The 288,358-nt window shown below is 41.9% G+C and overlaps 12 protein-coding genes and 1 pseudogene across 21 annotated transcripts in view; 12 read left to right on the top strand and 1 right to left on the bottom strand.

Moving 5' to 3' along the window:
• Window positions 1-25,796: 25,796 nt before the first annotated feature.
• On the top strand, window positions 25,797-53,283 carry LOC134296309 (uncharacterized). 2 transcript variants are annotated; one of them, XM_062970875.1, is made up of 22 exons: window positions 25,797-26,293; window positions 26,386-26,456; window positions 35,206-35,284; window positions 43,890-43,972; window positions 44,174-44,231; window positions 44,335-44,405; window positions 44,563-44,593; window positions 45,432-45,508; window positions 45,591-45,663; window positions 45,993-46,126; window positions 46,251-46,401; window positions 46,512-46,684; window positions 46,795-46,920; window positions 47,014-47,119; window positions 47,251-47,388; window positions 47,529-47,705; window positions 47,830-47,976; window positions 48,070-48,189; window positions 48,280-48,388; window positions 48,617-48,679; window positions 48,794-48,988; window positions 50,850-53,283. In XM_062970875.1, exons 1-21 carry the CDS (start codon window positions 25,838-25,840, stop codon window positions 48,979-48,981), a joined length of 2,631 nt encoding a protein of 876 aa, XP_062826945.1. In that variant the 5' UTR covers window positions 25,797-25,837; the 3' UTR covers window positions 48,982-48,988; window positions 50,850-53,283. The 2 variants fall into 2 exon arrangements, with proteins under 2 accessions (XP_062826945.1, XP_062826946.1); XM_062970876.1 differs by having other exon boundaries at window positions 44,177-44,231.
• A 53,706-nt stretch (window positions 53,284-106,989) lies between these two features.
• Window positions 106,990-111,790, top strand: LOC100559642 (retinol dehydrogenase 7). Its single transcript, XM_003217020.4, has 4 exons — window positions 106,990-107,668; window positions 108,696-108,954; window positions 110,348-110,505; window positions 110,870-111,790. Exons 1-4 carry the CDS (start codon window positions 107,356-107,358, stop codon window positions 111,121-111,123), a joined length of 984 nt encoding a protein of 327 aa, XP_003217068.2. The 5' UTR covers window positions 106,990-107,355; the 3' UTR covers window positions 111,124-111,790.
• Window positions 111,791-114,826: 3,036 nt separating this feature from the next.
• Window positions 114,827-131,618, top strand: LOC100559445 (retinol dehydrogenase 16). 2 transcript variants are annotated; one of them, XM_062970878.1, is made up of 5 exons: window positions 114,827-114,902; window positions 119,597-119,924; window positions 122,289-122,547; window positions 127,010-127,167; window positions 131,174-131,618. In XM_062970878.1, exons 2-5 carry the CDS (start codon window positions 119,612-119,614, stop codon window positions 131,389-131,391), a joined length of 948 nt encoding a protein of 315 aa, XP_062826948.1. In that variant the 5' UTR covers window positions 114,827-114,902; window positions 119,597-119,611; the 3' UTR covers window positions 131,392-131,618. The 2 variants fall into 2 exon arrangements, with proteins under 2 accessions (XP_062826948.1, XP_062826949.1); XM_062970879.1 differs by having other exon boundaries at window positions 114,841-114,902; window positions 118,964-119,924.
• A 6,889-nt stretch (window positions 131,619-138,507) lies between these two features.
• LOC100565488 (17-beta-hydroxysteroid dehydrogenase type 6) lies at window positions 138,508-149,094 on the top strand. Of its 2 annotated transcripts, XM_062970880.1 has the most exons (6): window positions 138,517-138,665; window positions 139,403-139,570; window positions 141,198-141,524; window positions 144,418-144,676; window positions 145,983-146,140; window positions 147,635-149,094. In XM_062970880.1, the coding sequence occupies exons 3-6, from the start codon at window positions 141,212-141,214 to the stop codon at window positions 147,850-147,852; spliced, it is 948 nt and encodes a 315-aa protein (XP_062826950.1). In that variant the 5' UTR covers window positions 138,517-138,665; window positions 139,403-139,570; window positions 141,198-141,211; the 3' UTR covers window positions 147,853-149,094. The 2 variants fall into 2 exon arrangements, with proteins under 2 accessions (XP_016846724.2, XP_062826950.1); XM_016991235.2 differs by lacking the exon at window positions 139,403-139,570 and having other exon boundaries at window positions 138,508-138,665.
• A 2,494-nt stretch (window positions 149,095-151,588) lies between these two features.
• LOC100565293 (retinol dehydrogenase 7) lies at window positions 151,589-167,657 on the top strand. Of its 2 annotated transcripts, XR_010003007.1 has the most exons (6): window positions 151,589-151,698; window positions 154,706-155,032; window positions 162,198-162,456; window positions 162,933-163,090; window positions 163,781-163,974; window positions 164,233-164,367. XR_010003007.1 is itself a non-coding variant. In XM_003216966.4 (5 exons), the coding sequence occupies exons 2-5, from the start codon at window positions 154,720-154,722 to the stop codon at window positions 164,448-164,450; spliced, it is 948 nt and encodes a 315-aa protein (XP_003217014.2). In that variant the 5' UTR covers window positions 151,590-151,698; window positions 154,706-154,719; the 3' UTR covers window positions 164,451-167,657. The 2 variants fall into 2 exon arrangements, 1 of the variants encoding a protein (XP_003217014.2); XM_003216966.4 differs by lacking the exon at window positions 163,781-163,974 and having other exon boundaries at window positions 151,590-151,698; window positions 164,233-167,657.
• A 10,256-nt stretch (window positions 167,658-177,913) lies between these two features.
• LOC100564968 (retinol dehydrogenase 16) lies at window positions 177,914-188,277 on the top strand. Of its 3 annotated transcripts, none has more exons than XM_003216964.3 (5): window positions 177,914-178,184; window positions 181,233-181,559; window positions 182,381-182,639; window positions 183,036-183,193; window positions 187,866-188,277. In XM_003216964.3, exons 2-5 carry the CDS (start codon window positions 181,247-181,249, stop codon window positions 188,081-188,083), a joined length of 948 nt encoding a protein of 315 aa, XP_003217012.2. In that variant the 5' UTR covers window positions 177,914-178,184; window positions 181,233-181,246; the 3' UTR covers window positions 188,084-188,277. The 3 variants fall into 3 exon arrangements, with proteins under 3 accessions (XP_003217012.2, XP_008102261.2, XP_003217013.2); XM_008104054.2 differs by lacking the exon at window positions 177,914-178,184 and adding an exon at window positions 178,757-178,896; XM_003216965.4 differs by lacking the exon at window positions 177,914-178,184 and adding an exon at window positions 180,040-180,300.
• A 136-nt stretch (window positions 188,278-188,413) lies between these two features.
• Window positions 188,414-210,322, top strand: LOC100564770 (retinol dehydrogenase 7). Of its 3 annotated transcripts, none has more exons than XM_008104050.3 (5): window positions 188,414-189,438; window positions 201,645-201,966; window positions 203,072-203,327; window positions 205,826-205,983; window positions 208,839-210,322. In XM_008104050.3, the coding sequence occupies exons 2-5, from the start codon at window positions 201,654-201,656 to the stop codon at window positions 209,057-209,059; spliced, it is 948 nt and encodes a 315-aa protein (XP_008102257.2). In that variant the 5' UTR covers window positions 188,414-189,438; window positions 201,645-201,653; the 3' UTR covers window positions 209,060-210,322. The 3 variants fall into 3 exon arrangements, with proteins under 3 accessions (XP_008102257.2, XP_003217011.2, XP_008102258.2); XM_003216963.4 differs by lacking the exon at window positions 188,414-189,438 and adding an exon at window positions 197,687-197,861; XM_008104051.3 differs by lacking the exon at window positions 188,414-189,438 and adding an exon at window positions 198,806-199,828.
• A 7,580-nt stretch (window positions 210,323-217,902) lies between these two features.
• LOC100564569 (17-beta-hydroxysteroid dehydrogenase type 6-like) lies at window positions 217,903-222,843 on the top strand. The gene is made up of 4 exons (XM_003216962.3): window positions 217,903-218,444; window positions 220,436-220,694; window positions 221,324-221,481; window positions 222,626-222,843. Exons 1-4 carry the CDS (start codon window positions 218,132-218,134, stop codon window positions 222,841-222,843), a joined length of 948 nt encoding a protein of 315 aa, XP_003217010.1. The 5' UTR covers window positions 217,903-218,131.
• Window positions 222,844-230,782: 7,939 nt separating this feature from the next.
• On the top strand, window positions 230,783-242,024 carry LOC100564372 (retinol dehydrogenase 16). Of its 2 annotated transcripts, XM_003216961.4 has the most exons (5): window positions 230,783-231,310; window positions 233,221-233,542; window positions 235,089-235,347; window positions 238,247-238,404; window positions 241,404-242,024. In XM_003216961.4, the coding sequence occupies exons 2-5, from the start codon at window positions 233,230-233,232 to the stop codon at window positions 241,619-241,621; spliced, it is 948 nt and encodes a 315-aa protein (XP_003217009.1). In that variant the 5' UTR covers window positions 230,783-231,310; window positions 233,221-233,229; the 3' UTR covers window positions 241,622-242,024. The 2 variants fall into 2 exon arrangements, with proteins under 2 accessions (XP_003217009.1, XP_062826952.1); XM_062970882.1 differs by lacking the exon at window positions 230,783-231,310 and having other exon boundaries at window positions 231,635-233,542.
• Window positions 242,025-246,087: 4,063 nt separating this feature from the next.
• Window positions 246,088-269,887, bottom strand: LOC100564174 (17-beta-hydroxysteroid dehydrogenase type 6). Its single transcript, XM_003216960.4, has 5 exons — window positions 269,733-269,887; window positions 251,519-251,836; window positions 249,808-250,066; window positions 248,131-248,294; window positions 246,088-246,858 (listed from the first exon to the last, which is right to left on the bottom strand). Exons 2-5 carry the CDS (start codon window positions 251,829-251,831, stop codon window positions 246,638-246,640), a joined length of 957 nt encoding a protein of 318 aa, XP_003217008.1. The 5' UTR covers window positions 251,832-251,836; window positions 269,733-269,887; the 3' UTR covers window positions 246,088-246,637.
• On the top strand, window positions 259,446-267,702 carry LOC134296310 (uncharacterized). Its single transcript, XM_062970884.1, is given in 1 exon segment — window positions 259,446-267,702. A coding segment is annotated over 1 exon segment (5,316 nt). The 5' UTR covers window positions 259,446-260,380; the 3' UTR covers window positions 265,697-267,702.
• Window positions 269,888-272,867: 2,980 nt separating the features above from the next.
• prim1 (DNA primase subunit 1) overlaps window positions 272,868-288,358 on the top strand; it is a 23,358-nt gene continuing 7,867 nt past the window's right edge. The window contains exons 1-7 of the mRNA XM_008104047.3: window positions 272,868-273,016; window positions 275,620-275,777; window positions 278,310-278,416; window positions 282,737-282,810; window positions 284,426-284,562; window positions 285,757-285,815; window positions 287,369-287,478. Of these exons, the coding sequence (XP_008102254.1) occupies window positions 272,914-273,016; window positions 275,620-275,777; window positions 278,310-278,416; window positions 282,737-282,810; window positions 284,426-284,562; window positions 285,757-285,815; window positions 287,369-287,478 (748 nt within the window). The 5' untranslated portion in view covers window positions 272,868-272,913. The remainder of the gene's footprint in view (window positions 273,017-275,619; window positions 275,778-278,309; window positions 278,417-282,736; window positions 282,811-284,425; window positions 284,563-285,756; window positions 285,816-287,368; window positions 287,479-288,358) is intronic.
• Window positions 281,049-281,148, top strand: LOC134297232 (U6 spliceosomal RNA; annotated as a pseudogene).

A 288,358-nucleotide genomic window follows, 5' to 3' on the forward strand; every position in this document is an offset into this window, starting at 1 on the left:
AAAAGCAATTATTCCTCTCTCTCTAATTAGGACTTTATTTTTCTTTTCTTTTTGTTGTATCAACCTAGAGGCGTGGATGATGGGTCGTGTTGTCAAATTTTGAGGTTGGGGGGCCTGTAGTTTTGGTGTTTTGTGGGTCGCCGTGATGCCATCACTCTTTTATATATATAGATATTGAACTATACCACTATACTGTAATATTATATGTAATATATAACATATAATTAATATTATTATATGGTATTATTATTAGTATTGTATAAAATGATAATATTATTATCAATATCACATGTATATACAATATATTATATTATTAAAACTGATATAAAAATATTATATTATAAATGCGGGCGGGGGCCAGGTAAATGTCCTTGGAGGGCCGCATTCAGCCCCCGGGCCTTAGTTTGGGGACCCCTGACCTAGAGCATAGCTTCTTAAAGCTTTTTCACCTTTCACAACCCTTTCCACCGGAGAAATCTTTACACAACCTCTAGTATATAGACATATAAATAGGCTTACTGATAATAATTAGCATTTGAAGTACAGCTGAAGCATTTTCTGCAGAGTCCATTGTAAACATTGCATGTTTACATTGCATGCTAACAGGTTCATGTAAATGTCTATGTGGCATTCAGAAACCTTTCACAGTTGCTAAAGTTTATGATACCAACGTTGAGCTAAAGGGACCCCATTTGAGGCCAGGACCTGCAGTTAAAGAAGCAGTGGCCTAGAGAACCTAGCAAATTCCCAGAAAGATCATTTCCCCCCCAGGCACAGATGAATTAAACCAAAGATGTGGCTTCCAGGGTTAAGGAGGTGTTATTGAAACATATAGTTACTATGAAAAAGGAGACCTCAAATATAAAAAAAGTTTGAATCAAAAGTGGGTACCACTTTCTGGGGTTTAGCTACATAAAACAGCTATATGTAATATATTCCTATCTAGTTTTATAAAATAAGTTAGTTTAGATATGATACGCACATCCTATTTCATAATACTTCTCCCTACCTGCTCCCCGCAAAAAAAAGACAAAAGACAAAAATCTCAAAGGTTTTTCTAGACTGGAGCTACATCTTTTTAAAGGTATTCAGACCTGGCTACAGTACCGAGACGGCTTTGGTCGCCTTGGTGGATGACCTCCGCAGGGAACTGGACAGGGGGAGTGTGACCCTGCTGGTTCTCTTGGACATCTCAGCGGCTTTCGATACCATCGACCATGGTATCCTTCTGGGACGGCACTCCGGGATGGGCCTTGGGGGTACTGCATTGCAGTGGCTCCAGTCCTTCCTGGAGGATCGCTCTCAGTTGGTGAAGCTGGAGGACTTCTGCTTGGACCCCTGGCCATTGACCCGTGGGGTCCTGCAAGGTTCCATTCTCTCCCCCATGCTTTTTAACATCTACATGAAACTGCTGGGTGAGGTCATCCGGAGTTTTGGAGTTCGGTGCCATCTCTACGCGGATGACACCCAACTCTACTACTCTTTTCCACCTAAATCCAAGGAAGCCCTTCGGATACTGGACCAGTGTCTGGCCACTGTGTTGGTCTGGATGAGGGCAAACAAGCTGAGACATAATCCTGACAAGACAGAGGTCCTCCAGGTCAGTTGTACGTCTGATAGGGGTATTGGGTGGCAACCTGTGCTCGACGGGGTCGCACTCCCCCTGAAGGCGCAGGTCCGCAGCTTGGGGGTCCTCCTGGACTCGGCGCTGACACTTGAGGCCCAGGTGTCGGCTATGGCTGGGAGGGCCTTTGCACAATTAAAAATTGTGTGCCAGCTGCGACCGTACCTCGAGAAGTCAGATCTGAGCATGGTGGTACATGCCTTAGTTACTTCTAGACTGGATTATTGCAATGCGCTCTACGTGGGGCTGCCTTTGAAGATGGCCCGGAAACTGCAACTAGTACAACGCTTGGCAACCAGATTTCTAACTGGAGCAAATTACAGGGCACGTTCAATGCCACTGTTTAAGGAGCTCCATTGGCTGCCGTTTATTTTCCGAGCCCAATTCAAGGTGCAGGTCATCACCTACAAAGCCCTAAATGGTTTGGGACCCACCTACCTTTGTGACCGCATTTCCCCCTATGAACCTGCACAATCTCTTCACTCATCGAGGGAGGCTCTCCTCTCGCTCCCACTACCCTCGCAGTCGCGGTTGGTAGGGACGAGGGAGAGGGCCTTCTCCGTCGTGACCCCCCGGCTCTGGAACTCGCTCCCCAGGGAAATCAGGCAGGCCCCTACCCTCCTCTCCTTTCGGAAGAGCCTGAAAACTTGGCTCTTCCAACAGGCCTTTGGCGACTGATCTAGTAGGATCAGCCTGTTGCCTATCCAGCAATAGTCTCTTGTGTACGCCTTCCCCAGCACTTTAATGACTATGACAACTTGGGTAATCACCCCTCCCTGATGATATCGACATAACTTGCACTTTTGGCCCAGTTCCTTTGGATCCAATCCAAGATTTTATCATTATATTTTTGTATGTGATTTTTTTATGACTTGTTTTTATTGTTGATTGATCTGTTTTATTGCTTTGTTTTTATATTGTTGATGTCCAGGCTTGGCCCCATGTAAGCTACCCCTTCGGGGAGATGGGGTGGGGTATAAAAATAAAATAATAATAATAATAATAATAATAATAATTATTATTATTATTATTATTATTATTATTATTATTATTATTAAAGGTATATATGTCCTGTACTATTTTGTATCTGCCCATCCAATAGTTCATGGATAGAATTTTTAAGTCCCCCATACATAGTTTTATCCAAATTCAGGTAAGGTAATTAAAAAAAAACTCTATCAGAAGGAAGCATGAAAATCCTGCAGGACTCTGTTTATGCATTATGACAACAGAACAAATAAAGAGTCAGTGCTTATCTGAAGTGGGCATCTTCACCCTAAACCTAACAATCTCTTGTCAGAAATACTGAGAACATACTGTTCCTTTTGCCTGCCAGATTAAACCCTCACTGGTACCAGTGGGGAGAGCCAGTTGCAAACCTCACCATATGAGACAGTTATGAATTATGGACCTTGATGAAATTGTCTTCCAAGCCAGTGGGAAGCCTTGATGAGCTGGTTATTACAGAGTTGAAAGGGCTCTCCTGCAATCTGGAATAATAAGTAAAGAGGGCCATGCACTGGCATCATGGCACTAAAGAAAATTTATGCATAGGAAGTAGATGGGTGTGTGAGAGGAGTGGAGGACAGAAACAGACACAGAGAAAGAGAAGGGAGATTTATAGTGAGGAGCAGTGTATGGAGTTCATGTTTTTATTTTTTATTTTTAAAAATGTAAAATAACAAAATCAAAGTTTGTTTTTTAAAGATTTTCAAGCCATGGAAGTTTGAATCTGTAGATAAAGAGGTTTAACTGTATCAATAACATATCTCAAGCCAGTGTTGAGTTTGGAGCATGAATCAAGAGCCCAAATCACTCTGGAGATCATTTTAATTGTATTTAATTAACTCAAGGGTTAACTAGAATAGCTGTGAGACAACATATTTTCCTCCTTCTTAAGCCTGACAGTCTCGCATTACGTGTGAAATCTCTGTCCAGGCATAGGTGAGACCAGGGCAAGGCATCTTCTTCAAGTTGTGAGTCTCACTCTGTTTCCCAGCACCATTGCTGGGACTGGCAGAGAAGCAAAGGAAAAGGGCTGCTAAGTTGGCGGCAATTTTGGCTACAGTATTTGAGGTAATAGCATATTTATGGTTGGCTGGGGAACACAAATTGGCTTATTGTAGCCTACTAGCAGAGTGTTTCCCACCATAATGCAAAATATTAAGTGTGAAGTTGAACAAACCAACAGTCGAAACTCCATAGTCATGAAGCTTGGCAGCTGGGTTTAGTGAAGTCATTTGTACTTAAAACTAGCCAAAGTTCTCAAAGTTATTGTAGTTTTTACAATGTGTGGCCCCACCAAGGTCACCATAAACCCAACAGGAAGAGTGTCATTCATGTCTGCAAAATGATAAATAAAAGGATACATTAGGGATACATGCACAATGCCCCATTCCAAACATATACAAAGCCATGCAATATTGGCCCAGAAAGCCAATGATATGTTTGTAAACATTCCCTGTCCATAATATATTTACATATAATTCATGCATCACACGTATATAAACCCACAATATACAGTACACTAGTGATGGAAGCCCCGGTGGCAAAGTGCGTTATAGCACTGAGCTGGAGACCGAAAGGTCCCAGGTTCAATCCCCGGGAGCGGCATGAGCGGCCACTGTTAGCTCCAGCTCCTGCCAACCTAGCAGTTCGAAAACATGCCAATGTGAGTAGATCAATAGGTACCCCTCCGGCAGGAAGGTAACGGTGCTCCATGCAGTCATGCCGGCCACATGACCTTGGAGGTGTCTACAGACAACGCCGACTCTTCAGCTTAGAAATGGAGATGAGCACCAACCCCCACACTCAGACATGACTGGACTTAATGTCAGGGGAAAACCTTTACCTTTACCTTAGTGATGGAAAGAAGATTCAAACATGTTCATTCCTAGGTCAAAAATTGTTTTCCCGAGGAAGAAATAGAGCAGTGAGAATTTTGCATAATTCTTTTCTGGAATTGGGATGTCTCAAAGTGATGCAGGAAAACCATTACATAGAGAAAAATACATGGGCTGGCATTGTGTTAGTCACAATGTCATAAATTAGACTTAAAATAATTTAACTTTTCTATTGATATTTAAATGTTGGGTACCATTGCCACAATCATTAATCCTTCTCAAACACACCTTAAAAGCCAGTCCATCACTCCCTAAAAATAAAGCACAGTACTCCTCTCTCATAGAATGATCCATGTCAAATTAATAACCAGAAACCTATCGAAAATAAAAAGGTTTTGCCTGCCGATGGAAGGAGATCAATGTAGGACCAAAAAGGCCCTGTCATTTACCAAACATTACTGTGATGGTGGTAGGACCATAAGAAAGCTCTTCCCTGAGGATCTTAAAAGCCAGACTCAAATGGAGAGGCATAGGCTTTCAGAAAGTTTGGGACAAACCCATATAAGATTTTAAAGGTTATAAATCAGCACTTTGAATTGTGCCCAGAAACTGCCCTGGCATTCTAGGACAGTGGTTCTCAACCTGTGGGTCCCCAGATGTTTTGGCCGTGATCTCCCAGAAATTCTAACAGCTGGTAAACTGGCTGGGATTTCTGGGAGTTGTAGGCCAAAACACCTGGGGACCCACAGGTTGAGAACCCGTTCTAGAAGAAAGGGATAAACACTTTCAGTTTTGCCATAGCTCTCTCTCGATCCAATTACAATCTATTCATTTTATGAAGCTCCATCCTTTGCATGGATATCCCATTTTGATGAAAATGGATTACTAATCAGTCCATATGACTTGACAGCACTTCTTTGGAATCACAAGATCCTATTGTCTTCTCCTTTGTCAGAGAAGAGGGAGAGACAGTGCTGCGTGGGAGGCGATGTATGCGCTTTCAGCCTTCTGGTATCAAATGCGGCAGCTCAAAATGGGTTGAGATTGGTGCTAATAGAGGGTGAGAAAGATGAGAACCCAGTCCCAACTGGGCAAAATGCTTCAATGATGGATTACGCCAGGAGGGCACAACATTTTTTTTGTTTTAAGAGCAGAGAAGTCACTTTTCAGGGCTTGCTTCCTTTATAAGTCCAGTTTCCAGATTGAATACACATTAAAAACATTCTCAGTTATGTGACTTACCCTTTATTTATCATCCTAATGAAGCACTTTGCATGATTTCCCATCCCCTGACAGCCTAGAAGGTAAGCAAAGGTATAGATTATTGACCATTAGTATCCACTAGGGTTTGGTTTCCCAATGGATATTAAAATCCTTGGATGTTCGAGTACAACAGCGAGGTAAAATGGTGTCCCTTATGTAAAGAGCAAAGCCAAGGTTTGCTTTTGGATTTTCAAAAATATGTTTAGCAGTGGATGATTGAATCTATGAATGCAAAATCCATGGATACAGAGGACCAACTGTATATCTAATTATACAAACATGTTACCTCTGAATTGACATTTCTGGATTTTTTTTCTCTCTTGCTCACTTTCTTTTTCCAATTTATCATTTTTCCCCCTGTGCAGGTAACAGCAAAATGTGGTTGAAATGGCAAGACTAAAAAAATATTTAAAGGTTTGAGCTTTCAGAGAGTATAGCATGGCACAGATGGGCTCTCCAAAGCTTTTTCGCACAACAAGACTGAGAGGAAGGAGAAAAGACGAGAGCGGGACAGTATTGCTCAAGAAAGATGACATGGCATGGCATTTGAACCCACGTTTTCCTGATTTAAATCCAAAAAATGTTTATGTCTATGGAAACATAAGTGCACACAAAGTGTTAATGATTTCCACATACCGTTAGTGAACCCGCTAAGGGAGTAAGGGCAGATCACAAGTGCATGCTTGTGTTCCTAGATGTAAATCAGAGTTTAATCATTTTTCTTCGCTGGTCCACAGCTTCCAGACCACCTGCCCCTGTTTCCATACTGGCTGTGGCATTCTGGGAGATGCTATTCAAAGATGTCTTTTCCAAGTTATTATATAGATCCTTAGGGAAAGTGCAGTCTAGCAATAGTTGACAGTATATTGACTACTGATCCCTTCCATTATCAAACCCATCCAATTCTTCACATGCTTATACTCCAAAGGCACCAGATCATGGAAGTAACCTTTGTCAGCCATGGTTAATACTTGGATTGGAGGCAGCCAAGAAAGGGGTCAGAGGCTGTATTTCAGATGAAGGAACCAACAAAACCAACCCTTAAGTGTTTTCTGTTTAAGAAAACCCAGTGAAATTCATGAGTTTTCCATAAGTTGACAGGTGACTTGAAGGCACATATACACACATATTCTGTAGGCAAAACAGTTAACTCCTTCTTTAACTGGAACATAGCATGCCTGGGGACAAATGTTGCTTTAGCAAGCAGTGAGCTAGTAGATGTGAAAGCCTGAAGCAATTCTTTCCACAATAGACGGCCATGTCCATCCCATTAGCACATGCTGAAGACATCTTATACTCTCATGGTGAGGTTAAAAGTGCATGATCAATTAAAGTGTGATTGCTCATTAGTCATCACAGAGCAAAGCTCAGCTGGAAAAGATTGATTTGGGGAAGAGATATCTGGAAACATGGCAAAAGTTTGATGCTTTGGGGAAACTTGTATTTCTTCTGTTTATCACTGTCTGCTCTTTTGTTAAGCTTGGGCAAACAAGACATCATATGAATATCTAATCAAGGTCTTCTGCATCCTACCAAAGCTGAGCAGCCAGTTACATCCATTCACTAGTAAAACAGACAGCAACAAAGCCAATCAGTAGTGGTGATAATAACAGCAATAATAATCAATAATCAATATTATTAAATAATAATATACCTACTACTGTTAAAGTTGATCTTCCACATCTATGGGTTCAGCAAACTAAAGTTTTAAAATATTTCACAGAACCCTCCTGCACTTCTTTGAGATGTTTGTCATTTAATAAAAGGGATGCCATTTTACTATACCATTGTATATAATAGGACTTGAGGGATTTTGGTACCATCACAGTCTGGAGCCAAACTCTAGAAGATACTAAGGAGGACCACATAACTACTACACAAAATAATCAACTTAAAATAATTCAATAGAAACCAGAGGTTAGTTACTAGGATCATACTCAGGAAAATGACTGGGAAACAAATAGATCTTTCATGGATGGCAGAAACTAGCTGTCTGCGTAATTTCACTGAGGAGACCATTCCACATTCTGGATATAACACAACAGGGAGGATTCATTAGCAAAGCCTGTCTAACATCTCAGCATACTGGTTTGAAGTACATGAAGACTATTGGACAATAATCTTCTTTTGTATTATGGATTTTAAATCCTTATATTTAAATTTATGATATGTTAAACATCCACTGCCTTTAATATATTTACTGTAGAAAAGGCAGTGGATGTTTCTATTTCTATTTAAGGATGTAATCAATGGCTGTAGACCGCATGCACATTAGTTACTTTATTTAGTGATTTTTGGATGTTCAAGATGAGGAATTCTCTTATATTGTGGACAATTATTTTAATAATATCAGCATATCTTCACTTACTTCATTTGCTATTTCTCCCTCTGCTTTGTTAATACTACATAGCATCAGAATGGAATATGAGACAGTGGAAGATGCCTCTGTGGCATTTTAATGCTCAGATGGGATCAACATGAGACTATTGGTTTTCAAAGTTCTCAAGAAAATTCCTCAGACTGAGGCCCCTTTTACACTGCCATATACAATCATATACAATCATATAATCCAGTTCAAAGCAGATAATGTGGATTATCTGCTTTGATAATCTGGATGATATTGCAATGTAGAAGGGGATTGAGGCATATAAAGGATATGAATACAGGCAAGACTCATGTTGCTGGGAAGTCAAAGTTCCTCCTGTGGCCTTCTCAAGCTTCAGACCTTTTAATTAATCAACCTTGTGATGTTCTTATAGGCCACACACATACATACACACTCATTTCTCTCCTGGATCTTTACTCTTTGTGGTAACTCACGAGCTCGGCCCTACTGAGTTTTTCATAGACCCAGGGAACCAGCTGCAACTGCTGAGTAAAGAGAGATGATCAGGTGGCCAAGCCAAGCATCCTACTGCTCCCACCCAAGAGAAAATTAATTGGGCCTCTTAAAACACAAAGTATATACCCTTCTGGGAAAGGAGGAAAATCGAGTCCTCATTATCAAGGAATGCCAACAATGGGAAGCTACAACTGAACTGCAAAAACAGACAGTAATGGCAATATCAGCTGAGTTATGACAGGGTTGAAAAAGAACTTGACAGTGAACAATTGCAGAGCTATTCAAAGAGTTTGGGATCCATTCTCAAGGGGCACAGTTGATCTTTTGGTTTTTAACAAATAAATCAAACCTTCAGTATGGGCGAAGTGGTATGACACTTCCAAATTCATTCCCAGAAGCCCAAAAACATAGACACCCTAATTGCTTTTCCCAAACTAAGTAAACTGCGCATATTTTGTAATTCCACATAAATTCACATTTTTAGTTTCATTCCAGAAAATACAGTGTGAATAGGAATCTAAAACAGAGAGAAAATACAAAAGGAAGGGAAACGTGTTAACCTGCTATATAATCTGTCATTCACCAACAGTTCTATTAGCAATTTAGGGCTTGACACAGATCTGTTCTACTTCAAATTTCAGGCAGTTTGACACAGTCTGAATTTTCCAAAAATTTAGAACTTCGAGGGTCTATAATAGAAGAATGCAATTTAACACCTCTGCCTTGGTTACAGGAACATTGCATTTATTATTGATTGATTCATGAACAATGCTTATATGTCATCCAATAACACTGTTCTCTGGGCAACTTGTAATAATAAAATATTAGTTTAAAAATTGATTTGGGTCTGAAGAAATAAAGTAGAAATAGTTTCAAGTGGACCTGAAAATGTTTTGTGCCAGGCCAGTGCATAGAATCATATGAAATCAAAGGGTAAGGAATAACACTAATGCGGCGGCCCACGGGAGCACACAGAACTTGACACGCTGTGCTTTGTGTCCATGTGATTGCAAATAGCGGATAAAGTACTAATTAAGAGCCCAAACACATGCTCACAATATCTCTTCCTGATAATGCTTCCCACTTTTTTGACTGAGATCATCTGCAGAGTAACAGCATCTACCAGAGAACTACCTGGCAAAAGCAGAAATTGTGCCTTCTGCGCTCTTGCAGCCCCATAAAGGTATAATTTAAAGCCCTACATATTTTGGGTTCACCTTGTCTCTAGAATAGCTTCCTCCTATACAATTTGTCCCATACATTCAGATGCTCTGGGAATGTTTACTCCAGTCAGCCACAACTAGACTGGCAACTGAAACCAGGGTGCATCTATACCAGGTATGGGCAAACTAAGGCCCAGGGGCTGGATGCCCTCCTCATTTTCCCTGTCCTTTTGACATAAGGATGCGGTGGCTCGCCACATCCTTATACAGAAAGGATGGGGGAGGAAAGTATGCAGCAGCTGAGAGCCCTCTGGAGCACTCTTAGTCGCCACATGTCTCACCCTCCTCCCAGCATAAGGATGGTGTGAGCAGCTCCATCCTTATGCCATGGGGACAGCCTGAGGAAAGTATGCAGTGGTTAAGAGCCCTCCGGAGCGCTCTCAGGGGTCGCCTGTCTCACCCTCCTCCCAGCATAATGCCCAGAGGACAGCCCAAAGATTGGGGGACGAGGATCGAGGCAGTTGCTGCCTGTCTCGTTTTCCTCCCAGCATAAGGACTGGGTGAGCAGCCTAGTCCTTATGTGAGGAGGACAACTTGAGAATGACCCGGGCCCATCCCACCCAGCACATGCCTGGCTGCCCTCCCTCTCAGCCCGGCCCTCTCAGCCGGGCCCACAATGTGGCCCCAGGACAAAAAGGTTTGCCCATGCCTGATCTATACTGTTGAATTGATGCAGTTTGACACATCTCTAATTGCAACATCTCAACGCTATGGAAACCTGGGAGCTGTAGTTTAGTGAGGTGCCAGCTCTCTTTGGCAGAGAAGGTGAAAGACTTCATAAAACTACAGCTCCCAGGATTCCATAGCATTGAACCATGGCAGTTTAAGAAGTGACACATTGCATTAATTTGACAGTGTAGATCCACCCCCAAAATGACCTTTCTGTCAACCAATCTTACAATGTGGAAGAACCTACTGGAAGAGATATGCTGTTTAATCTTACATTGCTTTTAATCTATGGGTTTTAAAAGGTTTTATGCATTTTTACTTAGATATTATATATTCATCCCACCTCCAACCTTGCAGAAAGATGGTTAAGGAATAAAATGGATGATGATGATGATTCCACATTGCACCATATACCTGGATTCTATTAGAATAGATCTACTGAAACAATGGTTGAATTATGGGTTTTTACTTATGCTTCTCTATAAGTCATCTTGAATTCCAGTTTGTAGAAAAGGGAAGGTATAAATAAAGGGGAGGCGGGGAAGAGATAGAGACAATGAGCCAACCCATTACCCATTGATTCAATGACTCCACTCTACTTATGGCTAACAATACGATTTAGAGCAAAAAGATATAAATTGGACCATTGATATCTTCTCTGGTATAAGGACACTATGCTTAGATGTTAAAGCAGAGAACTATCTTGGTACGTCTTGGAAAAGCTATTACTCTATGTCTTTCAGAATTCCACAACAATCATAGTCAGTGGGAGTTGCCTGGTCAGCATTATTCAATTCCCTGAGATGTTGAGGCCAAATTTAAGATACCAATCTTTGTCTTTCCAAAGAGGGATGGATAAAGAGATGGATGTGGGTCTTTTGCTGCTTCAGGGGGAAGGTCTGTCAAGGAAGGCAGTCCTGTTTCTGGGGCAAATGAATAGAAATACACATAGAAAAATCTTGGTAAGTGAGCACAGAGTTTCAATAAAATCTAGTAACCTAGTAATATGACAACTCAGAGCAGTGGGGAGAAAATAAAAACACCAAACTTTTTCCTGTCACTGAGTTAGTGACAAAATATGCCATTAATTACAGTGTTTAGCAGCATTCTTTTTATTTACTTATTTCACAACATTTCCATCTTATTTTTATTTATCTTATTTTACAACATTTCTATACAATATTATTAGTAATATTACATGTGATATATTATATTGTATTCTATTGTATTCTATATTATTATTATATTATTCTATATCATCTTATCAACACCACACATATGTAGATATTTTCTAGGGCCTTCACTGCTGCTACAGCCTATGAACAACTCCCTACCAACTGTCCAGGAGGCTTATCTTTCCCAGCCTTTGCAGTGCAACCACCAGGATTTGTGCAACAAGTTGTATTATGAATCACACCACTGGGGTTCCATTCCCTATCTTACTCCAGGCATGCCTTCTCTCATCCTAGTCCTTGACTCTGATTCTTGGCTTCTTGGTGCAACACAAGTGTATAGCATATTCAAACACTTTCATGTTGAGTTGGATAGCCCTGGAATCAGCAGGAAATTGATAGAGATGAGGGCTCAGTCTTGAAAGCAGTGCTGGCAAAGTGGTGCACAATACATCGTGGCCTCTCCACCATTATCTCAGAAACCATATTCACTTATTCAGTCACAGAAGCTTGCTAGTGGAAGGCAGAATGATTACAAATACAAGATGTCCAACAAAAGTCAAATATATAAATGTATTAAAATCAGCTGGTTGCTTGACATGGTCCTAAGAAAGTCATTCTCTATGAATCACAGATGCTTCACTTCTATATTATTATATACCTCTATATTATTATAACCTCAGCAATACAGTAACCACAGAGTCACTTTACCCATGCCTGGGAGAAAACAGTTTCTCTAGGCATTTACTAGATCCTCCAGCATGATTATATGATTTGCTTCCCCTAGAAGTTACCACATAATTGTGTTGGAGGATCTAGCAAATGTCTAGAAAGAAAACCATTCCAGGAATCTCTATGTCCTCCAATGTAACTTTATAATATGCTTGAACCATACGTCATATGTTTTCATTGTGTTCCAAGTTATCTATGGCTTCTAGTAATGACAGTTAATCTAGAAATGTATTCCCTGCTGATACAGGGGTCTTATAATAGTGTTATCCATCTATCCACAGGTTTGTGTTAGTTGGAAAGTAGTGCAGGTTGCTGAGATAGTGAAAATGAGACATAATAAGCTATAATGGGAAAGAACAAGGTATGGAATGAGAACTCTAAAGGTTTGAGCGTGACAAACAGTTATTTTCTCATAACATCTTCAGTATTTACAGCTCCTTAGATCCATATAGCAATATTTGCATGAGGATTGGTTCAGGAGCGCTGCGCTTAATCTTTCTGCTATTGCCTTTAAATAGTTGCGGAGATTAAATTTAATGTAGCAAAGGCACTTTGAAGAGACAATTTTCAACTGATTGCATGACTCACTGAAAAAGTACTCCAATCAAAGAAAGGCAAACAACCGATAGTATCTGTCCTCTCATCACAGTAGTTCTGATCGTGATGGCAGTCTGGCGAAAGAGGAACCAGAGCAGAATGTCTGACAGATTAGTTCAAAAGGATTCATACTTTGAGCCAAAGAATGGCATGCAGGGTTTTGGTGGCCCAAGTTGGTCAGATAAAAGGTTTCAAATAACAGTAATCTTCTGACACCAATCCTCTTTCTAAAGGGATGTTTTCTGTCCTGAGTGTAACAGACAAGGGACATGCCACTTCTAAGATGATTCCTGCTATGACCTCATCAAGAAAACTTTTTTTATTATTTTGAACAGTAGTACAGACTCTTTCCATCACATACCCCTAAAAGGTGGACTCTGTCAGAAGAAATCCATTGGTACCTACATGTAACAGAAGAAATCTGCTGGAGCCCAACATTTCACAAAGGAAAACTAAGCTACCTGTGTCCAAGCAACATCAGAATGCTCAAGATGGCAAAGGTTATTAATGAGAAAGATCACACAAGCTATGAAAGGCTGCAGCAATTTGTTTTTATTGGGAAGTTCGTGATTTCTTTGTGTCTTTCCTGCTTATTGAATTAATTGAGTTCAAACTATTTTCTCACTTTGAATTCAGTTTGCAAAGTTGTCATTGTGGACAATTTTGAATTTTGGAGTATTCAGATTTCAGAATTCCAAATAAGGGATGCTCAACCTTCAGTGTATGGGCTGAGGATTTTTTAACTCTTTATTCAATAGTTGCACATGTAGACCAAAAGAAAATCTCTCACACAGACCTAAATTCAGCTCTAATGATTATAAAAGGGATTAATTTGTACCACAGAATCATAGAATAATAGAGTTGGAAGAGACCACATGGGCCATCTAGTCCAACCTCCTGCCATGCAGGAAAAGTACAGTCAAAGTACCCCTGACAGACAGATGGCCATCCAGCCTCTGTTTAAAATCCTCCAAGGAAGGAGCTTCCACCACACTCAGAGGCAGAGAATTTCACTGCTGAAGAGTTTGTGCAGTCAAGAAGTTCTTCCTAATATTTAGATGGAATCTCCTTTCCTGCAAGGAGTCCTAGTCTCTAGAGCAGGAGAAAACAAGCCTGTTCCCTCTTCCTTATGACATCCTTTGACATATTTATATATGAGTATCATGTCTCCTCTCAACCCTCTCTTCTGCAAGCTAAACATACCTAGCTCTTTAGGATAATAATAATAAATAAACTTTATTTTTATATCTCGCCCCATCTCCCCGAAGGGTCTCTGAGCGGCTCACAACAGGGAGAAGCCTGAAACAACGACACAACATATTTGACAAAAACTTAAAACATTTCAACGATACACAAAATAAAATAATGGACAATACATTAAAATCCAAGCAGATAAAATCAGAGTAATTAAAAGCAAACCAGCGAGGACAGGTTTCATAAAGTGTTGTATCATGGAAATGAGTAACAGTGATAAAGGATGCTCCTCATAGGGCATGGTCTCCAAACCTTTGATCATTTTAGTAGCCCTCCTCTGGTCACATTTAAATTTGTCAATATCTCTTTTAAACTGTGTTGCTCAAAATTGGATACAGTATTCCAGTCGAGGTATAGCCAAAGCAGAATACAAAGGCACCATAATTTCCCTCGATCTAGACCAGTGGTTCTCAACCTGTGGGTCCCCAGGTGTTTTGGCTTACAACTCTGTATCTTTGCATTTCATTTTTTTCTTCCTAAGTGTCCTTGTTGAAATTCATTTTGTTAGTCTGGGCCCAGCACTCTAATCTCTTCCAATCATTTTGAAATCTGATCCTGTCCTCTGGAATATTAGCTAAGTTATCTTTCCTAATTTGGTATCATCTGCAAACTTGATAAGTATGCCCTTTAAACTTTTATCCAAGTCATTAATAAAGATGTAGAACAGTAATGGGCCCAGAACCAAATCCTGAAGCACTCCACTATTCAGTTCTTTCCAGGATGAAGTGGAATCATTGGTGAGCACCCTTTGGGTTTAGTCGCTTAACCAATCACAGATCCACTTAATAGTAGCATTGCCTACCCCTCATTTGATTAGTTTGTTTGAAAAACGGTCATGGGAGACCTTGTCAAAGACCAGTGACGTAAGTACCAGTGGATACTTATGTCAAGCCCATTTGCCATGTGGAGAAAGGGGCAATGTGGTAAGTCAGTGACACAGGATGGAAGACAAGGTGCGAACTGTTCCCTCCTCATTTGAGACTTACCCCTCAGAAATCCCACCATCACTCTGACAATTCAACCTTTGAAAAAGAAAAGAAGAGAAAAAGCTTCCATTGGAACCAACAGATATGTTTTTTTAAAAACCTAACAGCTGCTTCAGGTGTTGAACCTGAGGGAAAACGTAGCATCTTGACCCTGGGGCATTGTGAGAAATGGGAACATTCATACCAACTTGCCTTCTGTTGAATCTAGTACTGTGGCTGGTGCTTCTGTTCGTTGTTGTTTTCACCAGGCAAGCCTTACAAGGCCATCCCAGTGCTTCTCCTGATCCAAGTGCATGGTTCAAGCAAAACAGCCACCAATAGAAATCAAAGAAATAAAAGGTGAGTCTGACATGATGTAGTGGAGATGGCAGGAGATAATGCAAAGACACAGGCACTTTTTATGTCCAGTTCTGGCTCATACTGAATTACTGACATACATTGAAGCCAGACAGCCTTCGATTTCTCCCCCTATCATTAGATGGAACTGAATGTTGTGACTACAAAAAATCTTTACCAAGCTTTTGATAATTAGAAAAAGGAGATTGCTTGAGTTAGCAACAGAGAGGGTACCATATGTATTCAAAGGATATGAGGAAATTTTATGTATTCCTGGAACTCTCATGGTCCAGTTCCAGGATAGCAACATCAGAATTGCCCAATTTGGATCAGACCAAAAACCAGTCGAGTTGAGAATTCTGTTCCCACAATGACCAAACAGAAGGTTTCATGACAGCTAGAAAATGCATGCCTTTTTTATCTTTTTAACCCAACAGTTTTTACAGTTTATGTGAGATGACTATACAAAACTTGCCTCTTTTCCCATTGCTATACAAAGCACACAAACTCTACAAGCCCCAAAGACTAGCTTATTAATCAAAAGATGCAAACAATCTTTCTAATTCTTTCAAAGGTTCATGTCACTGTAATTCTAGCTTTTGGGGAAATTGTTGCCAAGCTGCATGTTTATAAAACTATTGTCCTCCCAACTCTGTTATATGCCTGTGAAATATGGACTGTCTACAAATGTCACTCTCTACTCTGGAACGATTCCATCAGCATTGCCTCCAAAAAAATTGTGCAAATATCTTGGGAAGACAGGTGGACAAATGTCAGCATGCTGGAAGAAGCAAAGACCTCCAGCACTGAAGCAATGATCCTACGCCATCAACTCCACTGTACTGGCCATGTTGTCTGAATGCCCGATCACCATCTCCTAAAGCAGGTACTATTCTCAACTCAGGAACAAAAAAACAGCAAAAGAGATTTAAAGATGAGCTTAAAACTAACCTTAATAACTGTAGCATAGACACTGAGAACTGGGAAACCTTGGCCCTTGAGTGCTGTATCAACAGTGAGTAGATTATGAAGAGACATAAATGGAAGTCAAAAGCAAGAAATATGTCAAGAGGAAGACGCATTAAGCGAACCCTTGTTGGGACCACCTTCCATCTGGAAATGGATGTACTTGCTGCAAAACAACATGTGGATCCAGAATACGTGTCTACCCTCACTTATGGACCCACCTCCAAGAGCCTACACTTGGAAGACAATCATACTAGGCCACAAATGATTGCCTACAATGAATGATGCTCATTTTTACATTGCTACTTGCTACATTTGACCTGACATATCCATGAGATATTACTGCTTGAAAATATTTTTGGAAAATAAACTCTCTGGTTTGAGTTGTTTGCCCTATTATATAAGGGACATCATTTTACTATGCCATTGCTAAACAACATAAGGCTAACATGACACAGCTTAAGAATAAACATTACACAGTTCAGCAATAACTGTAACATTGCCTTCCCCTCTCCTTTCTCCTTGCTGGATGCTGCATGGCATCGGTCTCCCCAATCGCCCCAAAAGGGGAAAGAGGACACTGCCCCCCAAAAAAATCCAAAGGGAGAACCAAAGCCAACGTTCTTTACATCTGAAAAAAAAAATCACAGTCACAGAAAGGTCTGCAAAAATTAGCTCACCATTTATGTAAGACTAGCGTGGGAACCTGGCAATGCGCGGGTTATTTGAAAAAGGCATTACAGTAGAGTCTCACTTATCCAACATAAATGGGCCGGCAGAACGTTGGATAAGCGAATATGTTGGATAATAAGGAGGGATTAAGGAAAAGCCTATTAAACATCAAATTAGGTTATGATTTTACAAATTAAGCACCAAAACATTATGTTATACAACAAATTTGACAGAAAAAGTAGCTCAATACACGGTAACATTATGTAGTAATTACTGTATTTACGAATTTAGCACCAAAATATTGCAATGTATTGAAAACATTGACTACATAAACATTGACTAGGTAAAGGTAATGTTAAGTCCAGTCATTACCAACTCTGGGGGTTGGTGCTCATCTCCATTTCTAAGCCGAAGAACCAGCATTGTCTGTAGACACCTCCAAGGTCATGTGGCCGGCATGACTGCTTGGGCACCGTTACCTTGCCGCCGGAGCGGTACCTATTGATCTACTCACATTGGCATGTTTTCGAACTGCTAGGTTGGCAGGAGCTGGAGCTAACAGCGGTTAGAACCTGCAGTAATGTTATGTTGTAATTACTGTATTTACAAATTTAGTACCAAAATATCATGATATATTGAAAACATTGACTACAAAAATGCCTTGGATAATCCAGCACCTTGGATAAGCGAGTCTTGGATAAGTGAGACTCTACTGTATTTGTCTTTGATTGTTAGGTATTCTCAGTTTGAAGTGGGTGAACTACAATTCCCAGAATTGTGGGTCAATCCTCCCCAAACCCTGACAGTATTCAAAGTTGGCCATTTTGGGTCTGTGTACCAAGTGTGGTCCAGATCTGTCGTTGGCTGGTCATCGCCTGGCTGCAGTGCTCTCTGGATGGGGGTGAAGTACTACAACTTCCAGAGTCCTGGGGCAATTGTCCCAAAATATCTGTCAGTATCCACAGCAGGCTATGTTGACTCTTTGTGCCAAGTTTGGTCCAGATCCGTCGTTGGCTGGGTTCAATGCTCTTTGGATGCAGGCGAACTACAACTCCCAAAATCAAGGCCCATTCCCACAAACCCCTGCAGTATGTTCAGTTGGTCATGCAGCTTCTCTGTGCGAAGTTTGGTCCCGGTCCATTGTCGGTGTGGGCCAGTGTCTCTGGATGCAGATAGAAATCAAGATAATTTAGCTCTAACCTTCTGACCAGCGAAGTCCTTTGTCTAAGACTGGAGCCTTCATCCAACCACAAAATGGCCGCCGATTCCGACTTTGCTGTGGAGAAATCTGGAGACGCCATTGCTGGCCTTGGCCCCCTTCTGCTCCAGGCAGCTCTTCTCCGAGGCAGACCCCACAGCCGTTCCCCCTTCAATAATAATAATAATAATAATAATAATAATAATAATAATAATAATTATTATTATTATTATTATTATTATTATTATTATTATTATTATTATTATTATTATTGGGTCAGATGATGACCCAAAATGCAGACTGTGCAAGGAAACTGACGAAACCATTGATCATATCCTCAGCTGCTGTAAGAAAATTGCACAGACTGACTACAAACAGAGGCACAACTATGTGGCCCAAATGATTCATTGGAACTTATGCCTCAAGTACCACCTCCCAGCAGCAAAGAACCGGTGGGATCACAAACCTGCAAAAGTATTGGAAAATGAGCACGCAAAGATACTGTGGGACTTCCGAATCCAGACTGACAAAGTTCTGGAACACAACACACCAGACATCACAGTTGTGGAAAAGAAAAAGCTTTGGATAATTGATGTTGCCATCCCAGGTGACAGTCGCATTGACGAAAAACAACAGGAAAAACTCAGCCGCTATCAGGACCTCAAGATTGAACTTCAAAGACTTTGGCAGAAACCAGTGCAGGTGGTCCTGGTGGTGATGGGCACACTGGGTGCCGTGCCAAAAGATCTCAGCTGGCATTTGGAAACAATAGACATTGACAAAATTACGATCTGCCAACTGCAAAAGGCCACCCTGCTGGGATCTGCACGCATCATCCGAAAATACATCACACAGTCCTAGACACTTGGGAAGTGTTTGACTTGTGGTTTTGTGAAACGAAATCCAGCATGTCTATCTTGTTTGCTGTGTCAATAATAATAATAATAATTTTATTTTTATACCCCGCCTCCATCTCCCCAGAGGCTTACATACCAGTTGTATATGGAAATAATGGTAGTAACAAGAAATTCTTGACAGGAGTCACAGTTTGTCTGGTTTAGTTATGTTGGTTTGTGATGACAACTACTGTACAGTATAGAATAAATGGGCTTTTTTTGTTCAACAATGAATATGAATTCTTCTTCATGGAAAAATAAGGCATCCCCTGAAAGTAAGACCTAGCGCATCTTTGGGAGTAAAAAATAATATAAGACACTGTCTTATTTTGGGGGAAACACGATATGTTCAGTTGGTTATGCGGCATCTCTGTGCGAAGTTTGGTCCCGGTCCATTGTCGGTGTGGGCCAATGTCTCTGGATGCAGATAGAAATCAGATAATTCAGCTCTAACCTTCTGGCCAGCAAAGTCCTTTGTCTAAGACTGGAGCCTTCATCCAGCCACAAAATGGCCGCCGATTCCGACTTTGCTGTGGAGAAATCAGGAGACGCCATTCCTGGCCTTGTGTCCGGCATTTGGGGGATGTGGGGCCACGACCCCCTTCTGCTCCAAGGAGCTCTTCTCCGAGGCAGACCCCACAGCCGTCCACTCTTCGATTTCCAGTCATGGCTTCCGACTTGTATTCCCACAACCAGCTCCTCCATTGTCTTCCCTTCTCCTTTTCCACCTCAGCCGTCCTGAGGAGAAGTTTGTGCCATTCAGGAGCTTCCATGCTTTTTCAATGTGAAATTTTTTTAAAAAAATGTTAAAATCAATAAAATTGGAGCCTAAGTTTTGAAAACCAAGCAAAATTCCTCTGTGAAATGACATTTTCTCCTTCAGTTTCCAGTCATGGCTTCCGACTTGTATTCTCACAACCAGGTCCGCCATTGTCTTCCCTTCTCCTTTTCCACCTCAGCCGTCCTGAGGAGAAGTTTGTGCCATTCAGGAGTTTCCATGCTTTTTCAATGTGAAATCTTTAAAAAAAATGTTAAAAATCAATAAAATTGGAGTCTAAGTTTTGAAATCCAATCAAAATTCCTCTGTGAGATGACAATTCTTCAATTTCCAGTCATGGCTTCCGACTTGTATTCCCACAACCAGATCCGCCATTGTCTTCTCTTCTCCTTTTCCACCTCAGCCGTCCTGAGGAGAAGTTTGTGCCATTCAGGAATTTCCATGCTTTTTCAATGTGAAATCTTTAAAAAAAATGTTAAAATCAATAAAATTGGAGCCTAAGTTTTGAAAACCAAGCAAAATTCTTCTGTGAAATGACATTTTCTCCTTCAGTTTCCAGTCATGGCTTCCGACTTGCATTCCCACAACCAGGTCCGCCATTGTCTTCCCTTCTTTTCCATCTCAGCCGTCCTGAGGAGAGTTGTATGTCATTCAAAAGTTTGCATGCTTTTTCTTTTTTTAAAAAAAATATATTTTTATTGAAGTTTTACCTTATAAGATAGAGTAAATTAACATCAAAAGAGTGAGAACATTTGATTGTATAGAAAATAGGAAAACTGCGATTAAAAAAGGATCAAAAAGGAAGAGAGAGAGAGAGAAAAAAACAAAAAACCAAAAAAAGCTAAAGTGTCCATACATATATATATATATATATATATATATATATATATATACATACATACACACACACACACACACACACATATATATACACACACATATATATATACACACACACACACACATATATATATACACACATACATATACATACACAAAAATCTGAACAACTGGCGATATAAAAATGCAAAAGTCCTTGGTAAAGTTTGCATGCTTTTTCAATGTGGTGGTCTTTAAAAAATAATGAACTTGGAGCCTAAGTTTTTTTCTTTATTCAATTTTTTTTAATTTAAGATTTCAAAAAGTTACAGTAAAATTGAGAGAACATTATAATCTTATAGGAAAGTAGGAAATCAAAAAAGGAGAAAGAGCAAGAGAAAAGGAAGAAGAAAAATAATAATAATAATAAATAAAAAAGTTTTTGTCTGACTTCCATCCATATCTATATCATTTTACACCAGGAGAAAGTCCTTCCCCTGTATTGGTTTTTTTTTTTCTATTTGTAGATCAGCTTCTCTATATTTAAGGAAGTTTCCCAATACCATTTCATCTGTTCTAATTGTCTTTATATCATTTTAAAATAATATAAGCGATTTCGTAATTCAAAGTGTAGTGATTTGTGGAAACTCTAACCCCAAACAGCCCTTTTCTAGTGTGAACGGGATTCATAAAATCACGGGCCATCCAGTCCAACCCCCTGCAAGAAGCAGGAAAATCTCATTCAAAGCACCCCCGACAGATGTCCAGCCACCCTGCTTAGTTTTCAAGATCAAGCACAAGCTGGTGCCTTTAAGATATTTAGGTATTTGACATTCACGAAGCATTAGTGACATCTATTTATATCCCGCTTTTCTCCCACAAAGGGACCCAAAGCAGCTTCCTGCCTGTTATAATGCAATTAAATGCAAAATAAAACCAACAACAATCAACAACAAATGCAATATAAAATCAACAACAATCAATAATAAGCAATTAGTAAAACATAAATACAGTAGAGTCTCACTTATCCAAGGTAAATGGGCCGGCAGAAGCTTGGATAAGCGAATATCTTGGATAATGAGGAGGGATTAAGGAAAAGCCTATTAAACATCAAATTAGGTTATGATTTTACAAATTAAGCGCCAAAACATCATGTTATACAACAAATTTGACAGAAAAAGTAGTTCAATACGCAGTAATGTTATGTTGTAATTACTGTATTTACGAATTTAGCACCAAAATATCACGATATATTGAAAACATTGACTACAAAAATGGCTTGGATTATCCAGAGGCTTGGATAAGCGAGGCTTGGATAAGTGAGACTCTACTGTAGAATCCTACAGATGGAAGAGACCTCGTGGGCCATCCAGTCCAACCCCATTCTGCCAAGAAGCAGGAAAATCGCATTCAAAGCACCCCCGACAGATGGCCATCCAGCCTCTGCTTAAAGGCCTCCAAAGAAGGAGCCTCCACCACACTCTGCGGCAGAGAGTTCCACTGCTGAACAGCTCTCACAGTGACGCAGTTCTTCCTAATGTCAGGTGGAATCTCCCTTCCTGCAGTTTGAAGCCATTGTTCCGCATCCTAGTCTGCAGGGCAGCAGAAAACAAGCTTGCTCCCTCCTCCCTATGACTTCCCGTCACATATTTATACATGGCTGTCATGTCTCCTCTCAGCCTGCTCTTCTGCTGGCTAAACATGCCCAGCTCTTTAAGCCGCTCCTCATAGGGCTTGTGCTCCAGACCCTTGATCATTTTACTCGCCCTCCTCCTGTTGCCACCCAATGCTTTGAGGCAACAGCGGGAATCAGGCACCATTTCAACTGCAATGACTCAATGCTGCGGAATCCTGGGAGTCGTAGTTTCACCAGGGCCCTGCAAAGAGTGATACTGTCTCGCCAGACTAGTTTCCAGGCACCCATTGTATTGAGCCACGGGATGGAAATGGATGTCAAACAGGATCCATTCTGGCCTGTGGAGTCAGCCTCAGTCAGCGGTCGGCTTCCCAAGGGACTTTCCTCCCAGTTTGAAGGCCTTCTTTGCCCCTCAAGCGCCATTTTGTTCTTCTCAGTCTCAGTTTGGGAAGAGAGCTGCCTCCCGACTTCGGCCCCTTTGAGGCCGATCCTCAAAGAATCTCAGGCCTGAAGTTTCCGTCAGAAAATATCGCAAAGGGATCGTGTTCACAGCAATCTGGAATCTGTTTATGGTGAAGTGTCAATACTGTCTTAACTTTAAACTATTATTATTATTTGAGTCAAGCTCTGAACCTTGCTGCCACAATCGGAAATGTTCCCTATCATTATTTCATTGTTAACAATGGGATCTCCTCTCAGGAGTCACACTTTTGCCTGTTTAAACCTCCTTGGGGTGTTTTTTGTTTTGTCTTTTGTGGTCTTTCAGTTCAGTTTTCTCAGAAACTCGGCTCAAAAGCAAGGTTTAAATCGGCCTTCTTGAACGAGGCCTCCTCCAGATTTGTGGGACTATGACTCCCATCACCCAAGAGGACATGCTCGGTAAGGACGATGGGCACTGTAATCTGACACATCAGACGTTATGACACTGTGCATGGAATGGAGGTCAGTGTCTATTGATGGGAAAACTGAATGCCTAATTAGTATGTGATGCATCACGAGGATATCATCAAGACAAACTCCCAGGATATGAATACAGGCAACCTTCAAAGAGTTCTTGGGATTGTGTTTGTTTCTATTTTAGGGTGCTTCCAGACAGCACCAAATCATGGGTTTTACCTCAGGGGCAAAAAACAAAACAAAAAAGGGACCTGAGAAAAGGTCCATATACAGTTCAGTTGGTCCCAGGATTTCTCCTCCAATGTCCAGACTTGCTGCTTTGTCCTGGGTTTTTGAAGCCCAAAAATTGGCCGCCAAGGGATGTCCGCTGGAAATTTAGACTTTTTTAAAAAACTTAAAATGCGCAGATGCGAATATGCAAGTCGTTGTACAAGTTCTGTTCTTGAGTAATAAATTTCTGTTCTTCATTGTTTTTATCGTGAAAAGATGCAGGACGTTGACTAGAGGGCGAAAACTTTGTCCTGGCCAGAGAAACTTCACCCTCCACACGTTTAATGAAGTTTCTAGGACGCAAACAAAGTTTATGGAGTTGTTGTATGTTTTCCGGGCTGTATGGCCATGTTCTAGAAGCATTCTCTCCTGACATTTTGCCCACATCTATGGCAGTCATCCTCAGAGGTTTTGAGGTATGGAGAAACTCAGCAAGGAAGATTTATATATATCTGTGGAAAGTCCAGGGTGAGGGAAGAACCTTTGTTAGTTGGAGGCCAGCATGAATGTTGCTGTTAATCACCCTAATTTGCATTGAATGGCTTCATCTACTGGCTACTTTCTGCCTGGGGGCATCCTTTGTTAGCTGCCCCTAGTTCCCATGTCTCAGAGCAGGGGTCCCCAAACTTTTTAAACAGGGAGCCAGTTCACGATCCTTCGGACCATTGGAGGGCCGGACTATAGTTGGCCACCGAGCAATAACAATAATAACAATAATAATAATAATAATAATAATAATAATAATAATAATAAATAACAACAATAATAATAATAAAAAGAGGGTTGGAAGAAACCCTTTGGGCCATTGAGTCCAATCCCTTTCTTCCTTTGTGCACCGAAAGCACCCCTGACAGATGTCCACTCAGCCTCAATGTTAATAATAATAAAAAAGAGGGTTGGAAAAGACCCCTTGGGCCATTGAGTCCAATCCCTTTCTGCCTTTGTGCACCGAAAGCACAAGCAAAGCACCCCTGACAGATGTCCACCCAGCCTCAATGTTAATAATAATATGTTCGACTTGTGATTTTGTGATATGAAATCCAGCATATCTATCTTGTTTGCTGTGTCATAATAAAATAATAATGATGATGGTTGTAAGAGAAGAAGAGACCCCTTGGGTCATTTAGCCCAACCCCCTTCTGCCCTTTTGCCGTGGAGGCCGGATAAATGGCTTCGATGGGCCGCATTCGGCCCCCGGGCCTTAGTTTGGGGACCCCTGTCTCAGAGTGTTGCTTCTTATTTACTGTTCTGATTTTTGAGTTTTTTTTAATACTGGTAGCCAGATTTTGTTCATTTTCATGGTTTCCTCCTTTCTGTTGAAGTTGTCCACATGCTTGTGAATTTCAATGGCTTCTCTGTGTAGTCTGACATGATAGTTTATGGAATAGGATCATGACTTTCCAAGTCAGGAGTACACAATCAAACAGGAACACACACTTTCAAGCCAGGAATAGGACTTTATTATCACTTTTTAGAGGCTGCATGGCCATCTGTGCAGACAGCTTTGGTTGTGTCCTTGTGCCTGGGAACTACAAGGGCAATGTTCCTGGGTTATGCATGTGTGTTCCTCATTGCTTTTATCCTAAAGACACAGGGAAAGTGGATTACAGGGCAAAAACTTTGTCCTGGCAAGATAAACATTGTCATCCACCCAAATGGGCAATTTGGAATTCCCTGAACAGACTGAGAAGCAGATCAAAAGACAACCTGGTAAGATGGCACTACCTGGAGGAATCTTCCACCTTGTGTGACTGTGGAGCTGAACAAACAACTCCTCATATGTGTGCTTGCCCACAATGCCCTACCTCATGCACGGAGGAGGAGTTGTTTAAAGCTACGGACAATGCGATTGCTGTTGTCCACTTTTGGTCCAAAACGACTTAGCTGTTTGTGATTCCTTTATTTTATCACTTTTAAACTTATTTATTATGCAATGCTTTGGACACGAAATAAATAAAACGAAGTTTCTAGGACGCAAGCAAAATTTATGGAATAGGATCACGACTTTCCAAATCAGGACTACACAATCAAACAGGAAGACACACTTTCGTGCCAGGAACAGAACTTTATTATGACTTTTTAGAGGCTGCGTGGCCACCCGTGCAGACAGGTTTGGCAGTGGACTTGCGTCTGGGAACTACAGGGCGATGTTCCTGGGTTATGCATGTCTGTTCCTGATCGCTTTTATCCTAAAGGCATGGGGAAAGTGGATTACAGGGCAAAAACTTTGTCCTGGCAAGAGAAACATCGCCACCCACCCACTGTGGCACACAAAGTTTGGGTCTCATGGCCCCTGAGTCCACCCTTCAGAGCAGAAGAGCAGAAAAGGAAGATGCATGGGGCCACTCTTCCTTGCTTCCATCCTGCTGGGGGCCCCTCCCTTCCAGGAGCATCTCCAGGCTGCGGGTTGTTTTCCTTTGAAAAGGTTCCGTTCTTGCCATGGAGACCGAGGGTTCTGAGAAGCCTCAAGTCAGTTGGCGCTGGCATTGCCTTCCTGAGCACCAAGATGGGCAGAGAGCACTCCAGACAGCTCCCACTGAGGCCAGCCGGGAGCGATGCCTCTGCGCCAGAAGTCCCTCCGCGTGCCCCCCGATGGACGGCCCTGGACTCGTGGTTCAGGGTAAGGACCGCACCCCCCTCCCGCTCCCTTTGGGGCCCCGGGGCCAGCTCTGTTCTGGCACTGAGGGCCCCCTTAATTGCTTCCCTCTGCAGAAGGTCAGGACGAGGCGCTCGCTTCGCCGCGTGAGCCCCGAAAACGTAGCTGTTCCTGTGGATCCTCCAAGGTAAGCCCTGGCCCCCCGTTCCCTTCGGGGTCCCCCCACCCTAAGGGAAGGGAAGGTAAAGGTTTCCCCTGACGTTAGGTCCAGTCATGACCGACTCTGAGGGTTGGTGCTCATCTCCATTTCTCAGCCGAAGAGCCAGCGTTGTCCGTAGACACCTCCAAGGTCATGTGGCCGGCATGACTTCATGGAGCGCCGTTACCTTCCCGCCGGAGCAGTACCTATTGATCTACTCACATTTGCATGTTTTCGAACTGCTAGGTTGGCAGAAGCTGGAGCTAACAGCGGGCGCTCACTCCGCTCCCCGGATTCGAACCTGGGACCTTTCGGTCTGCAAGTTCAGCAGCTCAGTGCTTTAACATACTGAGCCACCGGAGGCTCCATCTTCTATATATATAAAATAGCGATGGAATCAGGGCACCGGACAAAACAACAAAACTACAGGCTCCCCAACCTCAAAATTTGACAACACAACCCATCATCCACGGCTCTAGGTTGATACAACAAAAAGAAAAGAAAAATGAAGTCCTAATTAGAGGGAAAGGAATAATTGTTTTTATCCAATAGCTGCCAGTTAGAGGGCTAAGCTCCACCCACTTGGTCTCCTAGCAACCCACTCAGCCCAGGGCCTCAGTTTCGCTGTTTAGATTAAATTAGCAATGGTCAGAACATTATAGACTCATCTCTGGTTGCTTGAGAGTTTGTATTAATGCTATGACAGTTGACTCTCATTTAACCGACACCCGAGGGGAAGTGGTTGATGCCGGATAACTGAGAGTTGTCTCTGGTTGCTTGAGAGTTTGTATTAATGCTATGACAGTTGACTCATTTAACCGGCACCCGTGGGGAGTGGTCGATGCCAGATAGCTGAGAGTCATCTCTGGTTGCTTGAGAGTTTGTATTAATGCTGACAGTTGACTCTCATTTAACCGGCACCCGTGGGGAGTGGTCGATGCCAGATAACTGAGAGTCGTCCCTGGTTGCTTGAGAGTTTGTATTAATGCTATGACAGTTGACTCTCATTTAACCGGCACCTGTGGGGAGTGGTCGATGCCAGATAACTGAGAGTTGTCTCTGGTTGCTTGAGAGTTTGTATTAATGCTATGACAGTTGACTCTCATTTAACTGACACCCGAGGGGAGTTGTTGATGCCGGATAACTGCGAGTCTTTGGTTGCTTAAGAGTTTGTATTAATGCTATGACAGTTGACTCTCATTTAACCGGCACCCGTGGGGAGTGGTCAATGCCGGATAACTGAGAGTTGTCTCTGGTTGCTTGAGAGTTTGTATTAATGCTATGCCCCATAGTATGCCATCACATGGACTAGACATTAATACTGAAATGCAGCCATTGAAAGCAAAGACCAATGCAGTTCAAACTGAATTATATGGTCAGCATAGACCCATGTAAAGCAGTCCAAGGCCGTTCAAACCGCATTATATAATAATAATAATAATAATAATAATAATAATAAGGCAGTGTAGACCCATATAACACAACCCAATGAAATGCAGTGCAAGAGCCAACACGGCCAACTTGGTATAGTAGCGGGGTCTGGAGGTGGTTGAATTTGCTATCCAGGAGTTGTACTTCACCCGTATCCAGAGAGCACTGAAGATAGATCTGGACCAAACTTGGCACACAGACTCAACATGCCCAACTGTGAATATTGGGGAAGTTTTGGGGGAAATGACCCAAAATTTTTGGGAAATTGTAGTCCGCCCACATCCTTCATATTATTACTAAATATCATTGCTATTGATTACATCAGCCTGGGGGAGGCGCCTTCCACTCAGCCCTGTCTTCTGCTGGTCCTTCTTCAACTCCCTGGACAGGAAGGGAGGGGGTTCAATCAGGGCCACCTAGCACCTCCAAACAAAGGATTTCCCAGGGAGGAGGCAGCCAGGCTTTGAAGCTGCAAGGCCATTACATGCTAATCAAGGTGACTAATAACAGCAGGTATACCTGCCACACCGAGACTATTCAGTGTATTCTAGCTCACCAAACTTGGATTACAATAGGAAGAAAACGGCTACACTTTGCAGCTGCAAGGCTATTCACTGCTAATCCATCTGGCCAACAAACAAATCCAAAAAGTCACAGCAACGCAACACGTGGCCGGGCACAGCTAGTTGACTACGAAAAGGCAAATTCCTCCCACCTCAAAATCCCCACCTGCCAAAATTTGCATATCCCTGCTCCCTCCCAGGGGCCCCTCCCTCCTCTCACTCCCCAACCAATCACCTCCCACATGCAAATTCCTGCCACCTCACAATTCCCACCTGCCAAAATTTGCATATCCCTGCTCCCTCCCAGGGGCCCCTCCCTCCTCTCACTCTCCAACCAATCACCTCCCACATGCAAATTCCTGCCACCTCAAAATCCCCACCTGCCAAAATTTGCATATCCCTGCTCCCTCCCAGGGGCCCCTCCCTCCTCTCACTCCCCAACCAATCACCTCCCACATGCAAATTCCTGCCACCTCAAAATCCCCACCTGCCAAAATTTGCATATCCCTACTCCCTCCCAGGGGCCCCTCCCTCCTCTCACTCCCCAACCAATCACCTCCCACATGCAAATTCCTGCCACCTCACAATTCCCACCTGCCAAAATTTGCATATCCCTGCTCCCTCCCAGGGGCCCCTCCCTCCTCTCACTCCCCAACCAATCACCTCCCACATGCAAATTCCTGCCACCTCACAATCCCCAACTGCCAAAATTTGCATATCCCTGCTCCCTCCCAGGGGCCCCTCCCTCCTCTCACTCCCCAACCAATCACCTCCCACATGCAAATTCCTGCCACCTCACAATCCCCAACTGCCAAAATTTGCATATCCCTGCTCCCTCCCAGGGGCCCCTCCCTCCTCTCACTCCCCAACCAATCACCTCCCACATGCAAATTCCTGCCACCTCACAATCCCCAACTGCCAAAATTTGCATATCCCTGCTCCCTCTCAGGGGCCCCTCCCTCCTCTCACTCCCCAACCAATCACCTCCCACATGCAAATTCCTGCCACCTCACAATCCCCACCTGCCAAAATTTGCATATCCCTGCTCCCTCCCAGGGGCCCCTCCCTCCTCTCACTCCCCAACCAATCACCTCCCACATGCAAATTCCTGCCACCTCACAATCCCCAACTGCCAAAATTTGCATATCCCTGCTCCCTCCCAGGGGCCCCTCCCTCCTCTCACTCCCCAACCAATCACCTCCCACATGCAAATTCCTGCCACCTCACAATCCCCAACTGCCAAAATTTGCATATCCCTGCTCCCTCTCAGGGGCCCCTCCCTCCTCTCACTCCCCAACCAATCACCTCCCACATGCAAATTCCTGCCACCTCACAATCCCCACCTGCCAAAATTTGCATATCCCTGCTCCCTCCCAGGGGCCCCTCCCTCCTCTCACTCCCCAGCCAATCACCTCCCACATGCAAATTCCCCCCTACCTCACAATACTCACCTGCCAAAATTAAAGCACTGAGCTGCTGAAGTTGCATACTGAAAGGTCCCAGGTTCAAATCCGGTGGGAAGGTAACGGCGTTCCATGCAGTCATGCCGGCCACATGACCTTGGAGGTGTCTACAGACAACGCCAGCTCTTCAGCTTAGAAATGGAGATGAGCACCAACCCCAGAGTCAGACACGACTGGACTTAACGTCAGGGGAAACCTTTACCTTTACCTAGTCAATGTTTATGTAGTCAATGTTTTCAATACATTGCAATGTTTTGGTGCTAAATTCGTAAATACAGTAATTACTACATAATGTTACCGTGTATTGAACTGCTTTTTCTGTCGATTTGTTGTAAAACATGATGTTTTGGTGCTTAATTTGTAAAATCATAACGTAATTTGACGTTTAAAAGGCTTTTCCTTAATCTCTCCTTATTATCCAACATTTTTGCTTATCCAACCTTCTGCCAGCCCATTTATGTTGGATAAGTGATATAAGGAATGCAATTTTACCACACCATTGCATATAATGTGACATGAGCATCCACAGATTTTGGAATCCATGGAGAGAGCTGTAACCAGTCAACAGTTGATACTGAGGGGGGCTCACTGGATATCAATAAAGCTGTACGTTGGTATTAATAATATATACAGGGAGAGGACAGGAATAAACAGTTTTGTGTGTTGGCAGCATCATACAACACATATGGAAAAAAATTATAAAAAGTATCAAAATGTTTCAACTGACTGTAAAAGTGTGAGGCATGAACCATGTCTTGTACAATGGTGCCTTATGTTCTTGGGGCTCATTCCAGTGGTGGATATGATCAGGGACAAAAAGGTTACTCCAAAAATATCATATTCGATTTATGGCAAGTCTCCTTGAAACTCCCTCCTCAACTCTCTTTGGACTTTACCTTTTCACACTTCCAGTCACATTTTAAAATTATTTTCCTTTGTTCAAAACTTAAATCTGAGGCTGGATCTATACTGCCCTATATTCCAGGATCTAATTCCAGATTTTCTTCTTATCCCAGATTATATGGCAGTAGGGACTCATATAATCCAGTTTAAATCAAATATAGTAGAGTCTCACTTATCCAACATAAACGGGCCGGCAGAATGTTGGATAAGCGAATATGTTGGATAATAAGGAGGCATTAAGGAAAAGCCTATTAAACATCAAATTAAGTTATGATTTTACAAATGAAGCACCAAAACATCATGTTATACAACAAATTTGACAGAAAAAGTAGTTCAATATGCAGTAATGCTATGTAGTAATCACTGTATTTATGAATTTAGCACCAAAATATCATGATATATTGAAAACATTGACTACAAAAATGTGTTGGATAAACCAGAACGTTGGATAAGGGAATGTTGGATAAGTGAGACTCTACTGTAATATGGAATCAGATCATGGGATATAGGGCAGTGTAGATTCACCATGAGGCCCCTTCCACACTGCTCCTATATCCCAGGATCTGATAGCAGATTATCTCCTTTGAACTGGATTATATGAGTCCACACTACCAGATAATCTGGAATAAAAAGATAATCTGGGATCAGATCCTGGAATAAAGGCCAGTATAGATCCAGCCTGAGATCCCTTCCACACTGCCCTGTATCCCAAGATCTGATCCCAGATTATCTACTCTGAACTGGATTATATGAATCTAAACTGCCAGATAATCTGGGATAAGAAGATAATCTAGGATCAGATCCTGGGAATTAGGGCATAGATTCAGCCTGGGGCCCCTTCCACACTGCTGCTATATCCTAAGATCTTGATTCCAGATTATCTGCTTTAAACTGGAGTATATGAGTCTACACTGCCAGGTAATCCTGGATAAAATAATCTGGGATCAGATCCTGGGATATAGGGGCAGTGTAGTTCCAGCCTGAGGCCCCTTCCACACTGTCCCTATATCCCAGGATCTTAAACCAGATTATCTTCTTATCCCAGATTATATGGCAGTGGAGACTCATATAATCCAGTTTATATCAGATAATCTGGAATCAGATCCTGGAACATAAGGCAACGTAGAAGGGACTTGATTTCCATTATTAATTCCAATGGGTTTAACATGGGGGGGGAAACAAACCTCAATTAAAGTACAGTAGAGTCTCACTTATCCAACACTCGCTTATCCAACATTCTGGATTATCCAACGCATTTTTGTAGTCAATGTTTTCAATAAATCGTGATATTTTGGTGCTAAGTTCGTAAACACAGTAATTACTACATAGCATTATTTCGTATTGAACTACTTTTTCTGTCAAATGATGTTTTGGTGCTTAATCTGTAAAATCATAACCTAATTTGATGTTTAATAGGCTTTTCTTTAATCCCTCCTTATTATCCAACATATCCGATTATCCAACGTTCTGCCAGCCCATTTATGTTGGATAAGTAAGACTCTACTGTATCTGTTTTTAAGTGTGTATACCTTTTTTGGGACACCCTGGTTAGAGCACGTTCAGATGGAAAGTGGGGCTCTTAATACAGGAGGATTAAAGACATAATAATCTATCCACGCTGACATTTCTATGCAGTTTCAAACCAGTATTGTAAGAGGGAAAATGCAGAAAATCCTGGAACAAATTGGAAGCCTGGAAGGGGAGGGATTTGCACCAATTGCAGAGCCTTGATCATTTAAGAAGGTTGCTGGAGTTTTCAGGAGTTTGTAGGAAGCTGTATGTAAAGGATAATCTTAGATTGGGAGGAGGGGAGGGGACTTGATCTCTCCTCCATGCAATTGGGATAGAGGGTTCCCGATTCTCCCCGTTTCTCTGAGATATATATATATATATATATATATACACACACACACACACACACCGTATATACTGGAGTATAGGCCGGGTTTTTCAGCCCTTTTTTAGGACTGCAAAAGCCCCCCTCGGCTTATATTTGAGTTAGGGTCCTGGCCGGCTTATATTCGGGTTGGCTTATACTCGAGAATATATGGTACATTTATTATTTTACTCTATTATTGTTGTATTTATTATTTTACTCTATTATTGTTGTATTTATTATTTTACCCTATTATTGTTACATTTATTTTGCTCTATTATTGTTGTTACTATTACATTTATTTTAATCTAGTTTTTATTATGATTAATACATTTATTTTTTCACTCTGATCTTCTTATTACTATTACATTTATTATTTTACTGCATTTATTATTTTACTGCATTTATTATTTCACTATTATTATTAAAAGTATACATAAGCGCATTTACTTTGAAGAAGATGAGAATAATGATTTAATCAGAGTTAGATTAAATTAGAGCTTTATGTAAATATTCAAAAACATTTAACCTACGGATGCCTCAATTAATGTAATTTTATTGGTATCTATTTTTATTTTTGAAATTTACCACTCTCGGCTTATACTGGAGTCAATGTTTTCCCAGTTTTTTGTGGTAAAATTAGGTGCCTCGGCTTACATTTGGGTCGGCTTATACTCAAGTATATACTGGTGTATATGTGTATATATATATATACTAGCTGTGCCCGGCCACGCGTTGCTGTGGCAAAGTGGTGGTGGTATTGGGTAAAAATTGTTGTGTAATTTTTATTTGACGTTATTTGTATTTTTTAATTAATTTTATTGTAAGTTATCTTTTTATTTATTATATTTTATTATTTTCTTGTATAATTTTTAGTTATTTTTTTGTTATTATGGTATTTTATTGTATTAATTTTTTAGTGTTTTTAATTATTTTTTAGTGTTTTTTATTATTTTTTATTGGGTTGCTAGGAGACCAAGTTGGAGGGGCTTAGCCTTCTAACTGGCAGCAATTGGATAAAAGCAATTATTCCTCTCTCTCTAATTAGGACTTTATTTTTCTTTTCTTTTTGTTGTATCAACCTAGAGCTGTGGATGATGGGTTGTGTCGTCAAATTTTGAGGTTGGGGGGGGGGCTGTAGTTTTGTTGTTTTGTGGGTCGCCGTGATGCCATCACTCTTTTATATATATAGATATATATATACACACACACACACACACTAGGTTGGGAACCCAGCGATGCCCGGGTTATTTGAAAAAGGCATGATTTGTTTTTGATTGTCAGGTATTCTCAGTTTGGAGTGGGTGAACTACAGTTCCCAGAATCGTAGGTCAATTCTCCCCAAACCCTCCCAGTATTCAAAGTTGGCCATTTTGGGTCTGTGTACCGAGTGTGGTCCAGATCTGTCGTTGGCTGGTCATCGCCTGGCTGCAGTGCTCTCTGGATGGGGGTGAACTGCTACAACTCCCAGATTCCAGGGGCAATTGTCCCAAAACATCTGTCAGTATCCATCACAGGTTATGTTGAGTTTGTGTGCCAAGTTTAATCCAGATCCGTCATTGGCTGGGTTCAGTGCTCTTTGGATGCATGTCAACTACAACTCCCAAAATCAAGGCCCATTCCCACAAACCCCTGCAGTATGTTCAGTTGGTCATGAGACTTCTCTGTGCAAAGTTTAGTTCCGATCCATTGTCGGTGGGGGTCACTGTTTCTCTGGATGCAGGTGAACTATAACTCCCTTTTCCCCAAACTTAAGTAATATGCTCTTTTGGTTATGGGGGCTCTGTGTGCCAAATTTGGTCCTGGTCCATCATCGGAGGGGTTTGAAGTGCTCATTAATTGCAGGTGAACTATAAATCCCAGTACCTACTACTCCCAAATGTCCAGGCCAATTCCCCTCCAAACCGATCAGTATTCAAATCTGGGCATATCAGGTATGCATGGCAATTTTGGCCCATAAGTTTTTCTCATGAGTTTTTCTTGAGCATTTTCAAGTTTTTTTCAAGCTGTTCTGAGTCCCTTTCAGGTTAGAAATATACCGTGTTTCCCCGAAAATAAGACAGTGTCTTATATTAATTTTTGCTCCCAAAGATGCTCTAGGTCTTATTTTCAGGGGATGTCTTATTTTTCCATGAAGAAGAATTCACATTTATTGTTGAACAAAAAAAAATGAACATTTATTATATACTGTACAGTAGTTGCCATCACAAACCAGCATAACCAGCATAACCAGACAAACTGTGAATCCTATCAAGAATTTCTTATTATTACCATTATTTCCATGTACAACACTCATTTACCAATCCTGCATGCTCTGGTGTTCTGTTTGGCAGGCATGCTTCCAAACAAAACCTTTGCTAGGTCTTACTTTCAGGGGAGGCCTTATATTTAGCAATTCAGCAAAACTTCTACTAGGTCTTATTTTCTGGGGATGTCTTATTTTAGGGGAAACAGGGTATGTAGTAAATCAATAAATAATACATTTTCTTGTCCCCTTCCAGTCCTCCGGAGACACAAGGAACGCGCACGGAGGCGCCCTCTCCCCGGACGCTGATAATTGAAGTGAGGCCAGCGTCCAAGGTAAGGAAGGAGGCCTCTCCCTCCCACGAACCTTTGAGAAATAGTTAAAAACAAGATAGGTTTTGTAGGCTTATTCTTAAGCTGAATTTGTTTTTAAGATGGAACAGTTTAAAGTGTAACTCCAGAGAGAGAGAGAGTGCTAGCGCTTTCATAGAATTATAGAATCATAGAGTTGGAAGAGACCTCATGGGCCATCCAGTCCAACCCCCTGCCAAGAAACAGGAAATCACATTCAAAGCACCCCTGACAGATGGCCATCCAGCCTCTGCTTAAAAGTCTCCAAAGAAGGAGCCTCCACCACAGTCTGAGGCAGAGAGTTTCACTGCCGAACAGCTCTTTGGATAGCATAGTTGGATGGCCATCTGTCGGGGGTGCTTTAAATGCAATTTCCTGCTTCTTGGCAGGGGGTTGGACTGGATGGTCCATGAGATCTCTTCCAACTCTATGATTCTATGATTCTAAGCAGTTGACAAAGTGGAGCTTTGGGCAAGTTGGTGTAGTGTGTGCATTCATTCAGTCAGCTGTTGACTTATTATGACTATTATGGGGCCGGGCTATGGCGCAGCTGGCTAGTAACCAGCTGCTATAAATCACTACTGACCGAGAGGTCATGAGTTCGAAGCCCGGGTCGGGTTAAGCCTCCGACCATTAATAGCCCTGGCTTGCTGTTGACCTATGCAGCCCCGAAAGACAGTTGCACCTGTCAATTAGGGAAATTTAGGGACGCTTTATGCGGGAGGCTAATTTACAACACCATAAAACTGCCAGCAAAACACGAGGAAAGGAATGCGGAAGTACAGCCACTACTGGACGGTGAAGCAACAGCTCCCCCTGTGGCCGGAATCGTGAAGCTGGAAAAATGTTAAAAATGCCTCTGAGTCTGTCTAATGTATGTTGTTTGTCTGTTGGCATTGAATGTTTGCCATATATGTGTTCATTGTAATCCGCCCTGAGTCCCCTTCGGGGTGAGAAGGGCGGAATATAAATACTGTAAATAAATAAATAATAAATATTAATTTCATAGGATTTTTTAAGATAAGGCATACTTGGAGGTGTTTTTACCAGTTCCTACTCTGAAATCTAGTGTACAACACTTGATATTTATTGTTTGCTCCCAATCAACGTACTAACCTGGGCTGACCCTGCTTAGTTTTCAAGATCAAGCACAAGCTGGTACCTTTAATATATTTAGGTAGGGACCACTTTTTTATGGACTAATTTCATATCTGATGAAAGCTCTGCACTTGATATTCACGAAGCATTAGTGACATCTATTTATATTCCGCTTTTCTCCCACAAAGGGACCCAAAGCGGCTTCCAGCTTGTTATAATGCAATTAAATGCAAAATAAAACCAACAACAATCAACAACAAATGCAGTATAAAACCCACAACAATCAATAATAAGCAATTAGTAAAACATAAATAGAATTCTACAGTTGGAAGAGACCTTGTAGGCCATCCAGTCCAATCCCATTCGGCCAAGAAGCAGGAAAATCGCATTCAAAGCACCTCCAACAGATGGCCCTCCAGCCTCTGCTTAAAAGCCTCCAAAGTAGAAGCCTTCATCACACTCCAGGGCAGAGAGTTCCGCTGCTGAACAGCTCTCACAGTGAGGAAGTTCTTTCTAATGTTCAGGTGGAATCCCCTTTCCTGCAGTTTGAAGCCATTGTTCCGCATCCTAGTCTGCAGGGCAGCAGAAAACAAGCTTGCTCCCTCCTCCCTATGATTTCTCCTCACATATTTATACATGGCTATCATGTCTCCTCTCAGCCCTCTCTTCTGCAGGCTAAACATGCCCAGCTCTTTAAGCCGCTCCTCATAGGGCTTTTTCTCCAGACCCTTGATCATTTTACTTGCCCTCTGGACACTTTCCATTTTGTTAACATTTCTCTTCAATTGTGGTGCTCAGAATTGGACACAGTATTCCTTGGTTTGACCAAGGCAGAATGGAGTAGAATAGCATGACTTCCCTGGAATATCAGAATAGCATGACTTCCCTGGATCTAGATATTCCTATTGATACAGGCCAAAATCCCATTGGATTTTTAAGGCACTGCCACAGTGTTGGCTCATGTTTAACTTGTCCACGAGGGCTCCAAGATCCATTTTGTAACAACTGGTACTTGCTCTTATAATTGAAATACACTACCACATTGTACAGACTTTCAGAATGAAAATTGGATTTATTCCAGGGATTGTTATTTTCATCTTAAAAGCTTAAAAAGGATGAAAGTATGTAAAGTCTGTGTTGCAACATCTGTAGAGAATAGTGTAAATGAGGCATGGGCAAACTTTGGCCCTCCAGTTGTTTTGGACTTCAACTCTCACAATTCCTAATAGCCGAAACACTTGGAGGGCCAAAGTTTGCCCACACGTGGTGTTGATCTTCAAGTCTTCAAATCTTAGTTCAAGGTAACAAGTCTAGCTGTTTTATACCTTCAGTTTTCCCATCTGTGAAATGGTAATGTGGTCCTCATAAAGGTCGCAAGATAAGCTTCTCACTAAAGGTGATTTGTAGTGTTCCACTCAGCGCCCTCCCAGGCTCCCACAAAACTCCCACTGGCTCCCACAAAACCTCCTAATCCTGGCTCTAAGAATTACAAAAAATTAAAACCAGGACAGTAAATAAAGAATAACAATTTGAAAACAGGTGAATTGCAGACAGGAAACAATCAGGGCCAGCTAACTCCTCCCAACAAAATATTCCACCAAGCAGGAATCAGCCAGGGTTCAAAGCTACAAGAAAAGTCCACAACAGTCCCATATACAGTAGCGTCTCACTTATCCAACATAAACTGGCCGGCAGAACGTTGGATAAGTGAATATATTGGATAATAAGGAGGGATTAAGGAAAAGCCTATTACACATCAAATTAGGTTATAATTTTACAAATTAAGCACCAAAATATCATGCTTTACAACAAATGGATAGAAAAAGCATTTCAGTACACGATAATGTTATGTAATAATACTGTATTTACGAATTTAGCACCAAAATATTACGATTTATTGAAAACATTGACTACAAAAATGCGTTGGATAATCCAGAATGTTGGATAAGCGAGTGTTGGATAAGTGAGACTCTACTGTAATTGATTCCAATATCACACAGAATAAAAACATTATTCCTAATACAGTAGAGTCTCACTTATCCAACATAAACGGGCCGGCAGAATGTTGGATAAGCGAATATGTTGGATAATAAGGACGCATTAAGGAAAAGCCTATTAAACATCAAATTAGGTTATGATTTTACAAATGAAGCACCAAAACATCATGTTAGACAACAAATTTGGCAAAAAAGTAGTTCAATACGCAGTAATACTATGTAGTAATTACTGTATTTATGAATTTTGCACCAAAATATCACGATATATTGAAAACATTGACTACAAAAATGCGTTGGATAATCCAGAACGTTGGATAAGCGAGTGTTGGATAAGTGAGACTCTACTGTATTTAGGTGCTTCATTTCCTAGTTTTAGGTTAGATTAGGTCATTGTGCCTTCAAGCCATTCCTAACCATGCCATCCCCTCCATCAAACTGGTGTCCCATTTTATTTTATTTTATTCTAACTGATCTTATTTTTATCTGATTTATATGTTAACTGAGATTTTATGATTTACTGTATTGTTTTGGTTAAGGTAACTGTTTTGTATAACTGCTGATTTTATTGTGTTTGCATTGCAATGTGTTTTAACTGATTTATTGTTTTATATTTTGGGCTTCTGACCCATGTAGCCTCCCAGAGTCCCTGCCGGGAGATGGTGGCAGGGTAGAAAAATAAAGTTACTTACTAACTTATGGTAATCCAATCACAGGAGTTGCTTGGCAAGACTTGTTCAAAGAGAGGATGCTGCTGCTTTCCTCTGAGGCTGAGAAAGTGTGACTTACCCAAGGTCACCTAATGTATAAGTATCATCGATGGAGTGTACCTACAGGGAATACATATGAGTGGCTATAAAACACTTGTATACTTCGTCAATGATACTTATACATTAAATTTATTTACTTGAAGAACTTGCTACAGTGGAAAATTAGCTATTTTAGGTTTTCTGTACCTTTGTAAATTACCACCTGAGGAAGACTACACAGTCAAAACTGGTCGTGGATGGTTATAAACTTTGGATTTATTTAAAATTTTGGATTCAAAAAGGATTTACAAACTTGGACATATAGGTTTGAATGCACAGTCTTCTATGTGGAACATGAACTTTGTATCACTGGACTCACAAACCTTGAGTATAAGAGCTAGGCTTTCTATGAACATGTGTATTTGTAACACATTGATGACTGTATATCCTCGAGTATAAGCCGATCCGAATATAAGCCGAGGCACCTATTTTTACCACAAAAAAACTGGGAAAACATTGACTCCAGTATAAGCCGATAGTGGTAAATTTCAGAAATAAAAACAGATACCAATAAAATTACATTAATTGAAGCATCAGTAGGTTAAATGTTTTTGAATATTTACATAAAGCTCTAATTTAAGATAAGATTGTCCAACTCTGATTAAATCATTTTTCTCATCTTCTTCAATGTAAATGTGCCTATGTATCCTTTTAATAATAATAGAGTAAAATAATACATGTCATAATAATAATAAATAATAATACAGGAAAATAATACATGTTGTAATAGAGTAAAATAATAAATATAATAATAATAAGATCAGAGTGAAATAATAACTGTATTAATAATAATAAAAATAGAGTAAAATAAATGTAATAGTAGTAACAATAATAGAGAAAAATAATAAATGTAATAATACCAATAATAATAGAGAAAAATAATAAATGTACCATATATTCCCGAGTATAAGCTGACCCAAATATAAGCCAACCAGGACCCTCACCCGAGTATAAGCCGAGGGGGGCTTTTTCAGTCCTAAAAAAGGGCTGAAAAACTAGGCTTATACTCGAGTATATACAGTATATTGGTTTTAACTGTCATATTTGTTTTGTTTTGGGCTTGGCACCATGTTAGCCGCCCCAAGTCCCTTTGGGGAGATGGTGGCAGGATAGAAAAATAAATTATTATTATTATTATTATTATTATTATTATTATTATTATTATATTCTTCCCTTCTCACCTCGAAGGGGACTCAGGGTGGAGCACAACATATATATAGCAAACATTCAATGCCAGAACATAAAATAAACCATAAAAATACATAAAGACAAAAATAAGTTATCTTCACATTAAAACCATTATTTAAAACCATGCTTTTAACTAATAGTGGTTTTTTATATCCAATGTGTTCCCTGCTTGGGTTTTAATAATGTTGTACTTACTTGGTTTTATCTTGTTTTTAATTATGTTGGTGCTAATCCATGAAATATGTAGTATTTGAAGGGCATATCCTGACATTGATATTTGCAGCATTTTAATGTTTTAATGATTTATATAGGGTTTTAATGGCATGTTTTATATTGTATTTGATGGTCTGGCTTTTGTGTATTTGTTTGTTTGTCTTGCATGCGAAAACCTATGGTCTAAGCATTAAATACATTTGGTATTTGGTATAGCAAATATTCAATGCCCGAACATAAAATAAACCATAAAAATACATAAACACTAAAATCAGTTATCTTTACATTAAAACCATTATTTAAAACCCGGAAGATCTTAATCTCCGCAATGGTTCATAGAGGGAGATGCATTCAGACAAAATACTGCAGAATGATTGAAGCAGAAATCAATATAATGTTAAATCTACAAATAGCAATAGTTAATAGAAATGTACTACTTGCAAGGATAACAGGAGTGAAGAATATAAAAAAAGAAAAATTGGTTGACAAATTCATAGCATGTGCGCAAATTATTTTAGTGAGGGATTGGAAAGGTAAAACAAAATAGACACTGATGAATTGGTATAAGTATATAAATAATATGTTAAATGTGAAAATAACAAATTGCAAATGGAACAATATAAATAAAATTGAAAAGGTTACAATCATTAAGAGGACGTGGGAACCAGTTAGGAATTATTTAGAAAATATGCTAAGATGTGGAGTGGAAAAAATTGGACCGAAATCGATATTTATTTATTTATTTATTTGCCCCATTTATACCCCACCTTTCTCACCCCGAAGGGTACTCAAATGTATTTCAAATGTAACTTCTGTAGTTTACTGTATAAATTGCATGTATAAGGAGGGGAGGGTGGGAGTGGGATAAAACAATAAAAAAGACTAAAGGGTGGGCCTTGGACTATTATTTGAATTTGCATGATTTTAATTGATGTTTTAATTGTTTCAATTTTAATTGTACAGTAGAGTCTCACTTATCCAACATAAACGGGCCGGCAGAACGTTGGATAAGCGAATATGTTGGATAATAAGAAGAGATTAAGGAAAAGCCTATTAAACATCAAATTAGGTTATGATTTTACAAATTAAGCACCAAAACATCATGTTATACAACAAATTTGACAGAAAAAGTAGTTCAATACACAGTAATGTTATGCTGTATTTACTGTATTTACGAATTTAGCACCAAAATATCACGATATATTGAAAACATTGACTACAAAAATGCGTTGGATAATCCAGAACGTTGGATAAGCGAGTGTTGGATAAGTGAGACTCTACTGTAATTGTTTATTTTGGAATTGTGTGTTGTTAACATCGAATTGTTGCCTGTTGAGTCCTTTTCAGGGTGAGAAGGGCAGGGTACAAATATGGGAAATAAATAGAAGGAGCCCCAAGGGCCATCCAGTCCAACCCCTTCTGCCAGACAGGAAGGCCCACCCAATCCCTCCTAACAGATGTCCATCCCTTTTGACACATCCAACCTCTGCCTAGAAGCCTCCAGAGAAGAAAACTCCCACACACTTTCTTTGAAAATCTCACAATCTTGGTGAATGAAGGGGATGCTGTGGGTGCAGCACATCTTGATTTCAGGAAGGCCTTTGGGAAGGTTCCCCAAGACACACAGAAGCCAGTAGAATGTGGGCGAGACAGTGCTCCTGTCAGGTATATCAGGAATTGTTTCACAGGCCGAAGCCAGAGGATGCTTCTGTCCAGTGGCTCCTCTTTCTTCATCCTGGAGAGAAGGGACCAGTGGGGCACCATCAAGAGGGTCCTGTCCTGGGCCTTTAAGGCTATGCATCGTCTTCAGTGAGGACTTGGATGATGGAATCCATGTGAAAAGGACTTAGGAGTTTTAATAGACCGCAAACTGAACACGAGTCAAGGGTGTGATGCAGCAGCTTAAAAAGCCCATGCGATTCTAGGTTGCATCAATAGAAGCATAGTGTTGAGATGGAGGGAAGTCCTAGTCCTAACATGCTATGCTAGATATATATATATATATATATATATATATAGAGAGAGAGAGAGAGAGAGAGAGAGTAAAGGTAAAGGTTTTCCCCTGACGTTAAGTCCAGTCATGTCTGACTCTGGGGGTTGGTGCTCATCTCTATTTCTAAGGCGAAGAGCCGGCGTTGTCAATAGACACCTCCAGGGTCATGTGGCCGGCATGACTGCATGGAGCACCGTTACCTTCCCGCGGGAGCGGTACCTATTGATCTACTCACATAGGCATGTTTTCGAACTGCTAGGTTGACAGGAGCTGGAGCTAACAGCGGCCGCTCACGCCGCTCCCGGGGCTTGAACCTGGGACCTTTCGGTCTCCAGCTCAGTGCTTTTACACACTCTGCCACCGGGGCTCCTATATATATATATATATATATATACACACACACACACAATATAATTTACAATAATATATAATAATTATAACATATTGTATATACATATAATATTCATAATATTATATTGTAATACGATATAATACTAATAATACAATATAATAATATTAATTATATATTATATTTTACATGTAATATTACTAATAATATTACAATATATAGATAGAGTACAATATAGTAATTTATTGCCAGTATTGTACTATGCTAATAATATAATATTGTATGTAAATTTAATTTGTAAGCCGCTCTGAGTCCCCTTCGGGGTGAGAAGGGCGGCATATAAATGTAGCAAATAAATAAATAAATAAATAATACAGTAGAGTCTCACTTATCCAACATAAACGGGCTGGCAGAACGTTGGATAAACGAATATATTGGATAATAAGGAGGGGTTAAGGAAAAGCCTTTTAAACATCAAATTAGGTTATGATTTTACAAATTAAGCACCAAAACATCATGTTATACAACAAATTTGACAGAAAAAGTAGTTCAATATGCAGTAATGCTATATAGTAATTACTGTATTTACGAATTTAGCACCAAAATATCACGATGTATTGAAAACATTGACTACAAAAATGCGTTGGATAATCCAGAACATTGGATAAATGAGACTCTACTGTAGTCTCACTTTGCTTTGCTTTGCTCAGACTTCTTCACTTGGAATAACCCTGTGTCCAGTTCTGAGCAAAGCAATTCAAGAAGGCTGTTGACAAATCCTAGCAGCCTCTGGCAGTGTAGTCAATGGGGAAGAATGCTGGGGGTGACAGTCCAAACTTTACTGGGGATTCCAGTTCTTAGAAACAGAGGGGGGTGGAAAGAGGGAGATTGACGCAGAGAAGCCCTTCTTTGGTGGAACCTTGAGTTTCCCTTTCTTTCTTTGCAGTTTCTGGGGAGAGAGAAGCTCCCCTGGGAGGCTAGCAGCCTTCAGGCGGAGCGTAAGAACCAGACCTCAGAGAGTGCAGAGAGGTACCTCCTATTCATGTTTGGGGGGGAAGGCCAGGCTGGGGGTTGGGGTTTTTGGGGCCCAGAGATCTGGAGGGGGGCATCCCAGGACGCCGCCTTCTTCCTAGGGGCTGGCAAGGGCCTTGGGATGGGGCTGGCCTTGGGAATGGAAGGGAGAAGGCGGCCAGGGATCTCAAACTCTTCTTCTTTCCCTTGTCCTTCTAGCAGCTTCCTCTCGGAGCAAATCCTGACTTCACCAAAGGACAAACAACCCATAGAGTTGGTGAGTGAAAGAAGGGGGCTGGAAAGGGAAGAGCTTGCCTTTCTCCTTCGGGAGATGGGTTCTTGCTCAGAGCATCCACTTCTCTCTTCTTTCTCCTCAACAGGGTTCAAAGGAAGTTGGGATCCCTTCGGAGGTCCTGGAGGAGGGGGCGGCCCGGGCCCTCGATACAGAGAGGTAGGTCCTTCCCATGGCAGGCGGAGGTCCCCTCTACCCCCCAAGTGAGGCCAAGGGGGCCTCGCATGCAGCCCTATTCCAGGGGGTTTGGTGGGCTCCACCTGAGAGATAGGAGAGAACTTCTTCTGACCTTGCTTTCTTGTCTCTCTCCTTGCAGTGTCCATGAGCCCCCTCTGAAGACATTGACGGTAAGAGACGGAAGAGGGTGATCAAAACGGGGGGGGGGGGGGGGCTGCTTCCTCTCCATCCCCACACCTCTTTTCCTCTCCCCACCACACCTTTTATTGTGGTAATCTCTGAGCCGTTAGACTCAATTTATCCCTCTCTGGGGGAGATTCCACCAAAAGTGTAGCAGAGTAGCAAAAGCAGACTTTCAAAAACAGCAGATACTTACACGCGGTGAGCAAAGAGAAGCCTTTTTCTGTTAGGATGGCTATCGATTGCAGAGGCTCAGTAAAAGTTCAAAAAACATTTATTCAGGTAAAAAGAATTCCATTGTAGATAGAAAGGTTTGGGAGCTGTCTAGCTTTCTAGACTAGTTTCTAAGGAAAAATAAGAAAGGAAAAATAACAAACATCTAGATAGTCACATCTTGCCTAGAGGGACAGCAAGATGCTGCTATTAGCTTGAAGAACAAAGAGAGAAGAAACTGAACCAAAATGGTTCCGAACTCATGGTCCAGTTTATTGGGGCCATAAAACATTCTGACCAATGAGAAGTTAGTGTCCCTGAAGATTCACATTTCTACTAACATCAAAGTAAGGGATGTGAGGTAAACAGGATAGAAAGAGGGGAAACACAGTAGAGCCTATCTGGGCATGCTTTGGAAACAGGGAAAGGATTCCCTCAATCTAGTCCTATCATCTATCTGACTACATCTAGACTTGAGTGGTCCAGGGTGATTCCCAACTCCTACTCTAGTCTTCCTCCCCTGGGCTGTCTTCCCATTCCTTCCCTTTTGGCCCCACACCCATGAGGGAAGGGGGCAGCCCCAATTTCACTCCTCTTCTCCCTTGTCTTTTACAGGACTCCGAAGCGGCAACGCTGGCTGACATCCCCAGCCTGGAGGATGAGGTGTGGGACCCTCTCCCCAGTACAAGCAGGTGCGTTGCCCTTCGCCAGGAGGGGTGACCATTGCCCCCCTTCTTGTCTTACCAGGTCTCACCTCTTGTGCCTCTCTTCCAGCTCCGTAGGACCCGGCGAAGATGAAGATCCTGCCCTGCACCCGAGGAGATGGTCCTCCCTGGACCCAGAACAGGTAAAGCTTAGAGTTCCTCCTGGTGAGGCCTGCAGCCACCACCAAGGAGGCATCGCCCAACGCCTTTCTCAGGATGCCCCATCGACCTTCTAGATGGCAGGTTTGTCGAGAGATGTCCAGCCTTCAGGTAGGCTGCTCTTCTCAACTCCTGCCATTCCCCAGTGGTCTCTTTGGCCACTGGAAAGGTATGTAGGGACCCCAATGCCCAGTTCCTTCCAGCAAGCATCACACACGCATTCACCTGCCACTGCTCTCCCTGCACTTTTGGCCCAGGAGCCTTTCCATGGCTGCCAGGTGCCATTGTTTCTCTTCTTCTTTTTTCTTCACAGGCAAAACAACACCTACACCATCTTTGCCTGCTGGTCTGCAGTTCCTCCTCTGCAGAGGTCACGCAGGCAGTGGATTACGTGGCCCGAAAACATCTAAAGATGGCCACGGACCACTTTCTGGAGTCCGGCGGGAGGTAAGGGAGCTGGGCCTGGGGGTGCCACTCCCCTATTCCCAGGGGGCCCTGAGCGGTCTCCCCATAGGGTTGGAGCCAAGGCTGACCCTGACCTTGGCTCCCTCTTCCCTTTCTTCATTCACAGGGCATGTGGTGAATTAGTAAGCGCCGTACTCAATTCACCATATTGTTGCCTGGAAGCGGCGCTGGACCTGTTCCTGGCCAAGGTAAAGGAGGGACCTTGGCTGGCCCAGGAGGGCGAGGAACAGGGCAGCCCTACTTTTGATGCGGTCACGGTAAGGACCTCCCCACCTGCACCCTGTTTTTAGGGGGCTGGGGAAGGAGAACGGGGCCCCCTCTTTCTTGACCTTTCCTTGCATTTGAGCCTCCTTCTTTCTCTCCACAGGCAAGAGCGACGCGGGCCATCGGCGGGATCGTCAGACACATCAGGGACAGCACGCGCCTGGAGGGGTGGTTCCTGGAGCTTCTGCTCGCCTTGGTGACCAACTTCATCGAGGTCACAAGGCCTGGGTTGGAGGCACCCAGCAGGAACCGGAGCAACAGCTACGTTCCTCCAGAGTAAGGAGAGGGTGGGGAGGAAGGGTCTGCGGGACTCCCAGCCCTTTTGGGGGGCTGAAGGGGGACTCAGACCCTTCACTAGTAAGTAAGCCTTTTTCTTTCTTTTTCAGAGAACTGGCGAATATCATCATCGTGCTAGTGAAGAGGGTGGCACCGAAGTCCTTCAACAGGACCTCCGAGTGGATGCTAGAAGACGACCCAAGCATCTGCCCTGAGGGGATAGCCCTCCAGTTGCGGTAAGGAGCTAAGGGCTGATGGAGGTTCAGGGAGGAAGCCCAGCTTGTTCTCTCTGGCTGGGTTCCCTCACAGGGGTCTTTCTTGTCTTCCAGGAGCCTCCTCAAGTCCTCCTCCTCCCTAGTCCAGCACCTGCATTCCATCTGGGAGAAAGAAGCGCCGCTGGAGCATTCGGCCGGCGTGGTGGCCTTCTACGTCCAGGTGAGAAGGGTTGTTCAGCCAGGGTTATGGGTTGGAAGGGGCCTTAGGGCAAGGCTGGGGAGACAAGGAGAGGAGAGGCAGTGCTTCCCTTCCTAGCTCCAGCCCTTCATGCTTCTCTTCTTGTCTTTCAGCTGCTGAAGATCGGCCAGCGCCCACACTCCTCGGAGAAGACCTGGGCACTGCTGACGGCCTGGCTTCAACATCACAGCCTGGCCGTCCAACATCAGAGCAGGCAGGGCCTTCTCCTGCTCTGCGAGACATACTGGGAGGTAAGCCAGGCAGAGCCCAGGCTCTACGCACCAGAGAGAGGCTCTTGTGATCATAGGAAGGACCTTCCCCAAACAAGGGGGAAGGCCTATGGTCGGGAGTTCTCTGCATTGAATGTATCCTCCTTTCTCTCTCTTTTCAGACCATGGGCCTTCAGGAACTCCTAGACGGCATCATCGGCGGAATGCAATCACCGCACACTAACATCGCCATGGAGTTCCTGAACCTGGCTGGCCAGCTGGAGCCCCTGCTGCATATTGAAGACCGGGCCCTTGCGAAGGTTCACCTAACTGCCACATGCCGCCGCCTCTTCCACCATGTGAGTCTTAACCCCTGGGCCTTTTTGGGGAGGGCGCTGGCTCCCCCCTCTCCCCAAGCCCTGAGAAGGGGCTTCATGCGAAGAAACAGGGAGTATAGGGTCTCCTTTTCCTTCTCCCTTTTAGGAGGCGGCCAACATCCGAACGGCAGCCCTCGAATGCTTCCGGCATTTCATCTGGCGCCCGGGACATCCTCTTCAGGAGCGTCAAACCATCAGTGACCTCCTGGTGGTGCTGATGCATGTGGAGGATGAGGATGAGGAGGTGGCCAAGGTAGGCGGGAGGGAGGCCCAGTGCTGGGGCTCAGGAGGGAGGGAAGGTAGGAAGGAAAGTGGAACTGACTCAGCTTTCTTCTTTTCTTTGCAGACTGCGAGGGAGACCCTCAGGGAGGCGGCGGACGTCCTGAATTGGCACCTGAAGGACAGCGTTCTGGCGGAGGACACCTTCAGCTTGCAGGAGCTGCTGCATAAGATCTCCAAGCGCCTGGTGAGTGCCCACCCTGAGGCATGGGAGTCAAGGGTCCTTATGCCCGGTGGGCAGAAGGAGCCCCCTTTTTGACCCCTGTCTCTTCTCTAGATCCATCATTGCCGCCCCAGGAAAGAGTTGGAGGAACAGGTGTATGGCTGCCTCCGTATCTTTAAAAGCCAACGTCCATCGGCTAGAAAGGTGGCAGCCATGTTAGTCGGTAAGGAACTGGGAGGGTCTTGGCCCCCTTTGTGCCCACTCCTGGCCTCCAGATCCGCCTTTGGGGCAGCAGGAGGGGCCTCTTCCCCCCTTCTGGGGATCCTGAGCCTCTTTGGGGAGAACAAAGTTCAGGTTCCCCTTCCTCCCCCTGGGCCCTCTGGGTCTTCCCCTTCCTTGGGTCTAGTGTGGGGGTCTTTGCTCATGGAAGTGGTCCCTCTCTTCTCTCCAGGCCACATTCTGCACAAGAACTACAAGATGTGTGCCGACAGGAACCTCTACACCTACCACGCCTGTAAGTGGGGCCTGAGAGGCGCTGGGCTTTGGGGAGAGAGCCTCCCGGGGGGTCCATGGGCCACCCCTCACCTGCTAACCTGCCTTTCCTCCTCCTTTCCTCTCTTCCTTCCAGGGCTGATCAACCTCCTTGAAGACCGTGACCCTGAAGTCAGGCGAGTTGGCAGGGAGACTAAGACCATCCTTGCCAGGGTCACTGCCCTACACCACCGACACGGGCTGCGGGCTGCTCTTCGGCGCTTGGCGGCTCCCTGCAGGCGGGAGAGGTACCCCCCAGAGTACGCCAAGAGGCCACCCGCCTGATGGACTGGTAAGAGAGGGAGGGAGGAAAAGAAGGAGGAGGGAGGAAGGGAGGGGGAAGAGGAAATGGAGGAAGGAGGGAAAAGAGGAAGCAATGGGGAAGGGAGGGAGGAGGTAAGAAGGGTTGTAGGAGGAATAGAGGGAGAGAAGGAAGGGAGGATGGAGAAAGGAAGGAGGGAGTGAGGGAGGAAATGGGGAGAGGGAGGGAGGGTGGAAAAAAGAGAGAAGGAAGGAAGGAGGGAGAAAGGGAAGGAGGGAGGGTTAGTGGGACTGATGGAAGGAAGGGAGGGAGGAAGGAAGGGAGGAAGGAAGGAAGGAAGGACGGAAGGAAGGAAAGGAAAGAAAGAAAGAAAGAAAGAAAGAAAGAAAGCAAGAAGGAAAGGAAGGAAGGAAGGAAGGAAGGAAGGAAGGAAGAAAGAAAGAAAGAGAAAGAAGGAAAAGAGGAAGGAAGGAAAGGAGGAAAGAAAGAAAAGGAAAGAAAGAAGGAAGGAAAGAAGGAAGGAAAAAAGAAGAAAAAAAGAAGGAAGGAAAGAAAAAAGAATGAAGGAAAGAAAGGAAGAAAGAAAGAAAGAAAAAAGAATGAAGGAAAGGAAGGAAGGAAGGAAGGAAGGAAGGAAGGAAGAGAAAGAAGGAAAGGAGGAAGGAAAGGAGGAAAGAAAGAAAGAAAGAAAGAAAAGGAAAGAAAGAAGGAAGGAAAGAAGGAAGAAAAAAGAAGAAAAAAAGAAGGAAGGAAAGAAAAAAGAATGAAGGAAAGAAAAGGAAAGAAAGAAGGAAGGAAAGAAGGAAGGAAAAAAGAAAAGAAGAAGGAAAGAAACAAAAAAGAATGAAGGAAAGAAAGAAAGGAAGAAAGAAAGCAAGAAAGAAAGAAAGAAAGAAAGAAAGAGAAAGAAGGAAAGGAGGAAAGAAAGAAAGAAAGAAAGAAAGAAAGAAAGAAAGAAAGAAAGAAAGAAAGAAAGAAAGAAAAGAAAGAAAGAAAGAAAAAGAAGGAAGGAAGGAAAGAAGGAAGGAAAAAAAGAAGAAAAAAGAAGGAAAGAAAGAAAAAAGAATGAAGGGAGGGAAGGAAGGAAGGAAGGAAGGAAGGAAGGAAGGAAGGAAGGAAGGAAGGAAGGAAGGAAGGAAGGAAGGAAGAAAAAGAAAGAAGGAAAGGAGGAAGGAAGGAAGGAAGGAAGGAAGGAAGGAAGGAAGGAAGGAAGGAAGGAAGGAAGGAAGAAAAAGAAAGAAGGAAAGGAGGAAGGAAGGAAGGAAGGAAGGAAAGGAAGAAAGAAAGAAAGAAGGAAAGAAGGAAGGAAAGAAAGAAAAAAGAATGAAGGAAAGAAGGAAAGGAAAGAAAAGAAAAGAAAGAAAAGAAGGAAAGGAAAGGAAGGAAGGAAGGAAGGAAGGAAGGAAGGAAGGAAGGAAGGAAGGAAGGAAGGAAGGAAGGAAGGAAGGAAAGGAAAGAAAGAAAAGAAGGAAAGGAAGGAAGGAAAGGAAGAAAGGAAAGGAAAGGAAAGGAAAGAAAGAAAAGAAGGAAAGGAAAGGAAAGGAAAGGAAAGGAAAGGAAAGGAAAGGAAAGGAAAGGAAGAAAAGAAGGAAAGGAAGAAAAGAAGGAAAGGAAGAAAGGAGAGGAAAGGAAAGGAAAGGAAAGGAAGAAAGGAGCTCAGTCAACAGTATTAGGTCTGATCTGCCTGGAGTGTAGAGACTCCAAGCGCACACGGAAACACAGGCAGCGGAGACTCTTAGGGCAGAGAGGAGAGAAGAGAAGAGAGGGGAGAAGAGAAGAGAGGGGAGCAGGGGAGCCAAGGGAGGTGCGCCTTGGGGTCTCCTTCAGCTGAGGCCCAAAGAGAGGCACCAGTAGAAGGAGACCCAAGCCCTGCTTTCTCTCCCTTTTGCAGGAACACCACAATCCCACGAGCGCCCGCCCGGAACACCTCCGCTCCAGCTGTGCCGCATCACCAAAGGGAAGTAGCGTTCAGGAGGTGGGAGTCTGCCCAGCCCTGGCCCAGGGAAGCCCTGCCCCCCCCCCCACACACACACACAGAGAAGCCCCGCTCCCATTCTGGGCCCCATTGTCACCCTGGGGCCCTTGGGAGCAGAGCAGAGCAGAGAAGGAAGACCACCTAGGCCCCTCTGCTGTGCTCTGTTCTGTTCTTTTCTGTGTGGGATTTGGGGGCCTGGAGGGGAGGGGCCACCACCTGCACCCTGGGCCTTCCTCTTCCACCTGGGCTGGGCCCCTGCCTCCTTTGACCTACGCCCCCTCCCTGACCCCTCCCTCTCGGCCTGGGATGCCACCACCGCCCCCTCCCTCCCTCCCTTCTCCAAGGTGGCATCCCACCAAGGGCGCTTCTCCCTCCCTCTTGCCCACCCAGATGTGCCGCCCCTCCTCCCCTCCCTCCTCCTTCCCCCCCAAACAACCCCATTGCCCCCTCCTCTGTCCCCACAACATCCAAAGGGTCAAGGGGAGGGGCAGGGGGTCTCAGCCCCTCCATCTGTCCAGGCATCTCGGGAGGCTCAGCTCCATTTGGGGAAAGGTGGCCATTTCTCCATCCATGGTGCTGTGTCTCCCGATGGGCTGAGATCCCCCTTGGGTTCCCCTTGCCCCCCCCCCCCCCGCCTCTCTGCTCACCTGGATTCACCCGGAAGGAGGCCTGGCTGCTGGGAGCCAATAAGGAGGAGGAGGAGGGGTGGCGGACTCTATTGACACCACTCTGCGCTTCTTGCAGGGCCACTCCAGATGGATGAAGAAAGGGACAGTGACCTTCGTGGGAACACCGAGGGACACACCATCAAAGGACCCTGGTCATCGAGGGACATGCCATCAAGGGACCCGGGCCCTGACCTTCGAGGGACCATGACCACCGAGGGACAGTTGACATCAAAGGACCCTGGTCATCGAGGGACGTAACAACAAGGGTGCCGGGCCCTGACCTTCGAGGGACCGTGACCATCGAGGGACACGTAACATCCATGGACCCTGACTGGTGCCTGCAGGAAGAAGACAGAAGACAGGACTTCTTTATTTGTTTTATTGTTAAATTTTAAAATGTGTATGTACTTTTTTAAAAATGTGTATGTGCTGTTTTTAAAATGTGTATGTTTTTAATATATTTATTATTGTCTTGTGTGGGAGAGGATTCCACTCCCCTGCGAAAGCGCCGCTCTTCCCCTTTGGCTTCTAGGGCTGCCTCCTGTGAATCCAGGGCTGGCCGTGGAGGGAGGGAGGCCCAGGCCTCTCTTGCAGCGGAGGGTTCCCAAGGCCCTCCTCCCTCCTCTGCAAACCCCAGGACTCACAGCCCAGCGCCGGAGGGGAAGAGCCGCCCTTGAGCAGCTCAGTGAAAGAAACCCCCCACTCTCGGTTTATTGTAATTTAAAATTATATCATTATATTATTTAATGTAGAATTAGAATAAATGTAATACTTTATTTTTAATTTAGCATTTTCCATATTATTTAATGTGTAATTAGAATAAATATAGCCTTTTCCTTTTAATTTAGCATTTTCCATATTATTTAATGTGTTATTAGAATAAATATAACCTTTTCCTTTTAATTTAGCATTTTCCATGAATTCCTTTGGGGAGGGAGACCCAAACTCAGGCCCCATCAACACTGACCCTTTCATGCAGGTTGAACTGCGTATGAGGCTGGGTTTAAACTGCCTTCTATCCCAGGACCTGATCCCAGATTGTCTGCTTATTATGAGTCTGGGAAAAACAGATAGTCTGGGATCAGATCCTTGGATATATAGGGCAGTATAGATCCAACCTGAATATATTATACAGTTCAAACTGCATGAAATGACAGTGTAGATAAGGCTGTCGGCCCCATCTAAACTGCCATATAATCCTGCTTCAGAATGCATATTAACTGTATTTCAAAATGGATTATATGGCAGTTTAGACAAGGCCTAAGAAGAAGAAGTTAGAGAAGATGATAGTACTAAAGTTTAGGGGAGATCGACACTGTCCTATTTCACAGGATCTGATCCCAGATTATCTGCTTTAAACTGGATTATTTGAGTCTACACTGCCAAATAATCTGGGATCAGATCCTGGGGTAAGGGGCAGTGTGGAAGGGAATGTAGTTGGTGCAAATATAGTCCTGGGCTTACAGTGGGGGAAGGCCCAGGCTTCTCTGGCGGAGGGTTCCCAAGGCCCTCCTCCCTCCACTGCAAATCCTAGGACTTTCAGCTCAGCGTTGGAGAAGAACTGCCCTTGAACCGAACGATGAGAGTATCCCTTATGCTCTGTTTTTTGTAGTTTACCTTCTATGATTGTATCGTATAATGTTGTAGTATTTAATAGAATAAATGTACTGCTTTATTTTTAATTTGGTGCTTTCCTTGGATTCCTTTGGGGAGGAGGAGAGAAACCCAAATTATCAGAACATGTAACTCAGGTCCCACCTAGTCTGCCATATAATGCAGTTCAAACTGTATTATATGGTGAGTGTTGGCTCATATAATGCAATCTAACGCAGTTATATGAATCTACACTAACCATATAATACAGTTTGAACTGCATTAAATTGACAGCATAGGCGAGGCCTAAGAGGAAATGAAAATGCTAGTGTTTGGTTTATGCAAATATTTGTGTCATTACACTGTGTCATGTTAAGATCATTTTGTGACTGTGATGGCATGCTGTGTAAATAAAATCTGCATTTTTTAAGAAAAACTCTTTGTGTGTGTTTATAAATGTTTTTCTGGGGGAAACATTCCTTATGGAAATGCAAAACTGGGGGGAATAGTGAACCCTATCATAATGAATGACATCCTCCACGTTATTCTGACTTGTTACGATGGGCAGAATAGAAATATTTGTCCCTTGGAACATACTCAGGGTGAATTATCTCTCTCTTTTTTTGGTCCCAAATGGAAGGACAAGGCAATGTCTTGGCAAGCGAGCCGGGATTTGCTGGATAGGGAATTAATCGATTGATCCCGGGTCACATTGGAAGCAGATGGAATTGAGAGAAAGCTGGGAAAGCCGCATGCAATTTCATCATTCGCGTATAGGTATATATATATCTGTTTATGAATGATGGAACAGCAAGCAGCTTTCCTGGTTTGTCCTCTCTAAATATCATTTTATATATCCACACACACACATTGGGCATAGGCTTGCTCAAATAATTCGTTTTCCCCGTTACCCGTTATTAATTCGTTATTTTCGTTTGTTTTGAAGCAATATATGGCATTGGTTGTCCACACGTCTGGATATCGCGGTTTCGAATCGCGAGAGGCCGTTTTTCGTTATGTCGTCATTTTTTTCGTTAGGAAAAAAAAGCTTTTGCAAATCACCCAAACTCCCACCATTCAGGCCCTTTCCTTTTGCCCCTCAGCAAAAGGGGCGTCACGGGCTCAGCCAATGGGAGGGGGCGAGGGGGAAGGAGGCCGAGGAGGAGGAGGAAGACGGAGGGGGGAAATGGCCGCCGCCGCCGCCTCGCCTCAGCTCAGGCCTGGTGTCTCTCTGTGAGGCGGGAAGGCGGCGGATGGAGCCGGGAATGGAGAGACCGAGAGAGACAGAGAGGGGCCCGGCGGTGAGGTTTTGACGTCTGTGCGAAGCTAGGCAAGTGGGGTTTATATATCTGTGGAAGGTCCAGGGTGGGAGAAAGAACTCTTGTCTGTGGGAGGCAAGTGTGAATGTTGCAATTGGTCACCTTGATTAGCATTGAATAGCCTTGCAGCTTCAAAGCCTGGCTGCTTCCTACCTGGGGGAATCCTTTGTTGGGAGGTATTAGCTGGCCCTGATTGTTTCCTGTCTGGAATTCCCATTTTCTGGGTGTTGTTCTTTTACTGTCCTGATTTTAGCTTTTCTGTAGCTAAAAATGCATATAAAATTGATTCTATAGGGAGGATAAATGATTGGATTTCAACTCCTACAGCTTGGCTTTCTCTGCCAATAATGGTACCCATCTTGGATATTGTAAGGGATTTATTATTATTATTATTATTATTATTATTATTATTATTATTAGACCTTGCTCCCAGGAAGGTGCCTTCGCTGTGGCTCCCAACTTATCTATCTACCTTTCCACATATTCTCCACATTGTGTGTATGTGTATGTATATTATATATACATGAGCCCCGATGGCGAAGTGTGTTAAAGCACTGAGCTGCTGAACTTGCAGACCGAAAGGTCCCAGGTTCAAATCCCGGGAGCAGAGTGAGTGCCCGCTGTTAGCTCCAGCTTCTGCCAACCTAGCAGCTTGAAAACATGCCAATGTGAGTAGATCAATAGGTACCGCTCTGGCGGGAAGGTAATGGCACTCCATGTAGTCATGCCGGCCACATGACCTTGGAGGTGTCTATGGACAACACTGGCTCTTGGGCTTAGAAATGGAGATGAGCACCAACCCCCAGAGTCAGACATGACTGAACTTAACGTCAAGGGATACCTTTACCTTTACCTATACACACACACACACACACACACACACACATATGCAGGGACTATATATATATATACACAGTATATATCACACACACACCAATTTAACAAAGTTTCAGCCACAAAAACAAAGTTTCTGAAGTAGAACAATGACTTTCACAGTAAAGACAACCCAATTTAACAGGAAATAAGACTTTCAAACCAGGAACAGATTTCTGCAATTATTAAAAAATGGTTTATTATTAAAGCTATGAAAATTCGCCAAAAATCAGAGCATAAGGGAAACGTTCCAAATTTTGGTGAGCTATCAGTGGTAAATGTGTTCTACCACTGTACCAAGTTTGAAGAAGATCACTCAAAAAATGAGGGTGGGAGAGTTTTGTAAAGTCCTCTCCCTCTGTGCTGTTTTTGGGAATTGCGCATGCGCGTCCGCCATTAACGAATTAATTTAGAAAATAACGAATTTTCGTTAATTTCGAAATTTTTGGGGGGCAAAATTCGGAAATACCTTCAAAAACGAAACGCTGCCCCCCTCTACTTTTGCAACGAGTTTAGAATCAAATTTTTCGTGGATCGATCAAGCCTAATTGCTATCCACAAACCCCAGTGGATGCCAAGAGCCACTGTACATCCAAAGAGATCTGTGGAGGCCTTCTGTTTTCCCTCCTCATTTTGACTTTGGAAATCATACCAACAGTATTTTTATACCCTGTTTGTAAACCTCAGGAACTTACCAATAGTTTTATACCCTGTTTGTAAACCTCAGGAACAAAACCAATAGAACTTACCAATACCTCACAACCTCTGAGGATGCCTGCCATAGATGTGGGCGAAACATCAGGAGAGAATGCTTCTGGAACATGGCCACACAGCCCGAAAGACATACAACAACCCTGTGATCCCGGCCATGAAAGCCTTCGACAACACATTACCAATAGTTTATTTTGTTTTCTAAAAATTTTCACTTGCTTCTGGAGTCTATGCATCAGGCAACTCTTTTTTAAATATGCCTTAAAATATTTCTGAATAAATTATAGCACCCTTACTATTTTGCTTCCATCTTAGAACTTAGAAGTTCATCTTGGAACTAATAACTGAGAACAATAAAAATATTATTTTGAGATAACTATTATTATTTCTTGATAAGTTATGTCTCCCCTCTCCTTATGTAAACTTCAGGTTTTAGGTTTAAATTTGACACTGCAACCTGATGGACAACCAAAAACTTTATCTCGGTTATTGGGGCATCTTGTTCTTCCGGTTGCCATATATAAACATTCCTTTTTATTAATATAGACAGGTGCACATTTTAACTATAGTTTTATGATACATATTATATAAACATTTAAGACTTTATATGTTAAGCAGTATATAAATATTACTCATAAGTAAGTAAAAGCATTGGGGGCTAGGGCCTGGATGTAATAACCAGTCCCGAGCCCCCTTCTCTTTCTTCAATGCATCTTCACACTTCTTTACAATTTTGCTCCACATTGTACTGAAGTATATGTGTTTCAAAATCTATCAAGAAAAACCTGTTTTGTAAAAATTACTGTCCTCTTAAGCATGTTCTTCAGAACATAGAATAGAAAGAAGAAATACGAAGCAAAAAGAACATTACACATTTTCAACACAGACTAGATGTTTTGAGTTGATTGCTTTTGTTCCAATCACAGCCCCTTGTGTCATTTCAGCATATTAGAGGAGAAATGGAGGACACAAAAAAGCACAATAATATTTTAAGCTACCATATAAGCTTTCTTCTTATATAGTAATATGTCTATTTCATAAAAACTGGCAGAAAAATAATGTTGTGACAGTTCTGAGGCACACTGTGTGTCTTTTGTGTTGAAGAGAACGAGGTCAAGTTTGCACTAATGTTTAGTGCAGAAGTCAGAAACTTAGTAAATGTTAATATTTGCTGACCTTTGCCCATATTAATAGAATTAATGGTGCTATGAGTTTCTTTGGGTTTTGTCAAATAATATTTCAATTAGTTTGATTTGGATTGGTTCCTAATGGGCAAAATCCATCAAGGAGACTGGAAAATTCTTTATTTGTTTATTTTAGGTGCTCAAATTGGGGAACACATAAGAAAAACATCTTAGTAATACGGTGAAATCTAATTACTATATGTTATTACTCCCAAATGAGTCCAGCTTGTGTTTGGAATTTGTGCCTGCACTCAAGCTAAGACCACAGCCCTATCTAATGATGTTTTATTCAGCCAGAGGTAACACTAAATCCACACAAGCAAAAATGCAAAAAAGGGATTGGAGCCACAACCTCTACTACTGTGTGCTCCCCTAACTAGTTCCCTCCACATACACTAGAGTCTCACTTATCCAACATAAACAGGCCAGCAGAACGTTGGATAAGTGAATATGTTGGATAATAAGGAGGGATTAAGGAAAAGCCTATTAAACATCAAATTAGGTTATGATTTTACAAATTAAGCATCAAAACATCATGTTTTACAACAAATTTGACAGAAAAAGAAGTTATAGTAATGTTATGTTGTAATTACTGTATTTACGAATTTAGCACCAAAATATCATGATATATTGAAAACATTGACTACAAAATGCGTTGGATAATCCAGAATGTTGGATAAGCGAGTGTTGGATAAGTGAGACTCTGTGTGTGTGTGTGTGTGTGTGTGTGTGTGTGTGTGTGTATCTCATCCCAATCTGACACACACAGACATGCCTATAGGAGGATAACCAACTGGGGAAAAGGCCAGTGTGATTGCTGGTGCCAATATCAGTGCAATGGGAAATCCATTCCAAGGACTTCATCCCATGCAATAAGTAAAGTGCTGGGGAGTGTTGTTTTTCCCTTAAGCTTTGCAATGCCCCATTTGGAAATTAAACAAAAAAATTTCTATCTTCATCACATGTTTTTCTTAGTTCAGCTTTCTTTTCAAATTATCTGTTTGCCTTCCCATCACATGGGAAACATTCTTCTCCTACTATCTCCTCGCCTGTTTTCTTTTACTTGAAGAAATCCTCTGTGTTCTCGCAGAAGTACTTTTTAACATGAGTTCATTAAATGGGATTTCTTCTGTTCTATATTATTTTGTAGTACAATTTATAAAATACAGATACCTCTAACTCAAAAGGTAACCCTAATGAATCTACATTATTAAAAAAGATATAAATTACTGTTCCTTCCTCCTCGGTTCTAAAGATTATGGCAGAAGAAAGGATTCTATACAGCCCATCTTGACTCCTCCCTCCAGAACGATGTCATTGTTAACTTTACAAATGGACAATGGGGAATTCTCATCACACATTAAATTCCATATTTTTACACGTCTCTATGTGGGGAATTAAAAAAGAAGTTAATTACCAATCAACTTAGGAAGCATAGGGAGAAAAAAACACTTTAGAAACAGTGAAATACCTGGAACCCATAGTACAAGCTTGCATCATGTAATGGGCTCCATAGGTAGCCATTTCTTTAATGTGTTGAAATGCTGATTTTATTGTGCGTGATGCGTGTCCATGTGTTTTAGTCTGAATTTTTAAAAATACTATCCAGGATACGAAATCTATTTTGGGAATATAATTTAGTATTAATGATGATGAAACCACTCCCAGTTTTAAAGGAACTAGCCAGAATACTGAATCTATTTTGGGATGGGACTTAGCACTTTGAATTCCATATAAGTTCATAATAAAACCCAGAGCAGATTCACCACTCCAGTGGCATCATAGGCAACAGGAGCAGTGATGTGGAGCAGTAGCTCAAGCCTTTCTATGATTGTAGAAGGATGAGATCAAATCTATCTCCTTCAACATGGTCCTCTGTGAATATGTTGGACTATAAACTACTATATTCTCAGCCACCATTAGAGTCCTGCCATCACTGTTAGCTGGCGGCAGTGGAAGTTGTTGTCTCACACATCCAAAAGGAAACCAATAGTAGATGAAGGTATATTAGGACACAAGGTATAAAATCATCCCTTTGAACAGCATCATCTTACGTATGATTTTCTACTTACAGAAGAGCAAGGATCAAGGACTCTGGATTTGCTATTTCTGCTGTGATGGCAAAGAGGTTAATAATATTATAGGCATAATTGATCTGTCAGTCAAGTGAGCAGGGAGCAAGGGAGCAAAGATGCAGCTTTATTTATAGAGTACACTTTCCTGATCATCACCTGCAATGAAAAGGGGCTTATTTTTAACAGACTGTTCTTCTCCTTGTCAAAACAGCAGTACATTTACAGGGGGCAGGGAGAGAAACACCCACCTTAACAGTGGGATGCATTTAGGGAACCAGTAACGGGGATTTCATAGAGAAACCAATTCTGTCTATCTGGAAAGTATTGCTTTGGCTAACCTAGGTAGTCACAATGGCAGCACACTTATCTTTCGGTAAATAGTGGGAATGATCAACCCTTCAGGTCTTTATGAAGTGCTATGTATCAGCCACATCATTTGCCAGATCATTTGAGGGAAATTCTTAGGAATGTTATGGTACTGGGTTGCAGTTCCCAGAATCTTTCAGCCAGCAGATCAGAACATCCAATGCCCTGACTTTTGCTAGGGAACTGGAGATTAACAAAAACTAGAAGGCCACAAGTTACCAGCCCTGTTGTAGGGCAACATACTGAGCTGTCCTTCCCACCTCTCTCACTTACAGCTACATGCGAAGTCACACCATTGGTCCACCTTCCTCAGTATACTCAACTCTGATGGTCAGCAATGGGTCTTCAGGATTTCAAGTAGGATTCCTTTACAGTCCTACCTGAAGATTTCTGGGGTTATTCATTATAGAATCATAGAATCATAGAATAGTTGAGTTGGAAGAGACCTCATGGGCCATCCAGTCCAATCCCCCGCTAAGAAGCAGGAAATCACATTCAAAGCACCCCCGACAGACGGCCATCCAGCCTCTGCTTAAAAGCCTCCAAATAAGGAGCCTCCACCACAGTCTGGGGGAGAGAGTTCCACTGCCGAACAGCTCTCACAGTGAGGAAGTTCTTCCTGATGTTCAGGTGGAATCTCCTTTCCTGTAGTTTGAAGCCATTGTTCCGTGTCCTAGTCTCCAGGGCAGCAGAAAACAAGCTTGCTCCCTCCTCCCTATGACTTCCCCTCACATATTTGTACATGGCTATCATGTCTCCTCTCAGCCTTCTCTTCTGCAGGCTAAACATGCCCAGCTCTTTAAGCTGCTCCTCATAGGGCTTGTTCTCCAGACCTTTGATCGTTTTAGTTGCCCTCCTCTGGATACTTTCCAGCTTGTCAACATCTCCCTTCAACTGCGGTGCCCAAAATTGGACACAGTATTACAGGTGTGGTCTGACCAAGGCAGAATAGAGGGGGAGCATGACTTCCCTGGATCTAAACGCTATACCTAGGCTTTGTGCCTAGGTTTTGATCTTGTTTTGCTACCATAATGACATAAAATTGGTTGTGTTCAGGGACCTCTTCTCACAGCCCCATTTTGCCTGTTGTTGATGGGGCCTAGATGGGGCCTGCTGAGCATCATCAGATGATGTTTGGCAGGCCCCGCTCACTTTCCTCCCAAAGTGGGAGGAAGCATCACACTACAGGGAGGAAAGTGTTTTTCGGGTAGCTTCACTTTTCTCCCCTTTTCCCCATATGATGAGGGAAAGGGTGACAGGGCAATGCGCGTTGCCGCTTTTTCTCCCATCTGATGAGAACAGGGCACTAACACGCCTTATCCCATCCCCACTATATGATGGGAGGAAGAAGGGAGAGCATGTGGGGCACCACAAGGCACCCCACATGCCTTCCCTTTCGCTGGCGACTGCCTGTGCAACCACATGGTCCCAGAGGCCAGGTGAAAACGGTCCCAGCGGATTGTTCATTTCCATTAAATCAACTTTAATATATGCAGACCCTATGAAAGAGATACCTCTAGGAATTCTTGCTATCCGTTGATACCTGCTCAAGGCTTGCATACTTGGGCCAGTTGTAGCTTCCTCAACTGAGTCTATCCATATGTAATGCAGACCTCATTTATTCCAAGCATTCTTGTCTTTTTAGTGAGTCATGTCTTATGATATGGCTGAAGTAACACAGTCTCATATACCACACAACCTCTGAGGATGTCATAAATGTGGGTGAAAAGTCAAGAGAGAATGCTTCTGGAACATGGCCATACAGCCCGGAAAACTCGCAACAACGCTGTGATTCCGGCCATGAAAGCCTTCGACACCACAGTTTCAGTTTAATCATTTTTGTTTTTATGGAGTATTCAGACTGGTTTTTCTCTTGGACTCATATGTTTTCTATTTTTTGTAATCTATGGCATATATAAAATTCTCTTTCACCATTACATTTCAAATGAATTGATTTTCTTCCTATCAACCTATCCACCTACCACAACCATACGTAGAAATCAGAAATAGTAAGGCATGGACAGCTCAACTTTTTGGATACCTTGGACAAATTGTATATCAACCCATTTCCCTGAGTTGGGTTCAGTTTCCTTAGGCTTTATCCATGGGGAAAGGTGCTTGAACAAGAGCATTGATGGAAGGAGTAAGGTGCAAGCAGAGGAGAGGATATGGTACCATACCTCCGCACATCCTTTTCAGTGTAAAAAATGAACCTAAACATTCCCACTATCCCATTTTATACACAATTGGACCCAAACCTCTTTAAAAAGAGCCACTATAATTAGATTGGACTACAGAAAGTTCAGACACCTATCTAGATTACAATCTGCCATTAAACCCAATGATTGTGTTCCTTTGGTATACTGAAGAAATCGTGAGCTCACAGAAAATTTTACCATTATTGGCAAGACTGAAATTGCAAGCAAATGGAAAAGGTGTCAGATCTGGGTTGGATTAGAAAGAGTTGTTACACATAATGTATGTTAAAATGTGTAATTTAGAAGAGGAAGGAAGGAAATACACAACGCAGCCCAGTTCTATTTGAAAAAGATGAGGCATCATACTGAGACTGGAGTTTGGCTTGGTGGACTTTTGAAACATTTGTGAGGTTCATAAAACTGTCCAACTTGAATAAAAGTTCACATAGGTATGAAGAAAATAGTCCAAAAGTTTTCTAAACAAATACTAAACTGTCCGTATCAGTCTGAAAGACACGGTAAATTTAGACAAGCCATCCTTACCCCAGAATGACACAAACAGAACTTTACATGCATCAACATGATTATAAGCAGCCTAAATGGTACTAAATCCTTTCTGATAATGGAAACTAAACATAGGATTCCTTGCCCAAGAAATTTCTATGACATTTATGGGGTCACTATAAGTCAACAGGTGACTTTAAGGTACATACACACACTAACAACATGTTTATAAAGTCATTTAGAGCAAATTGTTCTGCTTAATAGGAGCAATGGGGAGGTAGCACAGCTCAATGGCAGAGTTCAGGGGTAGCATGAAAAAATTCTCAAGTAGAGGAAAACCCTGGGACCCTCAAGAATTCCTTGCCAGATAGAGCAAACCATAAATGCCTACTGTTCGAATGACATAGTAACTTAGTGATTACCAGGCACATGTTGTTCAACACTATATGATGCACTTTGATCTGCTATTCATTGAATTTTATGGCTTATTTTCCTCCCACCCAGTCAGAGCACCAACCCCCAAAAATGCTGAGTCAATTCTCTAGCTTGGGAGTCAAGAATTGGGTCTTGATAGGTTCAAACTTTTTTTTTCAAAACCCACATATTTTAGCATCCTTTCTCATCTTCAGCAAGCCAGACATATCTTGAACTGGCATCTAAATGTAGCGAATGACAATTCTGGTCCCAACCATCCCATAAAAGCATTTTCCAAGTAACTTGTCAATTGAGAAAAAGACAATTTTCACAGAAGAGTGTGAAAATGGACTGTTTTTCCCAGTCAACTTTTTCATGAAGAGGTTATATTCAATACCCAATGGACAAGGCCAGCTACTGGTCATTCTTAGCTAGAAGCTGGGATACCTTGCCTAAAAGAGTGCTCTGTTTTGAAATATTAATTCCTCTGGATATGTGGGAATGTTCCAGTCCAGGGGTTTTGCAGGCAAAATTGTTGTGGTGATTATATTGTTAAAGAAAGAGGAGAAAGAATCAAGGTGAAAAATCTAATCACTGTTCAGTACATTGTGCCAGAGACTGAAATGAAATTGAACGGAATATGAATAACTGAACTGTATTCAACGAAGATCTCCCCCTCACCCTTCTCCAGTTAAAACTATACTGTCCACTACTCCAATCTGTTTAAATGTATGCTTACAGAAACCAAAATTATGGGCAAGTTTTTGTATTGAGAGATGCAGCTAGCTATGAAGACTGAGCTGTTGAAAGAATGTCTGAGCCCTTGTGTATCGTTGTTAGAAACAATTTATGGAATATCTCCAGGACTATTGTTTAGAAGTAGGGAATCTTTTTTCAATTGGTCAAATTTCTTGTGCCAGTGGACAAGTTGTGAGCCATCCTTTCTTCATCAAAACCATTTCTAAAAGTCCTGTGCAGTAATCTTTCAAAAATAGTACAGGCGGAGCATGTCTTCTACAAAATGCTTGGGACCAAAGTGTTCCATATTTTGGATTCTTTTGGATTTTGGCATACTTACATATATATCTTGGAGATAAAACCCAATTATGTTTCATATATCTCTCTATATAAAAAATGCAATGTGCATTTTTCCCATGGAGTAAACAACAAAACCACTGAAACAAATCACACCAAATTTGGTCACAAAAGACATAGTCATCCAATCTATGTCTTTTAATTAAAAAAAATCCTAGAAAAATAAATTCCAAATAATAGAAAACCCCCAATTGCTTACCATGCATACGCAGAGACTCTTCGGGAACTGAAACAACTACATTACCCAGAAGACCTCGCAGCTAAGCACTGAGCCTAATGTCACTTTTTAAAAATGTTGCCATGGTGAGTAGGGCTTGAAGCTGGCAACTATTGAAAGCCATGCACCCTTTTCCCCTCAGCTTCAAGCCTGGCGCTGTGGGGAAGAGCAGGTAAAGAGAGAGCTAGCTGCCAGGGCTGTTCTTGGAGGGGCTTCCCTTCCTCCATGCACACACAGGAACACATAGACCTCCAATTAGAAAGAGGGGGGGATGAGGAAGAGCCGTTCTCCCCCTGGCTGCCAGTCAGAAGAGTAGGTCCTGCCCACGAAGGTCCTGCCCACTTCATGTCATAGCAACCCCCTCAGCCACAATGGCATCTCCTGTCAGCCTTCTTTTCTGCAGATTAAACATGCCCAGCTCTTTAAGTCGCTCCTCATAGGACTTGCTCTTCTAGTCTGAAGGTAATTGTATATACAATATTGTGAACAATTTTGTGCATGAACAAAATATGTACAGTAGAGTCTCACTTATCCAAGCCTCGCTTATCCAAGTTATCTGGATTATCCAAGCCATTTTTGTAGTCAATGTTTTCAATATATCATGGTATTTTGGTGCTAAATTCATAAATACAGTAATTACAACATAACATTACTGTGTATTGAACTGCCTTTTCTGTCAAATTTGTTGTAAAACATGATGTTTTGGTGCTTAATTTGTAAAATCATAACCTAATTTGATGTTTAATAGGCTTTTCCTTAATTTCTCCTTATTATCCAAGATATTCGCTTATCCAAGCTTCTGCCGGCCTGTTTAGCTTGGATAAGTGAGACTCTACTGTACATTGAATCATGATCCAAAAGTAAACATGTCACTACCTCAGCCATCCATGTGGTTTTGTATTTTGGAATTCCAAATAAGAGGTGCTCAACCTGTAAGGAGAGATTTTGCATCTTTTTCCATGATATTGGATTTAAATTTGCAAACTGATAACATCTGTATTTGAAGTGATTAGCTTGTGCATAGTGGAGCATCACCTTGTTAACTCTCTCTCTCCCTCTTTCTCCCTCCTTCTCTCTCTCTCCCATAATTATGAATGACAGTATAGTCACAACAAGTCTCCTTTTAATATGCTTTTATTAACAGGTCAGTTAATGGCATCAGTCATCACATTCCCTGCTACACACAAACTGTAATTATACTCAATTTTAGTTAATTAAAATGTTTTGATTACTTGCTATTAAAGTTTGTTTCCCACTCTAAGCCTTTTGAGAGACAGTGTAGGCTGAAATTCATAATAAATCAAGAAACACAAAGGGGGTTAGTGAGAACCTTTTTATTTGTGACAATAGGCCTGATTTGAATCAGATATCTATAAATCTAGTATAAACACAAGGTTGTCCTGTTACTATAGTCTCACTTGTAATTCAAGATAAACAATAGTCAGATTATGTATATTATTCTATCAATAAAGAACAGGAGGAACTTTTCCTGAAACAAGGATAAAAGCACCTGGGAACCCGTGTTGTTTTCCTGATCACATTCCTGATCATCACATACTTCTAAAGACTTTTTACTACAGTTTGAACTCACATGGGACTATACTGAGTTTAAATTTATGACTACGAAGCCTTGGAGGAACCTATGAGTTATTTTGAAAAACATTCAAACATGATCATAATGTTTGATATATCTTTGTGAAACATTCCTAAATGTGATTGTTTGTTTCCCATGTTATTTATTGATAGAATAATATACATAATCTGACTATTATTTATCTTGAATTACAAGTGAGAATATAGGAACAGCACAACCTTGTGTTTGTACCTGATTTGAATCAACAAGATCATTCTGGAACCTTGGGAGAAGATTCTGCAGTGAATCCAGGTGGTCCTAGGATCTTTAGGCAATCTACCACTCTCTGCTGGAGGATTGCACAAACCCATCACCTCCCACTCAGGCCATGATGCCATGCTTAAGACAATTTTAGCAGAGCTGAAATCACGTAACAAATGTGTAACCTAGGGCCCTTCCACACAGCCATGTAATCCAGAATATCTGCTTTGAACTGGATTATCTGCGTCCACACTGCCATACAATCCAGTTCAAAGCAGATAATGTGGATTTTATACTGTTGTGTAGAAGGGGCCCTAGAGTCACACATGTGTGACTGGTTTGTATCATGATCCCTACATATTCCCTAATTTTCAGGATATATAGGGACCATGAAAGTCTCCCAATGCCCACTAAGCAGGTAGGAGCCACTGTGATCAATGGATGTCTTTTGCCCAGTGGATTAGAAAGCAGCAGACTGATTCTCCCATCTTCCCCCCTTGCATGAGTGATCATTTAGGAGATGGTATCCTAAGACAGGGCCCCTGGTTCTGTCTGTCCTACTTGAGATTGCTCATGGGAGGAGATGGGAACATCCGTCTGCTACTTCCTGATTAACAGATGAGCAGATCTGTGTTGATCACAGTAGTTTTTGCTCTGAATGTAGGGACTGTCATGGTTGGGCCAGGACTTGAATCTTAGGCTGTTAGAAAAATAATAAAAAATGGTCAAACCCCACTCAAAAAATGAAATCAGAATTTTTGCTCAAAAAACTGATGCCATCAGTGTGTCGTGACTAAAATTATTAATGTTATCTTCGTAATGCAAAATGTGGGTAACAAATCAATTTGAATATATTATTTCCAAGCTCTAGTGCTTGTGAAGCAGAAGAAAGACAGACAGACAACAAGCTTGGGGAATCCTCCACCCACCCATTCAATCAATGGCCACATTCCCTCAGGCAATTTGTTGGACACCACATAAAGGTATGACATCAAAGATAAAAGGGATTGACATAAACCTCTCCCTCTCTTTTTCTCCCCCATCCCGTTTTGTTTTCTTTTTCTTTGACACTCTCTTGTCTCTTTATCTTCCTCCCTTTTCCGTGGGCTGCTGATGAAGAGATATACTTCTAAACGTACTGCATACTGAAGGTCTTTGAAATGAGCCTGAGGCCTCCGGCTGTACTTTGGGTGTAAAAGAGTTTGTACATTTTGGGAGCTGGTTTCTGAAAAAGATGAGTAGAGAGAAGCCAAAGGGCCTTTGATTTCCCAATGGTGCACCAGAGGTCATTTATTCATGCCTCAGTGAGATGCACAGAAATATAACACTGTAAGAAATGTTGCAGTTGAACCAGCATTCTGTCACAAGTAAGGATGTTGACTGATAGGTTTTATTAAAAGCATTCTAAAACCAGCGCTCAACCTCCAATGTTCTTAAGAATGATTCATTCAAATCAGGTGAGCAGCCTTGATCTTGAGGCCTTAAAATAGGAACTCCAAAGATATACCAAAAGGGGATTGGGGTGAAGACACCAGAAAAACTAGGACATTTTCTTATGGAGATCTACTTGCCATGTCAAACTGATGGGAAATTCTGTCTCTGGTCTGTCTAGTGAAAGGGTAAGCTACTTGCCCAAGGTTTTTCAAAATATGAAGAAGCCAGGGGAGCTTCAAATCTCACACATTTCAGTTGATCAACAAAGGTGGATTTGGGATTTCGTTGTATTTTCTTTTAGCTAAGCTATTCAGGGATGGAAAACAAATGCATCCATATGTGAGAGATAGCAAAACTGACAGATCTTCCCATCCAGGCAGAAGAGTTTGAAACCTTAGCTCTTGAAAATCTACCTCTGAGTCCTTTTGTATTGATTTGAGACCTTGTCACACAACTGCCAGAAGTGCCCCACTTAGTAGAGGGGTGTGGGGAACCTGGCACCACATGCCCCGCATTGCCCAGCTCCAGCCGAAGGTGATCAGATGAGGGGAAGCGTCAATGCGTGGCTTCCCCCGTGCATTCTAATGGCAACATGGGAGCACTCCTATGTTATCCTGGTGGCAGTATGCACTGGCTCTGCCCTCTTTCATCCACAGAGCCATGCCAGCACATGCCACCAAAATTAGCCCTGTGTGAAGAGATCAGTCTCATTTATGGTGACTTCACAGTGTATTTTTTTTTCTTTTACATAGGCTTCCTATCTTCAGGGGCAGCATGGCAAGTAGGAAAAATATATTGTATTTCCATGTCATGAATAGGTTTAGCTTGCAGACTTTGCCCAGTGCCAAATTCAGTGCAGCACCGAATATGAGACTTTCAGCTCTCAACCTGAGTTCAGCAGAAAATGTCATTCATTTGTTTTTTCATACTGGAATTGCAATATGTAGAAGAAAAAATGAATCTGGGCGCAGGAATAAAGAGTAAAAGAAGCTACATCCTCATTATATAAAACTCACACTGGAAAAGGAATCTATCGATAATACATACTTAAATAATTTTCACTGGCATGGGTCCATCATGTAGAATGCTGGGGTTGGTAGCCTGGTGATATGCTTGGAATTTCCTTTTCAACAGCTATAGTGTTATAGTTCATGGGAGAAAGGACAGAGAATTCCAAGTACAGTAGAGTTTCACTTATCCAAGCTAAACAGGCCGGCAGAACCTTGGATAAGCGAATATCTTGAATAATAAGGAGGGATTAAGGAAAAGCCTATTAAACATCAAATTAGGTTATGATTTTACAAATTAAGTACCAAAACATCATGTTATACAACAAATTGGACAGAAAAAGTAGTTTAATACGTAGTAATGTTATGTTGTAATTACTGTATTTACGAATTTAGCACCAAAATATCATGATATATTGAAAACATTGACAACAAAAATGCATTGGATACTCCAGAACCTTGGATAAGTGAGACTCTACTGTACTTAGCCAAGCTGCCAATCTTAGTAAAGTAGAGTCTTGTTTATCCAACCTTCGCTCATCCAACATTCTGTATTATTCAACGCAGTCTGCCTTCGCAGGACTGAACTTTTTATGGATTTAACTTCTGACAATGTTGTTACTATAAATTCATTTTATGCCATTCTATCTTTATTTGTAGTCAATTTTTAGTAGTTCATGTTTTTGTAGTCAATGTATTCAATAGATTGCAATGTTTTGGTGCTAAATTCATAAATACAGTAATTAGTACGTAATGTTACTGTGTATTGAACCATGTATTTAACTGCTTTTTCTGTTGATTTGTTGTAAATCATGATGGTTTGGTGCTCAGTTTGTAAAATCATAATGTAATTTGACGTTTAATAGGCTTTTATTTAATCCCTCCTTATTATCCAACATTTTCACTTATCCAACGCTCCACCAACCAGTTTATATTGGATAAGCAAGACTCTGCTGTACATTATAGAATGGATGCAATGGCAGTTAAAGTGATGTCAGACTGCAATAAATGTGTTGTATGACTGTAGGATTCAATCCTGATCGTACAAGTCACATGTTTGCCCAAGGATTGATATCTGAAAAAGCAGCTACAATTTCAACACCAGAAAACTGCTAAGAGCTGCCTCAGGATGGGCCCAGCAAAGTGGCTGTGTGAACCACAGAATCATAGAATCGTAGAGTTGGAAGAGACCTCATGGGCCATCCAGTCCAACCCCCTGCAAGAAGCAGGAAAATCTCATTCAAAGCACCCCTGACAGGTGGCCATCCAGCCTCTATTTAAAAGCCTCCAAAGAAGGAGCCTCCACCACACTCCGGGGGAGAGAGTTCCAGTGCCGAACAGCCCTCACAGTGAGGAAGTTCTTCCTGATGTTCAGGTGGAATCTCCTTTCGTGCAGTTTGAAGCCATTGTTTGTCACGACCCAGGCTGCAGAGCACCAATAACCATACACCGAGGCCAGATTCTATCTAATATCTTTATTGAAGGAATATATAAAGTTAATAAAAGCAAGTGTATGAAATAGTCCAGAAATAGACCTTTCAGGAAAGGTCAAAATTAGTCCAAAAAAGCAATGTCCAATATGAAATATTAAGGTCCAAAGTTATAATCCAATAACCGAAACACTCACTTGCCAAGCAAGTGAAGGGAGATGACAAGGTCCTTTAGTCCATGAACTTGAGCAAGGCTAGGAAATAACTTGATTCTTGGCACACAAAGCTTGATTCAAGGCAACAAGGAAACGAGGAGCAAGAACAAGATCCGTGGAATACTTGGCAAAAATCCGGAAAACATGGCAAGGCAGAGTCCTGGAAAACAAGGCTAAGTCCTAGGAAGCAAGGCAAGGTCCGCGGAGGTAAACAAGGCTGGAAACGGGAACGTAGGCTTGGAAACAGGGACGAAGGCTTAGAAGCAGAGTAGCGCTGTCCACACACAACCTACTCCGGTTGCTGACGAATTGACTCCGCAAGATCCCTTTGTGGGCAAAGCACCTAAATAGGATCTAGTTTTCCCACCAAGGAGCAGTTCCCTGGAGAACCAGAAACGAAAGCTATTCTCTGAGTCCAGATGCATGACTCCTTAAAGTTTCCCATGGAAAGCAGGCTTAATCAGCTGAATGCTTAGCAGCTATCCTAGCACTCCTGCGAGACGCCTGTTGAACTCCCCTCTGTTGTTTACAAAAAGCATGGCGAGAAAACGTAGGAGATTGTGGCTCGGGGCTTGTTTGACAGACTTCTGGAAGACAAATCTCTTGCAGGTGCAAGGTTTCCAAATCTGGCTGGGAAAGTTCCAATTCTGGCTGGAACGGTGAAAAACCCAAGTTTTCCTCTTCATCTGGCACCACAGTGCCAGGAATGGGACTACATTGCCCATGGGTCATCACACTATCCCCCCCCTCAAGCCCCCTCTCAAAAATGGGCTCTCTCCCCGAGGTGCGGGACCGCGGCTTAGCAGGGTAGTTCTGATGGAAGCGGCGGGCTAAATCGGGGGCATGGACTGCGGAAGCGTCTACCCAAGAGCGTTCTTCGGGGCCAAAACCCGCCCAGTCAATGAGATATTGCAGGCGGCGGCGGTGAAAGCGAGAATCCAAAATGTCCTGAACCTCGAATTCTTCCTCCCCATCCACTAAAACAGGAGTGGGGGCCGGTCGGTCTGCATCAGGGCGCACACCATCCGCCGGAAGGAGCAGGGAGCGATGAAACACTGGATGAATGCGCATAGAGCGCGGCAGTTGGAGTTTGAAAGTCACGGGGTTAAGTTGCGCCACCACTGGATAGGGGCCAATGAAACGGGCATCTAACTTCCGGCAAGGGCGATGGGAGGGTAAAAAGCGAGTGGACAGAAGAACCCGATCTCCTACCTTGATTTCGGGGCCCGACTGGCGATGTTTGTCCGCGTGGCGTTTATAGTCCTCCTTGGCTTGGTCTAATTGCTGGAGCAAAAGTTGTTGCACCGCTGTGAGTTCTTGCAGCCAGTCCTCTGCTGCGGGAACCTCTGAGGGTTCAATAACAGGAGGGAAGAAACGTGGATGGAAGCCGTAGTTTGCAAAGAACGGGGTTTCTTTAGTTGAAGCCTGGACACCATTGTTATAGGCAAACTCTGACAGCGGTAACAGGGAAGCCCAATTGTCCTGTTGATAGTTTACATAGCAGCGAAGATATTGTTCCAGAGTGGCATTGGTGCGCTCTGTCTGCCCATCCGTTTGTGGATGGTGAGCCGAAGATAAACGAGAGTCTATGCCCAATAGTTTTTGTAGTGCTCTCCAGAAACGAGAGGTGAATTGGGACCCACGGTCTGTGACCAAACTCTTGGGCAACCCATGCAATCTGAAAACGTGCTGAAGGAATAAATCTGCAGTCTCTTTGGCCGTGGGAAGACCATCGCAGGGAATGAAATGGGCTAACTTGGTAAAAAGGTCCACCACCACTAGGATCGTGGTGAATCCGCAGGAAGGTGGTAGATCAGTGATAAAATCCGCAGAGATTATTTCCCATGGGCGAGATGGAGTAGGAAGGGGATGCAGAAGCCCTGAGGGCTTCTCCCGTCTTGTCTTAGAGCGCTGACATATTGGGCAGGTATTGACATATTTTTCCACATCCTTGCGGATCTTGGGCCACCAGAAATCTCTTAGGATTAAATGCATGGTTTTAAATAGTCCGAAATGCCCTGCTGGCTTGCAGTCATGACACAGACAAAGTGCCTTTTCTCTGCCCGGTCCTGGGGGAATGTAGACATGATTTCTATAACAAAGTAACCCATCCTTAAGCGAGAAGGGAAAATGTAGTCCTTGGCGAAGTTGATCCTGAGCCCAGGCATCTGTTTGTTGACTGGCCCTGATTTCCTGAGCACAAAGGGGCCCTGGAGTTGAGGGAGTAGATTCAATTGGGGTGGATTTAGTGTTTCCCACTGTGAGCGTGGCAAAGTTCTCGGGCTGCAGCAATTGGGACTCAAAGGTCTCCTTGCGCCCTGCAGCATATTCCGGTTTTCGTGACAAAGCATCTGCCTGTTTGGTCTGGGCTGGGGTTACATAATGGATTTGGAAGTCAAAACGCTCAAAGAATAAAGCCCAGCGTTGTTGTCTCTGATTTAGTTTGCGAGCAGTTCTTAGATGTTCTAGATTCCGATGATCAGTGTGGACCTCAATGGGAAATTTGGCCCCTTCTAACCAATGTCTCCAAGTTTCAAAGGCTGCCTTTATGGCCAAAAGTTCCTTTTCCCAAATAATGTAGTTTCTCTCTGGGGCAGTCAGTTGACGAGAGTAAAAGGCACAAGGGTGAAGATGTTCTCCCACTGGTTGCAAGAGTACCGCTCCAATTGCCACATCGGAGGCGTCCGCCTGTACGACAAAAGGGGTTTCAGGATCTGGGTGCTGAAGGATTGGCTGTGACGTGAATAATTTCTTTAGTTGTTGGAATCCTTTCTCAGCTTGCTCTGTCCAGCGGAAAGGCTGTTTCCCTCGGATGCAGCTGGTGATTGGATCAGACCAGCGGGCAAAGTCTGGAATGAACTTGCGGTAGTAGTTCGCGAACCCCAAGAAGCGTTGCACCTCCTTCTTGTTGGTTGGCGCCCGCCATTCCAATACTGCTGTTACCTTGGCCGGGTCCATGGTGAGCCCTAGTGGCGAGACACGATAACCCAGGAAATCTACCTCTTGTAGATCAAAAGCGCATTTTTCCAGCTTGGCATAAAGTCCATGATCCCGCAATCGTTGTAACACCATTCTGACGTGGTTCTCATGTTCTGATTGCGATCTAGAAAACACCAAAAAATCGTCCAGGTAGATGATCAAGAACCGGTCTAGATAATCCTGAAAGATATCGTTGACAAAATGTTGAAACGTTGCGGGAGCTCCACATAAACCGAAATTCATGACCAGGGTTTCGAATAAACCGAATTTAGTCTGGAAGGCAGTCTTCCACTCGTCCCCTTCCCTGATGCGAACTAGATTATAAGCTCCTCGAAGGTCCAGCTTGGTATAAACCTTAGCCCCTCGAAGTCGGTCTAAGAGGTCCGAGATCAAAGGCAGGGGATACCGGTTTCGCTTAGTGATATTGTTCAATGCTCTATAGTCCACCACCAAGCGTAGGTCCCCTGACTTCTTTTTCACGAACATCACTGGGGAAGCGGCTGGGGATTGAGAGGGTCTAATAAACCCCTTGCGGAGGTTTGTCTCTAAGAACTCCCTGAGAGCTTCTTGCTCTGGTTCAGTCAGGGAGTAGAGGTGTCCTCGCGGGATCGGGGCCCCCTCCACCAAGTCAATGGCACAGTCATAAGGTCTATGTGGGGGTAGTCTCTCGGCTTCTTTTTCATTGAATACATCCCAATATTCTGAGTACTTCTTGGGCAAGGTGATAATGGTTTCAGCGTCTGTGGCATGGCAGACCTTGGCTACTAGGCAATGGTTTTGGCAATATTTTGAAGCAAACTGCAGTTCTCTGTTGGACCAGGAGATGCTTGGGTCGTGGAGTGTCAGCCATGGAATTCCCAAAATCACAGGGAAGTGGGGAACCTCGGTAACAAAGAAGGAAATCTCTTCCATGTGTTCCCTTATCCACATTCTGGTGGGTTCCGACCACTGGCTTACTGGACCTGTCTTGAGGGGGCGGCCATCGATGGCTTGCACCACCCGGGCGTTCTCGAAGTCATGATATTGTAATCCCAGAGAGTCGGCATACTCTCTATCAATGAAATTGTTTGTGGCTCCTGAGTCTATCATGGCATGGACCATGACGGGTCCTTTTTTCACTGACCACAAGGTGACCACTAGGAGAAATAGGACTCCGGTTGGCGGCTCTTGAGTGGGGTTTTTGACCGGGCTGGCGAGCCTCTCTACGCCCGGTCGCCGGCTTCCCCCGCCGGCTGCGCGCCAGCCGCCTCAGATGTCTTCGTCTCCGTGGAGGACGCCGCCGCCAGACGAGCGGCGGGTTTCCCTTTGGCTGGACACTCTCTGGCAAAGTGGCCCCCGTTTCCGCAGTACCAACAGAGATTTAGGCGTTGGCGGCGGGCCTTCTCGGCGGCATCTAGTCTGGGACGCACGTTGCCCAACTGCATTGGCACCTCCTCGCTTCCTCGGGGGTATGGGGCTGGTGGCGGGGGTCTCCACACAGGACGCGGCTGGACGCCGGTGGGAGCGGGAGGTTTCGCTCCAGCCCTACCGCTCTGGCCTCGAATCCATTGCTTTCTGTTGGCAAGCATGACTTCAGCTCGTAAACATTGATCAATGAGTGCTTCAAGAGAGTGTGGAGGATCCACCTTGGAGATTTCCTCCAGCATCTCGATGTTGAGACCCTCCCGAAATTGTCCTCTGAGGGCTACATCGTTCCAGCCGGTGTTATGGGCCAGCACTCGGAACTCGGCTATGTACTGGGACAAGGGTCTGTCTCCTTGGGAGAGGCGCCGGAGTTTGTGGCCGGCTGCCTCCAAATTGTCCTCGATCCCCCAAGTCGCCTTAAGGTGGTCCAAGAAGTGTTGCGCTGATCTTAGATGTGGGGAGACTTGGTCGAACAGTGCAGTCGCCCAGTTGGCCGCTGGCCCGTCTAGGAGACTGTAAATCCACGCCACCTTGATGTCTTCTTGGGGAAACTCGGCAGCACGGGCCTCTAGATAAGCCTGGCATTGGCGACGGAAAACATGAACCTTAGAAGCTTCTCCGGAGAACTTGGTTGGCAACGCCATGGCCGGGAGACGGATTCCGCGCTCCTTCAAACCCCTAATTTCCCCATCCTGCGCATTGAGCTTGTCACGGATGCGGTCCACTTCGTCCTTGTCGATGGTGTAGCTGAGTGGTTGGCCACCCGGTACGGTTCCGGTAGACATTCTGGCCTAGGTTAATTGGTGCTTAGGGTGGCGGAGTCAAACTGTCGCGACCCAGGCTGCAGAGCACCAATAACCATACACCGAGGCCAGATTCTATCTAATATCTTTATTGAAGGAATATATAAAGTTAATAAAAGCAAGTGTATGAAATAGTCCAGAAATAGACCTTTCAGGAAAGGTCAAAATTAGTCCAAAAAAGCAATGTCCAATATGAAATATTAAGGTCCAAAGTTATAATCCAATAACCGAAACACTCACTTGCCAAGCAAGTGAGGGGAGATGACAAGGTCCTTTAGTCCATGAACTTGAGCAAGGCTAGGAAATAACTTGATTCTTGGCACACAAAGCTTGATTCAAGGCAACAAGGAAACGAGGAGCAAGAACAAGATCCGTGGAATACTTGGCAAAAATCCGGAAAACATGGCAAGGCAGAGTCCTGGAAAACAAGGCTAAGTCCTAGGAAGCAAGGCAAGGTCCGCGGAGGTAAACAAGGCTGGAAACGGGAACGTAGGCTTGGAAACAGGGACGAAGGCTTAGAAGCAGAGTAGCGCTGTCCACACACAACCTACTCCGGTTGCTGACGAATTGACTCCGCAAGATCCCTTTGTGGGCAAAGCACCTAAATAGGATCTAGTTTTCCCACCAAGGAGCAGTTCCCTGGAGAACCAGAAACGAAAGCTATTCTCTGAGTCCAGATGCATGACTCCTTAAAGTTTCCCATGGAAAGCAGGCTTAATCAGCTGAATGCTTAGCAGCTATCCTAGCACTCCTGCGAGACGCCTGTTGAACTCCCCTCTGTTGTTTACAAAAAGCATGGCGAGAAAACGTAGGAGATTGTGGCTCGGGGCTTGTTTGACAGACTTCTGGAAGACAAATCTCTTGCAGGTGCAAGGTTTCCAAATCTGGCTGGGAAAGTTCCAATTCTGGCTGGAACGGTGAAAAACCCAAGTTTTCCTCTTCATCTGGCACCACAGTGCCAGGAATGGGACTACATTGCCCATGGGTCATCACATTGTTCCACGTCCTAGTCTTCAGGGCAGCATAGAACAAGCTTGCTCCCTCCTCCCTATGACTTCCCCTCACATATGTGTACATGGCTATCATGTCTCCTCTCAGCCTTCTCTTCTGCAGGCTAAACATACCCAGCTCTTTAAGCCGCTCCTCATAGGGCTTGTTCTCCAGACCCTTGATCATTTTAGTCACCCTCCTCTGGACGCTTTCCAGCTTGTCAACATCTCCCTTCAGCTGTGGTGCCCAGCATCCGTACAACTACTTTTGTAAAAGTGAAAAGGATAAGTGAGGGAAAAAAAGATGGAAAAGAGGGCTGGAAAGGGGAAGAAACCCATTTGGAGAGATGAAATTGTGGTACCCAGCAGCAACCAGGCAGTAGGAAATAAGAAAATGAAAGGTCGGTATTAGAAGTCAAAGCACTGGAGGTATCCGGATCTTCCTGCTATGTGTGACAAAGGAGCAAAGCAGGATGAATGCCCATCGCCCTTCATCACACTGTGCCAGCAATCGTTTCCATTATGATACCTATACTCTGCAGAGAGAAAGAGAGCTGTAACCAAAGTTTGCTAGTACCATCCATTGTCATACGGTAGAGTCTCACTTATCCAAAATAAACGGGCCAGCAGAACATTGGATAAGCAAAAATGTTGGATTATAAGGAGGGATTAAGGAAAAGCTTATTAAATATCAAATTATGTTATGACTTTACAAATTAAGCAACAAAGCATCATGTTTTACAATAAATCAACAGAAAAAGCAGTTCAATACATGGTAGCATTATGTAGTAATTACTTTATTTACAAATTTAGCACCAAGACATTGCAGTGTATTGAAATCATTGACTACAAAAACATTGGCTACTAACAAATTGACTACAATTAAGGATATAATTGCATAAAATGAACTTACAGTAGCAACATTGTCGGAAATTAAATGTGTTAAAAGTTCAGTCCTTGCCGCCTAGAGAAACAGCTGTGGATCTGGGTGGGAGGTAAATTGCGTTGAATAATCCAGAACAATGGATAAGCGAATGTTGGATAAGTGAAACTCTACTGTATTTATATCATGGGAACTATAAAGGAAGCTCTTCCAACTTACCTCATTGCCCATGAGGGAAGAGCAGAGTTTCCTTTCACGAGGAATGTAGAGAGCAAAGGACTTTATAGCTTTCTGTAAATCTGAGCAAATTATTCTGCACATCAGCTCTAAAAACCACCATGCACTGAATTAACAAGCAAAGTTTTGAAAGAAATAGACATGTTTGTTACACAATAACATGTAACGTGAGAGGTGGAGAGGGGCCCTTGGCAGCTCCTTTACAACTAAATGGTTGATTTCAGCATGAGTTATTGTGGATATCAACCCCCTTATTCAGATACAATAAAGGAGTGATATTGACACCCCAGGCATTTAAGCACATTTCCATAGTTGTGGGACAAGGTGCAAAATCAAACAGAAAGATACAGATGGTTTCTTCTGATCCCAAAATGGAGTAATTATGGTTTAATACCTATCATGTTAACATTACTCCATCAGTATATCTGAAGCAGATTGAAATCACAGTTCATGTTGAAATTAATCAGTTAATCTTAAAAGTGCTGCTGCATTCCTTCTTTGCCATTTAGTTTATAATATTTAAAACATTGTGTTGTCAAAGATATTAGTCCCTAAACGCCACCAAAAGTTTCAAGTCTCCTTCAGTCTAGTGGAAGGAGAAGTAATCTGAAAAATAAAATTTGGGGAGACACTGTCCTGAAGACTGAATCATTGGCCTAGTGCTAAAAATTGAAGACTGCAGAAGGCACGATGCAAATGTGCTATGCAAATACAACCCAAAGAGAACATCCATCAAATTAGGATGCTTAGTTTGCTGTAGTTTTTCAGACTTTTTAACAGCCATCAGTAACATGTCTCAGAAAAAGTAATTTCATCTGACACTGGATCAAATTCTCTTGTCAGTCATGAGATGTACCTACATGTTTTCCCATTAATTCAATGAATTTACCCCAATTGGGACTGACTAATTGCTAACTATTATCATCCAGGCTATTATAGGAATCCATCCCAAATCCATAAGAGTGATCCCTTTAGTGGATAAACAAAATGGACAAAACACACTATTTAAAATTTGAAGCTCCATTGACTTCTTCATCTGGCAAAATATGTCTTAAAAATAATTCAAAAAAAGAAAAAAATGATGGTGTTGAAACTAGAGACCTTTATGTTATTGTTGGTACAGAGTTACAGTATTTCATTGATAAAGAGGCCTCTTCCTTTCTTGCCCATGACCAAGATAAAGGATAGTAAACTTTACACTTCATTAGCATCAATAAAGTGGCTTCTCTTGGGATCTGGGTTGTCCCTGATATTATAGGCAATTAAAAACTATTCCTTATACACACACACCATATGGAAAGACATGTAGTTCATTATCTGATCCCTAGTTGGCTGCCCTCCTATACAAACATAAAAGCAAGGTACACAAATGGAGAAGTCTCCTCATGCACCTATCTGCAACTTGCTTCTATATATGACTTACCTCAATAGGAGAGTTCTGGAGAGTTCACATCTTTAAGAAAAAAAGGCCTCTGCAGAAAAAGGATGGATTTATTTGCAACTAACAATTAATGAGGAGTCAAGTACATGACACTTTCCACGAGATACATTCTTAACTTTAGCTTCAACAGCAGCACTGAGGTAGTGGGTGATGAGGGACACTTCATCCTCAATGGCCTCTTCAAATCTCCATCCTTTTGATGCACCTCCAGCAGAAGCTTTTACACCCAGTAGAAGGGTGTTTTCTAACACCTTCTCAATGTGTTGACATTTTGTACTCAATAGACACCCAGTTTCTGCATGAAAAGCTTCAAGCCAAATGAGTTCTCAGCTTCTCACTATCTACCACAATGAAGTGCCCTCAATGGAGGAAGGTAATCCAAAACTGCTAATTATCTTTTCTGTCCTACATACAGATGTTTGCTTTGTTGGTCAGACACAGCTCACATAAACTCATTTCAAGGGGGAAAGGCAGAATTGTAGACTATGCAGTTGGTGGCTCCCATGTTAGTGGAAGGGGCAACAAAGCCACTCTGAATTTTAGTTCAGTTTCAAAGAAGATGTCCAAGGTGTTGAATGTATTTGGAGTGTTGGGCCCAGCACCTTGGAGAGGTCCTTTAAAGTCCTTTAAAGTTCATATTAAAACCCAGAGTAAATTCACTTCCCCAATGACATGGGTAATGTGAATGGTTGTAATAGGAAAGTTTAAATTTAATTATTCATGATCATTTCCCAGCATGACTTCAGGATGCTTACTCATGATTCAGTCATTTATGGAATCAAAAGACACTTATGGAATCAAAGGGCCCGGGCTGTGGTGCAGGCTGTTGAGCAGCCGGCTGCAGCCAGCTGCAACAAATCACTCTGACCAAGAGGTCATGAGTTCGAGGCCAGCTCGGAGACTGAGTTTGTCTTTGTCTTTGTTCTATGTTAAGTCATTGAATGTTTGCCTTATATGTATAATGTGATCCGCCCTGAATCCCCTGGGTGAGAAGGGCGGAATATAAATACTGAGAATAAATAAAACTACTATCCTACTGTATTCATGCTATTGATGATAGTGGAGACATACCAGGTTGAGCACCTTCAGTATCACACCCCTCTTCAATGGCATTGGTTTGAAATGCAAGGGGGAGAGAAAGAGAATCCCACTCCCTGATGTCACCTTACTGCTGGCATGCTGGCACAGAAGCGGAAGGGGCCCATCATACCAAGTTAAGTGATAAGAACATTGGTGGACTGAGAGCAATTGCTGGGTTTTACTTGCTCATAGTGAGAAACAGGGAGGAGCCAGACTGGTAGCTGCAACACCAAATTGCCTGCCTCATGTGATAAAGTCTATGCAATCTTATTAGAACTAGAAGGGACTACACCAGAACTTTCAAAAGTGTGTTGGGACACATTAGTGTGTCGCCTGTCTCTAGGTGTGTCATGCAAAGAATGCTCTGCTCTCTCCCCTGCCCCCACAAACAAAGGCTGCTTGTCCAGAATGGCCAGACAGTAGTCCCAGCTTCAGTGTAGAGGGGTGGAGAAGGAGAAGAATGAGTCCAAAGGCACTTTAGAAGGTATTCAGTCAAACCCCCTTCAGCCAGGCAGGAAGACACAGTCAAAGCCCTCCCAACAGACAGCCATCCAGCCTCAGTTCAAAACTCTCCAAAGAAGGAGACCCCACTAGACTCCCAGGCAGTCTATACTTCACTAGAGTTGGAAGATACCCTCAAAGTGCATATAATCTAACCCCCTTCAGCCATGCAGCAGGACACAAACAAGCCATCCAACCTCTGTTTAAAAACCTCCAAAAAGGTTTAATCACTACAGAAGTGGAGTGCTGGTGCTGTTCAAGTGTAGGTACTGTTATGAATTTTATAATTTACACAATATGTTGATTCAGTTGCAGTAATTTATATGAAACTTATATACACACATATGTCAGGACCCTGATTTCAGGGCCTGTACTCTGGCGCCAGAAATCAAGGACGCTGACATAACAGACTGATAAGGCACCTGCGGTTCCCGGCCCTGAAGGAAAACAGCTGGTGTGCTGAGCGGGAAGAATTGTGCGGGGTTTTCTCTGGGCGGGAATTGTTACTTTGAATGTGGGGGGAGTGTATATAAGGGAGTCTTGATGAGCCGACCAGCAATCTCGGCTTTATGCATGTCAAAGTATCCTACAGTAAAGTTTACAGTGATAACAGAGCGAGTCTCTTGTGTTCATTTGGAAGCGGCTGGAGTGAGCTGACACACATATGCATATATATAGTGAAACTGTGTAGACGAAGGCTTTCATTGCCAGAATCACTGGGTTGCTGTGAGTATTCCGAGCTTTATGGCCATGTTCCAGAAGCATTCCTTCCTGACATTTTGCCTGTATCTGTGATCTCACAACCCTGAGGATACCTGCCATAGATGCAGGTGAAACATCAGGAAAGAATGCTTCTGGAACATGGTCATACAGCCGGAAAACTCACAGCAACCCTATAATGAAACTCTCATAAGGGGTTGGTTTAATCTCCTGTTTGCTAGTAAAACTGAATGACCGTGTCACAAAAGGATCCATGTCTAAAAAAGCATGTCACCACCATGAAAAATTTGGAAAGCTCTGGGCTACACAGTTAAAGCACACCTAATAGATGCTTACCCAACATCTATTTGAAGACTTCTGAAAGAGGGAAGAGTCCACCACTCACTGAGGAAATCTATTTCACTGTCAAACTGTTCTGACATTTAAAATAAAACATAGCACTAGATAAATGGGAAAAAATGTGGACTATTGGCTTAAAGAAAACCTGGTGCTACGACCTTAGAGAAAATGTTTATAAAATGATGAACAGGTAGTACCTGACCCCAGCAAAACTAACTAAAGTGTACAAGGGTAGGAACAACAAGTGCTGGATGGAAATGTAAAGAACAGGAAGGAACTTTCTTCCACATGTGGTGGACCTGTAAAAAAGCAAGAGAATTCTGGGGGAAAGTACAAAAAAAACTGCAGGAAATTTTTCAATCAAAGATACAATTGGAGCCTGAATTATTTTCATTGGGAATGTCAAATAATTAAACAAAAGCATTAAACAACAAAGTATTGCACTACATGATCACAGCAGCAAGAACAGTATACACACAGTTCTGAAAGAAGGCAGGCCTCTCAACAACAGAAGAGTGGATGGTTAAAGTCTTTAAAATAGCAGATATTGAGAAATTAGCAATGATGAACAAAGAAAAAACACACAAAAACCTTTATCAAGGACTGGGAACCATTAAACTTTGTTAAGAAAAGAAAGAAAAGAAAGAATGGAAAGGGTTTTCATAATTTAACCTGTTAGAAATAGGTTTAAGGAATTTATAAATAATAAATATCAGGCCAGAAGGAAGAATTGAAATTATATGTGAATGTCTCCAACCCAAGGGACGTGAAGTCACTAAATTGGGAGGGGTGGGAGGAGGGGAGAGTATAACAAAATACAAATATTGTATAAATGTTATGAATTATTGTATTGATTCATGCATATATTTTAAGTTTCAAGTTTATTTGATGCTTAGATCATAGGTCTTTCACATACAAGGCAAATATACTTGTGTATAGATTTGTTTCACTGTATTTTATGAGTATTTTATGGTAATATTCACAATTGACTACTTTGTTGGCCCTGGCAACTGCAACTGCAATACTCGTATGACTTTGAAATGGATGTCTTAGGACCTGTATAATTTTATTGTTACACATAACCCCAGTAGCCTGAGGTTAGGGAAAATTTTAATGGTACCTGTTGTAATTATTAATTGTTTTATATGATGTGTTTAAATTGGGTTACATATTGATCTGACGAAAATAAAAATAAATTATTTTTAATATTTATAGGGAATCTATTTTCTTGTAATTTGGATATATTGGTTTATGTTCTCTAGAGCACAGCTTCTTAATTTTTTTCCCACTCATGACCCCTTTCAACCTGACAAAGTTTTACATCTATATCTTCTATATATGTATATTTGTATGTTTGTGGGCAATAGATTTCCAAGACAGCTCCAAATTCTAGAGAGCACTGTGACTCCCACCGACAATGGATCTTGACTACACTTGGCACGCAGAACTCCCATGACCAACAGAAAATAATGGATGGATTCAGAGGGATTGATCTTAGAATATGGGACTTATAGTTCACCCACATCGGAGAGAATTCTGATCCAACCAACAATGGATCTGGACCAAACTTGGCACACATAACTTTGAATTTTGGTGGGGTTTGGAGGGGATTCACCTTAGAAGTTGGGAGTTATAGTTCATCCATATCCACAGAGCACTGTGCAACTAAATGATGATGGATTTTCACCAAACTTTGAATACTGGGGGGTTTGAAGAGAGCTGACCTTGAATTTAAGGAGTTGAAGTTTACCCACATTCAGAGAGCATCATGAACCCAAACAACAATGGATCTGAACCAAACTTGGCACACATACCGAACATGCCCAATTTTCAATACTGGTATGGTTGGAACAATGACAGATGATGATAGAAGATGTAGTTTACACACATCCCTATGCATTTGCTAATGGGCCCATTCTTAAAATCTGAAACACAATAATGAATACTTTTATGTTTAGCATTGCAAAAGACCCAACCCGGGCATTCCAAGGTACCTAAGCTATTAGATATATAAAATAGGTATAAAATCGAACATTTACTGATAATAATGAACTGGCATTTGCAACGCTTGCTAAACAGGATGGTTTTCCTTTTTGTGGAGAACAGTTGAAGTATTTCCTGCAGAGTCCACTGTAAGCATTACATGTTATTGCTGATAGATTTGTGTAAATGGCTGGCATTCAGAGACCTTTTTCTGTTGCCGATTTTTTTTTTTTGTGACACCAGGATTGCACTAAGAGGACTCCATTTGGGGCTGGGACCCACAGTGTAATAAGCCCTGATCTAGAGCAACAGAAAACAAGATGGCTTTATCTTCTATATATTTAACAATCATGCCACCTCTTAATCTCCCCTTCATCCAGCTCCCTAATTTGTTCCTCTTAAGACTTGGTTTCCAGACTTTTTATTTCCTTGTTTGGCCTTCTATGAACATGTTCCAGCTTGTCAATATCCTTCTTATGTCTTCAGAGACATACTTTTTCAAATGCTGCTTCTTAACAGCTCATCCAGGAGGAGCACATGACACTGTTTCTCTGCCACTTCTTCCACATAACCCAGCTGGACATAAAAGGGTTTTTTTCATCGCTGAAGCTCAACAAATACTTTCCAGAGCCTAACACAAGAACTTTCTCTTCACGCTAGTTTAAGGCAGAAGACACCATTTTTTCTTACATTTTAGCTGTCCTAATTTATTGCTAAGGGTGTGTTTTTAATGTGTTTCGGACATGATCCTGCCAACTCTAGGTATGCTCAACTCCTACGCTAAGCCACAAGAGAGACCAAGTCTATATGCACAATTGTCTTTGAGTAATTCAGTGGAAATTTAAGTGAGGCTTACTTCTCAGCAAACTTTAGAATTGTAAGACTGCCACCCTAATGTAACCACACATACAAAGTATGAACCTTTGTAGAACTAAAAGATTGCTATAATCCTAAACACATTTTATCTGAGGAAATAAAACATTGAGGAAACATGTTTAGGATTGCTCTGTTTAATGCAATGGTGAGAATCATGTGGCCCTGTATATGTAATTGCGCTGGAATTCCCATTGGCCCTGGAGCTGCAGTCGGACAAAATCTAGAGGACTCCGTCAATCCCATCATTGTCTTTGTGTGTGCTGAATGCCCTCTTTGAGCATTCTTTATCTTTGTACAATAAATGTGTGGGGAGGAGAAATGTTGTAGTACTGCCCCCTCTCTCCCAGTCCATAGCTCTAACACAGATAGAATTTGAAAAATATTTTGGAAATATGGTTCCAGAAAGTATATAGAAAGACTCTTCACTTGAAGGCCATTCTCCTCCACATGAGAAAACAAGAGAGAAGGAAGGGGGTAAACAGTATGTTCATCTCTTTGCGTAGCTTCAGAAAGTTCCTTTTTCTGGATTACAGATCCCAGAATCCACCAATGAGAATAGGTAAGGGGCATATGTTTTCTGGGAGTTGTAGACCAAACAAACAAAAAAACTGATTCTTCAGTCTCTGGCCTTACAACATTTTGACTACACACCGAAAATGTTGGTTAACTTTTATCATTAAATCTAGAAAAACCCAAGATTGGTTAAAGCAGGGGTCCCCAAACTAAGGCCCGGGGGCCGGATGCGGCCCATCAAAGCCATTTATCCGGCCCCCACAGCACAAGGACAGAAGGTGGTTGGGCTAAATGACCCAAGGGGTCTCTTCTTCTCTTACAACCATTATTATTATTACCATTATCATTATTATTAACATTGAGGCTGGGTGGCCATCTGTCAGGGATGCTTTGCTTGTGCTTTTGGTGCACAAAGGCAGAAAGGGGTTGGACTAAATGGCCCAAGGGGTCGTCTTCCAACCCTCTTTTTTATTATTATTATTATTATTATTATTATTATTATTATTATTATTATTATTAACATTGAGGCTGGGTGGCCATCTGTCAGGGGTGCTTTGCTTGTGCTTTCAGTGCACAAAGGCAGAAGGGGATTGGACTCAATGGCCCAAAGGGTCTTTCCAACCATCTTTTTATTATTATTGTTGTTGTTATTATTATTTATTATTATTATTATTGCTCGGTGGCCAACTATAGTCCGGCCCTCCAACGGTCCAAAGGATCGTGAACCGGCCCCCTGTTTAAAAAGTTTGGGGACCCCTGGGTTAAAGCATACTCTTGATCGTCTCTAATGACACTCTGGTTTCTTTTCAGATCATTTCCATGTGTATATTATAAGCACCATTTCACTTCTCCCTCTTCTTCTTCTTCATTCACTTAGTCATTTCCGACTTTTTGTGACCTCATGGGCCAGTCCACACTAGAGTTCCCTGTCAGCCATCGTCACCTCCAGCTCCTTCAAGGTCAAGCCAGTCACTTCAAGGATACCATCCATCCATCTTGCCCTTGGTTGGCCTCTCTTCCTTTTTCCTTCCATTTTTCCCAGCATAATGATCTTTTCCAAGCTTTCCTGTTTTCTCATGATGTGGCCAAAATCTTTGCCTCTAATATCCTTCCCTCCAGTGAGCAGCCGGGCATTATTTCCTGGAGGATGGACTGGTTGGATCTTCTTGCGGTCCAAGGCACTCACAGGATTTTCCTCCAGCACCAAAGTTCAAAAGCGTCTATCTTGCTTCACTCAGCCTTCCATATGGTCCAGCTCTCACATCCATAGGTTACTATGGGGAATACCATTGCTTTAACTATGCGGATCTTCATTGCCAGTGTGATGTCTCTGCTCTTCATTATTTTCACTTCTCCCTCACCCACAAACAAACCCCACTACATGCAATCCAGCTTTCACAACGCAGGGCTGGATGGAGGCACACTGAGGACCCAAATGACTCAAATGTAATAACATCCATAGAATTATTTAAAATTGATATCATTCCAGCAAATTGGGGGGGGGGGGTAGAAACTGACCCATAATTGCTCATCCAAAAGTTTAACCTAGTGCATATATCCAGTACTTGTTGCAGTCTTTGCATTCAAATATTTTTCAATGTATTAAATAATTAAAAAGTTGCATTGCAAGCAACTGCTAGAAAATTCCAGAAGCTAATCACGCCAATTTCTTTGGCAGTGAGTGATGAGCCAGTGAGAGAAGGCCCCGTAGCATCTCATAATCAGCCAACACAGGCCTGAAGCAGGGAAAGGCTTCCTCAGACTGAATGCCTGTGTAAGCATAGGTACAAAGGGTTAGAGTGAGACCAGGCAGTCACTCTTTCCATGATGTATGGCAGGGGAGCTCTAATGCTTCTTTAAATGCAGTCATTTCTGCAATCATTTTTAATGGCACACAGCAGCCAACGGGGATGTTAATGTACCATTAGATCTATTTGCATAGTCATAGGGATATGATACACATTCCTGCTCTCATTGGTATGCTATATGCTATATGAATGTCAACTTTACGAACTATGTTACAGTCAAGGAGGATGAAAACTCTCCAGTCTGGATTGAAAGGAGTCTTCCAAAGGCACCTTAAAAAGCTATTTTGCCACTATCAGAACATTGAAAGGAGCCTAAATATTGATGTCAGATTATATGCTTTTCCTAAGAAGCCTCTGGTGGCACAATGGGTTAAGCCCTTGTGCTGGCAGGACTGCTGACTTGAAGGTTAGGTTGATGACCTTAAGGCTGCCAATTTGAATCCTCTGTCAACTCCAGTTCCATGCAGGGACATGAGAGAAGCCTCCCACAAGGATGGTAAAAACAGCAAAACATCCGGACATCCCCTGGGCAAATTGGCAGATGGCCAATTCTCTCACACCAGAAGCTGTTTCTCAAGTTGCTCCTAACATGAAAAAAAATGTTTTTACTGGGGACCCTAGGAGAAAGCTGTTCCATTTGTAAAGTTTGGGTAATTTTCTTTTTCAGAGGAGAAGGGTGTACTGCTTGAGGCACTGTGGCAATAGGTTTAAAACTACTCTTTCAAGGGAATTATCTATGGCCCCTTCCACACTGCCCCTATATCCCAGGATCTGATCCCAGATTATCTTCTTATCCCAGATTATCTGGCAGTGGAGACTCATATAATCCAGTTTAAATCAGATAATCTGGGATCAGTTTCTAGAATACAGAGCACTATAGAAGGGGCTTTAGGCAGTTGTTTACAACATTTTATCTTTCAGGTGTTTTTGGACTTCAGTTTCCACAATTCCTAGCAGTTGGTAAAATGACTGGGATTTCTGTGAATGGAAGTTCAAAACACCTGGAGGGCCAAAGGTTGGGCAGCACTGCTCTAAGGGGCTGAACTCTATCACTAATAGATTCAGCACCTTGGAGAATTCCTTCAAATCTACCTAAATCGAGGGTGGATTAACTATTCCACTGACCTAGGAGCCAGTTTGAGGGCCCAATGTCCACAAAATGCCAATCCCCAATGCACACAGCAGACTACATCAAACCACTAACAGTATGTTTTAAAAAAAATCCCACCAGAAAGTTTAGAATAAAGTAGATAATGCACTGCAACCAATCCAAGTATTTCACATGTATGACTAGAAACTGGGACTTTAAAATGCAGAGTGCTTGTCAGGACACTCCTTGTGCAGAAGCACTTTTTAAAAATGCCAAAACACAATTGGGCAGAAGGTAAAAAAAAAATTACTCCCCTGGGAGAGCAAACCACACCATAGCCATGGAAGCTCTCACTTTACATCCCTTTATTTTCATTTCCTGTACCTTGATACAGTCCAGTGCTAATCCCGAATGGACATAGATATGCACATCAGTACATCTCAAAAAACTGGGTAAGAAGAAACTTTCAATCTCCAGCAGTTATCTTGCTGTGGGTACAATGATTTCTGAGGTTGATTCCAATCTGCATTTAGCAGATAATGTGGCCACTATCCCAGGCTCAAACCAATTTCTGGGGTATTAGTATAGGCATTACACAGCAAAGTCAGTTTATTTTAATACACTTCCTAACTCCATTACAGTATCTGTATAGAAGCACCCTGAAACAGAGGAATAAAGGCCTCAGGCGAAACAACAGGAGGGCAGACAACTTTGAGTCAGGGAAAGGACCTTTCATTGTTAATTGGTTTGTTTTCTCCTGTTCAGACAGTGAGTGAAGGAGGAGCATATGGAAAGGGTTGATGCCAAAGTGACACAGCTGCCTCCCAGGCTATCCTTGGCAACCCAAGGAGGACTCAGCTTGTGGAATCACAGCAGCCTTGAGTCCTCTATTGGTTGGAGAGGCAGAAGATGCAGGGCTCCAGCTGTGGAGTGTTAATTGCAGAGGATAATTGGTTTTGCATCTACATTGGTTTGGCATCTTTCTTGGTTTTGCTGAATGGAGTGTGCTTGGAGCTCAGAACAGATCCAGGGAAACATCAGATCCCAGCTTGCCACACAGCAGAGCTTGGAAAAGTTCCAGATTATTTGGACTACCATCTCCAGAATTCTGCAGGTAGCATGGACAATGGCCAAATAGCACATTCAATGTGACAGAGCTTGAAAATGTTACTATTGGAAGCACAGAGAAATGAGAAGAAGTGACCCCCCCCTTCTACACTGCCATATAATCAAGATTATCAAAGTAGACAATCACCATTATCTTCTTTGAACTGGATTACATGAGTCCGCACTGTCATTTAATCTAGTTCAGAGCAGATAATCTGGATTTTATATGACAGTGTAGAAGAGGCCTGAGAATACACAGGCAGTTGCTCTTTCAGGCACTGCCTTACAGAATGCCCAGTTGTCTTGCAGGGCACTGAAGGATAAGACCAGAGCTCACAGAAATCCTAAGTGCCATTTTTGCAGGGTCCATGCATGTAGTCAAAGAGATCAAGCCCACATAAGCTACCCACATTCACTGTGCACCAATGCCTTCCCATGGAAGAACCTTCCAGGTTCTTCCATGGAATGCCCTCCCTGATCATCTATGAGATACTGCAAATTCAGGTTGCAGGTCTCATTTGCCTTCTGTATTCCATGGGAAGTTTTGTAGCTTACATGTCAATGCATGGTACTAAACCATGGTGAACATTACTGTAGCTTTGAGAGCAGAAGAAGTGGAGATGAGATGCTGAAGGGGGGAGGTGTTCCTAGCCTGGTTTGTTTGTTTGTTTATGTCCTGCCTTTCTCTACCTTGAGGGGACTCAAGGGAGCTTACAAACAGCACTTATATAGTGCCTTGGGCATAAAAACACAAACATGAAATAGAACTAAAAAAATTAAATTTCCATGGTTGGGTGCTTCCCAGCAATAGCATAGTCTTATAGTCATTTAGTGACCAACAATGGTGAGTATCTGAAGATCAACTGCCTACAGTTCCACAGCTTGAACTTCTGGATCACTGGAAATCTGGGAAAGGAATGCCTATTCTTCTAGCTGTGTAATTGCAGCCAGATGTTTCTTGATGTTTCATCTGCCCCAGCCATCACATGGCTACAGGAGCTCATTCCAGTGTTGGACTGTCTTCTTCATAGGACAGGATACAACTGGGTAGACAACTGCATAGACAGTATATGAGGTATGTGTTGCGTGTGCTTGTGACAGAAAAATTAATTCCTTAGGACAGTGCTAATAATGGTCAATGACCAGTGCCAATCCATGAACCATAACCTATTGATTCCTGGTCAGTTTCCAGGAAAGAAATAGTTGTGACCATTTTGCTTTTGGAATTTGAGGGGGTGGGGATTTTGCCATTTTCTATAAGAGATACCATTTTAGTATGCAATTGTATATACAGTACGGGGAATTGAGCATCCATGGATTTTGGATACCACAGGAAATCTTGGAACCAAACCACAGCAGATGCCAAGAGTCAGCTAAATAGGACCATTCCAGGCACATGGGGCCAGAGGGAGAACTGCCAGTCTGCCATATCAAATGATTGGGGATGCACTGGCTTCTTAAATAATTGTCTGACAGGTCACTTCCGTAGGTGAAGTTTTATCCCCATCTTAGCATTTCTGTCTGTCACACAGTTGATAGGCCATGTTGGAAAACACTCCGGCAGCTCTGAGATCCGTCTTTTAGTTGGCTTTGTGCAGAAATAGAATTCCTCATCATTCCCACCCACCACAATCTATAAAAGCTTAATTACCCCACAGTTAAACCAAGCCAGGGTTTGGATTATTTGCTGAGAAACAAGCAAGCAAGAAAAACCTCTTTGACTTTTAGGGGGGGAAACAATGACCCTCTTTTTAAAAAAGCTCAACCTTATTAAGACATTATGCCAAATACTTCCCAGGCATTTTTCAGTAAGGATTCTGCCACTCAAATTGGAGCAACTGAAAAACAGGGAATGTTGATTCTTTCAAACAGACATGCCCCAATGCTGGAAACTGGCCCATTAGGCATTGGTTGCCATTGCCATGAGGTCTGTCTAATTGGTACCTGTGTGGGTTTGAAACCTGCCATAGATGCTTTCCTGCTTGAGGCAAAGTAGGTTCACTCCACCCTCTACCCACCCACCTCAATCCAGTCCCCGTAAACAGAAATGAACTTGATTGGCAGCTGGATGTAAGTTGATTTGTTGTGATGTCCTCCACCGTATATGAGTACAGCCAGCTCATTAAATGGGCGCAGGAGGACAAGCAGTGGAGGTACACACAGCTTGTTCCTCCCCTAGAAAAAGATAGCCAAAGAATGGCCATCGCTGTTCTCCAAGATCTGCTGCCTTGCTCTGTTTAATTATAGGTCCAGCTTTGAGAATGCTGGTTACATGTCACTGCCTCTGGGAAGAGACTGACAGCATTCATTTTGTACCAGGAGTCCCAAGGCCAAGTGAATCAAAATTGAGATGTATCAAAATATTTATCTCACTCCCTATATCATAGCATTTTAAGATTTATCTTCTTGGAGACTGGCACACCTAAAATTGAGTCCGCCCTTATTTTTCTTCAACTAGGAAGTCAGACAACTTGAGAGATTTTCTTACTCATTTATTTATTTATTATTTATTTACAGTATTTATATTCTGCCCTTCTCACCCTGAAGGGTACTCAGGGCAGAGCACGACATATACAGCTCCCACTGTTGGCACCAGCTTCTGCCAACCTAGCAGTTTGAAAACATACAAATGTGAGTAGATCAATAGGTACCGCTCTGGCGGGAAGGTAATGGCGCTCCATGAAATCATGCGAACCACAACTTAGGATGTGTCTTTGGACAACACCTGCTCTTCAGCTTAGAAATTGAGATGAGCACCAACCCTCAGATTCAGACACGACAGGACTTAATTTCAGGGGAAAACCAAATGCAAATGATCTGATGCTGGTTAAAATAAAAACTTGTAGAACTGTAGAGTAACCCCTACAGTGGTTACTCTGCGGGTGATACACCCTCCTGCCCTCCACATACTCATGATACCCCAGTGCAGCACTTTAGAATTTCCCACAGGATTAAAGAAGCATCACTTTTACATAGGAAAATGTAACCATACTATTATGAGAAGAAGTGGAGACACAAGTCCAATCCTATCCTTCTTGTGTACAATACAACCCCCATATCTTCAGAACTTGTGTCCTGCAGTTTCATTTATATCCACATCCAACAAAATTTGTCCTCTCTAGGTCTTCCAATGAGACTTTATAACATTCTTGGCTCAGAGGTCCTTCATATTGATACGGTTTGCTATAGCCTGCAGTTTCAGTACCAAAGAAAGTCCAAAAATATCTTCCCCGTGGATGTAAGAGTTGTACCATATTCTGATTCTGAATCTACACATGCCTGTGCTGTTGCTGCCCTCTTAAGGATAAACACTAAAAGAGCTCGGCTCCAGGAATTATTCTTACAGCTGAAGCTTTCCAAGCAGTTCAGTCTTTATCAACAGTATGACAAGAAGAACGACTATTATTATCACAGAGAGCTCTCTCTATCCTAATGCTGTCTTAACATTTCACATTCCTACATTTCTGTTAACGACCTGAAAACTGTGTTGCCAAAGGCTTTCATGGCCGGAATCACTGGGTTGCCGTGAGTTTTCCGGTCTGTATGGCCATGTTCCAGAAGCATTCTCTCCTGACATTTCTCCCACATCTATGGCAGGCATCCTCAGAGGTTGAGGGGTCTGTTGGAAACTAAGTGAGGTTTATATATCTGTGGAATGTCTGGGGTGGGAGAAAGTACTCTTGTCTGCTTGAGGCACGTTTTAATGTTGCAATTTGCCACCTTGATTAGCATTTAATGACTTTGCAATTTCAAGGGCTGGCTGCTTTCATTTATTTTATTTATTTAAGAAATTTATATTCCGCCCTTCTCACCCCGAAGGGGACTCAGGGCAGAGCACAACATATACAGTAGAGTCTCACTTACCCAACATAAACGGGCTGGCAGAACGTTGGGTAAGCTAAAATGTTGGATAATAAGGAGGGATTAAGGAAAAGCCTATTAAATGTCAAAATACATTATGATTTTACAAATTAAGCACCAAAACATCATGTTTTACAACAAATCAACAGAAAAGGCAGTTCAATACATGGTAACGTTATGTAGTAGTTACTGTATTTATGAATTTAGCACCCAAACATTGCAATGTATTGAAAACATTGACTACAAAAACATTGGCTACTAACAAATTGACTACAAATAAAGATAGAATTGCATAAAATGAACTTACAGTAACAACATTGTCAGAAATTAAATGTGTAAAAAGTTCAGTCCTTGCTGCCTAGAAAAACAGCTGTGGATCCTGGCAGGAGGCAGACTGCATTGGTAATCCAGAACGTTGGATAAGCGAATTTTGGATAAGCAAAACTCTACTGTATATGGCAAACATTCCATGCCGGGACATAAAATAATTATAAATACACACAAACATTAAAATCAGTTCTATCTTCTTGAGAATCAGCTATTTAACCCAATTCAGGACCAATTCAGGAGTAGGTTTCCTATTATTGCCTCATTGCACTGCCCCAAAGGCTTGGTCCCATAGTCTTTAACATCTTTCTGAAGGACAGGAGGGAGGGTGCTGATCTAATCTCACCAGGGAAGGGGTTCCATAGCTGGGGGGCACCCACTGAAAAGGCCCTGTCTCTCGTCCCCGCCAATCGCGCCTGTGACAGTGGCGGGACTGAAAGCAGGGCCTTCCCAGAAGATCATAGTCTTTGCGGTGGTTGCTGCCTCCTTTGTTGGGAAGTGTACCTGAAAAATGTGGCTGCATAGATCTTATGTTACTATATATACACACAATTTATTTGTTTAAAATATTCTAGGAACTGCTTCTTATGCTATCTAATGTGGGTTGCCATTATTATTCCCCTAATGCAGCAAGAACCAGTATTGGCACTCAAAAGCTACAACTGTTTTTTCTTTCCTGGAAATTTTCAGTGGCCCATCAGCTGACAAGCAGCAATGTGGATGTAAGACAACTGTGAAAAGACTTCCTATAATTTCAGTGTTTGGTGCTGCTTTTATTCTCTTCTCCATTTGGCTCACTAACCTCCTTGTATACATTATCTTTATTGCCTTGGAAATCTTTCATACATTACCTGCTCTGTATAAGGATGGATAACAATTTTCATGCCTTTAGCTTTCTCTAAAACCTTTCAATGTCTGCAAATTTCTCCACAAAAGTGATGGAAAGAACTTGGGTTTTTAATTTTTTAAAAACCCTGAATATTAGAGAAAGACAAACTGGCAATTTTGTCCATTCAATCTCATGTTTTGGTTTCTCCAATCATCTGTGTTTGAACCCTTATGTCTTCAACCTTGACAGCACAGATATGAGATTTCTGTACAACATGGTGCTCTCTTTACCGGGAGCGGAGTGAGTGCCCGCTGTTGCTCCAGCTTCTGCCAACCTAGCAGTTCGAAAACATGCAAATGTGAGTAGATCAATAGGTCCAGCAGGAAGGTAACAGTGCTCCATGCAGTCATGCCGGCCACCTGACCTTGGAGGTGTCTACGGACAACGCCGGCTCTTCGGCTTAGAAATGGAGATGAGCACCAACCCCCGAGTCAAACATGACTGGACTTAACGTCAGGGAAAAACCTTTTACTGATAATATCAACAACAACTGCATTTCATGTGTACAAATGATGGAGTGTTTAATGTGGTTATTTTTATTTTTGTTAACATTGTCCTGGTGAGCCAGAAGGCAGCTCAGGGTTTGGAGTTTCAACCCGTGTTGGATGGGGTCGCACTTCCCCTGAAGCCACAGGTTCACAGTCTGGGGGTGCTTTGCAACACTCTCTATGTGGGGCTGCCTTAAAGATGGTTTGCAAACTTCAATTAGTCCAAAGATCAGCAGCCAGGTTTATAACTGGGGCACTGTTCAGGGAGAGAACAACTCCTCTGTTACGGCAGCTCCACTGACTGCTGGTCTGCTTCTGGGCTAAATACAAAGTGCTGGTTATTACCTAGAAAAGCCTAAACAGTCCAGGCCCAAACTATTTGAGAACCCACATTCCGGTTTACAATCCCATTCGGCCATTGGGATCATCTGAGGGGCCCCTCCTCTCGATCCTGCCCCCATATCAAGCACGGCTGGTGGGCACGAGAGAGAGGACCTTCTCTGTGGTCACTCCGGCTCTCTGGAACGCCCTCCCGATTGAAGCGAGAACAGCCCCTTCCCTCTCCTCCTTTTAAAAATATCTTAAAACTCATCTTTGCTCCATAGCCTATGGAGGAGCAGATGAATATTGGGTGGAAACTCGCCCCCTCCTGACTGCTTTCTTACTAAGAGATAACACACTGTAGGGCCACTTCATACCTATATGTTATATTTCTAGATTCCATCTGAGCAGTACTTGGTTATTGCACTTTAGGAGGTCCAAACATCACCCCCTCTCCCATAGAGCTTATTTTCAATGCACTTTTAATTATGATCTGTTTTTATTGTGTTATGTTTTTATGTGCATTTGCTTCCGTTTTATGATCGTATACCGCATCAAAGGAGCCCCGGCGGCAAAGTATGTTAAAGCAGTGAGCTGCTGAACTTGCAGACCGAAAGGTCCCAGGTTCAAATCCCAGGAGCGGAGTGAGCGCCCGCTGTTGCTCCAGCTTCTGCCAACCTAGCAGTTCGAAAACATGCCAATGTGAGTAGATCAATAGGTACCGCTCCGGCGGGAAAGTAACAGTGCTCTATGCAGTCATGCCGGCCACATGACCTTGGAGGTGTCTACGGACAACGCCGGCTCTTCGGCTTAGAAATGGCGATGAGCACCAATCCCCAGAGTCAGACATGACTGGACTTAATGTCAGGGGAAACCTTTACTTTACCTACCGCATCAAATATTTGCCTTTTGTATGTGTAAACCGCCCTAAGCCCCTTTGGGGAGAGAGGACAAGTTAAAAATAAAAATTTATTGTTATTATTATTAATAAAACAATAATTTTTGGCATAAAGATAAAATTGTATTAGATAAAAATTCACAACAAATATCTTCAGAAATTGGGTGGTAAGGATTTGTGTTCTTTAAAGTGTATAAGTGAGAGAAAGTGAAAATGACTGATTTGTCCATCCATAATGTTGTCCTTGATTATGACCGATAAAGTCAGCGAACTTTTTCAAGTATTGAGAAAATCTGACAAAAAGACTCTTAGACTGACAAGAATCTTTACAATTCAGGACTTTTCTGCACCAAAACCAGGATTTTGGGTGTGAAAAATAAAATTTCAAAGCAGAAATATTAATTCAGGTACAAAAAATGCTGTAATTTGGGTTTTATTCTGCATTGAAATTTCTCATTGTTGATTTGCAGGGATATTATTCTCTTTGCAGAAAATGCTGTTTCCCGTGCAGAAAATGTTGTTTTGACTGCAAAACAACAATGTGTGGATTTTTCACCAAATAGATCCTGAATTTTGAATAGCATTTGAAAACTACATGGTTTTTAGAGACTTTCTCACAGTGATCACTATCATAAAAAAAACTTAGTGAAAAGCAGGACAGTTCTGGAAGATAGACATACATGGCTTATCTCACGAGGCAGTGGTCAAATAAGTTGAGTGTGGTGGTCAACATATGAGCACTCCCAAATGATTTTCTTGTTTGCTGTGTCAAGTACTTACAGACAAGCAACAGGCATGTTTAAACATTTGAAGAACCCATCTTGTAGCTGCAAGAATTTAATGAATGTTCAATTCAGAATTTGGCGGCAGTGAGAAAATTGGTATTATTTATGTGACAGGTTTTCTGATTCCTTTCCCAGCAATTTCATCTCTGCCTCTGCACTCTCTTCCCCTTAGGCAATGTTTTGCAATAATTTCAAATTGAAATAATAGCTTTAAGCACTCCCATGTTTAAAACCGAAAGGCTTTCTACGGCTGCTTAAGATTGTTTCCCCAAGGTGTTGTGTTTTTTTTGTTTTTTTTTAAACTATATTATTATTATTTTCATTCTACTTCCAGTCAGCTAAGCCAATACATTTCACAAAGCCTTTCCATTTATTTATGCAACTTCACCTGTATTACAACTATAGTCCAGAACTCCTGAAGAGTTGTATTTGCACATTCTAATGACTATGGTCTTTCTAGTTTTTCTTCAGGGGCACTTCAGTATGGATAACCAGCATGAGCAGACTGGCAGTGCTCCATTCTTGCTACTTTCACCACTTCCCAGAATTTCTGTCACCCCAGGCTCCATAAGATGAATGCGGAAAAGAAATACAAAACAAACTTTACTGTGCAGTTGTAAAATCTGTTAGCTATGATTAGATGAAATACAACTTAGAAATGGAGGAGAACAGAAAGAATATCTCTGGATACATACGACTTTGTAAATGGATTTCCATCCATGTAAATTAGAATTCAGCAAATTCATAATCTATATATATAAAAGAGTGATGGCATCAGGGCAGTGGACAAAACAACAAAACTACAGGCCCCCCAACCTCGAAATTTGACAACACAACCCATCATCCACGCCTCTAGGTTGATACAACAAAAAGAAAAGAAAAATAAAGTCCTAATTAGAGGGAGAGCAATAATTGTTTTTATCCAATTGCTGCCAGTTTAGAGGGCTAATCTCTGCCCACTTCGTTGCCTAGCAACCAAGGGACAGCCAGGTTTCAGTTAGGGGACAGGCAGATTTAGGCCTCACTTAGACTTCTTCCACAGATTATCTAATTTGCACTGGATTATATGGCAGTGTAGACTCAAGGTCCTTCCACACAGCTATATAACCCATTTATAATCTTATATTATCTGCTTTGCACTGGATTATCTTGACTCCACACTGCCATATAATCCACTTCAGTGTGCATTTTATACAACTGTGAAGAAAGGGCCTCATATAATCCAGTTCTGAGCAGATAATATAAGATTAGAAATATACAGTAGACTCTCACTTATCCAACATAAACAGGCCGGCAGGATAAGTAAATATATTGGATAATAAGAAGGGATTCAGGAAAAGCTGATTAAACATCAAATTAGGTAATCGTTATACAAATTAAGCACCAAAACATCATATTATACAACAAATTTGACAGAAAAAGTAGTTCCATGCGCAGTAATGCTATGTAGTAATTACAGTAGAGTCTCACTTATCCAACACTCGCTTATCCAACGTTCTGGATTATCCAACGCATTTTTGTAGTCAATGCTTTCAATATATCGTGATATTTTGGTGCTAAATTCATAAATACAGTAATTACTACATAGCATTACTGCGTATTGAACTACTTTTTCTGCCAAATTTGTTGTCTAACATGATGTTTTGGTGTTTCATTTGTAAAATCATAACCTAATTTGATATTTAATAGGCTTTTCCTTAACACCTCCTTATTATCCAACATATTCGGTTATCCAACATTTTGCCAGCCCACTTATGTTGGATAAGTGAGACTCTACTGTACTGTATTTACAAATTTACCAGTAAAATATCACAATGAATTTGAAACACTGACTACAAAAACATTGATTATGAAAAGGCAGACTGTGTTGGATAATCCAGAACATTGTATAAGCGAATGTTGGATAAGTGAGATTCTACTTTGATATGAAATAATTTCTAGGATAGAATAATGCAGAACAATATAATCTCTAAAACCAGGACAGTAATAAAGAAATAAAGAAATAAAGAAAGTAAATAAAGCAAGGAAATTGGAAATTCCACAAAGGAAACAATCAGGGCCAGCTAACACCTCCCAAGAAAGGATTCTTCCAGAAAGGAAGCTGAGAAGGCAGTGAAGCACAATGTATTACCAAAGTCATTATTATTACTATCATTACTATCCTTACTATTATTATTATTATTATTATTATTATTGTGTTGCGGTCAACCGTGAAAATGAATACAATCTGGCTCCAAGTATTCAAAAACACTAAAATCAGAATATAAAAAAATTAATGTGGTATAATAAAACAGAACAATACAATCTCTAAAATCAGAACACTAAATAAAGAACAACACTCTGAAAATAGGGGAATTCCAGACAGGAAACAATCAGGGCCAGCTAACACCTCCCAACAAACAAATCACTCAGGGAGGAAACAGCTAGGCTTTAAATCTGCAAGGCCATTACATCCTAATCATTTTTCCTAATTGCAGCATTCATACTTGCCTCCAACAGACAAAAAAAAAACAATCAGAAATATTGCATATTCACAACCTTTAGGAAATAATGTCCCCTGATGGCACAGCATGTTAAAGCGCTGAGCTGCTGAACTTCTGGACCGAAAGGCCGCAGGTTTGAATTGGGGGAACTGACAGAGCCCCCACTGTTAGCCCCAGCTTCTGCCAACCCAGAAGTTCAAAAACATGTAAATGTGAGTGCATCAATAGGTACTGCTCCGGTGGGAAGGTAACGCCGCTCCATGCAGTCATCCCACATGACCTTGGAGGAGTCTACGGACAACGACGGCTCTTCGGCTTAGAAATGGAGATGAGCACCAACCCCCAGAATCATACATGACTGGGCTTAATGTCAGAGGAAAACGTTTACCCTTTACCTTAACTACCACCAATTCCTCAATACTTTATTTCCCATACCACCATTCTTCGCCACAGCAACGCGTGGCCGGGCACAGCTAGTGTCTCTATAAACTAAGGGACTGGTTACTACAGCAAAGTGAGTGATGCACATCAGGACAATGGAACCAATGCGCAATGAGTCAAATGGACTGTGAGTCTAATTCACAGCAGGACCAATACACATCTGTGCTGTTGTGCATTGGGAAACCAGTTAGGGAGCACCAATGTATATCAGTAGAGGTTGACATACATTTGTGCACTCTTGTTGCTGTCTTTCTGCACATATTCATAGTTCATTAAACAGGCTTCTTAGTGCCTGTTCTAAAAACATAACATAAAGTTATGTAAGAAAGATCATGATGGAGATTTCTGGACAGAAAATGTAATTGGTGGCTAGTGCAACATCCCTTGGCTCTTATAACCAAGATTACCGTATATACTCGAGTATAAGCCGACCCAAATATAAGCCAAGGCACCTAATTTTATCCCAAAAACCTGGGAAAACTTATTGACTCGAGAATTAGCCGAGGGTGGGAATTGCAGCAGTTACTGGTAAAATTAAAAAATAAAATTAGATACCAATAAAATTATATTAATTGAGGCATCAGTGGGTTAAATGTTTTGAATATTTACTGTATTTCAAAGAAAAACAGTAAACTAACTCTATAAGTGGAAAAGCAACAATAACTTTATAATATGCAACGTCATCAAAAACAACAGCTTCGTTTGTACCCTGTCCTATCTATCTCTCCCGGGGACTCAGGCCAGCTTCCAACATAGTAACAGGCAAACATATAATGCCTACATAAACAATGCAGAGCTAGATATAGATCTATCATTATATATACTAATTTCACATGTGTATTTCCCCCTGAAACCTTTGCAAATCCTCTCAAAACAGTTCCCCTAAAAACAACTTTGTCCTCTTTTCTCCTGCCCTTTCCCACCTCTTTTCTTTCTCCCTTTTTCAATCTCTAAAAGTAGCCAGAAAGGGCTTTTTAAAACTTCTCTTCCTCTCCCAAAAAAACCCACCTCATTTTTGTTTCCTTAGGAATAAAAATACACACCTTCTGTTGTTCTCCTTTCCCTCCTTCCCTCCCTTTGGATTCAAATGTTCTTGCAATAGTAGTAGTAGTAATAATAATAATAATGAATCGTGCAAATTTGCAAGAATCTCTTTTTTCCTTCCCCTTCTACCCATGCAATCTGGCTTGCAAGCGTTTCTCTCACATTCTCCTTTCGCTTTTGAAAACATTCGCTTCTTGTCTCTGTCTCTCTCAACAAAAATAAGATAACTAGCCAGGGAGGAGAAGCGAAGAAGGGAGGTTTTGGAAAAGAAAACATACTGTGGCCTCCAGGCTCCGGCTGCTGGCTTGACCTTGACCCGAATATAAGCCAGGGGAGGCTTTTTCAGCTCATAAATAAGGGCTGAATAACTCGGCTTATCTTCGAGTATATACGGTATATTGACTAGCCAAACTATACCAGCATAGCAAGAAGTAGTAACAAAGGCAGAAGTATGCCAAAGACCTTGAGTGCTGAGGGTTAACATGATGCTTAATTTGTAGTGATATTTCAATAAAATAGAGTTACCCCTGGCTGCAATGTTTTTATTAGATCTCCACATTTTCTGAAATTGCAGAATGTTTTACAAGGACCTATTGTGGTCCAGGAAGAGAGGGAAGTTTTGGAGAGGTGGAAATCTGCGTTTAAGAAGATTCAAAGTACAGCAAAATTATAACAATAAAACACATTAAAAAGTGGCTGGTAGATCAAGATGCTACACCTTGAATAAACTGTCAAGGGAGCACTGTAGATGAAAAAGAAAAAAAATATTAATGAGCTACTTGCAACCTCAAGCCTACATTTTGCCCAGCCCTGTCATTTTAGTCACTCAGTCCAAAGATGTTGTCTAGGTATGCAAATGAGACTGAGAAGAGGGGTAGGAAAGCCCACCTCTCCCTCCTACAAGCCATTTTCATGAGTCCTATGAAATTGATACTGGGGGGAGAGGGGCCTGCCCAGTGGCACCAAACTGGACTGTGAGGATTCCCTGCTGCCACCAAGATGGCTCAGTCCTCATCTGTCAGGACCCAGGCTGCAGAGCACCAATAACCATACACAGAGGCCAGAATCTATCTAATATCTTTATTGTGGAAATATATAAAGTTAATAAAAGCAAGTGTAGAATAAAGTTCAGAAGTAGACCTTTCAGGAAAGGTCAAAATTAGTCCAAGGAAGCAATGTCCAATATGAACTATTAAGGTCCAAAGTTGTAATCCAATAACCGAAACACTCACTTTGCCAAGCAAAGTGAGGGGAGAAGACAAGGTCCTTTAGTCCATGGAGCTTAAAGCAAGGCTAGGAAGCAAACTTGATTCTTGGAAAACTTGGCTTGATTCAAGGCAACAAGAGCGAGGAGCAGGAACAGGGTCCGTGGCGAAAATCCGTGGCAAGGTCCGGGGAACAAGGCAGGGCTGGAACGAGGGCAAGGTCCTGGAAGCGGGAGTAGCGTAGTCCACACACAATCTACTCCCGAAGCTGACGAATTGACTCCGCATGGAATCCTAGTGGTCAAACACTTTTATAGGATCTTGTTTTCCCGCCAAAGCAAACTTTCTCTGGGGAACAAGAACCGAAACCTAAACTGTCCAGATGCAGGACTCCTTAAACTTTCCCATGGGAAGTAGACTTAATCATCTAATTGTCTGGCGGCTATCCGGGCACTCCTGCGAGTCGCCTCCCGCGCGTGTCTATCTTGATTATAATAAAAACGGCGAGAAAATGGGGGAGATTTTCCCTCAAGGCTTGTTTGTCTGACTTCTTGTGGGCAAACATCCTGCAGCTGCAAGGGCTCCAAATCTGGCAGAAACGGTGGGAAACCCAAGTTTTCCTCTTCATCTGTCACAACAATACTAGGAACGGGACTACATGGCCCATGAGTCATCACATCATCACAGGTGAAAAAATATGCATCCTAGAATGCTTCTGCCCCAGTTCACGCACAGAGCCCCACGCCTGCCATAAGACAACGTAGGATAACTTCCAGTGGGGCTCTATGGGTGAATTAGGGTGACAGTGTGGGAGGACACTGTGCTGCCAACACAATAGCCTCCCCGTTTCATTAGGAAAAACAGGGCCACTGTGGGATGAAGCCATGTGGTGACACTTCCCCATGTGTAATGGGGAAGCGTCAACTGCCAGTCAGGGCACTGGGATTGCCCCACTGCCACCTCAATTTGCCACGGAGGCTGGCAAATCGTAACACTGGATCTCATCTATGTGATGAGATCCATGGTCTCTTTCAGGCCACAAAGCCAACTGAAGCTGGCATCTCATACACTGGTTCCAGCCCACTTTATTTGTCTGCATAGAACTGCCCTCAAGATGGCAACACGGGAATCTTCCTGTGTTACCCGGGTGGCAGCATGAGCCAGCTCTGCTCTCTTTCACCCACAGAGTTGCGCTGGCATCATCTGATGGGAGCCGGCCAGCTCCATGGGTGGCCTGTGCTAAAATCGGTGCATGTTGGCAATTTTATCCCTTTGTGATGAGGTGGAAAATAGAACGACGCTGTACTCTGTGGGCCAAATCCTTGTGCAATGTATAATTTCCACAGCCTTCCAACAGAGGAGTAATTTCAAATGCCAATTTAGAATTAATGTAATTTGACAACACTTTGATTGCCATGCGTAAAGTCTATGGAATTGTGGAAGTTGTAGTTTGGTAAAACAAAATTATCAGCATTTAAGGGTACAGCTACATTGTAGAATTACTGCAGTTTGACACCATTTTAACCATCATGGCTGAATGCTATGAAATTATGGAATTTGTAGTTTGGTAAGACATCAGCACTCTTTGACAAGGAAGGCTAAAAACATTGTAGAGATACTACCCCCATCATTCCATAGCATTAAGTCATATCAGTTAAAGTGGTGTCAAACTGCATTAATTCTACAGTGTAGATGCACTTTTAGGGATTCATAATTTTGTTGCACACTGATACATATATCCTGAGACATGGAATTTGATTGAAACAAAATTGAGCAAGACCCCTTCTGCCTTCCACAATCAATAAATGAAAATATGCTGCCAATTGTATGCTAAGTTTATGCTCTTTTGAATTAATCTGCATGGACAGAAGGCTATCTACACTGCAATTATAAATCTCACGATAATAAAAGATCCAGACTGTTATAAGCATTCACATGGGCATTACCTCTGGCCATTAATGTATCTAATTGTATCTCTAAACACAAAATTAGACTCTCATGTTGTCATTACCCTTTGAAACTACATGTCTGCACAACCTCAATAGCTTTCTACCAATTTGTAAATGAACTCTGTTCTACTTTCTTTACTTCTCGTTCTGCTTGTTTAGTTTCATTCAGATAAGGATTATATTATGGAGCTTACGGAGCTGCTTACGAGGAGTGGTCAACCCCCCCAGTTCAAGCAGCTCCACTGGCTGCCAATAACATTTGGGGCCCAATTCAAGGTGCAGGTTGTTACCTATAAAGCTCTAAACGGTTTGGGACCTGCCTATCTTCGTGATCACGTCATCCCCTATAAACCTACGCGATCTCTAAGATCCTCTGGGGAGGCCCTCCTCTCACTTCCATCTTCCTCACAATTATGGTTGGTGGGGATGAGAGAGAGGGCCTTCTCGGCCATGGCTCCCCAACTCTGAAACTCCCTCCACAGGGAGATTAGGTTAGTTCCCTCTCTATCCTCCTTCAGGAAACAACGAAAGATTTGGATGCTTTGGTTGGCCTTTGGTGAAACAGTCATAGAATCATAGAATAGTAGAGTTGGAAGAGACCTCATAGGCCATCCAGTCCAACCCCATTCTGCTAAGAAGCAGGAAAGTCTCATTCAAAGCACCCCCGACAGATGGCCATCCAGCCTCTGCTTAAAAGCCTCCAAAGAAGGAGCCTCCACCACAGTCCGGGGCAGAGAGTTCCACTGCCAAACAGCCCTCACCGTGAGGAAGTTCTTCCTGATGTTCAGGTGAAATCTCCGTTCCTGTAGTTTGAAGCCATTGTTCCGCATCCTAGTCTGCAGGGCAGCAGAAAACAAGCTTGCTCCCTCCTCCCTATGACTTCCCCTCACATCTTGATACATGGCCCTCATCATGTCTCCCCTCAGCCTTCTCTTCTGCAGGCTAAACATACCCAGCTCTTTAAGCAGCTCCTCATAGGGTTTGTTCTCCAGACCCTTGATCATTTTAGTCGCTCTCCTCTGGACGCTTTCCAGCTTGTAAACATCTCCCTTCAATTGCGGTGCCCAGTCATTAGATAATCAGCCCCAGATGGTATTACAATTCTATCCTGTATTTTATTAGGTCCTTATCTTCTATGCACTTTAATTCATTATTTTATTCTTGCATAGCTGCTTCAATTTCTCCCCTTTTGTAGACCATAGAACTGTGCCTGGTGGTTGACTGATATTATTAACTGTTATAATATTCTCATTTTACATTGTGCAGTAGAGTCTCACTTATCCAACACTCGCTTATCCAACGTTCTGGATTATCCAACGCATTTCTGTAGTCAATGTTTCCAATACATTGTGATATTTTGGTGCTAAATTCGTAAATACAGTAATTACTACATAGCATTACTGCATATTGAACTACTTTTTCTGTCAAATTTGTTGTATAACATGATGTTTTGGTGCTTAATTTGTAAAATCATAACCTAATTTGATGTTTAATAGGCTTTTCCTTAATCCCTCCTTATTATCCAACATATTCGCTTATCCAACATTCTGCCGGCCCGTTTATGTTGGATAAGTGAGACTCTACTGTATTACTGTTTTTATCTTCTAATACTGTGAATTATGTTTATGTTGTTGTTTATTTTGTTCAGTTATGTTGTTTGGGCCTTTGCCCCATGTAAGCTGCCCCGAGTCCCCATGGGAGATGATAGTGGGGTATAAATAAAGTATTATTATTATTATTATTATTATTATTATTATTATTATTATTTTATTATGACACAGCAAACAAGATAGATATGCTGGATTTCGTTTCACAAAATCACAAGTTGAACACTTCCCAAGTGTCTAGGACTGTGTGATGTATTTTCGGATGATGCGTGTAGATCCCAGCAGGGTGGCCTATTTTTTATTATTATTATTATTATTATTATTATTATTATTATTATTATTATTATTATTATCATCATCATCATCTATCCAGGCCATGTTGAAAGCACATGTCAATAAATAAGATTCATGTTAAATGTGGAAATTGTTCCTCACATTATTAATCCTTGCGTTCATTTTTGGAAAGAGAAGGCAGATACTTTCCCAGATGAATGGCACCGTGGAGAAGCATTGTTTCATTATGCTGTGACCACTTTTACATAGTATTGTATCTTATAATTTGCAAAAGTGTCTTTGGGTTCACAAAGCATGTTATCTAGATTAGTTCAAAAATCATTTAAAGGATCTCCCTGGTTTAAAAAAATCTATTACTATGCTTGTTGTTTGAAGAATTGCTTAACATTGAGAAACAAAAGATTACTGTAGTTAGAAGGTGGTGGTTTGAAATTTGGGATATGTGCCTTTCTTTGGTATAACAAAATGGAAGTAGATTCAACTTTTAACAATCACTTCACAAGGAGATCATGATTGTGAGTGTGGAACAAATATAAGAACAGATTTTATTCAAACATGTCACTGTGGTGTTCAATGTACTTTATTTGTAAGGAGTTGCAAAGACTTGTTAGTATTACTTAATTCCCAATACAGGTGGAAAACAAGAGAGGAGTTAATGATGGCAGGTTTCCCAATATAATGGCTTTGTCATAGAATAATCTATGAATGGTTTAAGGTGGAAAAAAATATTTCGATTTGTAACAGTTAAACCAGAAATTGGAAATGTATTGTACTCAGCAAATGACCATTTGATTGCAAAAATGTATACATTGTTATTAAAATATGAAATGGAAAACAGACATGTGAAAAACTGATCCATTTCAAGCTGGTTTCAGTGTATTATATTTTAATTTGTTTTTTACCTTTATCCTCAATGTATTATTTAATTTCTTTTTTTTAAATGTATTTCATTTTTAAAACTATGAGCAAAGTGTGGGATTGTTAGCCATCTTGAGTCCCCATGGGACTAAAAAGAAAACATGGAAGATTACTACAATACAGAGGGAACCATCTGTGTGCAGAGATTGAAGGAACCATTTATTTCAATGGAAGAAGAATGGCTAGCAAAGATCTACAATTTAGCTGAGATGGACAAACTGACTACACTGATCAAGAAGAAATTAATGAACTGTTTATACAGTATTATCTAAAGAGAGTGGGATATTAAGGGGTAAAAGTCAACAGACAAGGAAGGCGAGATTCAAAGAAAAGTTGTAGTTATGTGCTTACTATGTGTTAGGTTAATGTATTTGTCTTACATTGAGTTTTGTAAGTCATCAGGGTTTTAGGTTTTATTAAGAACATCTTTCTTCATATTGTTTTTGTTTTATTTACTTCTGAATAAAAATATTACTTAAAATAGAAATCATTTATAGCAGGAGTGGTCAGCTGTGGTTTGCCCTGTTCAGGGCCGTAGCCAGAAAAAAAATTCAGGAGGGGTTTTGAAAATTTCGGGGGGGAGGGGGTTGAACCCCTAGCACCCCCTACCCCGGCTACAGACCTATCAATATCTGCTTGAGATAGTGCCTGGAGGGACTCTTAATGTTTTGTGTCTCATAGACTTAGCATGTGGATTTGGTTAACCAGTTAAAATTCATGAGTAAACCAAGTTTTTTTTTTTTACCTGAAAATTTTCGGGGGGGGGGGGGGGTGAACCCCTAAACACCCCCCCCCTCGCGACAGGCCTGGCCCTGTTTGTTTTCTGTAACCAATATAGCCTTTAGCAATTCTATTCTTCCTGGTAGATCTAGTGAAGCAATAACCGGGAGAAACAAAATCTGTTCACAAGAGCAGCAAGCATTTTCTCAGCCTCATATTATATTTTTTTGAAACTCGATGGATACAAAATAATGCAACTCTGACTCTCAGCGAATATATTTTGTTCGTTGAAGGTTATAGACATGTGGTTCTACCTGGCTGCCCTCTTGGGGCTCTTCTTCCTCCGTCGATGGTACCGGGAGAGACAGACTGTGGAGAAACTGACAGAGAAATATGTCTTTGTCACTGGCTGTGACTCTGGCTTTGGGAACCAGCTTGCCAGGCAGCTGGATGCCAAGGGCATGCGAGTATTGGCAGCTTGTCTCACCCAGAAAGGGGCAGAAGAACTAGACAGGATCTCCTCAGAACGGCTAAAAACCATCATTTTGGATGTCACCAAGACAGAAAGTGTGGAAGCAGCAACTGAGTGGGTGAAAGAACAAGTAGAGGGTAAAGGTATAGTACAAAAACAGTTTTCTACATTCCAGATATTGGCAGCTCAGTGAAAATGGCTCACAATGTTTTGAGAACCGGTGATGATCTTGTGAGGCTAATCTGTTTACAATGATGTGGGGTGGGTAAAGTTTCAACATGTTAACTGCCATGATCTCAACAGTAATGTTTGAAACTATTTGACAAATACAATGACATGTAATGTAACACTTTGGGTGACACCATTGCCAATATGTGCCATATGTTGTTGCTGGCTGATTCCAAAGTGCTCTTTTCGATGTCGTCTAAACTTGTCACTTTCTAGATGCTTACATATCCCACAATCCCACTGCTGACAGGAGATGGAGGATTTGGAAACCAAAACATTTGGGAAAGGCTTTTTCTTAAAGCAAAAATGGGAGTTTTGCTGAAATCGGAGCAGTGGATATTGAAATTATTATTTCTTTTTGCTCCATTAATCCTAAATGAAGAAATAGACAATACTCCACTATTGCAAAATCTTTTGTAGTTTTAAATCTTAAAATTTTAAATGTTTCAGAGATCAAATGAAAATGCTAACCACCGCCCAGACTTTTAAAATCTCTCAGAGAGAGTTTTCAGGCAGTCCAGACAATTTGTTTTAGTTCAAATAGATGTATGTGCTGTTGGACATGATTTCTGCAGGACATGATCTCTGCAGGAAATGAGTCTGTAGCATTCATATTTGGCGGGAGTGGTGGCTTACAATGTTCGTGGTTTTCCTACTTTGACAAGTATCCTGGGCAACTAACCCCCATGAATGTGGGGACTCAAGTTATCTGTTATCAATGCATAGTTCTTCTATGTATCTTCTATAGAATGCCTTTAAAGTGTCTGCAAACTGCAATTCACTGGACGTTTTAGGTGAAAAAAAAAGACTTTTAAGCATCCAGTAAGTGTTAACTTTATAAACAATATAAGGTTACAGGTACCAGCCTCCTTCTCTATGGGGAGCCATAACAGAGATGCCTGAGGAGGTATACTTAAACATGTCCCGTGTTTTTCTCTGCAGGGCTCTGGGGCTTGGTGAACAATGCAGGAATTGCGAGTCCAATGGCCCCCAATGAGTGGCTGACCAAGGCTGACTTTATGAAGGTGCTGGAGGTCAACCTTCTTGGATCAATCAACGTGACTCTGCACATGCTGCCTTTAGTGAGGAAGTCCCAAGGAAGGGTAGTCAATGTGACCAGCATTGCTGGAAGGTTTGCTTATTCTGGAGGAGGCTACAGTCCTTCAAAATTTGCCTTGGAGGCATTCTCTGATAGTCTCAGGTAAATTACACAATTCATTTCAATACATGGAGCTGAGGATAAGGGGGTAACAGAATATGTGAGAGTCAGCAAGATTATTTTTGCTCAGGAAGACTAATAATTACATCATTTTTTATAATCTTTCAATTTCTTTAAAAACAGTCATTATATCTTTAGATCACCTTTGGTACAAAGCCGGTCTAGAATCTGAGAACAATTCCAGAATGGGAATTATGTAGCACATACCACCCAAAGCCCCATTGCCTCCCAAAAAAATTTCTAAAGAAAAATCAAAATAACTTTCTGTAACTTTCATGGGGAACAATTTTACTCTAAAATGTGCATTTTTCTAGTAAATGAAGTGATCATTTTCGATTTTGCTAAAGGAGCAAAATTATCTCTCACAGGTTCAAAGCCTTGGAGCTCTCTGAAATTTCCTCTGCTTGTACTTTACCATCCATCTCATCGCTCAATATGTGTGGCATCTCCAGGCAGAATGAGGAGTTCCTTCCTTGCTCTTGCTCTGGTGACTTTTAACAGTTCCACTCTGACTTCTTTCTGTTTCTGCTACTGATAAGATGAGATCACCCTTGCATTTGCCTTCTATTTCAGCCCGTTCTTACACCTATATCAATCTTTTTCTTCCTGCTTTTTGTCCAAGGCAGTGATTCTCAACCTGTGGGTCCCCAGATGTTTTGGCCTTCAACTCCCAGAAATCCTAACAACTGGTAAATGGCTGGGATCTCTGGGACTGTAGGCCAAAACACCTGGGGACTCACAGGTTAAGAACCACTGGTCTAAGGAGATCATAACATTTTGTGTCTGCATTCCAGACTATATTCCAATAAAAGGCTCTCCAGCAGAGAAGAGAGCCAATTAGGTATCATGTGTGGGAAAAGGTTAGGGTTAAAGTCAGCGGGTGACTTGGTTGAGCCAGTTTAGTCCTCTCTCATTTAAACTACATTTCAGCTCCCTCAATTGAAAAGTGCTTGGGAGAAAGATGCTACAGTAGAGTCTCACTTATCCAAGCTATACGGGCCGGCAGAAGCTTGGATAAGCTATTATCTTGGATAATAAGGAGGGATTAAGGAAAAGCCTATTAAACATCAAATCAGGTTATGATTTTACAAATTAAGCACCAAAACATCATGTTATACAACAAATTTGACAGAAAAAATAGTTCAATACGCAGGAATGTTATGTTGTAATTACTGTATTTAGGAATTTAGCACCAAAATATCATGATATATTGAAAACATTGACTACAAAAATGGCTTAGATAATCCAGAACCTTGGATAAGTGAGGCTTGGATAAGTGAGACTCTACTGTATTTCAAAATTAGCTTTTATTAGGGGCAGGGGATCTAGCTCAGGAGAGACTATTCATTCCTTATTGGTTCCATTTTCATTCTAGGCGTGAATTACGTCCATTTGGTGTCAAAGTGAGCATCATTGAGCCAGGTGGCTTTAATACAAAAATCGGTAATGCTATAATCGAGCACTCCAGAATCCTATGGAGCAGATTGCCTGATGAGGTCAAAGAAATCTATGGAGAGAAGTACTTAGAAGACTGTAAGTTGTTTGTTTGATTATGGCTTGTTGGTTGGTTGATTACTTGTGTTTGTTTGTCTTCGAGGAGAGAAATAGAGCACTAATAACTGAGACTGGAATGGTGAAACCAGGAGGACCGCTGTTTCTCAATAGGCCCAACTTAAAAAAGCACTGACAGATATAACCTATTCTTCTGCCTAGTAATTGGGCAGAAAAGATAAAGGCTTCAGTAAGGAGCAACTGATACCCTCAGCACTCCACTACCTGAACTAACTAGCTTCATGATATGTCCAGCTTTTCAGAAAGGCTTTATTTCTGCCAAAGATGATATCACAGTTACAACTGATTTCTCTTTCTCTATTTCTTTCCTTCCTTCTACATATAGTTATCAAGTCATTCACTCAAAACAGGAGCACCAAGAACAGCAACTTCTATCCAGTGACGGATGCCATGGAGCACGCGCTGACCTCCTTCTATCCCCGCAGCCGCTATGTTGTAGGTTGGGATGCCAAATACATCTTCATCCCACTTTCATACTTGCCAGCCTCATTAGGAGACTATGTTACAACTCTTCATTTCCCAAGACCATCTGGAGCTCTCAGTGAATGGCAGATGCCTAACGCAAAATTAAGATCATAGGAAATTATAGGTACAAGAATGAGTTGTTATGCTCATTTAGCTCAAACTGCCAAATTAGCATGGGTTCTAAAGAATAAAGCAACTGAAGATTTTCCAAAAGATTTGAAACCTTTTAATTGACTTCTTGAGCAATAAAAATTTTCATGATGTAGATATATGGTTGTGGGTATCCTTTATTCAAAATACTTAGGACTGGAAGAATTTTGGATTTTGATTCTTTTCCAATTTTGGAAACCCTATATTTGCATATAGGTACATGATGAGATATCCTAGAGGTGGGACCCAATCATGAATATGAAATTCATTTGTTTCATATACTTCTCATATACATCGCCTGAAGGTAATTTTATCCACAGTATTTTGGTGCATGAAACAAAGTTTGTGTACACTGAACCATTCTAAAGCAAAGATATTTCACCCATCCATGGGGACAATATTGGATTTTGGAATCCCAGATAAGGAATATTTAAACTGCAGTTAGTAGGATTATTTAGCTGAATCTGTAATGATAAAATATTTATTTCTTTTAATAAGCTGGAATTGAGGACTCCAAGATATACTACACTTCAGATGTGTTTTTTTCCAACATTAATTTCTCTGAATGTACATTAATTTGTTTGTGAATTAAATCTGGAATGTTAAAAACCAATCAAACAAAGAAAGAATAAAAGGCCACAAGGAATTATCAGTGCATCTTAGTTTTGTGTTCATTTCTTTACCCGATGGATAGAAATTGTGTCTGTTGCCTTCTACCTTTCTCTGATGGTTTGGCAAAGATGAGAAAGCCGGTATATTATACAGAGACCTTCCGTATCAAAAACATGAAATATCAGGAGAATACCACCACTTGTACAAGGCCCACTAGTAGGCACATGTGAAAAGACTTTTTTCCACGCATGTATTGTCTTTCAGGTCCCATTTTTACTGCGTTTGAAAAGAATGTAAAGAAGCATCCTTTCTATCCAGGATTTTAACATTACACCTGCACTGCAGAATTAATGTAGTTTAACACCACTTTAACTATGCATGGCTCAATGCTGTGGAATCATAAGAATTTCAGTTTTTTATGTGATTTCAGCTTCCGCAAGAACTGTGGGTCCAGAGCCCAGCATATCAAGCACTGAGATTTATTCTCAATGGCCAGAAAGGATGTCAGCAGACAAACCACTCCAAAAAACTGACATGCCACAATTGTGAATACATAGCATATTTATTACATTTAAGAGCTACTAAAGATTCCCACGCTAGCCTCAGATTGGCTCAGAAAACTTCTGGCTAGGATCCATCTCACTGTTGATCTGGGATTCCTTCCAACATCATTCCTGGTTAGTCCTTATTGTGGCAGGAACTTTAAATAAAATGTCATTGGATTTGAAAAATATGTCCGTATGTTGATCTGCCCTGGAGAGGGGCACAATCAGAAAGGAATGTGGTGTGGCAATCGATAATGGGTTTAATATCATGGCTCCAGTGGATACAATGGTGTTAGTCCAGATAAACAATAAAAGCTTTAGGGTGATGGCTATCTCAATGAGTGTCGCAGGATGGGTTTGGCTTCAGACACAGGAAAGGATACGTTCCCAAGTCATATCAGGTGAAACAAGAACCAAGGGTTCTGACGAAAGCCCATTTTGTGTCTCCCAGTTCATTATAAAAGGATTATGATTTAAGGGATTGTCTCCTGGAGTCTGGTGTGTGTTGGGCAATATTCCAGGGTAATTCAACAAGGGTTACGGCAGGACAAAGGCAACATGGGCTCACTGTCTAGCTCAATGGAGCCACATTTCATAATTCATAATTTGGGGTCCTATTTTAACAAGATCTTTAGCTTTCTCTGCCAAAGCATGTTGGTGCCTCACCAAACTATAAGTCCCAGGGTTCCATAGTATTAAGCCATGGTAGTTAAAGTGATGTCAAACTGCATTAATTCTATAGTGTAGGGCTGTCATAGGTTTACTGGCAATTTTGATAACTGTGTTGATTATATTGCCTTTTTATGTTTGGTTATATAGTTTAATCTTGTTTTTTCTTTTAAGTTTTCCAATCATGAATCTTTAAAAATAAATAGATGGGATAAAATTGATTAAAAACATATTAACAAGCATACATGCCTGTTGTCTGTGAGGAATAAGTGAGATAAAATAAGTAGAAGAAGACCTACCAGAATATTTTCAGGAAAAAATATTGATTAGTTTGCTTCAGAGCAGAAAACTCTTCAAGAATTCAATTGTTTTTAGAGTACAGTATTTACTACACAGGGAATTTGGTGACTTGACTCCCACTCTGTTTGAGTAATCTAGTGGCAGTCAAAGGAATAGCTTTTGTTGTGATTCTATCAACAAGTCTAAGATTCTATCATAAAACTGGGTGGATTATAACTTTCCCTTGAGGAGAGTGGATGGTGAGACCAGATCCATGCATGTAGCAGGAGATGCTAAGAAGGATTGTGCAACTTCAGATTGCACACTGTCTGTTTTTACAGCAGTTGTTTTCCGAGTTTGATTAACTGATAGGTAAAAAAAGTCAGGACTACCAATGAGAAAACCTGGCTAGCGTGCAGCTCACAAGTCAGTTTACAAGCCCTGCTGAAATGATTGAGACAGAAAATATAGCTAGCAGCAGATGGCAGCACACACAGAAATATTAGACTCAAATACATTTGATGTTGGAAAATAAAATACCATTCAGGTGAAATTCACAATGAGACCAGAGCTTTATCTTTTCGGGAAGCTGGAGGACTATGTAGGAAGGGAAATAGGAAGGTTATTACAACATATGATAATTGCAGCAAGACTTATATTATGTAACAAAATTTGAAAAAAATGTTCTGTTCCTGGTTTGAAAGTGTTATTTCCTGTTTAATTGTGTGGTACTTATTTAGAAAGTAGTTGTTTATACTCCAGAAACTTTGTTTTTTTGTGGCTGAGGGTAGTAATAAATAATAATAAAACTTTATTTACACTGCCCTTTCTCCCCAAGAGAACTCAGGGCGGTTTTCAACATAAAGCAAAACATTCAATCACCAAAAGAACACCATGCAACAAAATTAAACATCATAAAACAAAACATACAATCCTACTAAACTACCATGAAGATTTAAAATCCAGTTTCAATTTACAGGTTCAAAATACCAATGGCCAGAATTTCAGAATGTACATGGCCAACTATAAGGGCTAGGTAAGGACTAGTGTGCAGTGTAACATAAGGCCAGGGAAGTGGATAAAGTGCAGAGTAGGGTCCTAGCTGACAACTAAGGGAAGGGCCTAGGGACTAATCATTCTCAAAAACCTACTGAAACCACCAGGTTTTCAGTTCCTATGAAAGGAGGACAGTGTGGGGGCTTGCCTGATCTCTCTGGGGAGGGTGTTCCAAAGTCGGGGGGCCACCACCAAGAAGGCCCTCTCCCTCATCCCTATGGCCAAGGCTGGTGTCATTGGGACCTCTAACTTCATATGTAATCCTTACTAGAAATGCCCCAGTGAAGAGTAAGCATTCACAGAAACTGTTAGATTAGATGGGCTTGAGAGAATCCCATCCCTTCATCTACCTTCCTTTTTCCCAAGTGAACGTGCCCCTTCTTCTCCTAACTAAATCTGTCCCCTAGTTGCAAGATCTCGAAGGTACTGGCAGATAACAAAAGTGAACTCCCTCCATGCCAACAAGCCAATGAAAAAGCACCTTCTCCTAATTGTGACCAGAGCGTCCAAAGTTCATCAACGTCTTTTGAAACTGAAGCCGCATCAGCTCAGCTGTTGGAATTTTAAATAACTGAAGGAAAGGTAAGAAAGTAATTAACGTGGCTGCAGAGTTTTCTTTAATCCTTTAAACTGAATATATAAAAGGATATTTTCTACTCTCCAAGCTGCTTAGCCTTGGAATATATCAATACAATTATGTCTATTGGTTAGGATTATTTTTAAAACTGGTTTAATGGGAAACCTTTTAGATGTTCACTCTTGCTCCCTCTGAGAAGAATGAATGAGACATTTGATTTAAGTTCTTTACTACATCCTCTGCCCGACTTGCTGGTTCAGGTTCTTGCACAGCAAGCATTTCCCTCCACATGCCACCTTCCTTCCCAGGGTGCTCCACACTTTGTGCACCCAGCCTGGTCTGACTGGCTGGAAGAGGTGGATCTGAGGGAAGACCTTTTCCCTCTGGTCAGCCAGCCAGGTTTTTATTCCAGCCTGGTTGCTGCTCCAGCTCTGTTACTTTTGAGCAATTTCCTCTCGTTTTGTTGTTGTTGTTGTTTTTGGTTTTTGGATTTCGATTCTGTATTTAGTTTATTCATTGCTACTTGGGGGCAGCCTGCATGGGACCTAGATCTGCTTCCACTATCAAGGGGCAGGAGGGGCTGCACCGGGCACCTGGAGCAGTGTTGGATGGGTGCCTATGCAGAGCCCCTATTGTTGTACCCACTAACCTGGTGAGGGTGAGGCAGTTGGTTCAGTGGGTGTTTGTCTCACCCTCTCAGTATCATTGGCTTAGCAGATAGACTGGTTGATGCCGTGATCCAGAACCCATGTTTGACAGCCAACACTACTTCAGCTGTAACCAATAAAAACCAAGTTGTGGCCTTTGTTACCCCAGTTATGTCTGATGTGTGTTCTTTGAGTTAGGGGTATCTGTCGCCCTGCACTCACAAATAACCTATCAATTTCTTATAATGAACAAAGTGTCATAATGTACAAGTCACAACCAATGATAATAACATTCTGATTTTAGATTTCCCTGACTTTGAAATAGTGTGAAAACTGCAATATAGTACTTAGTTCTGACTAAGGAATGCTTTTTTAAAAAAAAAAAACAGTGTGACAAATATTCGGATTTACTGCTAATATTACATAAATTGATGAATTTATCTAAATTCTCTGACTGAACCTTTACACTTGTCACCAGGGCTGGCCCACCACGGAGGCCACGTGAGGCGGCCGCCTTGGGCGCAGGTCCCCAGGGGGCGCCGTCAGGCTTCCCCCGCCCCGTCGGGGACCATGGGCTCGCTTGCCGGCGAACAGGAAGGCCTGTTCGGTGACGAGCGAGCTCCACATGGCCGCTGCCGGCTGGGCAAGGCCAGCCAGGCCAGGGCGCACTGGGCAGGAGGCGGGGCACCGTCAGGGCGGTGCCCCGCTTCCCGCCCATTGCACCCTGGCCTAGCTGGCCTTGTGGCCTGGCTGGCCTTGCCCGGCCGGCAGCCGGCCAGGCAAGGCCAGCCAGGCCAGGGCGCACCAGCGTGCCCTGGCCCCGCCTCTCACGCAGCGTGGGACGTGGGGTCAGGGCGAGTAGCGCGGGAGGCGGGACCAAGTCCTACGCTACTCATCCTCGCCCATCTGGCCTTTTCCAGCTGGCCAGACTGCAGCGGAGGTCCCTCCAGGCCGCGATCGTGGCCTGGAGGGACCTCCGCTGCAGTCTGGCCAGCTGGAAAAGGCCAGGCGGGCGTTGGAAAAGGCCAGGCGGGCAACCCTGGCCCCACCTCCCACGCTACTCGCCCTGACCCCGCCTCCCATGCTGCGTGAGAGGCGGGGTCAGAGCGAGCAGTGCGGGAGGTGGGGCCAGGGCGCGGGAGGCGGGGCCCGCCGGCACCGCAGGAGGCATGGCTATGTGCCTCCCGTGGGACATGGCCAAGCCTCCCGCAGTGCCGGCGGGGTGGGTGCTTTTCCCCACCCCCGCTTAATATTTAAAATTATCTCCGGCCAGCCCTGCTTGTCACACTACTCCCCCTGCTTTTATCTTGTAATTTAATCCCATTTTATCAAACAGTATAGTTCCATTATCCTGGTAGAGGCCACAAGGGTTCATTGAGTTCCCACCTTTATCTATCCTAGCTTTCTGTACTTTATCACTGGCCCATGCTAATAGTATTCCTTATATACTGCACAGCTATAACCTTATTCGTCTCCCTAAAGACTGAAGTAAGAAGTGCCAATCATGTCGCCCTTAATCATTGACTATGGTTTTATCTTGTGATGTGGTGTTTTATAGTTGCTGATATATTAATTTGTTATGATCAGAATGCATTTTATATTGTTTGTATTTTGTTGTATTTTGTTGGGTTTGGTCCCCATGTGAGCAGCCCCAAGTCCCCTCGGGGAGATGGGAGCAGGATACAAAAATAAAGTAGTAGTAGTAGTAGTAGTTGTTGTTGTTGTTGTTGTTGTTGTTAGGGGGCACTTGAGGGAGAAGGCTAGTCCATTTTATGGGGGTGGAAGGTGGATTGAAGAAGGAAATCCATTTCCCCCTGTTTTCCAGTTATTCCCCCCCCCCCCCCCAGGTCACCGTCATGGAAACAACCCTCGTTTATAAAGGAGGAAGAATAACCATTGAAAATGCGGGAAATTGTTTTCCTCCTTCAACCCCCCCCCCTTCCCTCCGTAAAATGGACTATCCTTCTCTAATTTCAGCTTAACCTCAAGCCATTTCTGCTATCCAGATTCTGGGGGGGGGGGGGGGGGGGGGTGTTCTGTTTTCACACGCCTCCTGAAAACAGGTAGGTGTCATCCCCTGATTTTTAGGAATTTCTTTTCTTTCTCGAAATAAAATCTCCTTTAAAAATCCCCAAAAGGTAGCCCAGCTGATCCCGCTCTGTAACTTCTCCAGGAGCAGCAGCAGGGCACCATTCCTTCCTGCCAAATGTCAAAGATGCACTTCCACATCACACAGCCCACGATTACACTTTCTTTACTAACAAAAAAACAACAATAGCAACTTTTTCTAAATCTTTTGCCATTTGCATTTCTTGTTCTCACAACATATTGGAAGAGGCCAGCAGCCCACCATCCACAGGCAAGCAAGCAGCATGTTCCCATATTTTAAAAAAACACTCTAGTATGATCCAAAAATTATTAGGTATTGGTGGTAAGTTTAGGTGGGTAGGTAGTTTTTCTGAGAACGAAGCTTTGCTATAAGTAAAAGTACTACTTTGATGAAAGAGAGAAAGAAGGAGAGATAAGAGAAGAAGCTAAAGGCTTTAGTTGAGGCTAAAGGATGACTCAAAGCTCAGAGCCACCCTAAAAGAAAAGCACACCCACAAATGCTGCCCACCCACACTTTCAAACTCCCAGTCCCACTAAATAAAGAATCCAGAAAATAAAAAATAAAAAGGATTCAATGCTGAGAGCAAGAAGGCAAGGCAATTGGACTGAAGCACCTATCTCTAGAACCAGGATGCAACTGAGCAATGGAGGCGCTCGCCCCATTGAATAGACAGTTTGCATAACTCTGAGGGTTGGTGCTCATCTCCATTTCTAAGCCGAAGAGCCGGCGTTGTCCATAGACACCTCCAAAGTTATGTGGCTAGCATGAATGCATGGAGCGCCGTTACCTTCCCGCCAGAGAGTTACCTATTGATCTACTCACATTTGCATGTTTTCAAACTGCTGGGTTGGCAGAAGCTGGGGCTAACAATGGGCACTTCTACTCTTTCTGTTTCTTCTACTCTGATTGGTCCAACAGGCAGGGCTCACAGGGAAACCCCATGCAAGCACATGGCAGCCTCTCCACGCGCCTCATGATCCCAAATAGAGCAGAAGTTAGCTGTGACTGGCAACCACGTGGTCCAACTCTGTCAAAAAAAACATGTCAGTGGAGCCTTTGCCGTTATGGACATCTAAATAAGCCAAAGAAGCCAAAGGAAAATGGCCAAAACAAATCCATGCACAAGCCTACTCTCTAGTGCCCCCATGTGGCCTTCGCCCGGATAATAGAACAGTACCTATCAAACATACTATTTACTCAAGGAGTTTTAGCATAGTGGTTCATGTTTATATGTCTGTGTTTTTGTTGTTTTTGTCTATTATTGATATGGTCAGTGGACTAATCAATAAACAGATCTTTCTATTTACAGAAAACAATATGCTGTTTGCAAAGATACTTAAGGACTTGGAACAGAAAACCTTTATGAACTTCAGCCATCCAAGAAAGAGAAAAATCATTTCCAAGTAACTAGGGTTGCAAGATTTTCAAAATAACAGTGAGAGACAATCCAAAATCATGATATAGCAGCACAGTGCAGGATCAATAATTGGAATGTCCTGCTCTAAGCTGTACTCTGTTTGCCTACATATTATTAACTGATTGATTGGTTTGATTTATATACATTTTTTCTCCCAAATGGGACTCAAAGCAACTAGTCAACTTAATATAATTGAAGTATTAGTCTCTAAGACACCTCGATTAGTCATTTATATCCAACAATTCTTCCCCTCCTCAGGGAACCTTGCCTTTCTCCTATGGAGAAAATATGAAGATACGCAGCAGTTTAGGAATGCATTGGATATGGTGACTGATGTGGCTTTGTTCTGAAATTGTGGAAAATGCTCAGATCACAGCATCCAGAGCTTGATAACTTTACTGTTAGAATCGCACCACAGTTTCTCAATCTGCTCTGGTGTCCTATAAAGGCCCTTAGGAGTCAGTTACAGAATAAAAAAGAAAAGATTGAGAAATCTGATCAAGCAAATGTTCTTTTTGCTGTTAGTTGAAGGTTTTGGCTATGTGGCTCTACCTGGCTGCCCTTGTGGGGTTTTACTTCCTCCGCCGATGGTACCGAGAAAGACAGACTGTGGAGAAACTAACAGAGAAATATGTCTTCATCACTGGCTGTGACTCTGGCTTTGGAAACCAGCTTGCCAGGCAGCTGGATGCCCGGGGCATGCGAGTGTTGGCAGCCTGCTTTACCCAGAAAGGAGCAGAGCTGCTAGAGCGTGCCACATCGGAACGGCTAAAAACCACCATTTTGGATGTCACCAGCACAGAAAGTATAGTAGCAGCAACCGAGTGGGTGAAAGGATGCACTGGCAAAAAAGGTACAGCGATTTTTCCATTATAAGCTTATGTAAAATAGGAATACAAAATATTTTTCCACACGCAAGAGTCAACCTGGGGTCTTTGTTGCTTAGGTGTCTCCTCCTTTTCTCTCAGTTTTGGCTGACTATGGAATACAAAGGATCTAGTTGCCCTACCTTTTTTGTGTGTCTAAACTTAGTTAAAAAAAGAAGCAAGGAAATTTTTTTAGAGGGATTCATAATTTAACCTGTTAGAATCGGTGTAGGAAATTTTTAAATAATACAAATCTGGCCAGAAACTATGTAATAGGAAGGAAAAACAGAATTATATATGAATGTCTCCAACCCAAGGGATGGGAAGTCACTAAATTGAGCGGAGTGGGAGGCGGGGAGAGTATAACAAAATATAAATACAGTAGAGTCTCACTTATCCAACATAAACAGGCCAGCAGAATGTTAGATAAGTGAATATGTTGTATAATAAGGAGAGATTAAGAAAAAGCCTATTAAACATCAAAATAGGTTATGATTTTACAAATTATGCACCAAAACATCATGTTATACAATAAATTTGACAGAAAAGGTAGTTCATTACACATTAATGCTATGTAGTAATTACTGTGTTTACGAATTTAGCACCAAAATATTGAAAACATTGACTACAAAAATGAGTTGGATAATCCAGAACGTTGGATAAGTGAGACTCTACTGTATTATATCAATGTTAGGAAGTATTGTACTAGTTCATGCATGTATACATGTATATCGATTCTCTGTTTTTACAAACATGTAAACTGAAAATAAAAAACATATTGATAGAAAAAGTCATGTGTCTACAATTTATTCAAAGGCAGTTGGGAAAATGAAGAGAAATGGCTGAGTATTGGTAGCAGTGTCAATCGCAGCAGCAATAACACTACCAGTAAGTTTAGTACAGAATTTTTTAGACACCCAATGGTGCTGTAGTGGCTCCAAAAGTAGACATCTATCCAGAGTGGGATTTAGGCAAATTGTAGTGTTTTTCTGCATTTTACACAATTGCTGTTTATAAAAGGACACCACTAGCTCACTTAATGCAACAATGGAAATAGTTTCTCTCCCACTTCTGTTTTTTAGAAGAGGACTCTGTCTGACTATAGAACATCTGTGTAGCTATTGTAACTAATAATTATATTTAAGCAGAGAGCTTGGAAATTTATTTGGAGCTGGGGGGGGGGGATACCACTCTCATAAAACTTCAGCTAGTGTGACCAGGAGTTGCACCAACAGGGGAGCTTGGGAGTGTTTCAAAAGAGTAAGTGTTCCAGATTTCATCCAGCATTATGTGCCAGTTTATTAACCCTCACCCAGACAAAGGATCTCTGCCTAGGTCCAGGGCAAACCTTGGTCTGGAGACCAGAGGATGAGGACTCATACAACCTGTAAATCACACTTTCCCTACACCTGATTCAAACTTTTTTCAAAGGTGATTCGTCTCCCCTGGAAACTCCTAGCAGAAGCAATTCACATTTGTGTGTGGCAGAAAAGGACCTTTCCAAAAAGTCTTGGAGAAATCAATGGCTGTTCTTTTGGCTGCTCTTTCTACTCACCACACAGTAAAGCACTATTAAGTGGCTATCTGAGGAAAGGATGATGATGGCAGAAACGTAAATATGTTTTACAAGCTTCACCACTCCAAAATATTTCCAAAATGTGCTTCATTTGTATATGTTTATAGGTAAAAGGTAAAGGTTTCCCCTGACATTAAGTCCAGTCATGATAAATGATAAATGATTCTCAGTAAAAGGTTTTCCCCTGACTTTAAGTCCAGTCATGTCTGACTCTGGGGGTTGGTGCTCATCTCCATTTCTAAGCCGAAGAGCCGGCGTTGTCCGTAGACACCTCCAAGGTCACATGGCCAGCATGACTGAAGGAGCACCGTTATATGTTTATAGTTGCACTTAAACCGATTGTGTTTTAGTTATCCTCCTCCTCATTCCTTTTCAGCTTTGCAGTAAACTCGGGAATTGGGCTTTATGTTGCTAGATAGGATGTTTGGGACTGGTTAGCTCAACAGCCATTTTCTTCAAACTTTTTCATAGTAAGACCCAAGTTTCAACAAGAAAGCCAGTCAAGTCAACCAGGAAATTCTCCAGACCACTGAATAATCCAACAAATTGCCTAAATCCTTAAGGGCAGGTCAACTTGACAGCAATCTTGCTCAGAGGAAAAGCAACTGCTAACCTAAGTTTTGCTGGGGTGTGGTCTGACAGTGGTGTAACAAATACCTTGGGGACAAATGTCAATGTATTCAGTTACGGTATTGGAGACCATTTCAAAATACTGTGATTTGAGAAACATCAACACATATTTCATTAAAGACAGAAAATGGGTCTTTCTCCACAGGGCTCTGGGGCTTGGTGAACAATGCAGGACTCTTGTACCCAATAGGACCCAATGAATGGCTGACCAAGGCTGACTTCGCAAAGGTGTTGGAGGTCAACCTTCTTGGACCAATTGACGTAACATTGCACCTGCTGCCTCTAGTAAGGAAGGCCCAAGGAAGGGTGGTCAATGTAAGCAGCATTGCTGGAAGATTTTCTTATTGTGGAGGAGGATACAGTCCTTCAAAATTTGGCTTGGAAGCATTCTCTGACAGTCTCAGGTAAATCCTCCTCCTGGATTCCTTCTACATTCAGCTTCCAGTGCTACTAAGGGGAAAGGCAGATGGGTCTGGCAACACTTGCCTATTGAGCATCTTTAAAAGAACATTTAAATATGCCTTCTCACCATTTCCTAAAGCAAGCACTGACTATCCTGACCCTTTTAATTAGTACCACTTCCACAAATTAGCGATATATAATTTGTTTTTATTTTTAGTTTCTTTTTTCATACTTTCTTTTTTATACTTTACTAGCTTGGGGGCCCGGCGGTGCCTGGGTTATTTGAGAATGGAATTGTTTGCCTTTGTTCCAAGTTTAGTCTCGATCCAGTGTCAGTTGTCTTCAATTGGTATGGGTGAACTACAACTCCCATATGTAAGTCCATGGTCCATCCCCCTCCAAATAGCGCCAGGATGTAAAGTAGGTCATGGGGACGCAATGTGTCAAGTTTGATCTTGATCAGTCATTGGTGTGGGTTGCAGTGGTCTGAGGAAGTGAGTGAAGGTACTGTAAATCCCATCTTCCCTGGTCAGTTGTTTCCTCAAACGGCAGGAGGACTTAAAGCTGGCCACATTGCACTTGTGTGTCAAGTTTGGTACAGTTTCATCATTCATGGGCATCACAGTGGTCTGTGGGAGGTGAATTGGATGAAGGTACTGGAAATCCCATCATCCTTGGTGCATTCTCCTGCAAACCACACCAGGACATAAATTGTGTCACATTGCACCTGTGTGTCAAGTATGGTACTGTTTCATCTTTCATGGGTATCACAGTGGTCCATGGGAGGTGAATTGGGTGAGGGTACTGCAAATCCCATCATCCATGGCCCACCCTGCGCCAAACTGGACCAGGGCGTAAAGGGGGCCACATTGCACCTGTGTGTCAAGTATGGTACAGTTTCATCATTCATGGGAATCACAGTGGCCTGTGGGAGGTGAATTGGATGAAGGTACTGCAAATCCCATCGTCCTTGGTCCATCCTCCCCCAAACTGCTGCAACATATAAAGTGTGTCATTTGGGATATATATACCAGATTTGGTTCAGTTCTGTCATATGTAGCAGTTGCTGTGGTCTCAAGAAGCGAGTGAAGGTACTGCATGTCCCATCTGTGTGCCAAATTTGGTCCAGTTCCGTCACTGGTGGGCATCACAGTGGTCTGTGGGAATCGTAGCGATTGAAAGTACTACATATCCCATCACCCATGGTCCATCATCCTGCAAACGGCACCAGGACATAAAGCGCATCATGGGGTAGGCTCTCTGGAATTGTGGGAGTTGGAGTCCAAAACACCTGCCCAAGTTGGCCCATGCCTGGTTTAAAGGTCCCAAAGGCCATCTAGTCGAACCCCTTTCTGCCATGGAGGAAGACACCATCCAAGCCTTCCCGACAGATGGCCATCTAGTCATAAATATGATTGGGAGATAGAGAGAGTCCTAGATTTGAAAGAGGTCTCTGAAGGTCATCCAGTCCAGCCCCTTCTGCTGTAAAGGAAGACACCATCCAAGCCCTCCTGACAGATGGCCATCCAGTCATACATACGATTGGGAGATAGATAGAGTCCTAGATTTGAAAGGGGTCTTTGAAGGTCATCCAGTCCAGCCCCTTCTGCCACAAAGGAAGAGACCATTCAAGCCCTCCCGACAGAAGGTCATTCCAACCATACATACCATTGAGACATTTATTTATTTATTTATTTATTTAATTCTGATATTTCTCACCCGCCTTTCTGCAATGGACCCAAAGTGGCTTGCAAGGTCATTAAGCCACGTGCTAACATCCACCATATAAATAAAACATAATAGCAGGGTTCAGTGGGGCAGGTGAACTACAACTCCCATATGCAAGTCCATCATCCATGGTCCATCCCACTCCAAACAGGGCCCGGATGTATAGTAGGCCATGGGGACTGTATGTGTCAGGCCTGTTAGAGTGAGTAGGCCAAAGCCTGCTCTGTGGTAGTTTTTTGCCTCAGTAAAAACTGGGGGGGGGGGGGGGGGAGTAAACGATCCTTAAAAGGAAAGAATAAAAAGATAGTCATTATTTTCTCTTTAGTCTGCTGTGAATAGTATTTACGTACTGCCACCTTACCTTGTTGAAGGAGAGTGCTGTATCCAAAAGACACAGGCAAAAGCTGCTCTGTTTGGAACCATGTGGAACAGGGAAGATGGCTGCCTCTTTTGCAGCCTAGCACAATGGAGCCAGGCTGCAAGGCCTGAAACGTGTTAGCAAAATGATCAAAGGAGGCTTGGATTGGGGCTTTGGGGGCTAGAAGTGTTCATAAGCATATCGTTAAAAAGATAATAACAATGTTCTCTGCTGTCTTTTGAGGCAAGTAGGGCCTTACAAAGAAGTTGAAAGCTGAGGCAAGATGGCGTCTTCCTTTTCGGCCTAGCAGCGAGGGGCCAGCATGGAAGGCCTTAAACATGTCAGCAGAGGGGCCAAAGGGGGCCATCCGTTGTCAGTGGGTTCATGGGGTGATGTGTGTCAGGTTTGGTCCAGGTCCGGCCTTTCTGGTGGTGGCAGTGGTGTTTTGGATTACCAAAGTGTAAGCTGAGGCTACCAAAGTGTAGGCCGAGGCTGTTAACTCTCCCAGAGCTAGCATCGTTCTGAGGAGAGAAGTAGGCCGAACGAAGCCAGTTGGTAGTAGTTTTTCCCTCAGCGATCCCAGTGGCCTGTGAAAGTGGCAGCCAATCAGAGCTGGCCCATATTCCGGCTGGCCAATTAGAAAGCTGATCCATATTCTGCGAGGCCAATCAAAACGCGAGCACATATTCCGCCAGGCCAATCAAAACGCTGATACATACTCCGATTTCACTTTTATTATATATATATAGATATAGATATAGATATAGATTGTATTTTATTATTTCTCCCTTTATCTATTTTATCCATTTTTTCTTTTTTTGTTTTTCTTTTCTTTCTTCTCTTATCAATTTTATTTCTATTATTGATATAAAATAACTAATAAAGACTAATTTTAAAATAATAATAATAATTGATGTCGCCATCCCAGGTGACAGTCGCATTGACGAAAAACAACAGGAAAAACTCAGCCGCTATCAGGACCTCAAGATTGAACTTCAAAGACTCTGGCAGAAACCAGTGCAAGTGGTCCCGGTGGTGATCGGCACACTGGCTGCCATGCCAAAAGATCTCAGCCGGCATTTTGAAACAATAGACATTGACAAAATTACGATCTGCCAACTGCAAAAGGCCACCTTACTGGGACCTGCATGCATCATCAGAAAATACATCACACAGTCCGAGACACTTGGGAAGTGTTCGACTTGTGATTTTGTGATACGAAATCCAGCATATCTATCTTGTTTGCTGTGTCATACAATATGATAATAATAATAATTAGTATCATTTCTGAGCCAGATTAGGGTTCTCATTGCATGAGCAATGGGAAAGTAGAGGGAACCACCTTACCCCGTATCCTCCCTTCTTTTCCTGTCTTTCCCTGTTTTCTGGGATGGTCAGCCATCTTACCTCCTTACTGCATTCATGCGTGTATTTCCCCAGCCTTTCCCCACTTTCTGCCATTTGGGGTCAAGTATCACCCAACTCCTGAAGATAGCTTCAAGGTTCAATTTCCATGCATTGTGACAATGGACCCACCAGAAGTACCCTTACATCATGTGATAGCCTCCATGAGACTCTCATGGGACTCCGTTTCCAAATTGCATGGAAACGGAGCCTAGAAGCTGTGGGATGAAGTCCTAGGTGTTGTATTCTAACTACACAGTGCAGAAATTCAGATTGTAATTTGGGAAATCCTAAAACACAGGATACTGTCTCTTTTTGGGAGGCTCTTTGTTGTTATTGTGTGCCTTTAAGTTGTCTTCCACTGAAGGTAAATCTATCACAGACTCTTCTGTGGCTGACTGTGTCACTCACTCACCCAAGCCTGTTTTCATGGCTGAGTGTGGGATCGAATCCTGGTCTCCACAATCATAGTCCAATGATTAAACTGTGCGCCATAATTCCAAAATGAAGGACTGGCAACATTTTCACAGGCCCTAAGAGAGGCTGCCCTAAAAATTAACATCAAATATTTTGGATTTTTGGTTGTTCTTAATTTTAATACACAGTTAAAATTATTGCAAAAATTATATTTGAATAATTTATCTACAATAATTACCAATTAGCAATAAGTAAAGTACTAGTGAATAATGAGATCAGAATAATGTTACATTAATTCTATTTGTGTTATTTTCACACAAATGTTGTTGGCTTCTGCTTCACCGTCTTTGTGCTCTGAATTCATGCAGCTTTTCTCATACAAAAAAACCTGTTCCCCTTGATAAGATACAACCTGGACAATGATTCTTACTTTCTGTTGCTTTGGCTCATTAATCAGGAAGACTTAGAACAGTTATTACCAGGAGGATGGCAAGTAGGAGCACTAAAGATCCAAGCCCACAAGAAAAGGCTATTTTTAACACTGATTTTCCTTCTAGGCGTGACTTACGTCCTTTTGGAGTCAGTGTCAGCATCATTGAACCAAGCGGCTTTAGTACAAACATAAATGAAGATGCAAACAGTTCCTTCCGCACTATATGGAGCAAGTTGCCTACTGCGATAAAAGAAGTCTATGGACAGAACTACTTGAGAAACAGTGAGTGAAAAACAGCCGGAAGCTGAATACAGTATAGTACTGAAGGTTGGGTGAGGATGGGCTAGAAATCAGCAAAACTGTATCTCGTCACATATCATTAATCTGGAAAGTTTTTTAAAAAACAAAAAAGCAAGTACATTCTAGATTCTTGAAGGTTTTGCACATTACCCATTGTGTAATACATCCTGGCTGTGCCCTTTGACAGAATCCTTCTGAGCTGGCTCAATTCCAAGTAGATTGTACTATGACTTTAATCAAAAGTTGCCAAGCTACAGTCTTAAGTCATGTCTACTTCCTTGTGCACACACAGGCTAAACGATAGTGACTCCCAGATTAAAGGGCCTACCGCTTTTCCTCTGGACTGCAAGGCAAGGGGACAAATCTCAGGGCGAGAGAGCTGCCTTGAAAAAATGTTATTTTACTCTGTGCTGCTGACCTTTGTAATGCAAGTCACTTTCAAGAAGCTGTGCTATATTATCCAAGGAAGCTGCCTGGCCACATCCCTCTCTCTTTCATCCCCTACCATTTTTTCAAACCTTACCATAGTTTTGCACTCTCTCACACCTCCACGCATGTGTGTACATGCCTTCAAGTGTGTGTCGAGCTATGCTGGCCCCATGAATTTCATACGTTTTTCTTAGACAAGGGACACTTGGTACTGGTTTTGCTAGTGCTTTCCTCTGAAATATAGTTGTAGCACCTGGTAGTCACTAGCTGAGACCTTTAATAACCAGAGCTGACCAAGTTTAGCTTCTAAGGTCAGAAGGGATCTGGTCAATTTAGAGTACTATTTAGGCTACATTTCTTGTGATTATATCTATCTGTTCTCCCACCCCACTCTTTCACCCTTTTACCCTCTTTCTCTTTTCACCTTCATTCTTTTTAACTGCCAACAAACATAACACTTGAAACAAAATGTAGGCCTCTGGCTCTAACATCATCATTTTTCTTCTACTGTATGTTTTTAACATGTTTGCCTGATAAAGAAGTCAGTGATGCTTTGAAAGTGTCCATATTTTGAAACTATAAATCAATTAAACTCTTTAGAGTTTGCTCGGCCCTGTTATTCTATCACCATCACGATCACCATCATCTTCCTCCCCACCAAAATAAATATTCATGTTGATGATTTGGGAAAAGGGAGAAACACACAACCTCACTGTAGTGACAGGTAGTGAGTTACTGGGAGCAACCCATTAAAAACAGGAAATTCTGTTTTGTTGTCCAAGCTTTCATGGCCAGAATCACTGGGTTACTGTGAGTTTCCTGGGCTGTATGGCCATGTTCCAGAAGCATTCTCCCCTGACGTTTTGCCCACATTTATGGCAGGCAACCTCAGAGGTTGTGAGGTCTGTTGAAAACTAAGCAAGTGGGGTTTCTATATCTGTGGAATGTCCAGGGTGGGAGAAAGAACTCTTTTGTCTGTTTGAGGCAAGTGTGAATGTTGCAATTGACCAGCTTGATTAGCAGCCAGGCTTTGAAGCTGCAAGGTTATTCAATGCCAATTGGGAATAAAGAAGGTGCTCAGTAGTTCTACCTTTTCTGTCTCATGTTTACTTTTTGCCAGCAGAGTCATCCACAAATCTACCTGAACTTTTTCCTCTCTTTGAAGTTCTATATCTGTTCATTTGACTCCCTTGGCATTTTTCACTTATATATAAAGTGAATTAAGTTGAGTTAAATCTAATGCCTCGTCAATCACTGTTTCTTTTGAGTTCTCCAATATTCACCCAATCGTAGGTGCCTTTCTAGGCAGTGATAGAAAGGTGGACCTAAGTGACAAAGTGTCAAGGTAAAGAGAAGTTAATCATAAACACGAGTTCAGCATTTGCAGAAGTTTAGCAAGAATGGGGAGGAAGCTAGGGAAATCGATCAATTTCTGCCTGTCTTCTACTGTTATAAAACTTACATTTTAGTGTAAAGACAACAACAGCAACAACTGTATTTTTAAAGCAGTTATATAGAAATAGAAAGCCACCAGGCTAATGGGCTATCCAGAGTATAGTTATCAGTCTTTTTAGTTCCTGGCAGCCAGTGGATGATGTAGGTCCCTTAAAACTGACGTTTTCCAAGTGCCCGGAGTGCATTTTCTACTTCACATTCTTCGTCATTTGAAGAAATTGTAGTTCTTTTTCAAGACTGTCTGGGATCCCAATAAAACCTTTATTCCTTGGAACAGTCCCGGTGCAGTAAATAAAATGTGTTCTGATAATAATCCAGAGATTCCTAAACATATTTGTGTGAACAGATCAGGCTGTATTGAATGAAATATTTGTTTATTGTCCCTCAGTTCATCAGACTCCCAATGCAGCGCCACACACATAAAAACAGACTTTAAAAATCTTTCCAAAATGTTTTGAAAGATGTTGGCAGATACTTTCAATGTCTATGTAGATTTCCCACAAAAGTAATGATGCATGTGTAAGGGCAGTCAGTGGGATAAAGCTAAGGTGTAGACAGAGGCGGTTCAACCGCCAGACCAACTAGGCAATTGCCTGTGGCGCCATCTTGTTGGGGGCGCCATTGAGGCAACTCCTGTCTCCTGCGGCCTGCATCCGCCGCCGCGCCTCCCTCCGCAAGGAAGGAGCCGAGGTCGCCGCTTTGGGGAGCAGAGAAGTGGGGCCCTTCTCACCAGGAAGGCATTCGGGGCTTTGCAGAGCACAGAAGCTGCCGAACGCCTTCCTGGTGAGCTGGCAAGGCCTTCCTGGTGAGGTCTTCCTGGCGAGGCCTCACCAGGAAGGCCTTGTCAGGAAGGCCTCTCCAGGAAGGCGTTTGGCAGTTTGGGGAGCAGAGAAGCGCCGTTTCTCTGCTCCATAAAGTGGTGAACGCCTTCCTGGCAAGGCCTTCCCCTTCCGCCCGGCGCTCCGGCGAGCACTGGGCGGCACAGCACTCACCGGGTGGCACAGCACTCACCGGAGCGCTGGGCCTCCCGGTGCCCACGCTGGGCTCACCTTTGGGGCCTTCAGAGATTGTAAGGTGAGTGGGGTTTTTATATCTGTAAAAGGTCCAGGGTGGGAGAAAGAACTCTAATTAATCACCTTGATTAGCATTTAATGTCCCTGTGGCTTCAAGGCCTGGTTTCCTCTTGCCTGAGAGAACCTTTTTTTGGCTTGGATTTCTGGAAGTTGTAGGCCAAAACACCTGGGGACCCACAGGTTGAGAACCACTGGTGTAGAAGGTAATATACAAAACAGGACTATCAATGCACTGTATTGAGTTAGCAAGGGGGACTGCATTTCCTTGCTTGAGGTAATAAAACTCTTACCATAACTAAATCAAAGAGGCTTCCTCCCCAATTTTGGAATATTAGAAGAAATCCAACTTGTCACCAAAAAAGACCAGTCTAGTGTCATGTTTCACATTCCATGTGTTGTGAATTCATCTTCTTCAGGGAGTAGACATTGCTATGGGGTGGGGAAATACAAAGCTTAGTGATGTTGAGAGTCAACAAGCCTGCCATTTTCAGAAGCAACTTCATGTTCCTCCTCATCAGCCTTTTAAATTCAAAAAGTGTCAGCGGTCTTATTCAGACAAGACATTCATATAGTTCAGAAATCTATCAGTAACACCCTGAGAACAAAGTACAGTAGATTCTCACTTATCCAAGCTAAATGGGCTGGCAGAAGCTTGGAGAGCAAATACCTTGGATAATAAGGAGGGATTAAGGAAAAGCCTATTAAACATCAAATTAGGTTATGATTTTACAAATTAAGCACCAAAACATCATGTTTTACAACAATTTGGCAGAAAAAGCAGTTCAATAGGCAGTAATGTTATGTTGTAATTACTGTATTTACGAATTTAGCACCAAAATATCACGATATATTGAAAACATTGACTACAAAAATGGCTTGGATAATCCAGAAACTTGGATAAGCAAGTCTTGGATAAGTGAGACTTTACTGTAAAAGGAAACCCTGTTACAAAAGCTTCTGTTGTATTACAGAAATCATAAAGATTTACAGGGAAATGTGACTAACCAATGATTCCTTTTTCCCACTTGCAGTTTCCAAGACATTTTTTGGGGCCAAATGGGAGAAGAAAAACCTCTCTCTTGTCGTAGACTGTATGGAGCATGCACTGACCTCCTGCTATCCTCGTAGCCGCTATGCTGTTGGTTGGGATGCCAAATTGGTTTTCATTCCTCTTTCCTATTTGCCAACTTCACTTGTGGATTATATTGTAACTTATGGCAGCCCCAAACCAGACAAAGCCCTTTACTGATCTTTGGCACACAACATTTACAAGAGCCAAGGCATACAAAATGTGAAAAATGTTGGGTGCTACAAAGTTTTCTAATTACTTTTTTAAAAACTGCTGGACAAGCACAAGGGTGAAGCTGTTTAGTAGTATCAGATCCTTATTTGCATAACACTGAGATTCAGAAGTCTTGAAAAGGAGTTGAAATGTGTATGTCACACATCCCAAAATAAACTTTATCCTATCCACTTCATATGTCTCCAGGTTGTAATTCTATCTTTTTCCAAATCCACAATTCCTCTAGATATGATTCTTTTATGCATGATGATGATTCTTTTATGCATTGGCAATTATTAAAGTTACACTCAAAACCGAGCCTGGGGCCATCACAAATCTACAAGAAATGTATTCTGAGGGTGCTTCCAGACAGCACCAAACAGTGAGGAGGAGGGGAGTTGTTTCACTTTCCTTGCCCCTGCTTTCCCAAATCTGATTTGCAGTTTACTATTTAACTAGCTTAAGAACCTGGCATTGCCTGGGTTATTTGAAAAAGTCACTTTTAATTGTACAAAATGCATAAAGTTTTGGGTGAACTTCAACAAACATCATGCCTCGTTAACCCTGAGAAACTCCATCAGTAAAGTTTGTTATGTTAGGCAAATTCACTCTAGATGCATCATTGGTGGAGTTCAGTGTGCTCTCTGGCTGTAGGGTAAACTACAACTCCCACTAATTGGTGGAAGTCACAGTTTCTCTGGTTGTGAGTGAACTACAACTCCCAGAAAAGCAGGTCCCCTCAAACCCCTCCAGTAACCAAATGTTGGCATATCAGGTATCTGTGGCATCCATCAATGTTTGGGTTCACAATGCTCTCTGGCTGTAGGTGAACTACAATTCTCCAAAATAAAGGTGAATTTTCCCCAAAGACCTCCAGTATTTTTTGCTGGTCATGGGCTCTGTGTGCCAAGTTTGATCCAATTCCATCTTTGGTGGAGTTCAGAGTGGTCACTGATTGCAGGTGAACTATAGATCCCAGTACCTACAACTCCAAAACGCCCAGGCCAATTCCCCTAAAACCCACCAGTATTCACATTTGGGCATATTGTGTATGCATGCCAAGTTTGGTCCAGATCCATCAGTATTTGGGTTCATAGTGTGCTCTGGATGTAAGTGAACTAGGTAAAGGTAAAGGTTTCCCCTGACGTTAAGTCCAGTCATGTCTGACTCTGGGGGTTGGTGCTCATCTCCATTTCTAAGCCAAAGAGCTGGCGTTGTCTGTAGACACCTCCAAGGTCATGTGGCCGGCATGACTGCATGGAGCGCCGTTACCTTCCACCCTCCGCAGCCTGGTGCCGCCCTCCGAGGCCTCTGGCCGGCCACCGTGGAAAATGAGCAAGGTACATTTGAATGTTTCTTATGGATTTACTACACTGTCTTCTTTTTGCCCTGAACTTCTTTGAACATGTAAGGTTTGTTTACCCTTGCAAATATCCTTGAAGCAATCTTGTGTTGTGCCTGAGACCTACTTCATACTTTTGGAATTTTATCGGCAACCCATGCAAAATACCTGGATTGAGGTTCCATTCAGCTGAAGATAGCATATTACTACATACACACAAAAAGCAAAAACATTACACAGTAGATTTTATTGAGTGCAGTCTAAAAAGGACTAGTTTTAAGCTGGAAACTGAGTTGTGCTTTTCATGTGATTTTGGTGAAAATAACTACAGTTTTGTTAAAAAAAAAGTCCATCTTGGCAACAAAAATGTGTTGACCTAGCAAGAACATGCCTTTCAACATTTCACAGATAAAAACCCGGGTGCAATGACCAAGCAACTTCACAGTTTGGTCAATAGGGCAAAAGTTATTTATAACAAAGAACAGGCAAGTACTGCATAGTGATCAAACCAGCAAAGCCAGTAGGAGATGGGGAATGTTGCCCTTCCCTGTAGACTTTGGTAAAAGCAAACTGCTGCTGCCATTCTAATTTATAGACCTCATCACATCGAGGTCCTTAAGCCAGGGGGCAGCAGGGGAATCTGTAGGACAATGGGTCAAATCTGTGGTGCAGAGCTGGAAACTGCCTGGCAGTGCCCTTACCATCACTCGTAGTTTCAATTTGTCCCCAGCTTGGTCCCACATTGTCCCCAGGCTATTCTATGACAGTGGTTCTCAACCTGTGTTTTGGCTGACAACTCCCAGAAATCCCAGCCAGTTTATCGGCTGTTAGGATTTCTGGGAGTTGAAGGCCAAAACATCTGGGGACCCACAGGTTGAGAACACGTGCTCTACGAGAACATGGGGAGTCACCCATGTTCTCAGGGCAGCCTCATACAACAGAGCCCCATCAAAAGTAGCCCCGTGTCATGTGATGAGCTCCGGCGGGCTCTGTTTTGGCTGTGTCTCTGCTGCATCCTAGGACAGGGCTTTTTGTCCATGTGATGAGGTCCCTAGTGTTCTTCCTCACTGATAACTGCCCACTTTGACCACACTCTTGATGGTGCTTGCCCATATGTATCCAAGTTTTCATATGTGTAATTGCAGAGGGTATGCTATCTTTTAAAAAAATAACACCTTAGTATATTGATTGCAATGCTAGGAGAAACCTAGATATAGCCAGATCAAGATAGTTGTAGTTTGGATGGGCTGGTGCTTATCACTAGCTGGGCGTTCACCAGGGAAAAAAAGAACCATCTCCATAAATGCAAAAATAAGAGGATATATGTTGGATGATGCCTCAATGGCAATGGTTCTCACCCTGTGGGTCCCCAGGTGTTTTGGCCTACAATTCCCAGAAATCCTAGCCAGTTTACCAGCTGTTAGGATTTCGGGGAGTTGAAAGTCAAAACGTCTGGGGAGCCACAGGTTGAGAACCACTGCTCTAAAGGCTATCCCTGTAAACCAAGTAGTTGCCTGTGAAAACCCATATACATAACACATGCAAAGATCCTAAATGCAATAGAACCCTCCCTCCCTCCCTTTTTAGCTTTAATCAACTACTGTAATACGCATTGAGACTTTGATTCTTGAATATATAATACCACATATATCCAACATGACTAGTACCCATTGATAAGCTTATCCTTCTCAAAGCTGCGTAATTTCCTTTTAAAACAGTTGGCAAATATTGCCACACCTTCTAATAGCAAATTCCAGTTTAAGTGTGTTTTATTAGCCCTACCATTGTGAGGTGTGAGGAGAAAAATGGTTTCTTATTTGCTTTTTCATGCATAGGTGTGTGCACTCCCAACAGTCACTGAGACAGTTTATTTTGCTTGCTTATTTTAAAGTTTATCCAGTTCTATTCCTTCCTTGGGGGAGGGGGACTAGAATACCTCACAATATCTCAAATGTGGTTGTGCTATAAATTTGGAGACAGGCAATATGATATTGGCCATTTTATTTTGCATTGGTGACCCCTTAAAACACAGAAGGTATATTCCCAGGCTTTGCATGGATACACAAAACCTCAGATACTGCCCGTCACAGAAGTTCCCTTTTTCTCCCATCCAGACCAGTCAACACATTGGGTTGACAATATTTTCATGGCGCTGCCCACCATAAACCTAAAATTCCTTTCTTAGTCAATCATCTCCAGCTCAAGATTTCTGCAGAATGTGGGTGAAGTTGAGATTAGTTCGCCCCAATGTGCCTCTGTCTATACTTGCTCACACTGAACCTCATTTGTCATTTTAATCTCCATTTTCCCGCAGCTCGGAGAGATCCCTTTTGCACTCCTCACAGTGTGTTTTTAGTTCTGCCCACTCCCAATGATTTGGTGCTCCCAGAAAATTTGACCTGTCACTCCTCAAGAAAAGAATCATTTAATTTACTAGCTGTGCCCTGCCACATGTTGCTGTGGCAAAGTGGTGGTATGGGAAATAAAGTATTGAGGAACTGGTGGTAGTTAGTATATGTTATTTCCTAAAGCTTGTGAATATACAATATTTCTGGTTGTTTCTTTTTGTGTGTGTTGGAGGCAAATATAAATACTGCAATTAGCCAAAATGATTAGCATGTAATGGCCTTTCATCTTCAACACCTGGCTGCTTCCTCCCTGGGGGAAACTTTTGTTGGGAGGTGTTAGCTGGCCCTGATTGTTTCATGTCTGGAATTCCCCTATTTTCAGAGTGTTGTTCTTTATTTACTTTTCTGATTTTAGAGTTTTTTAATACTTAGGACCAGATTGTGTTCATTTTCATGGTTCACAGCAACATAATAACAATAATAATCATAATAATAATAATAATTTCCATAACCGTGAGGTCTGGTTCTGGAACACAACACACCAGACATTACGGTTTAGATCATTGATGTCGCCATCCTAGGTGACAGTCGCATTGATGAAAAACAACAGGAAAAACTCAGCCACTATCAGGATCTCAAGATTGAACTTCAAAGACTCTGGCAGAAACCAGTGCAGGTGGTCCCGGTGGTGATCGGCACATTGGGTGCCGTGCCAAAAGATCTCAGCCAGCATTTGGAAACAATAGACATTGACAAAATTACAATTTGCCAACTGCAAAAGGCCACCCTACTGCACGCATCATCTGAAAATACATCACACAGTCCTAAACACTTGGGAAGTGTTCGACTTGTGATTTTGTGATACAAAATCCAGAATATCTATCTTGTTTGCTGTGTCATACAATGTTGTGTCAATAATAATGACTCTGATAATACACACTACTTTTCTCCCTCCTTAGCTTCGTCCCTGGGGGAATTGTTTGTTGGGAGGTGTTAGCTGGCCCTGATTGTTTCCCATCTGGAATTCCCCTATTTTCAGAGTATGGTTCTTTATTTACTGTCGTGATTTTAGAGATTATATTGTTCTTTTTATTATACCACAGTAACTTTATATATTATATTTATAATCTTATATTATTTGTTTAGAACTGGATTATATGAGGTCCCTTCTACACAACTGTAAAAAAGTCCGCATTGAACTGGATTATATGACAGTGTGGGCTCAAGATACTCCAGTTCAAATGGATTATCTGCCTTGGCATTCTGGGTTACATAGCTATGTGGAAGGGCCTTGAATCTATACTGCCATATAATCCAGTTCAATCAGATCATCTGTATTTTATAGGCAGTGTGGAAGAGGCCTAAGTGAACCCTCAGCCATTGAGGCTGAGGCGGTTGCTGGGACACGAAGTGAGTGAGGCCAAATGGGGGCGGGGCCTACCCTTCTGACTGACAGCCGGGGGAGTATAGCTTTGTAATTTGGTCTTTATTTTCTAGGGTTTTTTATTGAAAGACATAGATTGGATTACTATGTCTTTTATAGCCAAATTTGGTGTGATTTGGTTCAGTGATTTTGTTGTTTACTCCATGGGAAAAACGCACATTACATTTTCATATATATATAGATAAATAAGTTCTTAAAAATGGTCCTAATAAATCCATCCTTTGCAGGCTGGATAGGATCGTCAAATTTATTTATCGTGTCAGAAGCGAATTGAAAATACAGTTATAATGTATAGAAAAACCACAAAGTTAAAAACTTTGAATTATACAAACTCCCTCAGGTATACATAGAGGAGTTTGTGCAGTCATCAGTGGCATTATGAATGTCAGGAACCCATCAGTTTCTCTTCACAGCATAGCTTTTTCTTTCCAGGCTCTTTTGTACCATTCACATGCCTAGAATGGAGTAGGAAAGAAGCATGCTAAGAAGCTTCTTCCCTGGCACCTGGTCTGAGAAACACATGCCTGCCGGGAAAGATTGAAAGCAGGAGTGCTCCACTCTGCCAAGTATTCCTGTTTTAGCTGGTCTTCAGTGTATTGCTTGTTTCTCTCACACAGTCGTTTGGGTGGTAGTCTTTAATGGAAAGTATTTGTTCATGCATACAGTGAATTCTAATTCATGATGTTATTAGTCCCTAGTCACAAATTTTGAGAGATGTAGCATATGTTAGTACAGGCAGTTCCCAAGTTACAAGTATCCCACTTACAAATGACTCACAGTTAAGAATGAGATGAAACAACAGGAAGTGAGAGAAATCTGGGGTTGTTGTGTGTTTTCCGGGCTGTATGGCCATGTTTTGTGTTTTCCGGGCTGTATGGCCTTCTTCTGGAACATGGCCATACCGCCCGGAAAACACACAACAACCCTGTGATTCCGGCCATGAAAGCCTTCAACAACACATTGAGAGAAATCTACCCCTAGGAATGTAAATTCACTCCCGAAAGAGTTATCATGGGGGAAAGGGGTCTCCACTTAAGCTTTTTCACCAATCCTTGTTTCCAATTATTTCATGGCTGGAGTTACACTTAAAAATGTACCTGTTTTGAATTCCAAATGAATTCAGCTTAAAAACAAACCTACAGAAAATATATTGTTGGTAAATTGGGGGCTGCCTGTATCTAGTTGTGGGAGAAGTTGGGCCTGGTAGCCCATGGTTGCATCCATTTATGGATGTGTCCCATAATGGTTCACTGGGGTTGTGGCTTACAAGTAACACTCACCGCAGGGCTGGATCTGCCGCATCCTCAGATGGCAGAGAACCACATAGTGGCTGTGTGCTCAAGAGGCTTCTCAGCTCCCATATCCATTTTCAACTCTTACTACAGGTCACGGGTTCAGGACACAAGAAATGTTGTTGGTCATTCAGTTATTGGAACTCTGGGTCTGGATCTCATGCTATGTCGACCTTTACAGCTATAATGCATTAAAAGTTGTGGCCATTTCCTTCCAAGCTCATGTTATGTGGTGATTTGTCAGTCTTTTGCTTCTCTCAGCCTTGTATCAGTCTAGACCTGCAAGTGACCATGGCATCTATTCGTACTCACAGCTTCCTGGACTTTTTTTAAATGAGATACCAGTCACAAAATCCAATCCACCATATTCTCTGTTGCATTGTCATACTATTGCAGAAAAAAGGGAAAGAGTTTAGTTCAGAAAATATTCATGCCGACAGAAGGGTACACCATTTGGAATAGTTCTTGAAGACCTCTGATGAAATCTTATCCTCACTGGGTTCTAGTTTGCTCATTTCTTGTGCCAAGACAGAGGGTCAAAGGATTGTCATTCCAGGTCTGGACATATTTATCCATGGGAAGAAGAGTTGTATGTGTGTAGCCAATTCCCTGCCTTGCCAACTAAATTAATCCAACCGTGATCAGGAGGGAGGAGCCACTTGCATTCCATTGTACAGTTCAAGGTTCTGCAGCAGTGCCTTCACATACAACGTGTAACAGAGGAAGAACACAGAGGATTAGAAGAGAAGACAAGACCACAGCTTTGTCCACCACCACAGACAGGAACCAGGAAGCTTTCAATTAATCCATCACAGGTTAGTCACTGATCCAAGCCAGGTCTGTTCTTTGCAAATGTGTGTTTTTCTTAATGCCTACAAGCTAAGGCATGAGCATGATCCTCTCAAGCAGGGGCTCATGAGTTTGGGGGTTTGCTTCTTTTGCAAGACAAGAGATGACCAGAAAAACAACAGCAATGCTTCTCTCATCCTGGCACATTCATGCCAAGGAAAATGCTCCCCTACTGAATTCCTCATTGTCACTTCTTCAGATGTCTTTGGAGAAAAAAACAGACAAGGTAAAAGAGGGAGAAACATTAATTTAAAAGACTAATGCTGGGTTTATTCATTTCATGAGTTCCTTTTAGACCTTGAAATTGAATAAAAGTTAGCAGTAAATGCTTCCAAGCAAGTTCACTTTGAAAAGAGTCATAAACAAAACTAAGAGTGAGTGGGGGAAAGTGGAGTGTGGGTGTGGGCTGACCAGGAAGCCAGCCAACCCGCCTTGCTCTTGTGCACACAACATGACCTCCAAAATCAACAAGTGAAACTTTTCAAGACCTGGATTAAAACGATGACATCTTATCTGCTGTACTGCCAAAAGGTTAGGGATAGTGGATGGAACAAAAAAAAAACCCTTTTATTTTTCCTTTTAACTTTGACAAAATATATTATCAAAACACAACTTCCAAAAAATAAACGGGAAAAAAATCAGAAAAACTACTATAGAGATTACAGAACCACCCATTTTAAAGCTGTATCATATTTCCTTTTAGGTTGGCACTTAGAAAACCTTATATTGATCAAACGGGCTGTGAGTCTGGTCAACTTCCCACACACTTGAGCACAGGATTTGTTTTTATATGAAGTCTCACAGAAGACAGATTCTGTGAGACAGGAATAACTAAGGAGAAGATGGATTAAAGCTGGAGAAAATGCATGAGGTAACTAGTTCTAGGCAGCAGAAGTCAGTAGGAAAGCAGTCAGAAAGACTGAAGAGCTGAGATTATGAAACAAATGGCTGTTTTTCCTCTCTTCCTATTATGCCCTGGTGTACTTTCCATTCACTTTCAGTTCAGTTGGCAACACATTTTTAGAGGCTCACTAAGATTAGAGCTAGAATTTGAGGGGGGGTCATTTATCAAAATCTATAGGTAAAGGTAAAGGTTTTCCCCTAACGTTAAGTCCAGTCATGTCTGACTCTGGGGGTTGGTGCTCATCTCCATTTCTAAGCCAAAGAGCCGGCGTTGTCCATAGACACCTCCAAGGTCATGTGGCCGGCATGACTGCATGGAGCACCGTTACCTTCCCGCTGGAGCAGTACCTATTGATCTACTCACATTGGCATGTTTTCGAACTGCTAGGTTGGCAGGAGCTGGAGCTAACAGCGGCTGCTCACGCCGCTCCCGGGGATTGAACCTGGGATCTTTCGGTCTCCAGCTCAGTACTTTAATGCACTTCACCACCGGGGCTCCTATCAAAATCTATAGCATAATAATAATAATAAACTTTATTTCTACCCCGCCACCATCTCCCCAAAGGGACTCAGGGTGGCTAACAAAATACAGCAAAGTGCTGCATATAGACAATACATAAATCTGAAATGATAAAACCATAGAATTACAATCACACACATACATAATTACAATGTAAAACATTAAAATTCATAAAATGCAGTCATAGCTGCAAATAAAAACAAGTTGTTTCGATTGACACAGCCCAATGCCGATGCGATGCCCACAGTAAGTCCTCAGACTAAGCCTTAAAAACCTAAGTAAGATCAAAGGCTTGCTTTAAAAGCCATGTTTTAAGCTGGAATGGAAGGCTTGAAGGGAATGGCCTAGCCTGATCTCTCTAGGGAGGGAATTTCAGAGCCGTGGCGCCACCACCAAGAAGGCCCTCTCTCTTGTCCCTACCAACCGTATTTGAGATGATGCTGGGACCGAAAGAAGGGTCTCCCCAGCAGATCTCAATGCCCATGCTGGTTCATGTCATCTCCATCTAAACTATTAAACAAATATTAGACAGACAACCACTAGGACTGATCTATGAAACTCACACTTATGACCTTGTCACACTGCCGCAGAGTCGCTCTGTGTCATCAGGGGGTGTGGGGAACCCGGCGCCTCACGCCTTGCATTGCCCAGTAAAGGGTGATCCCATGGGGGAAGCATTTATTGTGTGGTTTCCACCCATGGCAACACAGGGAACCTCTTGTGTTACAGCAGCGGTGGCATGCACCAGCTCCGCCATACTTCACCCACGGAGCCCTGCCAGCGTTGTCTGATGGGAACCAGTGAGCTCCGTGGGTGACCTGGACTAAACCAGTATATGCCACCAATTTTAGCCCTTTGTGATGAGGTTGTTGCCTGTTGATTTTTACTCCTTGTTTTCTTATTCCCTTAAATAACTCTGTATGTCAACACTTCTATTTTTAATAATACTGTTTCCACTTTCCCCTGGGGGTGAATACTGTATGGTCTCAAGTAGCATTGAAAGGGGAATTAAACTTCCTTGATCCAAGAGATACGTATCTCATTTCTCTTAGATTGTTTTTTTTTCCTTTCAAAGCTCTCCCTGCAACCATGTGGTTCTACCTGGCTGTTCTGGTGGGGCTTTACTTCCTCCTCCGATGGTACCGGGAGGGACAGACTGTGGAGAACCTCAGGGAGAAATACATCTTCATCACCGGCTGTGACTCTGGATTTGGGAATAAGCTGGCCAAGCAGCTGGATGCCGGGGGGCTGCGGGTATTGGCAGCCTGTTACACCCAGAAAGGGGCAGAAGAACTGCAGCGGTTGACATCCGACCGACTGAAAACCACCATCTTGGACATCAGCAATACAGAGAGTGTTGTGGCGGCAACTGAGTGGGTGAAAGGAATTGTGAAGAACAAAGGTAATACTTCTTTTCTCCATGTTGCATATCAGTTAAGTGAATAGCATGGCTGTTGAACTTCAAACATTCCCAAAAGGAAGCAGAGTCACCAACAGTCCAGAAGCAAATACCCTGGTCTACTCTTAGGCTTTTTTAGACAGCATCTCAATATGCAAAATGAGCAGATTTAAGTTTTGTATGGCCTGAAATAAAACAGGGCCACCTGCTAAACCATGCTGCCAGCCTGAAATAAAATTAGACTATCTTCTGAATCTTGGGAATGGTTCAAAATCAAGGAACTACCCCTCCCCCTGATCCTTGGGTGCCACTCAATCCACCAGTCCCTGTAGGTATATGCCTGTTCATGGTAAATGCTTGGCAGTCTTACCCATTCCAGCTCCTTCACAACAAACAATTTCATTAAGAGCAAGGCGAAAAAAGTGCAGCTTTGAAAACAAAGCTGGTTCGAGTAGCTTGATTATGGTTTATGTCTACCTGATCAAGATGAAAATAAGCCCCAACTAACAAAAAATACAATAAAACCCCAGCTGTGAAAATATATATAAAGATCCCAATTTTGGGCGAAGATGGGGTTTGAATTAATATAATATTGCAATTATAATATTAATACAAAATATCATCTGATAGAAATACTGGGCTGAAATGTTGCAATAGTCAACAAGGCAAAAAGAACATGAAGCAAACACTGGAATAATATAGAAAAAGATATCGTAAAACAATCTGTCTGGTTTTCTTCAGTGTGATATTCCAAATACAGGCCCCGAGTTTACAGACAAGATAGGCTCTAAAGGTTTGTTCTTAAGTTGAATTTGTTTGTAAGTCAGAACAGGTACATTTTTGAAGCGTAACTCCAGTTAAATATAACACTCCTGTGGCGGTTGTTTTGCTGTTTGTGCCCCTGTTCAGAAGATTGGACCTCACTTTCTGTCCCTATGATGGCTTTTACACTCAGTGAGATTAGACACTCAACAAACGCTCTCCCCAAACCTTAAATTAATAGCCCAACTGAAGGCAAAGCGAACAAAGTAAAAGCCATCTATTTAATTGGGAACAGAATAAAATTTGTTTTAAAAGAAGATGGGTAAGACTATTAAGTTAATATCTTTGAACATTAATGGCTTCGCTTCAAATCTTTAAAAATATAGACTAATGAAATTAGCCAAAGCAGAAGGGGCTAGTATCATATGTCTGCAGGAAACACACAAGGCCAAACTGGATTAATGCCCACTATTGAACTCTAGGACTCGGCAAACAGTAACAGGGCCTAGAGATACTAAAAGAGTCAGAGGGACAGCAATTCTCATGAACAACAGTTTCAACATTGCAATACTAGACCAAATTAACAATAGAGATGGAAGATGTGTATTACTAACATTTAAAGTGGATAATAAAAAATTACTACAGAAAATATAAACTCTCTTAGTACAGGTCAACAACGATTTCTGAGATAAAACCTGAAAAAACTTCAAAACTTTTATGAGGGAGAGACTATCCTAACAGGGGACTTCAATTTGGACATAAGCGAACATAAAAAATTGTTCTTCCTTTTAAATATTGTATTTTTCTTTCTTTTTTATTTTTCTGCACTACAAATGAGATATGTGCAGTGTGCATAGGAATTCATTCATTTTTTTTCCAATTAGTTCACACAAACACTCTCCATCCATCTGCCACTGGCCCGACCTGTCTGTCAAATTTTAAAACACAATATACCAAAACGTTTGTCTGTCAAATTTTAAAACACAATATACCAAAACGTTTGCCCATGCCTGATATATATACATTATATCTAATATAATGTTTAAACATTTCTTGGGGCTCCACAATAAACTTTTGCTTCAAAAAGGGCTCTGCAGATGAAAAAGTTTGAGAACCCCTGGTCTAGAACATCAGCAGGTGATATAAGTATTCCAATAGCTCTCTAGGATTCCCTTTTCAGAGCCTTGTAGTGGCATACAAAATGACATCTTCTAGAAAAAGCACAGAATGAGGCAAAAAGCCACAGTCACAACATGAACCCCAGCTGATTTTTAACTATGCTTATCTTGTATTTTAATAGTATTTAATCTCTTTGTTTTAATGATGCTGTAACTTGCTTCGAGTCGCAATGAGAAGTAGATAACAAATGTATTATTATTAGTAGTAGTAGTAGTAGTAGTAGTAGTGGTAGTAGTAGTATAATTATTATTATTATTAGGAAGAAAACAATATAATTAAGATCTATATTTTGGAACCAGCATGCATGTGTACGTTAGTGCCTTGCTGAGGCTGAGAGAGTGGGATGTCCAAGAAAAGGTCAGATCTGGTGACTTTTAGGTGGTTAGACTAACAAAGAGTATTTCTAATAAACAGCATTACAATATGCATTCCCAGGCAACACTGGGCACATCAGATAGTTTTGTATAAAAGGCACCATTTTACCATGGAGCCCCCAGTGGAGCAGCAGGTTAAACTGCTGAGCTGCTGAACTTGTTGACTGAAAGGTCAGTGGTTCGAATCCAGGGAGCAGGGTGAGCTTCCGCTGTTAGCCCCAGCTTCTGCCAACCTAGAAGTTCAAAAACATGCAAATGTGAGTAGATCGATAGGTACCACTCTGGTGGGAAGCTAACAGTGCTCTAAGCAGTCATGCCGGTCACATAACCTTGGAGGTGTCTACGGACAACGCCAACTCTTCGTCTTAGAAATGGAGATGAGTACCAATCCCCAGAGTCGGACACAACTAGACTTAATGCCAGGGAAAAACCTTTACCTTTTATTTTACCATACCACAGTATAAAATGGGATTTGCGCCTCCCTGGATTTTTGTATCCTCGTGAATCAAACCACAGTGGACAAAATGTGGAAATGGGACATTAAAAAGACAGCTCTAAATACATACATTTTCTTCCCACAGGACTCTGGGGCTTGGTCAATAATGCTGGTATAGGTATACCTGTAGGACCCAATGAATGGCTGACCAAGGATGACTTTGCCAAGGTGATCAATGTCAATCTGCTTGGACTGATTGATGTGACGTTGCACATGCTGCCCCTGGTGAGAGCAGCCAGAGGAAGGATTGTCAATGTGTCCAGTGTGATGGGAAGAATCACAGGCTTTGGAGGAGGTTACTGTCCTTCCAAGTATGGTGTGGAAGCCTTCTCAGACTGCCTAAGGTACTAATACTAATGCGCATCCCAATTTTGTCCATGTGTTTTAGCCAAAAAAGATGCACATTAGACTCGAGTAAATACGATATTGAAATATGCATAAAAGACAATTGAACTGAGATTGTTTTATAGCTCAGTGTCAGCCAATGTCCTTGCAGAAAAAAGGTTTGCCTGTACCTTTCTCTGAAGCAGAGAGTGTGGCAGCCATTTATTATTAATAATAATAATAATAATAATAATAATAATAATAATAATAACAATAACTTTATAACCCTCCATCTTTCCCCGAAGGGACTCGGGGCAGCTTACAAAGACAAAAACAAAATAGAAATAAACAGCAGTAAAAAATAAAAATAAAACAAGCAATTAAAAATTCACAAATACACAATAATCATTAAAACAGGCAATAAGTTCCATAATTAACATAGTGAGTTAATAGAACCAACATGAGAAATAAAAAATAAAAACATGGCTGTGCAATGAGTTAGGGCAATAAGTTCTCAGTCAGTTCTCAGTCATAACTTGCTTATGTACACGGTGTTATCCAAGTATGCATTTTTGAATAGTAATTATTAGAGATACTCATTGTTAGTGTTATAATTTTGTGATTGCTAAGCGGCATAAGCTTTAATGCATTTTTTGGGTTTTCAGTTTTACCTTTAGTTAATTAGCAATGTAACTTTTTCACATTAATGTGGTTTCCTAAGTAATCTTACATAATAAGTTTAATTAGTTGACATTAATTGAAACTTCCCTTTTCTGCAATATGGTTTATTTGTACAATAGTTTGTTCATTAATTGTATTGTTGCTTACCTATCTGTGACCCAAAGAGATTTCATCTATTTTAATTTCAGCCTCTTAATAGTGCCGTGCTCCTCAAGCCTGCTTTAAAGCAGTCCAGCCAAAAGGGGAATGACAGAGCTATCCCTGCCAGCTTTCAGTGAGCAGAGGGAGAAAAGCCAATTTTTGTGCATTATTTGTCTGCTTTCTCTCCCTCTTTGCCTTCCTCTTTCCCAACGCCCACAATTGGTGTCACCCCCTCTAATAATGTTACTTGGTGCCTTATGCACCCTCCATACCCTGTAGTGATGTCACTTCTATCATGTTGTCAATAGAGGCATCCCCTTGCGAGGAACTCTGCCCTGGTTTTGCTTTTCAGATATTTTCAGTCAAGAAGCACCTTTCGGACTTTAGAAATTGTAAGGACCTGTTCATTCCTCATGACAGAGGGTTTTAAGAGAATTTTATAAAACAATCTAAAGTTTTTGTGTTGTCAAAGGCTGTTTCTTTCTCTCTTAATTTCCAATTCAGGCGAGAGCTCCTTCCTTTTAGAGTCCGAGTCAGCATTATTGAGCCTGGGGCTTTCGCTAATCCAATTGCCAATACAGTACAAGAATACATGAAGGGTACATGGGACCGGTTACCTTCTGACATCAAAGACACCTATGGCTATCATTACTTCGAATTCTGTAAGTCAACATTCTGGAAGTCCTCTTGCAAATTATCAATATGGTGGTAGGAAGCTGAATGGGGAGAAGCTGTGAAATTACACTGCAGAATTAATGCATTTGTGAAATTATGTTTAATATACATGTTGTAGAGAAAAAATTATGAGAATACCGTATTTTATCTGTTCTCTAGCCTCTCCCTTCTGAGCTACGGAGCCTCTGTAAGCTCAGATGGGAGAGGCCAGAGGGCTGGTGCTTTGAGGGCACAGCTGCATGGACAGGTGAAGCTTCACCCACACACACATCTGTGCCCTCAAAGGAACTACTTGTGCAGTGAAAAGGGGCTCTCCAAGGGGGCTTTCTTCACCATGTAATAGATACCACCGCATGATCCACCTCCCCCACCCCAAAAGGAGGGAAGGTGTCACTATTTTGCAGTGAAATATCATACACTAGAACAGTGATGGCCAACCTATGACACGTGTGTCAGCACTGACACACCTAGCCATTTTTGCTGACACGCTGCCGCATGCAGATTGATTGGATGACTATGTCTTTTGCGGCCAAATGTGATGTGATTTGGTCCAGTGGTTTTGTTGTTTACTCCATGGGAATTATTCACATTATACACACACACACACACACACACACGCGCACACACACACACACACACACACACACATATATATATATATATATATATAAAATATCATTCTATTATTATTGTAGTATATTATCATTTTATTACTATTATATTATTATTATATTATTCATTATTCATGACTACATTGAAACTAGAATAGAGAGAAATCAGCGTGGAAACTGCAAGAGGTACCATAGATTGTTGTACATGGAAATAATGGTAGTAAATAGTTTTTGATTTATTAAATAGAGTTATATATTACAATTATATATTTTTGTTATTTAAACTATACACATTGCGAAATTATGGTTTTTTCTCTCCAAGTGACACACCACCCAAGTCATGCTAGATTTTTTGGTGAATTTTGACACACCAAGCGCAAAAGGTTGCCCATCATTGTACTAGAATTATATTTACCAAATACAGGTATTAGGACTCATACATATTAAAATTACAATGGTTTCCATGATTTTTTTTAAAAAATCCAAGTTCAAAATAATTGAAGATTTTTTAAAATCTATTTTAAATTACTGACATATTGGTATTCTTCACTCTCAGTAACACCATTGATGCATTTACTCACATAGGAGCTCCAGACCAGTAATGTTTAAAGACATCTAGCTAGCTTTCCTTCCTTAAAAGGAAGTTCAGCCTCATTGGTTTTTCAAGTATCTCCTTAGCACAGCCTTCCACAAACCACTGCTGTCCAGATGTTTTGACTGACATCCTCCATGGATTCTACCCTACATAGGCCATGGTCAAGGATTATGGGAGTTGTCAGATCAAGGCATCAAGATTGATGGTCTACAACTCAAATGATAGTCATCAGAAAGCATGATTATTTTTCCCTTTGTTTTATTTTTCCCACACAGATTTTACAGCTTTGCAAGATCTCATTAAAAATGCCAGCTCCAACCTCTACCTGGTCACTGACTGCATGGAGCATGCCCTGACATCGCGGTATCCACGCACACGCTACTCTGCAGGCTGGGATGCAAAGCTCTTCTACATTCCTCTGTCTTACATGCCAACCTTTGTGATAGACTATGTGATGGCCCGCTCATCCCCAAAGCCAGCACAGGCAGTATAGCTTTGAATATGGATTTTCATACTGTTATATTTAATTCTGTTTAATGTTTGCATATGCTGTCATACTTTTAATATAAGCCGCTTTGAGTCTCCTTTGAAAGAGATAAAGTGGGGTATAAATAAACATAATAAACATAATAATGATAATATAATGATTATAATTATAATATAGAAAGAGTTTTGTGGTCATATTAGTAAGTCAACAAGCTATGTGAATAAGACTTGATTCTGGTTGCATTCTTCAGGGTCCTTCCAAGATGTGGCCAGAATCACTGTGTATTTACCAGAAAAAAATAAGTCAAAAACCTAAGCTTCTGTTCTAGACAGAACGCAGCAGTGTGTGTATTAATTGCTAGGGAATAGAAGTGGGGAGATGGCTGTGTTTGTTCCTCTCTTCACAAAGCTGAGATTGAAAGCCCATTGGGGAAAGAGATATGCCATATTTTATTTTGCCAAATCATAAATGCTATGTGATCAGTAAGAAATGATCCTGACTTTCCACTCTTGCTTTTGAGCCATGGGAGCTGACTTGTTAAAAAAAAAGTCTGCGAAATCGAGTTTGCATGTTCATGGTGCCATTTATGTTAAGTTAATATGATTTCAGAAATTATGGTGGAAAGGTTGCAGCCGGCCAAAACCCTTTTGGGGCTGCATGCGGCCCACGGGCTATATGTTGTGCAGGCCTGATATAGACTGAATTAAAATTACAATGTCCAAGTTTTTTTTCTGGTTCCTTTCAATAATATCTAGGAAATAGTACATGCTTCGTTCATCCCAGAAATTTTCTGATACTTCCCAATATTATCAGATGCTTTTTACACCAGCTCTGGGTCTGTTTATTTTTACACAATATAAAATGTGACACAACTGGAATAAAATCAGAATATTTCAATCTGTTTGAATACACCTTTACTGCTGTCTTCCAGCTTCATCAATTAAAAATAACCCTAAAACTGCTTCTACTTACCATAACCTATAAGTTAGGACTTTGGTTCCCAGCTTATTGGTCATGGAGCCCTTCAGAAGACATTTGTTTTCTGTAGAACTCTAATTAGTTTAGTGAAAATATATATTCTGGATCATTCTATGCTAATTCGGATACATTTCCCAATTTCCTATATTACGTCTAGTTTTTGAGTAAATTTTACTCTCGATACGTTTTGAATAATAATATCACACTACTATACCAAACTGTACAAGAAAGAAAAAAATCAAAAAATAAATATGAAATCAATGTGGAAAATTATGTGTGAATCACTCTTGTTCAAGTCACAAATGAAATGCTGAAACGTAAAGCCAGTAGCTACATACCTGATAGCAATAGTTGAATACAAAATAGCTATTGCGGAGACTGTAAATCAAATAGTTGGCTTCATTGTAAAATTCGTTTCTTAGGCTTTGTGTTTGAAAGAGTGTTGCTCCCATAGCTTAGAAAATTTAGATTGAATAAACCAATGAATTTATACACATTCCCTTTGGAAAACTTGAAACTGTTACTCCCATGTTACTTGTATTCTTTTTTGCTAGCAATCAAATTGCTGGTAAATGTTCTCTAAATTGCTTGTAGTTGGGGCAGGAATATAACAAGACATTTTCATTGGTGGGACAGAGATTGAAATTAGTCAGAAGATATAGAGCATTGGCCACCATAAAATAGGTTTCTTTTGGGGGTAGGGATTCATAGGTAATGACAAAATAACCCCCCTTAAGGTGTTTTCATTCAAGACCATGCTGTGAAATATACAAAAAGCAAACAATTTAAAATGCAACCTTTTTAAATAACAAAAACTAGGTCGGTAAGGAAATGAATATTCTGAAAATCCTACCATAATAGTCTAAATGGTTAATAATCTCTAATGTGCTGTGATTTCTGCATAAAGTGGCATTGAAACTGTCTACTCAAAATTCCTTCAACTATGTCACTTTCATACTAAGGCTTGCAAGTGTGCTTTTTCCTGATGAAGCAGTGAATTCCTTTCTATATTGTCAGCACATGTGACTGTGTTGAAAGGTCTTATTTTACTTGGAACAGTAAATAACATTATTATCACATCCCATTGTAGGGGCTTCTTAGGAGAAAGAATGTCATGTTTTGCATCTGTCAGAAAAGTATTTTAACCTTAAAATATCATTCCAACTGTATCTTATTATAACATGCATCCTTTAATTAAAGTTAGAAAGTTTATGGGCCTGGCGGCTGACCCTCATTAAATGAGATTTTCCCAATTGGAGGGCTGGAAAAATTTGCCATTTATATAGTTTGAATCAGAAACCCCCCCCCTTTTTTTTTTTCCCAAACCACATTTTGTGGTGTAAACTAGGGTTGTGCTTTCAGAGTAAGCCTTGAACCTTTCGGTCTCGGCTTTCAGGGGCCCCAATCCGTTTTATTGGGAGCCTCCCAAAATCGGGAGGGCAAATATCTGTTTTTGCTTTGGGGTGTGCCAGAAAGTCCATTTTCTATCAGCCCATTATGAGAGGGCCTTCCCATCAATTTAGGCATTGAAGCTGTTTTACTCTAGATGAGAGGCACTCGGCTGCAGGTAGGCGTGAGTGTTTTCTGGGCGTGCACACCACACTGCACGCACTCACTTTCCAAGGCAAGAAGGCAAGTTCTCATTCTTACTCTAGAGGAGGCACTTGACTGCAGGCAGGCACATGTGCTTTCTGGGCCTGCATGCCACACACACACACACACTCTTTCCAAGGCAAGGAGGCTGTTCACAAAAAGCAGATGAGGAGCCAGGATCGGCTCCTGCTTGCTTTTGTGTCAAGCTGATTTTTGTACCAGGAATGGGCTTCCTGTTTTGTGCTCCCTAAGGTGCTGGAGGTGCCACAGATACTGAAGGAAACAGGATCTGCACACAACTCTAATGTAGACTCCTGAAAATGACAGAAATGTGTGCAACCAGCAATTTATGAATGTGGAGAATATGTTCATTTTACAGGGGATTACATTACTGGATTAACTCAAATCATTTAGTAGAGATCTTTCCAAACATTTTATCTTGGTGTCACACTTTTAAGACATGCATTAGTTTGCGACACAGTAATTCAGTTTAACCAGAAAACTGAATAAACCAACACATTTAGAGAGACACAGTCAGACATAGGCATACATTGTAATAGTGAAATGTGTAGAGGTGCAAGCATATCTAATGAAAATCTGTCATTTATATTTTCAGATATATATGGTTTATTGATTATTTCACCTAGATCCAGAGGTTTCTCAGTATGTTTACATGACACACCTACAAACTACAGCTGACACACTCACATGTCATAACACATAGTTTGGGAAGCTCTAATTTATTGTTTAAGTAAAACATCAACTTAATTAAAAGCGGATCATTTCAAATTGTCAACCCTGCATGCCAGGAATTTCAGTAGTCCCTTGATATTGATATTTTGAACACTACCTTAAGGGATGCACTAGAGGCACCTCTTGAAAAAAGTGACTCTTTTAAAAACTAATAGATTGAAAAATAGTGGAATTCTACATTTGTTTCATATCTACCTTACAATTTAAATTACATCTATAATTAAACAGTGTTACAAGGTTTCTAGCCTTCTCTGCCAAAGAAAGGCTTAACGACAACACCCATAGGTAAAGGTAAAGGTTTTCCCCCTGACGTTAAGTCCAGTCATGACCGACTCTGGGGGTTGGTGCTCATCTCCATTTCTAAGCTGAAGAGCCAATTCTGTTAAAAAGGTGGAGCTTTCTGGACTCAGTGCAAAGTCCAGCTGCCCCTCTGCACAAAACTTCAGTAAGAGGAACAGAAGAAAAGAAATTACCTACTCTCTCCACCTGAACCTGGAGCTTCGAGGATTTCAATTATCCCAATCACAGGTTTGTCACTAAAGCAAGCCAGCTCTATTCTCTGTAAATGTGTGTGTGTGTGTGTGTGTGTGTGTGTTTTTAATGGCTGCAAGTCAGGGTATGAACATATTCCTTCAAAGAAAAAGACTCACGGGGGAAAAGGTTGCTTGTTTTGCAATCTGAAAGACAACCAGAAATTCAACAGCAATGCTTTTCGCATCCTTGTACTTTCCTGCTAAGGCAAAGGTTCATCTGCTGAATTTCTGGTTCTTGGCATTTGTTTTCAGATGCTTTTGGAGAAAACAAGGTAAAAAGAAGGAAGAACATTGGTTATAAAAGATTTTTTGCATGTTTATGCTGGGTTTATAGTTTAGTTTTATTTCATGCTTAGACCATAGGTCTTTTGCATATAAAGCAAACAGATAAATACATGAAAACCAGATTATTAAATACAATATTAATACACCATTAAACCCTATAGTAAAGGTAAAGGTTTTCCCCTGACATTAAGTCTAGTTGTGTCCAACTCTGGGAGTTGGTGCTCATCTCCATTTATAAGCCGAAGAGCCAGCATTGTCCGTAGACGTCTCCAAGGTCATGTGGCTGGCATGACTGCATGGAGCGCCCTTACCTTCCCGCCAGAGCGATACCTATTGATCTACTCACATTTGCATGTTTTCGAACTGCTAGATTGGCAGAAGCTGGGGCTAACAGCAGGAGCTCACCCCACTCCTCGGATTCCAACCGCTGACCTTTCGGTCAGCAAGTTCAGCAGCTCAGTGATTTAATCTGCTGCGCCACCGGGGACTCCCTTAAAGCCCTATAAAAATCATTAAAATGCTGGGTTTGTGTGTTTCATGAGCTGCTTTTGTATCTGAAAATGTAGTTCCACCGACGTGAACAGTGAATATATCCAGCCAAGTTCACTTGGAGGAAAACAACTAACAGCAGTAGAAGTAAATCAGGTTCAACAGCAATCCTTCTCTCACCCCTTGTAGCTTCTTGCCAAGGGAAAAATCTATCTGGATTTCTGGTTCAGATAGATTAGCATTTATTTTCAAATGCCTTTGGAGAAAGAAGCTTACAAATAAAAGCAGAAAGAACATCAATTTAAAAGACCTTTGGGATATTAATGCTGGGATTATGTATTTTTTGAAAATGTTTTGGCTCTAGAAATGTGAATATCACACTCCCCCTGAAGATGCAGGTTCACAGATTTGGAGTATTGCTGGATTCATTGCTGAGCCTAGAACCCCAGGTTTCGGTAGTGACCAGGAGAGCTTTTGCATAGTTAAAGCTTGTTTGACAGTTGCACCCGTATCTTGGGAAGTCTGACTTGGGCTCTGGTTACATCCCAATTAGACTACTGAAACACGCTCTACGTGGGTTTGCCATTGAAGACTGTTCAGAAGCTGCAATTGGTCCACCGGGCAGCAGCCAGATTACTAACTGGAGCGGGGTACAGGGAACACACAACCCCCCTGTTGTGCCAGCTCCACTGGCTGCCAGTCTGCTTCTGAGCACAATTTAAAGTACTGGCTTTAGCCTATAAAGTCCTAAATGGTTCTGGCTCAGCTTACCTGTCTGTATCTCCCTCTATGAACTATCTCAGAGATTAAGATTGCTCTCGGTCCCGCCCCCTTTGCAAGCGCGACTGGTGGAGACAAGAAACAGAGGCTTCCCAGTGGTGGCTCCTCAGCTATGGAACTCCCTCCCCAGGAATATTAGATCAGCCCTCTTCTTCCTGGCCTTTAGAAAAAAAGTAAAAACCTGGTCATGGGACCAAGCTTTTCGGCAGTAAGCAATACAATGAATGATCAAGAATTATGTGCAATAGATATGACATTCGGAACTTCCTGGACCATGATTGCTGGATTGTGTGATTTTAATGTTACATTGATATGCTTTTAATTCAACGATTATGATTTAATCAATTATTGTATGTTACTATTATCGTGTTAGGTCTCTGTATGTAAGGCATTTAATTTTTGCCATAATTATGTTGGAAACTGCTTTGAGTCCCCGTTGGGGGGAGAAAAGCGGTATACTAATGAAGTAAATCAATAATAAATATCAGAAAAGATCACTTGGAGAAGAGCAACTAACAGAAATACGGTAAAAAAGGGGGGAGGGGGAGAAGTCATCAGTGAATGTAGATCAATGATTCTCAACCTGTTAGTCCCCAGATGTTTTAGCCTTCAATTCCCAGAAATCCTAAAGTGGCTTGGATTTCTGGGAGTTGTAGGACAAAACATCTGGGGATCCACAGGTTGAGAACCACTGGTGTAGATAAACCAGGAAAGCCAGCAAACTAGCATTGTTCTTGTGCATGAATATTAACAGTTTGATTACCAAAAAAACAAAAACAAATTAAATTATCAAAATTTAAGTAGTTGGTTGCAAATTTTATTCAACAATATGTCTAATTAGTCAGCTGCTGTTAGCCTTATTAACCTTGTACACCTATGGAGAAAAGGGGTCTTTGGACCATAATAAAATGTTGTTATTGTTGTTGATTACCAAAAAAAAAAAACCAAGTGAAATTAAATTACCAAAATCTATATCACCTTCACTTATCACTGGTGGAGACTTCTCTGTGGTCTCCAAGGACCTCATCATACTTGCCGCTGGGATCGCCACGCATCTTAGCAAATCCAGCAGTGTCTTCCACGCCCCGCATTTCCCGAATCTCCTGTTGCCCTATCCCACGGTGGGGGTGGGAAAGCATCAGCCTCTCGGCTTCCCCCCATTGTAGCAATTGGAACACAGGAAGTCTTTCATGTTTTCACCACAGCAGCATACGCTGGTTCCGTAATAGTTTAACCACGGAACCCCACTGGAAGTAGTATTACATCATGAAACGAGAGTTGGTGGGCTTCATGGCTAGACTATCGCTGAACCAGCATATGCCGCCAAATCAAACCCCATCTGATGAGGTCAAAAGTAGTACTGGTGGCTGAAAAAGGAATTAAATTCCCTTGGTCCAAGAAATATCTACATCACCCCTCTTAGAGTGTTCCTTTCTTCCTTTTCAAAGCCTTGCCTGCAACCATGTGGCTCTACCTGGCTGTCCTAATGGGACTTTACTTCCTCCTCCGATGGTACAGGGAGAGACAGACAGTAGAGAACCTAAGAGATAAATATGTCTTCATCACCGGCTGTGACTCTGGATTTGGGAACAAGCTTGCCAAGCAGTTGGATACCCAGGGCTTGCGGGTGTTGGCTGCTTGCTTCACCCAGGAAGGGGCAGAAGAACTGGAGAGGCTGACATCCGATCGGCTGAAAGTCACCATCTTGGACGTCAGCAGCACAGAGAGTGTGAATGCAGCAACCAAATGGGTGAAAAGAATTGTGGGGAGCAAAGGTGACAGATTTTCTTACTTCTTTTGTATTTTTCTGTGTAATAACAGATAGGGTCAACAGCAGGCTAAAAGGAAACACCTTGGTCTATTTTTGTGCTTTTTTTTGGCAGCTGCTCAAAAATGTGCAAGTGAAGTTTGCGTGGCTAGAAATAAAACAAAACTAACAGTTAAACTTTGCTGCTCAGTGTTGTTAGCATTAGAAAATGGTTTTTTTTGTTTTTTTTAAATAAATTTTTATTTTTTAAAACACAAAAAATACATACCGTAGACATACAAAACATTTACAATTCTCACCACCAACACGAGGATTGTTTTCTTTTTACATATTTGTTTCTTTATGAGACAATTTTTATATCTTTATCTTAATCCATTTCCAACCTATATACTATATAACATTTGTATCTTATTTCTTATGGCTTGATCTCCAGATTGATTCATGATATAGTTCTTTACCATTGTCCATCTTTCTTCCATTTCTCTTGTTCTATTTTCATTAGTTTTTACAACATTTAGTTTCACATTCATAATTTCAAATTCCATTTGCTCCACCATATATTGGTACCATTTATTTACTGTCCATTTTGATTTATCTTTCCACCCTAATACTATTACTGCTTGTGCACATTCAATTATTGCTTCTTTTATTTCCCTTTTATTTCCCATTTCCTCTCTTTTCCCTAATACCGCTATTTCCTTTGTTATGACCCACTCATTTCCTAGTATTTGATTTGACTCATTTTGTATAGTCTGCCAAAAGTATTGTACATGTTCACATTCCCACATCATGTGCATAAACTGCCCTTTCTGATGACATCCATGCCAGCACTGACTACTCCCCTTTTTATAGTAGTATGCTAATTGGCAGGGTGTACGATACCATTTGTGCAATATTTTCCTCCTCATTTCTCGTACTCTGGTATTCCTTTTCATCCCTATTGTCTCTACCACATTTCTCATCTCTTGTTCTGTGATTTGCAGCTCCATTTCCCACATACTTTTCAGATCCCGTATTATACATCCATCAGCCTCTATGAGCATTGTATATATTTTGCTGGCCTGTGCCTTCTTTCCTTCCCCCTTTTCTCTTATTATCTTTTCAAAGGCGTTATCTTCTCTCTTAACCATATTAATATTTTCTTTTATTTTGCAATATGCACAGATTGCTCTTATCTGTAACCAATTTTCTTCTCCAAGCCATTGTTTAATTTTATTTTCTCTTACCGTTCCCTCTCTGTCATATAGTTGTTCTAGTCTCTCTATTCCTTTTTCCTTCAATGTTTGAATATTTCTATTCATATTTGATTCCTTATCCTTATTGATTATCCATACTGTTGACATTTTAGATTTTAAGCTACTTATTCTCCCTTGCCATTTCTTCCACACTTGCATTGTTCCTTTCATTGGTCCTATTAATTTATCTATATTTCTCTTATCCCATTTTCTAAAGATTATTTCTTCACAATTAACTCCATTCATTTCCTTTTCAAATCTCACCCATTTTTTATTTGTCACTTGTAATTCTATTGCTCTTTCAATTTGGAAGGCATCACTATATAGCTCTAGGCATGGACAGCCCCATCCCCCTTTCATTTCTTTTGCAATTATCAATTTTTTCCTTACTCTTGGTCTTTTCCCTCCTTCAACCCAATAATTTAGTTTCCTATCCCATTCCTTTAATTTTGCCATGGGAGGAATTCCTGGGAGAGCCTGAAATAAATACATCATTTTTGGAATTATCAATATTTTCAATGCCCTTATCCTAGACATCTGTCTCAAATTTTTATTCTTCCACCTACTCATTTGTTTTAACATTCTCTTCCATGCCATTCTATAATTTCCATCTATTATTTTATCAAGTGTCTTAAATATCCAAATTCCCAAATACTTCATCTTTTTAATACCCAATTTTAATCCTGATTCCTTCCTTATCTCTAATTGTTCCTTCGGTGGCGTATTAATAAATAATATCTCTGATTTCTCCATATTTACTGATAGCCCTGATACTTTTTTAAACTCCCTCAATATTATTTTCATTGATTTAATCATTTCCCTTGGTCTCTGTGTTAAAATTATTGCATCGTCCGCATACAGGTTCAATCTCAACTCCTCCTTCCTCCCAATCTTATACCCTTCCCATGTTTCATCCATCCTTATTTTATATGCTAGGGGTTCTATTACCAGAGCAAATAACATTGGGGATAATGGACAACCTTGTTTGGTCCCATTCTCAATTTGAATGTTTTCCGTTCTTTGTCCATTCACTCTAATACAAGCCGTATTCTCCCTATATACATTTTTAATCATTTCACAGAAATTATTCCCCAAATTTAGTTCTTTACATAATCTATACAGATATTCATGGTTTACTTTGTCGAAAGCTTTATACACATCTAACTTTAGGATTGACAATTTTCTTTTTGTTTTTGTCGCATGACTAATCGCATTAACAACATTTCTTATTGGTTCACTGATACTCCGCCCTTTAACAAATCCATATTGGTCTTCTCCTATAATCTTTGGTAGAATAATTTCCAATCTATTTGCTATGATTTTCATGAATATCTTATAATCTTGGTTTACTAAACTGATCGGACGATATGATTCTGGGAGCTCCGGTTGTCTATCTGGCTTCAGAACTGGAATAATTTCAGAAAGTTTCCATGTTTCCGGGACAATACCTCTCATATATACCTCATTAAACATTTCAGCCATATATGGTACCAATTCATGCATAAAGGTCTTATAAAATTCTGCTGTATATCCATCTATACCAGGTGCCTTATATTGTTTCAGTCTTTTAATTACCTGAATTACTTCTTCCTGTGTTATTTCATCATTTAGCATAATTTTATCCTCCTCATTTACTTTATTCCCAATTTTTATTTCTTCATTATTCACCTGTTCTTTTTGGTACAACTCCCTGTAAAAATCTCTCATTATTTCTTCGAGTTCCTTTCTTCCATCTTTCACCAATCCATTTTTATCTTTAAGTTTTGTTATACATGACTTTTCCTTTCTCCTCTTTAAATATCTCACCATTTGTTTCATTGATTTTGTACCCCATCCATTAATTCGTTGCCTCACACTCTGTCTCATTTTGTTCCATTGCACCTCATCCATTAATTCCAATTTTTTCTTTTTCTGCCTTAATATACTATTTATATTTCTTCTCCTCGTTATTCTCAATTGTTCTTGTATTGATTCAATTTCTTTTATACATTTTTCTCTTTTCTCTCTCCAACTTTTCCTTATGTAGGACTCAATACTAAAACATTGACCTCTTAATACACTTTTAAATGAGTCCCACACCACAGTTTTAGATAACTCTCCATTATCATTTATTCTATAATATTCTTTTATCTCCTCCTGAAGCTTCAACTTATATTCATCTTTTTCTGTTACCACCGAATTATATCTCCAAATTCTTTGACTAATCTCATTACTCAATCCCAAGGTTGCAATCAGAGGACTGTGGTCTGACAAAAATATTGGTTTCCTTTCTACCTTCTTTATTTGGGCTATGCTTGCTTTATTTAGTAAGATATAATCTATACAGCTAAATTTATTATGTCTTGCTGAATAAAAAGTATCCCTAATACTTTGATTTGCGTGTACATCCACCATATTAAGCTTATTTACATTTATTGCTTTTTTATTTTTTTAGTTAAGTCCAAATTGAAATCGCCTGCCCAAATCAATGTCCCTTCTGCATAATTATCCAGCTTCTTTTTAGTATTCAATATATACTGTTTTGTGTTTCTGTTCGGTGCATATATCACAGCTAATGTTATTTTAACCTGATTTATCTTGCCTTTCACGAAAACTGTTCTTCCTTCCCTATCTCTTTGAACATCAAGCTCCTGAAATGGAACATTTTCATTGATTAGAATTGCTACCCCTCGTGAGTTCCCTGTCCCTCGAGATTCATAAATTCTATTCCATGTTTTATCTTTAATCAATTTATCCCTCCCCCTCTTTTTATGAGTTTCCGATAACATTATCACATTTATCCTACATTCCTTTGCCATTTTCAACATCCTATAAATCTTAAGATCTGCCATTCCATTTATATTCAGTGCCAATATAGTTAAATCACACATTTGTTTTGTATAATTCCATTTTTATCTCTCCCCCTTGTCTCTTCAATTTCTTTTCTTCTCCTCTCCCCCTTTTTGCCCCCCTCCCTGGATCCCCATTGTGCCCCTTTCCCCTCAGAGTCCAGTCCTTTCCCTTCTCCCATCAGAGAAGGACTCGAAAGAGTTCTATTCTCTTCCCTTCCCAGACTCCACTTGGCGGCTGCGTTGCCCTTCGCCAGTTCCCACATCTGCAAATTATTTTAACCCAGTTTATCAAAGTGGTTTTTTCCCTCTTACATCTTGGATCTTGTTTCCATTCTCCTTGTTTCCTCTTTCAGCTTTTGCTTTTTTAGTTCTCTCAATTGTTTTTCCAAAGTTCGTATTTGGTCTAAGTCCATTTGCTTCAAATTTCTTAAGTCTATAGTCTCTTGTAAATCTTGACCATGCTCTCCTTCCCTATTCATCAAGTCTCCAATAACAGATATACTCTGAGTCGAGCATGATTCTATTTGCCCGCCTCTGTCTGCAGCTTCCAGCTCTGTTGATCTTATCTGTCCAGCTGCCTGAAGAGTGTCCTTGGCCTTCTTACTCCCCTTCTTTCTTTTGAAGCTTCTATGGACCTCTTCATTATCTGACTCCTCCGTCTCATCCGATACTCCCCCTTCTGTACAAAATCTCAGAAGTCTAAGCATGGTCTTTCCACTAGCCAAATCAGTAGCTTTATATAATTTACCATCTCTATAGACGATCAGGGTGGCAGGAAAAGCCCAAGTATATCGCTGGTTCTTCCCCTCCAGGAGTTTTGTAATTTCTTTCATCTGTGCTCTTTTATCCAGTGTCTCTGATGAAAGATCCAGGAGAGGCCAGACCTTTTTACCTGCCAAGGTAAGGTCTTTTATTTTCCGAAGCTGATTATACACCTTTTCCTTCGTTGCCTCCCTTGAAAAACGGATCAAAATGTCTCTGGTTTTTTTTCTACCTCTATAAGCCCAATGCGATCGTTCTATATCGTCCGGTGAGATTTCCATCAAAGTCTGTAGCCAACTGACAATATTTTGTTTTAAATTGTCACTCATCTGAAAATCCTGCCCTGCTGTTCTCAGGCGTATATTTGCTCTTCGTGACCGATCTTCCTGGTCAGCAATCTTGTTTAGGAGTTTTTGGTTTGCACTTTCTAAATGTTTTTTTAAGTTGGCTATTTCCTCTTTCTGTTTTCTAGTCTCCTCTTGCATCTCCATAAATTTACCTTCATACTGTTGCACCTTTGACTCCATTGAACCCAACCGGGTGTTAATCATTTCAACTTGTTCTTTTAATTCATCATTCCCCTTCTTTAAGCTATCAGAGCTTATCTTTAGTTCATTCAATGTTTGTAATATTTGGTCCAGCTTCCGCCCCCATTCCACTCCCTCCGCCATTATGGCACTCACGCTTCACCCGGTCTTCTGATTTATTTTCTGAGGTTTCAAGTTTCAGACGCTCAAACTGCGATCTGCTTTGCTTCCTCTTTTTTCACGACCGGGTCCAGGTTGGAGAGAGAGATTTATGATCTTCCTGGGCTTTAAAAATAAGCTTTATTTCTTTTGCAGTTAGGGAGCTCTCTTAGGCACGTCTATCTTATCTGACGCATGCGCAGAAAATGGTTTAAGATGGAAGAGCTACACCTTTTTCTTCCTTAATCCAACAGCTGTATGCCAGTTCATATTAAATGGTTGGCATCCTGACCCATGTTATCTCCTTCATAACAAACACTTTGACAAAGAGGGAGGCAGAAAACTTTACAGTTTTTAAAGCTTAGGATGTCTCAAGTAACTAGATTGTAGTGTATATTTGCATGGTCAAGATAAGAAGTACCAGAATAAACTCAACTTAATATAAATGTAAACAGGTTTAATTATCTATCTGTGGACTCTGGACCTTTTTGCTCTGGAGGCTTGTCAGCATGGTCTTAAGGTCTACTCTGCAGGGTGATAGAAGTTATCTCTATTTAACTATTAACTATTAACAAGATTACCCAGAAAAGAGGGGGACCAAATGGACAACTCAAAGACAATGTTCCAATCTCACAAGAAGTCAAACAAAGTTGTATCTGTCTCCATATCTATTTAATGTTTTGTCAGTAGTAGACTCCAGAACTAGCATCACTATCCTTTTTCTCCCAATATTGAATTAAGTTTCCAGTTTGCAGTGCAGATGGTGTAGATCTTCAGCCACTTAATCAGGTAGGACTATGCGAATCCGAGTGAGGTTTAGCTTCTTCTGTGCTCAGGAGCATTCAATCATCAATTACTCAAAAATCATGATCATGGAATTTGGACAAGGAGAAAGAAAGCATGAGTGGAACATGTACAGCCATGTCATTGAGTGATGTAAAAGGTAAAGGTTCCCTCTTGACATTAAGTCTAGTCATGTCTGACTCTGGGGAGTGGTGCTCATCTTTATTTCTAAGTTGAAGAACCAGTGTTGTCCATAGACGCTTCTTAGGTCATGTGAACAGCATAACTGCATGGAGCGCCGTTACCTTCCTGCAGAAGTGGTACTTATTGATCTACTCATATTTGCATATTTTCAAACTGCTAGGTTGTCAGAAGCTGGAGCTAACAACGGGAGCTCACCCTGTCTGCAGATTCGAACCGCCGACCTTCCAATCAGCAAGTTCTGCACCTTAGTGGTTTAACCCACTGTGCCACCACAGCCCCTATGATGTATCTTTTATAGTCATTTCCATGAAAATCGGAATTGGAAAAATCACTATGCAGCAATTAATCTGTTGAACTTAACGTTTGATTCTTTCTAATGGTTATGAATTGGTGGCACCTGGCTTTAATAACCTTGTTCAAAAGATGGTTGCTGAAATTGGCTAAGTAGCATAGATATGGGAAGAAGGCAACATTGTTCTATTTGAATCACTCCAGAATGGGTTTATTGACATACTTGCCCTATCTCCAGGAATACCAGTTGCACAACTGAAACCGCTCCGATTGAATCTAGAGTTAATATATAACATAAAATTTGTACAAGTAAGTGTTAGAATATGTGGAAACACAGCACAAGAGGGACTGCTCTGAATATTTATATTCTCTTCCCAAAGGGCTCTGGGGCTTGGTCAACAATGCTGGTATAGGTTTTCCTGTAGCACCCAATGAGTGGCTGACCAAGGATGACTTTACAAAGGTGATCAATGTCAACCTGCTTGGGCTGATTGACGTGACGTTGCATTTGCTGCCCCTGGTGAGAGCAGCCAGAGGAAGGGTTGTCAATGTGGCCAGTTCCGTGGGAAGAGTGACAGTCACTGGAGGAGGTTACAGTCCATCCAAGTATGGTGTGGAAGCCTTCTCGGACAGCCTGAGGTAAAACAAATGTTCTATTTGTAGTATCTATTTTTATTTTGAAATTTACTAGTAGCTGCTGCATTTCCCACCCTAGGCCTATACTCGAGTCAATAAGTTTTCCCAGTTTTCTTGTGGAAAAATTAGGTGCCTTGGCTTATATTCAGGTCAGCTTATACTCAAGTATATATGGTAACCAAGAGGATACAGGCTGGAAATGCCTCTCCAAACCAGCATTCCAGGTGTCTGGCCATTGAGGCACCAGGATAACTAAGCTTAGAGGATGTTGAAAGGGTAGAGCTCTCTCCCCACATTGTCAACATCTCGATGTGAGAAATTATTTGCTGTGTTTCTTTTCAGAATTTTTCAATTCAGAAGCCCTTTTTATACATTAGAAACTTTAAAGGTTCTTCCCACTCAATCCATCTAAGATATTTGTATAGTAGCTGTGGATCTAAAAGAAAGGATGTGTCTTTCCCTCTTTTTTCCCAATTCAGGCGAGAGCTCCTTCCTTTTGGAGTCCGGGTCAGCATTATTGAGCCTGGTGCTTTCGCTAATTCCATTATACTCACAGCAATGGAAAACATAAAGAGTACATGGGACCGGGTATCTTCTGATGTCAAAGAGATCTACGGGCAGCAATACTTTAATTCCTGTAAGTCAACAGTCTGGAAGCTAACTTGCAAATTACAGCTATAGGAGTAGGAAGCCGAACAGGGGAGAACTGTGAAATTACCAAAAATTAGGCTTGCTATCAGGAAAGGTCTGGACAAGGGTGCAATAAGCAAGCTAGAAAAGAAGTTTATTTGCTCTCTTTAAAAAGAACACACAAAAAATAACATGACAAGTCTCACCACAGCTAGAAATGAAATTAGTTAAGTTTCCATTTTGATGTGTTACTTAAACCCAGTGAGTGAACCAAAGCTCTGTTGTCCTATGAAATTTGCATTTCCCTGAATTTTGTATGGAAATTGTCTCCTCAAAAATGTGTGCACAAAAATCCACATACCCATGAAATTATGTTGAATATGCATTTGGTGAAGAGAGAAAAATTATGATTGTGATGTTTTACCAAAATGCATGTATTACCGTAGGAAAGCATACATATTTAAAATATCCTTTATACAACCTTTTTTTTTTTTAAAAAAAAAAAACAGTTTTCATAATAAACTTCAAATTGAAATAACTCACAATTTGAACTGGAAAAAATTAGTACATAGGGAAAGACACAAATCTACAAAAGTCAGATCCATTCGCTGCTAATGCGGAGTTCACTGAAAACCAGGAAACCTAACGTAGACCTGAGGGAATGGGAAAGTACCTAGTATGTGATCTTATCACATAGGTGACTCCACCCCATGCCGTTTCACCAGCCTCCATGATGAAATGACAGGAAGAGGGGTGACTCTGTCACCACGCATGCCATTTTGTCACAGCGACACTTCCCCCATTACATAGAAGAAGCATCGCCAAAGCAGTGCAGATCTGTACTGACTGCATAGGAATCAGCACAACACAGGAAAGTTCCTGTGTTGCGAGGTAAGTATCATATGATGCTTCCACTCTAGTTGTGGGCAGGGCTACTACCAAAAGTCCAGTGACATATTGTGATGGGTAGCATGCCCATTCATCACTGGACTGGTGGAGAAGTGTTCTATGATGCTTTTAAAAACCCTCCTTTTCATAAAGGAACTTTCCAAAATTCAAAAATCCCTCCATGATCATGAGATTAAAATTTAAAAGAGGATGATCAGATAGCAAGACTAATTTCCCCTTTGTTTCATTTTTCTCACACAGATTTTAAAGTTTTACAAGATGTTAATAAAAGTGCCAACCCCAACCTCTACCTGGTCACTGACTGCATGGAGCATGCCCTAACATCCCGGTATCCACGCACACGCTACTCTGCAGGCTGGGATGCAAAGTTCTTCTACATTCCTCTGTCTTACATGCCGACCTTTCTAGCAGATTGTATGTTGGCCCGCTTTGCCCCAAAGCCAGCACTGGCAGTGTAGTGCCTGTGGTAGAAAGAGCTTTATGGTCATATGAGGCAACCATTAAGCAGTGTGAATGGGGCCTAACTTCAGTTGTATCCTTTAGTGACCTACCAAAAAGTTTCACTAGGTATCTATTAGGAAAACTGGTAGATTTTTCATTGATTCAGTACTATAGGTTCCACATTCACATGTTTTAATATGTGTATTCTACAGAGTGTTTTTAAATGATTATGTGCTTTGATTATTTGTTTTAGCAATGCCATGAGAAGAAGTGGGTAAAAATAAAATAATAATAATAATAGTAATTATTATTATTATTATTATTATTATTATTATTATTATTCCTACTGATTTCATTTTCCCTCTCTTCTGCATCCTTTACTTCCCTTTGAGTGTATTTGAAAATGAGGAGATTCTCTACGATTCCCTGCTTTTTCTGCCATGGAGTCACATGAATGATCCCAGCAGCATGTGTTGATCAGTTAGATTGTATGTGTTGTTGAAGTGAGTTTTCCAGGCTGTGTGGCCATGTTCCAGAAGTGTTCTCTCCTAACGTTTTTCCCACATCTATGGCAAGGCCATTAAATGCTAATCAAGGTGGCCAATTGCACCATTCACACTTGCCTCAGGCAGACAAGAGTTCTTTCTCCCACCCTGGACCTTCCACAGATATATAAACCCCACTTGCCTAGTTTCCAGCAAAACTCACAACAACTCAGTTAGATTGTACTTGTGTAAGTATATCTTCCTATCCTTCCTTGTAATCGATTCATGTATTTGCATCTATATAATACAGCATTTCTCTCCAATTTGGCTTTGAACTATAGTTTCTTCCCTTTCCCCATCCAGCCTTAACTCTCTCATCTGTATATTTGAAAATTGCGTCCTTTTCCATTATTACTTTAGTTTGATATGCTTGGAATAAGTACAAATGCATAGCATTTTATGGGACTTGATCTATGGATAAATAGATGCCACTGGAGTATGCAAGGGAATAAAATGTCATGCTTGTTCATGCATCTTGTTTAAGATAGGAGAAAGATATTAGTGTTTTGATCATAATGTTCAGTTCCAAAAAAGCTGAATAATTAGCTGCCTGACATAAGGAGGCTCTGACAAAAAAAGATTTCTAAACACTATGGAAATCAGGCCAAGAAAAATAAAGGCAAGAATTGTGTGCATTCTTTGCCCAGTATGTCCTTAATATAGACTATAAGCATACATGAAAACTCTAAAGGTAAAGGTTTTCCCCTGACGTTAAGTCCAGTCATGACCGACTCTGGGAGTTGGGTTTTTCATCTCCATTTCTAAGCCGAAGAGCCGGCGTTGTCCAAGGTCATGTGGCCAGCATGACTGCATGGAGCGCCGTTACCTTCCCGCCAGAGCGGTACCTATTTATCTACTAACATTTGCATGTTTGCGAACTGCTAGGTTGGCAGGAGCTGGGTCAAGCAGCAGGCGCTCAATCCGCTCCCGGGATTTGAACCTGGGACCTTTCGGTCTGCAAGTTCAGCAGCTCAGCGCTTTAACACACTGCACCACAAAAACTCTATCTGCTCATAATCTAGAAAATAGATAATAAACTCTTGAATAGATTTTAGGAGGGGCAGGACATCTTGAGTCTTTCAGCCATGGCGTTTTGGTCATGACTGAGAGTGAGTGAGTCTACTTCCAGTGACATGGCCTGATCAGTCTAATACTGTGTGTTGCCTGCTGACTTATGGCAAGCCTGGGAATTTCATATGGTTTCCACGAGCCAGTAATATTCTGAGTGGCTTTTCCAGTTCCTTTCTCTGAAATATTCCCTGGTATTCATTAGCTATCTTCCACTCAAGTACTAGCCAAGACTGAGTCTGCCTGTCATCTCTCAAGGTTTTGATCCTGCTCCTGAGTAGGAGATGGAAAAACCTGAGATCATCTCCAATGCTGATTTTATACCAACTGTTTCCCAGTACCTTTGTGGGAAGCTGATGAGCTTTACTTGAGCTTTCCCCACTCTGACTTTGGAAAGATGTTCCCTCCGCGTTTCCTTGGAAATCCAAAAGTGTATCCACACACAAGTGCATAAAAGAGTGTGGATGAAGATCTTTTTTTAAAAAAAAAGCTTTCCTTTTTAGTAGGTAAGCCTCACTATCATTACAGCATCTTTTACATGAAGACACCTTTCCTCATGGCACCTTTCAGAATACCTGAGAAGGTACAAAAACTGTGTAAGGACCTCATCCTATGGGTGTTGGGAAAGTGGACAGAACCATCTTATCCCATTCTCTCCTGTCTTTCCCCATCTTCTTGGATGGTCAACCATTTCACTTGCTTTCCACGTCAATCCCTTTATTTCCCCATTTTTGCTGCTTGGAGTCGGGTAATACCCAACTCCTGAAGACTGCTTCTAGCCTCCATTTCCATGCGCTGTGGAAACAGAGCCCCACAGAGTCCCACCAGAAGTGTCCTCGCATCATGTGATGGCCTCCGTGGAGCTCCCGTGGGGCTCCATTTCCAAAATGCATGGAAATGGAGCCTAGAAGCTGTGGGATGAAGTCCTTGTTGGATTATAGTTGTATGTGTATGAAATGTATGAAATCAAGTGTTTCTGCTGTTTTGCAAGAGTGTGTGCTTCAGCAATGAAACAGTTAATAGCAGGCTGGTTTGACTGACAGCCTGTTGTGACTACTATGACCTATCAGGCATGATTTCCGGCCTTGGAGACTGGGAACTTCCTTCGGACTGAGGAATGTGCTTCTTATCTCTGAATGAGTTGAGCTGGTGCTTGCCGAGGCAAGAGGCTATAGAAGAATGCCAGCTCAGAGCGATGGCTTTTGATGTGCTTTGTAAATATGTTTGTAGATATTAAATAAATGTTTGGACTTCAGACTACTGATGTGTTTGAGTCTGACATTTGAACAGAGGAATTGATGTGGCAGACGATTGCAACCAATTCATCAGGGTGCAGGAGAAGATGATTGATGGAGTCTGAAGAAACCCACCCAGCACGCACCCTGAGACCCCCACGCTGTCAGTCCTAAGTCATATTCACCCAAGGAACATTAAAAAGAACATTCCTATCTCCTCACAATATATGAGGATGTTCATGTCGGAAAAAGGAAGGGGACTATGGATTTTTTTGTCCAGCCTTGAACTAAACTTGAGTCCCCTGTTGGGTGAGAAGGGCGGGATACAAATATTGTAATAAATAAAATAAATAAATAAACAAGGCAGTTGTTGCAACCCCCAAGCCTCTCCTTCTTCTTTTTGTGTGTGTCTCAGCTCCACGACTCCTGAGGTTGTGATAACTTCTCCTTAGGAGCATCTCCAAGTTTTTGCCTTCCACTTCAGCTGTTCATCTCATTAGACCAGCATCTCTTCTTGTTCTCCTATGGCAGGGGTCCCCAAACTAAGGCCCAGGGGCCACATGCGGCCCATCGAAGCCATTTATCCGGCCCCCGTGGTGCCGGCTCCCTCCTCCTCCACTGAGGAAGGCATGTGCAGCACGAGGGAGGAGGGAAAAGTGCACACCTTTCCCACCTCCTCCCTCGCCTGGTGCGCGCCTTCCAAAGCTTTGCTTGTTTATAATAGTATTTTAATTATTATTTAATTAATTATTAAGGGGTGCTTTGCTAGTGCTTTTGGTGCACAAAGGCAAAAGGACTAAATGGCCCAAGGGGTCTCTTCCAACCCTCTTTACTATTATTATTATTATTAACAGAAGAAAACAGTATAGCACAGCAAACAAGATATATATGCTGGATTTCGAATCACAGGTCAAACACTTCCCAAGCATTTAGGACTGTGTGATTTATTATTATTATTATTATTATTATTATTATTATTATTATTATTAGCAACATTGAGACTGGGTGGCCATCTGTCAGTGGTGATTTGCTAGTGCTTTTGGTGCACAAAGGTAGAAGGGGGGTTGGACTAAATGGCCCAAGAGGTCTCTTCCAACCCTCTTTAGTATTTTTATCATGATTATTATTAACATTGAGGCTGTATTTGTTTCCGTTTTGTTTTTTTACTTCAAAATAGGATATGGGCAGTGTGCATGGGAATTTGGTCATAGTTTTTTGAAAAACTATAGTCCGGCCCTCCAATGGTCTGAGGGACTGTGAACTGGCCCCCTGTTTAAAAAGTTTGGGGACCCCTGTCCTATGGTAATAACCACAATAAATGTAACTTAACACCTCATCTGGTGCTCGTGGAGTATAACAATTTTACCCCCCTATCTTCTTGCACAGTCCATACATGTTTCAGGGGAAAACCTTCACTTTTACTATAATAGCCTATTCAGTGTGAGGAAGAGGGTTGGAATTTGCATTAGAACATTGGTTCTCAACCTGTGGGTCCCCGGGTGTTTTGGCTTACAACTCCCAGAAATCTCAGCCAGTTTACCAGCTGTTAGGATTTCTGGAAGTTGAAGGCCAAAACATCTGGGGACCCACACATTTAGAACCACTGCATTTGACAAATTGTGATAGGCCACATGTCTTTATGATGCGTCCAATCAAAGACAAAGAAGGGGCAGGACTTTGTTTGGCGATCAGGATTTAAACATTAGTTTTGTTCTGCTTTGTGTATGCCTTCTGTAATGGGAGCACCATGCAATAATAATGATAATAATAATAACTACTTTATTTTTGTACCTTGCCTCCATCTCCCCGCAGGGACTCGAGGACAGCTAACATGGGGCCAAGCCCAAATTTCCACATTAAACAAGATAAAATACAATTCACAATAAAAACAAACATCATTGACATTTAACACAAATTACCGATAAACCAACACTTTAAACAATAATATAATGGCAAATAATGCAAGCATTATTAATCAAATCAACTGCTCCACCAAAGTTTGTGTCCAGAGTATTTAGATTAAAATGGTCCCCTGGAACACTGTTTATAAGAATGGGCAACTTTTTTTCCTTTAAAAAGCCAAATATATTATGGCCTATATGAGGAAAGGCCTTCTGGGCATGAATGAGAACATTAGCCCTATGAGAAGTGACTTAGGGAGTGAGATATATTAGCTTGTAGACAGGGCCGGCCCCACCATAGAGGCCAGTGACGACGCCGCCTCGGGCGCAGGTCCCGGGGGGCGCCGTCAGGCTGGGCGGGAGGCGGGGCACCTCTCTGACGGTGCCCCGCCGCCCAACCAGTGCGCCCTGGCCTTGTGGCTCCCTCTTTCGCCGCCCGGGAAGGGGAGGAGGGATCCCCTCCTCCCGTCCCCGGGCGGCGAAGCCTCCTTCTTTCGCCGCCCGGGAAGGGGAGGAGGGATCCCCTCCTCCCATCCCCGGGTGGCGAAGCCTCCTTCTTTCGCCGCCCGGGAAGGGGAGGAGGGATCCCCTCCTCCCATCCCCGGGCGGCGAAGCCTCCCTCTTTCCAACCCTGGCCGCGCCTCCCACGCTGCATGGGAGGCGGGGCCAGGGCAAATAGCATGGGAGGCGGGGCCAACCCTGGCCCCGCCTCCCACCCAGCGTGCCCTGGCCCCGCCTCCCACGACACCAGAAGATGAAGGCCTAGAAATATTCACCAATGTGTTGCCTGGGCTGGCTGCGCACAGGCAACACACTGCTTTCCATCATTTGCTGCTTTCCATTATTTGCTGCTGTGACTGTTGGGTTTTTAATTCCTGACTCAGGACTAGGAAAGTCTGGCAAAATCCCTTTCACATGGATATGGCTGTTTTTCCATTTAGCTACCTGATAGCAGTTCCTCCCATCCTTCTTGGCTTAATGATTACTCTTTCTCTTTCATCTTCTCATTGTTCCTCTCCCAGGTCCAAATCCTGGGAGTGGAATGAGCGCCCGCTGTTAGCCCCAGCTCCTGCCAACCTAGCAGTTTGAAAATATGCCAATGTGAGTAGATCAATAGGTCCTGCTCCGGCGGGAAGGTAACAGCGCTCCGTGCAGTCATGCCGGCCACATGACCTTGGAGGTGTCTACGGACAACGCCGGCTCTTCAGCTTAGAAATGGAGATGAGCACCAACACCCAGAGTCGGTCATGACTGGACCTATCGTCAGGGGAAAACCTTTACCTTTAAGTATATTTGGGGGAGGGAGGGAACCTCTTGCAGGTTCAGCTCTAGTGTTTACATCCTCCTACCACTACCTGTTCTATCATGGCTGAGAGTCCAGTTCTAATAGCAGGTTGAGATACATTGTGTGACACCATCAATTTATAACAACCCGATGAGTTTCACGGTGTTTTCTTGGGCAAGAAATAACCTAGAGGTAGCTTTGCCAGTTCCTTCCTCAGAAATACAGCCTACTACATCGGGTATTTCATTATAATCTTCCATCCAAATACTACACAGAGATGAGTCTGTTTGACTTCAATCAGCGCTTTGTCCTGGTCCTGAACAGTCAATAGGACATCTTGTGATGATCTAAGCTGTGGTTTCATACCCTCTATTTCTCAGTACCCAGTGGAAAACTAGGAGCCCCCGGTGGTGCAATGGATTAAACCCTTGTGCCTGCAGGACTGATGACTGGAAGGTAGGGTTGCTGACTTGAAAGTTGCCGGTTCTAATCCAACCCAGGCACAGCGTGGATGAGCTCCCTCTATCAGCTCCGGGGACATGAGAGAAGCCTCCCACAAGGATGATAAAAACATCAAAAACATCCAGGCATCCCTTGGGCAATGTCCTTGCAGACGGCCAATTCTCACACCAGAAGCGACTTGCAGTTTTTCAAGTCGCTCCTGACACACAAAAAGTGGAAAACTACTAAATGCTTTACTTGAAATTCCCATACCTTTTACTCTCCCTACACTTTCTCAGCCTCCTTCTTTGGAAGAGATGAATCCTAAAGGCATGTACACATATAAACCAAGCAGGCACGTAAAAATGTGTGGAATAAGGATCTATTTAAAAGAAAATGCTTTTATTCTAAGTAAGCAAAATACATGGACAATAGGGCATGTTTTCCATGAAAGAACCTTTCCTTCAGGAACATTCAAGAGTACATTGGGTCTTTGGTATCTTCTGGGTTTTGGTTCACAGCCCGGGCTGTGGCGCAAGCTGGTGAGCAGCCAGCTGAGACCAATCACTCTGACCAATAGTCATGAGTTCGAGGCCAGCTCGGAGCCTGCGTTTGTCTTTGTCTTTGTTCTATGTCAAGGCATTGAATGTTTGCCTTAAATGTGTAATGTGATCCGCCCTGAGTCCCCTTCGGGGTGAGAAGGGCAGAATATAAATACTGTAAATAAATAAATAAATAAGCCCTCATGAATATCAAAACCCATAGATGCTCAAGTTCCATTATACACAATAGTGTAGTAAATGGTGTCCCTTACGTGAAATGTCAAAACCCTTGCAACGCCCATTGAGATGGCCATCAGTTTAAGTAGCCATTGTTTATCTGAACTAACACCATTGTATCAACTGGAGCTAGAATATTAATATTAATATTAATAATTTTATTTCTTACCTATCTCTCCTCATGGCTTGAGGTGGATTAAAAACAATTAAAATACATAAGTGTCATGGAGCCAAATCCCAGGGCTGAATTTCCAAGCCCTGAATCTGGCTTCATAACATAACATAAATAACCCTGCAAGCACCTGGCGGGAGAAGATAAAATGAGCCTGGGAACTCAGGGTTGAAAGTATAAACAATTATAATTGATATAGTGTGGGAATGGTAGTAATGTGATCCAGGGGGTGGGATTTGGTGATGATATTTGCGTGTGGTATTACGTTGCATCAGAAGTGATAAAATTGAATGTATGTAAACATTAGGTCATTCTCGACTTTTCCAAAGTCATGTATTCTTCAATAAAGATTGGATTTGAGAGCAGCTATCTTTGATCTGCGTTCAGACTGGTCCTTTGAAGTGAGCCTGACATTTAAGTCGAGAATCCCGTTCTCACCCTCCTGCGGAATTCGCAGTGAAGTGATAATGAGTGAAGAAGGAGATCAAAGCCCAAATGGAGCAGGGAGGCCTTCGCAAGGGGCCCGGCCGAAGAGAGAAGAGACGCTGCAAGCCATAGCTTCCTCTACGGGGTACCCCAGGCCGAACGGCGTGACCCAGAGGATCCCCAGGGGAGGAAGAGGCGTCTCTGCGGCTGCAGAAACCAGTTGGGGATCTGGAGGAAGTATGCCGGAGACCGTGGCCCTGCGGTTATCCATCCTGGAAACTAATTTATCCAGGCTGTCGGAAACCGTGGGGAGGTTGGTGCCACTATTGGAAGAGAATCTCCAAAAGGAGCCCATCCGATATGGCGCCGAGAGAGAGCCAAGTAAAGAAGGAGATTGGAGCCAGAGGGGCCAGCGAGCATCGACGCAGAGTCCCGTGGCGGCAAGGGACGAGGGAGATGAGGAATACTGGCAGGAGCTGGAGTTCCGAGACAGAATGGCACGCGAAGTGGAGCGCCAGCGAGCTCTGGGAACTCTGAGGCCGCCATCTCCAACAGAGCTCCCAACCCCCCGAATGGGCGTCGGGGTGGAAAGACCACTGGGGCCAGGGATCGGGTCCAGTGGATTTGCAGACGAAGGCGGAGAGGAGCGGGAGATCCAGGAAGAGGAGGAGGATGTGCCGTACGACGAGGAAAGGCGAGATGCGGGGGCTACAGCGAGGCCAGTATGCGGATGGGTGGAAGGGCCGACAGCGGCGGCAGAATTTCGGGAGCCGCGCAGAATGACCACCGGAGTGGGGCGCGGCGTGTTCCAAGGGGCCGCCCGAGGAAACCCGATGCAACCCTTCCCCATGCCTCCCAGACAGCATCAACGGGCCGCAGAATGGATGCCAAGAAGGGAAGATCTCAAACTAGAATACGGAGGGGAATCAGATGAACTGAACTTTTTTCTAATTAGCATCAGAGGATACATGGAAGACAATGCACACACATTCCCCTCCGAAGCAAGCAGGGTTCGAGCCATCGGCAACACACTAAAGCGAGGAGCAGCCAGCTGGTATGTGCAACTACATGCCAGACGCGACCCATGCCTGAGGTCAGTGCCCCGCTTCCTCGCCGCGCTGGAAAACCGGTTCAGAGACCGGCTAGAGCAATTGAGGGCTCGAGACCAGCTGAAAGGAATAAAGCAGAGGGACAAAACGGTGCCCGAGTACGCAGAGGAATTCCTCCACCTCGCGGAAAGGGTACCAGAGTGGTCTGAAGTGACCAAAGTGGAATTATTTAAAGAGGGACTACGCCCCGAGATTTTCAGCTGGGCAGCGCACAGAGATGACCCCGAAACACTCCAGGGATGGATTCAACTAGCGGGGCGCGTTGAATCCACCCTAGCCCAAGTAAAGCGCTTCAGGAGCAGCGGCGGCCAGCAAAGACCGGTGGCGAGAGGTCGAGGAGAAACGAGGAAGCAGGAAAGACCCAGAGGGAGGCCGGGGATTCCCTCCAGAGGAGACGACAACAAACCTAAACCGGGATGCTTTGTATGTGGGAAGACGGGCCATCGAGCAGCAGAATGCTGGGCCCGGAAGGGGGAGCCGCCAAAACCCCCAAAGCCCAAGCCAGCAACCGGGAGGCGTGCGGAAGAGGAGGTGCAAGCCCCAGAATCTTCAGAAAAACTGGTGAGTCGGGACAAACGCATGATAGTAGTGCCAATCTGCCTCTCGGGGCTAGAGAATCGGGCCACCTGCAAGGCATTTGTGGATTGTGGCTGTTCTAGAAACATTATAACTCCGGAATTAGCAGGAGCGCTGAAATGTCAGCAGATGGCGCTTGACTCCCCAATTGCATTTTCGCAGCTAGATGGATCAGTCGCTGCTGGGGAAGTATCAACAAAGGAAATACGGGGGGTCCCATGTAAAATAGGCAAATGGGAAGGAAGAATATCCTTTGTGATAGCCCCTATTGCCACATACCACGTAATATTAGGGATACCCTGGCTCGAACAGGCAAATCCTGAAGTAGATTGGAGAGGAAAGAGCCTAGCATTTAAAGAACAGCAGACGCAATGGGAGATAAGCAAAATTGCAGAAGAGGAGGACGAGGGAGATGAAGCAGATGAGATAGACCCACAGCTATTGCCACCTGAATACAGAGACTTTGTGGATGTTTTCAATCAGAAAGAGGCCAGTAAATTACCTCCCAAAAGGAATATAGAAGTAGAAATTGAAATAACCCCAGGAGCAAACTTACCAAAACCAAAAGTGTATCCCATGTCTGTGCAGGAGAAGGAGGAATTGAGGAAATATATCGATAAAAACCTGGCGCGAGGCTTCATTAAGCCATCCAATTCGCCTCTCGGGGCCCCAGTGTTATTTAGGAGAAAGAAAGACAACTCCCTAAGATTGTGCATTGATTATCGAAATTTAAATGCAATTACTAAGGACAATAAATACCCTATGCCCTTAGTAAAGGATTTAATTACAGTATTGAAGAAAGGGAGCATATTTACCAAACTGGATTTAATTGAAGCATATCATAAATTAAGAATTAAACCGGAAGATACTTGGAAAACTGCATTTTCCTGCGCATTCGGCCATTTTGAATATAAAATTTTACCTTTCGGATTAAAAAATGGAGGCGGTTGCTTTATGCAGCTTATAAATGAAATACTACACCCATTGTTGTACAGAGGGGTATTCATATTTCTTGATGATATCTTGATTGTGAGCGAAGATAAAGAAAAGCACGTAAAATTGGTCCGGGAAGATTTGCAGAGACTAAGAGAAGCAAAGCTGTACGCAAAACTGTCCAAATGTGAATTTAATAAAACTCAAATTGACTTTCTGGGGTATCGGATATCTCCAGAAGGGTTAGCTATGGATCCAGCTAAAGTATCAGATGTGAAAGAATGGGGAGTGCCTCAAACAAGGAGGCAATTGCAATCATTTCTGGGGTTTGCAAATTTTTATAGATCCTTCATAAAAGGCTTCGCGCAAATAACCGCACCCCTTACTGAACTTTTAAAGACAAAAGGAAAAGGGGAGACAGCAAAAGTAAAAGCTCCTGGCGCCAAACTGGGTTGGACGCCAGAATGCCAAAAGGCATTTGAAACCCTAAAAGAACGCTTCACAGAAGGACCCATCCTAAAACACCCCGATATCAGGAGCCCTTTCATAATCCATTGCGATGCCTCAGACTGTGCGTACGGGGCAGTACTATTGCAAAAAGATCAAAATGGGAACTTAAAACCCTGCGGATATTTGTCCCGGAAGTTCAGCGAAACTGAAAAATGTTGGCCAATATGGGAAAAAGAGGCATTAGCCATATTAAAAGCCTTAGAATGCTGGCGACACTTCCTCGAAGGAAGCGGAATCCCATTTGAAATTTGGTCTGACCATAAGAACCTCCAGTATTTAAAGTCTCCTCGAAAATTGTCCCCCAAACAAATTAGATGGGCGCAATACTTCAGCAGGTTCGATTTCCAATTAAAGTTTTTTCAAGGGAAGCAGAATGTCTTGGCAGATGCTCTTTCACGCATGCCTCAACACGGAGGCATAACCACAGCAAAAGAGGGAACAATATTCTCTGATAAACAATGGGGCTTAGCTGTCAGGACAAGAGCGCAAACCCAAAAGGAGAACACTGCTATTGTTGAACTCGACGGGGAAGATAATTGGGGAAACGAACTGAAACAGTCTTATGATGGAGATCAGTGGATCACATCCAACGCAGAAAAGGGGGAGCAGAAGGGGGGATTTTGGTTTGTGAACAAGAAACTGTATATCCCAGCAACATTAAGGATTAAGATTTTGCATCGTTTTCACAATAACCAGAGCGCTGGTCATACAGGAATTACAAAAACAACCAAGGCAATAGCAAAACATTGCTGGTGGCCAGGGATGAGGAAGGACATAAAGAATCATGTTGTTCAATGTGATGATTGTGCCAGAAATAAATCGAGAGGAGGGAAGCCAATGGGATTATTACAAACAGTAGCAGAACCTACCAGACCTTGGGAATGTGTAGCTATGGACTTTGTGGGGGAACTACCGGTTAGCAAAGGACATCGTTATATTTGGACAGTATTAGACCTGTTCTCTAAACAGGCCCACTTTATAGCACTGACGAAACTACCATCAGCCGAGAAACTAGCTGAATTGTACATAAACCACATTTACAAACTGCATGGATGTCCCAGTAGAGTGGTCAGTGACAGAGGAGTACAATTCACAGCAAAATTTTGGGAAAAATTCTTGGAAATGCTAGGAGCAGAAAGGAGTCTAAGTTCTGCTTTTCACCCCATGACAAACGGGGCGGTAGAACGTACTCAGCAGACACTTGGGCAGTTCCTTCGAATGTACTCTAACATGAGACAAAATGACTGGTCTAGGTGGTTGGCTTTTGCAGAACTAGCTTTTAATTCGACTATACATTCAGCAACAAATAAAACCCCCTTTGAAGTGGTTTACGGATATGAAATACAGCCTTTGCCCCAGTTGCCAAGATGGACAGAGAATGAGGAAACAGAGGCAGGGAAATGGAAAACGCAAATGCTAGAATGCTGGAGTCAAGTGACTGCATCCTTAAAGGAAGCACACAAAAAGTATAAAGCGTTCGCAGACAGAAAGAGGGTGGAAGGCGATAAACTGGATAAAGGAGATCTAGTGTGGTTAAGTACCCAAAACATCAAATTGGGGCTACCTTCGAGAAAATTGGGCCCCAAATATATTGGACCATTCAGAATACAGGGTGTTATCAATGAAGTAACTTTCCAGTTGGCATTGCCAAAAGGTTTAGGGAAAATACACCCAGTATTCCATCGCAGCTTGCTGAAAAAATACATGGGGACTTTGGACAAAATGGACACATAGAGTTATTGTTTGATTGGTTTCAGGATTATGATGAAAGAAGAACCGAAGAGGAGGACGAAGAAAACGAGGGCGCCATGTCATGGAGCCAAATCCCAGGGCTGAATTTCCAAGCCCTGAATCTGGCTTCATAACATAACATAAATAACCCTGCAAGCACCTGGCGGGAGAAGATAAAATGAGCCTGGGAACTCAGGGTTGAAAGTATAAACAATTATAATTGATATAGTGTGGGAATGGTAGTAATGTGATCCAGGGGGTGGGATTTGGTGATGATATTTGCGTGTGGTATTACGTTGCATCAGAAGTGATAAAATTGAATGTATGTAAACATTAGGTCATTCTCGACTTTTCCAAAGTCATGTATTCTTCAATAAAGATTGGATTTGAGAGCAGCTATCTTTGATCTGCGTTCAGACTGGTCCTTTGAAGTGAGCCTGACACATAAGCACAGCAAAAGCACTACAAATACACACACTAAAACATATCTCCATAAAAGTTATATACCAAAATGTATCTCTACAAAATGCATACTAAAACACACAAAACGGGTTGAAGCAAAGGACACTTAAAATTCATGTTTAAAGACTGTCTGGGTAGGCCTACCAGAAGAGATTAGTCTTTACATGGTTTTTAAATTCTGACAACTCATTTATCATCATTCATCATCATCATCATTTAATTACTTATTAATCGCCCTCCATCCAAGATGCTCTAGGCGATTTACAAGCTAAATTGTAAAGCTGTTGTTCTCCTGGCATTTCATTCCACAGTGGTAGTAGGGAGTGGTAAGCTCTCATCTTTCCTAATAGGCTCAAACAAAAAGAAAATGCCACAGTCTTATCTAGAAAAGCCACTGACTGATTATTCATTTGAGCCAATTCTGTTGAGAGGGAGGAGCTGCCTGTGTTATTTATACAGATGAAGGTTCAACAACTGGCTCTTCACACACAAATTGTTCAGGAAGAAGAGAACGGTTCTGCTCTGTTCAACCACCATCACCACTTGAAGCTGGAAGCCTTCCATTTAACCAAGTAAAGGTTAGTCACCCATACTCTGACAGCTCTTTTCCATGCAAATGTATACTTTCTTGAATGCTTACAAAACTGGACATGGTCACAGCACTTTTAAAAATACTGGAGCCTTGCTTCTTTTACAATTCAAGTGTTAAGAAGAAATGCAAAAGGTGAAACATCTCCAGTGAAGACCAGGCATGGGCAAACTCCGGCCCTCCCTTCAGGTGTTTTGGACTCCAATTCCCACTATTCCCAACCTCAGGCCCTTTCCTTTTCCCCCTCAGCCGCTTAAGCAGCTGAGGAGGGAAAGGAATGGGCCTGAGGACGGGAATGGTAGGAGTTGGAGTCCAAAACACCTAGAAGGAGGGCTGAAGTATGAGGCACTTCACTCGACAGGCACTGAGAACAATGTCCTTTGGAGAGGGCATGGTCTGGTGCGGTTCTATGCCCAGTTCGGCTAAAGCTTGAGCTTAAGCTGCTTATTCTATCCACACAGAGCCATGAATGCGGTTTGGCCCCACGTTAACTGCCCATAGCAAAAGGAGAACGGGGGGTTGCTATGGAAGGCAGGGGGGCTTGTGCTCTGTGCCTGCGCAGACAGAGAGAGAGCAAAGAGATAGAGGGAGAGGGAGAGAGTGGGCCTCTGCCGGCAAAGGCGGAGAAAGAGAGAGGGAAGGAGAGAAAGGCTGAGGCGGAGGGAAGAAAAAAGGAAGGAGGCGGACATCTAGGTGGGCAGGTAAAGACACCCCCCCCCTGTTTATTTTGGCATCCATCCCCCTCTCCCCTCATGAGACCCCATTAGGGTGGAGCCTTTCCCTTTTCCCTTTCCTCCCTCCAGGCATGTGCAGAGTGCAGCCTCGGAGACCCTTCCCTCTACACAGTTTAAGGCTGGGCTTGTGCTCTGCAATCTTGTAAATCACATCATGGTTCGCAAATAGAAGTCAAGGGTGGGACTGTGTTTGGAACCGCATTTGACTCTCAAATGAATGTGTGAACTGGTATCATAGAGATGGCTCATGCTTCAGATTATATGGAAGTCTTCCCAATGGAGTTATTAAAAGGTCCACATTACTGGTGCTTGCTTGCAAATGATAATGATAGATTGCAAAACAATCTATGTAGGACAAGCTGTTTGTGTGCACTTCACCTCTCTCTATCATGTGCAGTTAAATATTAGTTGAATACCAGTAACAAAGCTGTTCAATGCCACTAACATGAAGTAAAGCACTTACTGACAACTCCAAATCCCAAAAACAAATCTTCACATAGCCAATGGCTTTCAAAAACATTAATATGACACACTGTCATAAAAAAATCACTCACTTCCATAGTAACATCCTCTTCTATGAAGGCCCACGTATTCTTTCCTATTTTAATTTGCAACAAAAGTTTTTTCCCCCAAGGAATGCTTTCATTTGGGGACCATTTCATTCTAGATTTTGCTTTTTCTTCCACCACAGGCAGGCATCCCAGGGTTCGCCATTGCTGTAGCATTTGCATGGCCCCGCCCACTGCCCTTCCCTTCCCCAATTCCTGCAGGGGGGAGGAGAGAGGCACCGGGGCCCCTCCCCTCCCCTCCTGTGGGCGTGGCCAGGTCCCTCACCTGTCTCCCCACCGGGGCCTCACCTGTCCCACCGCCTGCCAGCCCAAGCAATGCCCAGCTGCATTCACCCTACAGACAAGAAGGAGGTGGACAGGCTTTGATGCTTTGAGCCTGCACAAATCTGATCTCCTTAAGCCTCCCCCAACCCACCCCCAACCCCCCCCCCCCCCGCAAATCAGACTTAAATTTTAAAAAAACTTAGGCCACCATTAAGCAGTCTTCCTGGTGTAGTATTTCCACATGGTAAGTTTTTTTTTAATTTTGAAACTGGCTTTGGGGAGGGGGGGGCTCTGGGTGTCCAGGTGCCCTCCTGGTAGTTTTCCTTTGCCTCCACTTCCCTCACACACTTGAATGCTACAGACAAGTGCATGTGTTTGCATTGACTGTTTGCTTGAGCCAACTCTATTGAGAGGGAGGAGCTGCCTGCAATCAAGGTTCAGCAACTGCTGTTCCATGCACAAATTGTTCAGGAAGAAAGGGAAAACCAGGAAACCGTCATAATCTGAAGCTAGGAGCCTTCCATTTAACCATAAAGAGGTTAGTAAATGATATCCAAAAGCTTTTTCTGCAAATTCTTGCTTTCTTTAATACCTACAAATCTGGGTATAGACCCAGATAGGATACACGATCCTTTTTAAAATAGCGGGGAGTTTTGTTTCTTATGCAATTTGAGTGACAAGTAGAATTTCAACAAGTGCCACTTCTCTTGACACTGTAAATTCTTGCTAGGAAAAACCTTTAACCACTGAATGTTGGCTTCTTTCCCAACTTTTCCAGGCATGGCAGCTCTTTCAGAAATAATTTAATGAAAAAAAAGGTATCCAGAATATCTGTTTAAAAGCCCTTTGATAATGTCATGCTCATTCTTTTCATGAACTCCTTCTGAATCTAGAAATGTTATAAGAAGAGTGGTGGTGAATATGTCCCAGTGAAGTTCACTTGGAGGAGAACAATGTGTAAAGGACGCAGGGCAAGTGTATGTTGGGGTGATGTTTTGGGTGTGGATCGGCCGGGGAAATCAGCCAACCACTCTGGCTCCTGTCGGTGCCAGTTAACAGCTTGATTGCAGAAATCAGCAAGGGTCATTTTTAAGGACATGGACTTAACCACTGAAATCCTTCCAGATGTATGATGAAACAGTCAGGACTAGGTTGATTTTATGTCATTTTCCCTAGTACAGTGAGTTAGGACAAAACGTAATTTCAGCACAACTTTAAAAAAAACTCCAGTCTAACTACTATAAAGATATTCTTTATTTACTATGCTTCCTACCAGCCATTTTTTCTGTTGGTGACATACTTGGACAAATTTGGTGAGGTAGCAGCTGTGACTCTGAAGCCAAAAGATTCATTTATCAAAACCAATGCCTTTTGTTGTAGCCAGAGTGGATGAGAGGGAACTTGACCTCCCTTCTGGCCCAGTCCAAGAAAGGCCTGTGTCCTATGCTGCTTATTTCTTCCCTTTCACAGTCTTGCCTTCAACCATGTGGCTCTACCTGGCTGTCATCTTGGGGCTCTACTTCCTCCGCCGATGGTACCGGGAGAGACAGACTGTGGAGAAATTGACAGAGAAATACGTCTTCATCACCGGCTGTGACTCTGGGTTTGGGAACCAGCTTGCCAAGCAGCTGGATGCCAAGGGTCTGAAGGTGCTGGCTGCCTGTTTCACCCAGAAAGGAGCAAAAGAGCTGGAGAGACTTACGTCCGATCGGCTGAAAACCACCATCTTGGACGTCAGCAATACAGAGAGTGTTGTAGCTGCAACTGAGTGGGTAAAAGGAATTGTGGGGAGCAAAGGTAATAGAGCTTCACATCCCTTCTCTTGGTCTCTATGTATCTTAGCTGGGCAAGTGACATAAGTACTTGTCTTCAAACATTCCCAAGAATAGCTACGGTTCCTAGGTTCCTAACTGGGAAGAAGACGGGAAATCCTCTTGTGCCTTTTTAAAAACCAACCATGCCTGATAAATAAGTGAGGGAAGCTTTGGCTGGACCAAGGAAAACAAGATCAGTTGCTATAGTCTCAAATTGAACTTTCTTTCAGTTAGAACAGGAAAATGGTTCAGAATAAAATAATTTCACCCTCCCTCCTCCTAGGATTTCATTCAGTCAGTATAATCCCTGCAGTTATGTTTAGGTTCATATTCAATCACTCAATCTTTATTACGGTCCAAAGACCAATTTGTTTAGCGGAGAAAGTTCACTCACAGCAGATTCATATTGTGGTGGGTGTTTGCATGATCATGATAAGAAAGAGGAAAGTAAGGACTTGCACCATAAATAAAGTATATACATATAAGCTTGAAACACAAAGGAAATAAGTTCTGCATGCTAATTAATGGGCAATTATTTCTTATTTTAAAAAGCTCAACATGTTCCAGCCTAGATAAGAAAAGACCTCCTTCAGTGGCATTCAACAAATATCTCTGGAGTTAGAGACAACACTCTCTTAACAGGTTAATCCTATACGGCTTTCTTATCACAGAGTTATGCTTCACAGATAATGATTACTAGTATATTTGTGATTACATAAAATTTCAGAAAGGATAATAAGAATCCAATTGTCAAAATATAGAATAAAAGGGATAGCTCTGAATATGTGAATTCTCTTCCCTCAGGGCTCTGGGGCTTGGTCAACAATGCTGGTACAGGTACTCATGTAGCTCCCAACGAATGGCTGATCAAGGATGATTTTGCAAAAGTGATCAATGTCAACCTGCTCGGTCTGATTGACGTGACGCTGCACATGCTGCCCTTGGTGAGAGCAAGCAGAGGAAGGATTGTCAATATGTCCAGTATTGGGGGAAGACTGATAATGTTAGGAGGAGGTTACTGTTTATCCAAGTTCGGGGTGGAAGCCTTCTCCGACTGCATAAGGTAAACAAAAAAGCTTACTCTGCAACTTGCTGTTTCTTAGCTAAGTGGCATGCGAGAAGGAAATACACAGATACTCATTTCCCATAGTACAATGGTAGAACAAGACGTTTCATCATCACCATGTGAATCATCAGACTAAATAGACAGAGAGAATACAAAATACATTTATTTAATTCAGTATAGCATACAAATCATATGTTGTTATGATATTACACGTTTTTTTATTTTGAAGCTGTAGCAGTAAATTTATTTTCTACTGATTCCAGCTCCACCCAAAATTGCTTCTGGCTCTTACTGTAGCTCCACGGATCTGTTCTTAAGAATACTCTTTCAATGTATCAGTTTTAATTTTGGTTCTAATGCAACTGGTTGCTTTTCCTCTTTTTTGCAATGCAGGCGAGAACTCCAACCTTTTGGAGTCCATGTTGGCATTATTGAACCCGGTTCTTTCATTACATCTATTGCTGTAACATCAGAGGAAGGCTTGAGGAGTGTATGGGAAAAGGTACCTTCGGACATCAAAGAGTGCTATGGACAGCAGTACCTTGAAGGATGTAAGTCAACTTTCTGAACATTTCCTTGCAAGCTAATATCTGTGTGGGAAACAGAAAGGCAAGTGGCTACAAAGTCTTAAAGTCAGCCCTGCTGTGCTGGAAGGTTTGAAGAGACTTGTTGCCAATAAAGCAGAAAAGAAGGTTGTCCTTAAGAAATATAGAAAAGTAACATGAAAACTCCTCAATACTAACGGAGGGGAAATTAGTTCAGTATATTGGTCTTTTTAGTAGTCCACAGTATTCGCAGAACTCTTAGCAAGCACCACATTTTAAATTAGTTGGTTTTCTTCCTATTGGCTTTCTTCACTGTCCAGCTTTTGCAACCATATAAACTGGAAATACAATGGCATGAACAATCCTAACATTCGTATCTTTGCACTTCAGGATGTTGTTTAGCTTGGTATGTTTTAATAGTTTGATATGTTTTAATCCTTTGAAAGACTATTTTAATTTATATGTATATCCTTTTACAGTTTTATAATATTGTGTTTTACTGGTATTGTTGTCTGAATCTGGCATTGAATTATTGCCATAGTTTGTAAGCCGCCCTGAGTCCCCCTTCAGGGGTGAGAAGGGCAGGGTATAAGTACAGTAAACAATAAATAAAATAACAGTTCTTTCATTAGCTGCCCTCCCAAGTCCTACTCTTTTTTTGATTTCTTGACTCCAATCTATATAATGATTATGCCAAGGTATGGAATATCATAGAATCACAGAGCTGGAAGATATCACAAGGACCATTTAGTGCAATCCCCTGCAAAGCTAGGAAATACATACAAAGCATTCCTATTGTCGGGACCCAGGCTGCAGAGCACCAATAACCATGCGCAGAGACCAGAATCTATCTAATATCTTTATTAATGAAATATATAAAGTCAATAAAAACAAGTGAAGAATATAGTTCAGAAGTAGACCTTTTAGGAAAGGTCAAATATAGTCCAGGAAAATAATGTCCAATATGTGATATTAAAGTCCAAAGTTATAATCCAATAACCGAAACACACACTTTGCCAAGCAAAGTGTGGGGAGAAGACAAGGTCCTTAAGTCCATAGAAACTTGGCAATTAGGCTGGAAAGCAAACTTGATACTTGGCTAGAACAAGACTTGAAACAAGGCAACAAGAACAAAAACAAGGTCCGTGGTAAACGCGGGACAAGGCAAGGCTGGAAACTTGATCCGGGAAACAGGGAACTGGAGTACGAAGTCTACACACGATCTCACTCCTCCAGCTGACGAATTGACTCTGCAAAGTTTCCTTTGCGGCAAACACCTAAATAGGGTCTCGTTACCCGCCAGAAGAACACTTTCCCTGGAGAACTAGAAGTGAAACTCAACTTAGTCCAGATGCAAGACTCCTTAGAATTTCCCAAGGGAAGCAGACTTAATCAGCTAATTGTTTGGCTGCGATTCTGGCGCTTCGGCGATTCGCCTCCCTAGCGCCTCTATCTTTATTATAATTGTCTTTACGAGAAAACGGGGGAGAATTCTGCCCAAGGCTTGTTTGGCTGACTTCTTGAGGGCAAACATCCTCCAGGTGCAAGGGCTCCGTTTCTGGCTGAAACTGTGTAAATCCCATGTTTTCCTCTTCGTCTGCCACAATAGTACTAGGAACGGGACTACATGGCCCATGAGACATCACACCTATAGAATGTTCTCAGCCTGTGAGTCCCCAGATGTTTTGGCCTTCAACTCCCAGAAATCCTAACAACTGGTAAACTAGCTGGGATTTCTGGAATTTGTAGGCCAAAACACCCGGGGACCCACAGGCTGAGAACTACTGCTATAGATGGCTATCTAGCCTTTGCTTTGAAATCTCCATAGAAAGAGACTCCACCACCCTACAAGGCAGCATAGTGCACTGCCAAACAGTTCTTACCACTATGAGCACTATGAGCATCTCTTAGCATCAGGAAGTTCTTCTATACATTCGGGTGTAATCTCTTTCCTTGCAACTTGAATCCATTGTCCTAGTCTCTAAAGGCGTTATACGCTGGCCTTCCGAAGACAAAAACCCAGAAGATCCGAATGGTCCAAAATGCAGCAGCCAGGCTGCTAGCGGGATCATCTATAAGATCCCATATTACACCGATTCTGAAACAACTGCATTGGCTACCAATAGAACATCGGATCTCTTACAAGATACTGAGCTCGAAATGGCCAAGGACCATTATATCTTAGGGACCGCCTCATTCCTTTTTGCCATCAGTGGTCACCTTGATCCTCCCAGGAAAATCTCCTATACATACCGGGCCCTAGGGAGGTACACTTGGAAGCTACAAGGTGTAGAGCCTTTTCGACCTATGCTCCAATTCTGTGGAACTCATTGCCTCCATATATTAGAGTAATGTCGGAGTTGCGACCTTTTGTAAAAGCGCTCAAGACTTGGTGGTTTGGTTGTGCATTTAAGTAAATCAGATCAAATTTGCCAAATAGTCACTGTTGAATGTTTTTTGGTTGGATGTTTTTATGTTGAATGTTTTTATGTTGAATGTTTTTATATTGTGGAATGATATTTTAAATTGTAAGTCGCTCGGAGCACTCTGGTGAAGAGCGACTAATTAAGAAATAAAGTGAAGTGAAGTGAAGTGAAGTGAAGCAGCAGAATCAATTTGAAACTCTCCATCAGGAAATGTTCAAGTGCCCCGTCTTGTTTTTGCAGAGAGAATAGAGTTTCTCCAGCTTCTGATTCCAATCATGTAGGCTATTTCATTTCTATATTCACCATTAGGCCATGTGCATGTATATAGCCATTTTGAGATTGCTTAAAGAATGTGTTTTCAATGATAAAAAGGTTGTCCTTGCCAATTTCAGAGAGTGGGACTCCTCTTTCGTTTTGTGAAACTAGGCCAAATTTTCCAGCTGTCTTTTGATTCTGCTGTTTACTGGTTTTGCATTCCAGTGCCCTATCATTGCATTGTGCTTTTTTTGCCTACTTTTGCTATGGCTCCTTCTACACTGCCATATAATCCAGTATCTGATCCCAGATTATCTGCTTTGAACTGGATTATCATAGGCTATCACTCGTGGCTGAGCATGATTGCCTCCAAACTGTAAAGTCTTAGCTATGGGTCTGAAGGTGACTGTCACGGTGGGTCCGTAGGTGACACAACAAGGTAACAATCCATTGAGGGGGAACTAGACTATATGTCAGTATAGATCCAGCCTACATCTATCCTTGCTGTGCATATTATATCATTTCTTCTTAGATGTTCATTTTCTGAATGAAATACAATATCATTATGTAATTCAAAGTGTCCCATTCCTGGTTACTTTAGTTCACTCAGCTCATATATTGCAATGTTTTACTATATCTAGCCTACCCTGATTTATTCCTCTCACATTCCATGTTCCTAAAATGCATGTTGTCCAGCTTCGGACTTTCCTTTCACCTCAGATTACATAAAAACCCAAACATCCTTTCAGTTTGAATCCATGAATGTCTCTGTAGAGTTGAGATCAAAATCATTCAAACATTAGAAAAAGGAGGACAGATTTATTTATTTATTTATTTACAGTATTTATATTCCACCCTTCCCACCCCGAAGGGGACTCGGGGTGGATCACATTATACACACATAGGGAAAACATTCAATGCCCATAAACACATCAAACAAAGACTGAGACAGACAGACGCAGAGGCAATTTAACCACCTTCTGAGGGGATGTGCAATTCTGGCCACAGGGGGGAGCAGCTGCTTCATCATCCATTCTGATGGCACTTCCTCATTCCAGGTCGTAAATTAGTTAAACTTGCCTCCCCACTTTTTTTATAAGTGGTACCTTATTTCCTACTTGATAAATGCAACTATCTTTCGGGTTGCTAGGTCAGCAACGAGCAGGGGCTATATTTTATTTTTAATTGACGGGTGCTCACACTGCCACGGGCTAGCCTCAAACTCATGACCTCATGGTCAGAGTGATTTATTGCAGCTGCTCAACAGCCTACGCCACAGCCCGTTTCTCCAAACAGGAAACTTTGATCTAAATCTGCTAGTTCTAAACAGAGTGAACCCATTGGATCAGAGGAATATACATATACAGTAGAGTCTCACCTATCCAAGTTAAACGGGCCAGCAGAACCTTGGATAAGCGAATATCTTGGATAATAAAGAGGGATTAAGGAAAGGCCTATTAAACATCAAATTGGGTTATGATTTTACAAATTAAGCACCAAAACATGTTATACAACAAATTTGACAGAAAAAGTAGTTCAATATGCAGTAATGTTATGTTGCAATTACTGTATTTATGAATTTAGCACCAAAATATCATAATATATTGAAAATATCATGATATATTGATATATTGAAAACATTGACTACAAAAATGCCTTGGATAATCCAGAACCTTGGATAAGTGAGTCTGGGATAAGTGAGACTCTACTGTATATTGATTCTATGAGCTTACTCTAGTTAGGATTAATATTTTCATTTTGTCTTTAATGTGCTTCGCTCGTTAACATTTGGAGTTGAATCCCTGTATGTTCAGCAATGTTGTCAGAGTTGCTAACATTTATTGTTGACAGGCTCTTCATCTTTAGCAGCTATTTGGTGAGCGTAACCTTACTTGAGACTGGCTTGTGTCAGGAATTGGTCAGGAATTAGGGTTTCCTGCCTGTGCTTATCAGAAAGAATTATTAACATCTCTTTGCTTCATTTCTCTTACATACAGACTGCCAAATATTTAAGGATATCATCAAAGGATCCAACAGGAACCTTCACCCAGTCACAGACTGCATGGAGCATGCCCTGATCTCTCGCTACCCTCGCACACGCTACGGTGCAGGCTGGGATGCAAAGCTATACCACATTCCTTTATCTTACATGCCGACCTTCGTGGCAGACTATATGGTGGCCCTCACTATTCCAAAGCCAGCACAAGCAGTGTAGATCCTGATGAGTTCGCATTTGTAAAATAATTTGTGCTTATGAAATTCCATCCTGATCTTGTTTGAACACACAATGTTGCTCCAGATTCAAAATGATAAAAGCATTTCTCTACAATGCCTGAAATCTTTAAAGTGATTTTTAAAAAATGTCATTTTACTCTGTAATTTCCAGGGAAATAAACACATTTTCTTAAACATGTGTCATGTGCTTCAAAACAACATAAGAATGGAATATGTGGTGATGTGCTTGGAAGGCAGAGCAGGACAGGCTGATTGGAGGTTACACTGGCATCCTCATCCAGCAAATGTGATGCTGCCATTTTTGTCGTTGATACACAGCTACTTCACCAGCCCCAGGAAAGGCCATGAAAGGCACAAAAAGGAGCAGAAGGAGGTTGGAGAGATGGGGTCGGGGGGAGGGGGACAATGACATTGGCTATGGAGGAATGGACTTAGTAGAAGTGAGAAAGGAAGGTAGCGGGGCACTATCTCATCTTTTCTCAATTCTCTTTCCCCTTTCAAGTACTACAATATTATTTTTAGTTCAGTATATTCAACGTCTGAAAGAACACCTCTGTTTCAGAAGTTCTTTGGATGTTACATTATGCAGACATTGAAATTGTTGGAGGCTGGAGTTTACGAACTTTTGTCCTGATGACCTAATGATGACAGTAATACTATTACTGGTGCTCCTGGGAACCCAGCCAAAGTCTGGTAAAGAAGATCTAGGCTGATGGAAAGAGCTTTTTCTTTCCATTTATGGAAATATGCAGTTTGTTTGGGGAAGGGAATACTGGACAGAGATGGGAGGAGCACAGCAAGAAGGAAATAGCTGGAAAGAGTTCTTTGCTTCACAACAAATCATGCATATCTGGCCCACTCCCAATGCTGTTGACTCACGGCAACCCACTTTGCTTTACAAAGAAGCACCTAGTGCCAGGAAGGCTTTAGTTTACCTTCATATTCAAGCTGTTTCCTCCACTTAATTTTCCAGATTGCTCCCATTCTCTGCAATTTTTACTTGGAGGATAAACAGAATTTCCATTTTGTTAATTTTATTGACTAAATCAGTTTTAAAATGCATCCCCTGTATTATTCTTATGAGAACTAAGAGTTATGTCAGAAATTTAATTCATGTTGTTACAAGCTTTTGCAGCCAGCTATATTATTTTGTAGAATAGTTTTGTTTTAATTTTAAAAATCCTAACTGAAAAACTACAACTCCCAATGCCATACATACGTAACTGGTATTTCTAACTGCAATCCCTAATCCAAACCTCTCCCACTGAGGATGAAAGACATGTTGGAAGAGCTCCTGTTTCTTTAAAAGGAAAATTGGGGGCAGACTCATCAAAAGTGAGTATGCTTGAATCCCAGTGTTAAGGATAGGCAGAGGAAACCCCCAGATATTAGGAGGAAAAGAAGTGGGTCCTCAAAATTTAACTTTTAACAAGGAAATCAGAGTGAAAGAGAAGCACAACTGTGAGTACGGCTTCTGAACAATGAGTATAATGGGAATTGAAAAGCCAAATAAACAAAGACAATCTGGAAAACAGTTGAATAGCTGGTTCTTGTTTGGAATGTGTTTCATCAACTGACGTGGAAAGAAAGGCTGTGTTTTTGTGCAAACAAAGTTGTTCAAACACAGCTTCTTCCTTCAAGAGAGGCTGATGTCTATTCACTCTTGTTGATATGGTTGCTGTTGTTCCTGAAAAGGCTATTGGGAAAGATCAGATTGAAAGCTGTTCTTTGGAATTTGAGGAGAAAATGTTGGAGCGGGGAGGGAAGGGGATATTTTAACTTGTATGTGTCAGGAAGAGAAAACAGCATAGCTTTTGCACACAGAAAGCTTTCCAAAAATCAAGGAATTGAACATTTTTGTAGTTCAAAGAGAAAGCTCAAAGTGGGAAAGAGGTGACAGGAGTCTTTTCTTTCCTTAACAGAACTTGCTGCTTTGGAAAGAAGCAGCAAGAAAGAGGATTTGGGGGAGGACTGGCTGCAACCTGAACGTGGAAACATTCCAACAAACTTGGACATAAAGAAAGCAGCAAACTAAGAAAATGTTTCAAGTGAGTTTAACTGTAGACAGACTCCCAAGGAAAAAAGACCAGGAGCAGGAGAGTTGTGTTATTTTTCAAGAACAGAACCTGATAATTCTAAAATGGAGGGGATCTTCAGGAATGTGTTTTTCCCAACAAGAGTAAACAGCACAATTACCTTGCAAGAACAAAAGGTTATTTATAGAGATAATTATAACAAGGCTGAAAGGAATAAAAAGGACAGTTTTCCCCAGAGACTACATGAGATTCTCAGTTGGGCATGTAAAGGAGAAGTTTTTTCACCAATAGAAGACTCTGCCATGGAGAAAAACTGGGGGAAAGTCCAAGTAACATTTGGAGAGGGGATTAGCTAAACTGAAAATAAAGAGAGCCCTTACTGAACTGTTAATCTCCAAAGAGAAGAATGCATCCAGCATTAAGAATACAGTGATCATAACCCTCCCACTAAACTTTGTTATCTCAGATCACAGAATAACCCTGTGAAAATATGTGCATTAGGCCTACGGTATATATTATACTTGGCTTAAGTAAATCCCTAACTGTAACTTCATCCTCTGACCATTCAATGTTCTTAACCCTAAATATAAACCTTAACTCTCTATCCCACTCCTAACCGTCATTGAAACCCTAACTATAGCTGGATATTAAGGGCCTCATCACGTTACGAAATACTGTGTTTCTAATACAGTTTAATTCTCAAAGGAGGACAGTAGCTTTTCCATCTAGGTAAAGGTAAAGGTTTTCCCCTGACATGAAGTCTAGTCATGTCCGACTTTGGGAGTTGGTGCTCATCTCCATTTATAAGCTGAAGAGCCGGGGTTGTCCATAGACATCTCCAAGATCATGTGGCCGGCATGACTTCATGGAGCACCATTACCTTCCTGCCGGAGAGGTACCTATTGATCTACTCACATTTGCATGTTTTTGAACTGCTAGGTTGGCAGAAGCTGGGGCTAACAGCAGGAGCTCACCCCGCTCTCTGGATTCAAACCTCCAATGTTTTGGTTGCAAGTTCATCAGCTCAGCGGTTTAATCCGCTGTGCCACTGGGAGCTCATGTACATTAATGTTTTTAGATTTAAAAAATTAATAACTCAAAGATGTGCAACATATGTCCCTTTAAATCACCCGTGTCAAACGCAAAGCCCACAGGCCAAATCCAGCCTGCCATGTCATTTTATGTGGCCCACAAGGCTTTCAATGCCAGGGCAACAAAGTTACATTTATACAGTCTTATAATTACAAATGATACTTTGAAAGCAACAATAAGGCTGATGTGGCCCTCAGTAAAAATGAGTTTGACAGCCCTTCTCTGGATGGGTTGTTGTTCATTTTCTGGGCTGTATGGCCATTTATGGCAGAGGATGCCTGCCATAAATGTGGGTGAAATGTCAGGAGAGAATGCTTCTGAAACATGGCCATACAGCCCAGAAAATGCACAACAACCCTGTGATTCCGACCATGAAAGCCTTTGACAACACCTTCTCTGGATGTTGTTGGACTCCAGTTTCTGGCAACTCTAGCCAGCAAAACTAGGGCGAGAGGTGAAAGCGGTTGCAGTCTATCAATATCTACAGAAGCACACATTGCTCGTCCCTAAAGCAATCCAGAAAAAATGGTTTTCAAATAGATTCTGCTGCATATAAAGATTATTCATTGCCTGGGAGTCATTTGCAGCCTGACGTTTTATTTGTTTTCAAAGAAGTAAGCTGTAAACTACCCATTTCATTCCACTCCCCTGTTTTGATGGACTGATGACAAAACATTACAGCCAGTCACTCACTTATGTTTACTCAGAAATAAGACCTCTGCTAACTTGACTCGGACTGTCAATTAAAGATGTAAATGAATATCATGCCTAGTTGAAAGAAAGGGGAAAATTCCAGCAAGAATATTTGAAGTGAACTGTCTACATTATGTTTATGAGTCACCTGTGCCATGTAATGCAATTCCTTAGATGTTACTAGATAAACAATTGAGCTCTTCTTATTTCATCAACATAATGCATTTTGACAACCTTCCTGAAAGTATTTGCCTCCTGCTTTTCAGTAATCTAGGGCTGGATCCACACTGCCCTGTATCTCAGGATCTGATCCCAGATTATCTGTTTATCCCAGGTTATATAATCAATTTTAAATCAGATAATTTGGGATCAAATCTTGGCATAAAGGACAGTGTAGATCCAGTCTCTTCTGCCTTGACTATCTTACACATTATATTATTTACTAAAATTAATTCCTGTTTCTAGTTCAGTATTCTGCTTTACTATTTAATCCTGTTTCTTCTCCGGAAACATATAAAGTTGCTTCATCTTGATTTTAACCTCACAACAATCCTGCAAGATAGACAGAAAGGAAATAAGAAAGTTTTTATATTATGCTTGCTTCTTCACCTCCTGCTTTAGGCATTTGGCTCTATCTGGAATCATCTCTCCAGGCAGACGGTCTTGGGACATGGAATACAGCTGATCTTGAAAATGTTGCAAAGAAACAGCAAACTGCATTTTGTTATAGTGTTTTTGGCATGTCAGTATTGCTCATAATACATTTGTGTGGATTTTTTCCCCCTAAAGGAGACCCAGGAGATGCCAAGAAGTTCTTGAAAAGGTTAGACTATACTGTACTCCCTGTAAGACTACTCTAATTGAAAGGTTCTTTTCTGGAACTGTTTGTAGAGTCCACTGAGCAATTTCTTGCTGTACTTAAATTGAAATTTGACAGTTGTGACAATTATTTCTAGTTGATTTCAACATGGGACAACCCCATGAATGAGAGACTTTCAAGTCATCCCATTCTCAACAGCCCTGCTCAAGTCCAAAGCAAAATTTATGACTTTTCTAGTTGAGTCTCTCCACCTCGGATGCAATCTTCCATTTCTTATATTGCCTTCCAGTTTGCCAAACATTATTGTCTTCTCTATTATTGTTGTTGTTATTACTGTATATGCATGTATGTGACTAAGTTTCTGTGGGATCACTACTTGTGTAAGTGTGTGTCAAGAGAAAAACACCTGGTGAATTACAACTCATGGTTGAGTAATTGGAACAATCAGGGCTAACAGGCTTGAGCCACTCCCTGAATGGGGTATATCTGGGAAATGTTTGCAATGTCTTTTGGGGACTTACTGGGGGACTTACTGAATGCTTGCTGAGAGCCTACTATGAAGTTGCATGAATTTAATGCAAGAGACTATGTGAGTTTTTGTTGCTGGAAGTTTTATTATGATTTTTGACTCTGCTACTTAAGAGTAAATTTTGATTTTCTCTTCCATTTTCGTGGCTTGTTTTTTTCTTTTTCTTTTGCTCATTGTGGATAAAACAAAGGACTGGATAAGTCTGGACAGGACTGCACACAGTTTGTTTTTCTACAAACCCGTAACAGGTTATGGGCCCAGTCTCAGATCCAGTTGCAGACCAGTTCCAGAAGTAATCCACAAAAGACTGTAGCAAGAAGAAATTGTTTTGTTTTGCATTTTGTATTTACTTGCAAACAAGGAAGATGGATCCTGGGGTGAATCTTGCAGCTTTCCCAATGGCCAGGCTTAATGGCAATAACTATTCCATTTGGAAAGTAAGAATGGAAAGTTATTTAAGGAGGGAATCCTTATGGGAATGTACAGAGAACCCAGTCCAACAACCAGCTACAGCAGAGCAACAAAGGGCACAGGAAAGGGCCAAAGCAACGCTTATCCTGGGTGTTGACGATGACCAGCTCGTCCATATATGCAGCCTGCCTACTGCCAACGCGATTTGGGTAAGACTGAGAGAGGTGCATGCTTCAGACTCAGCAGCAACAGTGGCTGTACTAGCGAGACGACTATATAGAAAGAGACTGAAGAGAAATGAAAGTCTCAAGGACCATTTGCAGACATTGCAGAGTTTGTTTTTGCAGCTAGAGGAGACTTTAAACTTACAGAGGCAAACAAATGTTTTATTGTGTTGTCCTCAATGGATGATTCTTTTGACGGAATAGTGAATTCCCTAGAGTCGCTCCCACAATCACAATTAAACCTGCAATACATTTGTGCGAGACTTTTGGCAGATTGGGAGAGAAGGAGAGATCGTGGCCTGGAGTCTGCAAACACAGCAGGACGTTCCCAGGAGAAGCAGTCATCTGGAGTAGCACACGAGGAAGAGACAGAGAGTCTGTGTGGTGAAAAGGTGTTTCAACTGTGGGTCTCCAAACCACTTAAAGAGAAGCTGTCCAAAGCAACAAGGGAAGCAAGGGAAGAAGGTGAACCGAAGGAGGGGTTCCTCGCATGTAAGAATTGTAAAGTCCCAAAGAAGTCCAGCAGATGAGGACATATTTTATGTGGACTCGGGGTGTTCCCAGCACATAGTGAACAACAAAAATTTAATTCAGAATCCTGTAGATCCTGAATGCTCAAATGTTACCCTTGCAGATGGAAAGCTTTATCCAGTTCAAGGTCAAGGGGAAGTTTTTGTTAAACATTTGGGGAGAACATTAAGAAATGTATTTTTAGTTCCAGAAATTGACTATAATCTTTTATCTGTTGGGAAACTAGATAAAGAAGGGTATGCAGTGAACTTTTTTGGAGGCAAGGTCAGGATTCTGAAAGGGAATAAGTTATGTGGAATTGGAGTATTACAGGGAGATTTGTATGTCTTAACCCCAAGAGGTAATACAAATGAGGTAAATGTGATTAGTAAGAATGCTCCATTACATCAAGGTTGCATTCATGATTTACATAGAGCACTAGGTCACCCAAGTTTCAAAGTATTATATAAAATGCAAGATTTCAGTGAAGGCATTATTTTGAAAGATTGCAAGAAGTTTCTGGATTGCAATGTATGTAAGAAAACAAAAGCACAATCAGCTCCAATTAGTAAGAAAAGCTTAAGAAACTTAGAAGAAGCTTTTCAATTAGTGCATGCTGATTTAATTGGTCCTTTTCAGCCAAGTAAAGGTGGAGCAATTTATGTTTTGTGTATTTTAGATGATTATTCAAATTTTGCATGGAGTTTTCTGTTAAAACAAAAGAGTGAAGTTTTTGAAATTTTTAAAAATTGGGTGGCATATGTTAAGAGGCAGTTTGGAGCTGGAGTAAAAGCTCTACAAACAGATAGAGGAGGAGAATTTACCTCACACAATTTGGAACATTTTCTAAAGCAGGAGGGGATAAAACATCGACTTACATGTGCTTATCAGAGTGCAGAAAATGGAAAAATAGAAAGATTTGTAAGGAAAATACAAACAGTGAAAGATTCATTGTTAGAAGATTCAGGGTTACCACAAAATCTTTGGGGAGAAGCAATGTTAACTGCCTGTTATCTTATAAACAGACTCTGGTGTGAGCCTATTCAGAACACACCTTATTTTTTGTTATATGGTAAGAAACCTCCATTAGGGCATTTACGAACTTTTGGAACGCAGGCATGGGTTTTTGTACCCAAAGCAATGAGAAAGAAAGGACAAGACAAAGCTAGGAGGTTAACCATGGTTGGATATGCTCAAGGAGCCAAAGCTTGGCGGTTTTTAGACAAAGACGGTACAATTGTACCATCTAGATCTGCAAATTTTGCTTATAGCCAAAACTGGGATAAAATACATGCTAATCATGAAGTTTTCCTTCCTATTTCAAATGAGAAAACTCGTGAGCAAGGTAAACAATCAGAGCAGGGTAGTATTGCAAAGCCAACATCTGCTAGTCACCAACTCTCAAGTAGTCAAGTTACTCAGTCTGAGCTAGTCAGAACTAGGCATCCCAAGATAGAAGTAAGTGAACCTGAAGAAGTAGATATAAGACCAGAAGTAAATGAGCAAGAAGATGCCATGCCAAGTACTAGCCAGGACATAGGTCTCAGAAGGAGTGAAAGAACCAGGAAGAAACCTGACAGATTTAAAATTCAAAATGTAAGAGTATGTTTGGTCAACCATGAACCTCAGACTTTTGAGGAAATAGAGAGTTTGCCACAAGGGGAGAAAGAAAAATGGTTAGAGGCTATAAATGAAGAATTAAAAAGCATGGAAAGGTTAAATGTATATGAACCTGCAACTTTACCAGAAGGAAGTAATCCTATTGATACAAGATGGGTTTTCAAGCAGAAAATTGATTCTGATGGTAAGGTACGCTACAAAGCGCGTCTTGTAGCTAGAGGGTTTACACAGATCAGGGACATAGATTATACAGAGGTGTACTCACCCACTGTGAGCCCCAGTTCTGTAAGATTAATTTTAAGTCTTGCAGCGTGTCTAAATTTAAAAACATATCATTTTGATATAAGCACAGCATATCTGAATGCTAATTTAAAGGAAAACTTATATATAATACCTCCACCAGGTTCTAAGTGCAGAAATACCAACATAGTTTTCAAATTAAACCGGGCACTTTATGGTCTTAAACAGGCGGGGCTTGCCTGGAATAATTGTTTGAATGATGCTTTGACCAAAATGGGTTTTCAGATAAGCCGAGCAGACCCATGTGTGTATATAAGAAATATACAGCACGATTATCAAATACTTTTTGTATATGTAGATGACTTATGTTTTGCAGCTGAGAGTCAATCAGAAATTGATCAGTTTGCAGAAGAACTAGGCAAACATTTCAAACTGAGAAACCTTGGTCCAATACAGTATTTCCTTGGAGTACAAATTATGAGAACTGAACAAGGTTTTATGTTGAGTCAAAAAAGAAAAATATTGCAAATTTTGGAAAAGCTAAACATGAAAGATTGTAAAGGGGTTCAGTCACCCATGATTTTAGGTTTTACAAATGAAGTAGAAAATTCTGAACCATTTGAAGAAAAGATTTTGTATAAAAGCATTATTGGGCAGTTGTTATACATAAGCAATTACACAAGAGCAGACATAGCATTTGCTGTAAATTTCTTAAGTAGATATGCAAGCAATCCATCCATTTCAGCATGGAATGGACTTAAGAGAGTGGCAAGATATTTAAAACAAACTCAAGATTTTTGTTTAGTTTTAAGTCCGGATGACTCACTGTCTTTAGAAGTATATGCAGACAGTGATTTTGGAAATAGTGCAGATAGGAAATCAACAACTGGAGTTTTAGTTAAATTTTCTAATACAGTCATAGATTGGAAATCCAAAAAGCAGGGGTTTGTTGCTTTAAGTTCCAGTGAAGCTGAATTTGGTGCTCTCAGCTTAGCTTATAAAACAATTATTGAAAGATTTGCAAATACCTGTTGAAGATCCTACAAAAATACATGAAGATAACCAAACATGCATTTTGATGGCAACACAAGCCAGAGTAAAACAAAGAAGCAAGCTTGTAGATATAAAATACAGTTGTGTAAGAGATGCAGTAAAGAATGGTGAGATTGATTTAATGTATTGTAGCACATCTCTAAATCTGGCTGATATATTGACAAAGCCACTAAGTGTTCAGAAACATGAACAGGTCTTAAACAATTTAGGAATTTTTTGAATGTACTATGTAAAATGTATTATGTTTTTCCTCCTAACACAAGGAGGGGTATTACTGTATATGCATGTATGTGACTAAGTTTCTGTGGGATCACTACTTGTGTAAGTGTGTGTCAAGAGAAAAACACCTGGTTAATTACAACTCATGGTTGAGAAATTGGAACAATCAGGGCTAACAGGTTTGAGCCACTCCCTGAATGGGGTATATCTGGGAAATGTTTGCAATGTCTTTTGGGGACTTACTGGGGGACTTACTGAATGCTTGCTGAGAGCCTACTATGAAGTTGCATGAATTTAATGCAAGAGACTATGTGAGTTTTTGTTGCTGGAAGTTTTATTATGATTTTTGACTCTGCTACTTAAGAGTAAATTTTGATTTTCTCTTCCATTTTCGTGGCTTGTTTTTTTCTTTTTCTTTTGCTCATTGTGGATAAAACAAAGGACTGGATAAGTCTGGACAGGACTGCACGCAGTTTGTTTTTCTACAAACCCGTAACAGTTGTTGCTGCTGTTGTTGTTTTTATTTTTTTATTATTAATATCATCATCATTATTAATGTATTGTCGAAGGCTTTCATGGACGGAATCACAGGGTTGCTGTGAGTTTTTCGGGCAATGTGGCCATATTCCAGAAGCATTCTCTCCTGATGTTTCGCCCATATCTATGGCAGACATCCTCAGAGGTTTTGAGGTACTGTATATTGGAAACTAGGCAAGAGAGGTTTATATATCTGTGGAAGGTCCAGAGTGAAAAAAAGAACCTTTGACTGTTGGAAGCAAGTGTGAATGTTGTAATTAATCACCTTGATTAGCATTTAATGGCCCTGCGGCTTCAAGGCCTGGCTTCTTCCTGCCTGGGATAATCCTTTGTTGGGAGGTGTTAGCTGTCCCTGATTGTTTCGTGTCTCCCTTGCCTAATTTCCAATATACCTCCCAACTTCTGAGCATGTCTGCCATAGATGTGGATGAAATGTCAGGAGAGAATGCTTCTGGAACATGGCCATACAGCCTGGACAACTCACAGCAACCCAATTATTATGTTTATTTATACCCCACTTTATCTCCCCAAAGGGGACTCAAAGCGGCTGTCCTGTCCTGTCTTACCACAATGGAGCCAAAGTGCAGCAATATTAGTTTTTCATGTCAGCTTAGTAGACTGGTTCTCAACCTGTGGGTCCCCAGATGTTTTGGCCTTCAACTCCCAGAAATCCTAACAGCTGGTGAACTGGCTGGGATTTCTGGAAGTTATAGGCCAAAATAGCTGGAGACCCACAGGTTCAGAACCACAGTCTTAGGAAGACTTCAGACTTGATTTGCTCTAGAGTTCATTTATCTGTCTTTTCAGCAGTCCACAGTATCTCTGCAGGTGATCTACACTGTAGAATGAATGCAGTTTGACACCACTTATGGTAATAATGTGGTGAGAGAGGGATGTGATTACATTCAGCATAAAGGAGGGAGGAGAAACGTACACACTTTTAGAAGACTCTGAGATTACTCTCAAGATTTTTTAAAATAGATTGTGCTAATAAGATAAGAGCTCAGCCACACAGCATACTAACATGGTCTATGGAGTTCTTTGAGGCACCCATGGCTTATGAAGATAATAATTTTAATTCAAGCATTTGGAACTAAAGCAGCCAAGTTTTGTTTCTTTTAATAACCACAACAAATACAAACAAATATTGTATATGGAAAGTGAAGAAACAGAAGCATAATCCAGAACTTCTTTCCATAGGGCCAGGAAATACAGAGAAGCATTCTTTCTCCTGCAGAACCTTCTCAGTTTATCAGTAACTGGGAAGGCAGGCAAATCACTACGTATGTAACAAAATTTGGGGGGAAAAATCTGTTCCTGGTTTGAAAGTGTTATTCCCTATGTAACTGTGCAGCACTTATTTTGAAAGTAGTTGTTATACACCAGAAACTTTGTTTTTAACCTGTCATATGCCATTTCTAACCTTTTGCGCAGACCACAGTATTTGCAGTTTAATAAACTTTTCACTTTGGGCTTATTCTGGAAAAAACTTTTATAGTGTTCTCACAGCCTTCAGTTTTTTTATGAAGACAGGCAGATTATGTTAAAGTGTGCCTTGGGAAAATAAAACAGGGAGGAACAAACATATGGGCCATTAAAAGGCTTTAAAGTAATAGGTTGTAGAAAGTTTGGGAACTGCCTTAGAAGAGGGTGTGGACAGAGCACAGGCAGCAAAAGTTCACTAAATGATTTGCAGAGCAGGCAGGAACTAATCCTTCCAGCCCAAACTCCATGAAATAAGGTAAGGGGACATATCACATATTTGTCCAGTTTCCTTCTCTTCTCACCAGTACTTACTCCTTCTTTTTCCAGCCTCCTCTGTGACATTTTCATTGTGAAATTGTGACACTTCTGTTTTGCTTTATAAACATGTTGTGTTGTTTTTGTTGAAAACACTGACTAGTTTGCTATTGCCTTGGAATTTGAAATTTCTCAGCATCTGAATACTGATTTTCCAAAGCACATCCCTCACTCCCCATTTGAAAGTTAGGACTCAAAACCTGATTATCACTGTGTTGTGGGTACATGTGTGTCCACTGATCCCAACCCTTCCCAATATGAGCCTGACTGTAGGTAAAGGGTTTTTCAAGCTGGAACATACATTCTATGTGGGTATGCATCAGAATCTCAGGCCCACGGGGTAATGAGAAAATCCTTCTTTATTTTCCATTTGTTTGACCAGTTAACAAATGTAAGGACACCATAATTCAAGAAAGATTGACAAGTTGAAATGTGTCTAGAGGAGGGCGACTAAAATGATCAAGGTCTGGAAACCATGAATCCCTGTCAGGTATGGCTTAAAGCGCTGAGTATGTTTAGCCTACAGAAGATAAGGCTGAGAAGAGACATGATCAGCATGTGTAAATATTTGAAAGGCTGTCATAAGGAAGAGGGAGCAGGCTTGTTTTCTACTGCCCTTGAAACTACGACTTAGAGCAATGGGTTCAAATTACAGAAAAAGAGATTCCACCTGAACATTTAAAAAAACGTCCTGACCATAGGAACTGTTCAACAGTGGAACTCTCTGCCTTGGACTGTAGTGTAGGCTCATTATTTAGAGACTTAGAGGCTGGATGGCCATCTGTTGGGGTGCCTTTTCTGCAGGGGGTTGGGCTGGGTGCCCCATGTGGTCTCTTCCAACCCCATTATTCTATGATCCTACCAGCAAAGTCAACTTCCTAACAAAAGGAGCTGTGTGGCAGTGGATGTGGCTGTCTCGGAGTGGCCCTTGTGGTCTCTTCTAGCTCTAGGATTCTATGATTCGGAAGAGTGTTCCAAAGCCTGGGGGTTGCCACTGAAAAGGCTCTCTCTCATGTTATCATCAGACATGCCTGTGATGGTGGCAGTACTGAGGAAAGCCTTTCCCCAAAAAACTTTGGACAGGTTTCTTAAGGGAGTTGTTATTTTCAGCAAGCCCAAACCTAAGCCATATAGGTATTTATTTGTCATAGCCAACACTTTGAATTCTGCCTGGAAATGCATCTGTCATTGGTGAAGCTGTTTCAATAGGGGAGTTCCTTTGTTGTTTGGTTCGGTTTGGTGATATGGCCTTAGGGCTAATCAATAAAAATTATTTATTTATTTAACAGGGGTTTTAGGTATGCCCCCCATAACCAAAAACCTGGCTGCAGTATTTTTGACCTGCTAATATATCTGAAGAGTTTCCAAAGGCAACTTTACAGAGTGCATCACAGTAATCCAAACAAGTAACAAAAAAAAATGTGTGGCCAGATCTGACATATCAAGGAATGGATAAAGATGATACACTAGTTTTATTTGTGCATGCACCCTCCTTGGCACCACAAAACCTAAACATGCAAGCTCAGATCAGGGTCCAACAATACCCCCTAGCTATGGACCTGACATTCCTGAGGTAGGGTAACCCATCTGTTAAGGTCTCAGTCCCTATTTCCCAACCTTCCTTTCAACTTGCCAGGAGCAGCTAGATGTTTCCCCTTGTCCAATTCATTATTGATAGCAGATACTGGTTTAGTACTAAAACGGCAACATGAATTAAAGAGAGACTATCACTTCCACTCATTCTTTTTTCTCTGCAGATTTCAGACATGTGGATTTACCTGGCTGCTCTGCTAGGGCTTTATTTCCTTCGCCGATGGTACCGGGAGAGACAGACTATGGAGAAACTTACAGAGAAATATGTTTTCATCACTGGCTGCGACTGTGGTTTTGGCCATCAACTTGCTAGACAGTTAGATGCCCGAGGGCTCCAGGTGTTGGCAGCTTGTCTCACACATAAAGGAGCAGAAGAGCTGGCAAAGATCTCCTCAGAGCGTCTCAAAACCACCGTTTTGGATGTCACTAGTACCGAGAGTGTGAAAGCGGCAATGAAGTGGGTGGAAGGATGTGTTGGGAACAAAGGTAGAAAATTCCCTACATTTATCATAACCAGGCATGGCTGAGGCCAGCAATTAGGCTTATTCCAAATATTTACGCTTCAGCTAGAAATCGCTGAGCTTGGCTCACTCTTTGACAGCACCAGGTTGCTCAGCTAAATCAACAACATAAAACTTCTTGTATATAAGTTATTTGTTTTAAGAGCTGCAATGACAGTTAGGCTCAAGAACATAATAGATGGCAGATCTTTGTAAACATATGTTTTCCTCTTTTCAGTATCAAACTGAACATATATAGGTCATAGAAATTGATATAAAAGAACATACTGTACAAATAAATACCTGAAAAGTTTAGTGGTGCCAAATGAAAACAGGTTTTGGAAGAGCATCTCTTTAAATCCTGAATCCTACACATAACCAGTCACCTTTTACCTTCTTTGGTCAACGTTTCTAAACAGTAAGATAAAACACAGTGAGAAGATTTGCACATACTTTATCCTATTTTATTGATGGCTAATCAATATAATGGAAGCAAGAAAAACAGAATTTAGGTCTAAACATCATAATAGCAACCTTGTAAATTGCAGTAGTCCATTAGTTTCTCATCTGGAAATTATCAGTTTATTTCATTTGCTTTTAGAGAAGGAAGTATGAAGTAGAATCAAGCACATTTCAACCTGCTTTGAGAAATGCTGTTGTTACTTGAGACTGCAGCCACTGAGGACCCTTCCACATAGCCCTGTATCCCAGGATATAAAGGCAGAAAATCCCACAATATCTGCTTTAAACTGGGTTATTGGAGTCCACACTCAGATAATGTGGGATTTTCCACCTTGATCATCTTAGATATAGGGCTATGTGGAAGGGCCCTTAGTGATGAAAAATTAGATAATTAAAAAGAACCGGATGAGAAAACAGAGACAAAGGATTATGCAAACTGCAGCTGAACCAGAGTGAACCAAATGCATATTCATATCAAGTGTTCAGAGTACATTATTTCAGAAAAATCACAGAATATTTGTAATAATGGCAGAATCAAGGTTTGTTCAGCCAGAAAAGAAAATCTTCCAAAAAAATGAAAAGGAAAAAGCAAAAGCATTTCTAAACCAGACATCTCTCTCTTCACACAGGACTGTGGGGCTTGGTAAACAACGCAGGTATAGCGCATCCATCAGGTCCCATCGAATGGCTGACAAAGGATGATTTTGCAAAGCTGATAAATGTTAATCTGCTTGGTACAATTGATGTAACGCTGCACATGCTGCCCCTCATGAGAAAAGCCAGGGGGAGGGTGGTCAACATGTCTAGTATAAATGGAAGATTGGCAGGCTCTGGAAGCTACTCAATAACCAAGTTTGGTGTGGAAGCCTTCTCTGACAGCCTAAGGTAAGATACTAGCTTGTTAACCTTTTTGTTTACTTAAAGTTATTCATGGTTTTCTCTCCAGCTAATGCTGAAGTAATGGGATAATCTGGCTCCTCAATTAATCTGAATTATAAAAGAGAATAGAAAAACGGGAATCTGCAGTTTGTGTTGTTTTAATTGCCCCAAAGTCCACCTCAACTTTTGGTGACCCCATGAATAGGAGACCTCCAGTTAACCCTATCTTCAATAGTTTTTCTCATTTTCAAAGGGCCCTTCCATACCACCATATAACCCAGAATATCAAGGCAGATACAATGTTCCCTCACTACTTCACGGTTCGCTTTTCACGGATTCGCTGTTTCGCGGTTTTTCAATAAACTCTAAAAGGCTATCATTAAAAAATTACAATTTACACCCTGAAGAAGGGAGGAAGGAGAAGCCAAAGGGAGAGAAAAGGAGCTCAAGCAGCAACAGGAGGAGAAGGAGGCGATTTATCAACACACAATTGTTTAATAAAGACCTAAAATAGTGTATAACTACTAAAATAATGTATGAATATTAAAATAAATATAGTGTCCCTACTTTGCGGATTTTCACTTATTGCGGGTGGTCCTGAAACCTAACCCCCGCGATAAGTGAGGGAACACTGTAATCCACAATATCTGCTTTGAACTGCATTATCTGAGTCCACACTGACATATATTTTAGTTCAATGTGGATTTTATACAGCTGTGTGGGTGGGGCCAAAGACTCAGGGCTGTGGCTTCCTTGACTGAGCCAATCCATCTGTAATGGGGCTTCCCTTGTTTCCTACTATCTTTTACATAACCAAGCATTACAGTGTTCCCTCACTTATCACAGGGGTTACGTTCCAGGACCACCCGCAAAGGTGAAGTAGGGACACTATATTTATTTTATGTGTGGGGGAGAGCAAACCACAGACCACTTACTACAATACAGTCTGTACTTTATTTTAGCAGTTACAATATACAGTACACCGGCAGAGAAGAAGAATGGAAACTAAGTAACCCTTTCTTATTTCCAACCCTTCCCTACTCTCCCCACCCTCCCTTTATTTCTCCCTTTCCCCCTTTCTAAAACCTTTTGCACACCGCAAAAACCCGCAAAACAGCGAAAATACCATGATAAATGGTTACATTAGTATTTATTGAAAACCCGCGAAACAGCAAGGGAGCGAAAAGTGAACCGCAAAGTAGCGAGGGAACACTGTATTGTCTTTTTTAGTGAGTCATGCCTTCCCATGATATGGCCAGAGTAAAACAGTCTCAATTTAGCCCTTTTGGTTTCAAGGGAGAATCATATTATGCAACAGACACAGTGCACCGGTATAATCCTGTGATTCAATATTTACACCACTTAATGCTCTACCAGAAGCCTTAGAAATTAGCTGTTAGCGGGCATTCATTCCGCTCCTGGGATTTGAACCTGGGACCTTTTGGTCTGCAAGTTCAGCAGCTCAGCGCTTTAACACACTGTGCCACAAGGAGTAGTATATAAATAAAGTTTTGTTGGTGGAATGATCTGGAGGAATGATGGGCTCACTACCCATCAGACGATGCAAGGCAGCTTCCTGTGGAAGCCCCGCCCCCAATCGGCGTGGAAGCATCACTGGACACTTTTACTCCAATGGAGCCAGCACAGGGCCTCCCCACAATGATGATGTTTTCCACATGTGATGAGGAAAGCGTCACTGAGAGGGAGCTGCGTGCGAGGTGGCAGATTCGCCCCACTGTTCCCTCCCCCAGAAGCCCGGCAGAGTGAGACACTTCACCAGGGCTTTCTGATGAGATCAATTGAGATCTGTGACATTTGCTGTGGGCATACTGTGGGTGTTCCTTTTCTATGGCGCAGTTCCCTGTCCCTAACCTGCTGCTATTTCAACTTCTAGAGAAGACCATTGAAGACATATGTTCTTATTTGCTTCTTCCCATTTACGTCCTTTTAAAAAAAAATCAAGTATCTGTGCAGCTCTGTAGCTGAACCATGCTGCTAATATGGATATGTAAGTTGAAAATGCAGAAGTACAGAGCTGTGCAGCTGCAAACCTCTCACAATGCAAAAGCCCAGTCTCACGAGATTGTGAAATTTCAGAGTTGCGCAATTCTCCTGGAGGAAAAGGACATGGACAAAGAGGGAAGTGCATAGCTTGGGAAGAGTTATATCCTAGTAGAAGTGGTAAGCTAAACACATTTACAGTTTCTCAAACAGCTTTGTGCAGTAAGAACAGAGGCAAGCCAGGCATATTCCAATCTCATGCAAGACAGATTTGCAATGATATAAGCCATTTTAGGAGCCTTGTGTGATGATGTCACAGTAAAAGAATAAACAGAAAATATGAGGGAGGTGGCTATAATCATTGGGATGCCTGCAATGCTACATGCATATTCCGTGGAATGTAACCTCATTATAAGGAGTCAGGTTTCCATCACAGAAAAAATACACAACACCACATGTAACAGTCTTATTATGGATTAGGTTTTCATTTTCTTTCAATCCAGGAGAGAGCTCAGTCCCTTTGGAATTAAAGTTAGCATAATTGAGCCCAGTGCTTTTACTACCAGCATTTTGAACAACGTGGAAGTGAACTTCAGGAAAACATGGGACCGAGCACCTTCTGACATCAAAGAAGTCTATGGGCAGCAATATCTGGAGAGCTGTGAGTAATTTGGACACATTATTTCTGGAATCTGTTGTTGAAAGGTTTCATGGCTGGAATCACAGGGTTGTTGTGTGTTTTCCGGGCTGTATAGCCATATTCCAGAATGTCTCCTGACATGTTGCCCACATCTATGGCAGGTAACCTTACAACCTCTGAGGATGCCTGCCATAGATGTGGGTGAAACATCAGGAGAGAAGGCTTCTGGAACATGGCCAAAGAGCCTGGAAAACACACAACAACCTTTTCTGGAATCTGTTTTGAAAACTTTCCCTGTGTGTGTGTATTCCTCAAGAAATATGAAACTCTGGAGAGACAAACACAACCACTTTCTAAGCCTCTCATTCAAAGTTCTTCAAGCTTCATGTACCCAACTGCAACACCCCAAAATCTGAGGATTTGGACTGGCCTACAATTCTGTTGAAAATAGTTTGGATTATGTCTGACCCAATTTAGGCCCAACTCCAAACCAAAGCATCAATATTCAAATACTTGCACTTTCCATTGTCTTGATTTGGGAATGTTAATGGCCATGTTTTTATTCCCCATCAAAACTTCATGAATTTTGGAGAAATCACTATGCCTCCAAGGTGTATTTAATGTCAGACACACAGGTCCAAAGTCTGTGCTAAATATCTTTAACACGTTTTTCCATATTCTTGCTGTTCTCATATATATACTGCCTTTAGGTACAACAGTGGTATCTGTGCAATACATGCATGCTGATTCTGTACTAATGCTTATGATATGTGCATAGTTCACACATCCTATTCATATATAATCCAGATAGACACAGAACACAAAAGGCAGAAAAGAACACATCCCACAATGAAAACAATCTGAAATCAAAATCAAACCAAGCCTTTTAAAATGGGGCCACAGTCGGAAAGGTAAAAAGATGAGGTTAGTTCAGTGCCTAAGAATATTCCTACTAAAGTAACACTTCAATAGCATGCACAATGCACAGTCCCTATATACAGTAGAGTCTCACTTATCCAACATAAACGGGCCAGCAGAACATTGGATAAGTGAATATGTTGGATAATAAGGAGGGATTAAGGAAAAGCCTATTAAACATCAAATTAGGTTATGATTTTACAAATTAAGCACCAAAACATCATGTTTTGCAACAAATTTGACAGAAAAAGTAGTTCAATACGCAGTAATGCTATGTAGTAATTACTGTATTTATGAATTTAGCACCAAAATATCACAATGTTTTGAAAACATTGACTACAAAAATACACTGGATAATCCAGGACGTTGGATAAGTGAGTGTTGGATAAGTGAGACTCTACTGTATAAACAGCTAGTGCTAAAGATGTATGGGGTTGAATCCATACCTGGTGCTGTTGGAATGCACAACATTCCACCACTTCGAAAGTGAAAGCACTTATTTTCAGATTTAATGCAGCTGAAATAATCCTTTTATTCTCCACATTCATGGAAAACCAGTTTTTGTTGCCTATGTCCTACAGCCTGTATTTAGATGGAGGTGGATTGTGGGGGACAGGTTAAGAGTTGCTGGTTGATGGGTAGTGACTGTGGTGTTGCTGTTTTGTTTGGGGTTTTTAGAGTGGAAGGCTGAGCAGAGCATCAGATGCGGGGCAGCTGGCCGAAGGGATGAGAAAGCCATTCTTTCCCACTGCCCCTGTATCTTCGACACAGATGCCAGCCTCCGTCCATCCTATGTGTCTGTTTGTCTCTCTGTTGAGAGAATTAAATGCCTCCTCAATTTAGGCCACAGCATTTAAAGTCCCATGCTCATTCCTTCACTCAGATGGAAAGGGAAAGGGGATTGAAGGATTGGACAGGGGAGCCATTCAAAAGGAGTGCAAGGTGGGTGGTAAGACTGGCTGGAAAATAAAAAAGATTGTTGGTTTGGCAGATTTACATGTGCCAGAAATTAAAAAGAAGTAACGGCTGTGGCCATATAACCAAAACAATCTGATACCACGAATGTGTGCATGCCAGAAATGCCCTTTTGTACCAAAGTAGTTTCGGGGTGTTGGGGTAGAACTGTATGGTTTTCAAGAGCAGTTTGAGTCCTGATTTAAACAAGTGAGTGTGACCTCAGCAGGGTTGAATTAGTATAAAATAATGCTCAGGAAGCTGGGATACAGCCCTTATGTGGATAAAGCTGGGACCTCATGCCATATAATCCAGAGTATCAAATTTGATAATCCATATTATCTGCCTTGAACTGGCATCTTAATCAACACTGCCATATAATCCAGTTTAAAGCAGATAATCTGGATTTTATACGGCAGTGTAGAAAGGACATAGGAAAAAAGAATCAAAGACTAAGGAACCTTATAGCCAGGATCTGGTCCCAGGTTTTCTGCTTTAAGCTAAATTGTGTCCACACTACCAGATAATCTGGGATAAAAATAAAATCCTGGGATATAGGGCCTGTCTAGAATGGCCCTGAGTCCTGACAGAATCAAGGAAAGCAAAACAAAGTAAACAGAGAACTGGCACAGAGCTCCAACAAATCATTTCAAACAATCCTGCTGTTAGTAAGAACCAGCAAAAGAACACAATAAATAGGGAAATATTTGATTATATACTCTTTTCCTTTCCCGAAGCATTGTAGCTGGAGAGTACTAGTGCGATTCTTGCCCCGACTGGAAGTAAGATCAGCCAGTAAAAAAAGTTTATCTCTTCTCCCCCTCCCACCCTCCCATCTTCCTTATAGGAAGCTATTTTGCAATATACAGGAGACATACCATCTGACTCATATTAAGGTACATTTTGTTGCCGCTTCAGCATATTGCCACAAACTAGTTCAAATTCAGACTCAATCTAGTTCACATATGATCTTGCACAACATCTTTCTTTCATATGTTTCACAGGTTGCACCCTCATAAACCAAGTTTACGTAAAGAAGGCCAACACCAACCTCTACCTGGTCACTGACTGCATGGAGCATGCCCTGACGTCCCAGTATCCACGCACACGCTACTCTGCAGGCTGGGATGCTAAGCTCTTCCACATTCCTCTGTCTTACATGCCAACCTTTGCGGCAGACTATGTGATTACCTGCTTTTCCCCAAAACCAGCACAGGCAGTGTAGGTAATTTTACAGGAAAGAGTAATGCAGTGATCGAATAAAGTCCACAAGTTGCATCAATGGACATTATTCCTTTTATTTGAATGACAAGCAATCTCAGCAAAGAGTTGTGTTTTTTTTAAATCTGTTTTCATTTTTCCCTTTGATCTCTGAGCTAAAGGCTCACATTAGAACCACTGAGGGCCCTTCCACACAGCCATACAACTCAGAATATCAAGGCAGAAAATACCACAATATCTACTTTGAACTGGGTTATCTGAGTCCACACTGCCATACATTCCAGTTCAAAGCAGAAAATGTGGGATTTTATTCAGCTGTGTGGAAGGGGCCAGAGACGTACTTGTTTGGGTGTCAGATTTTGGCTGCGATGATGTCAACTTAAATCTCTCTCACACCATGAGTAATACCCAGTGAACCCATCTACAAAGAGATCAAGTGAAAATATCTTGGAGACTAATGAATCTTCAGGGAAAGAGGGAGCCAACTGAACCAAGCCATCAGAAAAACATGAAGTTCAAGAAAAGCTTGGAGATGAAATGATGCTGGCGAGGTTTTCTTCATCTGAATAATCTGTTTTGCTCTCCTCCAGCAACACTTTTTCCTCTCAGAACTCACCAGCTTTTCCTAAACAACCTCTGCGACCATAGCACAGAGCTTGGTTATGACATCTCACAGTGTAATACATTACCTGTAATTCTTTTTCCATGGAAATAAGGATTGTCAAGCACCATTATCCTCAATGATCAATGCAAGTAGGTCCCACACATTCCCCAACCAGCTGCAGTGATGACAAGAATCTTTGCTTAACAGAGAAGTTGGTGAACCTTGTATTTTGTGCTTTTGTGAGACAGAAATCAAATTTGGGGGGGGGGGGCTCCAAAAGACATGTATACAAAAATTACTGAGTCAAGCAAAGTTCTGCCCTCCTTCCTCTCATTGGCCCAAACAATGGGCAGAGCATGGTTTGTAACTCCTTTCTACCTGAAATGCCCACATGCCCATATATAGAAAGCCGCAAATGAGGAAACCAAGCAAAGCCATTCCCTCCTGACCTGACAAGTCAGAGAGAGACAAATGTAGATATCACATTGGACAGTAAAATCATGAGATGATGCTAGCTGATAGAGATGAAATGATTTATAAAACTATCATTCTGAAAGACACCATTTGTTCTATTCAACTAGGCTAGGTACCTCACATGCATGTGAGTTCTTATTTTCTTTCTTCTCGTTACTTTGAATAAATTTTGTCTCTTGGTCCAAGTAACACCTGTATCATCTTTTTAGCTGTCCTTGAATTCTGAGGCTGTCTGACGGTAACACTTTTTAGTTGTCTGAATAAAGGTACAGTAGAGTCTCACTTATCCAAGCTAAATGGGCCGGCAGAAGCTTGGATAAGCGAATATCTTGGATAATAAGGAGGGATTAAGGAAAAGCCTATTAAACATCAAATTAGGTTATGATTTTACAAATTAAGCACCAAAACATCATGTTATACAACAAATTTGACAGAAAAGGTAGTTCAATATGCAGTAATGTTATGTTGTAATTACTGTATTTACGAATTTAGCACTAAAATATCACGATATATTGCAAACATTGACTACAAAAATGGCTCGGATAATCCAGAGGCTTGGATAAGCGAGGCTTGGATAAGTGAGACTCTACTGTATCACATTTTTGCGATTTTTGAAAGATTGCTTATGTTACTCATTGATGGGAGCACAATCCCATTCCACAAAAACTGATCTTTGCCATGCGTTCTAGCCTTTCTTAAACTCAGAGATCAGTGGTACTCCCAAAAGTCTACTGGGAGGTATATTAGTTGTAATTTCTGCTCTTCTCTATAGCTGTGGTTCTCATCCTGTGGGTCCCTGGGTGTTTTGTCCTACAATTCCCAGAAATCCCAGCCAGTTTACCAGCTGTTAGGGTTTCTGGAAGTTGAAGGCCAAAACATCTGGGGACCCACAGGTTGAGAACCACTGCTCTATAGAGCTATAATCTGAAAGGTGCTATAGTTCCATACCCATTAACTATTGCAATTTAGCAGGAATTATCTCGATTAATCCAGTGCTATCCTATTTTTTCACTTTTAAAATGTCCTGGTTTCTTGCTTTTCCTGCCATTTTCCCCCTTTGTCCTCATCTTATTTCAGCTAATGAAAAAAAAACAAATTGCTGTAAATTACAAAAGTAGTTTACACTCAAGTTAGGTCAATAGGAAGCAGAAAAAAGAAAAGACAGAATCTTTTCCTTCCCAGTAGACTCTGAGAAAAGCAAACTGCTTCAGACCCTTCTAGGTTGTGTGTTCATCCTCACTAATGATATTTGCTATCTTGATCATATCTGCATATTGCTTAGCTTCAAAGCTTCACAATTTTGATCTGTGAAATGTTGGTGTCTATGTAGTTCTTAAACATTCTAGGGCTGTAACAAAGTCCTGATTATGTCATGAAGACTTCAAGGAGGCTTCTCCAAAGGCTGTTAATTCTTCAGAGAACATTAAAGTCCACAAGCATCTCCTGCATTAACAAATATCAGATAGAAACAAATAACCACGCAGTATCCACACAAAACATAACAGTTATGCAAGTACATAACATTTGATATGAAATGTTTCTTAGTAGGGAGACATATGCCAATCAGGAGTGGCTCAAGCAGTGAGCCAACTACGCATTTGCTGAAGACACGATCTTCTAGGGAGCACCTAGCGCCGCTCCCACCTGTCAGCAACAGACGCCTTTGCAGAGAGCAGAGAGAAGGGAAGAAAGCGGGGATGAAAGAGGGAAGGAAGGAATGGGAAGGGAAGGTGCCGCGAGAACAGGTAGCAAAGGTATCTACCTGGACCCAGGGACGTGGACATGAGCGCCCCGCTGCCTGGCTCGCCAGGATGCCTTGTGCCTGCTCACTGACTGCCTGCCTGCCTGCCTCTCACTCCTGGCCCATGCCTCTTCCCTTTTGCATTAACTGAGATGTCTCTGCCACCGAGGGGCCAAAGGAGAAAGACCTGAGCATCCGGCCCCTTCCCTCCTTCCCCCGCTCCCCGGGAGGCCCAGCCCTGCACACTCAACTCGCCCTTGCGGGATTTCTCCCAAGTCTTTATCCACTCGGCAGGGAGCGCTATCCCCGTTATAGCTGCCATCTTCCCCGTCTGGTGCTGGAGTGCCTGGATGTACAAATGGCAGGCAGGCGAGCAAGCCAGAAGGGGCCCGCCATGCCTTCCTTGACAGAGGCCCCGTTGCCGAGGAAGGTGCGGTAGGCCCCTTCTTGTTTGCTTGCTTGCCTGCCGCTTGTACATCCGGGCGCTTCCAGCACCAGATGGGAAAGATCTCAGTGGCAATGGGGACTGCACTTTACTCTGTCCCAGGCCCACCGATGGCCCTTTCCCCTTGCCTTCTGCCCCAAGGGAAGAGAAGGGCAGCCCCTCGGCTCAATGGCTGCTGGCTCAATGGCCCCCTCCACTGCCTGGTGCCCCTCAGGTGCATCTACACGCAGGGTCCGAAGTAGTTGTCACCACTACTTAGTTTTAGCATTGAATCGCCTTCTGCAAGGCTATTCAATGCTAATCAAGGTGGCCAATTGCAACATTAGGAATTGTGGGAGTTAGTGGAAATAATAACCATGAAAATGAACAAAATCTGGCAACCAGTGTTAAAAAAAACTCTAAAATCAGGACAGTAAATAAAGAGCCACACTCAAAAACAATCAGGGACAGCTAACACCTCCCAACAAAGGATTCCCCCAGGCTGGACGCAGCCAGGCTTTGAAGCTGCAAGACTATTTAATGCTAATCAAGCATTAAAATAGAATTAAACCTACAAAGGAATCATTAAAACAAATTTAAAAGCTATGAAACATTACCCAACACAGATTAATGGTACAAGACATACAAGTGCAAACGAGAGATTTATTTTTATTTCATTAATACACATATCTATATCTTCCAACTCTATTCTGTTCTAGATACAACAAATTGAGAGATTGTTCTTCAACAAGAAGCCTATTATTTTTGCTATTTTCTCCATGGCGCTCTCCTTCCACTCTCACTGCATTTGGGGGGGGGGGGGGGACAAAAACTGTTTGCGCTTACACTTGAAAATTACCTAGGGCCAGCCCCAATGCCAATCTATAATGGGAATCTCAGCCAGTATTCTATAGTCATGTTGCTATATTACTGAAATGCAAAGCTACCGAAACAGCAATAAAAAGGAGGCACTTTACATATTATCAAGATCTGTGTGTTATCAATGTCTCAACAGACAAAAATATCTCTGCTGGTACAGCCCCTTATAAAATAAAAAGAGATACTAAAGTTCTCAAAGCTCCATGGCCAAAGTCCTCCTTGAAGGAGTGGAGAGTCTAACGGATAAGAGTTGCTCTCAGAGGTGGAAGAAATCATCCTGCGTGTAAGGACCTAGCTGTTCAGAATTAAGGTAAGATAATATGGGGTCTGGGATGGTGTGGGGTACAATCCCATTCAATGCCACAAGGGGGAACTGAGCTTCCTGGAATGATCTGGAGAACTGGATCAAGAGAAGTATGATAAAGTGTACAAAAGACTTAAACAACAATTGTAGTCAAGCCTATACAGGGGTGCCATCAACACATGGAAGGGACCACTAAGTATGCATTGTGGTTGCAACAGTGTTCATACTCAGGATTGGAGAGGAGAAAGAATTTGCTCTCCTTCTGGCTATAACTGTTTGCTTATAGCAAGAATGGGATTCCTGATCGCATCACAAACTAGTGTATCCTGTTCTTATTGAATATTGAGGTTTTTAAACAGAGGCTGGATGGCCATCTGTTGAGAGTGCTTTGATTGTATTTTCCTGCATGGCAGAATGGGATTAGGCTGGTTAGCCCTTATGGTCTCTTCCACCTCTATGATTTTATTACTTCCAGACATCTCCCCACCTTAAGAAATGTTTTGTCGGCTCTGGGTCAGAAAATAAGGATATAGCTTGCAACAGCCATTTTTAATTTTATCTCCTGGGGGAAAAAATCTGAAGAGGAAAGACCTATCACATCACCATGGCTCACAATCATCCTTGAGGAAGTAATAAATATTCCTTTTTTGTAATTTGTTCGTGTCCTCTGCATATATTCAAGAACTGGTTTCTCTCAATATTTTAAGGTTTTTGAGTCATAGCTTAAACTGTGGCTCAATATTTAGTGAAAAAGTCTCTATGTGTATTTTAATAGGCATAAACCTTTCCCTAAAATTTAAATTTTACTTTTTTCTGTAGTCACAGTGACAATGTGATCAATGCAGATGCAGGTTTTACCTGAAATATATTCTTAACAAATAAGACAGAAAGCAAGGGACCACAGGAAAAGTTATATCCCGGTTCCTGAATCCAGAAGATGATCTCTTCTTAAATGTTTCTCTAATGAGACATGACAGAGCTTACAGGAAGTTCGCCTGCATTGTGGGAAGGGCTTCTTCATAAATCATACCCTCAATGGCTTCTAAGTGTTTAGAAAGGGGGGGGGGGAGAGAAGTGTGGGATAAAGTTCTAAGTAATAGCTCAATGTAGAGTATTTTCTAAAGTCCCTTTTAAAATATCTATATCTTTTTTTATTCGTTGGAGTTTTATCTTATTCCATGTTTATTGCTGTCTGCATGGGAGATATCACATCCTATTAATGGTGATTGCTCTGATTTCTGAGGGGTAGAAAGAAATATGACTCCAAGGTCATTATTTAGCAGCAATGGTTCATGGGAGAATAGAGTTCAGAGTCCCCGGAGCTACAAGTGATTAAGGTTATTGCTTCTTCATGTCTCTCTCATTTATGTTATGGAATTCCCCCCCCCCCCCCCCCAAAAAATTACAGTCACTCTAACTTTGGGTCCCACTTACGGTGAACTGAAACAAATTAAGATAGATGTACTATTTCTAACCAGATGTCACTCATCTTATATCCTTCCTGCTTTGGATTCTTATCTGTTCCTTTATCTGTCCCCCTATGTACCGGCGCAAGCTCTTAGATCTTCTGGGGAAGCCCTCCTCTCACTACCACCACTATACCAAACATGGTTAGTGGGGGCGAGGGAGATGACCTTCTCGGCGGTGACACCCAGCCTTTGGCACACCCTCCCTAGAGAGATACAGTTCCTGGTGGTTCCAGCAGGCCCTTGAAAATGATTAGCCACAGACTCTACCCTGGCCACCAGTTAGGACCCTGCTTTGTACATTACCCACTTCCTCGGTCCTACAATACCTCGTTGCACTAGCCTAGCCCTCTCATAGCTGCTCAGCGGGCCTTGAGATTGAGTAGCCCAGGCCCTATCCCGGCCATCAGGTTGCATTTTACCCACCCCCCAGCTCTATGTTACTTCGTTCCACTAGTCCTAGCCCGGCCTCTCATGGTTGTCTAGGACCATCCTGGAAATTTGACCATTGGTACAGTAGAGTCTCACTTATCCAACACTCGCTTATCCAACGTTCTGGATTATCCAACGCATTTTTGTAGTCAATGTTTTCAATACATCGTGATATTTTGGTGCTAAATTCGTAAATACAGTAATTACTACATAGCATTACTGCGTATTGAACTACTTTTTCTGTCAAATTTATTGTAAAACAGGATGTTTTGGTGCTTAATTTGTAAAATCATAACCTAATTTGATGTTTAATAGGCTTTTCCTTAATCCCTCCTTATTATCCAACATATTCACTTATCCAACATTCTGCCGGCCCGTTTATGTTGGATAAGTGAGACTCTACTGTAGTTGAATTTTACCCAATGGAGTAGTACTGAAACTGGTTTTAATTCTAAATGACTATATTTGTTTTAATAGTAATTATGTTTATGTTTTTATTACGGTTGTGTTGTATGTTTTCTGTGTTGGTATTGAATGCTTCACCTATGTTAGAAACCACCCTGAGTCCCTTCAGGGAGATAGAGGAGTACAGTGTTCCCTCACTACAGTGGTTACCAAACTTATTTGGCCTACCGCCCCCTTGTCAGAAAAAATATTACTCAGCTCCCCCTGGATAGGAGGGGGTGGCTTAGAGGGGTGGGCGTGGCTCCTGCTCAAGAGAGCAGGGCTCAGCCTCTCCCCTAGTCCAAGATGCAGGTCTGGGAGGGGGTGGGGGTGGGGCCACAAATGGGCGGCCAGGACTGGGATGGGCGGAGTTACGAGCTCTGAGGCAGGGCTGAGCTTCTATCCCTGTCCTGCAGAGCTTGCCAGGACACAGGGGGTGAGGCTAGAGAAGGGGGAGGGGTTAGAGGAGGGGGCAGGGCGTCTTCCAAGTGCCTAACGGGGCTGAATCTCTATACCCCACCCCCATCTTCCAACAAGTGCCTCAGGGGAGGTATACAGAGGCTCAGCCCTGTCTCACGCTCTTGGAAAGAGCCCCCACCCCTAGCCCCACCCTTTAGCCCTAAAAGGCTTCTCAGGAGAGGTATAGATTCTCAGGCCTGTCTCGGGCTCTTGGGAAGAAGCCACGCCCACTCCTCTAACTCTGCCCCCTGTGTCCTAATAGGTGCCATCACCGCCCCCCTGGATCGCTGCAGCGCCCACCAGGGGGCAGTAGCACCCACTTTGGGAATCACTGCTTCACTACTTTGCAGATTCGCTGTTTTGTGGTTTTTCAATAAACTCTAAAAGACTATTATAAATCATAAAAATTACAATTTACAGCTGAAGGAAGGTAGGAAGGAGAAGCCAAAGGGAGAGAAAAGGAGCACAAGGGGCAACGGGAGGAGAAGGATTGGTTGATGAATAGTGTATAACTACTAAAATAATGTATAAATATTAAATTAAATATAGTGTCCCTACTTCGCGGATTTTCACTTATTGCGGGTGGTCCTGGAATCTAACCCTCAGGATAAGTGAGGAAACACTGTATACAAATAAAGTGTTGTTGTTGTTTTAGAGAAAGGAAATCTAAAAAATGTTGTGGATAAATAGTCAGTAAAATCATCAACTTAGAATGCCAAATCCAATAAATTAGATACATTTTCAAACGAAGAAACAACTCTGGCTCAATGAAATGAGGTAGAGAATACTGATACTCCAATAGCAGTTGTCACAGAATTAAACAACGTTGCTGCAAAAGAACGGCTCATTTCATATGATACTGGAGAGCAAGCCGATCTCATCCTCTGGCACAGTAAACAATTTCTCAATAAATCAATAAAGCAGCTGTAGATTAAAAATCTACGAACAATCAAGGAATCCTCTATTTCCCCCTGTGTAATATGATGATCACAAGAAAATAATGCATGTACTAAAAGTGACATCCAGTATTAGTGACAAGGGCCCCTGACAAAGCAGGAATTTAATTTGGTGGGAAGTTTTACCTTCAAGATTGTGATTATACAAATATTTATAAAACTTCATACTATTCAAAAAGGCTAGATCAGTACTCCTCAAGTTATCTGCTGTGGGTGGCTGGCAAAAATCCAGCATGACTAAAACTGGCACCATATTTGTCCATATTAATTACAGGTATTTCTTTCTTTCCTGGGAACTTACCAAGAGTGAAGCTATAATCTCAGTGACTGGCACCAATTCAGCGACTATCACTTTGAGTAGGATTGGGCTAGGCTACATCGATAAGAAATGGAGATCATTTACTCAAAACCCATAGATTAGGGCCTCTGATCGAATTAACTTTTGGCTTTGATTTTCCCTTTATAATATGTAAATTATTATTTTAAGTGTTGTTAAATATTTAATGATTCCATTCTTATGGTATTATAATCTGTAATTTAAAAAATTAAAAGCATTTTCTAAATAAATAAAATAAATAAAATGTTGAGCATAGTTTGAGTGAGGATCATCTTCATGAATGGTACTTTTCCCTTTCCTGATTCTTTGACAATCTAATCATATCACTGTCTCACACATGGCAGGGAAATATTCCCAATAATATGATCTGCAAGACTGGAATTGTAAATCTAACATGCACATATATTATTCAATAAAAATGAACGAATCTGTTTACAGTCAATGAAAACACTCAGCTCTCAATCAATGGGTTTTCTTCTTGGATCCTTGCTAAAAAGTACATTAGAAGAGCCCAGTGTTCCTCACAGTTGTTACTTCTTCCCTGCAGGTTATAGACATGTGGCTCTACCTGGCTGCCCTCTTGGGGTTTTACTTCCTCTGCCGATGGTACCGGGAAAAACAGACTGTGGAGAAACTAACAGAGAAATATGTCTTCATTACCGGCTGTGATTCTGGGTTTGGGTACCAGCTCGCCAGGCAGCTGGATGCTCGGGGTTTCCAGGTCTTGGCAGCTTGTCTCACCCAGAAAGGGGCAGAGCAACTGGAAAAGGTCACATCAGAGAGGCTGAAAACCATTCTCTTGGATGTCACCAGCACACAAAGTGTGGCTGCAGCAACTGAGTGGGTGAAAGGATGTGTTGGGAATAAAGGTACAGTAGTGGATTTTCTCCATTTTCCCCCTGAATCGAAAGCCCTTTGAAAACCTGTTTTTCTTTCTGGAACAGATAATGTGCAGGACAGAGTTATGTGGACACCAGCCCTCAGCTGTAAACCAGTGAATCCTGCCTCAAGAGCTCAGAGGCAGAGCTTTGCCAATGAACTGATGGAGAACTTCACCTTCATTTTTCCAACATCTCAATGTGGATTTTTTCCCTAATCTAACAGGCTCCATGCTGCACTACTGGAAATATGTCAATTGAAAACATTTTTATTTATTTATTTATTTACAATATTTATACTCCGCCCTTCTCACCCCGAAGGGGACTCAGGGCGGATCACATTGTGCAATACAAGGCAAACATTCAATGCCATATGAACATAGAGACAGAGGCACAGAGGCAATTTAACCTTCTCCGCCTTCCAGCTTCCTGAGGGTATGCTCGATTCCGGCCACAGGGAGAGCAGCTGCTTCATCATCCACTGTGATGCCGACTTCCTTATTCCTTTCCACACGCTGGTGGCAGTTTTATGGTGTCATAAATTTAGTTAAATTAGCCTCCCCACATAGTGGTACCTAAATTTCCTAGTTGATAGATGCAACTATCTTTCGGGTTGCTTAGGTCAACAATGAGCAGGGGCTATTTTTTATTTTAATTGTCGGGTGCTCACTCCAACAAGGGCTGGCCTCGAACTCATGACCTCAAGGTACTAACCAGCCTGCACCACAGCCCAGCTGTTTAATTCTTAAAGGTTTAGAACTTATAAGCAAACAGGCATATCATTATCCTTTTTGACTAACATGTACATAAATCTACAGCAAACTGAATTTGTATGAGCTTGTAGATCATGGCTAGATAATTTGGCTAAGTTGGAACAATCAGTAGATTGGTTTTCACCAATATATTCTTTCAGCCTCAGTATAGTTCTCTTCTTGGTGAAGTTTTAGTATTTTTAATTATATTTTGGTTAATTATTTAATTTTAAGTTCTTATTGACATTATTTAACTGTTTTTTATTTGTTTTGTTGTTTAGTATGACATTGAATGTTTACTGCTTTTGTTCCAGAAACCTCCCTGAGTCCTTCCGGGGAGATGGGGTGGGTTACAAATAAAATTTATTATTATTATTATTATTATTATTATTATTATTATTATTATTATGTCACATTTATGGTCCCATCATATGTAGAGATGGGAATAGCTTTTTAAGCTATTGTTTTAGTTTTCAGGAAGTAATAAGATGCTATGTGAGCAAAGGGGATTTATCTATGTGTTGACTCACCATTCAAAAAGTGATTCTATGAGTCAAATCCAGTTGGAACTCATTAATAATATTCATGCCAATGAGTCGTCCAAAAACTAGGTAATTGATAAAGATAAGATAAAAGATTACAATCCACATTGAAATGATGATCAAGTCTTTTTTACCCTATCTAATTATAGTTTGATACCACATTAACAAATATCATTATCATACAGCATTCTGGTATTTGTAGCTTGGAAAGGAGCTTGAGGTCTCTGGCAGATAATTCTAAATACACCATAAACTATAAGGATTCCACAGATTGAAGCTATAGCAGTTAAAGTAGTGTCAAGCTGCTGTAATGGTGTAGTGCAGTAGTTCTCAACTTGTGGGTCCCCAGGTGTTTTGACCTACAATTCCCGGACATCCCAGCCAGCTTACCAGCTGTTAGGATTTCTGGGAGTTGAAGGTCAAAACATCTGGGAACCCACAAGTTGAGAATCACCCGTGTAGTAGGAAATCAATGTTAATCTAACCCACACTTTCTCACTTGTAATATAAGTTGACATGTGTAGGCAACAATGAACTTAGCAGTGACTAGCAATTAAAGTTATTTAAGTTAAAGATTAAGCAGGCTGTTAGAAGTGCAAGATTATTTCCTGAAGTTCACAAGGCCCTGAGACCCTGAGACCCTGAGTCCATTCAGCCAGTGTTGAAAAGAAATTCTCTCTTCATGCAGGACTCTGGGGACTGGTAAATAATGCAGGCATAGCTGTACCTCAAGCCCCTAATGAATGGCTGACCAAGGAAGACTTTATGAAGGTGATAAATATCAACCTGTTTGGGGTTATTGATGTGACAGTGCATGCCCTACCTCTGTTGAGAAAAGCCAGAGGGAGGATTGTCAACATGTCCAGCGTGGCAGGAAGACTATCGTATTTTGGTGGAGGTTACTGCCTGTCCAAGTACGGTGTGGAAGCCTTCTCCGACTGTCTGAGGTAAAGAAGATCCCCAGCCTGGAAGCATTGTATGTGGCTTGGGTTTTCCTCCATCTAAATTTCAAATCACCGTGTGTTCTCTTGCACTGAATGATGCAGGATTGAGAAACTTTGTATCTTTCATTTGTAAATATTTTAAGAATGTGAACACCTCAGGAAAAGAAAAACAAAAAGCATTTTGAGTTGACCAAGGAGAGTGGGAAAACAACTGAGAAAAGTAAAAGTAAGATTGAAAAAACTGCAAAACAGAAACCCTTAAGTATCATATTCAGCATTCCTTCATGAATAGGTGGTAGCCCAATATTTCCCATCCTGTTCACGCTCTACCCAATGCCCTGTTGCCGGATGAAGTTTCAGAAATGTTGTGTTAGCTGTCATCTTATGCATGTTCATTCTTAGTACTTAAGCCCCACTGAGAGTTGTAATGGGACTTCTGTGTAAGTGCCTTCAAATTGCCTGCTGACCTATGGCAGTCCCATAATTTCATTGGGTTTTCTTAGGCAACAAATGTTCTGAGGTGGCTTTGCAATTTCCACCTCAGATATATAATATACAAAGCACTTCCTCAAAGAAAAGTTATTCCCATATGTGAGCTGGAATTGATGATCTTTTCCTTCTTATTTATTCAGGCGAGAGCTCCGTCCCTTTGGGGTTCACGTCAGTATTATAGAGCCTGGTGGTTTTGCTACGCCCATTCAGAACAATATTGTAGAGGCCTTCCAAGCAGCATGGAGCCAGGTGCCTTCTGACACCAAAGAAGCCTATGGGCAGCAATACATGGAGACCTGTGAGTAAAAAATTACATCAAAGATTCTTCAGTTGTGCTAAAGGTGGCCAGTTGTTTCATTGCTTTTGAGAGGTGAATTTCTCCTAACTACTCTTTGCAGGAGATACTCTAATGGGGGCTGTCCAAGGTGATTAACTTCTTTGGGGCATATGGTTTGACACCTTGGGTAGTTCCCATAAAACCAGGAGTAAATTCCATAAACCTCAGTATGGATTCATTTCCCAAAAGCATCAAAGCCAGTGGGGTGGCACCTCAGGTGTGTTCATGTCTCCCAGAAGTAAAAAATAAAAAGAGAGCCTCTTACTAAAATGTCATTCTTAGAGTATCATGGATATTTTCACAGGCTATGCAAACCTCACCGACCTGCTTAGGGTCCTGCTTAATGGTTTGGATTAGGTGATATTCCAGTTCATTTTCATTTAGACACATCTGACTCAATGTTGAAATCACATCAAACTGTGGCTATCTGTATATTTGCACCTGCCACTGACTGGTACTGGGAAGCACAAACACCATAAGGGTTTGTGCTTGCTTTTTTCCTCAAACCATTGTGTAAAATTTACAGATCTGATGCCCTTCAAGTGGAAATTCATTGCAGACTTGTAGAGCCACAGAGTCTGTATAAGCCACATTTAAACTATAGCTTTGATATATTCAAAGTAAGATGTGTACATGTGCCTTCAAGTCGCCTATTAACTTATGATAATCTCACAAATGTCAAAGGGTTCTTAAACAAGGGATACCCAGATGTGGTTTTGCCTTCCTTTCCTTTAAAACATTTTTGACATCAACAAGGAGCCAAGAAAAGAGGCCAAGCAGGAGGAAATTTACTGACTGTACATATCCAATGTATTTCCTCTTTGCCTTCTCTTTAACTCAAGTACTATGTTTGGAAAGTGTTGGTGAAATTCTTGTTCTGATGAATAACGAAAATCTATCTTTCCTATCTCTCCTCCCTCTTTTCTTCCTCCTGGAGTCTTCCTTCAATGATGCTATTTTCAAATATTTAGGAAATATATTATCTGGATTTTTTGAACTATTTTTTGATGCTGCTCCAAATGACTTCACATGGATGTAATCCAGACCCAGTCTAGGTCAGACCTAATCTTGCACTATTTCATTCCTTCCTCTTTTACACATGCAGGTTGCAAATTGCTCCGGGATCGCTCAAAGAGAGCCAACAACAACAACTGCCTGGTCACCGACAGCATAGAACATGCCTTGACGTCCCGCTACCCTCACACTCGCTACTCTATAGGCCGAGACGCAAAATTCTTCCACCTTCCTATGTCTTATTTGCCAACAGCTGTGTCAGATTTTGTGCTGGCTCGCTTTATGCCAAAGCCAGCACAGGCAATATAATCAATTTTGTCTAAAATGCATTCCAAATAAGTCATTAAATCAAGCAGGTGGGACATAACCGCCAGTTAATATTTTTTTAACCCGAATGAGATGCTGTTGTCCTTAGTTATGACCATTTATTTGTCAGTCATAATAAGGTACTTGCTGCATTTTTATCAAAAGTCTAAAATACTGTTTTAGCTCATTATGACATAATTGTCTGCATAGAGAGACAAGATAGAAAAACAGTCCTGAATTCAATTTGCAGTTCCAGTCACTTGGGTCAATTGTTGAACAATGAGTCAACACAGATACACATTTTATTAATTCAATTGCCCTACTCTACTTGTGGCTACTAACAGAATTAAGGCTCAGGAAATATCTGGAAAACCAAACATCACAACTGGACAGATACCAATCAATCTGGGTTCTTCATAAGAAGTGGTTCCCAAGTGCCATAATGGATATAATACAACGTAAAAAACAACATCCTCCAAACAAAATGCCAGACAAAACTATTGTGATCTCTCAGTGCTGACTCCAGTTTTCAAAAAACCATTTTGACTTCCCAAGTGTTGCAAGCCAAGTGAGAAATTTATTGTAGTTTAGTAATTTGATGTTATACACAGATAAAACTCAATAAATAACACTATGTAACATGATTTTTGTTCCTGGGTTATAAATGTCATTTCCCAAATGGTTCTATCATAAAAAACATGGGAAAAGTTTATTAAATGTGCTCCAGGATATCCTGCAGCACATTTTGCTATAGTTTTTCATTGAATATCTGATAAGAGTTTCAACCAATTCAACATAGTTTGTGGCAGCCACAAAAATGAAGTTTCTGGAGTATAACAACTACTTTTGAAGTAAGTACCACACAATTAAATATAAATAACACTTTCAAACCAGGAACAGAAAATATTTCAAATTCTGTAATTTATTGTAGCATTATAGAATTTAAAGCACTTCCCACGGATTGTCAGATGTTGATGTATAGCCTTTAGGCTTTGCATTATGAAGCATTGACAAATTTAGGTGTTGTTTGTATACTCTGTAAAGCATTACATATCATGTTATGGTTGAGCCTTCGGGCTCCGGTAATAGAAGAAGGGGTCATAAGACTCCTCGAGAGTCAGACTCTTTCGAGGAGCGTGAAAGAAAACGGCTCCGGGATTTGTTTACAGACCCGACAGATGAGGACTCATTTGAGGGTTTTTCTGAGGGTTTGGAGGAAGAGATGGCCAGCTCGGAGGAGGACGACATGGAATGGACTCGTGTGAGAAAGGATTTGGGTGTTGGGGAAACAGGCAATGAAAGCATGGGAGGTGATTGGCGGGTTGCAGGATCAGACCCATGGTCTGGCTGGAGGGATGGAGCGGGATCCACAGCTGGGGATGCTGTGGGGCGTAGTCAAAGGTGCTTAAGCTCTGATGAGGATGATGATGTTGGGGCACCTGGAATTGGGATGGCAGCTGACAGCGATGATGAGCTTGAACTGGGATAAATTGGGGTTTGGGACCAATGTCTAATTGCGTTGGGCAAGGTAATCTGGACGGACGCTTGGGCTTTTGTTGGGGAACTTCCTGAAGACGGGTGTGATTCGTTACTGGATACGTAAGTTTACCAAGGACACTGGGCATCGACGGCGGGAGGAACTGTGCGGGGTTTTTCTCTGTGCAACTTGTGTTTAATCTCGATAGCTTGGACCTCCGTCGTCTTTTTGACAGGCAATATCTACTCGCACTGGATTGACGCTGGACTGACTGACTTCGATTCCGGATTATCCCTTCTGCTGGCTATCGGTGAGACCTTTGGATTTCTAGACGACTACGCTTGGCTATTGACCTCTGGACCGGATTGGGACCCTGCTGACTGCCGTTACCCTGACTGCTGTGCCTGGACCTGGATATCGTTGGCCGCTGAACCTTAAACTGAATCCTGACTACAACCACGCTTTTCGTTCGCTGCAGGAAGGAATAAACAAGCCTGGTTTATTATCCTGCTGTTTCTGAGTAGCAGAGAGGAATCTGCTACCAGTCTGTTGTTTACATTCTGACTCCTGTTGATCCTCTTTTGTTTGCATTGTTTGCCAGGCTGAAGTAAGCACTTTTGATTTAATCCGGATTATACTTCTGTTTAACCCGGTTTATCCCTTTGAACCGTTTAAGCTCAAACTGAGCTGTTTTTTGTTACTTATCACACTGAAGTCAAGTGTTTGCCCTGTTCTTTGTTTCCTACGGGCGTTTTTAGTTCTGTAACCTCAATAAACTGAGTTTTGTTTTACTCGCTGGCGTTCTGTCTGTGACATATCATGATGTTGTACAAATGTGAAGTCCAATATGGGGCTGTGTTCTATGAAGTGCTATAAACAGGCACGGAACATATTAGATAGCTCATGGTAAGTCGTTTTTTAGATGTAGTGATGGAATAAGTGTGAAATATGGAAGTCCTTCATCATTGACTGACGGCCACTGCTGATTGTATGCTTAATAGTTGCTATCAATAAAATGACTTGTACTTTCAAAAAATAAGAACGTAGTTTTCTTTCACATAAACTTTGTAAACCTTGCTGCTAACACCCAGGCTCTAGACCCAATAATATGCCTTTCAAAACATGTTGTAATTAGAAAAGAACGTAACAGATAAATGTTTGTCTTATTTAACTTTTTTCCAACAAACATATGTGCTACTAAAATAAGGTTTCCAAGATTTGCTGGTGGAATCAATGTAAAGCAGTAGGGACCTTTGTAGATGCACAGTGGCTGCCATCCAACCTCTTCTCGGTGTGGCACAGGTTTCTCAATGCACAGAGGCATTGTACTAGCACTACCCAATCCTCAGGCAGAATGGCAACATTGAGCAATACATATCAATGACCGTGTTATTGTGCCATGTGCCACTCAACATGCAGCCAATGTGCAGTGTATGCAATATTGCTGTATGCACAATACCACTTCTGCTGTTGCCAGTAGAAGGTAACTGTTGTACCATGGCAATAATTAGATTCAGATGCAACTCAGGCAGGCATATCTAATCTCACTAATAAGGCACCCGCCAATATGTGTCTGAACTGTAGTCTACTGAGGTGTTTAGTTCTTATATCACATGCTATCACATATTTGCTTGTCCTAAATGATGTTGACTGTTGCAGATTTTATTACTCGTGGATCTGATTAAAATGTTATGTCTACAAATCTCTACTCTCCCAGTGTTACTCAATTATTACCTGTCTCTTTTTTTAAATATCATGTCAGAAGCGATTTGAGAACATACTGTAAGTCACTTCTGGTGTGGGAGAATTTGCCATCTACAGAGACGTTGCCCAGGGGACGCCTGGATATGTTACCATCCTGCTGGGAGGCTTCACTCATGTCCCTGCAAGCTAGAGCTGACAGACAGGAGCTCACCTAGTCTCGCAGATTCAAACTGGCAACCTTCAAGTCAGCAACCCAATCTACAGGTCAGCAGTCCAGCCAGCATAAGGGTTTAATCTACAAGAGGGATCCATTGCAAAAGGAAAGAAGAACTGGCATATGACACTGCTTCCTGTGTTGCATTCATATCAATGAGGGGAAGCCAGGCGGTGGATGCTTCCTCCCGCATAGGGTAGGGCCCAGCATAAGTCGGGCGATGCGGGATGTGGGGCGAAATGTTTCCACACTGGGCACTGCCGGATTTACCACGATCCATGGCGATTCCGGTGGCACATATGATGAGGTCCTTAGATTGCTTAATCCCTTCATGAGAGATGTATATCAAGCTCCAGGAAAGCTGTCAAGAAATATTTCAAACCTTCACGATTTACCAATTACTGAGATGATGTTAAGGATTGTATTGTTTTAATGAAGATAGAAATCCACCTCTTTCTCATTGGGTAGGCAACATATAAGTTTAACACATACATTTAAATCAACAAAGAAACTTTTGTTCAGGAAATCTGTTGGAAACTCAGCAATTCATCTCTAAAAACTTTATGGATATGTACTTCTCAAAACAAATGCACAGAGGACAGAAAGAGACTCAGTCTAATATGGGACACAACATTCTTCCATCTCTTTCAATGACTTTGCAGGATTTGTTTATCGTGTCAGAAGAGGACCGAGGGTACAAGTTTTAATGTATTTGTAAACACAAACAAAGTTTTAAAAACTTGGCATTATATTAAATGTCCTTTGACCAGTAGCTGGCCACTTGGAGTGTCTCTGGTGTTTCTGCAAGAAGGTCCTCCATTGTGCATGTGGCAGGGCTCAGGCTGCATTGTCTTAGGTGGTCTGTGGTTGGCTCTTCACACTCGCATGTTATGTCCTGCACTTTGTAGCCCCATTTCTTAAGGTTGGCTCTGCATCTCGTGGTGCCAGACCTCGTGGAAGGTCTGTTCAGCGCCTTCCAAGTCGCCCAGTTTTCTGTGTCCTAGGAGGGAGTCTCTCATCTGGTGTCAGCTACTGATTGGGTTTTAGCCTGCCACTTTTGGACTCTCGCTTGCTGATGAGTTCCTGCAAGTATCTCTGTAAATCTTAGAAAACTATTTCTTGATTTAAGGTGTTGGCATGCTGACTTTGCAAGATAATTGTTGCCATAAAAATAATGTCTTCAGAAACTTACTACAGCAAAGATTTGCTGAGGTTTTGCCTTCTTCCTCTTTCCTAATTCTCCAGTTCGTTGGTGTAATGACTTTGCTATTTAACTTCTAACATATCTAAAAAGCTGACCTTTCATCCTCCCTGCTCCATGAAAGCTGAAATCAGATAGGAATTGCCACATCTCAGATTTCTTTTTGCTACCTGTTAAAACCTTGCGCCTGTGGCAGTAGGCAACAGTACTATGCACTTTTAGCCTTGTCTCTTTGCCCTACTCCAGGCAAGGGCAAACTTCAGCCCTTCAGGTGTTTTGGACTTCAACTCCCAGAAATCCTAATAGCTGGTAAGCTGGCTGGGATTTCTGGGAGTTGAAATCCCAAACACTTGGTGGGCCGAAGTTTGCCCATGTCTGGAGTAGGGCAAAGAGAACAAGGCTAAATGTTTGCCCATGCTTACTGACTCTCTTTCACAATTTATGCACAGGGTTGGTCCAACATGTGGTCAGCACACATTCCACTGGCATGTAATCCGGATGGAAGAATGTGGGCAAACTGACCAGCCCAGTGCTTGCTTCACTCCTTACTCTGGAGTCACACTGGCTCCCTGTTCAGAAGGGCTTTGACTTTGTTTAAACTTTGATGCCTCATCTCTCCTTGCCTGTTATTTTGCTGTTTGATTCTTGCAATAGTTTGAAAGTATAGATAATTTCAAGTGTTTGAATATTAAGATAAAGATAGAGGTTTTCCCGACATTAAGAAAGCTGAAGAGCGGGCATTGTCCATAGACACCTCCAAGGTCATGTGGCCGGCATGACTGCATGAAGCACTGTTTGAATATTATTTTCTGTTAATTGCTTATATAAAATAGCTTGTTGTCCTATTGTTAGTTATCATTTGAGAAACGCCCTCTTCAAATACTTTAATCTTGTCATCTTGACTTTAGTTACTTACCATTATCTATCCAGGTTTTCATCCTACAAGCATCCGACCTACATCCGACTCCAAGGCACCCAGTTATCAACAGCCCTTCTCAGGTTTTACATACTTCCTTGACTGAGATCTTCCCTGATGTATATTCCTGTCTTCCTACCACCTCCTCTTTACCAAGTATTCTGATCTTTTCTAATTAATCATGTTTTAACATATGTCTAAAGTTAGTTCAGTCATTCTGACTTTAAGGAGAGTCTTGGACTGATTTGATTTAGGAACTTTTACTTTCAATGCTGCAAAAATTCCATTTTTTATTATTTCCTGAATTTTCTACCAGCAAAAACGGATAAGAGATAATAATAATAATAATAATAATAATAATAATAATAATAATAATAATTTTATTTTTGTACCCCGCCTCCATCTCCCCGGAGGGACTCGGGGCAGCTTACAAATACAAAAACGAAAGTACAATAACATCAAGTACCGAACAACATGCAAATGAAAATTAAAAAACATAAAATAAAATAACAACCATTAATAAAGCACAAGTTAAAATACAGTAATAAAATCATAAAAATGAACTGGGCAAAAGTGCCCTAAGTGAGACTTTTAAACATGGTGGAAGTTAAAGTGCTATAAGATCATGGGGGAGAACCTTAAAAAGGGGGTGAGCAAGTTGAAGGGGAGGGGAGAAATAAACATTGAATATTCTGACAATTCCACTCAAGATGGTTTAGAACTGAAAATGATCAAACTTCTCAATTCATTTACTTAATTCTTCCCTAGCCATATTATCACCAGTACATCTATTTAAACTTTTCTTTCTCTATAGCCACTATACCAGACATTATTCCTTTATGAATAAAAATCTGCCAACATTTCAATGTTTTTCCTTTGTTATGTATGTATACATAAAAATGTGAAATTATCGTTTGTAAGAGGAATTGCTATATTTTGAAAATGACATTTGTATGTAACAACAATAAAACATATGAACATATTCCCTCTAAGATATGCTGAATTTTAAGTCACAAAACGAGTCATACACGTCAGTCTTGAGGCTAGCTAAATGAATAGACAGCAAGCAAAAATATGCAAACAATCTGGATTCTTGGGGCAGTGAGGGATATGCTAATATATATTGCTTTACCAATATGCAAAGATGTCAAATCTTCCTTCACAAACAGTATGCAATGGAAATCCTTGGGAGTAGCCATTCTACTCTTTCTTGGGTGCATAGAGAGGAAATAAGGAAGCCTTTTATACTTTTTCAAAGCCTGTGAAAGGGGTCCATTTCCTTTCCCATGAAATTGTGACAACACACAGCTCTCCAGACCAAGGTAAGAGACTATGGACCACAGAACAATGGTGGCAGAAGTTGGGGCTCAGGTTCACCTAGAGCAGTGCTTCTCAACCAGGGTCCCCAGATGTTTTTGGCCTACAACTCCCAGGAATCAACCAGATTACCAGCTGTTAGGATTTCTGGGAGTTGAAGGCCAAAAATATCAGGGGACTCCAGGTTGAGAAGCACTGACCTAGAAGCAAGAGTTAGGTGTCTGAGCCCTCTGAGATGATCTGGCACAATTGGACCACTGGGTTTCTTCTGTAGCTGAGCCTCCTCAAGAAGGGTCAATCACAAGTGTACAAAATCCTATTATATCTGAGCCTGCTCAACAGGAGGTAAATAACTCCGGAAAAAATAGCCAGTTCTAGTAGACATGTGCTTATAAACTGTTCATACTCAAGAACAACTTGATGATTTTTTTAATCGTGTCAGAAGCAACTTGAGAACATACTGCAAGTTGCTTCTGGTGTGAGAGAATTGGCTGTCCACAGAGACGTTGCCCAGGGGATGCCCAGATGTTTTAGCCGGGAGGCTTTTCTCGTGTCCCCACAAGCTAGAGCTGACAGACGGGAGCTCACCCTGTCTTGCGGATTCAAACTGACAACCTTCAGGTCAGCAACCCAAGCTTCAGGTCAGCAGTTCAACCGGCACAATTGCGCCACCATGGCTCCGTGGATGATAATAGAATGGGATGAGTGATTTGCTTTCTCCCTGACTGTGTCTCCCAGCTACGTATAATGATCACCCAATAGGAAACTATAGATCACTGGAAAAGGTAGTCTGTTTCATCCTTAATAGCCTTAAAATATCTTACTCCTTATGAGACTTTTTACTAAACCTGGAGTTAGAGAATTAGGGGAGGGCTTAGGTTGTAGCAAGCGTTTTTTCTACACTGTATGCTGGGGAAAATCTTCTCTCCAAGAGTATCCTGGAGTGAGTAGCATGACTCTGTAGATGTTCTTTTTTCTACAGTTTTTCTTTGTATTTTCATATGCATGCATTTGTGTGTGAATTGCTAAATTTGTTGTTCTAACTGCAAAACAACCCCACTTCAGTATTTAGGGCTTTGGGGTGAAGGTTCACATTCAACTGACCCTATTGTACATGATATATACAGACTCTGTTTTCTATATTAAACATTACTTTTTCTTATGCCATAATATAGTGTGATCAATCCAGAAGCAGCTTTTAATATGGAAAAAATCCTAAAAACACCAAATCCTGTTGGGGAAAAATGGAATGCTATAGGCACAAAGGAGGCATCCAATTATAGAGAGGGTCTAAATCCTCTGAAAGAAGCAGAACCCCACTTAATTTTGGAAGCTGAACCTTGAAGGAATACCGAGTGCTCTAGGCTCTGTTTCAAAGGAAGGAACTGGCAAAACCACCTCTGAAGATTCCTAATCTAAGAAAGCCCTATGAAATTCATGAGCATAAATTATCTGGCAACTTAGACAAACCTAATTGTACAGGTGAATCATTTCCTTCCTATCCTCATCTGCTAATGGATTTTATTGCTTTTGTCAGGGTGTAATTCTTTTTTCCCAGAAGGAAGAGGGAGGTTCAACTGATGCTATTTTCCAGACCAGCAGGAGGTCCTTGCTCTTCTCAAAACAGTGCTTCTGCCTAAGGTATTTTTATTTTTTTATTTTTAGTGTTTTTGTTTTTTTCATAACCTGACAGAAAGCTGATTGGAGGGTTGTTGTATGTCTTTTGGGCTGTGTGGCCATGTTCCAGAAGTATCCAGAAGTCACTCCCTGGACTCTCCACAGATATATATTTTTTCCTTTCCTTGCCTAGTTTATCCATGCCTCACAACTTCTGAGGATGCCTGCCATAGATGTGGGCGAAACGTCAGGAGAGAATACTTCTGGAACATGGCCACACAGCCTGAAAGACATACAACAACCCTGTGATCCTGGCCATTAAAGCCTTCAACAACACAGAAAGCTGATTCTTCACTGTTTGACTAATTTAAGAACATAAGAGGCATATGAAATCAGATCAAGATTTTCACTAGTTGGGTAGTTGGGCTGTATGGCCATGTTCCAGGAGCATTCTCTCCTGACGTTTCATCCATATCTATGGCAGCCATCCTCAGAGGAAACCAAGCAAGGGAGGTTTATATATCTGTGGAAGGTCCAGGGTGGGAGAAAGAATTCTTGTCTGTTGGAGGCAGGTGTGAATGTTGTAATTAATCACCTTGATTAGCATTAATGGCCTTGCCAGCTTCATTCCTGCCTGAGGGGGATCCTTTGTTCTGAGGTGTTAGCTGCCCCTGATTGATTTATGTCTGTAATTCCTCTGTTTTCAGAATGTTGCTCCTTATTCTCCTTATTTATTGTTCTGATTTTGGAGTTTTTTTAATACTGGTAGCCAGATTTTGTTCATTTTCATGGTTTCCTCCTTTCTGTTGAAATTGTCCATATGCCTGTGGATTTCAATGGCTTCTCTGTGTAGTCTGACATGGTGGTTGTAAGAGTGGTTCAGCATTTCTGTGTTCTCAAATAATATGCTGTGTCCAAGTTGGTTCATCAAGTGCTCTGCTATGGCTGACTTCTCTGGTTGAGTTAGCCTGCAGTGCCTTTCATGTTCCTTGATTCGTGTTTGGGCAATGCTGCGTTTGGTGGCCCCTATGTACACAGCTGCTTTCCTCTAGTATTTTCAATTGTGTCAGAAGCAACTTGATAAGTCGCTTCTGGTGTGAGAGAATTGGCTATTTACAGAGATGTTGCCCAGAGGACAACAGAGGCTTCTTTCATGATCCTGCAAGTTAGAGCTGACAGACAAGAGCTCACCTCATCTCCCAGATTTCAACCGGCAACCTTCCGGTCAGCAACCCAACGTTCAGGTCAGCAGTCCAGCTATTCCTTGCTATGCTGGTGCATCAAGCTCCTGTTAAAGGAAACCTACCCAACATCTTTGAAATGTTTATACAGGCAGTCCCTGAGTTACAAACATGCGACTTACAAATGACTCATAGTTGAGAACAGGGTTGATGGATCAGGAAGTGAGAGAAATCTACCCCTATTTACTTTTGAAAGAGTTATTATTGGGAAAAGGTGTCTCTACTGAAGCTTTGTCACCAATCTTTGTTTCAACAAATATGTTTCCACAACAAGCCAAATTTTTCAAAATCCAGTTATTACATGGACAGAAAGGGAGGTGAGATTTTCCGAACTGGGGCACAGACAGCAAAACAAATGCCACTGAGTTGTCAACCCTTCCCTATGTTCTCCAAAGCTGTAAAAATTGGTTGGAGTTGCACTTAAAAATGTACCTGTTCCAACTTACAAATTCAACTTAAGAATAAACCTACAGAACCTATCTTGTTCATAACATGGGAACTGCCGGTATTCCGTCCTCAATACTGCTAGGGATTATTTTTCCACAAGTAGTTGCTGAATCAACTTTTTACCAGCAATGTAGATGTCAAAGCACCTCTCATAAGTTAATGTCACTGTGTCATTGGCAAAAATATGTACTGTCAATGAGTTAGCAAAGCTCTGGCTCTCCCCCACTTTCTACTTTTTACCTGCAGGTTTTAGCCATGTGGTTCTATCTGGCTGTCCTATTGGGGTTTTACTTCTTTCGCCGATGGTACCGAGAGAGACAGATTGTGGAGAATCTAACAGAGAAATATGTCTTCATCACCGGTTGTGATTCCGGCTTTGGGAACCAGCTTGCCAGGCAGTTGGATACTCGGGGCCTGAGGGTTTTGGCAGCTTGTCTCACCCAGAAAGGGGCAGAGGATTTGAAGAGGTTGACATCGGACCGATTGAAAACTATTATTTTGGATATCACCATCACAGAGAATGTAGCGGCAGCAGCGAAATGGGTGAAACAATGTGTTGGCAACAAAGGTACAGTAGGGGACTTCCTACTGCTGTTTTAGAAATGGAAGAGTTTTGTAAAGCTTATTTTACTTCTGAATTATGACAGTGTAAAACACACACCTTATAATTGGATGAGCCAACCAAGATTCCATCATCTTTCTTGATCAGTATGTGCATATATCCAAAACAAACTGAAGTTTCATGAGCTTTCATGTCATAGCTAATTTGAAAACATCATTAGGAAGCCATCTCTTAACAATGGAACATTTCAGCCTTGTCTTGTTTCCCTCCTTTGGTCAGTAATTCCTCCGTCATTTTGAGGTTCCATCATATGGCATTTGCTTTCCGTTGATCCCCTTAAATTTAGTTAATACATCTTCTCAACTGTATTTAGTTTAACATCACATACAAAAACAGATGTTTTACTAGATAACTAGCATTTTCTCTCCCCCAATCAAAACTGTTGCTTTAGTTCTCAAGAAATAATGAGAGACAACCAGGTGAGCAAAATCTAATCATGATTGATTGTCACTAAATATATACACACTGTGTTATTGGCTGATTAATCTGATTTATTTGAGAGCCACAAACTAGGATCCTTGTTTTAGACCAGTGGTTCTCAACCTGTGGGTCCCCAAGTGTTTTGGCCTACAACTCCCAGAAATCCCAGCCAGTTGACCAGCCATTAGGATTTCTGGGTGTTGAAGGCCAAAACATCTGGGGACCCACAGGTTGAGAACTACTGTTTTAGATCTTAGAATATGTCATTCCTTACACGTCTTAATCATAAGTTTGGTTCAGGAACTCCTGATTCAAACTCTTAGGTTGGATCTACATTGCCATATAATTCAATTTGAACTGCATTATATGGTTAGTGTGGAGCCCCCGGTGGCGCAGCGTGTTAAAGAGCTGAGCTTCTGAACTTGCGGACCAAATGGTCACAGGTTCAAATCTGGGAGTGGAGTGAGCATCCACTGTTAGCCCCAGCTTCTGCCAACCTAGCAGTTTGAAAACATGCAAATGTGAGTAGATCAATAGGTACTGCTCCAGCGGGAAGGTAACGGCGCTCCATGCAGTCATGCTGGCCACATGACTTAGGAGGTGTTTACAGACAATGCCAGCTCTTCGACTTAGAAATGGAGATGAACACCTACCCCCAGAGTCGGACATGGCTGGATTTAAAGTCAGAGGAAAACCTTTACCTTTGCCTATATGGTCATTGTAAACTCATACAATACAGTTCAATGCAGTTTGAGCTGCATTACACTGACTATATACCAAGACACTTCAAACTGCATTATTTGGCAGAGTAGATCCAGCCTGAGATGAAGATTAAAAATTCGAATCAATTTGTTTTTATATTTTCTTATACTTAATGTTCTCTGTGCAGTGGAGTAGACAGTTAACTGGATGTCATAGGAAAAAATTATTGGCCTCTTCAGAGTAGAATACTTATCCCGGAATATTAGAAAACATTTGACAGAATTACAGTTTATGCAGTCAAACTTGCAAAAGCTATAAAAATGAAACAAATTTAAAAATCAGTCCTGAACAGGGCAATTCTGTCTTGCAGGTCTCTGGGGCTTGGTAAACAATGCTGGCATTGGTGATCCATCAGGTCCCAACGAATGGCTGACCAAAGATGATTTTGCAAAGGTGATCAATGTCAACCTGTTTGGCTTGATTGATGTGACTCTACACATGCTGCCCCTGGTGAGAGCAGCCAGAGGAAGAGTGGTCAATGTCACCAGCATATTTGGAAGACTGCCATACATCGGAGGAGGCTATTCTCCATCCAAGTATGGTGTGGAAGCCTTCTCTGACAGCCTGAGGTAAAATACTGGCCAGGTAGCTATTAAGTAACAGATCATTCTCCAACTATTTCTCAATTAACATTGAATATCCTGGGCTGTATTGAACATGGGTCTGAACCCAGCTGTTGGTACCAACTATAAGAGATCCTTTATTTTAATAGGAACTTCAAAAGTCATGGAAGGGTCATTTGAATGGGGGTATGTCTGCTGTACCTTTTTCCTTATTGTTATGTTTTTATTTTAAATTAATGGTTTTAGCAGGGTGGCAAACCTATTTTCTTCCACTGTTTTATCATCAGGCTTTTATTTGCATCTTAATTTGACATTCTTGCAAACCAGCTTGGCTCCCATGTCAGCAGAAATAGAAGATACACATTAAACAAACCAGCAAACAAAGTTAACACCGATACCAGTTTAACTGTTGGAATTGGTCTGCTCTACATGGAATTAAAATTATACTGAAGTAGAACATCTTTCTCTTGCTTAGTTGTTGTTGCTTTATACTTTCAAGGCATTTCTGAGTCATGGCAATCTTCAGGTGAACCTATCATGGGGTTTTCTTGGCCAAATTTGTTGAGAGGAGGGTTAGCTTTACCTTCCTTTGAGAAATTATGACAGGCCCAAGGCACCAAGTGTGTTTCCATGCCCGAGCAGGGATTCAAACCCTAGTCTTCAGAGTTTTACTCACAGTCCAACACTCAAAGCCTTTCACCACACTGGCTCTATAGGACTGGCCAGAAACACTCCAAAATCCCAATCGGGATCCTTTGCTTGTTAATACTCTTCTTTTGCAGATAAATCAGGGCCAGCTCTGTCATCCCTCCCTTCCTCCCTCTAATGCACTGCTTCTTAAATTGTAGGTCCCAACCCCAAATCATGTCTTCTTAACTCAATGTTAGGGTCACAAAAATTTGGCAACAATTAAAGTTTTCTGAATGCCACTCTTTTTGCACAAATCTGTTAACAACAACAGGCAGTGTGTAGTGAACTCTGCAGAAAAATCTTCAGCTACACTTCACCAAAAGGAAAATAGGCCTGCTTAGCAAGTCTTTCAAATGCTGATTAATTTTCAGTAAATGTTTGGGTTTTATACATATTTTATACACTTATATACTTGGAGTCATATAAAAACTTATTGAGCTAAAAGGGGTTGCAAAGGGGAAAGGTTTAAGAAGTCCTGCTCTAAGGCACATTCAAACTTACATACAGTACAAGTTGAGTATCCCTTATCTAGAATTCTTAAAGCCAAAATTTTTCTGCATTCCAGATTTTTTTCAGATTTTCGAATACTTCCATATACATTATGCTACTCAAAATTAAACATGACATTCATTTCTGTTACATACACAACTTATACACATAGCCTGAAGGTAATTTTATGCACAATATTTTAATAACTTTGAGCATGAAACAAAATGTGTGTACACTGAGCCATCAGAAAACAAGGGTGTCACTGTCATAGCAATGCTTTTGACATGAAATAAATAAATAACTGTCATAGCCACCCACATGGACAATTTTGGATTATTTTTTTAGTACAGTATTTTGGATTTTGAAACTCCTGATAAAGAATGCTCAACCTGTAGTAGCAACCTCAACCGCAATACTCCCTCTGCTGGAAATAAAAAAAGTATCAACACATATAACAGGGGCAGGCAATAAATGAGCACATAGAAAAATGCATTTTGTGTTTTCTCTTATACTCGTCACTATGGAGCTATGCACAGTTATAGCAGCTTGATCCCACTTTAATTGCCATGGCTCCAACCTGTAGAATTTTATCATTCTCAGTCTAGACCTATGATTTCATCACATGAAAATGGGGAAAAGCAGAGGGAACCACATCTTTCGTTCCCTGCCATCAGGTCCCATGCCTTTCTTGTTCAGGGATGGCTGCCATTGAAAGTATGCTTTGGGCACAGCTTTGGGGAACATGCTGGCTGGAGGAGACTAATGGTCCTTCCAGATAGACCCTATATCCCAGGATCTGGCAGTACGGACTCATATAATCCAGTTTAAAGCAGAGCCCCCAGTAGCACAACAGATTAAATTACTGAGCTGCTGAACTTGCTAACCGAAAGGAGGTTTGAATCCAGAGAGCAGGGTGAGCTCCCGCTGTCAGCCCCAACCAACCTAGCAGTTCAAAAACATGCAAATGTGAGTAGATCAATAGGTCTAGTGGGAATCAATAGGTCTGGTGGGTAGGTAACAGCGCTCCATGCAGTCATGCCAGCCACATGACCTTGGAGGTGTTTATGGACAACGCTGACTCTTTGGCTTAGAAATGGAAATGAGCACCAACCCCCAGAGTTGGACATGACTGGACTTAATGACAGAGGAAAACCTTTACTTTTATCATTACTGGAAGGGCCCTAAGATTTATCATCTATAAAGTGACTTTTCCAAACACCGGTTGGGACTGTCTAGAGCCAGTGTGATGACCACAATTCTATACACGTATACATTAGCACTAAATTCCTACAAACACAAAAAAAACTCTTCCAGGCTGATCTAAAGAAATACGAATTCTCCAAACCGATATAAAGAAGTGTGCTTGAATTTTGCCAATTGTTGTTGCCTCCACATTCTTTCGAGATGGGGCTGTTTTTAGTAATTTATTGGACCTCCACTAAGGTGGTTCCAAATATATGTTTAAAAATTCTAGTTCTATGAGGAATTGGCAAATTTTATCATCAGTGTTTTTGGAATAATTATAGTGCTAAAGTGCCATTTCTGATTAGCACATTCATTCTACCAAAAACTATCCCAAAAAGATATTGTTGGGATGTTTTTTAGGAGAGAAAAAAAAGAGAACAGCAACAAATACTGCAACTTTCCAATGCATTTACTTGTCTGGAGGAGCCCACTTGTGGTCTCAAGTGTGTAACTGCATTTCAATCATTTTGTTCCATTTCAGGCGAGAGCTCCATTCCTTTGGGGTCCAACTCAGCATTATTGAACCTGGTGCTTTCAGCACACCTCTTCTCAAATCCATAGAAGAGAAGTTCCGAGAAACATGGAGCCGGGTGCCTTCTGACATCAAAGAACTCTATGGGGAGCAGTACTTGGAGAAATGTAAGTCCTGAAAACATTGTTCCATATGCTTAGTGGACTGTAATGTTCTGAGCAGTAAACTCCAGCTGCTTTCTCACCCCTCATGTGCAACCACTCTGCTTGATGCCAGAATGTGTTCCCATAGCCAGTTAGTGGCTTGGGAAGTAGACCATGGCCAGTCCCATTGCATTCCCAGATGAGAGACTGCTCAGCACAAAACATGCTCAACACATATAGTTTGCATGTACATATTATGACTGGAATGGCTCCTGGATTGTGATTTTGGATTGTGTAATTTTAATATTTGGTTTTAATGTTTAGATGTTTTTATCTTTATGGTTTTAATGTGCATGTTTGTTTTACTTGTATGTTTGTTTATACGACATTGAATTGTTGACAACTTGTAAGCCGCTCTGAGTCCAATTCAGGATGAGAAGGGTGGGGTATAAATATAGTAAATAAATAGAATAAATAAATAAATACATAGTAGATTTTATCGATAATGTTGGAAAAAATTATACACCACAACTGACATCTGTAAATTAGGTTGGCCTCTTTATGGATTCAGATCCAAGCATTGATCACCCCGCCTATTGGCTAATGAGTCCAACCCTCATGTTGGAGTCCCATGGAATAATGGGAGAGGATCACAGTAGCAGCCACCCGCCCCACATGATTTCCCACCACCAGGGGGTGCTGGTGATGGCATCAGCCCTGCAAGTGTCCTTTCCAGATCCAGGACCTATGCCAAACAGCCTCTGCAAGTTGTCACAAGTACAAAAATTACCATGAAAACAATCCACTACTCAAATCCCCCAAAAAAGCCATATACAAAGGGCAGGTGGGCGGGACACTGGTCAATCTCCAACGGTTGAATTCCATGAAGTGTTGCACCTCAGCACTGGTTCACCTTGCTCCAACACAGAAACTCCACCACAGCAGGCTTGAGTTTTTTTAGTTTATTGAAGAAAGATAGCAAAATGTAATAAAAAACAGTAAAGAAAGTAAAATCCAATTGCAAGTGCAATCCTTAAATGCAGATCAATGATTTCGTAATTATTAGTCCAGAGTCCCAAAAATAACACAATAGATCCAAGATAACATGAATACACGAGCTTCAAAAGTAATCCAAACACAGATTCTAGGCATGAGACGAGGCTTGAACCGAAAGCATGACAAGAGATGATTATCCAAAAGTGAGGTTGCTCTGACTGGAATCTTTCCCAAATTACATCTCTTTTAACCCTCCTTGCAAGACATAAACACATTCCTGTGCACTCTTGTTTCTCCACATCTGCCTGCAATCCTCACAGAGTGACAGAGGCCTGATCTCAACTTTAATCTGGAATCCCTTTCTAACAAGCATTCATCCCCCCCCCCCCCTCACTGCCATCTGAGCTTTGTTGACAATTCTCAGACTCCTGTAGAAAGTCATCCTTATCTTTGCTCAACTGAGAACTTTCCACATTCCCTTCCGTCTGTTTTCCCAAGCCATCCTCAGCTCCCGAATCCACCTGCCTTTCTGAGTCAACAACATTCCGTGGGACAAACTGTGGCTCCACATTTCCTGGAACAAACTGCTGTTTCCCAAATCCCCTTTCGTCATCATCAGACTGAACCACAACATGAAGCTCCTCACCGCATAGTTACTAAGTTCCCCTTAGTAATCTATGGATGTGAGAGCTGGATCATAAAGAAGGCTGAGAGAAGGAAGATAGACGCTGTTGAACTGTGGTGTTGGAGGAAAATTCTGAGAGTGCCTTGGACCACAAGAAGATCCAACCAGTCCATCCTCCAGGAAATAATGCCCAACTGCTCACTGGAGGGAAGGATACTAGAGTCAAAGATGAAGTACTTTGGCCACATCATGAGGAGACAGGAAAGCTTGGAGAAGATAATGATGCTGGGGAAAATGGAAGGAAAAAGGAAGAGGGGCTGACCAAGGGCAAGATGGATGGATGGTATCCTTGAAGGGACTGGCTTGACCTTGAAGGAACTGGGGGTGCCCATGGCCGACAGGGAGCTCTGGTGTAGGCTGGTCCATGAGGTCACGAAGAGTCAAAAACGACTGAGTGAATAAACAGCAACAACCTCACTGTATATACTCTCTAGCCTGACCAGAGTGAAAACACACAAACAGAACAGCCAAGAACCCCAGTCAGGCCACCCGGCCAATTAATTTTAACCCCATGGTTTAAACTGATTGGCTGCCTCTCCCTTGTGTGCCATGCAGTGCCATGAAGGCATGGGGGAAGCCTTCCAGCCAGCCATGAGGATGGGGAGCACTCTGGCAGCTTCACTCATTGCCAAGCAGTGAGTTGCATAGCCCTGTTTCTGCAGCTGAGGACTTAATTCTCTTGTACCTTCAGCAAAAACCAGAGATGGGTTGGGAGGAACTGTGACATCTTCTATACCAGTGGTTCTCAACCTGTGGATCCTCAGATGTTTTGGCCTTCAGCTCCCAGAAATCCTAACAGCTGATAAATTGGCTGGGATTTCTGGGAGTTGTAGGCCAAAACACCTGGGGACCACAGGTTGAGAACCACTGTTCTATATGTTCTTGGCTGCATAACCATTGCTGGAAGCTACAGCTGACACACTCCCCCAACTACGAGTTAGCCATAGTGGCACATTCTGACAACAAACAGAATGCCTACATGGGGTGGGGGTGGGATGGGATTTCTTGAAAAGTTACTCAATGTCTTAGTTGCAAAAACCTTTAAAAACACATGTAGGCACATCAGAAATTCCATTCTCCATCGCCAACTTTGCATATATGTACATCACTATCCAGAAATGGAAACGGCAAGAAATAAAAAGGTTTACTAGCTCCTAGCCTTCCCACTGAAATCTTATTCTTGAAGTACCATAGATATCTCAAGATTTCACAGCCCATTCCTGAATTTTCACTGAGGAATATTCAAAAGCTGTCTTGACAGCCTTTGACTATGAAAATATGCAAGCTGCCTTCCGTCATCTGGGTCTAACTTTTTCTTTTATTTCTGTTTTTTTCCACACAGTGTGCAAAATATGCCAACGTATCAACAAGGATGCCAGCCAGAACCTCTCTCTTGTTACTGACTCCATAGAGCATGCCTTGACCTCTTGCTACCCTCGCACACGCTACGCTGCAGGCTGGGATGCAAAGCTCTTCTATATTCCACTTTCCTACATGCCAACCTCACTGACAGACTATATGCTGACTTGCTTTATGCCAGAGCCAGCACAGGCAGTGTAAATGAGTGTATTATGCAAGGCCCTTGTAAAATGAGCTTCACCATCTCCCAAATCAGCCAAGAAGTTGTATAGATGGGGCACAACTTCCAGTTAGGCTAATGAGGTATAACCTCAGTCATGATGTGACCCAAAGATTTGTCAGTTGAATTTCTTTTTCCCTGTCAGTTCTGAATTATTGACCCATCTTGGAACTGACATGATATAGCCATTTACTTCTGCAGGTGAAACTGAATTTCTCACTTCCGCAACCTGAACAGGCCAGTGAGAGAGAAGGAATTTTTATGTAAGAAGGTTTATGGACCAAAACAGCATTACAGCTGTGAAGTTAGGCTGCCAGTTAAAACCTAGAATAAATTGTTTGGAGAGATTGCTAAACAAATCTCTTACTGTAAACTTATGCAATGTTTTAGTGGTATGTACATCCATAGTTTTCAGCTTTATGTGTATATGTCCATTGTCTTGAACTTGTATCACTTCTGTTCTTCCTGCTGTTTGATAGATCACATAGCAGCTGATGGTAGAGCTAATAACAGGTGAAACTTGGGCAACCAAGACTACACACAAACTATAGGTAAAGGTTTTCCCCGACATTAAGTCTAGTCGTGTCCGATTCTTGTGGTTGGTGCTCATCTCCATTTCTAAGCTGAAGAGCTGGCGTTGTTCATAGACATCTCCAAGGTCATGTGGCCGGCATGACTGCATGAAGTGTCATTACCCTCCTGCTGGACCGGTACCTACTGATCTACTCACATTTGCATGTTTTTGAACTACTAGGTTGGCAGAAGTTGGGGCTAACAGTGGGAGCTCACCGGATTTGAAATGCCTACCTTTCAGTCAGCAAGTTCAGCAACTCAGTGGTTTAACCCAGTGCGCCACCAGGGACTCACACAAAATATAGAACTCCAAAAAGAACAACAGAACAAAACTGCATCTACTAAAAATAAATTATACACACACACAGAATGCATACATACCAATTTATCACAAACTAACAGATATGACAAATACTGGTATGTAATGTACCACCATTACATACCAGGAGCCCCAGTGGTGAAGTGCGTTAAAGCACTGAGCTGGAGACTGAAAGGTCCCAGGTTCAATCCCCGGGAGCGGCGGGAGGGGCCGCTGTTAGCTCCAGCTCCTGCCAACCTAGCAGTTCGAAAACATGCCAATGTGAGTAGATCAATAGGTACCGCTCCGGTGGGAAGGTAACGGCACTCCATGCAGTCATGCCGGCCACATGACCTTGGAGGCATCTACGGACAACGCCGGCTCTTCAACTTAGAAATGGAGATGAGCACCAACCCCCAGAGTCAGACATGACTGGACTTAACGTCAGGGGAAAACCTTTACCTTTTTAATGTACCACCAACAAAATAGACCTGCTCAGTCAGTGTGGAAAGGACCACTATCCATGTAAGCTGGAATATAAATTCCCTATTTCTATTTAAAACAGTTCTAGTAATTGATAATTGAAATTATTCTACATTTAATAATTTTGTCCAGCTTTCCAAGAAAAAAGGTACATTTCTTCTCAACACAGAATCATCTGAAATAGTGCACTGTGGTTTAAAGGGCTCTCAGTTTTAAACAGGCAATCCCCAAATTACGAACAAGATAGGATCTGTAGGTTTGTTCTTAAGTTTTTATTGTGTATGGAATTGCAATTGTGGACATTTTAACTCCCCCTCTCATATCCCCACTACCACCTTTTGATGTATTAAAACTTGTCCACACCAATTGTTAGAATATGCCAGGGTACAGACAAGCTTCACCTTGATTGTCCCCAAATTTTACCCCATCCAATATTCTTCCCAATTTTTCCTCCATCCAATATTCTTCTTCTTCAGAAGTGTGGGTGTCAGATGTTGACCAGCCAAAGTAGAGGTTGATTGCCATAGATGAAGAATAATTATGCAAGATCATGTGCTAATGCAATGGAAATCAAAGCAAAATGTTTGACTTTGAACATGCCACAAAACAAGCATGACAGCAGCATTCACACACATCAAAGGTCAACTTCTGAAGGGTTTGGGGACTCTTTGTTCATTGGATCTACCAAGACCAGAGGAAGTGCGGTTTTCATTAAAGTATTTTTAGAAGTATACACCCATGGCAGGAGGAGTAATGCATTTTGTAAAAATGAAACTGGAAATAATGATATATTTTGTAAAAACTAACTGTGGAACTGCACTTACCGTATGTTATCATCATATACTATTTGAAATTGCAAATATTGACAGACCAAGGACTTTTGTTGGGTGAAAGAGCAGAGGCTAGTAGGCTGAGCTGTTATGTTTTCTGTTACTGGTCCCCCTTCCCCTTCCATGTGTTACCAACTGTTGCAAAGAAACAGCTTCCTTCTTCACATCAAGCTTTGGCGGGACATAGTTGTCTTACTCCTGGGTTATGACACCACCTGATTTATAAGTCACCTTGGAGAGTGTTCGTTTTATGGCATTGTAAACCTAGAAAAACAGTCTGGGTCTGTGAGAGGATTATGGTGGGCATGTAGAAATGAAACTAATCTGAGCCATGAGCCTATCAGCATGAAAGCATGTACTTTTTAGATGCCAAACCAGATCCTGAGAATGTTAATTACTGGCTTTCAGTTGGTTTTTTTTCCAGTTATGCTAATATTAGTTGTCTTGTGGTCCCCTGCGCCACAACCATTTATTGGACAACCTGAAGAGCTACCAATTATGCAACTAGTTGTACTATTGGAGCCTGTATTTATACTCAGTTCGCACCCTATTACATAGTTTAGAAATAAATTCCCTGTTTTACAACAGTATTTGTGACAATTGAATGCCACCATCAGATAGGACCACAACACTTACCTTCTAACTAGAGCTTGTTGGCGCTGGATTTTCATACACTTTAGACCAGTGGTTCTCAACCTGTGGGTCCCCAGATGTTTTGACCTTCAACTCCCAGAAATCCTAACAGCTGGTAAACTGGCTGGGATTTCTGAGAGCTGTAGGCCAAAATACCCAGAACCCACAGGTTGAAAACCACTGCTTTAGACGTAAGAAGCCAGCTGAGCACAGTGCTAATTGACAGTGTATTACTACCCCAATTGCACTCCTCTCTAAAATGCAAGTACAGTAGAGTCTCATTTATCCAAGCTAAACAGGCCAGCAGAAGCGTGGATAAGCGAATAGCTTGGATAATAAGGAGGGATTAAGGAAAAGCCTATTAAACATCAAATTAGGTTATGATTTTACAAATTAAGCACCAAAACATCATGTTACACAACAAATTTGACAGAAAAAGTAGTTCAATAAGCAATAATGTTATGTTGTAATTACTGTATTTACAAATTTAGCACCAAAATATCACAATATATTGAAAACATTGACTACAAAAATGGCTTGGATTATCCAGAGGCTTGGATAAGCGAGGCTTGGATAAGTGAGACTCTACTGTATGTTAAAATACTGTTGTTTCTTATTCATATTAAGCAATGGGTTTACATATAACTGAATACATCTGTATGTGACACTTCTTTAAAAAGTAGAAATAGAACTGGACCTTAATAAACCAAACAGATTGCTGATTCAACATTTGGATTCCTGACCAATCCATATGGAAAATACATTTAGAAGACAAGGGGCTGGTAAACTGGCTGGGATTTCTGGGAGTTGTAGGCCAAAAACATCTGGGAACCACAGGTTGAGAACCACTGTTATAGAATTATAGATTTGAAGGTATCCTATGGGCTATTGAGTCCAAGCCTTCAATTTGTGCCAGATCTCCAGCTAGAACAGTGATTCTCAACCTGTGGGTCCCCAGATGTTTTGCCTTCAACTCTCAGAAATCCTAACACCTGGTAAACTGGCTGGGATTTCTGGGAGTTGTAGGGCAAAACACCTGAGGACCCACAGGTTGCAAACCACTGAGCTAGAACATCTTTATCGCGTAGCTGTCTAACATCATCTCATATTCACCTCAAACCAATTTTACAAGAATTTTTGGGCTGTTCCTTTCTATACACAGGAAACCACTGTTAATAGACTACATAATAGAGTTTCTTTCAGCGTCATCAGTGGTGCAATAGATCAAAAGTGCTTCTGCAACAAATTTGGGAGAATACATATTGTTGTGGGCATCACTTCCCTCTGGTTCACTTCCCAGTCAATTTCCAGCAAGGAAACAAAGATAACATTTTGGCTGTAAAGCAAAACTTCCCACATTTGCTTTTTTTCTAACTGCACAGTGTCAGAGTTTATTCCTGGCACACTTAAGAATTTCCTTTGTTGCACAAGCATCTCCATACTGTTTTCAATACTTCCAATTTGTTTTGTTTTATTTTATTTATTTATTTATTCATTCATTCATTCATTCATTCATTTATTTATTTATTTATTTATTTGGCAGCTTCTGCAAGCCCCTGCACTCCAAAACAGGATTTGACACAAAAATGCACACTTCCCTTTCAGAATACAGTAATGAGGAAAAAGCAGGGAATGGCAAAATGCATCTTTTATTATTCTATATATATATATATATTCATGTGTGTGTGCATATACCAATCTTGTGTGCTCAGAAAATCAGGAATTAATTCACTGTGCAAGTGCAAATTTCCTCAGCGACAAAGCCACAAAACAGTGGGCTCTCATGAGAACGACTGGTATCTTTAAGTTGAGCAATTCTTCCAGTAAAAAAAGACAGGCAAGAATAATGAAGGACAAGGCACGGGTTGGGAGGAGTTTTCTAAGCTATGTGCCAAATTGGCCACAGAACCCAGCTGGAGGATATACAAATGCCTAAAGAAGTGTTCTCCAAGAATCTCTAAGTCCTCCAGAGCATCTCTATGGCAGAAGGTGACCATAGGCTCACACTGGAGAACCTACAGATTCCTAGAGAGAACATATTAATTAAATCTGTGAATAATCAAATCCACAAAACTGAAACTCCACATATTTAAATGTTTGGTGTCTAGCACAAGAAGGGGAAACCCTAGTCCGCAATTCCACCCTTTAAAAAAGTAGCCCCTGGCACTTTCCACTCCACCTCATATGGCGTGAGCTGGTTTTGGGCTAGACCAGGTCAAGATCAAATCCATCAAGGCTGTGGGTAAATAAGAGAGAGGAATGAAGAAGAACTGGGCATCCCAGCCCGCAGAATAGCGTGTTCGAGGATGCTTAGAGGTCAAGGCGTGCTCCATGCAATCCGTGACCAGGAAGAGGTTTGTATTGCACCGAGATGTCAGATCTTCTCTAAGTAACTTGTAAACTGTATGAAAGAGAGACGGGGAGGAAGAGCTCAATGGGAATATAAAATTCAATTATACCAGAAAATAAAGCAGTCTTTGGTAGAATGACATAGGTACATATGCTAACTGTCTTCTTCAGAAAGACATCCCTGATTTGGTAAATCTGTACCATTATGAAATTGTTATATATAAACAAGTAAGACTCTGCCTTGTCAGGAGAGGGAAGCAGATTTGGTTAAGTGGTTAAAAGTGAACTACTTGACTTCCAAACTGAGAGCTCAATACAATCACTGGGTGGCTAACTTGTGCCATGGGCCCCATCCATACTGCAGAATAATACCAGTTTCACGCCACTTTAACTCTCATGGCTCAATGCTATGAAATTCTGGGATTTGTAGTTTTGTGAGATATTTACCTTTTTCTCTTAAGTAAGTTCAGGTGCCACAACAAACTACAGATCCCAGGATTCCATAGGATCTATAGCCATAATTCTCCAGTATGGATGTGGATATCCCAGGAAGCAAAAGTTTGTCAAGGTTCAACAAACCTGGCATTGGCAGAGTTAAGAGTCTTCCTACTCTTCCCCATGCTACAATCACTTGCCTCCTCCTCACATAGGGTGTAATAGGCTAGAAGCAATGCCACATCAAGGCAGGGAATGCTAGGCATGTGGGGCACCTAAGAGGAGGGCTTAGAAATTTTTATTTTTTAAATATAGCTCCCATAGTCTAACCACTGGCTATGCTGATTTAGAGTCTTTTATAATCCAAAAAGTTATATTTCCAACATGGGTCAGAGCTCATAAAAATAACTTTTTATATTATAACTCTCAGGATCCCCTGCCCAATGGCTTGCTATCTGGGAGTTTTAGTAGAAAAGTTGAAGTTTTTCAAGCCCTGCTGCATTATGCCTTTTGGAGCAGATTTCTTACTAAGCTCACCAGTTTTACTGATCCAGTTCCCCCCTTATAATGATTTGGGGACTTGGAGTCCATGATTTATAAACATCCCACCTTGCAAATGGATAGTAAGACTCTGCTAGTAGTGGCTTCTACCTAGGAAAAGTAGAATGAAGTAAACAAATCAACAGAATTGTATTGCCGAAGGCTTTCATGGCCAGAATCACTGGGTTACTGTGAGTCTTTCAGGCTGTATGGCCATGTTCCAGAAGCTTTCTCTCCAGACGTTTCGCCCACATCTATAGCAGGCATCCTCAGAGGTTGTGAGAATTGCCCCACCCAACCACATCATAAAAAACAAGATTCTGCCTACTGAATGCCATAAAGGACTCACGATTGGTGAAGTAGGTCTGGCCATAGCTGTCTTTGATTTCTTGTGTGACACTGATCCAGTGATTCTCCAAATAGTTAAGGGTATCTTGGACATTGGTCATGGGTGTCTTGAAGTACCCTGGCTCTATTACAGATACTTTGACTCCAAATGGGCTGAGCTCACGCCTAGAAAGAAATACATGGAAAACAGGCAGTTGTAAGTTTAGTGGTCTACACAGTCATTGTGACAGTCCTGTCCAAAATGGTGGTCCCTGAAACTATGCTAGTCTACAAGCCATTGGTTGTCGTTCGATGGAAAACTTCCAAAAAATAATAGTTGTGACTGATGTGCACATATATAATACCAGCTCAGAGCACATTAGTGGAGAAATTGCTAGTATTCTCATCAGAAAAATCTAAGGAACTAATAATACTATTTGTAGCTGGCTCGTGGGAGCGGTATCCACAAAACAGACACCCCAATGTTCACTGCATTGTGCATCAAGCCAGGAACAGGACTTCACCAGAAAGTCCAGAATAAGGCAGATAATGCGCTGCAGTCAATCAGAGTCTATCCCATGAAGGACTCAATACTGGGACATGAAAATATGGAGTATTTGTCAGTACACACCTAGCACTGAAGCACTTTAAAAACACCAAAACACAGCTGGCCAGGCCAGGAGTGATCACCTATAGTGCATCTCAGTGGACTGGTTGAGAAAAAAAAATCTGCATTTTCTGGCAGGCGTCTAGCCATAGATATTGCAATTCATGAGTTCAGTTTGTGGCCACTGTCACAGCCTTCAAACAGTTTTTGGGTTGTTTGTGTAGGCACTGCACAGCAAAACCAGGTCATTTTAATCCAAACTCCAAACTGAATTATAGTATCTGTTTAGAACTGCCCTATAGAGATATAAACATATTTACAAATTCAGTTTCTCAGTGATAAAGGATATGCTGCTTCAAACATTCACAACGATGGAAAGATTCTTTTAGTCATCTTTCCTAGCTCTTATCTAAAGGACTTTTGAAATTAGGCTGAGGAATAGAGCAGGCATCTCTTTCAATCCAAATACATGGCAAATGTTTTCTCTTGAAACTACACCACTTATCATAGAACTGCTATTTTCTACTAAAACAAATGGCCCACATGCTTTAATAGAACCAGCTACCTAACCCACAAATGATCACAAATCTCTTCCTCTTGATATCCCTTGGTCTTGATGTCAGAGCCATTTTGAGGGGGCAAATGTGGCTCAACAAACATTGATGAACCGCACCTCTGATAATTTATTTATTTATTTACAGTATTTATATTCTGCCCTTCTCACCCCGAAGGGGACTCAGGGCGGATCACATTATATACATATAGGGCAAACATTCAATGCCCATATACACATAGAACAGAGACAGAGACAGACGCAGAGGCAATTTAACCTTCTCCTGAGGGGATGTTCGATTCTGGCCACAGGAGGGAGCAGCTGCTTCATCATCCACTGTGACAGCACTTCCTCATTCTAACATCGTAAATTAGTTAAATTTGCCTCCCCACTTTATAAGTGGTACCTTATTTCCTACTTGATAGATGCAACTATCTCATCATTGGTTATTTCATTCATAAAAACGTCAGAAGGGCGGCATTTTGTCCACTGACATAACCTTTTGGTGATCCTGACAGTTAGAAATGATGCAGCGTTACCTGAGGGAGTCTGAAAAAGCCTCCACCCCATACTTAGAAGGGCAGTAGCCTCCTCCATAGAAAGAGAGCCGACCTAGGATGCTGGCCACGTTGACCACCCTTCCCTTGGCCTTCCTCAACAGGGGCAACATTTGCAGAGTCACATCAATCAGCCCGAGGAGGTTGACGTTCAGCACTTTCTCAAAGTCTTCCTTGGTCAGCCACTCGTTGGGGCATGTAGTACGAAGAATGCCGGCATTGTTCACTAAACCCCAGAGCCCTGTGAGACAAGGGAGACATGGAAGGAATTGCGTAAAACAGAACTGTACCAAATAACTAAAACATCACTGAAAGGACAGGAAATATTCATGGCTCCCATTACTGTTTTCATTTGAAATTATGTTTGAACAGCCAGCAAAGGGAGATTAATGGTTCCATGCATTACAGGATAAACTAATAGCATCCTTATCTGGACTAGACAAAAAAAGAGTCCTCCAGTTTTGTTAGACTGCAGCCTCTGGAATTAGATACCACTGCTGGATTTCCAGTCTAATAATATTTGGGGGCTGCACAGTACCCACTGCAGCATGCAGCACAGTTCTGTTCAGGGTTACCTAGAAGTACATCTTACTATGTTTTACTTGCTAACAAGAGTGTTTAGTTTTTCAATTTAATCTAAACAGATCTCTGCATCTATCTATCATTATTTTCATTTACAAGGCCTTCCAGAGACCGATATTGACTGAAACATATTTTTCAACTGCCCAATTTGACAGGAAAGTCCTCAGTAAACCTCTATCATCCCACATTTTTTGCAGTTTTCAAAATGTTCCAGTTTCTCCCTCCTCCATCCACTTTCTTCCTTTGTCCTTGATTTATACTAGTTGGTGCAAACTATATTCAAAGTACAAAAGGAGTTCCCACTCAATGTACCTTCATGGGGAGGGGAAAGACTAGGATTGGGTGCAATGTTGACTTCTAGGGAGAAATTAGGTTTGGGTTACACTTGGACCCATTTATTTGTCTTCTTAGCAGTCCATGGTCTTCGTAGAGCTGTTCTCCACCACCACATTTCAAATGAGTTGACTTTTCCCTAAGAGCTTTCTTCACCGTCCAGTTTTTAGAACCATACCTCACAACCTCTGAGGATGCCTGCCATAGATGGGGCAAAACGTCAGGAGAGAATACTTCTGAAACATGCTATTGTTTTTCCCGTTTCTCTGTGTGGTTCTAAAAACCGGACAGTGAAGAAAGCTCTTAGGGAAAAGTCAACTCATTTGAAATGTGGTGGAGGTATATACCTCACAACTTCTGAGGATGCCTGCCACAGATGTCAGGAGAGAATACTTCTGGAACATGGCCATACAGCCTGGAAAACACACAACAACCCTGTGATTCTGGACATGAAAGTCTCTGACAACACAATAACATGGGCAATTCTAACTTCAGTATTCAATGATGTATCTCTACACTTCTTGCCTAGTTCCTTCATAGCTGCTCTTCCAAGACAGTCTAAACCAATGGTTCTCAACATTTGGTCCTTGAGATGTTTTGGACTTCAGCTCCCTCAATTCTTAACAGCTGGTAAACTGTCTGGGATTTCTGGGACTTGGAGTCCAAAACACCTGAAGGACCAAATGTTGAGAACCACTGGTCTAAACAAAATACTACCATCTCGTTCATGCCTCATCCTGAAGAACCTGAAAGAACAGAAGGGAGTCCCCTACTGTACCTTTGTTCCCCACGATTCCTTTCACCCACTCGCTTGCTGCCTTCACGCTCTCTGTGCTGGTGACATCCAAGATGGTGGTTTTTAGCCGGTCGGATGTCAGTCTCTCCAGTTCTTCTGCCCCTTCCTGGGTGAGGCAAGCTGCCAAGACCCGCAGGCCCTGGATATCCAATTGCTTGGCCACCTGGTTCCCAAAGCCAGAATCGCAACCAGTGATGAAGACATATTTCTCCCCTAAGTTCTCCACAGTCTGTCTTTCCCGGTAGAACCGTATTACAAAATACAGGATGACTGCCGGTACCAGATAGATCCACATGTTTGCTGTGAATTAAAACAAAATAAATCAAAATGCCAGGTGTTTGTATTTACACATACCCATGTTCCAGGCTAAATATTCTCCAAGTGTTCTTATTTTAACATTGCCAGGCAGCCTTCCACAACAAGAATACCTCACAACCTCTGAAGATGCCTGACATAGATGTGGGCAAAAAGTCAGAAGAGAATGCTTCTGGAACATGGCCATGCAGCCCGGAAGATGCACAAAAACCCAGATCTAAGACTAGTTGGCTTTGTCCAAAGGGATAAGGAACAATGTAAAGTAATGGTTAAATAAACCCAACTTATCATTCCACCTATAGTTCATTACCCCTTTTCCTGACTGGATGACATTTCCTATAAAGCAGTCATTATCTGAACTTATCATATTGGTTAAAATTAACTATGTTGCAAAATTAACAGAGAGTACTGCTAGGAGTAGTACTGTGATACTTTAAAGAGAAGGTTCCAGGAGGATCTTCTCATTGGAGCACTCAAGACTAGATTAAAATTACAGCCCTCAACCAATTCCAAAACACAGAACCCATTTGTGCAATTGTGCAAACTCCATTATTGTTATGTCCACTTCCCCAATTGAAAATCAGGCCAGCAGTTCTGCCATATTAGGAGAAGCCTGCTTCATTTCAAACACAGAGAAGAGGGTGCTAAACATCTCACATAATTTTTAACTGCCTAGAAGTGATGGGGAGACCCCTGAATAGTCCTCAGCCACCTTTTCCAGCTATTTTTAAAGTGTTTCTTTCTTCTCCTCCTAGTCTTCACCTTTGTCCTTAGCTTTCTTCAGTTCCTCGAAACTGAGTTCAAAATGCAAAAACAGTTTGCATTCAATACAGTAGGGTGGTGTTGTCTTGTCCTTCCCAGTAGACTTAAGCAAAGGAAAACTGCTGTGGCCTCTCCTTGTTTGTGAGCTCTTCCTAATAATACTTGCAGAAGCATGCTTGCAGTCAATAATGCAGGAAAGAATGAGATTCTACTCTAGCTGATCTTGCATATTGCGTGATTACATACAACATGCAAGGTGTGCTGGTACAGCTGTACCAGAACCTTCTATTTTACTTTCTTGCTGCAAATGTTTGCAGCCATAGGACAGGCCACCTGTCAATCACCATTAAGTTTGGTTCCGCCTCCTGTTCAGGGCTCTGGGAGGGAAGGAGCCATTTTTAAGTTAGTCTCTCTTGGGAAGTTCAGCTGTAGGACATAGACCAGCTCGTCCCGTAAAAGGCTTCCTATTTCAAAACCACTGGGGATAAAGAGCACCAGGGTTAAAGTATACCAGGGATATTGGCCGTCCCAGGATACAGAACAATAGCACAGAAACATCTGAAAGCCTCAGCTGGTAGGTCCACTCAACAACCAGGCGCACTTGGGAGTTGGCAGTGGGTCCCAGACCAGCTAGGCCCAGATAATAGATAGCCTGGGAGGGGTTATAAGAGGGTTTTCACCGTTATTCAAAGCCTATCGCCTGTCCTGTGGGACAGGACTCCTTGAAGATTTATTATTTGTTCGTCAATAAAGACTTTGTTATTTCTTTAAAGACTTCAAGGCCATCTTTTTAGGAAAATTCCTCAACGACCCTTCTTTAGGCCCCTGGCTTCCCGCTGGGCGTAAAGCGTATGTCCTATATAACAGACAGTCAGTCACAGGCCCAGTGCGTGACAGAACACAAGGTAAACAGCTGCTGGTGCCAGAAACCTGCCTCACCAGCTGCTCACAGTATATCATCAACTGATCTACATTAACCGCATTAACCTTGAACCGCATTAACCGAAGGCACAGGTTGCTCTGAATTTTCCCCCAAAATCTGAAGCAAACCTCAATTTTGGACCCATGTAAGCAGTTGGTCCAGTTCTGAGATGAAACCAGCCACAACTGTTTACACTGCCATCCATGTTCCTTGACTTTGGCAACCCAGGGACACAGAATGGCACTCCCCATTCCCTCTTCTGTTCTCATGCCAGTTGCTGATTTCCTGGAGAAATGCTGGCTAGAGGGACAAGTTTTGGATGTAGCTCATTTGGCCCTGGAGACAGGAGGGATAATTCCTTCTCTCCCTCTTCCCCCTTCATATCTCACTCTGGCTCCCTGCCTGACATCACTCCAGGTGGTTGTCCAGCAGTGCTGAACTAAGCTCAAGACCACTGGGGGGTCAGGACTCTTTCCCATCTCTACAGTGGCTAGGGGATGGTGGTCTAAGCCATCCTGGGGTCTACCCAGCATTCCCCAGTCCAGATCAGCCCTAGGATAAACTGTGTAGAGTTGCTCCAAGCATCGAATCTCTGCTTAGCAATTGAAACAACTGAGTGACTTAGCGTTGGAAGAGAACACATGGGCCACTTAGTCCAACCCCCTGTCACACAGGTAAAGCACAATGAAAGTATACAAGCCACGATAGCCCGAGGATGGAGGGATGATACAAAATGGGATGTAGAAACCTGGTGGGCTTATATATCAGAATATATAATTAACGACTTCATCATTCAAAAGAAAAAAATATATACAATTAGCCTAAAAGATCAAGACTGGTTAAGGAAATTGACTGTTCTAATCGACAAAATAGACGGAGATGAAAGATACCGCACCTTGAACCAGGCGTTCCACATGATTAAACTGATGTATTGACAATTTTGAATGGCTGTTCCAGTGAGGTGGGGGGTATGGGGGGAGGGTGGGGGTGGAGGGTGATACATTTCTAAGGACTATTTAAAATGTCATTTAAGAAATAGTTACCTTTGGAACAATGTATACTGAAATAAGTTATGTATGGCAAAAATAGTTAATTGTTATGATATATCAAAAAGAAATTTTTAAAAAAGGGGGGGAAAGCACAATGAAAGTGTTGTCGACCGCGTTTTAGGGGATCGGGCCCTTAAGGAGAGACCCGATCCGGTCCTGAGAGAACAGACCTTGGCGAAGCCAAAAGGAGAATTACGAGCCGCAATACAACCTGAAGCCGAAATGAAGAAGGTCCGCCAAAGTTGAAGGAAAATCCGCCAAGGAGTCTTTATTGAGCAATTCAGCTGAAGAGGACTCTAGTAGCGATCATTCGGTCTACTAGGGTACCATACAATCAAAATAAAGCCATATTTATACAAAATTTCAGTCTGACAGCCCTTTGAATTTCCCGCCCTGCTCCCCCGCCCATCTGATCGTTGATAGGCTAGAAGGTTGAACGAGGCGGGCTTTCGTTTCCCGCCTTGCTCCGTTGGCCCAATAGGAAGCTGCCTTTTGTCTCTACTCGGGCCAATCAGGAAAGAGAAGGCGGGAGTTATTGAAACAATGAGGTGACAGGGCAGGAACTATCGGATTAAGTCCTGCTAGACCGATTTCTAAAGGGATTAATGGCAGCAATCAAGGGTGTCTGGGTTTCTGTCACGTATACAGATTTTAGATATGCCTTGGGGTGTCAGAGGTGGAAGCAAAGATGGGTGGTGATGAGCCATATTGACAGGCTCTGCAGGGCGCCTTCCTGAGGTGTCCTGGATTTTCCTTTGGGTGAGATATGACAATGTTTGCCTTGGGGTGAATCACCTTTAGGTCAACACTCCGAATTCGGCGACTCGAGCCCTATATTGTCCATGCAATTTGAATTTGATTGGGTTTAGCGGTGGCAGATTATCCTTTTGTTTTTGGGAAAGGAAGCCTGGGTCATAGGAAATGGGATAAGTTCTGGGGTTCAGGTTGAGTTCAAAATGTTTCCTATTTGATTTCATGATTTGACAATTATATGAAATAAAATGAAAAATAAAATAAAGTTGGAATATAAACCATGCTGGGAAAAATATATATTTTCCGGGGATCCCAAAGAGTACAAATACATATAGGCAGATAGATAGATTTCATGGAAATAAGGGAGAATCCATAAAAGTGAGTTACATTGCATAAAGGGGAATCATGAATGATATAAACAATTGAAAATATTTGATAAGAACGAAGTTCATAACATCTGGAGAACCCAGCATGTAAATTCATAAAAGTGGAGTTTTAGCAGCATGATTTTACAATTCATGAAGTTAGGCTAACGATTAGAAATTCATATAACAGTGATTCATGAGGGTGTCCAGGTTCATAGAATATGAAAATTCACTGATACATTGGGAAAAGAGTTCATCTGTGGTGGAAGGAATTCATAGAAATAGCATGGGGAAGAGGTACATGTGAGTTGCAGTCTTTGGAAGTATAGGATTTCATAAGTTCAGGGGTAGGTTTGGGGAAGAGTGTTCTTCTCATTCATAAAATTATGAAGATGTGAATTAAACGTGGAGGGTGCCCGTCCAGGCACCCTCCTGGCAGCTGTAGAGAGGGTGAAGGTCCTTGGAGAACTATGTCTCCCCAGCGGGAGAGCGATCCCCCATCCACAGTTCACAGAAAAGGACCAGTGATCTCTTAAAACCATCCCGCGGGTCGCGGGGAGAGGAAAGTCCGGGATAAGGCTGGAAAAGAGCAGTCTGGCTTGGAAAGAGCAGTCGGTTCCGTTTGACAGTCAGCTGATGAGGTGCCGAGAACTGGACCGATTTTGGTTCCGCTGGTGGTCCTTGGGTCAGGAGCCTTAGGAAGGGTTAGAACTAAAAGAAGAGCGTGCTAGGGGTAATTTTGATAAAGATATGAGCCAATTTGTATCGTCTGCCGTATTAACCCATGGCAGAGGAGCCTCAGCCAGAGTTTAAAGGACGGACGGGTTAGTGAGAGGGAGGGGGAGGTTTGCATGTAAAAGAAGGAGTCAGGGAAAGACACAAAATAACCAGATAGAGAGTGTTACTGTTAAAAAAAATGAATGCTACTTTTTATTGGGGGGATTTGTTACATAGTCCAGGGAAGGGAAAGTGAAGAAAAAAAGATCTTTTAATAATAGTCTGCTGCGGTCCCGCTCTGTTCCTTTGGTGATGGATCTGCGGAACTCTCCGCTGCAGGTTCAAATCAATTTGAATGCTGGCGCTTCGGACATCAAAAGTTCCCCTGACAGGTAGCCATCCATCTTCTATTTAAAAGCCTCCAAAAAAGAAGCTTCCACAACATTACGAGGCAAAGAGTTCTACTGCTGAACAGCTCTCACGGTCAGGAAATTCTTCCTAATGTTCAGTTGGAATCTCCTTTCCTGTAATTTGAACCCATTGCTCCGAGTCCTGCTCCCTTATGACATGCTTTCATTTATTTATACATGGTTATCATCTCTCCTCTCAACTTTTCTTCTGCAGGCTAAACAGACCAGCTCTTTAAGCCGCTCCTCATAGGACATGGCCTCCAGACCTTTGATCATTTTATTTTCCCTCGTCAGACATGTTCCAGCTTGTCAATATCTCTCTTGAATTGTGATGCCCAGAATTGGAAACAGTATTCCAGGTGAGGCCTGAACAAAGCAGAATAGAGTGGCAGCATGACTTCCTTCTATCTAGACACTACTGTATATTTCTTTTGATGCAGCCCTAAATCCCATTGGCTTTTTTAGCTACTGCATCACACTGCTGGCTCATGTTCAGCTTGTTGTCTACTAAGATTTCCAAGATCTTTTTCACATTTATTTCTGTTATCGAGCCAAACGTTTCCCATCCTGTATCTTTACATTTCATTTTTTTCTGCCCAAGTATAGTATTTTACATTTCTCCTTGTTGAAATTCATTTTGTTAGTTTTGGCCCAGCTTTCTAATTTATTGATGTCTGAATTTTGATCCTGTCCTCTGAAGTATTAGCTATCCCTCCCAATTTGGTGTCATCTGCAAACTTGATGTTGTTCCCTTCACTCAATGTTGATAAGAGTGCTTTCTAAACCTTCATCCAAGTCATTAATAAAGATGTTGAACAGCACTGGGTCCAGGACCAAACCCTTCGACACTCCACTAGTCAGTTCTTTCCAGGATAAAGATGAACTATTGGTGATCACCCTTTGAGTTCAGTCACTTAACCAATTACAGATCCACCTAGTAGAACTGTCTAGCCCACTTTTGACTAGTTTGCTTGCAAGAAGGTCATGGGGGACTTTGTCGAAGGCCTTACTGAAATCAAGATAGGTTACATCCACAGCATTCCCTGCATCTATCAAGATTAAAAGAGATAAGATTAATCTGGCTTGACTTGTTTTTGAGAAATCCATGCTGACTTTTAGTAACCACAGCATTCCTTTCTAAGTGATTGCAGACTGCCTCCTTAATGATCTGCTCCAGAATCTTTCCTGATATTGATGTCAGGCTGACTGGATAGTAATTTTTTTGTGTCCTCTTTTTCCTTTCTTGAAGATAGGAACAACATTTGTGCTCCTTCAGTCTTCTGGGACTTCTCCTGTTCTACAACAATTCCCAAAGATTATTGGAAGTGGTTCTGAAATTACTTCTGCTAGTTCTTTTAATACTCTTGGATGTAATTCATCTGACCCTGGAGACCTGAATTTGTTTAGAGCAGCCAGGTATTCCTTGACTAGTGCTTTACCTATTTTGGGTTGCATTTCCCCTACTACCTTGTCCGCTCCATATTGCTCAGATTGAATGCAGATTTCCTTTTAGGAGAAAACTGTGGCAAAGAAGGTGTTGAGTAATTCTGCCTTTTCCCTATCCCATGTCAGCATTTCACCATCCTCTCCATACAGAGCCTCTATCATTTCCTTGTTCTTCCTTTTTCTATTGGCATAACCAAAGAACCCCTTTTTATTGTTTTTAATCTTTCTGGCAAGCTTGAATTCATTTTGCGCTTTACCCTTTCAAAGGACCTTTTCCCTACTTACGTTGGTTATTTGTTTGAATCCTCTTTGGTGATTTTCCCCCCTTTTCCATATCTTGTACATATCACCTTTAAATCCTAGCTCGGCTGAAAGTTCCTTGGACATCCATTCTCGTTTCTTTACACTTTTCTTATTTTTTCTTCTTGCTGGCACTGTTTGCGATTGTGCCTTCAGTACTGTATCTCACTTTTAAGAAACTCCAATTCATCATTAACTCCCTTCTCTTTTAGTATTCCTGTCCATGGAATCACATTCAGTGTTTCCTTAAATTTCCTGGAGTCAACTTTTCTAAAGTCTGGAATGCATATTTGACTTCTCTTAAGGCCCATTCAGACAGGCCTTGAAAATGAGACCTGTCTCGGTTTTACCAGAGGTGTCCAAACAATGCCTCCGGTAAAACTGAATTAATTCAGAACAAGATAGGCTTTCCCTACTTTGTTCTGAATTAATTAAATACCTGATAAAATCCAGATCTTAGGTATGCCCAAAAAACTGGGAGAGCACCCACCCCTCCCTCTCCCTCCCCTCCCCCAAAAGCCCCAAAGAACACCTAAAAGGATTCAACACTTCCTCAGAGGCCATTGTGGTCCTCCTTGCACCCTCCTGCTGTGAAGAAATGACACGCCAGGAGACTGGGGAGGAACAAGGAGGGCCCTCCATCTCCTGGCACATCATTTCCTCACACCAGGTGGGTGCAAGGAAGACCATATTGGCGGCCGGGTACATAATTGGGATGGCATGTAGCCGCCCTCCCCAGGAAAGCCGGGGTTTTGGTTGGGTTGTGGGGACTTAAACCTGCTCGAAAACAGATTTTTTAAACCTGCTTCAGCATGGTTTAAGCCCTGTGTAGAAGCGCCCCTACTTTTGCCTTTCCTCTGTCTCACTGAGGCGGGGGGGGTTAAGGAACCCCAGGAAATACCATATATGGGCAGAGATGGCGACAGCTAGCGACCCGGGTGCATAAACTCACAGAAACATGTGACTTCTGGGAAATCATGTGTTTCTGAAGAAATGAAAGCTAAAGAAAAACAAACAGAGCATGCGTACGCAGGCGCTCTGAAAGATTTGTGAGCACGGCACAAAAAGGGTGCAGCCGGCCTGCTAGTCAGCACCGATTGGGCAGCGTCACAACTCTAAGCCAATGAATTTGCTTGTGGGCGGGCATAACCCGAACCCTGTAGTGTGTATAAATGTTCACTCAGCATGCCACTGGGCGGTTCCCCTGGAGAAGCACTTACTTTGTGCTAGGGGGACCCCTAGTGGCCATTAGCGAAATAAAACTGCTTTCTGGGAAATTCCTTCAGTTGTCCGTCTTCAAATTCCTCCACTGCGCCAACAAGAACCGTAGCACGAAGGTTCCGCTACATTTTCTGGTGACCCCGACGTGATTTTTTCCTATAAGACGGGCCAGGAGATTTGGAGACGGATCCCGTTGGCGGGACGGCCTCAACTCAGCGGTGGGGGCCTGAGGCAACTACCGTGAGACGAGAAGGGGCCCCTGAATACTACACGACCGGCTGCGGTGCTTGCCTCTGAATGCCAACGCCGACTGACGGTGAGAGCTGCAACATCAGCGAGGTTCCACAGAAACCGGCTAGGAGGAAAAGGATCCAGGGGAAAAAGCCCAGGGGCGAAGGTTGGTCCGACGTCTACAGAAATCTGGCAAGTATAGGGGTTTGCATGAGATATTAAGGGAACGCCAGCGCTGGGAGGGACAAAAAAAAGTTCCCAGGGAGGTAGAAAGGGGTTCTGTCTTGTGTTTCCTGACGCATGCCGTGAGTGGCCGGGTGCCCAGGCCAGGACAGTCCCCTCTATTAGGCAGGATGGGAGGGAAAAATTCAAAGAGCTCCACTCCCTTACAATGCATCTTAGATAATTTTGGCTCTTTTGCTAGCAGAGCCGTAGCAGGGAATCCAAGGGACCTAAGAGATTATAGGCTGAGAAATTTGTGTCAGGGAGAATGGCCAGATTTTGGTTTAGGTTGGCAAGTAGAAGGAACGTGGGATCTGAAACTGATCCGAACAGTGGAAGAATATTGTGCTGTGAATCATCCGAACCAGTGGGTCTATATTGCTACGTGGGAACGGGTAGTTAGAGAAGATCCAGGTTGGGTTCGACAGTGCAGGAATGGCAAATGTATGGTGGTGAAGAAGGAGGGGAAAAAGAAGGAAGTTTTCCAATCCAATGAGGAGGACTACCCAGATTTACAGTTGAGTGTACAGGCTAGACAACAGGAATTATTGCCGCCACCCTTGCCACCGCCCCCCCCACCCCAGGGAACAGCCCCCGGTGCACCTACACTAGGAACGAGACCCCCACCCTACTCTTCGGAGTCAACCGAAGCGGCCAAGAAACACTATCCTAGCCTAGAAAAATATCAGGAGGAAACAAAGGAAAAGAAGAAGTCACAACGGATGCCCAGTGATGCTTCTCCGGCACAAACTCGGAGACATGGAGCTCCGGTGTGGTCTGGTGATTCACCGACCGGACCGGCCCTCCAGATGCCCTTGAGAACGGTGCCTGTGATAAACAACAGGAATGAGATAGTTCAAGCATACCAGGTAGTGCCTTTTAGTAGTAGTGACATTTTGAATTGGAAAAATAATACTCCACCTTATAGTGAAGAACCCCAAGCTATGGCTAGGCTATTGGAAGGGATTATGGCAACCCATAATCCCACCTGGCAAGATTGCAGACAATTGTTGAATATGTTGTTCACATCAGAGGAGAGAAGAGCAGTGTTGAATAATGGGGTAGCCATAGCCCAGGTTGGTGCCCCACAAGATGGTGATGCAGCCGAGTGGGGAGCACAGAGGTTTCCTGTGGAAATAGATCCCCAATGGGACACCGCAGAAGAAGGACATTTGCAGAGACTGAAAGGATTCCAGCGTATATTGGTAGAAGCGGTAAAGAGGGGCCCGCCGCGACCCGTCAACATTGTAAAAATTCAGGGAGTGGTACAGGAAAAATCTGAGTCACCAACAGCCTTTTTGGAAAGGCTGGAGGCAGCATATAGAAAGTATAGCCCGTATAATTTGGAGGATGAAAACGGTAGGAGGGCGATTCAACAGTCTTTTATCAGTCAAGCGGCTCCTGACATCCGGAGAAAGATTCAAAAGCAACCAGGATTTCTAGGAAAGACTATGAATGAATTGTTGGCACTCGCAGATCAAGTTTATATGGCGAGGGACCAGGTAGAAGAAGAGAAGAAGGACAGGAAGAAGAAGCAGGAATACCAAGCATTAGTTACCATGATGGAACAAAGTGCAAGTGGACAGAGAGGAAGAGGAGGATATGCCAGAGGGGGACAAGGAGGAAGAAGGGGCCCCCCTCGGAGGTTAGGTCGAGACCAATGTGCTAAATGTAAGAAGTTTGGACACTGGAAAGGTGAATGCCCAGAAGGAAGAGAAGGAAGTCAGGAAGGACCGAGAGAAAGAGGAAGGCCTGAGAGAGGAAGAAACCCAGGAAGGGGAAGAGGGCGTGGGAACTACGTACCTTTTCCTGCAAGAGAGGTGATAGCTGCAGCAGCTGTGATGGAAGAAGAATGGGAAGATATGGATGGAGGAGAGGAATGAGGAAGCCAGGCTCTTGTTTTGTTGGACCCCGGGGAGCCGATGGTCACACTTGAAATCGGGGACCAACAATTGGACTTTTTAGTGGACACAGGTGCCGAAAAATCAGTAGTAAATACAAAAATTAGTCCACCAACTCGGGAAACTACGAAAGTAATAGGGGTGTCTGGGAAGACCCAGAAGTGCCCCTTCCTTAAGGAACGCACCTGCAATCTGGCCGGACATCAGGTCAAGCATAAGATGTTATATCTCCCAGACTGCCCAGTCCCTTTATTGGGAAGGGACATTTTATCAAAATTACAAGCACAACTCCAGTTCATGAAGAATGGACAAGTGGAGCTATCATTTCCCATGGAAGAGGAATGGAGACTGTTTCAAGTTAGGATTTTTACTGAAGAAATACAATGGCCATGGCATGAGACTCCTTTAGTGTGGGCAGAAGATAATCCTCCAGGATTAGCTAAATATGTTCCACCGGTGGTGGTGGAAGTGAAAAGAGGAATGGGGCCCATATGCAAGCCACAGTATCCCGTCAGTCGAGAGGCAGTGCAGGGGATCAGAAAGCATCTAGAGCGACTTCTGCAGCATGGGATATTGGTACCATGCAGTTCCCCATGGAACACGCCCCTGCTCCCAGTCAAGAAACCAGGAGGACAAGGAGAATATCGCCCAGTCCAAGATTTGCGGGCTGTAAATCAAGTCACCGTTCCCCTAACCCCGGTAGTGCCAAATCCATACATCATGATGAGTCTAGTACCAGCATTTGCCAAATGGTTTACTGTATTGGATTTAAAGGATGCATTCTTTTGCATTCGATTGGCCCCTGTATCCCAACCGATCTTTGCTTTCCAGTGGGAATCTCAGCAGTCAGGGCAAAGGACCCAGTATGTTTGGACACGCCTTCCTCAGGGGTTCCGGGACAGCCCGACCATTTTTGGTCAAGCCCTGGCCAAAGACTTACAGGATTTTGTAATACCTAAGGAAGAGGGAATTTGGCTTCAATATGCAGATGACCTGCTTATCGCTTGCCGGACACTAGGGGGCTGTAAAGAGCATACTTTGAGATTTCTCAAGACATTGGAAGAAAAGGGTTACAAAGTGTCAAAGAAAAAGGCCCAGTTGTGCTGTCCCACGGTGAAATATTTGGGGTTCCATCTGACCGAAGGAAAGAAGATGTTAGGAGCTGAAAGAAAGGAAGTTGTTTGTGCCATCCCCACTCCCAGTACCCGGCGACAGGTGCGGGAATTTTTGGGATCAGCAGGATATTGTAGACAGTGGATCCCCAACTACGCCGTGTTGGCTAAGCCACTGTACCAGGCTACGAGAGGTGGAAGAGAAGATCCATTTGAGTGGACAGAAGAATGTCAACAGGCATTTAAGGCATTAAAAGAAGCATTGATGTCATCTCCAGCATTAGGACTGCCCGATTTGGAAAAACCATTCACTCTGTTCGCTGCAGAGCGGGAAGGAACAGCGGTTGGAGTATTGACCCAACCACTAGGTTCATGGCAAAGGCCGATTGCCTACTTGTCAAAGCAATTGGACACAGTGGCTCGTGGATTGCCACCTTGCCTGAGGGCTGTGGCAGCATCAGTAGATTTAATCAAAGAAGCGAATAAATTGACCCTAGGACAGCCACTGACAGTTAAGGTGCCCCATAGCGTTAAGGCACTGTTAGACATTAAGGGACCGCGCTGGCTCACAAGTGAGAGGTTAATGAAATATGAGGGATTGTTGTGTGACAACCCACTGGTGACCCTGGAGACTTGCTCCACTCTGAATCCGGCCACCTTGCTCCCGACTCCAGGAGACACCACGATCCATCAGTGTGCCCAGGTGATGGATGAGGTATTCTCCAGTCGACCGGATTTGAAGGATGTGCCACTAACTAAGGTGGACGACACTCTGTTCACAGATGGAAGCTCCTTTATGGAAAATAATCAAAGACACTCAGGTTATGCGGTTGTTCGGTGGGGGGGAGAGACGCTGGAAGCAGAGTCACTGCCCCCGGGGACGTCTGCCCAGAAGGCCGAATTGATTGCCCTGACCCGAGCGTTGGAATTGTCAAGCGGAAAGCGGGTTAACGTCTACACAGACTCAAAATATGCCTTCACCACCCTCCACGCACATGGAGCACTGTACAAGGAGCGCGGGCTCCTCACGTCTGGAGGAAAGTGCGTGAAACATGCTGGAGAGATTGTGGATCTCCTGGAGGCGGTTTGGAAGCCAAGGCAGGTGGCTGTGATGCATTGTAAAGGGCACCAACGTGGAGACGATCCCGTAGTGCAAGGAAATAGGCAGGCTGATCTGGCAGCCAAAGAGGCAGCTAGGCTGCCCTATATTGAACATCAGGTAATGGCCCTACAGGTAGAATTAACTGAACATAACATTACATATACACCAGAGGAAGAAGAATGGGCCTTAAAGGAGAAGGGTCAGTGGTCAGGAAAACTCATAGTGATGCCAGACGCCCGTGTCTACGTCCCTAAGGACTTGGCATGGCACTTAGTCCAACACATGCACCAAAACACACATTTAGGAAAAATGGCATTGGCAAATCTGCTAGGACGACAGTTGTATATCGATGGATTACATAGCCTAACGGCAGCAGCAGCCCGAAGATGCTGGACATGTATCAAAAATAACCCCAGAGAAGGACCCCTCAAGCCACCAGGAGTCCAACATGTGGGTGGGGTACCCTTTGAAGCTTTAGTCACTGATTTTACAGAAATGCCCCCATACAAAGGATACAAATATTTACTGGTGTTCGTGGACACATACACAGGATGGGTGGAAGCTTACCCTACAAGAACTGAGAAGGCTGTAGAGGTGTCAAGAGCTCTAATGAAAGATGTTATTCCCAGATTTGGCATACCCTTAGAAATTGGATCAGATAATGGCCCCGCATATATTCAACAGGCTGTGCAAGGATTATGTAGAATTTTGGGCATAAAATGGAAGTTACATTGTGCATATAGACCCCAATCTTCTGGAAAAGTGGAAAGAATGAATAGGACATTAAAGGCTCAGCTTGGGAAACTTTGCCAAGAGACAGGATTGCCGTGGACGGTGGTTTTGCCCATGGCATTATTAGGAATCAGATGTACACCACACAAACGGACAGGACTCTCCCCTTTTGAAAGACTCTATGGACGACCCCCTTTGAACTTGAAGGGAGCTTTAGAGACAGGAGCTGAGCAGCACCTCATAGGAGAGAAACAGACATTGGCCCAGGTTCAGGCTTTGGGCAGACAAATGCAGCAGTTAGAAAAATACATTTCTGAATTGAACCCACCATTCCCTACCACACCTCTACATTGTTTTTCACCAGGTGACGAGGTTCTGGTCAAGGATTGGAAGATTGAGCCATTGGGACCCAAGTGGCGAGGACCCTATGTTGTGCTCCTGTCTACCCCCACTGCAGTGAAGGTGAAGGAGATTAAGCCGTGGATACATTACACCCGTGTAAAACTAGCACCTGAGGAGTGGCGGACGGAGCGAGTTCCTGGTGAGGACCTGAGACTCAGGATCATCCGGCAACTCCCTAAGGGGTCAACAAGGCCATGAAGCTGATCCCTTCGGGTGCAACGGAGCGTCGGTGGTCAAGTATGTCGCAGCATGGCCCAACAAAGGCGCTCTCCGGGAGATGGTGGCTAGACATTTTGAGAGGAAAAAGTGGGAGACAAGCTATGAGGAGGGGAGGAAAGCGCACTGTGCTTGGTATATTATTTGTGCTGAGTTTTATTCTCTCTTTTGGAAAAAGAGCACATGGGAATTGGATAAAAGAACATGCCAATTATATGTTTGAGCAGCACGGGAAAGAGGTAGCATTAATATATGAACACCCCCTCACCGTAGGAGATTTTTCATTTCTTCCCGATTTAATTGATGAACCACAGATTGTGTTGGAGGGATTGTCCAAGGCTCAGGAGGGTCCACCTACCGTGTTTTCTAGCATACCGCAAAGGATAAATAAAACTCGGTTTCGACGGTTTAGATACCATACCTCCACCAGGGGTTTGTGCTTCTGTTGTGGAGGATCGGGAATATGGAATTCTGAGTGGAAACACTGGGGAACTAGGCAGGCGTTCTTTTCCCGATTAGGCAATTATTCCCATTGTCGAGACCGGTTCTATCTACATGGACGATTTAATACATCTTATGTCTCACGATTAAATCTAACCGCAACCGAGTGGGCTAGCATGTATCCAGATTATCCCACATTTAGTGTGAATGATTCTATTGAGGGCCTAAAATCTTATATGAACATACTGCAACAATTAACCCAACTGAGCCTAGGTAAAAGCCTCTGTCCGTTATGGCAAATTAGGGATCCAAATCTATGGTTTTTCTTTGATAAATGGGCCACAAATTATCACCCCGGCAACTACCAGTGTGTCGGTGTGGGTTATTTGACATTCCCAGTTCAGGTCTTACACAAAGGGCATCAGCGCCTGAAACGGGACATTGTGCAAACAGGCCCTCTAGGACCAGAATGCTCGGATGAGGTCATTATCAACAAGGCCCTGTCAGGTTCAGAAGCCTCCCGTGTAGGAGGAGGCCTGATCACAGGCTTGTTGACACTGGGTGCTTACCCAGGGATTGTAGCTCAAGCAAACCGTAGAAGTGTTCTAGGCCTGACTTGCCGCCTTGAAAAGTCCATAAATGCCACTGGTAAAATTTTCCGGGAAATCCAGTCTGAAGTAGAAGAAATCAGCCAGATGGCCCTACAGCATAAGTTGGCCCTTGACTACCTACTGGCGGCCAGGGGGGGGTTATGCGCCATGGTTAGAGGACGTTGTGTAGTGAAATTTCATAACTTGAATAATACTATTGAAGATGACATCGAGTCATTACAAAAGTTAATTTACAATAATGTCCAGGAGATAGAAGGTTGGTCTCCCTTCTCCTGGGTGACTAGCTGGTTACCCTCAATAGAATGGTTGAAGAACATATTGTTGGTAGGGATTTTAGGATTGTTCATTGTTCTCATAGTTATGTGTTGCACTCCAATAATGATGCAAATGTGTACTAGGTGTGTCACACAATCTTTACCTGAAAAAAAGATAGCCATACTCCAAGCCAAGCGGGATTGGATGGAACCATAATGCTTTGCTTCAGCTTTTGTACATGCGCTTCGCAAAAAGAAAATGGGGGAGTGAGGCGGGGGGGGTTAAGGAACCCCAGGAAATACCATATATGGGCAGAGATGGCGACAGCTAGCGACCCGGGTGCATAAACTCACAGAAACATGTGACTTCTGGGAAATCATGTGTTTCTGAAGAAATGAAAGCTAAAGAAAAACAAACAGAGCATGCGTACGCAGGCGCTCTGAAAGATTTGTGAGCACGGCACAAAAAGGGTGCAGCCGGCCTGCTAGTCAGCACCGATTGGGCAGCGTCACAACTCTAAGCCAATGAATTTGCTTGTGGGCGGGCATAACCCGAACCCTGTAGTGTGTATAAATGTTCACTCAGCATGCCACTGGGCGGTTCCCCTGGAGAAGCACTTACTTTGTGCTAGGGGGACCCCTAGTGGCCATTAGCGAAATAAAACTGCTTTCTGGGAAATTCCTTCAGTTGTCCGTCTTCAAATTCCTCCACTGCGCCAACAAGAACCGTAGCACGAAGGTTCCGCTACATCACAAACTCCAGGAGAACATGGTGGTCACTCCCACCTAAGCATCCCACCACTTCCACTCCATTTACCAAGTCCTCATTATTAGCTAGGATCAGATAGACTAATAAATTTATTTATTTATTTATTTACAGTATTTATATTCCGCCCTTCTCACCCCGAAGGGGACTCGAGGCGGATCACATTGTACACATATAAGGCAAACATTCAATGCCATATAACAGAACAGAGACAGAGACAGACACAGAGGCAATTTAATCCTTCTCCAGCTACTAACTTCCTGAGGGTATGCTTGATTCCAGCCACAGAGGAAGCAGCTGCTTTCTCATCCACTGCGATGGCACTTCCTCATTCCAACGGCAACTGGATGATTTTTATGGTGTCGTAAATTAGCCTCCCCACATATAAGTGGTACCTAAATTTCCTACTTGATAGCTGCAACTATCTTTGGGTTGCTTAGGTCAGCAACAAGCAGGGGCTATATTTTATTTTTAATTGTCGGGTGCTCACCCCAACAGGGCTGGCCTCGAACTCATGTCCTCTTGGTCAGAGTGATTTATTACAGCTGGCTGCTAACCAACCTGCGCCACAGACCGGCCCCCTTATTGTTTCTTTCACCTTCTGGAGTGGACAATAAAATTGTTTGGACAGGCCTTAGAGGAAAACAATGGCAAAACTCCTCCTATTAAAACTTAACAAGGAAGTCCTATGAAAGCTGTTACCATGAGTTAGAATTAACTTGAAGCTAGATGAAATGTTTGCTATCTTGTTTTATGGCACCCTAACAGTTTCCCCTTAAAGATATTTTAAATTGATTTTTAAATAAATGAAAAACATGGCAGACGTGTGATCTGAACTAGCCACTTCACAATCCACAGCTGAAGATGGAAAAAATAAGCTCAAATTGAATTAAATGGGAGGTTTCCCAGAGAAGAAGGGGTAGGAATGCAACTTCAGTCTCTAAAACACCCACACAGCCACATACTGCACAATATCTACCATCTAATCTATCAGATTCAAGTAGAACTAGTTTAGGAAGAGGTGATGCCACTTATTTTATTGCACCAATACTTCAGAAAAAAGTAGAGTTGCGTGGCTGATTTTTTTTAAATAGCTGATAGCTAGAAATAATTATTAAGACTCCTCCTGATCCCATGCCTCAGTCGCAATCTGATTTTGGAGTTCCTCAAGTAACAAATTATAGAAGCAGCAGCATGTCAAATGCTTCTTTTAGGCCCCAGTAAACAGGGACAAGAGCCTCCGGTAGCTCAGTGTGTTAAAGCGCTGAGCTGCTGAACTTGCAGACTGAAAGGTCCCAGGTTCAAACCCGGGGAGCAGAGTGAGTGCCCGCTGTTAGCTCCAGCTTCTGCCAACCTAGCAGTTCGAAAACATGCCAATGTGAGTAGATCAATAGGTACCGTTCCGGCGGGAAGGTAACGCCTCTCCATGTTGTCATGCCGGCCACATGACCTTGGAGGTGTCTACGGACAACACCGGCTCTTCAGCTTAGAAATGGAGATGAGCACCAACCCTCATAGTCAGACATGACTGGACTTAATGTCAGGGGAAACCTTTACCTTTACCTTAAACAGGGACAGCACTTGCTAGTACTTGGATGGGAGACCACCAACAAATACTGTATGCTATATTTCAAAGGAAGGAACTGACAAAAACACCTCTTGAGTATTCCTTGCCAAAGAAAACCCTATGAAGTTCATCAGGCAACTTGAACATACACATAGGGCACATCTACACTGTAGAATTAAGGGATGTGGTTTTCACACACAACACACAATGCCATACATATGAGCATCTTACACATGTTCATAACATTCCTGTTTTTATAAACATGTGCAAGAATCCTAAGGAATTCTACTTCTAGTTCCAATGAGGACCTAAGAGCCCACCCAACGTCTATGGAAAATGGACGAGTATCAAAAGGGAATCTTTAAAAGGCTCTGCATACCTCAGAATTCACTTCCCTTGTGACTGTTCAGCTGTCTGAAGCGGGGCCATCTGCAATTTTAAAAGACATATGTACTATATAAATAACCTTACAACACCATCCCACCCCAAATTTGTATAGGAGCTTGGGATAGGCTGTGCGTCCACAAATACTTGGTTCTTTAGCAAGCGCAGATGAAAGTCCGAAGCATTGGGGCGGGTCATCACAATGACCGCTCTGGCCAAGTTCCAACAATTTTCCCTCTATTGATTTAACCCCCCTGGAGATTGTGTGCAAGGACGTGTCCCAGCAGTAACTGCGCTGCTTCAAGCCAAGTCTCCTGATTGCTTCACATTGCCAACTGAACCAGAATTAGACCAAAGTGTATGCTCAAATCTGTTTACTTTGCAAATAGTTATCTCTGCAATCACAGTCCATAACTAGGGACTGTCAAAAATGTTCCAAACTCATTAGAAAGGTGAGGAAAAAATGGCCTGAGTTCCTATTTTATGTTTGCCACTTATTTTTTTCCAGAATATTACTATCTTGTATATTCATACAGGAAACCAGCATGGTGTAGGGGTTTAGGGGTTGGACTGTGACTTCAGAGACCAAGGTTGAAATCCTCACTCAGCCGTGAAAACCCACTGAATGGCTTTGGGTAAGCTGAAGTGTCCTGAGTTTTGTTATACAGCAGAAGGGACAAGTCAAGACACACATGCTAGACTTTTAGGGAGAAAGTGAGCATGATCCCAAGATCAGGAAAACTACAGGAGTTCATATCAAAGGATAGGAATTTCAGAAAAGTGAGATATCAGGTGGCACAATTTCAAATAGTTGCAGTGAGGAGGAAAAATAGGTGTCTAAAGCAGACCTGTACATCATTATTATTATTATTATTATTATTATTATTATTATTATTATTATTATATTACTGGCTTGGGTATCCGGCATTGCCTGGGATATTTGAAAAAGTCAAATTTTAATTGTACAAAATGCACAAGTTTGTCAGCGAACTACAACTGACATCATGCCAGGTTAACCCCGAGAAACTCCATCAGTACTTAAAGTTTGATATGTTGGGCAAGTTTGCTCTGGTGGGGTTCAGTGTGCTCTCTGACGTTAGGGTAAACTACAACTCCCACTATGGCGAGCCAGTCCCCACAAACCCCTTCAGGATGCTGAGTTAGTCATGGGGGTTTGGTTGCCAAGTTTAGTCCAGGTCCATCATCGGTGGAGGTCAGTTTCCCTGGTTGTGGGTGAACTACAATTCCCAGAAAAGAAGGTCAGTTTTCCCCAAACCCTTCCAATAATCAAATTTCGGCATATCATGTATGTGTGCCAAGTTTGGTCCAGATCCATCAGTGTTTGGGTTCACAGTGCCCTATGGATGTACGTGAACTACAACTCCCCCAAATCAAGATGAATTTTCCCCAAAGACCTCCAGTATTTTTTGCTGTTCATGGGGGATCTGTGTGCCAAATTAGTTCCAGGTCCATTGTTGGTGGTCTTCAGAGTGCTCTTAGAGTGTAGATGAACTATACATCCCAGTATCAACAACTCCTATAAATCATGGTGAACTTTCCCCAAACCTCTCTAGTATGTTCAGTTGCTGATCAGGAGCCCCCGATGGCGCAGTGGGTTAAACCCTTGTGCTGGCAGGACTGCTGACTTGAAGATTGGGTTGCTGACACTACTACATTTAATATCAGGGGAAAACCTTTACCTTTACTTTATAGTCCATGCACTGCTTTGCCAGAGAAAGAAGGTATGTGCCATGCAGGTAAACAATAAAGAACAAATGGTTTATTCTTCTTAAAAACAGAACAACATATGTACAATGTGTTCAGTTGCACCAACTCACATAATGTCCTTTTATGAGAGATTTAAAATAGTTTTTCCTTTTGTCCATGTAGATAAATTCCTTCCAGCAGCTCATGAATCTAGAGTATAAAAAACTTCCAGGCTTAACCAGCTCTCCAGACATGGCTCAACCAATCAGCTTCATGCATCTTATTTTGCAGTTGACACACACATATTAAATTATTTCTTACAAATCGTAACACTCACTATAACCTGCAATGCCATTGGAGGAATGGCCATTGGAGTCTCCTGAGCAGTGGGAGCTATAGTTGTTTGTGGAGGTAGGAGCTTGTCTGTGGAAGTGGACACCTCAGTCACATACAAGCATACATGTTTTCACTTTTATTATAAGTATAGACAGATTCTTCTGCCGACCTAGCAATTCGAAAACATGCAAATGTGAGTAGATCAATAGATACCGCTCTGGCAGGAAGGTAACGGCGCTCCATGCAGTCACGCCGGCCACATGACCTTCGAGGTGTCTACAGACAACGCCGGCTCTTCGGCTTAGAACTGGAGATGAGCACCAACCCCCAGCCAGGCACGACTAGACTTAATGTCAGAGGAAAACCTTTACCTTTACCTTGTCTACAAAAATATATTTAAATAAGTATATCTATATATATAAAAGAGTGATGGCATCACGGCGACCCACAAAACAACAAAACTACAGGCCCCCCAACCTCGAAATTTGACAAGACAACGCATCATCCACGCCTCTAGGTTGATACAACAAAGAAAAGAAAAATAAAGTCCTAATTTGAGAGAGAGGAATAATTGCTTTTATCCAATTGCTGCCAGTTAGAAGGCTAAGCTCCTCCAACTTGGTCTCCTAGCAACCCAATAAAAAATAATAAAAAACACTAAAAATTAATACAATAAAATACTATAATAACAGAAAATAACTAAAAATAATACAAGAAAATAATAAAATATAATAAATAAAAATATAACTTACAATAAAATTAATAAAAAATTGCAAATAAAGTCAAATAAAAATTACACAACAATTTTTAACCAATCCACTTTACCACAGCAACGCGTGGCCTGGCACAGCTAGTGCTTACTACTGGAACAGTGGACAATTGGCTTTCTTTGTACCTCACATGCCATGCAAAGTTATAATCTAAAGATAGATTATAAAGTGCTTCTAAAATCGACCACTAGAGGGCCTCAAAAGCAACGTGGGAACCCTTTAGCCTAACTGGAACTACAATACCCATGATGTTATGGGGACCTGGGTCAGGGGAGGCGGGACCCCTTCTGATTGGCTCTCCGAGGGCTAGGGGGCGGGGCCCTTGATTTTCCCGCGCGATTCCCTCCTTGCTTGCTGCGGATCATGGCAGATTATGACTCGGGCTCGTTGCCGGACTTGCTGCCGCTTTATTACCGCCGCCTCTTCCCCTTCGGCCTTTATGGGCGGTGGCTGCGCTACGGCGACGGTGAGGCCAGGATCAGCCTTTGGTCCGAGGAAAGGGGGGAGACCCCAGCCTTCCAACAAAAGTGCCGCTGCGCATGTACAGAATTCCGCGGTGTCCAAGGAGGCATCTACACCAGGCGTGGGCAAAGTTGGGCCCTCCAGGAGTTTTGGACTTCAACTCCCGCTATTCCTAACAGCCTCAGGCCCTTTCCTTAAGCGGCTGAGGGGGGAAAGGAAAGGGCCTGAGGCTGTTAGGAATGGCGGGAGTTGAAGTCCAAAACTCCTGGAGGGCCCAACTTTGCCCATTCCTGATCTACATTGTAGAATGAATTCTGTAGAATGAATATACTGCCATATAACGCAGTTTAACTACACCGAATTGCCTTCTACTACAGTGTCGACTCAATTAGATTTTCATATTGCGTTCACAAAGCGATTAACTTAGTCTCTATTGGTCTTAATTTGCTTTTAAGGACTATCTCGATATGAATATCAAGTCAGTATACAGAGAGGAGGGCAAGGAAATGACACTTGACACAATTTTTAAAAGTCATGGGTTGCTGTGAGTTTTGCGGGCTGTTCCGGAAGCATTCTCTCCTGACGTTTCGCCCACATCTATGGCAGGCAGCCGCAGAGGTTGTGAGGTTTGTTGGAGACTAGGCAAGTGGGGTTTATATAACTGGAATAATATCCAGCGTGGGAGAAATAACTTGTTTGTTGGAGGCCAGTATGAATGCTGCAATTAATCACTTTGATTAGCACTTAATGCCAGCCAGTTTCAAGGCTTGGCTGATCCCTGCCTGGGGGAATCTATTGTTGGGAGGTGTTAGCTGGCCCTGATTGCTTCCTGTCTGGATTTCCTCTGCTTTCAGAGTGTTGTTCTTTATTTACTGTCCTGATTGTAGAGTTTTTTAACACTAGTGGCCAGATTTTGTTCATTTTCATGGTTTTCTCCTTTCTGTTGAAATTGTCCACATGCTTGTGGATTTCAGTGACTTCTCTTTGAAGTTTGACATGGTAGTTGTGAGAGTGGTCCAGCATTTCTGTGTTCTCCAATAATATGCTGTGTCCAGGTTGGTTCATCAAGTGCTCTGCTATGGCTGAGTTAGTTTGCAGTACCTTTCATGTTCCTTGATTCGTGTTCGGACAATGCTGTGTTTGGTGGTCCCTATGTAGACTTATCCACATCTGCATGGTATATGATGGACTCCTGCAGAGGTGAGATGATCCCTCACCTCAGGCAAACAAGAGTTATTTCTGCCAGCCAGGACATTCCACAGATATACAAACCCCACTTTTCCTAGTTTCCAACAGACTTCACAACCTCTGAGGATGCCTGCCATAGATGTGGGTGAAATGTCAGGAGAGAATGCTTCTGGAACATGTCCATACAACCCGAAAAACGCACAGCAACCCAGTGATTCCGGTCGTGACAGCCTTCAACAACACATTTAAAAGTAATGTTCCTACAAACTGTTATTTTTAAAGGGTTGTGTTACTGTTTCTTCACTACATACCAAAGTCATCTGTACGATCATTTCTGATCCTGCATTACTCCATAGCTCAGTTAAAAAGCAAAGGCTTTGCCTGCAGGATATCCCAGCTTCAATTCCCAGCATCTCCAGGAAAGGTTGGGTAGAGGCCTCTTGCTGACCAATTTTAAAAGCGGTATTTTAAATTAGTTTGAGTTTCCTTTTAGCCAGCAGGAGTGTTGCTTTTCCACCCCAAGCATTTCACTTCACTTCGCAACCAAAAAGACACCACAGAAATGGCACCACAAGACACACATTGATGACACCTGGAAATTATTTGGGAGGGAGGGGGAGAGAAAGATGCAAATTTAGCTTTTGGTCCTTTAATCTGGAAGAGGGAAATTCCAGCTGTTCCATTAAATCAAAGAATCCTAGAGATGGAAGAGACACCAAGGGCCATCCAGTCCAACCCCATTCTGTTATTCAGGAACACACAATCAAAGCTCTCCTGACAGATGGCCATTCAGCCTCTGCTTAAAAACCTCCGACAAGGGAGGCTCCCCGGACTCCCAAGTAGCATATTTCACTATTGAACACTTCTTACAATTAGGAAATTTAGAGCAGGGTGTCTCTTTTCTTGTAATTTGAATTTATTGCTCTGTGTCGTTTTCTGGCACAACTTCCATGGAATCCTGGGAATTGTAGTTTGGTGAGGCACCATCATTCTTTAGTAGAGAAAGCTAAAGACCTTGTAAAACTACAACTCCCAGGGTTCCATAGCATTAAGCCATGGTTAAAGTGGTGTCAAGTTGCATCAACTCTAGGGTGTGGGTGATATCCATGGAGAAGAGATGCCAAATATGGCGGTTTTTTCTGCCAGAGCTGGTGGAAAGAGCTTGGTTTCCTTACCTGCCACCCTCTGCAGATTACATGCATCAATTGTTATCAGATAGCAGAAGTAAAAATCATAGCACATTCAGCATGTTCAATGAACTTTATATCATCTTGTATTCTTACAGCAGTTTGTGAGAACGTTTCTGTTATTTCTCAGCATTTTGCCAAAGGCTATCATATTAGGTTTATGGAAAAACTGATGTTCACAGGAAGAAATTCTTCACTGTTTTTATATATAACTAGGTCTTCTTTCTTTTAGTGACAAAAAATTACTTTCAGCGGCGAGAGTTTTCATTCACGCTCCGCGATGATATCTATGTGCGGTACCAGTCTTTCAACACACCCCAAGAACTGGAGAAAGAGATACAGAAAATGTGTCCATACAAAATTGACATTGGAGCAGTGTATTCACACAAGGTATTGAATACAGTAGTATGTAGTAATAGAAACAGTAGATGTCTATAGAAGGGATGTCTACAACTTTTTTTTTTCATGTCAGGAGCGACTTGGGAAACTACAAGTCACTTCAGTTGTGAGAGAATTGGCCGTCTGCAAGGACGTTGCCCAGGGGACGTCCGGATGTTTGATGTTTACCATCCTTGTGGGAGACTTCTCTCATGTCCCTGCATGGGGAGTTAGAGCTGACAGACGGAGCTCACCCACTCTCCCCAGATTCGAACTGCCGACCTGTCGGTCAGCAGTCCTGCCGGCACAAGGGTTTAACCCATTGCACCACCGGGGGCTTAATCTCTGAAACAGATTTTAATCTATCCCTTTCTTTACGATAGATTAATGCTGTCAGAAATTATTTCTATATCCCAAATTTCAGCATTTTCTTGTAAAATGCCACTAGAGTGTGAATTGTACCAGAACTTTTTTTCCATTCCCTCAATATTTTTATGGTTCAAGTATGGGCATTTTTCTAACTCATCTTGTCTTCTAAATCTCGAATAGCTTTTTCCTCAGCAGACAAAGGTAATTCCCAGCTTGCTTCTATCTAACTTTTATGTAAACTTCCTTTCCTGTGGTTTTAAGCTATTCATGCTGTCAAAATAGCATCACCTGGCCACAAAAAGGCAACATGAGCCAGCTTGTGAACCCCAATGTTCACAAAATATGCTGACTAGCAGTGGCAAAGGAGAGAGAACTATTTGAGAAGGGATTCAATAGAGTATCATAGCAAATGGAAGAGCTGATGCAAACACTTTGCCTTGTAATGTTTGTTGCAAGGGCCACAGATACCATAATTATGCCTAATACTACCATCAATGATACATTGTGTAATGGTCTATTGGTTCACTAGCTACCCAAAGCAAAACATGACAGGATCCTTCCACACAGCCATATAACCCAGAATAGTAAAGCAGAAAATCCCACAATATTTTCTTTGAACTGGAATATCTGAGTTCACACTGCCATATATTCCAGTTCAAAGCAGAAAATGTGGGATTTTATTCAGCTGTGTGGAAGGGGCCAGAGAGAGGGTTGGGTATATATTTGCGGAGTGACTGGGACACTTGGAACTACATCTACGAAACCTCAGGGAAAACACAGCTACTTGTTTAATTATGTGTATAGTAACATAACATGCACAGATTGTCTCTCCCCCTTGACATTCTTGTTAGGATGCTAAAGTTGGGTGATTGATTTGAACAAACAGAACATGCCATTTGGTCTGTTTGCTGTTTTCATGCAGACGTACAAGAGTATGGCAGAGAAAGCAGACACCTAGGAATGCCTCCATTAATAAGTTTCATAAAGGGGTTTGAATTCCATATCATCCTTATCCAGGGTGGGCCTCTTTCTGGAGTTGGGGGCCTTCTTTCACTCCCTGGACACCACAACCTTTAGTCACCAGCAATATGCTAATTTTAGTTATGTAGAAAGGAAAAAAGCTCTACAGTTCCAACTGTATCCTCCTTTAAAAACAACTTTTGAGCATGCATCTTGTTTTAAAGCAGAATTGTATTTTTGGTGAAATGTGTTAGCACAGCAGCAAATTCAGGCATGGCCTTGTACTTTGTGGACTGTTGCCTCTTCCTGGTGTGCAGCTTCGCACCATTGTGATAGCTTACTCCTGTTTTACAGATGTGAAATATAGATCCTTGTAAACAGAGGCTGGATGACCATCTGTCTGGGGTATTTTGATTGTGCTTTGCCTGCATGGCAGGGAGTTGGACTGGATGACCCATGTGGACTCTTCCAACTATATTATTCTATGATCCTACAAGTTTTTTTTATTTTGTGTCAAAAGCATTGCACAATAAATACATTTTAAAATGATGAAATAAAGGAAATCACAAGCAACTAAATAGTTTTAGACCAAAAGCGCGCAACAGCAACCGCATTGTCCGTCGCTTTAAACAACTCCTCCTCCGTACATGAGGCAGGACATTGTGGGCAAGCATACATATGCGGAGTTGTTTGTTCTGCTCCACAGTCACACAAGGCGGAGGATTCCTCCAGGTAGTGCCGTCTTGCCAAGTTGTCTTTAGATCTGCCCACTCCACTTCTGAGTCTGTTCAGAGACTTCCAAGTTGCCCATTCTTGGTTTGCCCCTGGAGGAAGACCCTCATGGGGGGCCATCCAGTTAGAATTGCCAGGTTTGGCTGCCCAGAGGGACACCCTTGCTGATGCTGGAAGAACATCAAGAGGAGTGGTGTTTCTCATGAAGCCCTTCCTTGATTTGAGTCTGGTGGGAGGAGGCTGATAGTCCTACAAGTAAGTGCTTTTCCAGGCTAAAGTTACAGATGAGTCTCAAATCTGTCCTCCAGGATTCATTATCAGCTGGCTTAAAATTATTTTGACAACATAAATATGATGTGGTAGTAAGATACCTAGAAAGGCCCTGATTAGTTGACTATAACAAAGCAATGGAGTTACAATCTAAATTGTTGTAAGGAAATAATTATTCCTGAATTTAATCTGTTCCCTTTCACTTCTTTGCAGCCCATCCAGCACAACACAGTTCACATGAGCGCTTTCCAGGCCCAGGAGAAAGAGCTGGTGTTTGACATAGACATGACAGATTATGATGATGTTAGAAGATGCTGCAGGTATTTTAATTTCCCTTCAGAGAAAGTGGTTTGGGTTAAGTTAAGATACATAGACTATTCATTCTCCATTCAGCCTGCTCTCCGCAGTCTTGCTGTGGCCTTCTTTCCAACCTTCACAACCTTTTATACTAGGCCTTTTCCAGGGAGTGACACTGGAGCGCTCTTGTTCAGCTCCCTGGCCATTAAGCTATAGGCTACCTTAGAGTTCGGTCATAACTCTGATGCTTGTCAATATCTATATGAAGTCATTAGAAATTTAGGAGTGGAGTGACTTGAGAAACTGCAAGTTGCTTCTGGTGTGAGAGAATTGGCATCTGCAAGGATGTTGCCCAGGGAATGCCCAGATGTTTGATGTTTTACTATCCTTGTGGGAGGTTTCTCTCATGTCCCTGCATGGAGCTAGAGCTGATAGAGGGAGCTCACCCGTTCTCCCCAGATTCGAACTGCCGATCTGTCAGTCAGCAGTCCTGCCGGCACAAGGGTTTAACCCATTGCGCCATCGGGGGCTCCTTGGAGTGGATGCAATCAGTATACTGATAACACAGCTTCACTTCTTGAGGTCAGCAGAGGCTGGATAGGTCCTAGACCAGTGCATGCTATAATGGACTAGATAAGGGCCAATAATTGAAGCTGAATCCTGATAATGCAGAGACTCTGGACATAGCAGGTTCTTATGTCTAGTACCTGCTTGGAGGAAGATTCTCTTTTTTTAGGGAGCAAGTGCATGTTTGTTTATAAAGTTGTTGCTGGAAACCCAGGTAGAGTCAGTGGCTTAGAGTGCTTGGGGTCAGCTTTAGCTAGATATCTTTTTCTGGATATGATAACTTAAATCATAGTAGTCTATACACTGGTAATCCAACTTCCCAATTAGATTACCACAGTGAATGCTATCTGAAGCTGCCCTTGAAGATGATTAAGAAATTGCAGTTAGTGCAAAATGCAATTGTCAGACTGCTAGTGGGATATCATATAGAAACTATGTAGCACCATTTTTAGAGGAATTGCATAGCTAGTATCTACCAGTAGGCTTTCTGTCTGAATTCAAGGTTCTGGTGGTGACATTTAGAGCCCCAAATAATCTGGATAGTATAATCTGTATAGATGCCTGGCCAAGTACTGAACTATGTTAGAGAAGCCCTCTTCTACCACCCACTAGTGGAAATAGGTGCCTTCTCATTTGTGGTACCCTAGTTGTGGAAGCCCTCTCCCTTTATAAGCTGGACTGGTACCAACAGTGGTGTCATTTTGGCATCAAGTAAAAAGTCTCATTGCTTTCATCTAAATATAATAATAATAATAATAATAATAATAATAATAATAATAATAATACTTTATTTATACCCCGCCACCATCTCCCCGTGGGGACTCGGGGCGGCTTACATGGGGCAGAGGCCCAAACAACACAAGGACAAAATATAATACAATCACAATATAAAACAGATAAAACAGTAATGCAATATATCAATATATAAAATATGCTATACAAATAGTTTTAAATTGACTTAAACTACTTTAGTTGGTTTTAAAGTCTCCTATTTTAAGTATGAAATCGTCTAATATGCCTTTAGGCCTTTCAATATATTTTTATTTTCTTACATTTTTAAACTGCTTAAAAAGATATTATTGAGATCTGTGGATGTCTGTGTATTTGTAACTTCAAATTACCTAGCTGTTTATGGAGACTTCTTACATTTAACAGGGTTTTCCTAGACAACAAATACTGGCTTCTTTGTCAGGTAAAGATATTAAAAGACTCCTCAGATATTAGGTGGATTATAAATAAGTAAGGAGTCATAGTGCAGTCTTAGGTATATTTCTGTGCAAGTAAATCCTACTGTGTTGTTGGGGTCTTACTGCCTAGTTAGCGAGTAGAGAGTCATGGGGCCTATGCCTGTACATAGGATTGCATCCTGTAGAATATTGGGCAAAAGCAAAAATTAATCATCCCAAGTGTTCCGTCTCTGATTGTGTCCAGGAAATACTGCAGAACAGTAAGAACTAACTATGTTAGATCTGAACATGAACTTTTTGTTCTTGGCTGTCATTTATATATATTTTTAAAACCTCAAGGCCACAGTTCTGCTGTTTACCACCAAAGGCATTTTATTAATAATTTTAAGTAGTTGTTTTTAATTCCAGAAGATACTAGGACAAATAATGATTGGTGGATCCAGTCCTTTATTTAATTCTTGCTAAAAGCAACATATGACAAAAGCCATATGCCACACAAGTATTTTCTTGGAAATGTGTTTGGCTCTGTTCAGTGTGATTTTTCCCCCACCAAAGTGTGGTTGAGATTTCAGTCTGAACTCTGCAATGCTACCAATATACAGGTGACACCCAGCTCTACTAGTTTGTTTCCACCCCAATCCAAGAAAGCTGCCTTGATATTCAATTGGTGTTTGTCATCCTGGTCAGTCAAAATGAAACCAGCCTATGTTAAATGAGGTTAGACTCCCCCTGAAGACACAGGTCCGCAGTTTGAACTCACTGTTGAACCTGGAGGTCCAGATTTGTATGGTGCCTACAAATGTTTTTATTTATTATTTTATTTATCACACTTATATCCCACCCTTCTCAACCCTGAAGGGGACTTGGGGCGGCCTTACAAAGGCAACAATTTGATGCCTTTGTAAAGCATCACATATACTAAAATTGGAATGATACAGAAAAGATTAGCATGGCCCCTGCGCAAGGATGACGCGCAAATTCGTGAAGCGTTCCATATTTTTGCATCGATTATTACCACCCTAGAATTCAATGACAGACCAGTTATTAGACTCGAAATGCACCTATTGGGTATTTATATGTATATTTTATCAATGTTTAATGTATTTAATTTTAATTGATTGAATTGTCAGTAATATTTTTATATTGTGTTTTATTGTAAGCCGCCCTGAGTCCCCTATGGGTGAGAAGGGGAGAATATAAGTATTGTAATAAATAAATTAATAAAAAATACAGTACATTAGTAAATAAATAGAAGCATTAAAACCAGTAATTCAAACATAACATTAAAACAGTAATTAAAATCATATAATCAAGATCACGTTCTAGGACCAGTCCGAGTCGTCATTATGAAATTATAGTCTCTTATTGTGCTGCTACCATTACTGACCAAAGGCCTGATCCCAGAGCCATATTTTTAGGTTCTTTTGCACATTGAGAATGCGCGCACCAACTGCGCCCATTCCTTGAAACTCCTAATCTGACCATACACATCTGTGTATCTTGTTGTATGTGTTTTAATAGTGTTTTGTCTCGTGTTTTAATGATGTTGTACCCCGCCTCAAGCCACAGGGAGAGACAGGTAATACAATTGTTGTTGTGAAACATGCCTTAGTTACATTCTATTTGGATTACTGTAACACACTCCAAATGGGACTGCCTTTGAAGAGTATCCAGAAAGTCCAGTTTGTTCAGAGAGCCTCAGCTAGACAGCTCAGTGAGGCAAGTTACTGAAACCATACTACTCCCCTATTAAAACAGCTCCAATGCCTCCTGGTTAATTTCCAGTCACTATTCAGAGTACTGGTTATACCATAGAAAGCCATATATGGCTCAGGCCCTCACTGTTTAGTAGATCATATACTCCTGTATGCGCTATCCTGATCTCTAAGATCATCAGGAGAAACAGATTTCCCTCTCTTACTCCCATGGTTGGTGGGAATGTGAGAGAAGACCTTCTCGATGGCTGCCTCTAAACTCTGAAACTTCCTAGTGGTCGTCATTCCATCAGCAAACTGAATTTCTTTTCATTCAGACAGGCTTTTAAATCAGATAATGGGTTAGGAGGTCCTGTATTATTTTAAACCATGGTGTTTAATTGCATTTTCTTTTCATAGAAGTGCTTTATTATTGTGCCTAGTTTAATTCTATTTTAATGCTCATTTTTATGTTTCTAATTGTATTGCTTTTTTACACTGTAAGCCACCTCGAGTTCCAATTACGATAGGAAAATGGCATACAAATAAAGATCATCATCTTACTCATTTACATTCCACCTTTCTCCAGTAATGGGACTCAAGGTGGCTTACAACATACAGTATACTAATAAATAAATGTAACTGCATTCAGAACTAAATCCAGTGGAATTTAACAAGACTCAGTCTCGAGGATGTATATATAGATATTTCATGAAAATATTCTGAACCTTCAGCCAAACAATTCAATGGGATTGTCTGATTCGGTTTTTCATGTGCAGGAAGAGTTTGCTTTTGTTTTTTAAGTATTGTACTGCTTGGTTGCAATTTTTGCAAGAGAAATAGGCTCTTCAAAGAAACAAACTTTAAGTTTGTGTGGGTGTTCCTGTGTCCTTAGTTCTGCAGACATCTGCTCCAAGTGCTGGACTCTCATGACTATTGCCATCCGCATCATAGATCGATCGCTTGTAGGTAAGTGGCTTGCAGTCCTGCTGTCACTGTAGCTAGACAGCATTTTGTGATCTCTCATTGCAGAGACTAACTAAAAACAGAACTTAAATGTCTTTTAAAAGTGTGTATGTTATTTTCATTATTGCCGGTTGAATATCTCTTAGCTGAAATACTTTGGATTTCAGGAGTATTTCGAAATATCTGAGAAATGACAGGAATTCGTTCACTGCTTGTGTTTCTATGAACACGTGACTGAAGAAGACTGAGGATCTGAGAAACTTAGAATATGGGGGATCTGATGCTATTTTTTTTTAAAAGTACATACTGTAAAGCAGTGGTTCTCAACCTGTGGGTCCCAGGTGTTTTAGCCTACAACTCCCAGAAATCCCAGCCAGTTTACCAGCTGTTGGGATTTCTGGGAGTTGAAGACCAAAACATCTAGGGAACCCACAGGTTGAGAACCACTGCTGCACAGGGAGCCTGCCAGCTGCCTGTTTCTACCTTGCAAGCAAACAAAAGAAAATGTCACAACCACTGCCTAGCAGTAAAACTTCTATTTTTAGATTTAGACATTTTAGATTTCTGGATTAGAAATGCTCAACTTGTACTACATCTCTCCACAACTAATAATAAAAACTAATAAACTGACATAAGAATAAACACAAGGGAAATAACACAAAATTAATTTTTTTGCTGGATTAAAACATTTTGTCCATCAGAGGCAAAACCAGTTCAAGGGTTGGCATTGATGCAACTAAAAAAGCACCATCACAGTAAAATTATAATCAACCATTTTCGAACGCCTGCTTCCATGTCCAAGTTTTTTATTCTTTCCTAAAGGAAGCTAGGGAAGGAGTCTATCTAATTTCTTTGAGGAGGGCATTCCAAAGCTGGGGTCTCAGGAAACTTACAGTTACATAAAACTGTGGTCCGTCTTGCAGCCTTACCATATTTAAGGCTGGAATGGTTTTCTTTGAAAATGTCTAATGCATCACTAAGCAACAAACAAGAGTATGTTTCCTCACATTTCCACAACCTATTTTATGTGTCTCCCAAGTTGTGGACTCTCAATGCCTTCTTTTGCTGCTCTTTTGACACCATTACTGCTATCACTGCAAGCTGTCATTGTAGATTTGCAAAAGGTTGCACTCTCTCCTCTGCACATATTTCCTTTTAGTGATCACTGACTGGTTATCATTGCTTTAGTGCTTTCAGTATTTATGTTCACATCCATTGTTACTGTGAAATTATTGTTTTCTTTTGTAAAATAAGGGTCTAAAAGCTACCAATTCTCAGCAGAGCCATAAGCAAGCCATTGTTTTCTGTCTTTCTTTCTTTCTTTCTTTCTTTCTTTCTTTCTTTCTTTCTTTCTTTCTTTCTTTCTTTCTTTCTTTCTGGTTTTTTGCCTTTCTTTCTTTCTGTATATAAAATGTCTGACCTACCGTACAGGAGTGTTGGAATATTATGGTTTCTCGTAACAGTATAGACAAAATTAATTCATTATGATAACTTACTTATCCCAATTCATTTCAGTGGGTCTTGTCTAGGCAGGCACCACATTGAAATTTGCCTATTTTCTTGCAGTTGGAATTGTATGGTAACACTGTGCTTTCTGGTCCTTCTTTTGCACCTTCAGAGGACTTTGGCATCAAGCACCGCCTCTGGGTATATTCAGGACGGAGAGGGGTGCACTGCTGGGTGTGTGATGATTCAGTCCGGAAGTGGTCTTCAACACTCCGCTCTGCAGCAGTGGAATATCTCACCGTAGTGAAGGTGTGACATGTTGAGACTGAAATTGTGTAATGGAGGGGAGTGGACTACAAGATGCAATACTGTATCTCTCTATCTCTGGATAGCATAGGGAAGGGTTAACACCTCTGTGGTGTTTGTTTTGCTGTCTATGCCCCTGTTCAGAAGATTTCACCTCACTTTCTGTCCCTGTGATAATTGGATTTTGAAAAAATTGGCTTGTGGCAACAAGGATTGGTGATATAGCCTCAATGGAAATACCTTTTTCCCCATGATAATTCTTTCAGGATTGAATTTCCCTTCTTGGGGGCAGATTTCTCTCATTTCCTCTTGTCTCACCCCGTTCTTAACTATGAGTCAATTGTAAGTCAGATGTTTGTAACTCGGGGACTGCCTGTATACGGAATAACGTCATTTCACAGCAGATCATTAGAACTTCTTCAAATGTGGGCTGGCGATGTTAAAATTTTGCCAAGATGTGCTACAAGGGTTTGAACACATGTATGCAAAACTGCTTCTTTAATCCAGTTGTGGAGTTTTATTCCAGAAAGTACCAAATCCCCTACCAAATTTGAAAACTAAGTTATAGATGACAGAAAATTGTTGGCTAGGAGTAGAATATTATGCACAGATCAAAACTATCAAACTATATCAAATTACTTTAGTACAAGGCTTTGAAAATTGCATTCCATGGCAAAAGAATTCTTAATCTCAGCATGTTTTATTTGATTCCTGTAAAATTTGGTACCTTGTGGAAATGGGATCCGCATTTGGTTGTCATCTGCACATATGTTACAGCTCTTTGAGACAGAGAAGAGTGCAAATGTGATTTTGGAAATGCATTTTCTAACGTTTTATAAATCAGTGTTGGTAAAATTGTAGGCCTCACTATCAATCTTGCTAGTTGTGTGCTCATAAACAATCAGTGACATCTCCTCCTCCCTTCATAAAAACTGTTATTTCTTAAGTTGATATATAACCAAGTGAGGGATGAAGATTATTTATATGCCCAGACATTCAGTGACATTTAATTAGCTTCCGATCCTATACTTAATTCTGGGAGTCCAAAATTCTAACTGTTCCAAGTTCTGGAAGTGCCAACGACAGCAGCAGCATTTCTAGCTGTAGATGAATACAGGGAAAGCTGAGCTGCAGGTGGAACAGAAGACTCTGCATGGCTTCCCTGTTCTCAACATGTATATCCTTAATGTTTTGTAGGGTGGCGGAGAGACCATCAAGAAGGTGGTTCTACTGGAAAATATTCACCCTTTCATCAGGTCAGTTTTTGTGACAAGCCAGTGACTTTGTGACATTTGCAAGTACAGCCTAGGGGTGTGGGATTCTGAATACTTCCACTTCCCACCCCGGCAGTCAGTGCTAATTTCAAAAACTTTAGGACTTAAGAGTTCTTTAGGCTGTGCTGAGAATTTCTATGGCATGAATATCAGGTCTGTACACACTGTGTTGTGGGTATCCAGTAGAGAAATACAGGTGCAGCTGCCAAGGAGACTAAGGGTATCAGCCTTTTATCTTCTGAGAAGAGCACAGACTGAACCAATTCTATACTAAAAATGTTTTATTCCAAAGAGACCCCTCAAAATAGAAGCAGTAGTCCTCTGGCAATTTTTTTTCATGCCAGGAGCAACTTTAGAAACTGCAAGTTGCTTCTGGTGTGAGAGAATTGGCTGTCTGCAAGGACGTTGCCTAGGGGACACCTGGATGTTTGATGTTTTACCATCCTTGTAGGAGGCTTCTCATTTCCCCGCATGGGGAGCTTAAGCTGACAGAGGGAGCTTATCCATGCTCTCCCTGGGTTGGATTCAAACCAGCAACCTTCAGGTAGCAACCCAACCTTCAAGTTAGCAGTCCTGGCAGCACAAGGGTTAACCCATTGTGCCACGGGGGCTCCGGTCTCTGGCAAATTATTTGACATATTTGTGTTAGAAGAGCATGTTCTCCTGCTAAAATGGGTAACAGGTTAATAATAATAATAATAATAATAATAATAATAATAACAACAACAACTTTATTTTTATACCCCGCCCCATCTCCCCGAAGGGACTCGGGGCAGCTTACATGGGGCCTTGCCCAATAAAACAATCAAATATCAAAACACAGCAATAAAACAATTATCCAATAAAAACATCAATTACAGTAAAAACAATAATTAAAATCGACATAAAACATACAATATTAACACAGGAGACTAATTCATTGAACCCAGGTAAAGTGCAGAATGGGCCGAAATGGGGATGGTAATTTCACAGTAGAAATGGACAAAATGCAATATAACATTGGCAACACCTTGAGAATGGGGCTATTATAAAATGGGCAGATAGATCAGTCCGACAACAAATTAAGTGTCAACGGCCTTTTGAAAGAGCCAGGTTTTTAAGCTCCTACGGAAGGAGAGGAGAGTAGGGGCCTGCCTGATCTCTCTAGGGAGCGAGTTCCAAAGCCGGGGGGCCACGACGGAGAAGGCCCTCTCGTCCCCACCAACCGCGACTGCGAGGGTTAAATAGCCCATCTGCTTAGATTTATAACTCAGATTCTTAGGCCTTACTTAGAGTTGTGCATTTTTGCAGGCAAGTGCACACTGAATTAAGTAGTTTGCTTAGAACAGAAACACGTTCTTTCCTTCTGTATGCTGTTGTGGTTAAATGTGAATGTAGCATTACTCTCAATCCTTCTGCTTTGCACTACTCTATCTCTACTAATTTCCTGAGTTTGGCACACTAAATGCTAGTGAGGGATTTTCCACATAAGTCCCAACCCTCACCTCTGTATTTCAAGCTATGTGCTTTACCATTCATTCTGTTTTCTGTGTTAGAAAATCAATAGACGTGATAAAGGAATATTTTGAAGAATATGCCCTTGTTGGTCAAGACATACTTGGAAGTAAAGAGAGCTATGAAAAAGTGTTGGCTTTGGTCTCGGAATATATCCTTTTGAGAACTTTAAAAAATCTCAGGGACACAGAATGAACTGGAAAAGGAAGACACTTTTACATACCTCGGCAGTAAGATGCCATGTTGCACCTTGCTGGCAGCAAGGGTTGGATAACAGTTTTTTCCTGTCTGAAGCCAGACATGAGGAATATACAGTGGTTGCGAACCTACCTAGGGAGAGGTAAGAATGGCTGACCAAAGGAGAAGCTGGAAGAAGTGGAGAAAACCAAATGGTGCCAACTCCAACTGCCACTTGGTACTTCTGTTCAAAAGGGGCTTGGGAAATGTTATGAGGAAGTTGCTGAGCCAGAAGGGGAGCCAGGCACAGGTTGAGGGAGGAGGAAGAGAATGAAACAGACAATGAAGCAGGAGGATCAAAGGAGATGTAAAGTCTAGATCCCTCAGCAATGCAGGGAACATGGATGTGCCAAGCACACACATCCTGCACATGGGGTGGAGGAAACACTGGCCAGAAGCATTGCTGAGGAGCAACCTTGCCAAATCCTGGGATCCCAGCAAGGAAGTAGTAAAGATTCCTGGGGAATAGATGGTTGTCAGAACATATTTACAAGTGCACACACTTTGGCCAAACAGTGGGCAGTACTTGTTTTGAATGATACCACTGCAACTGTGCAAATAGGGAGAAGGAAGATCAGTGAGAGAACCTTAGGCTTGTCTACTACAAGGCCAGTATTCTTGCTGGGAATTTTTTGCCATATAGGGAGCAGCAAAGAATTTAACATACAGGCATCTACTATCTAAAATAATATATTTCATGGTACCACTACATTCCTGTAGCCACTACAGAAAAACTTCTGGGAAGTAAAGAAATACAAAGCCAGATGCTGTTTTGGTTGTTTGAGAGATGGGAC

This window comes from Anolis carolinensis, chromosome 2, assembly GCF_035594765.1.
Source record: "Anolis carolinensis isolate JA03-04 chromosome 2, rAnoCar3.1.pri, whole genome shotgun sequence".
Lineage (NCBI taxonomy): Eukaryota > Metazoa > Chordata > Lepidosauria > Squamata > Dactyloidae > Anolis > Anolis carolinensis.

Excerpts from the sequence above, each read along its gene's own strand:
- LOC100559642 (XM_003217020.4), top strand. The coding sequence starts at position 107,356 with ATGTGGTTCTACCTGGCTGCCCTCTTGGGGCTCTTCTTCCTCCGTCGA. Across the intron at positions 108,955-110,347 it reads GCATTCTCTGATAGTCTCAG|GCGTGAATTACGTCCATTTG; the intron begins GTAAATTACACA and ends TTTTCATTCTAG. Across the intron at positions 110,506-110,869 it reads AGAGAAGTACTTAGAAGACT|TTATCAAGTCATTCACTCAA; the intron begins GTAAGTTGTTTG and ends TTCTACATATAG.
- LOC100564968 (XM_003216964.3), top strand. The coding sequence starts at position 181,247 with ATGTGGCTCTACCTGGCTGTCATCTTGGGGCTCTACTTCCTCCGCCGA. Across the intron at positions 182,640-183,035 it reads GCCTTCTCCGACTGCATAAG|GCGAGAACTCCAACCTTTTG; the intron begins GTAAACAAAAAA and ends TTTGCAATGCAG. Across the intron at positions 183,194-187,865 it reads ACAGCAGTACCTTGAAGGAT|ACTGCCAAATATTTAAGGAT; the intron begins GTAAGTCAACTT and ends TCTTACATACAG.
- LOC100564770 (XM_003216963.4), top strand. The coding sequence starts at position 197,829 with ATGAAGTTGCATGAATTTAATGCAAGAGACTAT. Across the intron at positions 197,862-201,644 it reads AATTTAATGCAAGAGACTAT|ATTTCAGACATGTGGATTTA; the intron begins GTGAGTTTTTGT and ends TTTTCTCTGCAG. Across the intron at positions 201,967-203,071 it reads AGGATGTGTTGGGAACAAAG|GACTGTGGGGCTTGGTAAAC; the intron begins GTAGAAAATTCC and ends CTCTTCACACAG.
- LOC100564372 (XM_003216961.4), top strand. The coding sequence starts at position 233,230 with ATGTGGTTCTATCTGGCTGTCCTATTGGGGTTTTACTTCTTTCGCCGA. Across the intron at positions 233,543-235,088 it reads ACAATGTGTTGGCAACAAAG|GTCTCTGGGGCTTGGTAAAC; the intron begins GTACAGTAGGGG and ends TCTGTCTTGCAG. Across the intron at positions 235,348-238,246 it reads GCCTTCTCTGACAGCCTGAG|GCGAGAGCTCCATTCCTTTG; the intron begins GTAAAATACTGG and ends GTTCCATTTCAG.
- LOC100559445 (XM_062970878.1), top strand. The coding sequence starts at position 119,612 with ATGTGGCTCTACCTGGCTGCCCTTGTGGGGTTTTACTTCCTCCGCCGA. Across the intron at positions 122,548-127,009 it reads GCATTCTCTGACAGTCTCAG|GCGTGACTTACGTCCTTTTG; the intron begins GTAAATCCTCCT and ends TTTTCCTTCTAG. Across the intron at positions 127,168-131,173 it reads ACAGAACTACTTGAGAAACA|TTTCCAAGACATTTTTTGGG; the intron begins GTGAGTGAAAAA and ends TCCCACTTGCAG.
- LOC134296309 (XM_062970875.1), top strand. The coding sequence starts at position 25,838 with ATGTCTGTTCCTGATCGCTTTTATCCTAAAGGCATGGGGAAAGTGGAT. Across the intron at positions 44,232-44,334 it reads ACAAACAACCCATAGAGTTG|GGTTCAAAGGAAGTTGGGAT; the intron begins GTGAGTGAAAGA and ends TCTCCTCAACAG. Across the intron at positions 46,402-46,511 it reads CTACTTTTGATGCGGTCACG|GCAAGAGCGACGCGGGCCAT; the intron begins GTAAGGACCTCC and ends TTCTCTCCACAG.
- LOC100564174 (XM_003216960.4), bottom strand. The coding sequence starts at position 251,831 with ATGTGGATCTATCTGGTACCGGCAGTCATCCTGTATTTTGTAATACGG. Across the intron at positions 250,067-251,518 it reads AGGAATCGTGGGGAACAAAG|GGCTCTGGGGTTTAGTGAAC; the intron begins GTACAGTAGGGG and ends CTTGTCTCACAG. Across the intron at positions 248,295-249,807 it reads GCTTTTTCAGACTCCCTCAG|GCGTGAGCTCAGCCCATTTG; the intron begins GTAACGCTGCAT and ends ATTTCTTTCTAG.
- LOC100564569 (XM_003216962.3), top strand. The coding sequence starts at position 218,132 with ATGTGGCTCTACCTGGCTGCCCTCTTGGGGTTTTACTTCCTCTGCCGA. Across the intron at positions 220,695-221,323 it reads GCCTTCTCCGACTGTCTGAG|GCGAGAGCTCCGTCCCTTTG; the intron begins GTAAAGAAGATC and ends TTATTTATTCAG. Across the intron at positions 221,482-222,625 it reads GCAGCAATACATGGAGACCT|GTTGCAAATTGCTCCGGGAT; the intron begins GTGAGTAAAAAA and ends TTACACATGCAG.
- LOC100565488 (XM_016991235.2), top strand. The coding sequence starts at position 141,212 with ATGTGGTTCTACCTGGCTGTTCTGGTGGGGCTTTACTTCCTCCTCCGA. Across the intron at positions 141,525-144,417 it reads AGGAATTGTGAAGAACAAAG|GACTCTGGGGCTTGGTCAAT; the intron begins GTAATACTTCTT and ends TTCTTCCCACAG. Across the intron at positions 146,141-147,634 it reads CTATCATTACTTCGAATTCT|ATTTTACAGCTTTGCAAGAT; the intron begins GTAAGTCAACAT and ends TTTCCCACACAG.
- LOC100565293 (XM_003216966.4), top strand. The coding sequence starts at position 154,720 with ATGTGGCTCTACCTGGCTGTCCTAATGGGACTTTACTTCCTCCTCCGA. Across the intron at positions 162,457-162,932 it reads GCCTTCTCGGACAGCCTGAG|GCGAGAGCTCCTTCCTTTTG; the intron begins GTAAAACAAATG and ends TTCCCAATTCAG. Across the intron at positions 163,091-164,232 it reads GCAGCAATACTTTAATTCCT|ATTTTAAAGTTTTACAAGAT; the intron begins GTAAGTCAACAG and ends TTTCTCACACAG.